The sequence below is a fragment of the Antechinus flavipes genome, chromosome 5 (assembly GCF_016432865.1).
Source record: "Antechinus flavipes isolate AdamAnt ecotype Samford, QLD, Australia chromosome 5, AdamAnt_v2, whole genome shotgun sequence".
Taxonomy (NCBI): Eukaryota; Metazoa; Chordata; class Mammalia; order Dasyuromorphia; family Dasyuridae; genus Antechinus; species Antechinus flavipes.
In genome coordinates this window covers 114,113,590-114,401,947 of record NC_067402.1, presented here as the reverse complement: position 1 = coordinate 114,401,947, position 288,358 = coordinate 114,113,590, and the positions used below count along the sequence as shown (strand labels likewise).

At 38.2% G+C, this 288,358-nt stretch overlaps 2 protein-coding genes across 7 annotated transcripts; both read left to right on the top strand.

Annotated features, from left to right (window-relative positions):
• Positions 1-5,499: 5,499 nt before the first annotated feature.
• On the top strand, positions 5,500-18,329 carry SMKR1 (small lysine rich protein 1). Of its 5 annotated transcripts, none has more exons than XM_052000980.1 (5): positions 5,500-6,667; positions 7,219-7,272; positions 8,784-8,984; positions 15,700-15,786; positions 16,922-18,329. In XM_052000980.1, the coding sequence occupies exons 3-5, from the start codon at positions 8,937-8,939 to the stop codon at positions 17,117-17,119; spliced, it is 333 nt and encodes a 110-aa protein (XP_051856940.1). In that variant the 5' UTR covers positions 5,500-6,667; positions 7,219-7,272; positions 8,784-8,936; the 3' UTR covers positions 17,120-18,329. The 5 variants fall into 5 exon arrangements, with proteins under 5 accessions (XP_051856940.1, XP_051856941.1, XP_051856944.1 ...); XM_052000984.1 differs by having other exon boundaries at positions 5,505-6,667; positions 16,926-18,329; XM_052000981.1 differs by lacking the exon at positions 8,784-8,984 and having other exon boundaries at positions 5,504-6,667.
• A 66,928-nt stretch (positions 18,330-85,257) lies between these two features.
• NRF1 (nuclear respiratory factor 1) lies at positions 85,258-215,852 on the top strand. 2 transcript variants are annotated; one of them, XM_051962834.1, is made up of 11 exons: positions 85,258-85,376; positions 121,164-121,395; positions 130,599-130,713; positions 137,777-137,903; positions 146,210-146,350; positions 167,408-167,566; positions 169,474-169,671; positions 170,512-170,613; positions 176,572-176,729; positions 186,643-186,767; positions 215,508-215,852. In XM_051962834.1, exons 2-11 carry the CDS (start codon positions 121,173-121,175, stop codon positions 215,669-215,671), a joined length of 1,512 nt encoding a protein of 503 aa, XP_051818794.1. In that variant the 5' UTR covers positions 85,258-85,376; positions 121,164-121,172; the 3' UTR covers positions 215,672-215,852. The 2 variants fall into 2 exon arrangements, with proteins under 2 accessions (XP_051818794.1, XP_051818793.1); XM_051962833.1 differs by lacking the exon at positions 85,258-85,376 and adding an exon at positions 85,827-86,575.
• Positions 215,853-288,358: the final 72,506 nt, after the last annotated feature.

Below are 288,358 nucleotides of genomic sequence, written 5' to 3'. Positions count from 1 at the left end.
TAAGACTAGATAAAATGAAAGACTGAAAAAAATGGAAGATAATCCAAGAAATGTTATGTCAAACACGAATGCCTTTGAAAACAGGTTTTCCAGGAGATATAATCCAAGAATTAACAGTGTATTTGCAAAACATAAAAAATGTTGGATAACAGATTTCAAGAAATTATAAATAAAAAATTTCATTTTAGAACCAAAGGATTAAATGAAAATAGAAAAGAGGTGGTCGCCTCGAGAAAGAAATCACAAAAGGAAAATTCTTGGGAATTCAAAGCCAAAATCCAGAGCTTCTAGCTTAAAAGAAAAACATAACCACCATGTAGCCAAAAAGGAGACACAATGGTAATCATATAAGACTTAGCAATTGCCATTATAAAGAACAGAAAAGGTTAATGTACAATATTCCAAAAAAACAAACAACAAAAGCTGACAACCAAAGATAATTCATCTGGCAAAACTAAACAATCCTAACAGATAAAAGTAAATCTTTAATGAAATAAAGGATTTCCAGGCATTCCTGAAGAAAATGTCAGACTGTGACATATTTAACTTGTATAGGACTGCTTGCCATCTGGGGGAGGGGGTGAAGGGAGGGAGGGAAAAAGTCGGAACAGAAGTGAGTGCAAGGGATAATGTTGTAAAAAAAATTACCCAAGCATGGGCTCTGTCAATAAAAAGTTATAATAAAAATAAACAAACAAACAAATAAAGAAAGAAAGAAAAGAAAAGAAAATGTTAGAACTGAGTAAACATTTTGAAAGGTAATGGTAGGAGCTAAGATACACATACTAAATTGAAAAGAAATATGTGGGACTAAATTGTTCACAATTTTTAATGGGGAATAAGAAATAAATGATTTCTTAGAACTATGATATCTGAAAAGGTCATAAAGGTTAAAATGACAGATTTTATTCTATTTTAATAGGCAGTTTTATGCAAAGACAAAAATGAGAATCATAAAGGACGATATTGAGCAAGAAAAGAGTAAGACAGGAAAGAAAATCACTATTACATAATACAAGTGAATACAATGAAGTGTATATAATTATGGAGGAAGAGAGGGGCATCCCATGAATATCATTTTTATCTCAACTGGACAAAAGGAAGATTGAACACAATTACACATAAAAAGATATTTCTGTTGAGAAACACATTAAATTCAAAAGGGAAATAGTAAGATATAGGGACAAAAGAAATGTTGAGAATGGTTTGAAAGGAAAGGCAGAATAGGTAAGGGAATAATCATAAGCAAAGTCAAGTATTGGAGGGAGGAAAATGAGCGGGATATTAAAAAGAAAGGAAAAAAGAGTAAAAAGCCTGAGATCAGGAGCAGGGATAAAGGAGAGCTACAACAGAGAGAAAATAGATTGTTTAACCTAAAAAAGCATGTGAGGCAAACTTTTATGACTTTATTTATAATCAGGGGGAGTGGTAGCAAAAAGAAAAAAAAGTTTAAGTAGACAGGATGAAGTAAAATACCAATTAACAATCATAACTGCAAGCATTGGAATGAACTCACCCATAAAAAAGCAGAGTATAGCAGAATGAAATAGAAAACAGACCCCAACAATTTATAAGAAATACATTTGAAATATAATTCATGTAGAATTAACACAAGGAACTGGAGGAAAATTATTCATGTTTCAGCAAAAGTTAAAAAAGACAAGAGTGGTAATCATTATTTCAGATAAATCTACAGTAAATATAGACATGATAATTAAGTAGTAATACATCTAAATACTTATAGGAAAACTTGATCAAACTGGAAAAATAGATAGTTAAATTATAAGATTAGTTGACAAAACCTAACACTTATTTCTACTAAAGGCTCTAGAAATCATAAAAGATGAATATTTCTTTAGCATAGTAAATAATATCTATGAAAACTTGAAGAGAACATATTTTATGTAATAGAAAAGTTGGAAGTCTTTCCCATAAGATCTGGATAAAATAAAGATGTCCCATTATTACTGCTACTTTTGATATAATGCTAGAAATGTTAGCTATAGTAACTATAAACCCCAAGAAATGCTGGAAAAAGAAATTCCATTCAAACAGAACAGTGTACCTGCCAAGATTCACCCAGGAACTATATGAATCTAAATATAAAATGTTCTCTGAAAAAATAAAAACAGACTTAAATAATTAAAGAAATATTAATTGAATGTAAATTGGTCAAGCCAATATAATAAAAAGAACATTATTACCTAAATTTATTTACTTATTCAATAATAAACCACTTAAACTACAATGAAATACTTTATAGAGCTATGAAAAAATAAAAATGAAATTCAGATGGAAGAATAAAAGGTCAAGAATCTCAAAAATGAAAAAGGTAAGAAGAAGGGGAGGATCTCTTGGCACCAGACCTAAATTATAGTACAAATGCTTATAAAATAACTCAAAGTGAAAACTCACATAGAAAAGAGAACAAGGCAAAACTTAAGTATCATTGGACTTTTAGAATGCCCTTTAAAAAGCAGCCTTGACATAAGACTTCAAGAAATCTTACAACTCCCATACAAATAGAGGATAAAATGGAAATAAAAAAACCATAGATCACCTTGATGAAACAGGCCCCTGAATTTTGTACCAGAAATGTGCTTTCAGCTATTCTTATCATAACCTTGCACAGTGAAAAGAACATTCCTTCCCCAGATAAAGTACATACAGCAAATATCTGAGAGGTCATAGAAGACCACATCCTTGATCCTATCCTATTCCAAGAGCCTTGAGAAAGTGCCAAAAATTTCCCAATATAGGCAGTCTCCTTTGTCCTCCCACCCTGCTAGACTTTCCCATGACTAGCCTGTCACTTTCACATGAATCTAAAGCTCCTGACAGCTAAGAGAAGATCTCTCAGAATTCTTTCTGTATCTACTTTGAAACACAGCAACTTCCTGAAAGAGATTTTAGAATGAAAACTCCCAGGAACCTCATAGTTAAAATGCAGAGCTTCTAGTTCACTAAGAAAAATACTGTAAGCAGCCAGAAAGAAATTCCAGTATAATTCAATTACCAAGTAGTCACAACTAGGATCATACATAATTTGGCAGCAATCATCATTAAGGAACAGCAAGCCTGGTATAAGACATGCCAGAAGGCAGAGGACATGGTCTTACAGAAAAGAGTAATATTATGAAGCAAACAGAATATAGTGCTCTTGAAGGGAAAGGACCTTTAATGAAAGTCTTTCCAAACTTTCCTAATAGAAAACTTTAGAAGTTCAAATACAAGTGAAGAGAAACACAAAAAGGTATTTCAGGATGAACAAGCCTAAGGGATTCAAAAAAAAAGAATAAACTAGATATATTCTGTTATGGTGAGATATGTGTCCCCTCTGATTTCTATTGGAGCTCACAGAGGGGAATCAAAGTAGAGTAAAATTGGGAGTGGATCTGTTACACCTTTATGATCTTAAGGAAAAATTGGAAAGAGCAGAAGAGGAATATTCTCAAGTAGGCGGATAGAAAGGAGAGTTAGGAAATATTATCCCAGGTAATAATATAGACATCTCTACAATAAGGGAATGGGTGGGAACAATTAATCCCTGAACTTCAGTCATCTAGTCAAAGGAAGGAAGAATATACACAACACAGAAATGAATGGAGAAATAAACTTTACTCACCAGTAAAAAGTGGAGGAAGGAGAAAAGGGCAGTGGGAATTAGAGGGAAGATAGATTAAGGGAGGTATTAATCCTAAGCAAAGCATATATATGTATATATATTTTAAATTCAATAGTGTGGGGAGAGACAGAGACAGATAAAGAGACAGAGAAATTGATTGACCAGTGAAACAAGTTAAATACACACACAAAAAAAGCAAATAAAGAATAGCATAGTCTTAGATAAATCCAAAGATCCTGGTTACTAAAGGAAAGACTCACTAAAGGCTCATTATTCGGCAAAACAAAACAAAATACACACACACATGCATCCACACAAATTGATGGGAAAACTGGGTGGCACTCTGGCAGAAATTTGGTTTAGACTAATATATCTTACCATAAATTTCAAATGGATTCATGATCTAGATTTGAAAGACCACATTATAAACAAATTAGAGCAGCAATGAAGTAAGCATCTTTTTATATCTATGGATAGGGGAAGAGTTCATGACTAAATAATGAAAGGATGGCACAAAATAAAATGCCAATTTTGATTCTATAAAATTAAAAAGTTAAAAAAACCCAAGTAAAATACAGTCAAAACCAGAATGTAACAGGTAACTTGGGAAAAAATGCAGATTTTATTCCAGTAAATAATGCAAAGATTATTTCCATAATCTTCCAAAAAGATTATTTTCCAGTAAGATAAAGTACTTATCCAGTAAGGCTTTTCCAGATAAAAGCCTTATTTCCAAGATAAGAAACTGATTCAAAATTTCTAAGAGTGAGGATCATTCCTCAATAGATAAAAATAAAATGACATGAAAAGACAGTTTCCAAAGAAAGAAATCCAAACTATCACCAACCTGAAATGTTGGTTAAAAAAATAAATAAATAAAGATGTTTCCAAATTACTAATAATTAGATAAATTAAAGCAACCTGAAGATCCACATCCCACTCTCATCAGACTGCCAAAGATGATAAAAGAAGAAAATGATAAATATTGAAGGAGCTACAGGAAAACACTAATGAACTTCATAGTGGTGCTATGTATAGGCCCAATCATTCTGGAAAGCTATTAAAACTAAGTCCATCAGAAGCAGCTACACCCAGAGAAAGAACACTGGGAAATGAATATAAACTGCTTGCATTTTTGTTTTTCTTCCCGGGTCATTTGTAACTTCTGAATTCAATTCTCCCTGTGCAACAAGAGAACTGTCCGGTTCTGCACAAATATATTGTATCCAGGATATACTTTAACCTATTCAACATGTAAAGGACTGCTTGCCATCTGGGGGAAGGGGTGGAGGGAGGGAGGGGAAAAATCGGAACAGAAATGAATGCAAGGGATAATGCTGTAAAAAATTACCCTGGCATGCGTTCTATCAATAAAAAGATATTAAAATATAAAAATAAATAAATAAATAAATTGTTAAAAAAAAAAAAAAAAAAAAAAACTAAGTCCATGAAGTTGCTAAATTGTAACCCAACTATGACACTAATTTTATAATATAAATAAATAAATAAATAAAAGGATTGAAATATACGAAATTATTCATAGCAGACAGTCAAAAATTGGAAGCTGAGGGAATGTTCAATTGAGGAATTGATACATTTTAGCATATGAATGTAATTGGATTATTAGTGTGCTTTACTAATTGATGAACAATTTCTGAGGAAATCAGAGGAATCTCTAAAAACTGATACAGAACAAAGTGAACACTTAAGAGAACGATTTACACAATAACATTATAGAGAAAAACAACTTTGAAAGACTTTAGAAGTCTTATTTAGAAATAATTTAGATGAAAGAGTCACTTATCTCCTTCCAAAGAGGTGATGACTTTAAAATGCATTGAGACATGATCAATGTGGTAATGTTTTTTAATAGGACGATGCAGCTGTGTTTTAAGGACTTTATTTTAGGCAATTAAAAAAAAAAAACTTGCTCAATGTTGGGGTTGTGGGAGAGGCAGAATAAAAGAAAAATATAAAGGATGATTCTGGGATGGAGAGAGGAAGATATGTGGGAAATTTGGATACACAATATCTGGCACGTAGAAGCACTTACATGTTTATTATTATGGATGGATATAAAAACAAAACATCGAAAAAAAATTTTAAATTGTCACTTGCACAACTGATTATCCATTCTCCAATGTCTCAAAGGTTAATTTAGATACTTGTATTTTTCAAAGACGTAAATAGACATATAGTGTAGCTCATTATCATGATAGATTACCTTCTTAATCTTTAGACAAGTGTTTTAAATTGAATCTTTCTACCTAAAGTTTGGAAGCAGAAGGAAGGAGCATATATTAGCCACCAGCAGTCTTCACTCGACATCACTACGAGCGCCTTGCGAATATAATCTCATTAATTGAGGTAGATACCGTTACTGAGCTCAGATTTGCGGAGAATCTCTCGGCCACTTTTGAACTCACTCCATTCTGGCAGGAGAGCTGCGTCGGTCATTGCCCTCGGAAGCCTCAGAAGTGGCGAACGAGGAGAGTGACGGGAAAGAAAACCGAAAGCTTCCCCTCAGGCGGAGAGGCTTTCGGAAGGAAGCGTCGGTGTCTTTTGGTGGAGTGCTTCCGGCCCACAAGGCGCTTCCATTCTAACTAGGGGTGGGGCTCGGAATACGACAGGGACGCAGACTCAGAACGTTCCCTCTGACAATGGGGTTCTGGAAGGCGGGACCTATGAGGCAGAGGTAAGGAGTACAGAGTCGGGGGCGACCCCCTTGCCATTGTTCAGCCGCACAATTGATGGACGTTCAGGGTTCTCCATCCGCAGCCACCGAACTTCCGGAGGATTGGGAGAATAGCTAGAGTAGGGAAGAAGAGCCCTACTTCCGCGCCTCCGCCTCCTCTCCTGCCTCTTCGGCCCGCCTCCCTCTCTCCCCTCCCCCACTCCGTCACCCCCCTCTTCGTCCTTAGTAACAGAATAAACACCGAGCAGGCTCCGCCCCTCGGGAGGAAGGTGGCGAAATGGACGTTGGTGTGCTCGCGCGCTAGTGGCTTAGACAGAAGCTGCAGTTACTGGGAGCAGTCTGAGATGGTGAGTCGACCCTCCCTTGCAAGGATCCTCGACTTTCCGGAACGACTTCTCCAGGGGGAGAATTGCAGTTGGGAGCAGATCGGTTTCCGCTGCAGCGCTGGACGTTTCTCCTCCTTCCAGCCTTTGCTCGGACTCGTGCGGTGGCTGGAGAAGGCTCTTTGGGGAGTGGGGATATTTTTCCCGCCTCTCGCCTGCGGTGCTCATTCATCGCCACTCTCCTTTGTCCCAGGGTTGAAGCTACTTGGTCCCCGCTTCTTCCTGCTCTTTTGTTTGCCAGAAGGTGGTGGTGTCCCACTTTAGAAGTGCGAGCAAGAGCAGAAAGGAATCATGGCTGTCCTAGATCGCCATGGGGAGGCATCCAGTCCCTTCTGGGGGGCAGAGCTTGGGGGTCATCGATTTAGAAATGAGAGCAGGGCTTGGCTCTTCTTGCTAACCACTGAATGCTTTGTTTTATTCTTCCCCCCTCTCCCCTCGGTGATGGGGAAACTGGGATTCAGGCAGTCATACACAAACTTGGTCTGTAACCACATTTTACCATCTCTGTATTTCAGGATTGTGAACTGACCCTGTGACCACAACTCAACGGAAAGCAAGGCTTTGTCATGGTAATAAACTTACTAATTAAAGTTTAGACAGGGCGGTGTAACAAACCGGATAGAGCCCTAGCTTTGGAGTCCAGAGGTCTGCTTGAGAATCCCACTTTGGAGATTTTTTTGTTTTAGCTGTGTGACCCTAGGCAAGCTGCTTTTCCTCTCAGCCTCTGTTTCCCCCTAGGTGACAGGATACTAAGGAATCGGACTGCTGGTAAACCACGTAATCTGTCATTCTATTATATCATTCATAGTTTTAGTTAAGAAATTCTGAGCCTCTTGTATGAAATTATTGAGATTCTAAATCGAGAGCAAAAGTTTCGCTTCAAACCGACCAGTTTCCTAATCATGTCACTATTCTTTCTTCAGATTTTTGTTTATTTGCTTGTTTGCATTCTGTTTTAGACGAGATTAGATTAGCTCTGAAATGCATCCAAAATTGGTATCAGTGGAAGACGTATTCATTCATAATCATCAAGGAATTGATTTGTAGGATCATGAAAGATGAGGGCAATGTCCTAGTCAGTCAGGAAGCTTTTCCTTTGTGCTAAGAACTAAGTAGTCAGTACTGGGAGAGGGAGGGCGGGCAAAGAAAAACAAAAATAGTCCTAACTCTCATGGAGCTTACATTTTAATGGAGGAGGCAATATGTAAACACACGAGATCTCTACAGTAGATGGTAGCTCATCTAAGAAGGAAAGAACTAGCATCTGGGGAACTGAGAAGGTCCTCCAACAGAAGGTAGGATTTGATCTCAATCTTGAAGAAAGAGAAAGTATAAAGCAGAGGTGAAAGCGCAGAGCATTTTAGGTATAGGAGATAGTCTGCATAAAGTCAGGATATGGAATAGCCTGTTCAAGAAATGACAGGCCATCAAGCTTTGTCTTTATAGCTTTTATTTTTCAATACATTTGGGCAAGATACAGTGTGTCCTAAAAGTCTTAGTGCAATTTTCTAAACTAGTAAAGCTTACTAAGCTTGTAAGCTTTACTATACAGTTTTCTACTTTATTTTAATCTATCCAAGCTTTAAACTGCCCTCAGACATTTGGAACATCCTGTCATTGAGCTAACAGATATGTAGGAAAAAATATAAAAACTGATGACAAAATAGAACATGACTTTAGGGAACAGAACTACCATCAGTAGCTAGAGACCATAGAGAAAAATGACTATTCAACATTAAGGCTTTCTAATTCTGAGAGCTGTCCAAAAAAGTAGTAGGCTATTGCATAAGGTTGAAAATTAAGTTCTCTGTGACTAGAAATCTTCAAGAGGAAGCTATATAATTAAATTGGATGCTGTGGACAGAGTTTTATGCTGTTAGGTTCTGAGGTCCCTTCTAATTCAGCATTTGTGATTATATGTTCCCTTTCTTCCTCTTTGAAGGTAAAGAGCCCCTTAAAAGATACCAGCTGAGAACAAGACTACCCAAAGTCAACAGGTGTGGGATGGGCAGGTCACAATGGAGGGAAACTGATTCTCAGGGTCATGCAGCTATTCAGTCTGATTATACTACTTTTACAGCTCAATCATTTGGATGTAGATATGGTCTGGAAGGGACGTTGGAGATCATCTGATATGACTGCTTCATTTTATATCTGAGGCCCCGAGAAGTAAAATGAATAATTGTTCAAGGTCACACAGTTATTAAGTTTTCTATGCTGCTTTAAGAACAGTATGGGGAAATTTGCATTAGCAGTAGCTGTGGAGACGTCTAGCTTTTGGGTAAGTGGTTTTCTCTTTCAGCTGGCTTGAACAAAAAAAAATTGGGAGGGAAATCGAGTAGAAGAATTTTTTCCTTCTGTGTTCAAGACAGACCATGTGGACATCATCCAGAGAGTTTCTGATGTTAATAAAATCACAAGTATCATCTCTATCCCTATCCCAACCATATCCAGCCATGTCCCAACCACTAGACATGCATTTTTGTTTTCATCCCTTTGCAATCACAAATGAGTTAATCATTTGGATAAATGTTTGGTGAGATCCTTGAACATGATTACCCAGCACCACAAATTCAGCCAACTAAGTGAGAAAGTGAATGTGGGATGGAGAATGTACCTACAAATAATGATTCTCCCAGTCCTGCAGCTATCAGGGCTGACTATAGGAGTGTAATGGGATCACAGAATTCAGAAGGGATCTTGGAGACCATCTATCCAATTCCCTGATTTTACCTATGAGCCTTGAGAGAAGTTAATGCTAAATTGCTTTAATAACACACGTGTGTGTGTGTGTGTGCATGTATGTATGCATTAGCTTCTCCTAGGCTCATTTATAAAAATTGGGGAGTTGGAAAGATGATCTCCAAGATCCCTTTAGATCATATTTGAATCCTAGGATCCTATTACACCTTCTGTGAGTATGTATCCTGATTCCACAACTAGGATATAAGTTTATTCGGGACAGTCACTGGTATCTCTAGCAACTCATGTTATCAGTTGAGCTCAGTGCCCTACATAGGAGGATCAATAAATATTTGTATGTGCTGAAACATCTTTTTGCAAAGAAGTGATGAATTAGGTTATTTTTTTTAAAGTAGTCAAGGTTAAGTGACTTGCCCAGAATCACACAGCTAATAGGTGTCTGAGGCTGACTTTGAACTCAGGTTCATCCAAACTCCAGGACGGTGCTTTATCCTTTGTACTATCTACCTGTCCCTGGATTAGGTTAAACACATGTATCTTCACAGAGCAGTCCATGCAAGAATCTCAAGTGTGCTCAGCCATCATCCATCCTTGTGCTCCTTTTATGTGATGAATAATAATTGCTCTTTCCATTTTTGACTATGAGGAAACAAAATCATAGTGAATTAAAGCCATGCTCCTTGAACAAGTCAATCGATACAAATCAGGATGTCACTTTGGTTTCAGAATCCTCATTTTGCATTTAATCTGCATTTTGTTCTTTGGAGACAAAGGGCCCCAGAGCTCCTTTGTAGTGACACAGGAAGTGGATGGGGCCCAGACTTTTGAATCATCTTTCTTTAGAATAACTGTCTTAAAGATGTTCTAAAGAAAAAAGTATTTGTGTTTGCAAAAGACAGGAACCTTCAACTCAGTGTTTGGGATGGGCTGTTGTTTCTGAGTTATCCTTGGCTAAGATGGTAGTATGTTCTTACATCAGCCACCTGTTTCTCTCCTTCAGAGTACTTTTCAAAAGAGCTTTTATTTTTTAAGCACAATTTCAAATTTTGAACATTTAATGCTATGTGTGAAGACTAAAAAGTGAAAAGTTGGAAAAATAATCAGAATTTTCAAAATTAGATGGGCCAGTGTAGTAACTATGTCCATCATCACGCCTTCCTGTTTCTTATTCCTTAGTTTTCTTCAGATGGTTGCATCAAATCAGCACCCTCACATGGTCTCTCATTTCTTTAACATTTCTTTAAAAAATATTTTATTCACAAAGAATGATAGCCCTTGGGTTGTATTGTATGGGAGTATAATTGAGCTGTTTCAGCAACCATTTTTAATCTTATTTTTAACCACATGTTATGTCTAGTAACATAACTCCTTTTTCAAATGTTACGATCTAATAAGATATTTACTTTGTAATAAAAATTACTATTTCTAACTTTATTTTATATAATTGAAAATACTGTTTTTGTTTAGCTTAATTTTTATTTTAAAATTTTTCAAACATTTTTAAATTTTTAAAACAAAGTACAATGAACCCCCTACTTTTTATGTAACTTTTGTCTTTTGAAAACATTTACAAGTATTTATTTTTCTTTCACTTATACCTCTATTTTTTAAATGTTATTTCCCCCCATTTATATGTAAAAATAATTTTTAACATTTTAAAAAGTTTTGAAGTCCAAATTCTATCCTTTCCTCCTTTCCCTTTTCCTTCCCTAAGGTGGTAAGCAATCTGATATAGATTATACATGTGCAATTATGCAAAAAATTCTTATTTTTTTAAAAAGAAAAACAAGATCCTTGTCACAAATATACATAGTCAAGCAAAGCAAATTCCCATATCATCATATCCAAAAACATATGTGTCATTCTGCATCTTGAATCCAACATCACCTCTCTGCCAGGACATAGATAACATGTTTTATCATTAGTCCCCAGGAATAGTAGTTTGTTATCAATTGATCAGAGTTTTTACGTCTATCAAACTTGTCTTACTTAGCAGTATTCTTTTTGTATAAATGATTTTGGTTGTGCTCCCTTTGCCCTGCATCAGTTCATATAATTCTTCCCATGGTTCATTATTTCTTACAGTGCAGTAGTATTCCTTGATATTGACAAACCAAGATTTCCTTGCCCATTTCCCAGTTGGAAAACTATGAATTTTGAGATCTTTGTTAGTATGAAACCTGTTTTATGTAATTTTTTGTTTTTGTTTTTGCTGAGGCAATTGGGGTTAAGTAACTTGCACAGGTCACACAGCTAGGAAGTGTTAAATATCTTGAGACCACATTGGAACTCAGATCCTCCTAACTTCAGGGCTGGTGCTCTATCCATTGTGCCATCTAGCTGCCTCTATTTTATGTAGTTATATCTCACAAGTGATTCTATTAATATATTAGATGAGATAGAAACAAAGTGTTTCTATAAAAAATACTATATAAAGTTTGCTATTGTTATACATTCAACAAGCATTCAATCCAACAAGGATTTATTAAAATGTCTTCTATATGTCAGGCAATGGGGATCCAAAGACTTTTGAGAGCAAAATAGTCCCTGACCTCAAGAAGTTCACATAAGACAGTCAATAAGCTTTTATTAAGGATTTCTTATGTGCTGGACATGCTAGACTAAGAGAGTCCTTATGCTCAAGGAGGTTTCATTGTAAATAAGGAGGTAAAATTGAAAATAACTGCATTGTATATAACAGTAGTTGTCATTCAGTCCTGTCCAACTCTTTACGACTTCATTTTGGAATTCTCTTGACAAAAGATCCTGGACTAGTTTGCCATTTCTTTCTCCAGCTCATTTTTCAGATGAGGAAACTGAGGCAGACAGGGTAAAGTGACTTGTTCAGTGAGTATTGGGCTGGATTGGAACTCATGAAGCCAAATTTACCTTATTTCGATCTCAGTGCTCTAGCCACTAGACCCCCTAGCTGCCCTATTTAGAGCTTATGACATACAAAGTAATAAGTTCTGAGGTACATATAGCAAAATAATTCAATTGTGGCTCTCCAACAACTCCCATTATATTGAAGGAGACCACAAATATGGAAAGTTTCAATCGCAAATCAAATGGAAAGATCCCATGTTCCTTAGGGTGTGATATCAAAAGAGATGGGAATGGCTCTTTCGAGTGATTTCTGTTGATGTAATCATGCCAGTTTCTGATATTGAGACATATTTGACATTTTTTTTTTTTTTTGGCAAAAACTATTTTCTGGGTCTTCAGTATCTGTGGCTGTAGCATGTGCTACAGTAGTTGCTAGGCTCTAGAGCACCGTAGAACGATGGCTTTGGGCATGGGGCAGAAAGCAGTGCTATTCGCAAGGTTACTGGTTTCGGGTCCTAGACATCTCCATTGGGGCAGTTGGGGACAAGAAGGTCCAGTCAGCTGCCTCTCCCTCTGAGTTCTTTGATGATTCGGCTAGGTTAATTTGTCCGCTTATTGAGAGGAAATTATCCAAATACAGAGGCAGCTCGGCAATTCGTGGATAGAAAATTTGGGTTCAAATCTGGCATCAGATGTTTACTAGTTCTGTGACAGAGCATTTAACCTCTGTTTGCCTTAATCCACTAGAGAAGAAAACAGAAAAAATATTTTTGTATTTTTGCCCCCAAAAACCCCCAAGTTTTTGCTAGATGGCACACTGGATAGAGTACCAGTCAGAAGGACCTGGGCTCAAATATGACACTTAACATCTCCTGGCTGTGTGACTCTGGGCAAGTCACTTAACTCCAATTGCCTCAGCAAAAACAGGACAAAAAACCCGTGGCTAGTATTGGTGTGATGTAGTCCAGGTGGGTCACCAAAAACTAGATACAATTGGATGACTGAATAACAATAAGCATAAAGAAAATTTTAAATATTAAAAATGCACAAAGCATTTCTTGGGGGAGGACACTAGCAACTGAGGGGATCAAGAAGGGCCTTCTTTTGGGTTTGGGATTGAGCTGAGCTTTCTTCGGGAAGCTAGGTAGTCGGTGAAGTGAGAGCTGGGAAGATTTCAGTCATGGGGGACAGCCTCTACACAGTTGTGGAGTTGGAAGATTGAATGTCATTTCTGAGGAATAAGTAGACCAGTTTGATCGGAATGTGGAGTGTTTGACAGAAAGTAATGCACTGGAAGCCTGGAAAGAGAGCCTTTGAAGGGCTTTAAAAGTCAAACAAAAAAGGAGCATTTTATCCAGGGGAAAGAGTAAGCCATTCACAATTTTTGAGCAAGACAATGATGTGTGGTCAAAGCTGTGTGGAAGAACATGATGCTAGGGCCTCAATTGTGTTCAAATAAAATGAATATATAGATATAGATATTAAATAATATGATAGTGTCCTGGTTTGAAGTCATTGGTCTCATTTTAATCAATGACCAAATTAGTCATCTTTAAATAAAAGAACTAATCAATTTCAGTGGTTGGATAAGAATTTTAATTACCTGAAACTAAGATAATTGAAATATATCTTGTTTATGATGTTCAGACTAAGAGTGGAAATGTCTTTTTGTTTAATTAAGAAATTGGATTTTGTTCACATTTGACAGGATTGAGTAATTGGTTTCTGGAAGATATTTTCCCCTTGGGTACTCTGCACTATTCTGTTTGGTAAATCAAAAAAGCTAAATTTGATTTCCTTGTCCCTATTTTACTTTGCTGTGGAGTTTTGTCATATTTCACAATGACTTTCAAAAGAAAGGAATTTATAACATTTTTCTCCTGATTATTCTTCCTCTTGCGTCTTCCCCCATCCTCATTTGTTTCTTGGTTAAATTTGAAGCGACTTTATGCTAATTTATATACTGTGCATGTGCCTGGCTCACATAAGTAAGGTTCATCTGATGCCTCCTTTTCATGTTTGTAAATTCTTTTTCACATTCCCTGAATATGAGAAGTAGTAAGTTCTACCTCCTTACATTGGTATATCCCTTTTACCTTCTCTTTCATCTCCCTATTTAAAATAATCAGTTGTGTTTTTCAGAATTGAACCATCCCACCATCATGAAAGAACATACAATGGTGGAGATAACACATAGGGGAGTTGTGGACAGGAAGGGACACTTGGTCTGGAAAGTTAGAGGCTAAAAAGCAGTAAATTGATACATTCCATCCAGGAACAGTGACAAAATTGTTGTGATCTTGGTTTGTGATTCCAGAAGAAAAAGTCATGGGGAGGCCTCTTTTACATTTTTTTTTAACTTTCATTTTAGATGGTTGAAAGCAAACATTTTTCTGAATATCTGGCATTTCTGTAGTTTCCTAAGTCATGACTAATTTTACTTTGTGTTCTCAAAAGAACTTTGGTTCCTTGAAGGCACAAACTATATCACTTTTGTTTTTATAATAACCAGTACTTAGGCAGTTCCAGGCACATAGTAGGTGCTCAAAAAATGCTGATTGGCTTAATTCCTTGATAAGTGAATTTGCCTCCTCTAATTACAATAGTAACTTATTTATCTGTGCATTAATCTGAATGTTTGCATTTAAAGTTCTTGTATTTCTGTACCATCTAATCCTAGACTAAAACTAAAGAAGTCCAAATTTTGTTATTCCTTAAGATTGCTTATGTTGTTTTAAAAAATCTTCTCTCTTCTCGCTCCTATACTTTTAAGTGACTGACATGATATTCCATGAGAAATGTGTAGCTAAGAAAGTAAAACTTCACAAAGCTAGGGAAAGAGCATGGAAGGATGGGTCAGGGTCACCAAAAACCTTTGCAGGATCGCCAGTGTCCTGGAGGGAGCAATTTGGAAAATTAAATAGTTTTGATGCAAGATAGCATAGGGGTTGCCAGAATCACATTTTTGCATGCTTATACACAGACACATATGTGGTGCATAGTGCATAGAGTGAAATCAGGAATATTCATCTTCCTGAGTTCAAATCAGTCCTTAGATACTGCCTAATTGTGTGACCCTGGGCAAAATACTTAATCCTGTTTGCCTCAATTTCCCCATCTGTAAAATGTAGGAGTAGGAGAAGAAAATGGCAAGCCACTCCAGTACCTTTGCCAAGAAAACTCCAAATGGAGTTGGATTTGACTGAACGATGATACAGAAAGCCTATGTACATGCATATCTACATATATAATTAGATTCGATCAATAAATATTTCTGAAGTATCTACTGTATGCCAGGCCCTATGTTTTAGAGCCAGAAAAGATCTTAAAAGTAGGTCATTTTGACTGACAAATTTTTCAGATGATGCAATTAAGGTACACAATCTGAGAATTTGGTTTTTTGACTATGCATATTTGTTAAAAGGGTTTTAACAGAATTTTTTCCTCCCAATTTTTTTGGGGGAAAGGTGGAAATAAGAGGAGGGATAGCAATAGGAATACTAAAAAGAAAGAAGAGAACAGAAGAATGGCGAGAAAGAATCAAAGACAAGCAGGTCAGTATTAAAAGTTAATGTTGAATTTCTTACATGCTTAAAAAGAAAAGCAAGCTCTGGAAAGATTCATAATTGTATGTCTCATCCTCTCCTATTTTATAATAGGAAATATATGTGGAAATGCTTATTTATTTAAAAAAATTCAAACTCAGTGCTAAAAGTAATTTTCTTAAAGTACAGGTCTGACCACTTTATCGCCCCTATTCAATAAATCCAACTGGCTCCTTATTACCTCCAAGATCAAATAGAAAATTCTTTATTTACCTTTTAAAGCCCTTCACCACCTATCTCCTTCCTATCTTTCCAGTCTTCTCACACTCTGTTCCTGTCCACATAGGTCACCATCCAGACCCACAATGGCCTCATTGGTGGTCCAATTTGAACTTGACACTCTATGCCTTTTTGCTAGCTTTCCTCTTACCTGGGATATTCTCTCCCTACAGACTTAGCTCAGCCTTTCTCTCATCTCCACTGCCTCTATGACCTAAAGACTCAGCTCAAATCCCTACCTTCTCCAAGAAGCCTTTCGGGCTTCTCCCCAGTATGGATTTTACTCTTTTCTGCCATTATCTCCTTTTATATTTTGTGTGTTGTGTGTATGGGTAACTGTTTACCTGTCTCCCCTCATTAGAATGGGAACTTCTTAAAGATAGACTTTGTATCTTTGGATTTCCAGAACTTAGAATAGTGCTTGACAACAGTAAATACTTAATAATACTTGTTGATTTATCCATTTAATTTTTTTTAAGCAAACAGGTCCAGAAAAATTCCAATGTTTTGCCTAAAGTCATACAACTATTAAGTAATTTAATCAGCTGGAATTCAAAGCAATTTAGACTCCAAACCCAGTGCTTTTTTTTCCTACAAAATAACCTCTAAAATAAAAGATGGACAGAATTAAAGGTGGAAATAGATCATTGCCTTGCTTTGTTCCATTTCCCCTCATTTTCTTAGTTAATTCTCTGATAATTCAACCTTCTTTATCTCATTCTCACCCAAGCCACAAGTTTCTTCCTCAATAAAACTTCCTTTCTCCCCCCCGCCATTGCAATACAAATGTCAACCGTGATGTAAAAACTATCCCCCAGAACATAATTGTTCACTTTATGTTTTTTTTTTTTTTTTTTTTTTTAAGCCAGGTAAAGGCAAAAAGGTAAAAGGCCGGGGACAGGGCCGGGGTGGGAAGAAAGGAAAAAAGCCTGAAGTGGACATCCTTAACCCAGCTACCATGCTGAACCTGTATTACATCGCCCACAATGTTGCTGACTGCCTACAATACCGTGGTTTCCGCTGGCCGGGGGCTGCCAAGAAAAAGAAAGGAAAGAAGATATAACAGTGGATGGATGGATGGATGCCTTTATAGCATATCTTCATAACCATGAATTGTAACTATTAACAGAAATGTACAGTGAAGGGATACAACCAAAACAGCCACTGAAACAGATTAAACCTTAATGAAAACACCTTGAACTGGAGAATGACTAGAGCTCTTGGAGTTAAGGATAAAGGAATGGAATTATCACTTAACACTTGTACCCAAGGGAAACATTAAATTTCTTTTTTTTTTTTTTTTTTTTTAAGGAACTTAAGGCAAAAATGTGTCTAAGTAGTTATCAAACCGGGTGGTTGATTTCAGAATACTGTTTGGTTCTAATCATTCTTTGTTACATGTCAGAATTAAATTTTGCTTGGTGAATCTAGTTCTCTCTTGCACTCATTTTCTGCTGATAACAGTAAATGTGAATCTCCTCATCCCTGAAGAGAGAGGGGCAGGTGATTATCCATATGAAGATGCGGCATGCTGTGCTATAGTAATGTCCATCTCTGCCTGCCCACCACCACCATTTTGAGGGGGAAATAATTAAGAAAACTATTTTGTCTGTTTAGTGTGCTCCTCCCTTCCCCCTGACTGTTTTCCTGATTTGAAATAACTACAACTGCCTGCAGAGACTCCTCTGAGGCTTTAATAACATCAGCAAAATGTGCTTTGTGCTAGCCAGAGCATATAAAAGGATAAAAACTGCAAGGCACTTGTCAGTCATTTGAGTGAATAAAGAAATGAGCCAGCATGGAGATAGTGGAAAGAGCTCAGTATTTGGTTTCAGAAGACCTGGTTTTGATTCCTGACTGCCACTTACTGCCCAGGGGATTCTGTATAAGCCATTTTCGCCTCTGTGGACCTCACTTTCCGCATTTGTACAATGTAGAGGTTGGACTAGATCAGAGGTGTCAAACTCAATTAGTTAAAATGTAATTGGGAAATGTTTACAAAAAAAAAAAAAAAAAAAAACCAAACATGTTAATTTGTGATTTTCTAAGCCATGATGGGACTTACTGGGTTCTGTTTCTATTTTGAGTTTGACACAGCTGGACTAGATGACCTTTATTATACTAGATATAGCTTGTTTGTATAGATTAGTTTGCTGCTTGTCTCTTTAGATTGTGAGCTCTTTGAGGGCAGGGATTCTCATTTTTGCCTTTCTTGTATCCACAATGTTTAGTACAATGCCCACAGAGGAGGCAATAAAAGTTTATTGACTGACTGGTCTATTCATTTTTCTTCCCAATCCTGTCTGTTCCACTTCTGCCTCCTCTTATTCATCTTGCCAACACTAATAAAGTTTTGCACTGAGTAATGTGCAAGTGAACAACCACTAAGTGCCCACTATGCAGGACTTTCAGGGGATAAAAATACAAACATCAAACAACTCCTGCCCTTAAGGAGCTCAGGTTCTCCTGAAGGCTACATCCCGTATATAAATGCATCCGTACAAACTACATTCACACTCATTTTAACAGAACAACTGGGAATCTGAGAACCTCATGATTTCGGTATTAATCTGGGCCACCACTGGGGGTGTGAGTCCGAAGTATTTATTAGATGACCTGAGGTGCCTTTCAACTCTGTTGGTAGACATTAGAGTAAGTAATGAGTGGAGCTGTAGGAGTTAACTGATCCTTTTTCACTCAAGGAAATGGTGGCTAAGCCCAAAATGGGATGCTTTGAAAAGAAAGGGAATGTGAACATAGGTTTTCAGTCACTTACCAAATATGTCTACTGCTTTCAGTCTCTTTTATACAGACAGTCACATATACATCTTCATCTCTGATTCTAAACTGAAAGCTTCGTCCTCATTCCAAGCAATAGTTCTAAGACCAACTAGGAAAAAATAAAGGAAGAAAGTTCTATTAGAAACCAGGATTGTAAGTAATTTTGTCACTGGTGTGTAGTATACCAGTTCATAAATGGGTGGAGACTCAGAAAGTAGGGGTCCCAATAAGCTTTTTGTTTTATTAAGATGCCAGCTGCTACCACAATTCCATACCATCTATGCAATTTCTGTTCAAATCAATTGCCATTGGAAACCTTGGTTGGATGAAGTCTGATATTTCTCTTTTCCTAATCAGAGACTCTATAAGGGGCTGGAGGCTCTTTGCTTTTTGTTTTCCCTCTTTTCTCTCTGCAGTTTTTAGAGACAGGTAACATGTTTCCACTTGGTGGGAGTGCTGCTTGGATACAAGTAGTTATCATTTGTGAGATTACCAGCTCTGGGTAATAATAATTTAACTCCCCTGCCAGGTACTGAAATACCTGCTTGTGATTTTGCAAGATGTAGGCTTTCCTTCTCTGCACAGCTGGGTTTCTGAAGCTCATAATTTAGTGGCTCTGTTTATAGAGACTTTGGAAAGACAGCACCTGCCGTGCTTCATTCTGTACCAGGCAAGAGCAAGAATAGCATTATTTAGAGGAAATACAGAGACAAGCAAGTCAATAAAAAATAATTGCCGGCTGTAGAGATTATTTAAAGTTTTGCTTTTGTCTTTTAGATTGACTCAGTGATGACCAGGAAAGATTGTTCATAAGCACTGGAAAGACACTCATCCATTGATAGAGGAAGTACTGAGGTGATTAGATGATAGAATTAGATGAAACACTATTTACATAAAGCTTTCAGCAGCCTGGGCTAATGCAGTGTTTTTCAGCTGGAGCTAGATAATATCCTCAGCATCCTTCTCCGTGCTCTCTTCCTTTGCTCTGGAAGAAACATGTGGTCCCTCTCCTTGCAAATGTCATGCTCTTTATTTCGATCCTTTATTCCAGCCTGTCTCCTCTAGGACCTTGCTCCCTTGGTCATCCCTACTCTCTCTAGTTTTCAATCTCTTTTTTTTTCCACTGAGTCCTTCACTATTTCTTACAAACATGCTCCCTCATCTTTTAAAACCTACATTTGATCAAATGATTTTCCTAAACCTTTTCTTCCTTTCACAGTAAAACAAACAGAAAAAGTAGTTCATACTTATGCCTTCATTTTTTCTCATTTCTCAACTCCTTTAAATTGAGATCATTCTTTTCCTGGCAACCAATGATTTCTTACTCACACACCCAATGGCTTTGTCTCATTTTTCATCTTCTTTTAACCTCTCTGTATTTACTACTCTTGATGCCATTGACCTGTTCTCACTTCTGGTTACCTGTACCTCCCAAGGTTTTCTATTTCTTTCTTTTTCTTTTTTTTTTTTTTTTTTGATACAGCCCTTGTTGCTTATTTCCATTGTCCTTTGTATCATTCTGATCTCGTCCTCTTGGTAGAGATATACTGCAATGCTCTGTCATGTTTCTCTCTTCTCTCTACTCTTCCATCTTTCCCTCTCCATCACCAATCCAGGTGTCTCATAATAAAAATGTCCAGTCAAGCCAAACAGATCAACTCATTGGTCACTTCTCTGCTGAGAGATCAGGTGCTTAATCTAGGTGGGGAAATGGATCAAGTGCTGGACATAGTTAGGAAGACCTGAGTTCAAATCCAGCCTCAGACACCTACTGTAGGATCATGGGCAAATCACATAACCTCTACCTCAGTTTCTCCAACTGGAAATGGGGATAATAATAGCACTTATCATTTATGGTTATTATGCTATGATAATATTTGTAAAATTCTTAGCATGTACCATGGTAGGTACTCAATAAATGTGTGCACCCTTTCCTCTCCCTCTTCCCCTTTTGTGTAACCTATTTTTCTGAATGAGGCTATATGGAGGGATAGGGCAAGATCTAATAAGGCTTCAAGTAAAAATGCTAATATTGTCAAGGATAGATACCTAGGGATTCTCCTAAAGGTGAACGATTATGGGGAGAAGTTATAGAATAAAAATTTGACAATATCACAAAAATCCAAAGCCAATGAAGCTATCTTTAGGAGGAAAGATAGTAATTAATTAATCAGTAAGCACTCGCTCTATTCCATGCAGTACAGCAGATTTGAGGGATATAATTTGTTGTTTAGTTATCTTCAGTCATGACTGACTCTTCATGACTTGTTTTGGAGTTTTCTTGGCAAAGACACTGGAGTAGTTTGTTATTTCCAGCTCATTTTACAGATGAAGAAACTGAGACAAACAGGGCGAGGTGACTTGCATGACTAGTAAACTTCTGAGATTTGAGTTCAGATCTTCCTGACTCCAGGTTTGGTGTTTTATCAGTCACACCACTTGGATGCCCAAGAGCAAAGATAAAAACAACAAAAAATAAATAGAGTGGACTTAAAAATGCCCTGAGGAGCTTACATTCCATTTTAGCTTATATATACATGTAAGCATGTATACAATAGACATATATATATATATTTACATGCACACATATAAATTTTTTAATAGTAAATATTGCAAGGGAGATCAGGAAGAGCCTCGTGTAGAAGGTAGCATGTGATCTGAGTTTTGAAGAGACCTAGGGATTCAAGGTGATAGAGTAAGAACTTGTGTTTTAGACAGAGGAAGGATAACATGCGAAAAGACAAAAGATAGAATTAGCTGAGAAACAGAAGGGTGAGGTGGCATTCTGCTGTGGAAATGGAAACCAAATGGGAAGCAATCAAAGAAAAAAAAATGGCGGGAAGAAAGAAGAAGGAGCAGAAATAAAACAATCAACAAACATTTACTAGGTATTTACTAAACCCAGACATGAGTGTTTATGATGTGTTTACTAAGCCTAGATGTAAATGCAATAAGTGAAATTAGACAGTAATTGGCTAAATGGGGAGAATTAAGGGATATTTTTGGAAGATAGAGGAGCCTAAAATATATATTTTATATTTGCTGAGGCAATTGGGGTTAAGTGACTTGCCCAGGATTACACACCTAGGAAATATTAAGTGTCTGAGGCCACATTTGAACTCAGGTCCTCCTGACTTCAGGGCTGGTGCTCTATCCATTGCACCAACTAGCTGCCCCCCAAAGTATATTTTAATTAAAATTGAAAAAGTATCTTTAGCCATTACTGGTTCTTAGTTTATTCACTCATGAGTTCATTCATTCAGTTTACATCAAAACTGAATTGTCAACGATCTCATTGTTGCAGTTCCTCTTTCCCTTGATGCAGAGTAAAATCCATCCGTGCCTTAGGAGATGATTTCATGAAATTTCTGTAGCCAGATTCCAAATCTCATTACCTAGTAGCCAACATTCAGGTGAGAAACCTTTCTAAAGTTAGCTAGACTAGTTTTTGGATGTTTTTGGATCTAAAGATAGGACATTCTAAAACTTTTGCTCAATGTGTATAGCCTTCAAGACCTTAGGATCACTTCAAAACAATGAGGTAAAAGAGTAAGGCTTTAGTGAAGTCATTTATTCTGCAAACATCTGATAAGTGCCTGCTATGTGAAATCCCTGTGTTAGGCTCTGAGGAAAAAGCAAAAATGATTACCACATGGTCTTACTCCTGAACAACTTACAATTTGGAAGATATTAAAAATGAATAAGCCAAGTTCCAAGAGCAACAGATAAAACACCAAGAGCTGTGAGTATATATGAGAGATACTCTCATAATCTTGGATAAAAAATGGAGGAAATAGTGATGGGAAGAGCTAGGAGTTAGGAAAATTGCTATTAGCACAACTTAAATCAGTATACTATCAAGTTAGCCACCATCTAAACCCCTTTCTTGACAAAAATATTTAACTCGTTTTATAGCACTGGAGCATTTAATAATACATTGTAATTCTACAATACTTTATACTTCAGAATATGCTCTCTGAGATTTTTCACTTGATAAGAAGGTAATGATAATTTTGCGACCTCCCAAGGGTATGCTGGAGCCAGGTCTAACTGGGTTTCAAGAGCTACTTGTCAAATTTTCACTGAGAGCATTTACACTACAAAACCCAGCAGTTACTACAAATATAAGCTTGATTTATTATTTTTTGATTATCTGGACTTAAGAAAGTGTGAATAATGTAAATTAAATTTGAAAGTGTGTGTGCATACTTTTTTCCCTTGTCATTAAACATTTACCAGCACACCCCTACTTATTCCCTACAGGAATTTTTCAATGATTTTATAATTGAGTAGGTCAATGGAAATATAGAATTCCTCTTACATTTCACTTTTCCTTGAATTTTGAATACGACCAGATTTTTCAATCAATCCTCTTATGGTAAGGTTCCTGGTTTTTCTCATCATTCTAGTGTCTTCTCTTAGAAATATTCCTTTTTTGTTAAAGTCCTTCCTAAAATGTGGCATCTAAAATTGACCACAGTATAGCAGATTTAGTCTGATAGGAGGCACACAGAACATCAGAACTATTGTTGCAGGGTTATTGCTTCTCTTTTTTAGACATTATGCTTCTCTTAAAGCAGTCTAAAATTACACTAACATTTTTAGCTACCATTTCCATTTCACACTGTCTCATATTAAGCTGGTAATTTACTAAGCACTCATATGCTTTCTACATGAACTTTTGTCTAGACAAATGTCTCCTATCCTATCCTTGTACAATGATTGTTTTTAACTCTTGTATGATCACATTTGTCACTATTAAATTTCATTTTATTAGATTCATCGTTCAAGTCTGTTAAGATCTTTTTTAACCCTGATTTTGGTGTCCAACATGTCTGTTCCTCTTAAGTTCATATAAATGTAAATTTGATAAACGTGATATTTAAGCCTTTCTATAAACCATTGACCAAAATATGGAATAAAATAGGACCAAGGACATATCCTTGATATATTCTAGTGATCTTCCTTCCATAGACAAATGAAAATCTTTGTGCCATCATATATATTTATAATTATTCCTTCGTAATAGCTTATTTCATCAAAGTATACCTTTGTTTAAAATACTGAATATAGCATTTTAAAATATACTTAATAAAGTATCATTGTAGAGGTTCAATTTGATACTTTTCTTATTCATCCTTAAGTATAATTAACATATCCTAGATCTTAGTTTATATCTTAATCGAAATGCTCTTTTGTAATTCATTTTTTTAAAAATTTGGTTTAGAATCCAAATAGTTTGTCTTCAATCTTCTACTCTAAATAAAAATTCTAACTACTATTGGCTAGCTACAGGTATTTCCCAGCTTTTCTTATTCTTATTAGCTACTAGAAGGACTGCTTTGAGGAGAGACAAAAATATTTCCCTTTTATCTTCTGATCCTGACTTTCTTTTCTGTACTGAAATCAGAAGGGGAAAGTCACGTTGTCTGCACAATGTGTTTGAGAATGTAAAATCCTTATGATTAGGTTATCTTCAATCCAAAATAAGTAATTATTCAATTTATTCTTAAAGAAAAAACAGCTCCCTTATACTTTCCAGCTGCAAAGAATGAAGCTGATTTGCATAATCTGTACTAGTAACTAGTAGACCCCCTGCCTGAGTTAAACTAATATTTCGAAACCTAGAGTTTTTACCAACAATTCCTTTAAAAATTGTTTTTTATCTGATAAAGACTAAAAATGAGATTTTTTTTCAAAAGAAAAAAGATTTGAGAGGAGAAATTTAAATTGGTTTCTTAACATTTGTGATGGAGCAAAGAAAATAGACAATAGGAGTAATCAAGGATTGAGGTTTAGAATATTTATCCTGGTGGTGGTACCTAAAAAGCAAAAAAGTTGTTGAAAATGATATGTAAATACTAGGAGAAACTATGGTAATGTTTTAAAAAATTAATAAAGACATTTATAAAAAGAAAGTGATGTATAAAGATTGAGTTCATATTTTTTAAACTACTGTATTACACATGATTAGGGATGGAAGCTAGAATGATTATCAGAACTAAGTGTTATTGTAAGTGTTCTAGCATAGTCAACAACAACAACAACAACAACAACAACAAAAACCAGAAGATGGGCAAATAGTAAATTGTGTCATTGAAATAGTAACATTGGAATTTATGATTTGAAAAGCTAAGCTGGTGATTTAGCTTAATGACATTAGATAATAACTATGAAGCAGGATATCATAATATATAAGGTCTTGACCAGATTTTGGTATAACCCTTAAAAGAAGTTGGAGAATGGTTTTACACACACACACACACACACACACACACACACACACAAACTTGTGTCTAATGGTAGCATCTTCAGGGTCAGGGGAAGAAATAAAGAAAATTCATAATATCTTTATTATATATTTTAAAAGAATAGCAAGTTGTACATAATAGATACATACAATCACCTTTTATCCCCCTATTCCACTGTTATGGAAATGTTTGTTTTATTTCATAAGTTCAGAATAAAATAAAATTTTAAAAAAGAATATATAGGGAGGTTCACAAAAGTAAAGGGCAAGAGTTGCTTAAAATGAAAGAATCCATAATACTGACCACCAAGATCTTGAAATTACCCAAGATGGCGATAGAGGTTGGAAGGAAAAAAAAAGCTAAGTTAAGAAATTTTTCGCGAAAGAGGAGAGATTAGCTAATGACTGTAACTTTTGCAATAAATAAATAAAATGGCCTTCAAATGACTACGTAAGGAATGTGCTACTTTCTCTCCTTGGAGCATGTTCAATTACCATTCCTTGTCTTTTGCTTGCTGCCTTTATCTCACTGCTTCTCCATTGTGGAGTTAATGCAAACTCTTGAGGGTTAACAGCTATTTCAGAATAAAGTAATCAGGGCTGGAATCCTCCCAGAATGTTTGAACCTTTCCATTTTCTTCAGATTCAGGGTCAGAATACTTCTTTTTTTTTTTTTTTAATTTTTTTATTTAATAATTACATTATATTTACACTCATTTCTGTTCCGATTTTTTTTCCCCTCCCTCCCTCCACCCCCTCCCCTAGATGGCAAGCAGTCCTTTATATGTTGGATATGTTGCAGTATATCCTAGATACAATATATGTTTGCAGAACCGAACAGTTCTCTTGTTGCGTAGGGAGAATTGGATTCAGAAGGTATAAATAATCCGGGAAGAAAAACAAAAATGCAGATAGTTCACATTCGTTTCCCAGTGTTCTTTCTTTGGGTGTAGCTGCTTTTGTCCGTCATTTATCAATTGAAACTCAGGTCTCTTTGTCAAAGAAATCCACTTCCATCAAAATATGTCCTCATACAATATCGTTGTCGAAGTGTATAATGATCTCCTGGTTCTGCTCATTTCACTTAGCATCAGTTCATGTAGGTCTCTCCAAGCCTCTCTGTATTCATCCTGCTGGTCATTTCTTACAGAACAATAATATTCCATAACATTCATATACCACAATTTACCCAGCCATTCTCCAATTGATGGGCATCCATTCATTTTCCAGTTTCTAGCCACTACAAACAGGGCTGCTACAAACATTTTGGCACATACAGGTCCCTTTCCCTTCTTTAGTATTTCTTTGGGATATAAGCCCAATAGAAACACTGCTGGATCAAAGGATATGCACATTTTGATAATTTTTTGGGCATAATTCCAGATTGCTCTCCAGAATGGTTGGATTCGTTCACAACTCAGAATACTTCTGAGGTATTTATGACTTTCTGTTTTCCCCATTAATCTTCCCATTCCTTTTCCTCTATGGCAGGTGGATCAGACCTAACAAATTGCTCCCAGGGATCCTCTGAGTCTATCAACAAATTTCTGAAGGGGAAGGTGTTTTGAAGCTGCTGGTTACTAGCATAGGAGCCTTAGACTTAGTGAGGAAAGAGGCAATCTTGCTGCAATAGCAGCTTCTTAGTCCTTTGACTTGGTTCTCTTGATACCGACTGATATCACTGATTTTGACAAATCCTAGAATTGGTTGGTGCTAATATCCTCAACTTGGCTCAGGTTTACTCCCCAAATTTGAATCCCCTAACAATCACCCCAAAGCACTGCTATCCTGAGTTCCTCCACTCCTGTCTTTTAAAGTTACTTAACCCTCAACCTTGACTCCTTGCTATCTAGTGATACGATATGAGGAATAATTGAAGACCAGTCTTAGATGTTCTATAGCTCTAGACTTCTTCAGGATAACACAAAGTAGTTCTTTTATCTTCCCTAAATTTCTTTTCTTATTTTTCCTCAAAACTTTATTTACTTTAAGTATTCATTTTTTAAATAAAAATTTTAATTCCAAATTTTCACCCTGTCTTTTCTTTAAAACAGTAAGCAATTTGATATTGGTTATATATGTGCAATCATGTAAAAAATATTTCCATATCAGTAATGTTGTGAAAGAAGAGAAGGTGAAAAAACTATAAAAAAAAAAAAAGTGAAAATAGTACACTTTGATCTGTAATCAGACTTTATCAGTTCTTTCTCTGGATTTGAATAACATCATGGAGTTTTTGGAATCCCTGGATTGCCAAAAAGAGCTAAGTTAATCATAGTCCATCATCCTGACCTAAATTTTAAATGCCTCTAAAATGCCTGAAATAATCCCTGGAGTACATGATTCCCATATTTATTTCTGAGGGTATATTGTTGACCTAGCAATACCCTCGGATTCTCTCCCTCTCCCCACCATTGAATAGGGAGTATTGACCCATAGGGACTTTTGATTATGATGTTATCATCAGAGTCACATAGAAATAGAGACTCAAATAATTTGTAGACAAAACTGCTCATAGAAGCATTCACTGCTTGAGCACATCTGTCACTCACTATACAGTTCTGTGGAAAACAACCATTTGGTTCCAAGAACTGTAATTCCTTTGCAAACAGTTGTGTTGCATAGCTTTCAAGTCAATGCATGGTCTAGGGAAAAACTGAGTTTGGGCTCTTCCTAGCTATAAGTTTGTCCATATGCAAACACCATATGGTAGTAAACACTGAGCTTCTCAGTAGCAATTTAAAAGCTTAAACTAAAGGGTCCGAATAAAAGGATTACACATAGGGCAATAAATAACAGCTTTCTGCTGGTTAACATTTTTATCAGTGATTTGAATAATATATGACATGCAGATTTGCAAAGGACACAAAGCTAGCTGAGAAAGCTAACTTTGGATATCAAAATCATGATTCAAAAAGATCTCAACAAGTAAGAACATCAGGCCCTCCAACCTAACAACATGAAAATATATAAGGATAATATAAAGTTTTATACATCAGTTTAAAAAAAATCACCTTCACTAGTACAAAATAGGTAGATGTGATCATAGAACAATCTGAAAAAAAAAATCTGGGCATTTTAGTGAATCATAATCCCCACACAACTAAACATGATGTGACAGTCAAAAAAATTAATGAAAGCTTTATAGCTTATAGAAGTAAGGAGGTGAGAACCATGTGGCTTGGATCAGGCCACATGGAGAATGCTTTGGTTAGTTATGGGTGCCATGTTTGAAGAAGGACATTGACCAAAAGGAAGATTGTTCAGAAGCCAAATAGGAAGGATATTTCATTCATGGTATGGTCGGTTGGAGAACTTAAGAATAGAAAAGATTCCATGGAAGCATAATAGCTGTCTTCAGGTGGGTCTTTTTTTTGGGTGAGGGGCTGTCACCTGCAAGAAGGACTGGATTTGTTCTGTTTGTCCCCAGAGGGAGAGCTGGGAGCTAAATCAGATTTGGACCCCATGTAAACAAGCATTTTCTAATGATTTGAGCTTTTCATTAGTAGTAATGAATTGCCTCAAGAGATAGAAGGTTCCCCTCCTCCCCCTCCTAATTATTTCCATCAACCCCAAATTCATTCTTGGCCCTACATACTGCAAATATAGTTTAACAAAAACATTAGATTGTGAATCTAAACTTAGGAGTTTAAATCTCCTTAAATCTCCTTGTATGCCTGAGAAAGTTACAAGAACTGCTAATTCTTGAACCCATGCTTAAAACCCATGGCTTTCTCACTTTTAAAGGATAATTGTCATTCATTGGTCTTAGGAACCAAAAATTTTGGTGCAATTCCAAATAAAAGTAATTAACTACTTATTAAATTCTTCACTCCTACTATCCATTATTATACTCAACTTTCCCCTAATCTATAACATCACTTTCCACTTCCCCCTCTGTCCTCCTCACAAAGACTGAAAGTCTTTAAACAAAGGTTGGAGGATTATTCATCAGGTATTCAGGTTCCAGATATGTTTTTTTAGTATGGATAGTTGGAGGTCTCTTCTAACTCTGAAGTTCTATGGCTCTGTGCATTGATTGGTAAAGTCCTTGTGCTTAAAAAAATAAAAAATCCCTCCAATTATATATAAACACAATTTTTAATATTTGTAGTAGGTTTTTTTTTTAATTTTGTGTTCCAAATTCTATCCCTCCTTCTTTCCCCTCCTTCCTTCCAGAGATGATAAGTGATGTTTTAAGAATTTAACTCATACAACAGTTCCAGCTTTAAATCAATGAGACCTTAGGGCTTATTTAGTAGCGAATTTGTGAGTAGCTAGGTAGCTCAGTGGATAGAATGATCAAATACAGCCTCAGACATTTACTAATTGTGTCATCCTAGGGAAATTATTTAACCCTATTTACCTCAGTTTCCACATCTGTCAAATGAGTTGGAGAAAGAAAATTGCAAACCTCTCTAGAATCTTTGACTAAGAAAATCCTAAATGAAGTCATGAAAAGTCAGATACACTGAATAATAATTGTAGATCAAACAGAGAGTTGTACTGGTACAAGTTGGAAGGGAAAGAGATTGCCTGGTTTTAGTTTATAATTAAAGACTGGGTATAGGAGTGTCACATTCATATTCAAGGTAGCAGGCTAGAACAGGCATTTTCTGTTTAAAAGTGACCTGTTTGCTTTAAAAGGTTATTTCATGCCATTCTGCAATTTTACCCATCAAATGTACATTTTCACTTGAAATTCAAATACAAGCCTCCTTAGCCTGTAAGGAAATAAAATGTACCTCCAGGGGCATAATTTAAGTCTCTAAACACTAGGTCTGAGCACAATTATTTAGTTTTTGTCATTTTCCCCTTTCTCTGTCTTTCTGAGCCCCACTGCTGTTTCCCTACCTCAATTTGGTTTTATCCCTGCAAATAGGAAAGACACAAGTCCTGTATCTGTTTGTGTAACACTGACTTCTGTTCTCATGGTAACTGATTGTCCATTAGCACCAAAATAAATAAAAGGCAATATGTAAAGAGCAAAAATGTATTTTTTTTTTTTTAATAACAGCTGGAATCTGGAATGTACATTTTTTGGGGGAAGAGCGTAGGAGGATTTAATTTCACTGTATTTTTTTCAGCAAAGCATGGGCAGGGCTAAGTGTTTCACGATAGAAATCAGGGACATGCTGAGTGAGATCAGAGATCATCTGATCAAATAAGCTGAGTGAGAAAGGGAAGGGAGGAAAACTCATTGGCTGTAAACTTCAGGGGGAAATCTTGCACTCACATCAGAAATCACACAATGAGATCTTTGTGTTAGGGTAAGCAGGATTTATGAGTGGGTCTTAAAAATGAACTGGAAAAATTTTTCAGCCATAAAGGAAGTTGTGGATTAAAGAGGGCCATTAAAAAAAAAAAAGCTACTTCTTTTCATTCCTGTTCTCCAAAACTGTAAAACACACTCAATACCTGCTGGAAACGAAGGGGGAAATGCTGCTTTCCTTCTCTCTGCCATCAGCTGAAAATATCTTTGTTATAAATTTACCAGCATCATTGCTAACTCTTATACTGGAGCTATTGTTAGGTGATGGATGGTTGCTCCAGCAGTATGACTTACATAGATCTAGAAGTCCCATGTAGGGAACTGGGAAGCTGTAATGCTGTCTTCAGGGTTCAAACCATAAGGGTTGCTTATTGGTGAGACCAATTTATAATAAGACCCTTTCAGTGCTCAGTTATGGTCCAGGAAAGCTGTTATTGAACAGCTCTGGATTAAGTTCTCAAAGATCAGGGCTATAGTACGAGTTCTGCCTCCTACTAGCTTGACTGAGTCACATAATTTCTTCTGGACCTATTGCTTAATCTAGGTTTATAAGAGAAACCAGTAAAATCCTACATTTGGAGCCAAATGAGAACATTTGGAATAAAAGTTATTTAATCATTAAATTTAATATTTATTATGTACTAACAAAGCACTGCTAGACACTTGTTTTTATATTTTATCTTTATTTGGCAAATGACATAAAATATGGATGAAAATATATTGTATATTTATATTGGGCACCTACATGGCACAGTGGATAGCGTGTGGAGTCAGAATTCATCTTCCTGAATTCAAACCTGATCTCAGATACTTCCTACTATGTGACCCTGGACAAGTCCCTTGACTCTATTTACCTCAGTTTCCCATCTGTAAAATGAGCTGGAGAAGGAAATGGTAAACTATTCGAGTATATTTGCCAAGAAAACCCCAAATGAGGTCATGAACGTCAGACATGACTGAACAACAGCATATCTATATTTATCTAGTATAAAAGAGATACATATATAGGAAATATTCTGAACAGCAGGGAGAAAGACAGAAAACAATTAAGGGGACCACGAAATGTTTTTTGTAGCGGGGGAACCATCAACTGAGGCTCGAAGGGATATTAAAGGGTATATGAGAGGATGTTAAAAAGCAGAGCTAAGGAGGGGGTTCCTTCCAGAGATAGAAGACCATGTGGGCAAAGGTGTGGAGAAGAGTGCCATGTTCAGAGAACAATAACTAGATCAGTCTGCAATGAAAGGAGAACGCACGAAGGAGAGGATCAGCGCAAATATTCTGTACTTGAGCATTTTAACACTTGGTCAAATGATGTACTGTGAGATTTCTTCTATTGCTTTGTGGGCAAGTGTCTAGATGATATTTTAATCTTTCCTTTTATGGAATTAATGGGAAATAGTGATCCTTTGGTACACTAAGAAATCAGCTATTCATCAAGCTTTAAAAACTATCTCTTTGAAATATTAAAATTTGAATGGGGGAGGGGTACATTGTCTTCCTGAGAGCCTGAGAATGGAATTCCATAAGGTATCCATAATGACAGATTGGGAACAATTTATCAGCATGAGGTGGAGTAGCTCCTTGGAATTGCTAATTTCTTTTTTTTTAAATTGTCACTTTCAACATATGATTCCATATTGATTCACAAATGATTGAACTAATTTATTGAGATTCATCAGCAATGAATAATTATGGCTGTATTCCCACATCCCTATAATCAATGAATTGTTTCTTTGTAAATATTACACAGACTCAGAAGATTAGAATTCTAATGATAGTTAAGGTGTCACCTTGGGCTAATCACTTACCTGCCCAAACCTTAATTTGTTCATATACATAATGAAGGATTTAGATTAGATGACTTCTGAGGTCCCTTCAGTTCTGAATTATGAGAGTATAATCCCATGATTTCCATCTCCAATTCTAATCTTTTTCCAAAGTATATTATTGTACCTCACCAACTGTCCATTGGATATTTCAAAATGGATGATCTGTGGGTATCTCAAATTTAGCATGTCCAAAACAAAACTTGCTATTTTTTCCCTTAAACCCACCTCAAATATCCACATTGCCATCAAGAATATCACTCATCTTTCCTGTTATCCAGGCTTGAAACTTTGATTTCACTTTTGAGTCTTCACTTCTACTCATTTCACACATCTAGCTGCCAAATCAGATAGCCAGCTGCTAAAGCTTGTCATTTATTTTCTCCATAACATATCTAACATAAAACCCTTTCACTCCACTCACAAAGCACCCACTGTATTTCAAGGAATTATCATCTCTTGCAGTTACCTCTTAATTGGGTTTCCTGTCTCTCCCTATTCTTTTCCCCTCTTTTTCGGAGGCTATTTTGGGGTTAAGTGACTTGCCCAGGGTCACACAGCTAGTAAGTCTGAATTCAGATTTGAATTCAAATCTTCCTGACTCCAAGCTGGTGCTCTATCTAACCTGGTGCTTTATCCACTGCACTGTTTAGCTGCTCCAGGTCTCTCCTTATTTCTAAGCTATCATCCACATAACAACCACCAAAGTGGTTCCTAAAGTGTACTTCTGACATGTCATTTCTTTTACTCATGTGGTTCCCTATTACTTGTAGGATCAAATATAAAATCTGTCATTTAAAGATCTTTATACCCTTCCTACATTTTCATTGTTTTCTCTTTTTTTTTTTTTTCTGGTTATACATGTTCATTAATTTTTTAAAATGCACTTTTCTGAAACATGTTGGGAGAGGAAAATCAAGACAAAAGGGAAAACCCATGAGAAGAAAAAAAATAAAAGGAAAAAAAGTGAACATAGCATGTATTGATTTACAGTCAATCTCCATAGTTCTTTTTCTGGATGTAGATGGCATTTTCTGTGCAAAGTCCATTGGGATTTCTTTGAATCATTGAACCACTGAGAAGAACCAAGTCTTTCATAGTTGATCATCACACATTCTCGCTGTTATTATATACAATGTATTCCTGATTCTGCTCATTTCACTCAGCATCAGTTCATGTATATATACCCAGTTTCTATATCCAGTTTGTCCATCTTTTTTGGTAGAACAATAATATTTCATATACCATAACTTATTCAGCCCTTCCCCAATTAATAGACATGTACTCTTTCTCCAATACTTTGTTACAACAAAAAGCTGCTACAGTTTTGTATATGTGGGTTCTTTCCCCTCCTTTAAGATTTCCTTGGGATATGGACCCAGTAATGACACTGCTGAGTCAAAAGGTATACACAGTTTTATAGCCCTTTGAGCATAATTCCAAATTGGTTTCCAGAATGGCTGGATCATTTCACAACTCCACCAACAATGCATTAGGGTCTCAGTTTTCCCACATCCCTCCAACATTTATCATTATCTTTTCCTACCAATCTGAGAGGTGTGAGGTGGTAAAAATTTGCAGAGTTGCTTTAATTTGCACTTCTCTAATCAATAGTGATTTAAAGTGTTTTTTCATGAAAGTTGTCTGTTCATATGTTTTGACCTTCCTACATTTTTAGTTCTGCATATTATTCCCCTCTTTCCGTCATAAGTCTATTGGAATTGCCTTGAATCACATTAAAAAAGAGCTAAGTTCATCACAATTAATCATCACATAATCTCTTGGTTCTATTCACTTCGATTAGTGTCAGTTCATGTTACTTTTTTTCAGGCTTTTCTGAAATCAGCCTGCTCTCATTTCTTATAGAACAATAATATTCCATTACATTTATATCCTACAACATATTCAGTCATTCTCCAACTGATGGACATCCACTCAATTTCCAGTTCCTTATATGGTCACATTTTTAAAAGGTGTTCTTCACAGTTAATTCCATTTTTAGCATCAGTATTGAATTTGCTGACTTTTGTAGTTTCAACACTCTAAAATCTACCATAGTTCCCTGGCAGATCTGTTTTCCTAAACTGGAGTCTGTTTCTTAAGGGGCCTTTAGCTCTTATTCCTTATGTAAATTTTATTATTTTTCTTCCTGTAAATTTTAAACACAACAAAGATAATGTTTTATAATGTAAAGAGAACTAGATAAATGACTATTTGGACCTCAATTTCTTCTTGTACAGGCCACCAAATGATGGAGTATGTGGGTATAGAATCACTGAAACCCCCCCCTTAAAATATGCTGGGGATTCAGGACTCTTTCTATATAGTCTATCAAATGTTGGGGAGGAGATTTTGAACCCTAAAATTATATAAAAGCCTCAAGCCCTTCTTATGAAATATCTCAGAAAAATTTATAGGCTTAGACCATTTCCAATTTAAGAGGCAAAGATTTTACTATGCCATTGATTGGCTGGCTAAGTTCTGAAAGGGAATTTTAGCCATTAACAAAGTGAAAGACATGAGCTAAATTTCCTAGGGAACTCACAATTAACTAGAGAGAAGACACCATAAGGCAGACAAAGGTCACCTGCTTTCATAAGGCAGGCAGTCCCTAATGAACCCACAAATAATTAGGGAATTATGCCATTGATTGACAGGCTAACCCTAAAAAAGGAGATAGGATCCTAATAGGAGTTAGGGGGGAAGTAAGATAGATAGGTTCTTTTATAGAAGAGAAAAACTTTGGGGGATGACATTATAACTTTGCTTTCTGAGTCACATCAGCCTCCAAATTGCTTGCTTCCGAGTAGCTTAGACAGTAATTCTGACTCTCCTGTCAATGTCCACCTAGCTACCAAGGACCAAGGTCTCCATCACCAGTATTCCTGGACCATAGATCTTTGCCCACCGAGATCATAAGTTTTAAGTTATAAGGCCCCAGTGATCCAACTCCCTCATTTTACAAATGAAGAAGTTGAGTTTTGGAAAGGTTAAATGGTTGGTCACACAATGTATAAGTGTCAGAAGCAGAAGTTGAGGAGGATCTTCTCCGCTTTAAATTTGGAGTTCTGGTCATTCTCTTGAAATGAACAAGTGTTTGTACTAAATATTTCTGATGTCTTCTCCAAACCTAAAATCCTAAATTTCTATCATTCTGTGGGATTAAGATAGCAGAACCCTTTTTAAACCATAGTAACTATAGTTTTTCCTACAAGAGCAAAGCTGCTAATGGTCAATGGCTTATGCCATAGTTATCAAAATCAATAAGCAGGTCGGAAAGAAGGATATAGGGATTCTGACTCTTCAGTTCAGGATTTATGCTTCAAATCAACATGAACTGTAATAAAACTCTTTTATCATTGGTTTAGCAATTCTGGAAAGCAATTTATGCTCCCAAAGCCACTACTATGCATACTCTGCTTCAATTATATCACTGTTAAGTTTACAACCCAAATAAAATACTAACCTGCAGCTCTTTTTGTAGTGATGAGATGGATTCAATTGGGAAAATACCTGAACAAATTAAGTCATATGAATGCAATGGAACATAATAGCACTATGAGAAATGATGAAAAGGACTGTTTCAAAGAAGTCCAGAAAGACTTGTACAAACAAGAACTAGAACCAGGAGAATACTTTCTACAATAACAACAATGTGAAGAAAAATAACTTTAAAAGACTTAAGAACTCTGATCAATACAATGGCCAGCTGTGATTCCAGAGATCTCAGGAAAAAACTATGCAATGCCTGACAAAGTATGGAATGAGACATTATGAAAATGTCCAATGAGGGAATTTGTTTTGTTTGAATACTCCTACTTATTAGGAAGATTTTCTTTTTTATTTTCTTCAATTTGTGTAAGAGGTGGAAAGAAGAGAGGGAAGATCAATTGGATTGCCAAAGAAAAGAATAATAAAAAAACAGTCACTGAAACTTTTTTTAATGTATAGAAGAGAACAAAAGGAAGTCCAGAGAGAAATTCAAACAGAATAGCTTTGAAAGTTACATGTTGAATGTATTGTATACATATGTATACTTCATATAACATATACATATGTTGTATATGTATATATTTCAACATATTACCATATTAATAAAAATAGATAACATGATTAAAGGAAAAGTAAACTGATTATAATAGATTTATGGTTTCATGTACATTTCATATTTGGAAATTACACTTTCATTTAGTGTTTAAATTCAAAATAAACAAGGATAAAATATTCAAGAGATAAAGTAAAAACAAAATATTTTAATCACATTTTTATTAGAGCCAATGGACATAAAAATGACTTCCATTGAGTATCACGGTCGTTATTCCTAATCTGTAGAAGATTTCAGTTTTCACTTACTTTCCACAAGCACAGCTTTCTTAGTTTCTATTTTCCAAGTTTCTCCCTCCCCAAGAATAAAGTTTTGAGTTATTCAAGTGATCATAATAAGGACATATAATTTTTGTTTCAGGAGAACTGTATTTGATTGTTTAGGACCCAACCCAAAGAGTGAACCTGAAAACATACTCTAGCAAGGATTAGCCAGAAAGAGTTGCTCCTTCCAAACAAAACCTTTATAAGCAAAGGAGTATTCACCTCTGTATCTGGGTTTTAAATACCATTCACTCCTTGCCTCAGGCAAAGGAGTTACAGGAAACCCCTACACAGCTGCTCAGCAAATGAGCCAGGACTTTTATAGGTGAATGAGATGAAAAATACAATGCAGTATAAGTATTAACTAGGAAGACAACAGACCTGGGGCTCTTTTTATACACATGTACACACATTTCTTATACATAGTAAGGGCTCTGTAAATATACCCCATCCCCCCAGCACACACATACATACATACACACACAAGCACTCCTCCTCTTCCTCCTCCTCCTTTTCTTCTTCTTCCTCCTCCTCCTCCTCCTCCTCCTTTTCCTCCTTCTTCTTCTCCTCCTTTTCCTTCTTCTCCTTCTCTTCCTCCTCCTCCTTCTCCTCTTCTTCCTTCTCCTCTGTCTCCTCCTTTTCTTCCTCTTCCTCCTTCTCCTCCTCTTCCTCCTCCTCCTCCTCCTCCACAAATGATTCGGAACACTTCTCCTCTATCCCCATGGACTCTTAGTCAAAATGACCCTCTAGTAGTTCCAGATGTCCATTATTCCATCTCCCATTCGGGGACTGGACGCAGGGCTTCCTCCACATTGAGAAGACACTCCCCTAGCCATCTCTATCTCTTGGTTCTCTTGTTGTATGTATTGAGTTGATTCAGCGCATAATACAGTGTCTGCCTTGTTGTAGGCACTTAACAGAATTCTGTATTATTAGGAGGTGTATTATTTTTAATTTTGTGATCATACTGCCTACAAATAATAGGTGCTTAATGTTTGTTTAATTAAATTGAACTATCAGCTAAAAATGAATATTTTTGATACCTTTTATTTTTAATTACAGTAATTCCTTGAAATGGCTCCTTTCCCTCTCCTCCAAATTAAAAACAAAAATTAAAACATCCCACCCCCCCCACCCCCAGTATTGACCCTTCCCTAGAAAAATAAAGAAAAGGTTAGGTTAAACAAAAATACTTGATATAATGACCACATTATTTATATATGTACACCCACACACATATATATAGATACACAATACCCATACACACATATACACATATAGGTATATATATTTATACACACACATATATAAAGTGTATGCATGTATGTGTGCGTGTGTGTGTGTGTGTGTGTTTTTTTTTTTTTTTTTTTTTTTTTGATGTGGTGTAGCTCCTAGGGAGGCTGTAGCAATAACTCTGTCTACCTGGCCTAGGGAATGTATTAGTTCCACAAACATTACTGGCTTTCAGTGATAACAAAGTTTTTGAGATAATAATAAGGGTGCATACAAGACTACTTCTCAGTTCCATCTCTAAGATACAAAATTAGCATATCATAGACTTGAATCACCTGGTCTCCTATAAATTTATCTTCTTACACTGGTTCTTAGCTAACTTCTTTTGGAACTTAGTACACTTTACTTGGAGTTCACAATTATGAACTTTGTTCCTTGATTTGGAGATGGGTCCAAGCCTGCAAATTCTTTTGAGATACCTCCCAGTGCAGGTCTGGAACCCCACATTTTTGGGGTCCCCCTTGAGCCCTTTATATATATATGTATATATGACATTCTATTCTACTAGTCTCTCTTTTTTTTTTTTAACTATTTCAAATTTGAACACCATAAAAAGGTGTTTCTATCCACATAGAACACAAAAGAGGATCTTATATGAAGCAATGAGTCTGTGTCAAATTCTTTTTAATCTTCTTTTAAAATTATATATACATAACAGAAATTTTCAATAACTTTCAAGATTGTCTTGCTTTTTTGTGCTTCCTTCAGAACTTGCTTTTGTTCCTTTCTATGCATTTTTAAAAATTACAAAAGCTATTTTTTTGCACTACTATTGCCATCTCACCTTTTCTCCAATTAAAAATCTAAAGAAAGATAAAAGAAAAAATAATTAAGGCAGCACTAAGAGTTTTTCTATCCATCTTCCTTCCCCATGGGGTTAAAGCTCTGTCACTCCAGAATATACTTGGCTTTAATTTGTAAAGCCCCAGTGAGGGACTGCTTTGTTTTTGTCTTTCTAAAACCCCCTTGCTAAGCACATAATATGTGCTAAATAAAAGCTCTATTACACCAACAGAATTCAGCTAATAAAAGTGAAAGTTGCTGTGGCCAGCAGTAATCTGAAGATTACTTTCCTTTTAGGTAATCTTACCACACCCTAAATAATTTTTAGTGAACACATACAAAAAAGTTCATTCTCGCCCCTCCCCCACTTTATGCCCCAAACTTTGAACTTTTCCAGCCATTCCCCACTCTACTTTGGGTTCTGGAAGTTCCTTGAGGTCAGAACCATGCACTTTTCTTCAGACAAATAATATAGTAATTGTAAAGTGCTTGCCATATGAATTGGCATTTAGCAGGTTCTATATAAATGCATATTGTCTAATTTCTCTACATCTCCAACATTTCTCATTTTTCTTTTCTGTCTTATTTGCCAGTCAGATCGTTATGAGGTGGCAGGTACCTTGGAATTGTTTTAATTTGCATTTTTCTAATTATAGATTACTTTTTCATCTGATTATAGTTAGCTTTAATTTCTTCACCTGAAAAGTTTCTGTTCATATCCTTTAACCATTTATCAATTGGGGAATGACTTGTCTTCTAAATTTGATTTGGTTTTCTATATACTTAGAAATAAAGCCTTTTATCAGAAATACTGGCTGTAAAAGTTGTTCCCTGGATTTCTGCTTTCCTTCTTATTTGCATTGGTTTGTTTGTACAAAACCTTTTTTAATTTAATGTAATAAAAATTATCCATTTTGCATTTCATAAAGTTCTCTATCTCTTATTGGTCATAAATTCTTCCTTGCTCCTTTGTGAACTGATCCAATCATTTTGAAGAATAATTTGGAGCTATGCCCAAGGGCTATAAAATTGTGCATACCCTTTGATCCTTCAATGTCACTACTAGGTCTGTATGCTAAAGAGATCATAAAAAAGGGGAAAGGACCCATATGTACAAAAATATTTATAGCAATTCTTTTTATGGTGGCAAAGAATTGGAAATTAAGAGGATGCCCATCAATGGGGGAATAGCTGAACAAGTTATGATTTACAATTGCTCTATAAGAAATGATGGATAGTAAAGTGAGCAGAACCAGGAGAACATTATACACAGCAAGCAGCATCATTGGGCAATAATCAACTAAGACAGATTTAGCTTTTCTCAGCAATGCAATGAACCAAGGACAATTCCAAAAGACTCATGATGGAAAATGCTGACTCCATCCAGAAAAAGAACTATGGAGTCTGAATGTAGATGGAAGCATGGTATTTTCAAGGTTTTCCTTTCCTTTCACTTTCCTTGTTTTTGTATTTTTCTTTCTCAGGGTTTTTTCCCTTTTGTTCTGAGTCTTCTTTCACAATATGACTAATGTGAAAATATGTTTAACATGATTATACATACATAGCCAATATCAGATTGTTTTGCTGTCTAGGGAAGGGAAGGAGGGAGAAATTTAGAGCTCAAAATCTTAAAGATGAATGTTGAAGAAACTCTGTATGTGTAATTGGAGAAAATAGTGTTAAGAAAAATAAATAAATGTGTATTGTTTTCCTCTTTTCTCCTCTCTAGTATCTCAGAGAGCCTAGCAAAGTGTTTTGTACTTAATAGGATTAGCAATGAAAGTTGAATTGTATATTCAAGCAACTAGGTATGGGTGATATGTGTAAATATTTGTTCATCTAATTGAGCCAAATAGGACCAATCATAATTCTTAAGGCAATTGATGTGAATAAAATATTTTTATCTAAATACATTATCACATTCTCTGTTAAGGAATCTTAAAAAAACTGTAAATTGTTTATGATATACAACAAAATGTTGATTTTAGGACAAAACTTTGCTAAGAGGAACATCAAATCTTTACTAATGTTGAGGTTGGGAAAGGGAGACCCCAAAAGTCCCAGACTGGTGTCATGAGGTGCCTCAAAAGACTTGAACCCATCTCCTAGTCAGGGGCAAGCTTTAGTGCAATATAACACCATTATACAGCAGATTTAATTTTAAGGGAATCCAATAAAGAAACAGAAGCAAGGAGATACTTATACGGTTTTCAATCAAAGATATGTTAGTTCTATGATCTGAGGGTAGGGCTAGGAAGTAATCTCCAAATGAACTGAGGGTGATCACTGAAATTTGATTATCCCTGAACAGATCATCAGTCAGCAATGGACTGAGAAGTGATCTATTCAGAATCAGACAGACTGGGTGTAGAAGTTTCCTGAGGCAGATTCCAAAACCAAAAGTTTTAGGGTTTCATATTACATCATTTCCCCTCCTCAGGCAGTCATCCCCCAATTCATTTGGGACAAAAGAATGGAGGTATCATCTTCTGGAGCTGCTTCTTGCTGACAAGGGTTATAGAGCTGTCCCTGACCAGTGGGTTCTGGACTGAGGAGGGGAGGCAAGATAACTGGGTGGTGAGTGTCCGAATCAGTTAACTAATGGTATTCAGGGTAAACCATTAGTTGGAAGTTCATTGCTTGGAGCCAAATGTAAAAGCTGACTGGCTTTCTGGGTGCTACTGGGGTACTTGAATTCTTCCCAGGAGGTTCCTGGACAGAGCCTGCTGAAAGCTTGGGTTGCTAGGGCTCAGGGAATGCTGACCATGGAACCTGACCCCCTCTTTGCAAGTCGAGATTGTTTTATTCATTGTATCTGTATTCCACACCCCACAACCCCATTTCACCTTCCCACAGCAACACCCAGCACACCCTGGCAAACAACAGGAGCTTAATATATGCTCGTTAACTGATTAACTTTCTAATAATAAGCGCTCATGACCAAAATTTTGATATTTTGATTTTGGCTTACTCTCAGCCCATTTCTGCTCCACTCAGTACTCCCCACTTAACCCTCAATCAGGGTAGCCAAAGCTAGTGCTAAATTGTCAGTATGAACATATCTACCTCAGGAATTGACAAAGCTACAAATGAAGGCTTGGTATATTATTTTGTTGACAATACTTAAGAAAGTGATGGAGAAATGTTAAAAATGCAGATTAATCTTTAAAGTGTGCATACATTTTTTTCAGAGAGCTGGTTGTTAAACATTTACCAATATACTCCTCTCCTCAACTTCAGCTAGATCACTTTGACACACTGACTCCCTCCTTTCTTTTCTATTTGCTGTTATACTCTTTGATAAATGTTCTTGTATTCAGGGTTCTTTCACCAAACTTCAAAAATCTGGTCATCTTTGCCTATCAGATGTCAAAAATGGAGCTCATGGAGACTAAGAATAATTCCATCAACTTTCTTGGGTTTGATTTTGATTTTTCTTTTTTATTAAAGTTTTTTTTATTTTCAAAACATATGCATAAATAATTTTTAACATTCACCCTTGCAAAACCTTGTGTTCCAAATTTTTTTCCTTCCCTTTCCCTCCCTGCCTCTTGTAGGTGCCAAGTAATCCAATATATGTTAAGCATGTGGAATTCTACTATACATAATTCCAAATTTATCATACTGCACAAGAAAAATCAGATCAAAAAGGAAAAAAAATGAGAAAGAAAACAAAATGTAAATAATTACAAAAAGAGTGAAAATGCTATGTTGTGGTCCACACTTAGTCCCACCGTCCTCTCTCTGGATGCAGATGGCTCTCTCCATCACAGGACCATTGGAACTGGCCTGAATCACCTCATTGTCAGAGCCACATCCATCAGAACCGATCATCACATAATCTTGCTGTTTCTATGTACAATAATCTGGCTCTGATCATTTCACTTAGCGTCAGTTCATGTAAGTCTCTCCAGGCCTCTCTGAAATCATCCTGATGATCGTTTCTTATAGTACAATAATGTTCCATAACATTCATATATCACAACTTATTCATCCATTCTCCATCTGATGAGCATCTACTCAGTTTCCGTTTTCTACAGAAAGAGCTGCAATAGACATTTTTGTACACGTGGATTCTTTTCCCTTTTTTATGATTTCTTTGGGATACAGACCTATAGAAACACTTTCAGATCAAAGGGTATGCACAGTTTGATAACTTTTTGAGCATGGTTGGATCAGTTCACAACTCCATCAACAATGTATCATTGCCTCAGTTTTCCCACATTCCCTCCAACATTCAGCATTATCTTTTCCTGTCATCTTAGTCAATCTGATAGGTGTGTAGTGGTACCTAAAAGTTGCTTAATTTGCATTTCTCTGATTAATAATTATTTAGAGTATTTTTTCATATGACTAGAAATGGTTTCAATTTCTTCATCTGAAAATTGTCTATTCATACCTTTTGATCATTTATCAATCAGAGAATGGCTTGTATTCATATAAATTTGTGAACTAGAAATCTAAGGCTTCTTCTAACTCTAAACAGATTCTATCACGATCTTTGTATCCCCAGTTTTTAGCACAATGCCTAGCAAATAGTAAATATTTGATACATGCTTTTCTAATCCATTTATTCAGAGATGCCTTATGGAGAAGATAGAACTTGAGTTGAACCTTAAAGGAAGAGATAGCATGGTACATGTTATTTAGTCACGTCTGACTCTTCTGTGATCCCATTTGGTTTGCTATTTCCTTTTCCCTTGGATTAAGGCAAACAGAATTAAGTGACTTGCCCGGGGTCATACTAGTAAGGGTCTAACTCCAGACGGAGTGCTCTATGCTTTGAATTACCTAGCTATCTTCATGTATTGTGTGGTACGTGATAAGAATTATAGATTTGGAATTAGAGGGCAGAGTTCAAATCCTGGCTTTGTCCCCTTACTATCTGTGCAATTTGGAGCACAAAAGTTGGGTAGGACTAGATGACCTTCACAGTTTCAGTTCTAAAGTTACCTAGAACCTCAAAAAGCAGATAAGAGAATAGCAAAAACAAAATCACAAAGGAGAAAACTGTCATAATATGTTCTTTTTCCCCTAGAGGGATTTTCAAAGGCTAGTCAGGATAGAGTTGGGGCATTTATCTTAGGAAGAGAAGGATGGATAAGAATGATTTAGGGCCAAATTATGAAAGACTTTTTTTTTCCTTTTTTTTTTATAAGGGTGAAGCAATTAGGGTTAAATGACTCGCCTAGGATCACACAGCTAGTAAATATTAAATGTCAGGCACCATATAACTGTCCATGAATGACTTTCTTTTTTTTTTTTTTTAATAACTTTTTATTGATAGAACGCATGTCAGGGTAATTTTTACAGCATTATCCCTTGCATTCACTTCTGTTCCGATTTTTCCTCTCCCTCCCTCCACCCCTTCCCCAAGATGGCAAGCAGTCCTTTACATGTTGAATGGGTTGCAGTATATCCTAGATACAATATATGTGTGCAGAACCGAACAGTTTTCTTGTTGAACAGGGAGAATTGAATTCAGAAGGTATAAATAACCCAGGAAGAAAAACAAAAATGCAAGCAGTTTATATTCATTTCCAGTGTTCTTTCTCTGGGTGTAGCTGCTTCTGTCCATCTTTGATCAATTAAGGCTCTCTTTATTGAAGAGATCCACTTCCATCAGAATACATCCTCAAACAGTATCGTTGTTGAGGTATGTAATGATCTCCGGGTTCTGCTCATTTCACTCAGCATCAGTTCATATAAGTCTCGCCAGTCCTCTCTGTATTCATCCTGCTGGTCATTCCTTACAGAATAATAATATTCCATAACATTCATATACCACAATTTACTCAACCATTCTCCAATTGGTGGACATCCTTTCATTTTCCAGCTTTTAGCCACTACAAACAGGGCTGCCACAAACATTTTGGCACATACAGGTCCCTTTCCTTCATGAATGACTTTCAAAGTCAGTCTGAGGAGGTTGGATTTTATCCTATGTGTATTAGGAGTTATTGAAGATTTTTTAATTGATCAATGAATGTGGTTTTTAGAGAGTAATTGGGTAGTGATGTTTAGGTTAATTTTGGGTGAAAATAGACAACAGCAAATGTTCCTAACCTGAAAATGATGGATCCTTGTCCATGAACTTGAATTAGAAAAAGAACTTGCATCTTTATTTTGGTATGATTGGTTTCCTTTGTATTCCAATGTATTTTGCTTTATAAATTTTAAAACATCATTCTTAAAATGGTTCCAGAGACTTTACCAGACTGTCAAAGGTGTTTACAACACAAATAAAGGTAAGCATCTCTGGACCACAGGCTGGGAGACCTGCTAAGGATCTATTGTTGTTATATAGGAGGACTAAAATAGTAAAAACCAACCAAATAAAGCAGGATAGACTTATGATTTGAGAAAATCACAAAGAAATAAATGTCTTTTTAGTGTTAAAATAATTTTACTAGAATAAGCAGTTATAAATATAATTGTCATACAACAATATGTAATTTATTTTACTTTTTTATCAATATCTATTTTAAATACTTTTTCATGAAGTCAATTTTCTTCTTTCTTTATTTAATATTTTCTCCAATTACATTTAAAACAATTTTTTAATTGTTAATTGCAAAAACTTTTGAGTTCCAGTTTCTTACCCTTATCCTCATCCCCAACTCCCATTAAGAAACCACATGTGAAATTATGTAAAACATTTCCATAAAAGTCATGTTGGGAAAGAAAACATAGATCTCCCTCCTAATGAAAAAACCTCAAGAAAAATAAAGTTAAAAGAGAGAGATCTCTTTTAACAATCTGTGTTCAGGCACAATCAGTTTTTTCTCTAAGTAAGGATAGGATTTTTCATCATAAGCTCTTCAGAGTAGTCATGGATCATTGTACTGCTGAGAATAGCAGTAAATTACAGCTGGTCATCCCAGAACATTGCTATTTTTTTTGTATACAGTACATTTCTCTTTGCTTGAGTTCATGGAGGACTTTGCAGGTTTTTTTCCAAAGAGCATTTTGCTCATCAGTTCCCATAGAACAACAGTATTCCATGACAATCATGAAGTGTCAATTTTCCAACTTGTAAATAAGGAGTTGGTGTTTATGGAGTAGGTAAATATCATGAGTACTGTGAATTTGTCAATCATAAAATGTTGACTCAAAATGTGGATTTTAAATTTATATATGAGTTATTGTTTTTATAGTCAGCCTTTTTTGAGTTTTAGACACTAAAGTTGTCATCCATTGCATCTTCTGGTCATCACCATTCATCTTGACTCTGGAAAAGAGTGAGGCTGAAGACTTTGCATAACTCTGCCTCAGTTAAATCCAATTATGACTATCCATTGCATCTTCTGGTCATCACCATTCATCTTGACTCTGGAAAAGAGTGAGGCTGAAGACTTTGCATAACTCTGCCTCAGTTAAATCCAATTATGACTAAGTCAGAACATCATCCCATAATGTCTTTGATCCTCTTTGAAGACAAAAGATGAACAACAAGAATAATAATTTTTTCAATTAAATTTTATTGGTATCTTTTTTGTTTTTTAATATCACCAGAATTTCTTCCCATATCCTTCTCCCTCCTGTCGGGAGTTATCTCATTTAATGACTAATTCTTTTTAAAGGAAAAAAAAAGGGGAAGCACAGATTTAAAAAAAATAAGCAAAACCAATCAATACAAAGAAAAAAATTGAAAATATTTGCAAGGTAACACAACTGTCGTGGACCTTCCACTTTTATAAAGGGACAAAGTTTTCTTCTCATCTTTCTTTTTTTTTCATTCAATAGTATTTTATTTTTTCAATTACATGTAAAGATAGTTTTCAACATTAATTTAAATTTTTAAATTATTTTTTAACATTAATTTTTGTAAGATTTTGTGTTTCAATTTTTTCTCCCTCTCTCTTTTGCTCCCCCTTCAAGACAGCAAGCAAACTGATATATGTTAAACATGCTCAATCCTTTTAAACATATTTTCACATCTGACATGCTATAAAGAAAAATCAGACCAAAAAAAAAAAAAACACACACACACAAGAAAGAAAATGTAAACAAATAAGAAAAACAAAAAAGGTGAAAATATTATGCTTCAATCTACATTCAGTTTCCATAGTTTTGTCTCTGGATGCAGATGACATTTTCCATCCTAAGTTTATTGACACTAGCTTGAATAGCCACATTGTTAAGAAGAGTTGTGTCTATCACAATTGATCATTACATAAACTTACTATTACTGTGTACAATGTTCTCATAGTTCTGATCATTTCACTCAGCATCAGTTCATGTAAGTCTTTCCAGGCTTTTCTGAAATTAGCCTGGTCACCATTTCTTAAAGATTAATATTCCATTACATTCATATACCATAACTTATTCAGACATTCCCCAACTGAGGGTCATCTACTCAATTTCCAGTTCATTGCCACTACAAAATGAACTGCACATGTGGGTCATTTTCCTTCTTTTATGATCTCTTTGGAATATAGACCTAGTAGTGATACTGCTGGATCAAAAACTATGTACAGTTTTATAGCTCTTTGGGCAAAGTTCCAAATTGCTTTCCAGAATGTCAACATTCATTTTTGTAAGATTTGGAGTTCTAATTTTTTCCCTTTTCTCCTTTACCTCACCGTTCCCCAAGAAGCAAGCAATTTGATACAGGTTATATATATATACCATAATTTTAAACATATTTCCATATTAGTCATGTTGTAAAAAAAAAATCAAAACCAAAGGGAAAAAAACATGAGAAAGAAAAAGCAACCCCCCCCAAAAAAAGAGCATATGTGAAAATAGTAAATTTTGATTTGCCTCATCTTTCTTTAGAATCAAGATTTGTTCTTTGTTATTTTGCAGTGCTCATCTAAGAGATTTTTACTAATTCTAAAATTTTGGAAGGATAATTGTGATGGGACAGGAATGGAGTTTAACTAGTCTAGTGATGTAGAAAGACCCCTGGACTCAGTACTCAAGAGTCCTGAGCTCTGTCATTGATCTGCCACTGACCTGCTGTGGGAACTTGGGTAAGTGATTTAACCAGAGTTTCTTCACCTGTAAAATGGATGATTTGGACTTAACAAGCTCTAAGATTCCTTCTATCTCTAACATTCTACCATTATAAGAAAATGCTGTGCGTTTTCTCTCTCTCTCTCTCTCTCTCTCTCTCTCTCTCTCTCTCTCTCTCTCTCTCTCTCTCTCTCTCTTTCCCCTTGTATAGAAGAAGGTATAGCTTTTCTATACCTGCCTGGGGAGGAGGAGCCAAGAGGTAAGGAAGGATATGATGTACTGGAAGGAATCTCAGATAGAGTCAGAAAGCATGGCTTTTAGTGCTAGCTGGACCCTTTCTAACTGCATTATCCCGGGCAAGCCCTATCAATTTGATCCAGTTCTATATGTACTTGTTTGGCACTTGCTATGTTCCAAATGTATATACAGGGGTATGTATTATGGGGACAGAGATAAAATAAAGTATTCCCAATGTACATTCTACTGAGGAAAAACAACATTTATGTCTAATACTAAGTCTGGAGAGCTAGGGCACTCACTGCCCCCACTTGCATTTCCTAAAGGACTCTATTCAATTCTGAAAACACATTAGGTTTAGTCCTAAGGCAATCTGTCTCTAATGAGAAAGCAGTGAGTCTTCCTTTTCTCATACTCTATCTTGTTAAATCTGCACCGTTGTACCAAAGGGACATATTTAAAACTTAAGTTTTGGCTCATATCTAAGTCTCTCCAAAAGGGAGGGGAAAAAAAGGTACTCAATATTCAGTGTAAATCAGGCATAGAACTGATATTTTTTCCTATATACAAAATAAATGCTAATAGACCCAAAAGATTCATATCATGCAATGACAAAATGATTTAAAACAGGAATTGGGGATAATTTACAACTGCTGTTAAAATCTTTTGGGAAATTGATGCTTAAATCTCATCAGAATATAAAGAAGTTGACAGGAATGGTGAAATGGAATGTCCACTTTTAGCCAGAATTCTGCCCTATCCAAACATCTTAGTTTTTTACCTGCTGGTGGTCCTCTTCCCCAATGAAGAAACTCCCCTGGCTATTAGCCATTTCTATTTACTGGATCCTGAATCTCCAAACTTCTGAGGTTGCCTCCTAGCTTAGATATGACTACCTTGCTGACAATGTTTGATCATCCCAGGGCTATGCTTGAGGTAGCTTTACCTGGCCAAAGAAGGAATTATTAAATATTCAGTGTAAGCATTTACTCTTTGGTAATTGGGAAACAGTATAAAACAGGGCTTGATTTATTGTTTTGTTGATTGTCTAGACTTAAATGGAGAAAACATTTATATTATTTAGTCATTTCAATAGTGTCAGACTCTTCATGAGTTCATTTGGGGTTTTCTTGGCAAGAATACTGGAGTAGTTTGGCATTTTCTTTTCCAAATCATTTTATTGATGAGGAAACAGAGGCAAACAGGGTTAAGTGACTTGCCCAGAGTCATAAGCTAGTAAGTGTCTGTGACTAGGTTTGAACTCAGGGAGATGAATCTTCCTGAATCCAGAAAGGGTACTCTAGCTAACGCCCTACCTAACTGCCTGAAAATGTTAATATTGCAGATTCAATTTACACATTTGTACTGTGTACATACTCTATCCCTCCACCCCGAGGCTTATTAAATAATAATCCAGCATTCTACTGGATTACTCTTCTTCTCCGCCAGGAAAAAAAGCAAAGAGGAAGAGGCTGAGAGGTCCAGGTGTGAATTCTCAGTTGAATCTAGTTCTAGTTTTCTCATGGGTAGGTTATCACTATACCTCAATGAAAAAACATCAGCCTTTTCCCCACTTCTCCCCAGAAGTCTTTGGTGGTCTTTACTGCAGAAGTAAAGGAAGAGACTGAACCAGCATCTGCCATCTTTTTTAAGAGGCACATCACCAAATGCTGCTCTGACCGAGATGGGGAGGAGGAGTATGTTGGAATCCTTACTAACTGCTAAGTAATTAGAGTTGATCTAATCTTACAAGAAGATGTTTTGGGCAGAACCTGAAACAAGGTACTAAGTAGAACTAAGTTCAATGAGTTCACACCTCCCTTGAAGCTCGTTGGGCCAGAGAGCACTATGGGAGAAAACCCATAATCCCTCTCATCCCCTTCCCTAGATAGCAAAACATTTAATATGTTAAATATGTACAATTCCTCTAAACATATTACCACATTTGTCATGTTGCTCTAGAAAAATCAGATCAAAGGGGGAAAAAAACATGGGAAAGAAAAAAAAAAGCAAACAAACTAACAACAAAAAAGGTGAAAATAGGTTAAAATACCATCTATGTTTTTATCCATATTCCATCCCCATGATTCTTTCTCTGGCTAATGGATGGTTCTTTTCTTCATAAGGCTATTGGAATTGCCTTGAGTTATCTCATTGTTGAAAAGAGTCAAGTCCTTCATAGTTGATCATCACATAATCTTGATGTTAACACAAATATTCTTACCTTTTTTTTGGTCATGGACTGTGGTGATCTTTTTCTTCTCAAAACACAGCCAGGTGATAAAAGTTCAGATCTTTTATTGTCCCAATATAGCCCGGTTAGCTTAGAGGCCTATCTCTCTGCTTGGTTCCAAGAGCTCTCTCCGAATGTCACCAAATCCAAAGGTCTGGTCCTTCAGCCTCTGCCTCAGTTTTCTTCAGCCTCCAGCCAGCTCCAACTCTTCATGTCATTCCGCTGAAATCTCGACTTGTAGCATCTTCACTCTCCGAAGAACACTTCTGCCACCAGCCAGCCAAGTGGAAAATATTCTGCCTTGCCTCGGAGAGAGGGCTTCTGGCGTAACTCTACTGAAATCTGACCGAGAGCTTCTGTCTGTTTCTTTTATCCAAGAGGGAGGAATTGTGGGATACGAGAGAGAGGGATTATGGGTTTTCTCCCATAGTGCTCTCTGGCCCAACGAGCTTCAAGGGAGGTGTGAACTCATTGAACTTAGTTCTACTTAGTACCTTGTTTCAGGTTCTGCCCAAAACATCTTCTTGTAAGATTAGATCAACTCTAATTACTTAGCAGTTAGTAAGGAACTTCAAGAGCAAGTGAGAAAGCATCCAGGAAAGATTTATATCCTGCATGTCCATTCACATAGTGGACTTCCAGGTCCTATTTTTGATGGAAATTCAAAGGCAGATAGCCTTTTAACTATGTTGGCCAGTACGCCTTTATTTCAGGAGGCCCAGGAATCCCATTCTAAATACCATCAGGCTGCTCGAGCTTTGCGTTTATAGTTTGGGATTACAAAAGAAGAAGCTAGGAGCATAGTGAAAAGCTGTACAGCTTGCCTTCCCTTCCACGCTCCTACACTGCCTCCAGGGAAGAACCCTCGTGGTTTGAGACCCAATGAAATCTGGCAAATGGATGTGACTCATTATAAATCTTTTGGTCGTCTGTCTTTTATCCACGTTGTGGTAGACACCTTTTCAGGATTCACTTTTGCCATACCAGCAGCAAAAGAGACAGCCCGAGTGGTCACTGAATTCCTCATTCAAGCATTCGCAATTATGGGTGTGCCACAAGAAATAAAAACAGATAATGGACCGGCATATACCTCCAAACATTTTGAACACTTTTGTGCACAGTATAAGATTCTACACACTACTGGCATACCCTTCAATTCTCAAGGTCAAGCAATAGTAGAAAGAAGAAACAGAGACATTAAGACACTCCTCCAAAAACAAAAGAAAGGAGGAGCCACGGGTAACCCTAGAGAACTTCTAAATTTAGTTCTCTATACCATTAATTTTTTAATCTTTGATAAAGATGCACTGGCTCCAGCAGACAGGTTTTATAACCCACCAGAAGAGCAGTGTCCAGTGCGAGCAGCTCCACTATCTTTAGATAATCGCCAGGTGATGTGGAGAGACCCAGAAAGTGGTGAATGGAAGGGACCAGATAGGCTAACTGCTTGGGGGAGAGGATTTGCTTGCATCTCTACAAGTGGAGAAGGAATCAGATGGGTGCCTACGAGCCGCATTCGCCTTGTCCATCGCAGAAAGATGGAGCAGACCCTTGAAACAAAGGAGAAGACCCAAGAAATATCGGGTGGTTCTGTTGCTGATTGTGCTCACAAGAATTAGAGGGATTATGGGTTTTCTCCCATAGTGCTCTCTGGCCCAACGAGCTTCAAGGGAGGTGTGAACTCATTGAACTTAGTTCTACTTAGTACCTTGTTTCAGGTTCTGCCCAAAACATCTTCTTGTAAGATTAGATCAACTCTAATTACTTAGCAGTTAGTAAGGATTCCAACAGGAGTAGATCCCTCAGGAGTTTTTTCATTATACCAGGTGACAAATCCTTTTTTTTTAACAGGGGTCCTTAAACTTTTTAAATAGGGGGCCAGTTCGCTGTCCCTCAGACTGTTGGAGGGCCAGACTATAGTAAAAATAAAAACTTTGTTCTGTGGGCCTTTAAATATAGAAACTTCATAGCCCTGGGTGAGGGGGATAAACATCCTCAACTGCCATATCTGGCCCGCAGGATATATATATAGGCAAGAGGGATGCAGGTCTAATAAGAAGAAAAGTTTATATAAGGGGAAAAAAAGAACAAGGTTGGATTTTCCAATTGATAAATGGTCGAAGGATATGAACAGACAATTTTCAGAAGATAAAATTGAAACTATTTCTACTCATATGAAAGTGTTCCAAATCATTATTGATCAGAGAAATGCAAATTAGGACAATTCTGAGATACCACTATACACCTGTCAGATTGGCTAAAATGACAGAAAAAGACAATGACAGTTGTTGGAGGGGATGTGGGAAAACCAGGACACTGATACATTGTTGATAAAGTTGTGAATGGATCCAACCATTCTGGTGAGCAATTTGGAACTATGCTCAAAAACTTATCAAACTGTGCATACCCTTTGATTCAGCAGTGCTACTACTGGGCTTATACCCCAAAGAGATACTAAAGAAGGGAAAGGGACCTGTATGTGCCAAAATGTTTGTGGCGGCCCTTTTCATAGTGGCTAGAAACTGAAAACTGAATGGATGCCCATCATTTGGAGAATGGATGAATAAATTGTGGTATATGAATGTTATGGAATATTATTGTTCTGTAAGAAATGACCAGCAGGATGAATACAGAGAGACTTGGAAAGACTTACATGAACTGATCTAAATGAAATAAGCAGAACCAAGAGATCATTATACACTTCGACAACGATATCATATGATGATCAATTCTGATAGAAGTGGCTATCTTTGGCAATGAGAGGATCCAATTCAGATCCAACTGATCAGTGATGAACAGAACCAGCTACACCCAGTGAAAGAACACTGGGAAATGAGTATGGACTGCTTGCATTATTGTTTTTCTTCCCAGGTTATTTTTACTTTCTGAATCCAATTTTTTTGTGTGTGCAACAAGAGAACTATATAAATATGTACACATATATTGTATTTTAGATATATTTTAACATGTTTAACATGTATGAGACTGCCTGCCATCTAGGGGAGGGGGTGGAGGGAAGGAAGGGAAAAGTTGGAGCAGAAGTAATTGCAAGGATTGAAAAATTGTTGAAATGTTGAAAAATTACCCATGCATATGTTCTGTCAATAAAAAGTTATAAAACAAACAAGCAAACAAAAAAAAAAGAACAACAACAAAAAGAACAAGGTTGGAAAGAAATATGATAAAGTTGATAGCTTAGCTAGGAAAACCTGGATTCAAGACCCCATCTATGACACATACTGACTCTCCAACTCTGGAAGGAAGGAAACAAGTATTTATTAAGCACATACTATTTACTAGGAACTGTGCTAAATATTTTTTAAATACCTCATATTACCCCATGACAAACCTGGGAATTGGGTACTATTATTTCATTTTTAATACATTTTAATTTTATTAAATATTTCCCAATTACATGTAAAAAATGTATCATTCATTTGTTTAAAAGTTTTGAGTTTCAAATTCTCTCCTGCCTGACCCTTCCCTTACTTTTTGAAAAGGCAAGTATAGGTGTGAAGTCATACAAAACACATTTCCATAACAGCCATAAAACACATACACACACACACACACACACACACACACACACATAATGTTCATAAAAAAGGAAAGGTTTTAATCTATACTTAGAGATCATTTAGGTACTATTATTATCCCTACTTGAGGAAACTGAGGCATAGAGTGGAAGTTATTTTTCCAGCTAGTAAGCTAAGGTAAGTATTTGAGGTTAGATTTAAATTCAGGTCTTCTCTAACTGTTGCTCCATCCCATTTAGCTTCAAAGTACTTAATCTTTTGATGTTCTAGAGAAGAGGCTGAAGTAACTAACACTTTTGATTTGTGGTCTGAATCTGACTGAATTGTAATTGGAAAATACAGGTAAGAGTAAAGTCAACCCTACATATAGAAAGGTACCCATATATGGTGAAGGGCGGTTGTCTGTGGGTAAGAGGGAGGTAGAATAAACTTTTCTTGTCTCCTCTCCCTCCATCCTTCACCAAGGGAAACTTTCATTCCTGCCCAGGGGGAAAGCAAAAAAACTACTCTGTTTTTCTCAAAGAGAGGGGATACTGGCTAGAAGTATATTTCTCTACTATCTTAAGTAATATTAATCTAGGTGACATGATCAGGTTTGAGCTAACTTCTGATCACTTTCTCATTTCTGGGAGGAAGGGAGACCCCAAACTCTACATCTAAGGCTTTATCTTTCCCACCAGGGCAGGGCATTTATCTCCACCAATAATAAGAAAAGACTCCTCTATCAATGGTTTCTGGGACAGGGATTACTGAAATATTTAATTCAAATAATTATTTTATTAAATAATTAATTTAACAAATAATTTGTGATAAATAATTTAATAAATTAAACAATTTAAAATAAACAATTCTATAATAAAACATAAACATTGCTATTTTAAAACTAAGTCAGTACAGAAATTATTGTCCTATTCTTTTTTGATTTAACACTGCTCTTAGCCCTCTTTAAGATTGTAAGTGGCAAATAAAGTGCCAACCTGCTTTAGTAGAGGGACTTTTCCTACCCAGGAAATCACAAGCCCAGGTTCTATCCCCCTCTTCCAAAAAATCAAGCAAAAGAACAGGGTTCCAGAGGGCACAATAAAAGGGCATGGATGGTCGGAAAGAGAAAAACAGTGAATGACCTGGTTGGATATCAGATAACAGGAAGTAATGATCAGTGTTCAGAATTTTGGAGGAGCCATCCTATCTATAACTCAGAAGTTCAAACACTCCAGGATTGTACTCTGTTCTGCCATTCCCAATAGTCAAGGTGATGTTGCTTTGATTATCAATCATTGAGAAAATGATAAGCAGGAAGGGTTCTGTATGCAAGGACAATCTCTTCTTTTCCTCCTCAGTATGAAGTGGCTGGATAAAATTCTGTTTAAGGTCCTTTGAATCAATCTTTTAGTCGATCTCTATTGGTCTCTCTTCCTTTTGGTGTCTGATGAAAAAATGTAACATGATGGATGAGACACTGAAAGAGAAAGTGACGTGCTTAAAGGGAAATTAGAAACAGTTACTAGTGAATTGAGGAAGAAAATGGGAGTCTCAAAGACATTATTTTTATTGTCGTTGTTGTTAAGTCTTGCAGCTACGTCCAACTCTAGATGACCCCCTTGGACTTTTGTCCATGGGGTTTTCTTGGCAAAGATATGGGAGTGATTTGCTATTTCCTTCTCCACTCTGTTCCCATTTTACAGATGAGGAGCTGAAGCAAATAGGGGTTAAGTGACTTGCCTATCGTCATAACAAATAGTATTTGAGGCTGGATTTGAATTCAGGTCTTCCTGACTCCAAGTCTTGTACTTTATCTACTTCATCACCTAGCTACCCTTATGGGTAAGAAATTCACATTCAACACTAGGGAGATTCATTTGCTAATTCTGAGTGTGTGTAATTTGATTAATTATTAATGGTTCAACAGCTTCATAAGCTCAGTTTCCCTTTTCTTTCCACATTCCCCCAAACTCTCTATTTGATCAGCTACCAAACCTTGTCAAACCTATGTTTATAGCATGTCTACATCTATCCGTAACATCTAATTCTGTCTCCTTTTCTTCAAATTTGAACTTACCTAGATAAATACTGGGTAGTTAGGTGGAAAGAGTACTGGACTTAGAGTTCAAATCTAGCCTCAGATACTTCCTAGCTGTGTGACAATGTCATTTAACCCTGTTTACTTACTTTAGTTTCCTCATTTGTAAAATCTCCCAGGGTTATTATGAAGATCAAATGAGATAATTTGAAAATGCTTAGTATGGTGCCTGGTGCATAGTAAGTGATGTATAAATGCTGGCTATTATTACGTCTTACCTGGACTATTGCAAAACAACAACAACAACAACAACAACAACAACAACTCTTAAATTACTTCCCAGCTTTCAATTTCTCTGTTTTATCTTTTGCTGAGCTGCTAAATTGTTCTGAATAAGATTGGACATGGTCATCCCTAATCAGAAATCTTTAATGACTCACTTTTGCTTCTAGGATAAAATGTAAAATCCACAGTCTGGCTTCCAGAGCTCTTCATCTTCTATCTCCTATTTGTACCTTTCTAGTCTTATTTCACATTATTTCTATTTATACACTCTCCATTCCAGCACACTTTTCCCCAAAAAAAGTACTCTTACCTCAGTACTTTTACTTGTGTCTGGAATATACTTAAAATGTTCCTTCCTTTCCCAGAATTCCTTGTTTCCTTTGAAAAACATCTCAGATACCACTTTCTACATGAGGATGTTCCTGATCTCTCAAATTTCTGTTCTTTTGACATTTAATTTACTCTGCAAATAATTTATATTTTTTTACTATGTTGCAGAATGTGTGCACCTTGGCACATAGAAGGTGCTTAATAAATGCCTGTTGAGGAGCATGTAGATGGCACAGTGGATAGAGTACCAGCCCTGAAGTCAGGAGGACCTGAGTTCAAATTTGACCCCAGACACTTAACACTTCCTAGCTGTGTGACCCTGGGCGAGTCACTTAACTCCAATTGCCTCAGCAAAATAAATAAATAAATGCTTGTTGAATTTAATTAAGGGTTTGGGTGTGTCTTTGTATTTTTTTTTACCTAAAACAGCACCTTGTTACACTTAAAGTTTGCTAAATTAAATTGAATTGCTCTCCCCACACATCTCAACCTACAGTTCCCAACTCCTTCAAATCCCCAGAAGACAATTACAGTAGTCATGAGCTGCTTTTAATGCAATCTTTACAAGCCATTCTGTGCCAAACAAAATTTCCTATCCTTTTCCCCAGTTACTCTAGGGAAAAATTAGGTATATTCCTTCTCCATGTACATTTGGTTCATGAGCTTAAATCACATTAAAAAAAAAAAATCCTCCTGGGGACCATCCATGAGTTTATATCACTGCATGTTTACCCACGCTGGATTTCTGTTGGAGATATTTATGGCCCCTGATTTATGTGGGCTTTAATGGGTGAGAACTAAAATGATTATATTTCATCCTCAGAGATGCATTGCACTCCTGAAATATTAATTAGTGGCTCTCACTCTATGATTAGGACTTCCAAGGAATGGTGCCAAATTGGCATTGGACAAACTAAGCAGAGTCGTGAGGATTAAAAAGAGATTATTTTCCCGTTTGGTATTTGATCTCCTAACTTGACTTGAGAGAGGTCATGTCAGTTGGTGCTCCACACTAGCGTCTGTGGACAAATCCTGATCATTCAACTTCCTTAGCTAAAAAGCATCACCTGTCCCCTTTCCATGGGTGTGGTGAGGATTAACAAGAGAACATCTGTGGCTACCAGAGTGTATGTGTTCAAATCTCTTATCACTTTACACCAGCTGGGTCCATGTGCTACTCTCTGAAGCACATTATCAACAGATGTTATGTGGAAGCCCGACCATGTTAAAGGAATGGGGTGAGGTTGGTCTAGATAACAGAAAACTAAAAAGACGTAAGATCATAGAATGTTAGATCTGGAAGGAACCTTAGAAACAATCTTCAAATATCTGAAAGATCATCACATGGAGAGGAAGTGAGCTAGTTCCATCTCCTTCAGAGAAAAGAGAAAGGAGCAACGTGTAGGAATTATGTCAAAGATTCAGAACTGGAAGGATCAGCTAATCCAATCCTCTCATTTTACGGATGAAGAAACTGAGATCAAGAAAAGTTACATGACTTACCTAATATCACATATATAGTTGAGTCAGGATTTGAATCTTTTGATTGTTATTTTTCATTTCCTAAAAAAAAAAAAAAAAAAACCCTCAAATGAACAATTCCTTAATTTGCTAATTTAGTAAATCACTCACAAAAAGAACTTCCTATGACCTTTAACTTTTTTTTTTTTTGAAAGAGCACTAATGCTGGAGTTAAAAGACCTGCTTTCAAATCCCTTTTTTGATATTTACTACTTGTGTGTCTATGAACATACTACTTAACCTCCTTGAGTCTCATCTGTTATATGAAAAGTTTGGATTGGATCCTTCCAGAACTAGATTATGATGTTATGATCCTACGATTTTACATTTATCCTTATAGAATTTTAATTTATTGCTGCAGTTATTATTGCCTACTATTCTAACCTATCTTTTTGAATATTGATTTTATTATACAATGAATTAACTATCTCTTCCAGGATCGTGTCATTTGGAAACGTGGTAGTCTCATGTCTTCTCTGTCTTTAGATAAGTCATTGATAAAAAATATTAAATGAAATAGAAGAAAAAACAGAAAAATTCCTGTGGCACTCTAAAGGAGAGATATCCTCCTGGTTGACACGGAGTCATCCATCAACTCACTCATTGTTAATATAGTTGTTCAATCAGCTGTGAATTTACCTACTGTAATGTAAGACTCAGAGATGGAGAGTGAAAGGCAGAGGCTTCTCTTAAAGTCTACTGAATAGGCATTTCTTCCTAGCTCAGGGTCCAATCCTCTCCCTACTCACACCCATCATGATAACCAAAGGATCAATAAATCTTGTTATCTTTTGCATTTCCTTCAGCAGTAAACCAGAATACTTGTTGTTGCAAAAGTGTTCCAGGACAAAAGGGATGTCCCCTCCCTTATATGCTCCATTGATAATTCTCTGAAAGCCCCCTTATAATTGCTCTGTGATGGTTTCACAAAAGCCTCAGTCCAGCAGATCAGATCAAATCAGGAATACAGCAAATCTGTGATTGTTATTTTCTAGTTCACCATTCTTAATTCTTATCCAAGAATATCAAGAGAAACTTTGTTAAATGCTTTGTTGAATAAAATGTGTCCTATCTAGAATTACTCTTTAATCTACCTTTTGAATGTTTCAAAAAAAGGATATATGTTTAGTATAACACAATTTGTTCCTAATGAATTTACGTTGGCTCCTGTCAGTCACTTCAATCTCTTCTAAATGCTTACAAGCCTTAAGATCAATAATCTAGTCTAGAATTTTACTGGGGACTGATAACTAGCTGATTATTGTTATTACTAAACTCTACAAGTTTTCCTGTTTTGAAAATCAGGATAGCAGCTTTGAGAACATATATCAATTTTGTTTTCTTCTCTGTAAATTAAGTTCTTAAATAAAATAATAAGTATAAGTAGGATCTGAATATGTCACACTGACACTTCTCTAGACACTGTTCTATGGCTTCAGGGACTGATATGCAAGGGAAGCTATTGTTGCATCCTAGCTGAACCAAAGTTTCAGAAAAAGTTTTTCCATCCCTGAGTTTTGAAAATTTTGATGAACTGAAAAAAATTTGCTCCTAGTTTTAAAATTTTCTCTTATTCTTAAAATTTAGTTATAAAATAGCCACTATACATATATTATATGTAAGTGGCTAAATAAAAGGCCTTTAACAGCCATATCCTACAACTCCACAAGATGGGGATGTTCCTCCAAATGTTTTCTAAATGATATGCCTTACACCTGATTTTCAAGAACAGAAAAAGGTTTTGTCTGTTAAAATAATGTAGGAGATAATTTTTAAAATGGATATATTTGGATATGTATTGAAACACCATTTTATAACATAATCTGGAAATGTGTACCTGTGACACCTCGTTTTTTCCTATCTTTTCCCTCTCTCTATTTTATAGGACTGTATTTAATTTTTAAGGTAAATAGTAAATTAGTAATAATAAATTATATCTTTGCATTTCAAAGTTTTCACAAACATTAAAATAACATATTTAAACTATAACTTGAGTAGGATCCCCATTTGGAATCAAATTAAATGAGACATATCAATCAATAAATATTTATTAAGCATCTATTGTGTATCAGGTACTGTGCTAGGCACTGAAGGTATAAATAGAAAGAATGAAATGAGGAGTTTACCTTTTAGTGAAGGAAACGATAGAGTACACAAGTAACTGTAAGTATAAATACAAATTGAAAAAATATAATGAAATGAAATTAGGGACTCAATCTCCCAACCTACACACATGTGAGCAGGTTGGGTTCCAGTAACTTCCTATTGCCTCCATGGTCATATATAAAATCCTCTCTGGTTTTTAAAGTCCTTCATAATCTTATATTTCTTGCCTTTTGAGCCATATTCTTTACTCCCCTGTAGTGATTGATCCAGTGACCCTCTGGATCATTTTTTCTTAAAGAAAACACTTCATTTCCTAACTCCAGGCATTTTCACTGGCTGTTCCCCATGACTAAAATTATTTCTCTCTCCTCTTCTCCAACTCTTGGCTTCCCTAGCTTCCTTCAAGTGTCACATAAAGTCCTACCTTCTGCAAAAAGTCTCCTTCCTAGGAGAATCCTTAGGGATTTCTCTCTGGGATCATTTCCAATTTATCCTGTGTGTGTGTGTGTGTGTGTGTGTGTGTGTATGTTGTGTGTATATATATGTGTGTATGTGTGTGTATAGATGTACTGTGAAGGATGAAAAACAATAATTGTTAACTGACAGTGATTAGTATTCCAGTTCCATGTAGCCACTTAATATCAGTTAGCTTTTATAGAGGAATATTTACTTCTAAGTTATAGTAGAAACAAAAAGTATAAATATTTCTTTCCAATATTTAGGGTCAAATTCTCCCTTATATTACCCCAGACTCTTGGGAATGTAGGCTCAACCTAAAAGCAGATTCTACTTAGTCCCATTAAGTTCACTTCCAAATGTGGCTGGTAAAATCAGGCAGAACCAGTCAGATCATGAATGAATTTAAAAGTTAATCAAAAAAGTTTTTATTTTAAAAAAATTTCCACTGTGGGAAGGGCTAGATTCTTTTAAGAAGAAATTTCAGGGAAGGCAAAGATGTCTGAGGCTTTGGTTTTGCTGTAAAATAAGTAAGAGGACACTTAATTTCTTGTTGATATGCATAGAAAAACTTTCTGCATAAAATATCTACATAAAATGGACTTTTTATGTCATTATGTCATATGTCAAAAGGGTTTTTTTCTGAGGGCCCAAAGAGCTGAGTTTGGGTACCATGTTTCAAAAGACTATTATTTTATCTGATTTGCTTGTATAATTAAGGAAGAAGGATTGGGCTTCTGATTTCATTGTTTTAGGGAATTTTGGAAGAGGAAACTCCCTCCTTACCAATGAAAGTGGATACCTCCCTTGCAATTTAGGAAATTGTCTAGAGCGCTGGAGATTACATATGAAGCCCAGGATCATACAGACACTATGCACCACAGGCAAGATTTAACCTCACATTTTTCTGAATCTAAAGCCAGGTCTCTATCCACCCTACCACTTTACCAATAAAGTTAAATAATGGGGGTGTGATGCATGCCCAAAGTGCTCCAGAAAGCATTTCTTTCTGTGGAGGAAGCTAGGAAACTTGCTTCTGGTAGAGTCTTGATTAAGTAGACCCCTGAATATACACCCTTGATTTCTGAATGGCATGTAGCTTGTCTGGCTGGTGCATACTTGCTACAGTTACAAAAGGAAAATGTAGTGAATGTTATCTAAAATAAGTAAACATGTATTTCTAATGTATCTAAGTATGAATTTCAAAAATTGTTTTAAATGCAGCTAGGATCTAATGAAGCTAAATTATAGAAAGGAAAGCAGTATAATACAGTAAAACCATACTACATTTGAGCTCAGAGAACCCAAGACAATTCCCATTCCACTTTTTACTTGTGTAATGTTGGAGAGAGAACCTCAGATATTTAGCTGTGTGGTCCTGGGCAAGTCAATTATCTTATCTGAGCCTAAGTTATCTCATATGTAAAATGGGCATAATTCTTGTATTTACCTCACAGAATTGCTGTGAGACAAAAACAGAAGATAAAAGATCACATACAAAGAACAGCAAGATCAGTTTAACTGGAATATTGAGTGTGGAAAGAAAAATACATTGACTTGGAAAAATAGGTTGGATCCAGATTATAGAGAGCTTTAAATTTGCATTTGATACTAGAGTCAAGAAGAAGTAACTAGAATTTATTGAAAAAGGTGGGGAAAAGTAACATGGTTAGACCTCTACTTTGGAATATCACTTTGGCAGCTGCAGAAGATGAATTGGAAAGGGCAGAGGCTGGAGCAAGAAGATGAATTAGATGGCTGTTACAATTACCTTGGCAATGGGGAATGGGAGCCTTAATTAGGATGGTGTTTATGTGAGAAGAAAGGAGAGAGAAGTCAGAGAATAGTAAAGAAGGAATTGACTAGACTTGATAACTGATTGGATTTGAGAGAAGAGGGAGAGTGCAGTTAAGATTTAACTCTGAAGTTGAAAATCTTCATTTCTGGAAAGATGCTAGGAAGATTAACAGAAATGGGGAAATTAGGAGGAAGGGTGGAAAATGGGAGAAGATAATGATTTCTGTTTTGGAAATGGCAAGTTTGAAATGTGTATAAGACATGTAATTAGAAATATTCTATAGACAGTTGGTGATGTGGTTTTGGAGCTCACCAAAGACATTATAATTAACTATAGAGATCTTAATCTCATTTGTATGGAGATAGTAATGGAATCCAGAGGAACAAATGGGGTCAAAACTGAGAGAGAATATTAAAAAAGGGAGATTTAGGACCCCTTTGTCTGTGGCGATGGCTTTCTTTTTTTTTGTATTTGTGTTCCCAGCTCTTAGCAGAGTGTCTGGCACATAGTAGGTGTTTAATAGATGTTTATTGACCCACAGTTTGGAGTCCAGTATTTTATTATTATTTGGCCCTTTAAGGGAAGGAGCCTCTGTCTTCTCCTCTGCTCACTCCGGTCCTCAAACTTTTTAAATAGGGGGTCAGTTCACTGTCCCTCAGACTGCTGGAGGGCTAGACTATAGTAAAAACAAAAACTTTGTTTTGTGGGCCTTTAAATAAAGAAACTTCATAGCCCCGGGTGAGGGGAACAAATGTCCTCAGCTGCCGAATGTGGCCCGCGGGCCCTAGTTTGAGGATCCCTGGATATAATCTTCTAAACTTTAAGTCTCAGGAGTGGTGATTGTCAGCAGTGTCTAAGAACCAAAGACAACTTGGCATACTAATGAAAGGTACTTTCAAAAGATTACAAGGAGACCAGCAGAAAGTTAAACTAAATGTAACTTTGTGAGGTTAGTCAGTCAATAGACATTTATGAAGTGACTACTATGTATCAGGTATTGGGCTCAATACATGAGGGACCCCCTGAAGGAGAGAAAACAACTTCCAGAAGTTGTGAGTTTTCTACTTTGCCACATGTATGCTAAGTTTGAACCAATACTTTCTTGGACTCTATTTATTTGTTTGAACCCAGATTGACTCAGAGTGAATGCAAATGGCAATTATTTCAGTTTTGATCAGAAACGCTGAGGTCTTCCCTTCCCAGAAAGACACACACACACACACACACACACACACACACACACACACACACACACACACACATTTTGACTAGGTAAAAGAGGCCATTCTCTGCCTCATTTCTTACCCAATCTTAATCACTGATTGGGCATTGCCTCAATCAAACTGAAACCTGTTTAAAAAAAAAAAAAACAGTTTAAAAAGGCCAAGGTCTCCCACTGCATCCAGGGCCATCTGTAGTCATCTTGATCTATATCTTGCTACTGGACCCAGACAGCAGAAAGTCTGGAAAAAGTGAGAATGTGACCTTGCACAGTCCTCACTCACTAAAATCCAATTCACTTGCATTTCATCCTTGATATCATGGTTCTCTTTGAAAACAAAGGACAAACAACAACTTATTTGTGGTCGTGTATCTCCATTTTGGGGAAATATTTGCATAAATAATTCTTATTAAATCGATTTAACAAATACCTGCTTAAAAAATAGATTGTCTGGCTGATTAATGTCAATTGATAATCAATGAGAGGAAGCATATTGGTGAAGGCTCTGAATTATAGCATTAGAAAACCACTTCCTAACCCTTGTATGTCTTAGAACCCATGTGAGTGGGGGGTTAGGAAGGTAGAATCTGTGCTACATAAATGAGACAAAAGTGGTTCCCTGACAATGTGTGAAGTCTGGAGTTTCCCTTCCTTTTATAAATGAATTTATTATCTGAGGGGTTTAGTTGGCACAATGAAGCTCCTGGAGGCATTGATTCATTCATCTCAATCAGCAAATTTATTAAGTACTCATTATGTGCCAGGTGCTAAGCATCTGCATCTCTCTGTGTTCCTTATGGAGAGTCAGGAATTGCCACTGGTTGAACTCGTTGACATTGTAGAAGTGGTTGGAGCCAAAAAGCAGACAGAGATCTGCTGGTAAATATTAAACAATCAAACTTTCTCCAAAAAAAAAAATTGGACATGGGACACAATTTTAAGTTTGATTTGCATCATTAACATTTTCCTCATTACTTCCTAAAGTCTAGTCAGTCAACAAAACAATCAATCAAGCCCTGATTTGTGAAATTTGGCTATTTCCAAGATGTAAATACTTATACTGAAAATTTAACAATGGCTCTCAGGAACCTATCTGAGCTAACTCCCCTACAATCCCCAGCAGAGTACTCACTAAAGGAATTTTCTCACAGTTTTCATAGATATACCTAAACTAAAATATTTCTATCTTCCAAGGCAATTACTGAAGTAGACACCCAAGACTCCTGACAATACAAAGGATTCAGCCAAATGGGAAAGGTTAGAAAAGGAATTAAGGGACAAGTAATGGTAAGAGAAAAGACACAGAATAGGAATAGACAAGATATCTTTGGTGAGGACTGAAGGGCTTGGACATGAAGAGTAGATGAAATCATGTAAAATGTAATGATGAGTGATGAGACTGGGTGTGTCATCATTACAAGGTGTGAGTGGCAATGAGACAATGCAAATCAGCACATCACAGGGCAGGTAGTCTATCAGGGATGATTACCTTGGCAAATAGCAGTAAAAAGAATGAGGATCCAGTCAGTGAATATTGAGCGAAACAAATAAGTGCTTTACAGACAGGAATGGAGAACATAGTCCATAAAAGTGAGGAAAAGCAGAAAGATAGCATGGTTTCTGGGAAGGAGAGTAGAATTCAAAGTTCAAGAAAGTCAATCTAAGCAAGAAAAAAGAAGTGGGCAATAACAGTAATACCAGTGTATTGTAGGCTTGTAACCTCTGAGACTGCCCTCCACCTTTATTTTATGTTTCCTGCTATATCTATGTTGGGGGGGGAAAAGGAAGTAGGGCTTAATAGGTAGGAATTTTCAGCAAGAAAGAGTGGTAGAATACTGGATTCATACAGGAAAGATAGCATAGTATTGTAGAAAACATTGAATTTAGAGTCAGAGTAGAACCAAAGTTTAAATATTCTATTAGTAATAGTATAATTTCTTTTTCTTTTTTCTTACATTTCAAATTCTCTCCTTCCCTCCAACTTCTTCCCACCCACTGAGAAGTCAAGCAATATGATATCCATTAACCATGTGAAATCATGCAAAACATATTTCTATATTAGCCATGTTCCTCCTCATCCCTGCCAAAAAAAAAGTCAAGAAAAATAAAATGAAAAACTATGTTTCAATCTGCCCTCAGTTCAGTTTAGTGAAAAAAATTGGGGAAGGAGTGGGGAAGGAGTGATTCAGTGAATAGAGTCAGGGGGATCAGAGTTCAAACTCAGCTTCAGATACTAGCTGTGTGACCCTGGACAAGTCACTTAACCCTGTTTGCCTCAGTTTCCTCATGTGTCAAATGAGCTGCAGCAGGAAATAACAAACCATTCCAATATCTTTGCCAAGAAAAATCCCAAATGGGATGAAGAGCCAGACATAACTGAAATGACTGAACAACAGCTGGAGGAGAATCAGGAAGGGTCTCACATAGGAACTGTCACTTGAGCGAACTTCAAAGAGAGCAAAGAATTCTAAGAGGCAAAGGTAAGGCAGTGAATTCTAAGTGGGAATCTATCTCCCTTCAATTTAACACAGAATAACCAAGATTAAAGATGAAATCATTTAGTTATTCAAATCAATTAAACAACAATTTGGGAGGAGAAAAAAATACCTAAGTCTTTTGGATTTTGGATAATGCCGCACAAGAAAAATTCTGTGATTGGTTGAAAGAATCAAACATATTTCTGAACCTATGAATAATACAAATCAGTTCAGATACTTGTATTGCAGCCACTTCCAGGTTTGCAGGCAACTTAAGGAGGTAAATCCCATCATCTATTACCAAGGAGGGAATAAGCCCACTGTGTTATAATTCTCTCTGACATTTACCAGGTGATAATCTTGTGAACTTTGAAAGGTGGGAAAATCTGGAGTTGTTATGAAGTTTGTAATAGTGTCCCTCAGCAGCAGTAAGAGACATGTACATTTGGAGTTAAGAGATACCCTGAACAGGATGAATACAGAGAGGCTTGGAGACACTTACATGAACTGATGCTAAGTGAAATGAGCAGAACCAGGAGATCATTATATACCTCAACAACGATACTGTATGAAGATGTATTCTGATGGAAGTGTATTTCTTTAACAAAGAGACCTAACTCAGTTTCAATTGATCAATGATGGACAGAAGCAGCTACACCCAAAGAAAGAACACTGGGAAATGAATATAAACTATTTGCATTTTTGTTTTTCTTCCCGAGTTATTTTTACCTTCTGAATTCAATTCTCCCTGTGCAACAAGAAAACTGTTTGGTTCTGCACACATATATTGTATCTAGGATATACTGCAAATATTTAACATATATAGGACCTAGGGGAGGGGGTGGAGGGAGGGAGGGGAAAAATCGGAACAGAAGTGAGTGCAAGGGATAATGTTGTAAAAATTACCCTGGCATGGGTTCTGTCAATAAAAAGTTATTACAAAATAAATAAATTAAATTTTTAAAAAAGATATGCCAAAGACATGTGAGACTTACTGAAGAAAGGACTTTATAAGGACAGAAATAGAGAAACCAGAGTGGGACTTCCCAAAGATTTCATGAAAGTAGAAAAACTCTGCCAGTGAACTGACACTGTGAGTTTATCTTTTGGACATCAGAATTCTCTATTTCAACCTACTCTCTCATTTTTACTACTGTCTTATTTTTGCTGCTCCAAGTTCTTTTTAAGGCATTTTTAATTTGTTTGTGGGGGAGTTTGGGAAAGCCAGGTAATTTCCTGCCTTATTCCACCATCTTCCCAGAATCCTCTTCTGCTTCTCCCTTTCATAAAAGAGGCAGTAGAGAGTCACACAGGCAATTCTGAAACGTTTCTTCCTCTCTCAAAGTGTAGATGGTCAAGTCAAATTGCATTTATTAAGGCTTACTATGTGCCAGACACTGTTTAAGCTCTAAGAATATAAATAATGGTAACAATAATGCCTTACTTAATAGCTGACATTTGAAAGAACAGGGAGATTGAGAGGAAGAGGGAGAACATTCCAGGCATGTAGTAAAGTCAGTGAAAATGCTCAGAATCAGGAAATAAAGTGTTTTGTAAGAGGAATAATATGTCATTGGATTGGAGAATAAATGGAGAAAAATAAGTTGTAAGAAGTCTGGAAAGATAGGAAGGGACCAGGTTAAGGAAGATTTTAAAAGCCAGAGGATTTTATATTTGATCTTGAAGGTCAGAGGGAGTCATTGGGCTTCATTAACTAAGAGTATAATAGGGCAGCTAGATGCAGTGGAGAGCACACTGGCTCAGAATTAGGAGGACCTGATTTCAAATCTGGCCTCAGATACTTAATACTTCCTAGCTATGTGACTCTGGGCAAGTCACAATCCAAATTGCCTCAAAAACAAATAAAGAACATAAGATGGTGAGATCTCTGCTTTAGATAGATCACATATGTTAGGAACATACCTTGGTTACAAGGCTATTTGATTGGGAGAATAGCCGTATCCTCAAAAGAAATAGGGAAGTTAGGAAGAGGGAAGGATTTGGAGGGTGGATGGGTGGGAGAGATAATAAATTTAGACACATTGAGTTTAAGATGTCTTTAGAAGATATAATATTAAATGTCTGATAAGTAATTGGAGAAGTGAGATGGAAGGTCAGTAGAAAGATTAAGGCTGGATGAATAGAACTGAGAATCATTTACATTGGGATGATAATTGAATTTATAGTAACTGGTGAGATTGTCAAGCAAAAGAGTATAGGAGGAGAAGAAAAGATAGGAGGAGGAGAAGAGGTATAATAGAGAGCCATAATAAAGGCAGCTTTTCATACAGCAGCAGGATTTAGTTCTTTTCCAATTAGCTTCCACCACTTGCAGAGTCAATCAATCAGCAGTGAGTTGATTCAGCCCGTCAACTTTATGTGTTCTGTTTTTTGTAGTTAATTCTTGTTTTTACTTCCTGTGTCTCATTGCTTTCTGTCCCTAACTTCTGTGCTCAGCTTCATATGAGTGTCTTTTTCTCTGATAATCACCACCCACCATCATCATTACTATCATCACCATCTTTTTCCTGCTTTTCTTCCTTGCCCTTCTTCTTAAATTAAATTCCCTTTTTAAAAATGTTTTATTGATTTATTTTTTTACATTATCATATTTTCTCCTAAGATCTTTCCCTCTCCTTCTAACTCTGCCATAGAGCCATCTCATATAAGTGATAGTATTTCTTAAAAATAAAAAAAGAACAGGGGAAAAAAATCACCATTACTTACAAATATCTTGAAAAATAAACATATGTGGAATTTAATATCCTTGAACTTCCCACTTTTGGAAAAGGATAGGCTGGGAGTATTTTCTCATATATTTTCTTTCAAGACATGCTTGTTCTTTATAATTGTGAAATGTCCACTTTAATTTTGAGGGGTTATTTTTCCCCTTTATATTATCAAAGTTATGGTATATATTGGTTTTTTTGGCTCTGCTTACTTTACTTTGCAGATGTAGATTTTTCCATGCTTCTCTGTATTCATAACTCCTTTCTTTTTTATGGCACAATAATATTCCTTTACATTAATATATCACAATTTACTTAGCATATGTGGGGACTTTTTTACCCCTTTCTTATCAGTATCAGAAAGTAAGCAGCTTTCTTATCAGTAGTAGTTAAGGGGAATTAAAATTATTCCCACTAATGAATGATGAATAGAATCTCTATTCACATTATTTGCATAATTCCAAATTGTTTTTCTAAATGGTTTGCCCCTACCAACAATTTATTAGTATGCCTATTATCCTACAACCTTCCAATATTGATTATTGCCATTTTTCTCATTTCTGCCAATTTTCAGGGTATGAAATTGCATTTCTTTTATTATTAGTGATTTGGAGCATTCTTTTCATGTAGTTCTGAATGCTTTTGTTTGTTTATATCCTATGAACACTCATCTATTGAGGAATAGCTATTAAGCCTACTAATTAGAATGTATTAATTATTTAAATATCTTGGATATCAAACCCTTATCAAAGAAATTTGATATAAAAGTTTTTCCTATTCTACTACTTTCCTGCTTATACAAGCTACCTTAATTTTGTCTGTGCAGAAGCTTTTCAGTTTCATGTAATCAAAGTTATCTATTTTATCTTTTTATAGTTTTTCCTCTTTCATTTTATTAAGAGTAATTCTCCTGTCCAAAGCTGTGAGAGAAAAATGATCTTCTTTTCTAATTTTTTAATAATGTGATTTTTTAATATTAAGATTACATATCCATTTAGAATGTATTATGAAATAGATTGTGTGGCATTAATTTAAGCCTAATTTCTGACCATCTATTTTTCAGTTTTCCAAGCAGTTTTGATCAAATAAGGATTTTTTCTTAGGTAATATATGTTTTCCACTTTATCAATCCTGGGTAATGGAATCCCATTGTTTCTGATTCTTCCTGTTTCATTCATCAATCTCTATTTTTTAACCAATTCTAGATGGTTTTGACAACTTCTGCTTTGTAATATAATTGAAGTTTATATATTACAAAACAAATTTGTTCTATTTGTGAGGGAAATCTGGAGAACTTGAAATTTGCCAACTTATGCTGCCATCTTCCCAGAATCCTTCTAATTTTTTTTTCCTGAGGCAATTGGGGTTAAGTGACTTGCCCAGGACACAACTAGGAAGTGTTAAGTGCCTGAGACTACATTTGTGCTATCTCCCCTTCATCCTTATTTCATTTAATCATTTCTCTTGAAAGTTTAGCTCTTTTATTTTTCTAAATACATGTATTTATCAAGTTCTATAAAGTATCCCCTTGGTAACATGTTTGCTATAGCATTAAAAAGCATAAATTAACTTTGATAGCATTATCATTTTTACTATATAGTCATAGCTTATCCATGACACTGACTATTCGTCCAGCCATTAAATTTTTTAAAAATTTCTTTAAGGAGCACTTTGTAATTGAATCTATACAAGTCTTTTGTGTGCTTTAGTAGATTGAATGCCAGATATTTTATAGGTATTTGGAATGGGATTTCCCTTGCTTTTTTGTTATCATTGCACAGAACTTAATTTTCAAGGGTTTATTTTATGGCCTGCAACTTAGCTGAAGCTATAAATCACCTCAACTACTATCTTTGCTGATCCCTTTGGATTATCTTAGCATACCATCATATTATCAGCAAATAGAATTAGTATTACCTCCTTTTCACCTAGATTTATGCCTTTAATTTCTTTCTCTTTGTCTAATTGCTGTTGTTAGTATTTCTAGAACTATACCAAATAATCTTAATGAAAGTTGGCATCCTTTTGTTTGTCCATTTGGGGGTTGAATCCAGGAGATATGGCCCTGGGCAAGAAGAAACCAGCAACCAGTGAGTTCAGAAGCAGTGGAGCTGGGATGCTACTGCTGTTGGCATTTGCAGGAGAGTGGATCTCTTCGTTTGGGATTCTTGATCACAGTGGAGAGCTAAAGGGAAGCTTGAGGCATCATCCCTCCACCCCACTATTAGAGGTGCTTACACTAATATCTCGTATTAAAAAAAAAAAATGAATTGACAAAGAAGAAAGAACCACCATTGAAACAATCCAGGCAGATGAAAGTTTTTGTGTTCCTGCTGAGGCTCCAGCCACATACACGTAGTCTGAGAGGTCTCCATTTGAGGTCTCTAGTTCTATGGAACTAGAGCAGAGGTGTTTCCACTTAATATGGATTAATCCCAGCCCAGGATCTTTCTTCAGATCTTCTCGGGTTGTTCTAGTAAAACCACTGTTCTACCTCAAATCTTCTTGATTTTTTTTTACCTGTCTATGTTTTCTCTGAGGTGCAAATTAGTTCTATTTGTGAGGGAAATCTGGAGAACTTGAAATTTGCCAACTTACGCTGCCATCTTCCCAGAATCCTTCTAATTTTTTTTTTTCCTGAGGCAATTGGGGTTAAGTGACTTGCCCAGGACACAACTAGGAAGTGTTAAGTGTCTGAGACTAGATTTGAACTCAAATCCTCCTGACTTCAGGGCTGGTGCTCTATCCACTAAACCACCTAGCTGCCCCTCTCCTAATATTTTTGATAATTGAAATAGTTCTTCTAATTGTATTTCCCTAAGAAACAGTTTTTAATATTCATTTAAACATTTAAGAAATATTTTAAAAAGAATTTTGAACTCCAAATCATTTTTCCTCAATTTCTCATCACACCCCTCTCAATGATAAGTGATATAGGTTACATATATGCAATCATGCAAAACATATTTTCACATTAGTCATGTTGTGATAGAAAACACAGACAAAAAAAAAACCATGAAAAAAATAAAATGAAAAATAGTATGCTTGAATCTGCATTCAGGCTCCATCACCTCTTTTTCTGGAGGTGGATAGCATTTTTCATCATCTAATTTCTCTTTTAAATCTCTCAGGAATAGTGTTTTGTGATTCCATGTTCTCCTCAAATTCCACAAGGTCCTTTTTTTCATCAATTTCCTCAGACTCCTCTCTCCTGTGATTGGAAGATTGGAGAATAGAGCACTAAACTTCAATTAAAGTCTTCCTTTATAGAAGGCAGAAGCTTGACTTTGCAGATCATTTCATTTTGTATCTGCAAACTATGCTAAGGGTCAATTCGATGACATTGTACCCCATGACCTTCCAGTTTTCTTTTATAGGTTGCTTCCTCCCATTTACATTGTAAGATCCTTGAGGGTAAAGAGCTTTTCTTATTTGTATCCCCAACTTTGGGTATAATGCTTGGAACATAGTAGTTACTTAATAAATGTTTATTGAAAATTTCTTATTTGGTAGTATTTATTCATACTGTGTAATATTCTTTTCTAAAATGTAATGTTCTCTGGGAGCAAGTTTCTTGGGGGATTTCTGGGAGCAGCCTTAGTTTCAGTTCAGTAATCACCTCAAATACAGCCAGGTATTAAAGTCCATATCCTTTATTGTCTCTTTCCAAGTCTTGTCTCCTTTCCTGTGGCCCAGTTAGCTTTCTTAGAGGCCTTCTGTAGTTTTGGTTCTGAGAGCTTGAGCTCTGGCTTCTGAATCTCCCCCACTGCCTTCTCTGGTTTCTCAATCTCCTGGACTAAATCCTCGTTGAGGCTCCTAGCTTATATATGCTCTCTTAAAGGTGTGAATCTCGTAGAACTCTAGTAAGTACTAAGTACATGTACTGAACTAGAGAACTGTTAAATACCATGCTAAATAATCATTATCTCTATCAATTCCACTGACTTAGCACCTTGTTTCAAGTTCTGGCCCATAACAATACTGAACTCATTACTAGATCTGAAGGTCATATTACTTTCTGCTATTCATGTTTTTCCTATTGATTTAATCTGCTTGTGTTCAAAGTCTTTGGGTTTTCTTCTTTTTGTGGTCTTTGGAATTTCCATTTTATTGTTTACTTTCTAACTCTTTTCCCTCTGATGTGGTTTTCAATAGACTGGATCTAAAAGTGTCTTCAGTTTCCTCCCATACTAGACAATTCATAATTCACTAGCCTTGATCTCTTCCCCAAGACTGAGGGAAAGAATTCATCACAGATGGATTTTAGGCTTTTTCTCTCAGTTTAATATAGTACTGCATCTTCCTCTCAATAAATACACACACACACACACACACACACACACACACACACACACACACCCTACACAGTATTCTGTCCAGATATCCTGTTCTCTTTTCTCTGTTTCTCATTTCTCTGGAATGATATCAGAGAGTTGCCACATTTCTTCTATTGAGTTGATTTCTGCAATTTAGATGTCTTAGGCGTTGGGGTTGGGTTTTGTTGTAAACTTATGTGTTGGCTCCTTGACTTGACTGATGTAGATTCACTGATAGTAGAGTGGTGAGCTAAAGGGGAAGGAACACTGAGTGGACTAAATAGGTGTCAACTATTGGCTTTTCTTGTCTATTCTTTTTTTTTTTTTTAATATTTTTGATTCCAGGTATCCTAGACCATAAAGACAGTTCAAGTTGTTTTTATCTTTGGTGCATAATTTCTATTTTGGAATGGTTTGAGAGGCTATAATAATCAAAGAAAATGTCTGTCTTTCCTCTTGTTGAACACATCATCTGGCAGTCCTATAATATCATCTTAAATTGAAGTCATGGATTTATTTTAAATATTGTAAAATTGTAAAAAAAATTATAATTGTATATTGTAAAATTTGTACTGTATTGTAAAATACAATTATATTATTTTGCAATATTGTATTATAAAATTTATAAAATATTATAAAATAGGGTGTAAAATGTTGTTGTAAATCTAATTTCTTCCAGGCTGCTCTTTAAGTTTCCTAGGCTTTAATCAAATAGGAAATAAAGATTTCCTAAGTAATTTATATTTTTCCTTTCTAAAGTTTTCAATTCCTCAAATAAGTGCCTTCTCATAAGTAGCCCTAACTTATGATATGCCTCAATCATTTCACCTCTCAGATATGATCCTAGTATTTTCTGATGCATTATTCTCATAGGCTCTAAACAATTATTTGGTTTTCTATTTCTCATTTGTAACCTTCCAAACTGTCAACATTCCCATGCAAATGAGCTAATGCCCTGAAGATATTATTACTTCAATTATAGCTCTCCCTTTACATAGTTCCTTTCCATACATTCATCTGAAAGACAATTTTTTTTATCTCCTCCTCTCCTTGACTTTTTATCTGAGAGGCCATGTTTCTTCTTTAGTTGATTTTATCAATTTTCTTTACATGAATATTCTTTTTCTGCTTCTTTCAATAACAATTATGTCCACATACAAGAAAAGAACATTTTACAAAAGAAAAATCAATAGGACTTTGAGGCTGATTATAAGGAGACAAGAGAGAAAGAAGAGTACAATGTTTTGAACCTGAGTGACTGATAAAATAGTGATACTATTGACAAAAATAATGAAGTCCTAAAGAGGAGCTCTCTTATTGGGAAGAGGATGGGTGCTGGGTTTAAGATGATAATGGAACATAATGGATAATGGAAATGTTGAATACATAGTTGGAGTTTCTAATTGGAGGTTAACAATGATGTCAAAATTGAATATGCAAAGATGCGGGGCTTTCCCTCTACAATATCCAGGGTGACTAAATTCTTTCCCCAGTACTATCCTACTTTAATTAAAATTGAAATCATATTTTGTTAAACATCCTCTCTAGAGCCATGTTTATTATGTAACTTAGGAATTCCCTCCTTCCCCCTTTCCTGTATGATTTCTGGAAGAACATGGACAAGAATGATAGAATAAAAAACTAAGGGTATGTTGTATATCTGTACAATGAGACAATAAATACTTGCATCTCTGAGGCCACAGATCTCTTGAAGCATTAGAGCATTTTTTTTTCCAATGTGATTTTTTAAAATCTCCAAATCTTTTATTGCATATTTTGGAGTATCATTTTCTAGGTATTTTCCCCAGTCTTTGTAATAAAATTCCTGCAAATAATGTATAACCTGACTTCAGTGCTGTTAAATGCTTCTATCTCTCTCTCTCCACTACTTTAAACAAAATAGTTACTGTAACAGATATTATAAAACACTAACAAATTGTAACTAAATTGATCCCTTTCCTTGTTTACCTCTCAACTCTGCTCAAGATCTTTGATGAAAATCTACTTAAAAGAAAGAATTCTTTTCAATCACTCTACAAGCATTCATGAAGCACTTACACATTCCAGGCATGGTGATAAGTAAGGTGGAGACAAAGAAAAGTAAGGAAAAAATAAGTATCTGCTCTCAAGTTGTTCATGTTCTAATTTGGTTAATTCTTCTGTTCCAAAGCATTTGTTTTCCTTGCTCAGAAGTTGCATTATGCTTTCAGACAGTGATTTTGCCCTCTGAATTTTCATTTTCCCTCTCAGTAACATCTTTCTTAATTTTCTCTTATTTCTTGACTAAATGGGGGTATAGTGAAACTGAAAGGAGTATTGCCTTCATATCTAACTTTTAAGCTGATTTTAACTAGTTCATTTTTGTCTTTAAATATCCTGGCAATTTTCCCTCTGCCAGAGATGCCTCTGTTGGCATCTTTACTTTTATCTAACTTTATTTCCTATTAGTCCCCTCATCACTTTTTGTTACTTCAGCTCATTTTAAATACTCAGGCATTATAAGAGTTACTAGAGGACTTAAGAGATCATCTTGTCTAACCCTTTTATTTTGCAGATAAGAAAACTCTTACCAAATAGATCAAATGATTTGGCCAAGGTTGTCAAACTAGTTAGTTAAAGAAGTAGGTTTTTAATTAACACCAAGAAAACACAGAAACTCCATCAAGCAAGCATAACACCATCCATATGTGGAACCATCAGTTACAGCAAATGGAGACATTTTTGAATGCTGTGGATAAGTTCACTGACTTTGGCATTATACTTTTGGGGATTTCTACATTGATAATGAAATTGACACAGGCATTGCAGAGCTAGCCCGGGTTTGGATAGATCCGAAGGAAAGTGTGGGAGAGGAGAGATATTAGACTGACTGCCTAACAAAGTCTACAGAGGGGTTCTGCTGACCTCCTTGTTGTAGATCTGTAAAACCTGGACAGTCTACCTATGCCATGTCAGGAAACTGTGAATCTATACCTTGCTTTTGGGTGACTTTCCACAGTCCTCCCTCATTTAAGTCTAATTCATTCACAAGTCACAGCATCACTTTCCTGATGTCATGGTTCTCTTCAAGAACAAAGGATGACAATAATCACAGCCCATTACTCTTATAATTTCTCATTGTAATCCTCCCATTGTACTGAGAGTAAAGTCCCAGAAGTGTAAAAAATTCAACAAATTCATTTAACAAATCTTTATTGATCATGTGAGGAGGATTATTCCCTAAGACCCTTAGAAGCTCTTTCTAGACATCTCCAGATCTCTTGAGCACCAAAAATTATCTAACCCTAAGCTCTTTTCACATATAGAATTCTGTTTGTTTCCATGCTGACTACCCCTAGAATCTCAGAGTTGGAAAGAATCTCAAAGATCAGTCTGGCTCTAGAGACAGAAAAACTAAATTTGAATCTCTCTTCAGGAATTTATAACTTGTGTGACCTTGGTCAAGCCACTTAGCCCCTCTATTCCTCAGTTTCCTCATCTGTAAAATTAGGGGATTGGACTAGATGACCTTTGAGGTCTTGTCCAGCTTTATGTCTATCATCTTATGAGCTATCTAGTTTAATCCAATCCTGACTGACCATGACTTCATATATGAAAAGTCATCTTCAAGTCTTTGATTGAAGATCTCTATGAGAGAGAATCCATTATTTCCCAAGACAGAGCATTCTACTTTTGGATAGCTAATCCTCAAAACAAAACAAAACAAAACACAAACTTTCATTGAAATGAAATTTTTCTCTATTTACTTTTCTATTTATTTTATTTTATTTTTTTGCTTCTGGCTCTTTGAGGCTAAGTAGAACAAATTGAATCTCTCTTCTCAAAGATAGTCAACCAAATACTTGAAAATAGCTCCTGTGACATCTCTTCTTCAATCAATAAGCTTATTAAATGCATACTATGTTTTAGGCTGTGTGCTAAGTTCTGGGAATACAAAGTCAAGAGACAATCTCTGTCTGGAAAGAATTTATGATCTAATGAGGAAGCCAATAGAGAGCAATACGTATAGAGAAGAATATAATTCAACCAAAGAAATTTGTACTTGATAAAGGTATCTAGGACATAGAGCATCTAATTAGTTACATTAAATAAATAGGAAATAATTAACAGAGGGAAGACACTAGAATTATGAAGTATTGGAGATGGTTTTCAATAAAAGATGAAATTTTAGTTGGAACTTGAAGGAAACCAGGAGTGACAGTAGGTGGAGTTAAGGAGAGTATTCTAGACATGGAGGACAAAGAAAATGACCAGAGCTAAGAGTATATTGTTCTTGAAATAAGAATTCTATTGTTATTAGGTTGAAGTCTACATGGCAGGGAATAAGGAATAAGAAGACTGAAAAGGCAAGATGAGACTAGGTTATGACAGGCTTTGAAGGGGTTCTTCCTGCTGGCCCCCAAGTCTTCTCTTCTTCAGATGAAAGATTCTCTAGTCTATCTCTGTATAGTATGAAATCCTCCCCTTCATCATCTGGACTTCTTCCTCTAGGGATACTCTCCGACTTGTTTATTGTTATTGATCAGTCATTTCAGTCATGTCTGATTCTCTGTGACTCCATTTGGTGTTTTCTTGGCAAAAATACTGGAGTGGTTTGTCAATTCCTTCTCCATCTCATTGAGGAAACTGAGGCAGACAGTGGTCAAAGACTTGTCTAGGCTCCCAAAGCCAGATTTAAAGTCATGAAGTTTTCCTGACTTCAAAGGTGACATTCTATCCACTGTGCTCTCCAGCTCTACTCTCTAGCTTACCAATGCCTTTCCTAAGATGTGTTTTCCAGAACTGAACATAATACTCCATGTGATCTGACTAGTCAGGATTTGGTAGAACTATAACTTTACTTTTTCAGGATGTCATCCCCTTTTAATACAGCCCAAAATCACTTAAGTTTTTTTGGCTGTTATGTTACACTATTGAATCATATTGAAACTTTTTGATAATTACTTTAAGTTTTACTAATGCTTTTTATTCTTTATATCATGGTCATTTCCCAAGATACTGTTTCTACCTACCCCTATAGAACCCTCCTTTTTTATGGAAAAAAAAATAAGCAAAATCAAATCATAACACTACTGTGTTTACTGTGCATATCTAATATTCTACACCCATAATCTTCTATCTCTCTACCAAGAAGGATACGTGTTTTATCGACTCCAAATCTTTTATAAACAAGTTATGTTGTTGAGTCTTTCACATATTATATTTGTGTATTATTCTCTTCCAGTCTACTTATCCAGTTCCCATTAACACTGGCAGATTGAATCTATACTGGGTGGTATACCTTTATGGTTCTAGGGATACCTGAGAGATGGAATGGGACATGTCTATATTGCTATAGATCATTAGCCCCCATTGTTATATTCCTAACTGATGATCAGATATTCAGAGTTAATTAGCTTTTAGAAAGAGGTATTTGCTGAGATGGGATAATAAGAATAATTGAGCTAAGACATCTCCTCAAAATTCTGAGACACATTATCCAATAAATACCTATAGATTCTTGATGAAACTGGACTCAGACTTACAGAGAAACATGTGACAAAGAAATAACTTACAACTCTTGATCGGATGGAAGTATTTTTATGCCTTTTTAGAGTTTTTATAAAAGTCCCTTTCAGTGTGAGAAGTTCCCCAATGAGCCTGAAGGGTCAAGGTCAGGGTCCTTTAAAAATCATATAGCTGAATCTTAAAGTTTAATTTGATCTCTCTCAGCTCTAGTCTTTATGCATTATTTATTACTGGGCTAATCTCTCTGATAACATGGTCAGTACAGGAAGAGGGGGAGTGTGATATTCTCTCTGGGCTCCTCTTCTACCTTGTTTCCTTCTGGTACGGATGCAAGAAGTCTGTCTTCTCAAATTGTTCTTAAAGTTTGAATTTAGAAACAGTTGCTGAAATGACTCTGATGAAAATCTTTTCTTAAGTTATATCTAATTCTTTCAACCAATCCCAACACATTTCTCCATCTGATTTCATCTTATGGTTCTGAGCATCCTTCCTTACTTGGTCATTCACACCTAGTTTGTATCTTCGATTGATTAATTGATTATGTAGAGGTACTTAGGAATTTTAATTTATTTAATTTAATACCAGTTATTAATTAATTTTATAATTCAACCAAAGAAATTTGTACTTGATAAAGGTATCTGGGACACAGAGCATCTGGTTAGTTACATTAATTAGGACTACATTGTGGAACACCATATACACTACGAAGGTGATTTTTGAGCCCACGTGTTACTTGAAATTTATTCCTATTAGATTTTATCTTATTAGAGTAGGCCCAGTGTTGTGGGCCTAAAAATTTTTTTTGAATTAGAATATTAACTATTTCTCCTAATTTTTTGTTATCTGTTAATTGAATAAACATTCCTACTGTTCCTTTTCCATGTCATTGATAAAAATGGTAAACAGAAGACATCCAAGCATTGATCCTTCAGGAATTCCTCCAGATACTTCCTTTCAAATTGATGTCAAACTATAATTCACTACACTTTGGGTTTAGTCATTCAGCTATTTCTGAATCTACCTAATCATTTTATCATCCAGTATTCCTTCCTTGATCTCTTCTATGAGGATCTGTTGAGAGACAAATGCCATCTCAAAGGTGTTCATGAAAAGGGGGAATGGTGGGATAGCCTGGCATACATATTTAACTTTAGTAGAGCAGACTTCATGAATCTAAGAAAGAATGGGCAGTATGCCATGACCTTAGATTCTACAGAGGGATTTGGGTCAATCAGGTTGAGAGGCTATCCAGAATGAAATCCTAATGACACAAAGACAATTGATTCGACTGTGGGAAAAGAGAGGACTGAAACTCTTCAAAATCTGGCTCCAAACTATCTTGCCAGGCTAAATGATTTGTATTTTATCCTGCAAGCAATAAGATACCACAGAAGATTTGGGATACTGTTATTTGAAAAGTTATTGGGCTATTATTTTAGGCAGCTTTTTCAGATTTATTACATTTATCTCCCTTAGTATATTCTCTGCTCCAACCAAACTGACCTGCTTGCCAGCCACTTTATATAACACTCACTTCCCATCCCTGTGCTTTTACATGCACTGATCCTCATGCTTAGCATGTACCTCACTCTCTTATTTCCACATTGGAGAATCCTGAGCTGCCTTCAAGGCTCAGCTCAAGTACCTCCTACATGAGATTTATCCTCATCTTTCCAGTTGCCAATGCCTCTTTCTCACCACTTTCATCACCACTAAGTGTATAATAAATGCTTTATTTATCTTTGTTTCAGATGCAAATCTGAAAAACATGCTATCTAAAAAACCTTCATCTAAGTCCTTAACAAAAACTATTAAACAGCAAAAGCAAAGGCAATTAAGACAAAAGAATAAGTGCATTGTAAGACTAAATGAAGTAAGGGGAATGATTTAAAGTTCTTTATAATCAGACCCTAACCTGGCTTTCCTGCTCTAGTTACACATTATTCCACTTCATGCACACTGAAATCCAGACAAACTGCCTTCTTACAGTTCTTCCTACACAACTCTCCATCTTCCACTCCAGTTGTCTCCTATGTTTGGAAAACACTCCCTTACTATTTCTGCTTCTTAGAAATCCTAGTTTCGTTCACAGGTTGACTGAAGCCTCAGCTTCTATATTAAGTCCTTTCTGATCTTCCCAACTATTAGTACCTCCCCCTTCTCCCAAATTTGTATTGTTCAGTTAAGTCTGACTCTTCATGACTCCATTTGGGTTTTTCTTGATGATGCAGTCAAGATTCACAAATTATGTGAAGTCATCAATAGTTTGCAATCTGCACTACAGAAGGCGTGCTTACTGGACACATTGAGATAGACAAAACAAAGAGATTTAGTCTAGAAGCCAAGGAAAAGAGGTAAGTATGTATATATGCCTTTAGAGATATAATAATGCTAAAGCAGACACCTTATCCTTGGATGACAGAGAGAAATATTAAGTATGAACTAGCAAAACAAATTGCAAGTGTAAGATATGGAGCCTAGGAGAGGTACTGGAAAGGGGAAAGAAAATTAGAGTATGTTTAATCACAGAATTATTTAATGCCATGAAGACTTTGGACCAGTAATATTGCTAAAAAGAAAAAAGCTTAGGGAAATTCAATAGTTCCTTTGCCATGATCATTAAACTAGTAATCATTTTCTTGCTTTATTTCCAAGTTATGGCAGTATAAAGTTAACTAGAAAGCAGAGGAGTTGAGGATTCCAACTAGGCTAACTATTTTTTTTTTGGGGGGGGAGGAAATTATCTTGGGAAGATTCCATATTTGTTTATTTTTGTGGCATGTGTTTTTCAACAAATCCTCAAATTAAATTATTGGTGTGGCTTTTGTTTTGTCTTTGTGGGGCAATTCAGGTTAAGTAACTTGCTCAGGATCACATAGCTAGTAAGTGACTGAGTCCAAATTTGAATACAGGTCTTGCTGATTCCAGAATCAGCCCTCTATTCATTTTATCTTCTAGCTGCCCCTTATCTCAAAATTATTGATACTTTTTTTTTTTTCAACAAAAGAGATGCTAGTTCCTAATGAGAACACCAAATAACTCTGACAAAAGTACATTTCTAGGAAATCTTTATTACTATTTAAAAATTTTTTCCAAATGTAAATTTTGTTATTTTCTACTTATTAGTATTTTATTTTTTCCAATTACATATTAAAATAGTTTTTAACATACACTTTTATAAAAATTTAAGTTCCAAATTTTTTTTCTCTCTTCCCTCCCCACTTCCTTCCCATCTTTCCAAAATGGCAAGCAATCTGACATAGATTATACATATACAATCATATTAAATACATTTCCACATTACTCATGTTGTGAAAGAAGAATCAGAACAAAAGGGGAAAAAACACAAGAAAGAAAAAAAAGTAAAATAATATACTTCGATTTGCATTCAGACTCCAAAATTCTTTCTCTGGATGTGGACAGCATTTTCCCTCATAAGTCTTTTGGTATTATCTTAAATCTCTGTTTTGCTGAGAAGAGCTAAATGTCTCATAGTTGATCACTGCACAATGTTGCTGTTACTGTGTACAACGTTCTCCTAGTTCTATTTACTTCATTCAGCATTAGTTAATGTAAATCGGAAACCTTTATTACTAATGGAAAGAAAAGATACAACCTTTAACTTTTAGTTTAATATGAACAATATGACAATTTAATATGAAACTGGCCATTATGTTTGACCAAAGTAGTTGTTTTATGTATATACTGTCATTTTATACTCCTCTCTTTAGTTTGTGCCATTTTGGTTTTTATGTTTCTCTGAATTTTTCATATTTGTTATTGTTGTTTGTCCTTCGTTCTCCAAGAGGACCATGACATCAGGAAGGGGATGCCATGAAATGAAAGGGAATTGGATTTAACTAAGGAAGAGCTGGGCAAAGTCTCTTGCCTCATTTTCCCCTCCAGAGCCATGTAGGTCGAGTGGCCAGATAGAGATCAGGACAACTGGAGATGGCCCTGGATGAAATGACTCATTTGTTATTCTTGATGCCAGTGTCACTTTCTATTACATCCATATATCACAAGTTGTTTCGTCATTGTCCATTTTGTTTGTGCTTCCTTCAGAACTTCCTCCTATTTTCTTTTGTGTAAAAAAAAAAAAGATTTTAATGGCCTTTATTTTTTTATTTTTATTTTTTTTGACATTACTATTGCTATCCACCCTCCTCCCACCAATTAATTGAAAGGAAAAAAACAAACAAAACAATTTGTAACAAATAAGGATAGGTCAAGTAAAATCAATCTCCATAGTCAAGCAAAACCAAAAATTTATGTCTCTGCTTTGTGCCCATTATATCTCTCTTAGGAAGTAACATGCTTCATCAAAGGTCCCCTGAAGATGTGATTAGTCATTGCTTTGATCAGAGTTCCAAAAGTCTTTAAGAGTTGTTTTTCCTTTATGATGTTGCCCTTGTATAAATTGTTCTCCTGGTTTTGATTCTGATTACTATTCTGAATCAGTTCTTACTACCTAAGATCGATCTTTTTTTTTTTTGGTAACATTTTATCATACAATAATATTCAATTCCAGAAGAACATTTTTATTAATGAGTTATATGAAATGTAGGGAGCATGATTATCAGGTTTGCAAATGACCCAAAGCTAGGAGGTATAGCTAAAACATTGGAAGACAAACTAAAATAGTGGGTTATGTCTAGAAATAGAAAATTTATGTTTTATACTTGGGTTCAAAAAATAAGCTTATCAGTTAAAAGATAGGGTGAAAAGATAGTATGAAAAAGTTCTAGAGATTTTAGAATGCATATTCAGTGAGCAAATTCAGTATGATATGGTGGCCAAAAGAGTTGATGTCCATTATATACTTCAACAACAATACTATATGATGATCAATTCTGATGGACGTGGCCTTCTTCAACAATGAAGATGAACCAAATCAGTTCCAATAGAGCAGTAATGAATTGAACCAGCTACCCCTAGCGAAAGAATTCTAGGAGATGACTGTGAACCACTACATAGAATTCCCAATCCCTCTATTTTTTGTCCATCTGCATTTTTTATTTCCTTCACAGGCTAACTGTACACTATTTCAAAGTCCGACTCTTTTTATACAGCAAATTAACTTTTTGGACATGTATACATATATTGTATTTAACTTATACTTCAACATATTTAACATGTATTGGTCAACCTGCCATTTGGGGGAAGGGGTGAGGGGAAGGAGGGAAAAAATTGGAACAAAAGGATTTGCAACTGTCAGCAAACTGCTGTTTTGCTGAAAAATTACCTATGCATATATCTTGTAAATAAAAAGCTATTAAAAAAATAATAAAAAGGAAAAGAAGAGTTGATGTCATTTTAGGCTTAGAGGTTTAAGATTCCAGAAATAATTAATTGATAAGTCCCTTTGTATTCTGAGTTGGATAGACTACCTCTGGAGTCAATTCTCAGTGCAACAATTTAAGAAAAATATTGATAAACTAGAGGGCAACCATAGGAGGCCAATTCCACAGTTCATTTATTTCAATTAATGAATTAAGATGCATTTTATTTTGATACACTTCTTAATTATCAGATTATTGTCTAGACAAAGTTTTTAAAGGAGTTGTAAATGATAACACTTGTCACTCTTTAATTTTTTAGTTTAAACTGTTAACAGAGTTTGTGTTTTAATTTTGATTGTGTAGTACATTGTTGAATTTGCTGAGTTGTATTTTGTGTTGCCATTGTGTATGTTCTTTTTCCATGTATTTCTCTGCTGTGTCTAATTTAATTATTTTAATTCTCTGAGTTCTTCATAGTTGCACTTCCTTATTATATAGTTTTGTTTTTCAAAAGTTCTTTTCAAAATGTATTTAATTGCATGTTAACTGTAATATGTAATAAATTTAAAATGACATCAATATATTAATATAACATATGAACTTATAAAAATATAAACTGTAATAGGCAATATAATACATGTGTAATATATTTACAATCAATATACCAATATATTTCACTTAAAATGAAAACAATAAACAATACATTGCATATTAAATGTAATGTTTACATTCAATGTCAACAATGTAATAGTACATCAACATATATTTATAAAATATGAAAATAGATAATATTTACATATTGAGTATATTTACATTAAGTATATCAATATCTATAATAAAATGTAAATGCATCATATATTACATATTAAGCACAATTTCTTTAAATTTAATATAGTATCAATAATATATTTATAATGAAAATATATAATACAATAGATATTAACTATAATGTATTTACTTTAATTTCTAATGATAGGATAATATCCATAGAATATGTTTTTATATTAAAAATGGATATATCAGATTAAATGCAATGTTTACATTTAATATGGGATCAACAATGTAATAATATTAATCTGATGTACATTTATTATTAAAATATGTAATGAATAATACTACATATATATTGGGGGGATTATGAAGGGACAACTAGGGAAAGATGACATTCGGGTTAGTTCTGGAAGATTGGAGGGAGCCATAATAATGGCACCACAGGAGGAAGGTCCCCGAGAAGCCGCTTGGATTGAAGAGGCACCATATTGGGAAGGTCATTACGGGGCTGCGAAAGATGCCGCTTTTTCCAGATTTGTCTTTAGCCATCTCCGACCCGGTGACTACTCTCAAGGCTTCGGCACTTTATTATTCGAGTTGCTCCTGTGGCGCAGCGGGGCTCCGTTTCTAAGGCACTGGGAAGGTGGGGAGAGGGGAGGCCATACAATTCGCCTCGCGAACTTCACCGCCGGCAGAGCAGCCACTCTGACCTTCCCATCATGGCGGCCGGGCGGGCGGGCGGGGAAGCAGGAGTCTCCGTGCGTGCCGTGCGTGCTCCCCCACCCCCCTCCCTTTTCCTCCTCCTCCTCCACCTCCTCCTCCTCCTCCTCGGCGGCGGCGGCGGCGGCGGCAGAGGCGGTAGCTCTCGCCATTGCCGCTGGTGGCAGGAGGCGGCGAGGAGCCGGCGCGGTCGCAGTCTCCACGGCGCAGGCCCGCGGTAGCGCAGCCGCTCTGAGGTGAGTGCCCTACCGCGCAATCTCCAGCTATTTCAGCCCCGGCGCAGCCGCAACACGCCGCCCGCCCGCCAGCCCGCCGGCCGGCCCGCCCGCCCGCCACCCCGGCACCCAAGCAGCGCCCCCCGGCCTCGGGGCACGGCGGCTCCGGCTCGCCTCAGGCGGGGGGCCCCGGCCCGGCCCCGCCAAACCGCCACTCCGAGGATGCGCAGGCCGCGCTAGGCCACGGGCGGCCTGGCGGGCCAGGGAGGGAAGGAGGGAGGAAAGGAGGGAAGCACCGTCCTGAGGAAGAGCCTCGGGTCGCCGGGCTCCGGCCTCCGCCCCGCCTCGGCCTCGGCCTCCCGCGGGCTCTGGGAGCCGAGAGGCCCCGGGAGGGCGCGGGACCGGGCGGGGCCGCCGGCCTCCCCGCCGCGCCGGCCCCTTGTCCCTGTGCTCGGACTGGGCGGCGGCGGCGGCGGCGGCCGGGGAGTCCGGCCTCCGAGTGGCCTCCTCCCGCGCCGGGGTGGCGTGGGCTGCCTCTCCAGGTAGTCCGGCGGGCCCGGCGGGCGGGGGAACATGGCGCTTTGCCCACCTTTTCTCCAAGTTAGGAGGGCGGAGAAGGCGGCGAAGGCGGCGGCGGCGGCAGCGGCCGGAGCCGGGAGACAGCCAGCCCTTTTGTACACAACCCATGAGGAGGGACATTTTTCCCTCCACCCGCCCCACTGGAGACCGTGTCCTTGGCACTGGGGTCCTTGGGAACCCCGAGCTTTGGGGGTGAGAGCCCCCTCCAAGCGAGGGCCCTCCGGTCGCAGAAAAAAAAAAGGAGGGGGGCTCTCGAGCGTCCTCGTGTGTGACTGACCATCGCGAGCCCATGCCTTGCAAGGAGGGAATGCCAAAGCCGCTTCTCCTCATTCTCCCTTTTGCGTCCCCCGCCCCCAGTGGAGCGAGGCCGGGGGTCCCCGGCCACTCGGGGAGGGCGGCTGCCCCCCAAGACCCTCCGGCCCTCGGAAGATGGCATTTTTGTGATTTTTAGAAAGCTTCCCGTGGTGCTGGTGCAGCAACCAGATGGAGGAGCTGTTGCCTTTTTTCCTCCAGCCCCTTTTCAGAACTTAGCATGGAAAAGGCTCACATCGGAGCCATTGGGTTTGGTGCTTGCTGGGGTCCTGGCTTCGGAGGGGAGCCCTCCCGGGATGTGATGGATGGCCGTGCTTTTTTTTTAAATGGTAGGTTGAGTTCAGTCCGGCAAACGTTGAGGCTCCACCAGGTGCCAGAGGCGCTGGAGTCCAAAAGCTGGGCTAGTCTGTCAGATGTTGACAGGCCAGCATGGCACCCACCCCCATGACCCCCGTGAGTTTGCAGGGGTTGCCCTCTCGGCCCGCACAGTCATTTCCTTCCTTCATCCTCGGTTCTTTGGCCGAGTGTGCTGGGGTTGGCACCGAACTTTGATCAGTGGCTTAGGAGCTGCCTACTCTTAATGAGCTAGTGTGGGGGGGATGCTCTTCAACATGGAGGGGACCCCAGAGTCATGTCTGAAAGCCTTAGATAGAGACTTAGTCTCAAATAGAAGGTGCACTGTGAGTACCAAGCACCCCGCCTTTTTTGTACATCAGAGCACAATTGTGAAAGACTTGAATATAGTTCATGGACATAATTTAGTACATTTTTATTGTAAATTCAACCTATGCTTTTACTGTAAATTCAACCTATCCTATGGATAGGATATGAATTCTACTTACTGTTTCACTATTTTTTTATACTTAGGATTGTTTTTTTCATGCTTTGAAATAGTCTAGTAGACTTTAAAAAAAAATGTTTCCAATAAATTTGTCAACAGCCCCTATCTTTCCCTTGTAAGGGTTTTTTTTTTTTTTTTTTTTTTTTTTTTGTTTTTGTTTTTGTTTTTTTAATGAAATTGGGCTCTGGATTCAGGAAAAGATTGGTGGGGTGACAGGGAAGGAACTGGTGGAGATTTTGATATTGATTGGGTTTTTCATTCCCCTGTTCTCATATCGATTCCACAATTGATATTTCCCCCTAAAAGGTTCATTCCCCTAATTTCTCAGACATCTGAAGTTCATTTGAACCAAATAGCTGAACTGGGGATTATCCCCAGTTTGCCTCTATCTAAGCAAAAGGATGCTAAGACATTTATATAAAATGTAATAATTCTTAATGGTCTCAGACTACAAGCTCTGTGATGCTAGGGACAGACATTCTTTTACCATCAGCATCTTAATAATAGGCGTTGAATAAAACGGCAAATAAAATTAACCATTTTTCCATCAACAAGCGCTTCTGTATGTGTGTGATAGTCCTGATGCTGATTTTAAGTTGTGCTTTTAATATAATATTCTATTTTCCCTCAATTACATGTAAAGACTTTAAAAAAATTTTTTTGAGTTCCTAATTCTGTCCCACTTTCTTCTCCCCCTTCTCTGAGACAGTTAGCAGTTCCACATAGAGAAAATGTGTGATCATGTAAAATATTTCCATCTTCTGACTTGTAGGTTTTTAAGGAATCATAGGGTACATACTAGTATATCTCTTCAAAGGAAAAATACCCAGATGTTAAAGTCCTCTCTCTGGCCTATACCATTGAAGAATGAAATCACAGGATCATAGATCTAGAGCTGAAAGACTTCACCAAAGGTATTGTTAGGCTTTGCCTGTGCTACATAGGGAAAATGCATGTACGTCAAATGAGTACCTGGGTGAAAAGTCACAAGAACAAAAACCATCAACCTTCAACTGATTCTACTGGATAATCACTCGCACCTGTTTTTCTGTTGAGATGGCTAGAGGAGCGATTGCTGAGTTGCACAAGTGCCTGTCCTCTCACTTTACCAGGAGTTTGAGTTCACTATCTGTGGCTGTAATTAGTCCAGGAAATTTGATATCTGAATTTAGATCTCTGTGTGACAACATGTGCTGTCTCCAGATGGAGCTGGTTTCTTTGTAGTCTATATATAATTGTGTGTTTGTAAAATCAATCTTTCAGATAAATACAAGTCTTGGGCCTTTGAATATTTTATTGGCACTATCATCACTACAGCTCTTTCCTGTTCCTTTTACTGTTCCCCATTAAAACAAAGCTCATGCACAACCAGGGTTAATCTACAAATATGTTTTCCCCAAATCTAGCAAAATTAATAGAGACAACATTGTGTTTATCCCTTTTAGAACCAGTCCAGTTTTTCTTGGATGTGGAGTGAAACATTTTAATGCTTGATAATATGTTATTAAAAGATAGTACTTGAGCCACCTTAAAACAGTGCTGTGAGGAAAACATTGAACCTTAAAAGTTCTCTATAGAAGTGAGATATTTTATATAGTGACAGTTGTCTAAATAGAAGAGGCAGAGAGCATAATGGAAATGGATTGTACTTGGGCTTAAGAAGACTAGATCTTGAGCAAACTCAAGGCTATTCAATTTCAGAAAAGTTTGATGGTAGAATCTTCACTAGATGATTCACAGGTCAAACAAAAAAAATCTCAGTAGAATGGCTCTACTCTAGTTTGTCATCTTTATTCCATGATTGCTGGCTTTGAAAATGAGATTCATCTCTTTATTTCATTGTTGAATTGAAATTATTGGTTAAATCTGGAGTTTGTTTCTTGGTTTGAGTACTTTTGAGACTTGATAGAGGAAAAAGTCAAAATTAAGATATTTGAAGATACCACAGTCAACCAATGAATACTTTTTAGTCTGACTAAGAAGAAACTTCTGTTTAGAGTTATTTTTATTGTACCTTTGACAAAATTTAGAATGAAAAATAGCTGTCTGCACAAGGGAAGTAGAAAAACTATGCAAGGGAACTACTGTTTACTCCAGACTTCCATTCAGAATTAGATATTAGGATCCACTCAAATGGTTTAGTTATTGAAAAGAACCTTATGAAATGATGTTTTAAGATCCCTGATTAGCTCTATCTTAATAGAGAAATTTTTATATGTAAGGAAAGTGATGGCATGTTGTAGAACTTTCATCATGCTGAAATTGAGAAATCTTCTGTCACTTTTAAATTATCTGTTCAGTGAGGAAATTTTTCTTGGGTCCAAAATATGTCTTTTTCCCTGTCCCTAAAGGAGATATTGCAGATATCTTTAAATAAAAATTACTAGTATAGCTTAAAATTCTTCATATATTCCTGAATAGATGAGTTCATGAAGGAATTACAGATTGTAGTAGAAGCATTAGGATAAGAACTTACTTGGTTTGTCAGTCTAGCAAGTGATTACTGAGTTTTTAGCATATATGACTTGTGTCAAAACTTTAGTTGTATTTTCTGCTGTGCTGTATTTGAATGTTGACTTCTAAATGAATAAATATTTATAGAGATGGACTGACTAACAATTTAAATAGAATTTTAATGTGTTTTTAAGTGGTGGCTGAGTAAACTATGCAAAGAAGCTTTACCATATATTCAGACAGTTTTGGAAATATTTTATATTCCATCACTAATAGTTATAGTACTAAAGAGCAGAGACATTGAGACCTCTTGTTACTGGTGCTGAATGATAATGTTGCTAGCTAGCCTGGCAACAAATATCCTACAGGGAATTAGAGGAGTGAGGAAATTGTAATAAAAATATGATCATCATAGACTTTTAAACAACTATTGCTTGAGGAAGACTGGAATCATAAGGGCCAGGAATTTTCTGCTACTAAATGTAAGGGGATGAGGGAAACTCTTTTTAAAATTATCCTCCTTAATTTGTCTTCACTTCATAATTTTTAGAGAATTTTGAATTCTAGATGGATTATAATATAAAATTTTCTCCTCAAGGGAATTGCTGAATTCAAGCAATTCTTGATTTATGAGTGTTCCAATTGCCCCTATCATGTTCTTCCTTGGAGCTGTGATTTAGATAATCCTTGAGGGTTAGATATTTAAGAATGGAAAAAGTTGTGGAAAACAAAAATAACTTAAGTTAACCAAACCAAGTGTCATACTGACTAGCTTACAAATTTCTTTATTTTGTTAATTCTGTCAATTAGATAGGTTCTATCAATCTTAAATTCTATCAATTAGAGATATTTTAACTATCTCCTTCTAAATTCAAATATCCTGGGAAGACTAAGGAATTTCTGATCATTCACATAATAATGTAAATTAATTTAGAAATATACAATAAAAAACACATACCTGAGAGTGTATGTATTGAGGGAATATGAGTTTTAATTTGGGAGAATAGCAGGCCATGATCGGTTTTGAGAAGGTAAAATGAGGTGCCAGTTTTCTAGAAGAAAGAGCCAGAGCTATAAACTGTTTATATAAACTATGATGTCATACCTGTTTCAAAATTTTGCCTGTGATTGTTTTGTGCCCAGAAAAAGGAGAGGAAGCTCATTTACTTTTCTGATTTCCTGATTTTAGAGCATAGGCGGGTACTATTTATGATTCAATTATATATATATAATGGGTTAGATGGATGTTTGTGCGTTAGCTTGGGAAACTAACCAGACTTCGTAACATAGCAGGTACTTAGCAAATAATTATGTAATGAATGTTTCTGTGGGAAGATGTTCTGAGTTCCATACGATGAACAAATGAACATTTTAAATAAATTTAAAACTTGGCAATTGTATACACTAGAATGTCAATGTGGTCCGAGTTACATAGGCAAAGTCATACACAGCCATTTCTTAATTTCCCTCTTCAAAATGATAACACTGAGTTTGCGGAGTTCTGAAGATTCCAAAATTATTGTGAAACTTTGAATTGTACACTTTAGTGTATTTATGATCTCATTGATCTGGGAACTCCCTCTAGTGGTATAGATTGCAAGTAATCCCTAACATTTCTTCCTGGGAAATTCTTGTCCTTTACATCTTCTATAAAGAATGAGGTGCTTTGAGCACTTATGTTGTATTATAATAATAGCCGTTTTCTGTGCTCACATTTCTAAAATTGTTTGGAAAAAACCTCTGCTTATTTAACTCCTGGTTTAATTTCCTTATCTGTACAGTAAAGGGATTCATGTTCTTTAAAATGGTCATCCCTGGAATATGTTTTAATGCTAACAGACTCATTATTTAGAATTCTGGGTTTAGTACCTTCTTTTCTAGTCCCTGGGCTACACTGCTTTTTTTCATTTTTTAATTGGTGATTGACATAGGATTTAGAGTTGGAAGAGACCTTAGAGGCCTCTTTTCCAATCCTTGCAGTTTATAGATGAAGAATCTGAGGTCCAGAAATGTTAAACAAATTGCTCAAAGTCACACAAATAAGTAGATGGCAGTGCAGAATTCCAGATCAGATCGTCTTGCTCCAAGTATAGCAACATCATACTGCTTCTTTACTACATTAGAAGATATAGTATAGTGTGTTCTTATACATTGGATCTCAATTTGACTCAAAATGACTTTGGGATGTAGACTTGGTGATGGTATTGCTAGGGTAAAGTCTATGCACAGTTTTATAACCCTTTGGGGCTAGTTCCAAATTGCTCTCCTGAATGGTTAGACCAGTTCACAATTCCACCAACAATTCATTATTGTCCCTATTTTTCCACATTCCTTCCCACTTTTATCTTTTTCCTTTTCTGTCACAGTCAATTTGATAGGTATGAAATGGTTCCTCAAAGTTGTTTTAGTTTCTATTTCTCCAATCAGTATTGATTTAGAGCATTTTTTTTAATATGACTGTAGATAACTTTGATTTCCTCTTCTGAAAACTACCTGTTTGTATCGTTGATACTTTGTATTTTTGATGCATCTACCTTGATGCTGGAGTCTTGCTTATTTGTGTTCTCATTTCTACTGTCATAGTAATTTGAAAAATCTGTAGACAGTGCTAGACAGTACCAATTCATAGCTTAGCTAACTACTATACTTGTTTCATAGGATCATAGGTTCAGAACTGGAAGGAATCATAGAGACCATTTAGTGTCATCAGTGCTATCAAGTGTGTGAGCAGGATTTGTATCTAAGTCTTCGCGGCTCCCAGTCTAGGGCTCTATCCCCTGCTCCAGGTGCCTTGGAATTGGATTCTTTTTACTATATACATTTGAAAGAAGCCTGCTGATGACCAGTTCTCCTCATTTGGTATATGGTTCAGAAAGTACCATAGCCAGATATACTCAGTTTTCTTTTTGAGCCTCTCCAAAATATCTTTCAGAATCCTTGGTGTTATTACAGCCATTTGGGTTTTATTCTCAGGTTAGTCACATGCTGGTCTTTTTCACCCCTTTTGTTTTTGTTTTCTTAAAATCTGAAAAATGTCTGGCTCCCAAACTTTTGAACTGCCTCCTAAAGAGGAGTAAATTTATCACATTCTGCTTTATTCTGGGAACTTTGTGAAATCTTTTTGGGATATAGCATAGTGGACTGAAAATGACTGGACTAGAATTGAGCAGACCTTAAAGCAAGTCGTTTTTGCTTTTCTTAGCCTCATTTTACAAATCCATAACATTAATGGATAAGTCTGGACGGTTTCTAAGGTAATTTCTAATTTAGAAGAGTTAAAATTTCTTTTTGATTCATTGGTGAAAGAATATCATGGGTAGAATAGTACGGGGGTTTGCTTCTATCTTAAATGATCTTCCTGATGAAGATTTTGACAAACCACCTCCTAGAAGGTAGTTTAGGAGAAGCAGCCATCTTATAAATTTACTTTGTAATCTTGTTTAGGGGATCCTTGATTTATAAAGAACTTGATTTAATGTACTATACTGGAGTACTTCTAAGATCATGGTTTTGGAGCAGAAAGGGACTTAAAACGTCCAAAAGTCTGATGAGGGTACCACTTGGAGTGAAGAAGAGAAGTGGCCTTCCCAAGGTTGTTCAAGACCTGGTTTTTTCCATTGGACCACACGGCCTCTACCTTATCAGAACTGGGACCTCAAGAGATCGTTGTCTCTCTTACTTCTGGGTGTACTAAAATTTTTCATCTGCAAAAGGAGAGGATTGTACTTCTTTCCCAAGTCCCTTCCAGTTCTAAATCTTTGATTCTGTATTGTGAAAATATATTAGCATACTTTTTTTTTTTCCATGTGTGCTCCTATTTGACTGTCATAGTAATCAGAAAAGAAGTAGTCCAAAGCACTATGAAGATTGTTTGCCCAGGTTTAGACTTGGGCTTTTCTCTTTGTGCACATTCAAGACATTTGTCTTCTGGGTTTCTGTAGCTCTAAACGATAGTTTAACCTTTTGTGTTCTTCTGCTTCCTAAGACTTGTTGTTTCTCCTAAATAGGAATTTACTAGGGATTTTTCCAGATCTCTTACCTGAAGTTTGGAACTGGTTACCCTGAAATTCTAGTGCAGCTTTTCCTCCTTTCCTACCCATCTTCCCCCATTTTGATGACTTTCTTTCAAAATTGAAAAAGTTGTTTGTTAGCCTTCTGTGGTTTAAATACTAAGTCTTATGTACCTGTATAGAAATTTTATGATGTTCAGCTTTGAAAGTATTTATGATTTCCTAGAGGATAAGAGAGTTTAAAACTCTTTTTTTCCACCACCACCACTTCTGCCCATCTCCTTTATATTTGGGAGATACATCAGTTTACATCAGTTTATAACTTGGCAGTTTTTCTTTGTGTTATTTTTTATTATTTTTAATTAAAACTTTTTATTTTCAAAACATGCATAATTTTCAATTCACTCTTGCAAAATCTTGTGTTCCAAAATTTTTTCCTTCCCCTCCCTGCAATAAGTAATCCAATATATCTTAAACATGTGCGGTTCTTCTATACATATTTCCACATTTATCATGCTGCAGAAGAAAAATCAAATCAAAAAGGACAAAACACAAGCAAACAACAAAAGTGAAGCTACTACGTTGTGATTTGCACTCAATCCCCACAGTTCTCTCTCTGGATGCAGATCTCTCTCTCTATCATAAGACCATTAGAATTGGCCTGAATCATCTCATTGTTGAAAAGAGTTATATGCCCATCAGAGTCACTCATCATATAATCTTAATGTTGCTGTGTACAGTGTTCTCCTGGTTCACTTCACTTAGCATCAGTTCATGTAAGTTTTCAGGCCTCTCTGAAATCATCCTTTGGTAGTTTTTCTTATGAAATTTTACTTTTATTTTAGTACTCAATCACTTTTCCTGACATCTAATGATGTATGATATTTAAGTGATCTGTGCACTAAAATCTTAGACTTGCCTTTCTCAAAACTATATTGCAAGGTTTAATAGAATTACAATGCTTAATATTCCAGCATCAAACTGGAATTTGTTTGTTTTTCATAATCTTAATGTCCATTGCAAATAAATAAAGATTTCACATAAATTAATTTGGTTTTGTGGACTCTATTTAAAAAACAACAACAAAAAACTTCATGTCCAAGAGGCTTTGTAGAGGAGCACTCCTCCACCTCTCTCTGTGGTTTTTCAGAGGGAGGCATGTAGCTTGGAGTAATGTGCTTGTCTTTTAAGACTGGCTTAATGTAGAATAAATTCTAAATCCTGGGTTAACCTCATTTTCTCCCACCTATTAACTTACATATCTCCATTCCTTTTCATGACAGGCTTTTGGTTGAATGGACTTGGCATAATAAACTATTCTAGTAATTATCTTGGGATCTTAGCATGATCATATTTATCCTCCATTTGAAAGTGTATTAGGCAGCTGTAGCATTAATGGAAACAAGCAGAATATGTTCTGTTTAGTCTTTGTAGGAAAAGAATTCATTTTGAACTGAATTTACTATTTTTCTCCCTAAACCCCCTTCTTCTGATTGTACTATTTTTCCCCATATTACTCTAGTCCCCTGTGTTCTTAAATTTGGAATTACTTCACCTTTACCTTCCATTGCTTATCAGTTGCTGAGTCCTATAGGTTCTACCTCCCCGGGATATCGAGCCTCTATTCTCCTTTGTCTTCCCTTGTCTGTGACTTCTGTGTCATGTGTCACATGACTGCCCACTGGAATTATTGCAGTAGTTTCCTAATAGTTTTTTCACCTCTAGTTTCTTTCTTCTCCCTCCTTCCTCTCACTTTACATTCTGTTCATCCTTCACATAGTGTCACATTAATTAATATTCTGTATGCATAGATCTGATCACTTAACTATGGCTTCAGGAGCTTGCTAATCTTTACTAAATGAAGTTCCTCCCAAAATAAGTTCCTTGAAGTCAGGGGTTGGTTTTTGTTTTGTCTTCATTTCCCTAGTATGTGGCTCATAGGAAGCTTATAATAAATACTTATTGGATTGAATGGAAAGTTCACACTTCAGAGCTTAGCACAATGCCTGGTGCGTAGAAGATGCTTAATAAATACTTATTAACTAACTGACATTTCTTAACCTGATATTCAAGGCACTCTGCAATAGAGCATCAGCCTGCTTTTCAAACCTTATTTCCATCTGCCAAACTGCTCCCTGTGAATATATTCCAAACTCTCTTCTGTGTTCTTTTGTTAATATTGCTTTCTGTATTTGGAATGTATTTCTTTCTTTGAAAATACTACTCCATCTTTTAAAGCCCAAATTCAAATACTACCTCCTCCATGAGTTTTCCCTTAATCCCTCCAGTTATTAATAACCACTTCCCCTCTCATATCACTTAGTAATATATTTTTATATTATAGTTACTTGTGTATGTGCTGTATTTTATTGTCAGTAGGGCAGGGATCATTCTTTACTTAACCTTTATGTTTACCTTTAGCACACTTCCCTGAATGTAATAATTGCTTAATCATAGTAGTTGTTGTGTAGCTATTGAACTAGAGTTATGTCTCCAATGTCTTTCATTTCCAAGTTGTAGAAATAGTGGACACAATAGACACTTGGGGGGAAGCAGGAAGTGAAGCTCAACTCCAGTTAAATTAAATTAATTAAATAACTTTGATCTACAACCAAATTGATCTCACCACCAAACTTGATTTCACCCAAATTGGCAAAATAAATTTAATAAAACATGGAGTTGTGAAGTATATTATATTGGTAGAATTGCAACCTTAAGCAGTTTAAAGGTTACAATCATACCTTTACAGCTGGTAATTTTTACTGGTGGGAAGAGCCTGAAAATATTATCAATCAACAAGCATTTTTTTATTTTTTATTTTTTTAATATTTTATTTTATTTAATAATAACTTTATATTGACAGAATCCATGCCAGGGTAGTTTTTTTACAACATTATCCCTTGCACTCGTTTCTGTTCCGATTTTTCCCCTCCTTCCCTCCACCCCCTCCCCTAGATGGCAAGCAGTCCTATATATATTAGATAAAGCATTTTTTTTTAAAGAAATTATGTTCTTGTCACTACTCTAGGCATAGGAAATACAAAACAAAAAAGGAACAGCCCTGATCCTCAAGGAGCTTACATTCAATGGGGGAAGGCATTATGTACATAAATAAATACAAAATAACTTGAGGATGTAGACTTATGATTAGGGAAGGTCTTTTCTTGATTTCATGAAAAAAGTTAGTGTTTCAAAGATTTTCATAATATTATTTACAATGAAAAAAACTGGAAGCAACCTAGATGTTCACAATGGACAATAGTTAAATTGTGATACAATAAAGTAATGAAATCTATGCAGTAGAGTAGAATGATGGAATTAAGATCAGTAAGTATGAAGAACACTTGAAATCTGGATAGAACTTATAAAATTATGCAAAGTGAAAAGGTTAGAACTAGAAAAAGTGCATCCAGTAGTTTACCATCTAAGAGAAATTAAATGAGAATATTCATGGACAAAGAAAATCCTATTGGAGACAAAGTGGCTGAAAAGTTATTTTTGTTGCATTGAAATTAAATGTAGATAATAAAAATTTTTTATAAATTATTCAATATCAAATTTCCAGTAATTAAAAATAATGTACATTTGATGTTTCCACTTCTTCATTATCCACTTATTTCTCATTGTCTTGTAATATTTCTTTCTCTGCTACTGTATTAAAGCTATTTTCTTGAAGTTACACTAACTTCTTAAGCATATGGGGCCATCTCCAGTTGTCTTGATCTCCAGATGGTTCTAGAGGAAAAAATGAGGCTGTCTTGTATTCAGGAAAGACCAAGGGTTAGTAGCTATGTGAAATATACTTGGAGTCTCACTTTCCTTATCTGTCAGATGAAGATATTATTAAATGTCTAGTGTTTTGGAACATTTTAAAAAAATATCTTTTGTTATTAAGTTACCTTCATTTCCATATCTCTCTCTGTCCCTATCTAGAAGCTCTCTTATATAATAAAAAAGTAAAAAAAGAAAGAGCAGGGGAAGAAAAGCAATTCATCAACACTAAGTGACATATCAGTCAATCTGATCATATATGCAGTATTCTATATCCACAGTCCTAAACCTCTCCAAGGAAAGATTTTTTTTTCCCCTCTTCTCTGAAACCAAACTTGGTCATTGTAATTATATGATGTTTAGGCTTTTTTTTTTTTTTTAATTCTCTTTCTTTACAATGTTGAAGTCTTTTGTATATTGTTTGCTTGATTCTGCTTCATTTTGTACTTCTCCAGATTCTTCCCATTCATCATTTCTTAATATGAATCAAAGAGTATGGGTATTTGAATTCTTTTTAGAATGTAATGCCAAATACCATTTGAGAATGTTTGGGTTAATCCACAACTCTGATGACTTCCATCTCTAGTTGTGTACCAGTTTGCTGAGTAATAGCTCAAATTTGTTTTGTTTTGATTCTCATTTTTCTTCTTATTCCTGGAGTAGTTTTTCATGTGATTGTTAATAGTTAGCAATTACTTATTCTCAGAAAAATGTCTCTTGGTCTTGTTTATTTTTCAGTATTCTATATATCTTGGATATCAGATTCCAATCAAAGATGTTTGATGCTAAGATTTTTCCCCTAGTCAATAGCTTACCTTTTTATCATAATTGCATTGATTTTGCTTGCTTAATAAAATATTTTTTAATTAAAATCATTTTTGATTAAACCTAAAAGTTGGCATCCTGATTTCTAGGAATAGTAGATAATAGGATTGCTGCTTTGAGAAGTTTACATCATATCAAGAATAAAACATGGTAGAAATAAAGGCATTCTAGACTTTAAAATGGGTCTCAGCTTCACTTGGTAGCTTTTGTACTTAAAAGTTGTATTACTATTTCATTTCTTTCCTAGTTAGTAAAGAAAGGAGATGGATTAGTGTTAACAAATCACATATATTCTGACACATTTCTACATATACATTTAAAATTGGAAGTTGCCTCTTAGCATGGTAACTTATTTATCTGATATCAGGGAATAATTTGTTGTGCATAATAATTTTTCAAGGTTCAATGAAGTAAACATTTATTAAGCATCTGCTCTGCATGATAGACAAAAATGAAATAGTTTCTGTCCTAAAGGACTCATATTCTGCTGTGTGTGCCAATACTTTAAAAGTTTTAGCTATTCTTTTAAAATTAAGTATTTAGTAAGTCCTCTATGTGCCAGGCTTTCTTGGTGCTAGGCATTCAGGGGAAAAAATGAAACATTTTCTGTCCTCAAGCAGCTTAGATTCTATCAGAAGAGAAAATATGTACACAGAAAAGTATGTAGAAAATAAAGACATTCTAAGGACGTCTGGACATGAAATCAGGAAAGGCCTTGTGGGAGTCTTGAGCTGTGAAGGAAACCAGGGATTACAAGATGTGGGGCAGAGGTGGGAGTCAGAGGAGCAATCTGGAAGAAGACAGTTAGGGGGCGGAAAGCAATCAGCAGATTGAGCCTAGGTTGTGACTTTTCTGTTTGGTCCTGGAGGCCGGAGAGAGGCCCTTCAGAAGGGACTGAACAGGGGGCTGACCGTCATGTCTGGACTGTAGGAAAAACTCTTACTCAGCCAGGGCAGGGACTGATTGGCAAAGGTCAGGGTGGGTCTGTAGGGAAGTAGTGTAGCCTAGGCTGGAGGGGAGAAGGCCCTGGGCTAGAATATGAGAGAGATGCTATGGAAGTAGGACAAGTTAGGAACCTGGCTGGCCAGAGGACATTGTGCTCTCCAGAGAAGAGGTGTTCGGATGGCAGGGGGGCTAAGGGGAGGACATAAACAGTTCTGTTTGGGAAATGATGCGTTTGAAATGTCCATGTGGTATTCAGTGTAAAATGTCCAATAAGCAGCTAGAATTTTCTTAGAGTGCAGCCCCATTCTTTTAAGAAATGGTCCGGATTTAATGAAACCTTGCCTGGTACAGGACAGCATCATGAAAACGACATTGTGTATGAAATAAAAAGCCTTGGTTTGAAGCCTGGTCTTGTCACCACTATGATCACTGGTGTATTGCCTTTCTTCATCTCCTGATATGTAAGATGAGATTTTTTAATACAGTTCCTAATTGTGTAAAATAGACTTCAGCTGTTGTACTGGGTTATAATTTGGTGATGTCCTCAGGGATTCTATAATATTCTTTAGCTCTACAGTAAATGGTCCCGACTTTTATATGCCTTGCTAGTAGTATGCCCACTTTCCATATATTCCCATCTCTTTTGTTATCAGGTTGGCTATGATTTCCTGTTCCTATTGGAGTACAGTGTTTTGCTGCCTATTAGAAAACCAGGTAGCCAAGCAAATATTCTGTGATGTAGGGTCTGGGATGATTTTCTTTGAGTAAAGTGAATGGGCTTTATTGCATGAACTTTGTGATGGCTATTTTGGCTTTTGGTTTATTTCTGTTTTCTTGACTTTTCTGTATTAGTCATGGTTTGTAGGTAAATGAGGTATCACTGAATTATTAGTTGTACTATAGGTAATCTCCAAAAAGTATGTATTATTGACGGAGAAAGGGATCAGAAAAACTTGGGTGGAGGAAGGCAATATTTGAATTGAATCTTGAGGGATTGCTAGAATTTCAGTAGCTGGAGGTATAAGAAGACTTATTTTCTTAGGTAGGACATGAGCAATGGCATAGAGATGGAAGTAACTAAGTGCATGTTTAAGGAACAATTTGTGATATAGTTTGGCTAGGCCATGTATACATATGTATGAAAGTTATTGAGAGATAAAGCTGGAAAGATAGATTGATAATGGAATGCATTGAAGGAAAACAAGCATTTATTAAGCACCCAGTATGGGCCAAGTGCTAAGTGATTTTTAACTTTTATTTCAATTGATCCCTTACAGCAATCCTGGCAGGAGAAGGGCTGTTCTCATTTCATAGTTGAGAAAACTGAGGCAGATAATGGTTAAATGACTGCCCTAGAGTCACAGATAGTAAGTATCTGAGACTATATTTGAACTCAGTAGTCATCTAGTGTTTTTGAGAGAGAGAAAGAGATGGGGAGAAAGGTGGAGGGGAGGAAGAGAGACAGACAGAGAGAGACTGAGAGAAAAACAGAATTAAAACTGAACTTAAAAAAAAAAAAAAAACCCAAAACTGGTCCAGGAGGTGTTGTAGAACCTAGTAGAAAGCAAGAAGATGAAAAGCATGAAAACTATTTGTCCAGGCAGGAGGTCCTGAGCACCTGAAGTGAGTTGGTAGCTGCAGAAGTCAAATTAAGAAAAGAGAAAATATGGAGTTAGAACTCACTTGTTTTAGTAACTGATCGAATCTCCCCATTCCCTCCTTATGTCCCCTCCCTATGTGTGTGTGTAGATATACCTATCTGTACACACCCAGATATTGTGAAGCTTCAAAGTCAGAGTCACTGAGAGCATACTGGGGCTCTTAATAGGAATAGGAAGTCAGAAGAAGAAGCTAATTTCAGACACGTTTGAGTTGAAGTGATATATAGGGGACAAGAATGTAGGGACAGAATGTAGGGGAATGTTTATTTAGGGTGAAAGGAAGAAGTAGAATCCTTGAAGAGATTGCAAACTCCTCAGCATAAATAATCTTTTAAAGAGGAACTGTGGGGGTATTTCTTTTACTGGTGATAGCAAAGTTAAGATAGATTGATAAAAGCATTTTAGTGTTTACTATGTGCCAGGCACTGTACTAAGGACTTGGGATACCTGTAAAAATAAAGAAGGCAGTCTTTGCTTTCATTTGGATGAGAGAAGATAATATATAAAGAGGTAATGGAAAGTGGAAGAAAGGATACTCTCATGGGGGCATGTCTGGAGATTATAAGAAGTGGGGTGATGGAAGTTGGTTCCCTGTCTAAATAAGACAAGCTTACTTGCCAGTTATGAGGAAGCCAGGAGTGGAGTCCTAGTTTCTACCGTGTTTCCCTGATAATAAGACCTATCCCGAAAATAAGCCCTCCCCTTACTGTGTAAGATTCTGCTAAAATAAGCCCTCCCCCTAAAATAAGCCCTATTGAGATTGCTACTGTAGTGAAGGTGATCCCCTGCGCTACACGCTACATTACGGTACCCTCTGTATGCACCGTCCCCCGTTCCCCCCTCCACCCCGTGAAACGCACGCCGCACTCAGAGCTGCAGCAGTGAGCGTGTCATCCTGTTATTCCTTTTTTTTTTTTTTTTTAATAACTTTTTATTGATAGAACCCATGCCAGGGTAATTTTTTACAGCATTATCCCTTGCATTCACTTCTGTTCTGGTTTTTCCCCTTCCTCCACCCCCTCCCCCAGATGGCAAGCAGTCCTTTACATGTTGAATAGGTTACAGTATATCCTAGATACAATATATGTGTGCAGAACCAAACAGTTTTCTTGTTGCACAGGGAGAATTGAATTCAGAAGGTATAAATAAACCGGGAAGAAAAACAAAAATGCAAGCAGTTTATATTCATTTCCCAGTGTTCTTTCTTGGGTGTAGCTGCTTCTGTCCATCTTTGATCTATTGAAACTGAATTAACTCTCTTTATCGAAGAGATCCACTTCCATCAGAATACATTCTCAAAGAATATCATTGTTGAGGTATATAATGATCTCCTGGTTCTGCTCATTTCACTTAGCATCAGTTCATGTAAGTCTCGCCAGTCCTCTCTGTATTCATCCCGCTGGTCATTCCTTACAGAACAATAATATTCCATAACGTTCATATACCACAATTTACTCAACCATTCTCCAATTGATGGGCATCCATTAATTTTCCAGTTTCTAGCCATTACAAACAGGGCTGCCACAAACATTTTGGCACATACAGGTCCCTTTCCCTTCTTTAGTATCTCTTTTGGGTATAAGCCCAGTAGAAACACTGCTGGATCAAAGGCTATGCCCAGTTTGATAACTTTTTGAGCATAGTTCCAAATTGCTCTCCAGAATGGCTGGATGTGTTCACAATTCCACCAGCAATGTATCAGTGTCCCTATTTTCTCACATCCCCTCCAACATTCCACATTATCTTTCCCTGTCATTCTAGCCAATCTGACAAGTGTGTAGTGGTATCTCAGAGTTGTCTTAATTTGCATTTCTCTGATTAATAATGATTTGGAGCATATTTTCATATGTCTAGAAATAGTTTCAATTTCTTCATCTGAGAATTGTCTGTTCATATCCTTTGACCATTTATCAATTGGAGAATGGTTTGATTTCTTATAAATTAGAATCAATTCTCTATATATTTTGGAAATGAGGCCTTTATCAGAACCTTTGATTGTAAAAATGTTTTCCCAGTTTATTGTTATCCTTCTAATCTTGTCTGCATTTGTTTTGTTTGTACAAAAACTTTTCAATTTGATATAATCAAAATTTTCTATTTTGTGGTTAATAGTGATCTCTAGTTCTTCTTTGGTCATAAATTCCTCCCTCTTCCACAGGTCTGACAGGTAAACTATCCTATGCTCTTCCAATTTATTTATAATCACATTCTTTATGCCTAAGTCATGAACCCATTTTGACCTTATCTTGGTATACGGTGTTAAGTGTGGGTCAATGCCTAGTTTCTGTCATACTAATTTCCAATTTTCCCAGCAATTTTTGTCAAATAATGCATTCTTATCCCAGAAACTGGGGTCTTTGGGTTTAACAAACACTATATTATTAAAGTTATTGGCTGTTTTGTCCTTTGAACCTAACCTATTCCATTGATCAACTAGTCTATTTCTTAGCCAATACCAGATGGTTTTAGTAACTGCTGCTTTATAATATAATTTTAGATCTGGTACAGCTAGGCCACCTTCATTTGATTTTTTTTTTCATTAATTCCCTTGAAATTCTTGACCTTTTGTTTTTCCATATGAACTTTGTTGTTATTTTTTCTAGTTCATCAAAGTAGTTTTTTGGGAGTCTAATTGGTATAGTGCTAAATAATTTAGGTAGTATTGTCATCTTTATTATATTTGCTCACCCAATCCAAGAGCATTTAATATTTTTCCAGTTGGTTAGATCAGACTTAATTTGTGTAGAAAGTGTTTTGTAGTTTTGCTCATAAAGTTTCTGATTTTCCCTTGGCAGATAGATTCCTAAATATTTTATACAATCAGTAGTTACTTTAAATGGAATTTCTCTTGTTAGTGATATATAAGAATGCTGATGATTTATGTGGATTTATTTTGTATCCTGCAACTTTGCTGAAGGTGTGGATTGTTTCTAATAATTTTTTAGTAGAGTCTCTGGGGTTCTCTAAGTATACTATAATATCATCAGCAAAGAGTGATAATTTGGTTTCCTCATTGCCTATTTTTATTCCTTTAATCTCTTTCTCAACTCTTATTGCCAAAGCTAGCATTTCTAATACAATATTAAATAGTAACGGTGATAGTGGGCAGCCTTGTTTCACTCTTGATCTTATTGGGAATGGTTGCAGTTTGTCCCCGTTACATATGATGCTTACTGTTGGTTTTAAATAGATGCTACTGATTATTTTAAGGAAAAGTCCGTTTATTTCTATACTCTCAAGAGTTTTTAATAGGAATGGATGTTGGATTTTATCAAATGCTTTTTCTGCATCTATTGAGATGATCATATGGTTTTTGTTAATTTGATTATTAATATGGCCAATTATACTGGTAGTTTTCCTAATATTGAATCAGCCCTGCATTCCTGGTATAAATCCTACTTGATCGTGGTGTATTATCCTGGGGATGATTTTCTGTAGTCTTTTTGCTAATATCTTATTTAAGATTTTAGCATCAATATTCATTAGGGAGATTGGTCTATAATTTTCTTTCTCTGTTTTCAACCTACCTGGTTTAGGTATCAGTACCATGTCTGTGTCATAAAAGGAGTTTGGTAGGACTCCTTCATTCCCTATTTTTTCAAATAGTTTATAAAGCACTGGGGCTAATTGTTCTTTGAATGTTTGGTAGAATTCACATGTAAATCCATCTGGTCCCGGGGATTTTTTTTAGGGAGTTGATAAATAGCTTGTTCTATTTCTTTTTCTGAAATGGGACTATTTAAGCAACTTACTTCTTCCTCCTATAATCCTATAAAGCCTATATTTTTGGAGGTAGTCATCCATTTTGCTTAGGTTATCAAATTTATTGGCATAAAGTTGGGCAAAGTAATCCCTTATTATTTCTTTAATTTCCTCTTCATCAGTGGTAAGTTCTTCTTTTTCATTTTTAAGACTGCTAATTTGATTTCCCTCTCTCCTTTTTCTAATCAGATTTACCAAAGGTTTATCAATTTTATTGGTTTTTTCATAAAACCAACTCTTAGTTTTATTTATTAGTTCAATAGTTTTTTTTACTTTCTATATTATTAATTTCTCCTTTTAATTTTAGAATTTCAAGTTTAGTGATTGATTGGGGGTTTTTAATTTGGTCTTTTTCTAACTTTTTAGTTTGCAGGCCCAATTCATTGATCTTTTCTTTTTCTATTTTATTCATGTAAGCCTCTAAGGATATAAAATTTCCCCTTATTACTGCTTTGGCTGCATCCCATAAATTTTGATATGATGTTTCATTGTTATCATTATCTCGAGTGAAATTATTAATTGTGTCTATAATTTGCTGTTTCACCCAATCATTCTTTAAGATGAGATTATTTAGTTTCCAATGGTCTATTTACTCCTAACTTTTTGTTGAATGTAGTTTTTATTGCATTGTGATCTGAAAAGAAAGCATTTACTATTTCTGCCTTCCTGCATTTAATTTTGAGGTCTTTATGTCCTAATATATGGTCAGTTTTTGTGTAGGTTCCATGAACTGCTGCTGAGAGAAAAAGTCACCTTTCTGTGACTCCTTTCTGTCACCATTCACTTTTCTTCAGAGAGCTATCATACCTAATTTTTCTAATATTCTATTTACCTCTTTAATTTCTTTCTTATTTATTTTGTGATTTGATTTATCTAAATCTGAGAGTGCAAGATTGAGGTCTCCCACTATTATAATTTTGCTGTCTATTTCTTCTCGCAACTCTCATAACTTCTCTTTAAGGAAGTTAGATGCTATATCACTTGGTGCATATATGTTTAATACTGATATTGCTTCATTGTCTGTAGTACCCTTAAGCAAGATGTAGTTTCCTTCCTTATCTCTTTTAATTAGATCAATCTTTGCTTTTGCTTGATCTGAGATAAGGATGGCTACCCCTGCTTTTTTGACTTCACCTGAAGCATAATAGATTCTGCTCCAGCCTTTTACCTTTACTCTGTATGTATCTCTCTGTTTTAAATGTGTTTCCTGTAAACAACAGATTGTAGGGTTCTGACTTTTGATCCAGTCTGCTATCTGCCTCCTCTTTATGGGAGAGTTCATCCCATTCACATTTATGGTTAAAATAACCAATTCTGTATTTCCTGCCATCCTAATATCCTCAGATTATACTTTTCTTTTTCTTGCCCTCCTTCCCTTCTTCCCTAGTATTAAACTTATTGGTCCCACTAATGTCACGCAGCTCTCCCTCTTTAGTATCCCTCCCTCTTCCCTTCCCTTTGAATCCCTTCCCCTTTCTTGTACCCTTCCCTTATTACTCTTTTTCCGTCTCCCTTTTCCTCTCCCACTTTTTAATGAAGTGAGAGAGGAATCTCTGTAAAACAAATATGTCAATTGTTTCCTCTTTGAGCCAGCTCTGATGAGAGTAGGATTCACACAACGTTCCTCCCCCTCTCTAAGTTCCCTCATATATGATAGGTTTCCTTTGCCTCGTTGTCGCATGTAGTTTCCCTCTTTTTGTCTCCCCTCTTCCCTTTTTCTGACACTATCCCCTTTCCATTTCTACTTCCCTTTTTTATGTTATATCGGTAAAGTCAAATTATACATATGGTTTTTATGTATATCCACAACAGAAATACAGTTCTCAAGAGTTCCTTTTACCCTTTTCTACTTCTCTTGATTCCTGTTGTTGGAGATCAAATTTTTTGTTTAAGTCTGGTTTTTTCCTTAGAAACAGATGGAATTCCTCTATTTCATTAAATGTTCATCTTCTTCCGTGGAAAAAAATACTCAGCTTAGCTGGGTAGCTTATTCTTGGCTGTATTCCAAGTTCTTTTGCCTTCCGGAATATCTGATTCCAGGCCCTTTGATCCTTTAATGTTGAGGCAGCCAGATCTTGCATGACCCTTATTGTGGCATCCTCGGTATTTGAACTGTTTTTTCCTGGCTGCTTGTAAAATTTTTTCTTTAGTCTGAAAATTCTGAAGTTTGGCCACAATATTCCTCGGAGTCTTTATTTTAGGGTCTTTTTCAGAAGGTGTTCGATGAATTCTTTCAATCAACCTATTTTTCTAGGCTTGTTATATATCTCTGCCCTCCCCAGCCTCCATAGTCCAGCTAAACTGTCCTTCTTCTTCTTCTTCCTCACACATGATGTTCCTTCTGTTATCTGTACACCTTTTTTGTTCTCCCTGCCGGTTTGCACTAAACCTCAGCCTCTGTCTTCTAAAGCAATACGAAATAAGGGCAGCTTATTGTAGTGGCTAAGTACTGAACCTGGAATCAGAAAGACCTGCTTTCAAATGTAGCCTCAGACAGTCACTCCTCCTCTTTGCCTCCGTAAAATGGAATCTGTAAAATGGAATAATATCATCTAACTTCCAAGAGAGTTGTGAGGAGATAATAATTGTGTAAGGTTTTTAGCACACACACACACGTTTGCACATATATGTTAACTGCTAATGTCATTATTGATATTTCCTGCAACTGTCCAGCACTTGTCTATCAAGAGGAAGGGCTGTATTTCAGCCATTTCTTTGACATCTATTGGTTACTACGTTGATTAAAATTCAAAGGTTTTTAGTGTTGTTTTTAAAATGTTGTTGATTCACCTACTTTTACTGTTAGCGTTTCATTTTCTTTTACTGGAAATGAGGAGAATACATTCCTTTCCTCTTTCCATGAGGAAATGTGGTGTAAAAGCAAAAGAATGAGCCCAGGCACCAGAAAACTTTGGTTCAAGTCTCACTTCTGACCAATCCATCATGGCAAGTCCCTAAGACAGGCTGCTGCTTCCTCACCTGGTAGATCACAATCCAGGCCCTTTCTCTTTGCATGTCCTACATATCTAACAAACTGCTGGACATCCAGGCAATTTATACTCGCTGTGTCCCGGCTCTTTTCCCTTTCAAAATCTTCTCCTATTCTATCATCACTCAACTCTCAAATTTGTCTTCTCCAAGTGCAATTCTGGGTTTATTACTAACTCCTTCACTCCCACATTCAGTAAACTCAATAGCTCCCCCATAACTTCTAGACCCACACCTCATCTCCCACCTTTCCAAAAAGAAAAAAAGGCACTTCTGTGGGGTTTTTTTTAAGCCCTTCATATCTTTTCTATGTATATATCTGGATCTCTCCTTACCACTCTCAAGAAGCTTCTCTGGTTTGCTTCACATTACATCTATAAAGTCTTTTTTTTTTTTTTTTTTTTTTTTTTACAAGAAACCTTTCCTTGATTCTCTTTAACTTTAGTGTCTCCTGGTGCCTTTCTTCTGAGGTTATCTCCCATTTTTCCTGAATGTATCCTGTAGACAGTTTACTATATACAGGTAGCTATTTACAACTATAGTGTAGTTATTTGCTGGCACCTCCTCTCTAGACTGTGAATTTTTTTTAAATTTAATAATAACTTTTTGTTTTCAAAATACATGCAAAGATAATTTTCAACATTCATCCTTGCAAAACCTTGTGTTCCAAATTTTTCTCCATTTCCCTTCCCTAGACAACAAGTAATCCAACATGTTGAGCATGTGCAATTCCTCCATACATATCTCCACATTTATCATGCTACACAAGAAAAAGCAGATCATCAAGGGAAAAAAATGAGAAAGACAAAAAGCAAGCAAACAACACCACCAAAAATGAAAATACTATGTTGTGATCCACATGCTACCACAATCTTCTCTGGCTGCAGATGGCTCTCTTCATCACAAGACCATTGGAACTGGCCTGAATCATCTCATTGTTGAAAAGACTGTGAGCTTCTTAAGGGCAAGGACTGTTTTATCACTTTTTTGTACCCCCAGCAATTAGCACAGTGTTAGGAGCCTAGTAGTCACTTAATACATGCATGTGATCTATTGGTTCTTATTTGATTCTTGCTTCCTGTTGAAGATGCTAGAAATCTTGTGATCATTTTTGACTCTGCTTTTTCTTTCCTTTGACCTCTCCAGTGTGGGAGGAAGGCAGTCAGGATGGAGGCTGGGTAGTAAAAAGAACAGTGGAATTGGAGTTAGGACACCGGGAGTTAAATCTGGAGTCTGAGAATCACCAGGTTCTTTTTGTTCAGTCCCTCACTTGTAATTTTTTGAGGATCCCAAGACAAGCAAAACAAGTCTTGCCCTCAAGAAGCTTATATTCTGTTAGGGGAGACTTGTTTCCATGTAATGGAATGTATGTATGTATATATGTATGTGTGTATGTAATGTATGTAAATGTATGCAAATAAATATATACAAAACACCTATGTGATCAATAAAGGTCATTTCAAGGACTTTAATTGTTGCATCAGGAAAAGCCTGATTAGGAATGGCATTTCTACTGAGCTGATAAGGAAGCTAGGGATTCTAGGAATGGGGCAGCCTGTTTGTGGCAAAAGGCATATATTTTGTGGCTCAGATGCATGTTCTTCGCACTTGCCAGGCTGCCTTATTATTAATGGATTATAGTAGCTAACATGGTAATAGGGCAAGGGAGATCATGAAAGCAAATGGACAGTCCAGAGTTAGAGTGTAGTGTTTAGAGCTGGAACAAATCCTGAAGGTCATCAAGTCCTTCTCATTTCACAGATGAGGCAATGGGGCCCCAAAGAGGTAAAGGAAATGTCCAGGACACACACTTTGAACTTAGGTTCTTGGATTCCAGTGTCCCTTAGGCCTTGTTCAGTCAGTGACTTCCTAGGCAAGCCATTTTCATTTCTGGACCACAGATTCCTTATCTATAAGATGAGTGACTAAACTAGATAAGCTCTAAAATTTCTTCCATTTCTTTAAATAAAGAAAAAGTCTTAAGACCCTTCTCTCTCCACCCCTCATCTCCGTAAGACATTATAGTCAGATTGTGAGCAGAGGACGCTGCTTGGAAAATGAAGTTTTTCTGAAGTACCTGAGGACACTTGAATTCTATGAATGCTTACTTCTGACTGAGTCATTATTACTGAGATTTTATTTTTAAGTGAACATAATGACTAGATAACATATTCATTAAGTAAATCATCAATTACAATAATAGCACTTTCTGAAGCATAGCTGCCATGAGCTTCTTTAAAGTTTTTCTTTTAAAATTTCAGGTTACCCCTGCTCTACCAATCCCTTCTTCCCCCAGTTTTATTGCTTTTCCTAGCAATTAAATTTTTCTAATAGTGCAGAAAACAACTCACCCACATCTTTGTTACTTTTGCCTGTTTCTCATAAATCCTCCATATGGGGTCAGTTCTGTGCACTGGGTCCCTTTTAAGGTTTTGATTATTACATAGTGAGCTAGTGTAGCACATTGCCCGTGCTTTACTTTATCCGTTAGTTAGTAGCTTGCCTCCTTGTCCAAGCAAGATACTTTTTAACATGTGGTTCGTTATTGCTAAGTTGCCTATTGACATAAGGAAGGATATTGAAGGCTTCTTTGAAGAGTACAGCAAATTTGGAATCAAGCACAGTGGGTTCAAATCAGGACTTTGACAATTAACTAGTTGAATAACAAGTCAGTTAACCTTGTCTCCATCTGTTCAAATGGACATGACACTTATAACACCTATCTCACAGAGTTGTTGGAAGGAAAGTATATGATAAACTTTCAGGTACTATATAAATGGGAATTATCAGCTAGGAAAGATCAATTCATGTGCTGATAGGTTTCTTTCTAGAAATAGATCCTTAGGTTAGGCCTCTGAAATGATAACATTGGGTAAGATCTGTTAGGCAGAATCTCAAGACAAGTTTTTAAGTAGATGCCAAATTATGTAATGGAAGAACCAGCAGAACTGAGGCCTTCCACAGAACAAGGCAACAATGCTATATTTCATAGGAAGCAAGATCTGAATGAAAGTATCCTTTGTGATGTGAGCAAAGGGTGGGGAACCTCAGGCCATTTATGGTTCTCATTAATGGAAATGAAGGAAGCTTCCACCAATGCCAGCTTATTTTAATAAGTGTTTATTTAATTTCGGGCAATTTGGGGGAGTAGCTGTCGCCAAGTGGTCATCCAGCAAAGTGATCTGCCAACTGCATTCTTTGACCCAATTACATAAATCTTGGTACATTTAGAAGCATCCTGTCCGCAGTCAGTCCAACTTTTCTCCATTCCATTGCCTGACTACTACTGACAACCATATTATCCATGTCTAGCATAAAAAAAACAATACCTTAACTTCTGTAACTCACCTGTCTTTGATTTATAATGTACTTGTTATGTACTTGTAGGTGCACTTTTATTATCCTTTTGGCCATTTCCATTTTAATCTCTAAAAGATGGGAAAAGGAATGTGCTTGTAATATCAAGAAGAAACTGAATCTATGAATGGGTTCACCCTTTCTGGAATACAGTGTGGAATTAAAAATTACAATAATGTTCATATACATTAGACACTGTTTTCAAATAGCAGGATTTTATCCTAAAGAGATTTTTGGTGGAGGAATAATTAATCAATAAAAATAAACAATTATATTAATTAAAAATATCAGAATGATTTATTTGATTTTGGTTTTTTAAAAACCGTACCTGTGATTTGATTAGTATAGAGAAATACTGATGATCTCCCTCTATCAAGGCATATAATCATCTTCCCTGCAATTTATAGGCTTTGAGAATTGTTTGGGGGCAGTGAGAACTTGTATGACTTGCCCAGTACCATTTTAAATCTGTAGAGACTGGGATTGTCAGTATTTCTTGCTGATTCTGAGACCAGCCTCTCTCTGTCTTTTATACTATGTGATTTGGTCACCAAAAGGCTAAAGTCACTATAACTATCTTTTGTTCTCAGATCAATAAATTGATAAATAACAGAAGTTCACAACATGTATACAACCAGTTCTTAAAAATTTTCTTATATTCTGACTTACGTTAAAAACTTGAATATATGGAAATTTAAATAAATATTATAATTAAAAATTTTAGGAATATTCACTAGCTTTTTAAATGAGGCATATTAATAATCAGTAGCAAAACCACCTAAAATGGTAAGAGAATACTTAACTTTTATTTTAAGCAATTTAAGAGAAATATTTCCACTAAAGTCTTGATGATTTCTCGTGGAAAGTTGGTGATCTCAGATTTTCAGTGTCTGGGCAGTTGGAGCATACATTCTGCCAAGTTATACAACATTATAATGGCTTTGAGTATAGTCTAGCAACTGACTGTATATTGAACTTGGACTATTCCTTCAAGTACAAGAGAGACTCCTCACCAGACTTGTTGGCTAACAGCAGAAATGTTGTAAATGTTAGAGAAATCCAGGAGAGGAGTGAAATCACAGGTCACTGAAAAAGGTTGATTTTTTTTTTTTTTTTACCAGTTCAGACTTTTAATTTAATAAGATTTAGCTTAAAAGGATACATGATTCTTATTTTATGAATTTCCCAAGAATCCATTGACTTAGTGCTTTAATTAAGACATGGCCCAATAGTAGAAAAAAAATTCTCAGTAGGACTCTAGAGGGGGGGAAATGGTCTAAACAATTTATCTTCAAGTTCTAAAAAAAGTTGAAATTTTTTTTGTTTTAATTTTTAATACACATTGCTTTATAAATCATATTGGGAGAGAAAAATCAGAACAAAAGGGAAAAACCAGGGAAGGAAAAAAAACAAAAAAAGTGAACATAGCATGTTTTGATTTATATTCAAACTCTATAGTTCTTTTTCTGGATGCAGATGGCATTTTCTGTTTATTGGGATTGTTTTGGATCGCTGAACTACTGAGAAGAATTAAGCCTTTTATAGTTGAACATCGCACATCCTTGCTATTATTGTGTACAATGTATTCTTGGTTCTGCTTGTTTTGTTCAGCATATTCGTGTAAATCTTTCCAGGCTTTCCTATAATCAACTTGTTCATCATTTCTTACAGAATAGTAATATTTTATTATCCCTTCATATGCCACAATTTATTCAGCCATTCCCCAATTCATGGGCATTTTCCAATTCTTTGCTATCACAAAAAGAGCTACAAACTCTTTTTGCATATGTTTATCCCTCCTTTATGATTCCCTTGGGATATAGTCCCAATAATAGCACTGCTGGGTCAAAGGTATATGCACAGTTTTATAGCTCTTTAAGAAGGTTTTTTTTAAAAAATAATTTTTGCAGAAATTAATTTTTCCTAGGGAAAATTAATTTCTTGTAGATCTCAATTAGCCCCCACATGCCATAAGCTTCTGTAATAATAATTTGTTTTAAGCATCCATTAATAATGTCATTCATGAAAAATGGAATGCTCAGTCTTTCGGAAAGAGGACATATTTTGAAGGGGGGGTAAGAAGGCTTTGGCAGGCAGTTACCTGCATTTCCTATAGAAAGAATTATTTCAGTAGAAATGGAGCTTTAAATAGAAAATGAAATTCTGCACTTGTTTTTTTCTTTTTCTTTTCTTTTTTTAATTTGGTTTTGGTGCCCTCTAGTGTTTCAGTCAAGTTACAGTAAATATATTATGAAATAGGCATTCTGAGGAGTTCTCTTTTCTTGAATTGTTAATCTAGAATCTAGATAATTTAGATCCTAATAATTTAATAATTAAGAGTTACTTACATGTTCTCTATTATTTACTGTCCTATAGAGACCAATACTTTAATCCTAAACCTAAAATACCTAGATTTAGGATTAAAGTATTGGTCTTCATCTATCATACAATCTGGGTAAACTTATAGATTCAAAAATTTTTTTTTATGTTAGACATGGATAATATTGTTGTCAGAAGTAGTCAAGCAATGGAATGGAGGAAAGAAGCCTTTCCCACTACTACTTGTAATACCATCTTCATATAGGAAAGAAAGAGAGTATACAGTGTATTTGGCATGAGTGTGACACAGTGATAGAAGTTGTAGCATGCTACACACATAATAGTGTAATGTGTGATTGTGTGATGGCTCACACAAAAGTAGTTGTACAAAGTATCATCCAGGATGTGATATTTGGAAAAGTCATGCAACAAAAGAGAGGAATCACAAATGGATATCTTGAGTGTTTCATTTTTATGTACTTTTAATATGATGATTAAAAATCCTAGAGGAAAATCCTCAACATGGTGGATAGATATTCTGAATTGAAAAGGTATGGATAACTTTTGACACACATTTTCAGTGGTAGCATCTACAGAAAGATCATGAATCCATTGATAATCCTAAACTGTAAGCTTCATAAAGTCAGGGACTCTCTTTTGAAAATTTTATTAATTATTTTTTATTGTGACATTAACAAAATCTACCTAAATGGCATATATGTATTGGAATAGAAAAGGCAGTGTACAGGAAACGGACTATTTTGCATTGCCTCCTTTTTTTAGTGTACAATAAATTCAACAAGTAATTTTTAAACTGTGTGTTATTCTTTCTGGTCTTCCTTCTGCCTTCTTTTTTTACATTTAAAAAAATGTTCTAATAACTCTTCTTTTTCTTTCTTTTTTTGGCAACCTCAACTCACCCCTCATTCCCTTCTTTTCCAAGCCTACCCTATCACTCTCCTTCCCCCCTCAAAAAAATAACACCTTTATAACAAATATGCATAGCCAAGCAAAATAAATTTTTTTTCATTGGTCTGTCCAAAAAAGTTAGGCACTTTGAGTCTGTCAATAGGTAAGGAAAGCAGCACTGAATTGATCAGAATTCTTAAATTTTAAAGTTATTAGTCTTTTCAGTGTTTTGTTGTTGTATAAATTGTCTTCCTGGCTTTTCTCACTTGATTACCAGTTTATCATGTTCATTATTTTGTGCATCTTCCCAGCTTTCTCCAAAGCCATCCTTTTCATCATTTCTTATGGCATAGTAATTTACCATAATTTGACTCGTAGATGTAATGTTCTGGTTAGTTTCTGGAGGTCTTTGGACCAGCCTTCATTTCAGCAGAGTAATCACCATGAGAATAGCCAGGGATAAAGTTCAGATGTCTTTATTGTCTCTTTTTCTGTCTTCTTGCTTGGGGCCCAGGCTAGCTTCTGGAGACCCTTCAAATGGGCTTTGGTCTCAGTGGAGAAATGAAGGAGGACAGGCCAGCCATCACGGTGGTGGGAGATGGAGTGAATGTCTTTTGTCCAGTCCTTGTTAGCTTTTATATATTCTATTATAATTACATCATCATAGGTGTCAATCTTGTAGAACTATATTAAGTACTAAGTACATGTAAAACTAGATAACCATTGTCTTATCAATTCCACTGAGTTAACACCTTGTTGTAGGACTAAATCAAGCATACTGAGCCTTAAGTATACTTCTCCAGAATTCTGGCCCATTACAAGTAGAAGGGGTCTTACCTAACTAACTTTGTACTTAGCTACTAGCACAGTACTCTCAACATAATCAAATACACAAAAGGTCTTTGACTTCATAAGTTTGGGGAATTTCTTTTGTGGGAGCTCTTTCTACTGATATTTAGAAGATAAGTCCTAGAGGAGAAGGAAGTTTCTTGAAGTACATAGACATTCAAGACCTAACCCAGGGTCACACACTTTGTAAGTGGGGACCTATGCTTTCCTTTCCCTGTCCTTCCTCTCTTTGCAACGTCCAGAATTAATAAATTGAACTTCCTTGCCTCTTTGCTTCTTGATATTTACCACCCTGACTTCAAATGCTTTTATCCCCATTCCTGTAACAATTAATGCCACTTAGCAGGAAACTATTTTCCTGCCCCTTCCTCATTGTTCTTTCATTCCTACTTGAATATCTCAACCAAGTCCTCTGCCCCCTTGTGCTGTCCCTCCTAGATTTCTTGTTCCGTACTGAACTAACTGCCCTTCATCCTGGATCACTTTCTCTCATATGTTTTTCCATCTGTTGAGATTCACCAGAACCTCTTTCTTCTTGGATGACGTTGACTCTACCTTCTCTCATAACTGTCCCATTGGACCTAGAGGGGGAATGAGAACACTTGCTCCCTGTTGTCACTCTCAGAATCCTTGCTTCCTTAACTCAGTAACTTTTACTTTTTTGAAGTCCATACAACTAAAATTATCAATCCCATCAAAATTAGGGTAGATGCAGAGTATTGACCTTTGAGTTCTTTTGCCTTCTTAAAGAGCTCAGTACCAGGTTCACTAGCATCCATTCTGTCCCCATTCCTACCTTTATCCTGGGGAACTTTAATATTCATGTAGAAGCTTCCTCAAACTCTAACCTTCTATGGCCTTCACTTCACTTTAGCTAGGTATGGGCCTGGTTACATGCTGGACCTTTCTGTTGCCCCAAAGTATTCCACTTCTCTAATAAGAAAGTCTGACAATCCTCCTATTGGACCATAATTTCTTATCATTCCTCCTCCCCTGGGCTTCACTGCTGTGTTCCCCACCCTCATGAGACTTACATTCTCTCTATTTTTCAGAACTTTCTCAGGCCTATCAATGGCTTTATTCTCTGTTTTCTCTAGTGTTGACCCATTTCAGCTCAACCCTGTTCTCCCTCTTGAACTCTTTCCTCATTGGCCTTTCTTAGTTACTTCTCTTGTCAAGCCTTTGCCCCAAATTACTCCTATATGAATGTGTATTTTTACAAATTGTCATGTACTCGTGTTTATATTTCTAGGAGTACTGATTATCTCCTCTATTAGGATAATAAACTACCCGAGACTAGGGATTGTTTTATTCTTTGTTATTAGATTCCCCCATGTCTATCCTGGTCTCTAGTGTACAGTAATAATAAATGTTTTTTGCTTAATTGTATTTATGGTGAGTACTGGGCCTATGGGTTTTCGGTCCTAAGAGTTAAATACTTTCCTTTGTTGTTGTCCTTTGTCCTTCATTCTCAAAGAGGACTGTGACATAGTTGGGGATGCCATGACTTCAAGTGAGCTGGATTTCAGTGAGAGAGGGCCGTGAAAGGGCACCTGCCTCACTTTCCCCTCCAGAGCCATCTGACACTTTGTTTTTATTTTAATTTTACAGTGAAATATCTGTTAGACAGTTTCATGTAAAAATATCATCAGCATCTCAAACTCTACATGTTCAAAGTGGAACTTATCATTCCCCTTAACCTGCCACCTGTATCAAATTTCCATTATTTTGTTGACGACATTGCCCTTTCTGTCACCCAAGTTGGAATCATCTTCATCTTTTTCTTCTGTCTCACCTCCCATAAAAGCCATATTTTGTGTGTGTGTGTGTGTGTGTGTGTGAGAGAGAGAGATCAACTAGATACATGCATTTAATCAAAAAGCATTTATCATTCTTTAGATGCCATTATGTATAGGCAGCAAAAATGAAAAGGTCCCTAATCTCAAGAATATCACATTCTCTTAGGGTAGACTCCATGCATACATATAAGTGTATATAAAAGAAAAACAAGTGGATTTTTTTTTCAAAGGAAACAGGCCAACAGATGAAGGTGTTAAGAAAAGGCTATATTTTGAGGAATTTGAGGCAAGGATTCAAAGCTAAGGTTAAGGAGGAAAATTGATTTTTAGAAAGTTTTATTGAATTCTCTGATAGAGGAGGGTATTTCTCAATGCCAACTTGAAGATTCTGAATATCTGATTTTTGATCTTCCTCTTGACAGACTGACAGGCAGACACACACACAAATGTAAGGGAGAGCTAGGTCACATTGTGTTTGTTAGGGCATAACATGGTAATTTGTGTTGTTGTATGAAGAAAATAGCTGTAGCACTTTGGGCCCTTCCTTATTTATGTTACCTCTGAGCCTTTCCTGCCCCAAGTGTTTGGATATGACTGGCAGCTCCTGGGGGAGGTAGCCATTCTTTATGTGGGCTTAATTATTACTGTTTCTAACAATGTTACCTGTGTATTTGATCTTGGTGCCTTGCTGACTCCCAGAGGTAAGGGCACTTATCTGGCTATATACTAGCAGCTTTTAGGGGCTGAGGTGAGGAGGGTGGTGGTGACACGAATGGGCAGGCAAGGGAGAGAGGAATGAGAAACACAAAAGGAAAGGCAGTTATGGGGGAGTGGGGGAAGGGAGGAAGGGGAAGAAGAAAGAAAATCAGACTAGAAATGATGGCTCACCATGGAAAGAATGATGGATTTGAAGCCATAGAATTCAAGTTAGACCTTGTAGAACCTTGGACATATCTTTGCAACTGGTTTTTCATCTGTTAACTAAGAGAATTGTGATAGATGGTCTCCAAGGTCCTTTCAAGTTCTAAAATCATGATTCATAGCTTAAGGTTGCTTTCTATGGATCTGTAGAATACCTGGATCTCATCCCCTCCTTTTTTTTTTAATTGTGCTTCATACTTAGTTGGGCGGATGCGTGCATACACACAAAATCCAGTTGGTTTTCTTTAATATACACTTATATGTATGCATGGAGGATACCCTAAGAGAATGTGAAGGTGTAAAGATGTAAAGCTTTTTCCATTTAAAGACTCTTAGTTGAGGTGTAAACTCTTCCACCCTCCCTCTTTTTAATCTAAGTTTACATGTGGGAGTCAGTCCTGTAATATGGAGCCACTAGGAGCCACAGGGATATCACTATTTCATTAGTTCCTTCAGATTTATTTAAGATATGAATTTATATTGACTTTAATGTTTGGTAGTGTTTTGGAGTTGTGATTTTTTCTTTTTCTTTTTTTGTGCATTTTTAAAATTTATTTTTATTTTTTTAGACTTTTAAATTTATCTGTTTAAAGTTATGTATAAAAATTTCTGCCACCTCCTTAATTTAATTAGGTAGTGGGTTTTTTTTTTTTTTTAAATAAGTTGTGTACGTATGAAGGGAAGTAATTGTTAAAAGTCTCTGGCCTTTAATAATTGTTGATATAAGGGATATTTGTACTGGGCAGTCTTTTAGATGCATATTAATGTTTCTAAGGCTTTTGAAACGATTTTGCATTTATATTGTTTCCTGTCCCTTTCTGCATCTATTCAGTGGTTCAGAAAAATCACACCTCAAATTTTACCTGCTGTCTAGTTTGATTAGTCCATTTTGTCTGCTTTTTGTCCTTGCAGTGCCTCTCCCTTCCTAGCATTCTAATTGGTGATGATAATCAATGATTCTTTTCAACTGCTCAAAGCCCTTTGCAAACATTTTAAATTATAATACATCCTCAAGGCTAGCTATTCTGTGTTGAAATTAAGAAAGTGAGGTTGGATCTTTTAGATTTATAAAAGGATGTGTATTTCTAGGACCTAGTACTTAGTAGTAGTTTACTCCAAAGTCTTGACTTCCAGATTATTCTTAATAGGCCACACTCTTTCCCCTATGCCCTTTCCCCTATGTTTGGATTTACCCAGCTGGATATGTTCATTTAGGAAGTTTCCTTCAATTCAATATCTATTGAATGTGTCTTGCTCAGCAGATGAAAGCTGACTAGAATGTTTTGTGGAAATTGATGTGTAAGGTGTACTTTCCCCACTAGAACTCTAGCACTAATCTCTCATAAGCATGCATGTTTTTAATCTTTTTAAAAGCATTTTATTTTACAATAATATTTAAAGTAAAATTCATAAGAATTTGTTGTCAGATCAAGAATTTTAAAGCATCTTTACCTCTATTTTAGAAATAAAGAGAAGAAAGGTGGTGGTGACAAGGTTTTTGACCTTGTTCTTTGAACATCATTGGTAGGGAGGGGAAGTGTGGGATCTGTTAGCCCAAGTACATGGAAACCCAAATCCTTTTGAAAAACCATGCTTCTGTCTTGTCGTGGGTTATTTTAAAAATCATTTTGTGAAACAGTTTGTACCCTAGCCTAATAGCTAGTGAGATTTGATGGGAAAATGTCATTTTGCACTTTCTTGCATTGTCCTTTGTCTACCTGATTTGTATTGTTTAATTTAAATAGTTAAGAGCTTTCGTGATAAATCTGATGTAGACAGAAGTCCAGACTAAAGCATAGGAGAGAAATTCCACAGTTCATTGAGCTTGTTGGTTTGATCTAAATCATTTAAAGAGACACTTTTAAAAGAACATTTAAAAGAACAAAATTTTGCCTGGCAGATTTTGCTTCATTTTTTCAAAAGTGTTTACTGTGTATGAGCTACTGTGCTAGCATATGAAGGGAAGACTGTAGGGAAGATGTAAAGCATCTTAAAATACTAAATAAATAAATGGAAAAACAGGGTTTTTTATTCAGGGAATTAATAATATCAGAGGAAAGGCCAGATAGTTACAAAATTGTTACATTTTACTTTCCCCAGGAAAAATGTAGCACAGAAGCTGGAGTAAGAATTAAGACTACAAACAGTGATAGCTTGGAGCAGTGATAATTTTAGAGTAGCCTCTCCCTACCACAAGTAGTGGTTTAATTTCATGATCCTTAGAAATCCCAGAGGGAAAACCACTAAGTATTGCCACTATGTTTGGTGTATGTCTATGTTCAAAACTGGGCCCATAACTTCTCTTTACTTTTTCAATTGCCTCAAACCTCTTCTAAGCTTTGATTTGCCTTTTTTCTTCTGTCCCACCATCATCCTCATTATCCAGGTTTAAAACCTTGCAATCATCTTTGATTTTATTTTTCCTCATAACTCTTATTTCCTGTATCAAATCAGTGCTAAATCCTATTGATTGTTCTCCCTTTTTTTCATTCATTTAATTTTGGTAACCAAGTTATTATAAAATGTGGTGCTGGGCAATTCATTTAGACTCTGATCTAAAGACAGGGTGCCAGCTATTCCCCATACCAATTAAATCCTATTTCTAGCCTCCGCCTATCCTGGCAAGTAGTCTTACCTTAAGTATTACTTCCTAATGAGTCTCCTTGTTTCCATTCTCTCCAGCCTCCCAACCTACATTGTTTTAGGTTTCTTAATGGGCAACTTACCTCCTAAAAAATCTTTGCTGCATCGTGAGGGTGAAAAAGACAAACTTCTTAGCTAGTCATTTGAGGTCTTTCTGATTTGGCCCCATCCAATCCTTCAAACTTGTTTTCAGTCTCTCTCTCTTTTTGTTAAGCCCCAGAGTTACAGAAAAACCAAAACAGTCAGCCTTCTTCTGAGAAGTCATCTACCTTCATGTGATTATCACATTCCTTCTATCTATCAAAATCTTACTTGATTTTCAAAGCTCAGCTTACATTCCATCTTTTCCCTAGAGTTTTCCAGTTTCTATTATAGCTATCTGTGTATGTATCTCATGTGCTTAATAGATTGTAAGTTTATATGGGGCAGAAATTTTGTGATTTTTAAAGCAATATTGCACCTTTAGTACCTAGTACTGTACTTCGAACATAGTAGACACCTAATAGTTGTTGACTGTAACTTTGGGTCTCTTTTAGAACAATATTCTGTGTTTTTTCCATAGAGTTTTGGATGGTATTTTCTACTTTTTTCTTTTTTAAAAAAAAACAGCTATCAAAAGGAGATTTTTTTTTTTTTTTTTTTGCTTTGCCATAATCAGAGTACTCCATATTTCTCTGAAAAGTAGCTGTGGTATTATACTGGATGTGGAATATAAATTACATACAGATGATGAAACTGTAGAAGCTTTTCAAAGTTCCTCTGCTACTGAGGAAAGCTTTTCTTCATTAGTTTAAATTTTATTCCCCTACTGACACTTCTAATTGATTCATGTTTTTTTCTGTCTTTTGCTTTTCTCTTGAAAGTATTTATTCATGGAGGAGCACGGAGTGACCCAGACAGAACATATGGCTACCATCGAAGCTCATGCAGTGGCCCAGCAAGTACAACAGGTCCATGTAGCCACTTATACAGAACACAGCATGCTGAGTGCTGATGAAGACTCTCCTTCTTCTCCTGAGGACACCTCCTATGATGATTCGGACATCCTCAACTCTACAGCCGCTGATGAAGTAACAGCCCACTTGGCTGCAGCAGGTATTGCAACCTGAGAGCCCTCAATTTGGGGGTTTACGGGGGGGGGGGGGTTGTTATATATAGCTCATGGGATTCCTATGGCAATCTTTGCTTTCAGTCATTGAACATGGGGCAGAGTGGAAAGAAGACTGACCTAAGCATCAGAATACCCAGATTCTGTTATCTGGATTATTAATTAGACAATTCACAGCAAAAACTTCATTTCTTCATCTGTAAAATGAGGAGTTAAAGTAGATTTCTAATGTCCTCACTAGTTCTAAAGTGAGGTTCCCTTACAAGAACCTGTTTTCTTTTGGCATATGTTATTCCTCGCATGAAACTCTACTGAAGTAGAATAGTAGAGTAAATAGCATATGGACTTAGAGATGCCAGAAGCCTTGGGTTCAAATCCTGTCTTTTACATTTCTTACTTATTGGAGTGTAAACAAGTCTTTAACCTCTCTGATCTTCCTCTTCTGGAGATATTAGTTAATTTCTGTGCCTACTCTTTAGGGCTATTGTGAAGAAAGGAAAGGTCTATAAATCAGTTGTTAAACATCCAGTTAACAGTGGTCATAATGTGTTAGTGGTGGTGGTGATAATTATGAGGAGGAGGAGGAGGAAAAAAAGGAGAAGGAAGAGGAGAAGGTGGAGGAGATTTAGTTGAATCTAGAATACGTGCAACAGTGGAAATGTTATTGTAATAAACATTTTGTCCAGGAATAGCTGGGTATTAAGTAAGACCATCCCAAAGCTAAGATTTCAGAGCTCCAAGGCTGAAAAGGCATAAAGGTAATATCTATTTATTGCCTCACCAAAGCCATTATATAAACAAAATTTCCAAGTCAAGTAATTTTATAGAAACAATCCTCCAATTTCCCCATGATCTGAGCCTTTGAGGAAAAGGAGGTTGTTGATAGACATCCTGAAATGGATTTTGATAATTAGTGATGATGGCATGAAGTTTCTGAGGGTGATAATTGTAGAACATTGGAAAATAATAATTGACATTTATATTGGATTTTTAAGTTTTGCAAAGTGCTTTACATAAATTGATTCTCACAATCCTGAGTAGAATTCTTCATTTTAGAGGTAAGAAAAAGAAGGTTAAGAAGGTCATGTAGCTAATAAGGATCAAAAGTGTAAACTAGGCCTTCTAGATTCCAAGTCCAACAGTGTATCCAGCATATAACATTGCCTTTCCTCTATGAAGGAGATTTTGCTAACTTCTTTACCAGGAATTAGCCTCCAACTTAATGATTATTTTACAAGTGAGATGTAAAGGCTGGTTCCTGGGCAGGTGACTAGGTGGGATGGCTTTACAAGGCCCTCTCAGCTTTATGGTTTTATGACAACATGACCAGATGACTCCATATACTTAACTTAGTCTGAAGTTAATAGTAACTTGAGTGTCATTTAAGATATTATATAAACAAATGGTCGGCCTAGAAGTATATTTATAAACAGTAGAATTTTAGAACTTGAAGGGACCTTAGATATTTCTGCCTTTACAAAACTTAGAAGCTAGAAGTCTGAAGAGGTGAGATGAATTGTCTAAAGTGTTAAAAACTTGTAATGGTATATGTCAACCAGATTAGAAACCAGGATTCCTGGCTCCTGAGGATTAGTGATACTGCTCCCACTGGTTCTTCCATCCTTCTTCCTGATTACTTTGGACCACTCCGTTTTTGCTGGCTCATCATCCATGTTCTGCTCTTTAACTGGACTTATTCTCTTTTTGTTATGCATCCTCTCTCAGTAATGTCATCAGTTTCCATGCATTCACTTATCTCTCTGGAGATGACTTGTAGATTCCTATAGCCAGCCCTCCTGCATCACCAATTAACTTTCTCGTTGGATGTTCTATATACATCTCAAATTCAGTAAGTCCCAAACAGAACTCCTTATCTTTTCCCACAAACTGACCTCTCTTTCTAGCTCTTCTTTTGCTGGGTGCCTCACCCTTCCCCCTTTGTTTCCACGTCTGGTACCCTCCTCAACTCTTCACTCTCTCCTCCCAGACCCAGCTGGTTCCGCCATGTTATCACTGCCTTTCTGGACTTTTGTAATAGCCTCCTGCTTCACTTCCTTACCTTAGGTGTCTCTCTTTTCCAATCTATCCTCTGCCCAAGCGCCCAATTCCTAAAGCACCAGACTGTTATTTCTTGTTTTAAAAGCTCCAGTGACTTCCTCTTGCTTCTAGGAAAAAAGCAGATTCCTCTGTTTATCATTTACAGTTTTTTACAGTAGAGCTGCTGGCAGCCTTTCTAGGCTGTATGGTAGCACATTCTTTTCCTTCTTACCCTTTCTGGGGCCCAGCCAAACTCATTTGCTACTTCTTATTTGCCTCCAGGCCTTTGTTCAGGCCATCTCTCACAGGCTACCTCCTACAGGAGACCTTATTCCTTCAGATATTAGTCCCTCAACCAGGTACTCTTTACTCCCCGTTTCTTACTGGTCTTCACGGACAGGAAGGTGGCACAGTTTCTAGGCTTGGAATCAGGAAGACTCGACATCTTTATGGGTTCAAATCCAGCCTTAGACACGAGCAGTGGGGCCCTGGGCATGCCTGTCTGCCTCAGTTTCCTCATCTGTAAAATGAGCTGGAGAAGGAAATGGCGAAACATTGCAGTACCTTTTGTCAGGAAAACCCCAGGTGGAGTTACAGAAAGTCATACATAGCTGAGCAGCAATCACCATGGATCTGCCTCCTATTTCTCCCAGTGAGATAGGGAATTTTGAGGATGGGAACTTTTTCTTTTTTGTGTTAATATCTCCAACACCGAATGCAGTGCCTAATAATGATTTACTAAATAAATACCTATGAATTGATTGAGTTCTTCTGTCTTATTGCCTTTCTGAGAAAAGAAGGTTCAGTAAAGCTTTGTTAGTAAGAACATAATGCAGATTGTACATGAGAGAAGCACAGACTGAATCATAAATTATGATGGAAAAATTCCACCATTTTAATAGGACTGCTTAATAGTGTGCAGTGAGTTTTCCAAATGATCAGTTTTATTTACCTGATACCAAGAATTCTTTGATATTATAGGTAATTAAAGTGAAAAATGTTTACATTTGGAATTTAAAATGAAAAATTAGTGAAATCCTTCCACTTTCCAGGAGAGGGCATGCCAACATTATAAATCTATATTCTAGATGGGATTCATCTCTATTGATTTTGGGGACAGGAGTTGACACTTTTTAAGAACAAGGATTTTATCCATCCACATTTCTTGCATTCTAATAGAATTGTTAAGACTATAGGAAACTAAAGACCATATAATTAAACCTCATTTTATATATGAAGAAGCTGAGGCCCAGAAAAAAATGAATTGTCTATACATGATCACATGACTAATTAGTAACAGACTTAGGATCAGAATTCAACATTCTCAATATCCTTTCCTTAGCTTTTTCTACTACTTCAATTTACCCTTTGCAAATTCTGTTTCTTTCTGATTTTCATGTAACTTCTAATTACAATTAATTCAGTTTCATATGCTAATTAGTCTTTAGGTAGCATGATTAAAATTAAAATCTGCAAAGAAAACTTTTTTTTAAGCCACCAAGGTTAATGTTCTTTCCAGCTTTGTGATTTTATTTGATCCAAAAGATTCAAACTCATGCTCTTGAATTGTTTACTAGAAGACAAGAAAAATAATTGTTATTTATTTTCCTTAAAATAAAAAATGAGTAGTATCATAGTTTATGATAAACAGATGGAGACATAAAGAACCCACATAATTTAAAACATTATGAATCCCTTAAAAACCAATTTTTTATATTTCTGACAATTTTTTTTTTGTTTGTTTGAGAAATGACTGGTTTAGATATTGGTCTCTTTTCATCCACATATATACAAAAGTCTGAAATAAGTCAAACTTAATGAAGTTTCAGTACTTAGTGCATCTGTTATCTATGTAGTTAACCAGGAGTTGTGTGTGTGTATAGTAGGAGTGGGCAAAAGCAGTGCACAAGGCAAGAGAGGAAGTATTCTTAAAACTTGAGTATTGGTGGTGCTTACATGTAAATTTGGCCACATAGGAAGTTGTACATCAATCATAAAACTTGAAGATACATCAAGATACCATCCTATTAGTAAGGTGAATGCTTAAAAACTTAAGTTAGATATCTTTCTTTAAATATTTACTTGGTGGGAGATACTCCACACTCTTTCAGGAGTTCACCACAATTAAAAGTCAAGAAAATTTTTGCTTTCATTGGCACCTATTCCCTCATTTGACCTTCTTAGCATGAAAATGAGTGTTCTCAGAAAGATTATTTGCGTATTTGTTATCTTTGTATTCACCATACTGAACAACTTAGAACATCCTTTTTTCTTTCATTTTGTCATTGTTAGAGTCCTTTTTCTGCATTCGTCATTTCTCCCCATATATCCTTTTTCAAAAGTGTAATTACCAATAGTAAAAGTTTAGCATCAAACACTCATATAGCTTATAAGCAAGGGATTACTCCTATGTCATACTCCCATTAATTATCCTCTCCTATTATCACATTTTCTCATCTTCCAAAATGGAGGATTATTGATTAGCATTCATCTATTCACAGGCATTCATATTAGATCCTTTCACATTCATTTTCTTAAGGGAAAATCCTGTTTTAGACAGAAATATATATTTGCTTTTGCTCAGTTCCACACCCTTAAAGTTCTTCTGCAGGATATGTATACTAGAAAGAGAATTCTTCTTTATTTTGTAAACTTTAAAGTCCATGGATAAAACAGTTACCAATCACAAATGATAGAAGAAAGTATGTAGATCTAGTGGCATCCAGCCTTTTCTTGTTGGCACATTAAATTTTATAAAAGTAGGCTTTGCAACCCAAAGGCCTAAAAGAGGACTAAAATAGATGATCGGGATTTTTTAAAAGCAACCTTGACATTCTTTTATCATGGTGATTACTCCCAAAGAGCCTTTGACCTTGAGTCAGTCATCAAGCTTTTGTTAAGCCCCTGTTATGTGTGCCCAGCATTGTTCTAGGTACTGGGGATAAAAAGACAGAAATGAAATTACTCCTGTCCTCAAGAAGTTTTTAGTCCAGTGGGGAAAAAGGGATAGAAAATATTGGTCAATGAATCTATTGGAGAAGCATTTAAAACGTATTTACTGTATGCTCTTTGTGCTAAGTGCTGCATGTGTTTATACCTACATGAGCAAAATAGAAGCAAGAGAGATGGGGAAGAGACTAAGCAGCAGAGGAAAATCAGAAGGGCTTTGTGGAGGAAGTAGCACCAGAACTGACTCTTGAAGAAAAGGAACAGTACTAAGGGACAGGAGGGGAGGGAGAGGGGAGGAGGGGGACGGAGGGAGGAGTTCCCTGTAATACTTAAGTCTCATGCGTGTCATGTACACTTCTCCCCTTCCCTCAATCTTTCATGCTTCCTGGGGGCAAAAACAGGGAGTAGAGCCAGCAGCAGAACTGGTGATTGGCTGGCATTCACCAGAGTGCTTCTCCTAGTGGAATCCTCCAGGTCTCCCTTGTTTTGAGGACACATTAGGAATCCTGTCATTTTTAAGGAACCCTGGTGAATCCTCAGTAATCCAAATGTGGATTAAGAACCAAAGTTAGATGCTAAGTGAAATGAGCAGAACTAGGAGATCATTATACACTTCGACAACGATATTGGATGAGGATGTATTCTGATGGGAGTGGATTTCTTTGACAAAGAGATCTAACTGAGATTCAATTGATAAATGATGGAAGAAGCAGCTACACCCAAAGAAAGAACACTGGGAAACGAATGTGAACTATCTGCATTTTTGTTTTTCTTCCCGGGTTATTTTTACCTTCTGGATCCAATTCTCCCTGTGCAACAAGAGAACTGTTCGGTTCTGCAAACATATACTGTATCTAGGATATACTGCAACATATCTAACATATATAGGACTGCTTGACATCTAGGGGAGGGGGTGGAGGGAGGGAGGGGAAAAATCGGAACAGAAATGAGTGCAAGGGATAATGTTGTAAAAAAAAAATTGCCCTGGCATGGATTCTGTCAATATAAAGTTATTATTAAATAAAATAAAATAAAATATATATATAAAAAAAAAAAGAACCAAAGTTAGCATTCCCCAGTAGAGAAGTGGTCAAAGGACTTCAAGGTATCTATGAGTGCCTGAAAGAATACCTGCAAGAAGAAGAAATATAAATACTATCAATGTAGGAGGAATTGTGGAATGATAAGCACACTAATACACTATTGGTGAAGCTGTGAAATAATATGACTGTTTTGGAAAGCAATTTGGAATTCTGCAAATAAAGTGACTAAATTATTTCATGCCCTTGGAACCAAAGATTACATTAGTGGGCTTATACCCCAAGGAGCCCCATCAATTAGAAGAAAGTCCTCATATACTCTAAAATACTCATGGCAGTATTTTTTTGTGATAGATAAGAATTGGAAGCAAATAAATGCTCATCGATTGGGGAATGGTTAAACAAATTATGGCACATGAAATATTACTGTGCTACAAGAAATGCTATATAGAGGAAAGTATGAAAAGATATCCATGAATCGATGGTGAATGAAGTCATCAGAGCTAAGAAAACAATTCACAGTGACAACAACAATGTAAATGGAAAGAACAAAGACACATCAAAAAATCAAAAAGTAAATGTAGCAAAATTATAAAAAAAAAGGAAGATTCATATGAAGAAATGGGTAAATGGAAGGTCCATGGATTTTTCAGATTGCACATGTTTTTGGACTTTTTCAGTCAGCTGTGCCAAATTTTTTTTTTTCTAAAAATATTATTATAAAGCATGACTCTCTAGGAGAGGGAGAGAAGATGGGGAGAACTATGATAACATCAAAAACAGAAATTATCAATAAGAACTTGTTTTTTAAAAAAGCCAAGGTTGGATATCAGTGTTCTGTGATCAGTATTCTCTCAGGTAATTATTAAATTAGATTTAAAAGATGCTAAGGATGATGATTTTAGCATTTCAGATAGTGTAGCATTCTGCTTTGGAAGTATCTCCTTTTTGGCAATCACTCAGGGGATCTGCTAGTATGCTTTTTTTGTTGAGTCCTAATGTACTTTCTAAAATTGGAGTAAGCCATGAGTTTAGTGCTTCCCATGCCTCTAAAATGCTATTTATTAATGTGGAATTTTTTTTTTCTCTTGCTGGATGTTTGAGGTTGATTAGAGAGATAAAATAAGTTATTACTTTATGACTTACCTCCTTCTCTCTTATATTACATTATGTTTATGGGAGTCCCATTAATAGATACTCTCAATAACAGGGAAATAGTTCAAATGAATGTTGAAAGTACTTCAGTGGAATCATCTCTTGCTTAGAAAAGATGATATAAAACTTTTGATTTTTAGGGAAACTGTTTTAAATAGCTATAAACAGATATCCTAAACAATATATCTGTGAAAGCATGTAAGTTAACACACTTTTGATCTTAGTTGTTTGCAGAGTCCATAAATATGTTTGTTTTCAATGTTTATGAAAGGAAATATCCTTGGCCAATTGGAAACCCAAGAACCAGGACTTCATGTTATAATTTTTCTGAAGCTTAGCTTTCACTTTAGGCATAAAATCTTTTCATTCCAGTAACGAGGCAGTCTTGCTTTCTTTGATCGTCTCTCGTTAGGGTTGGGATGATAGTTTTCATCTATTCCAGATTATGTATTTTCTTGCTAGGAATAAAACTTTCATCAGCTGGGCTTTATTGCTACCATCTCCTTTGTTGGCAATATTCCTAGAAAAAGAGGCTGTGATTCAGAGAAAGTTATCTCATTCGACCAGCATGTTTCTCTTAACTTTCTCTCAGATGCTCTGACAACAAGAATTTAATAGTTTTTTGTTGTTGTTCATTTATTTATTTGGTGTCTTAACTGTGTCTGTTTAACTCGGGGGGTAGTATTGGAAGGTATTGGAATGAATAGAAGTGAAAATGAAGTCCATTGCTTTGGGAGGATCTCTTATTGTTTGGCAGTCCAGAATTGGTGTTGTTACAAAATGCATGTGATTATTATAGAAATAGTAGTGGAATCCCATGAGCCTCCTTGAAGACATATGCTTTACAAATACAGATTTGCCTTGGTTATAAGAAAAAAAACTAAGAGCAAAAATCAGATTTAATTGGGCAGATAAATCACTTTATGAAGGAATTTTTTGCAGGATTCTTTTAAAGAGTCTTCACTAGTGCACGTAAAATGCTCCATTTATAAAATTTAATTTTAAGTCAGTGTGCAAAGTATATAGAGTTTATAACATTGCAATTTTTCCTTAAAAAAAGTTTTCTTTGTCATAAAGGTAGCATATAGAAGTCCCAAGATAGCTACATTAACAAGTTACATAAAATTAGTAAATATATTGAAAAATTTGGGGACAACTAGATTACTCAGTGGATAAAGCACAGCTTCTGGAGTCAGGAGGACCTGAATTTAAATCCAGCCTCAGAAACTTAACACTTCTAGCTCTGTGATCTTGGGCAAGTCACTTAATTCCAATTGCCTGACACACAAAAAAGAAAGAAAGAAAAGAAAAAGAAAAAAGAAAAAAAATTGTTATTAACTTGGACATTCTATAGATAAATTAGATACTTGAAGTTATCTGGTGGATTAAGCCTTGGATTTGAAATCAGAAGGCATAGGTTAAAGTTTTGGCTCCTCCATTTAGCAAGCTCTGTGACATTGGACAAGTATTTTAGCCTTTTGAAAATCCAGTTTTCTTATCTACAAAAAGATTGCACAGTCTGCTTTTCAGGTTGGTTATGAAGAAAATACTTTCTAAGCTCTAAAAACTACATAAATGTGGGCTATTAAAGACAATAAGAATGTTTGCAAACAACTTGGGGGGGGGTCATCACTGTAGGTTATTAATTTTCCTGTAATGATTATGTGATCCAAAGTTGCCACAATATTTTTGTGTATAATTATTTCTTTAGGAGACAAGATCATTGAAACAGAGACTTTCAGAGTTTAAAATAGAACTGATTGGGAATACTTAAAAACTTGAGTAGGTTAGCATAGAATCATCTAATATCAGTATTGAAAGGAACCCATATCAGAGTTTAGCCTCCCCCTTTCATTGATAAGGAAACTGAGACTTGGATAGGTTTCTTATCTTTTGGATAAAGTTATTAGGCATATGTTTATTGAAACAAATAGCAATTTCCTTTTGAACTGATCTTAATTTCTGTCTTAATTCCATTCTTAGTTTCAGTTCATGTATTTTGGTTACAGGTCCTGTGGGAATGGCCGCAGCTGCTGCTGTGGCAACAGGAAAGAAACGAAAACGACCCCATGTCTTTGAATCTAATCCTTCCATCCGGAAGAGGCAGCAGACTCGGTTGCTAAGGTGAGACTTTCCTACTTTAGTGGACTGATGATAGATTTAGAAGGTTTAGCAAAGTATTTTAAATTTTTTGAAAGTAGGGCTTATTTTCTTCTTTATATTTGTATAAGTGCCTGGCAGTGGTAAGTACTTCACACAATGCTTGTTGATTAATTGATTGATTAGGCACTTTTAAGAAAATAAGTAGACAGGCTGTTGTTCCTGGAGCACAGGGTTGACACACAAAAAGACTAGAAAAGATGAGTAGGGTCCAGGTTATAAAGCGTTTTAGTGACAAACAGCAGATATTATTGTCCCCATCTTACAAAGAGAGTAAGGTATTTATCTGAGATCATGCAACTCAAGCACCAGAAGCAAGAATTCAGCCCAGGTTTTTCTGCCTGCAAAGCCAGCCACACTGGGCTCCCTGCAGTATTTGAGAGTCTCTGTAAGTATAAGGTCGAAAGATGCAGACTAAAGGATAACGTGGATGATTAGCTTCAGAATATGATTGAATGGCCAGACCCAAAGAGCAGTCCCAGTGAGTGATTCACTATTAGCTCAAGAGACTTGGGTGCCTCAAGGATCTATGTTTGGCCCTGTGTCCAGTTTATCTGCTTTTTGGATTTAAGTATATATAGCATACTTAGGGTTGGCAAAGTACACAAAACGGAGGGATACACAGGATAAAAGGATTCAAGGATCTTCCGGAGCAGTGGGCCACCTCTAATGAGATAAAATGTAATAACGAGAAATGTAAAAAACTTTCAGTAAATCAAAAAACCATTTCCACCAGTATAAGATGGGGGAGGTCTGGCTAGGAGTGATTCATATGGGGGCGGGGAACCCCAACAGCTAAAAGGTTTTTAAAGAAGAGAAAACTCAAGTGCCCCAAAGGCCACAAAAGCAAAAGCTAGACGTGGTACCTGGCCGTAGAGAAGGGATGGTCCTGTTGGTCTCTTCTTGGGTGAGATCACATCCAGACTATTCTGTTAATACCAGGGCCTCGTTTTAGGAATGACTTTAGTCAGGAAGTTGGAAAACTTCTAGAGGAGAGGGTCTGAGAAGTGGAAGGGTCAAGATCATATATTGGTTGAAGGAACTAGAAATGTTTAGCCTGGAGATAAGACTTGGAGGAAGGGAGGTATATCTTAAAGTATTTATGGACTAGAGATTAGATTTATCCTGCTTAGCCCCAGGGAGCAGAACTAAGAACTGTGAACTGACATTGTGAAGAGGCAGATTTGGCTCCTTATAATATATCTCATGATTTTTTATAAAAATGTCATTTAGTGTAAGTAGCTCAATAATTAGCTTTATCCAAAGAAGTAATGGCCTCTTTCAGGAGTGAGCTCTTCATCCCAGGAGGCCTTCAAGTAAAGGCTGGACTACCACTTAATCATTGCATTGAATTTAATTTTTTGAGCAAAGTAGGCAGTTGGGATTAAGTGACTAGCCAAAGTGGCAAGCGTCATACCAGATTTGAATTCTGTCTTCCTGATTTCAGGGCAAGTGCTCTCTCCAATGTGCCACATAGCTGCCCCCATTATTTATATTGTAGAGGACATAGCTATCTGTACAGAGATGGGTTAGCCTAGGTGACCTCCATGGTCCCTTCCCATTCTTAAGATTGGTATATTTTTATAGGAATACTAATATGTTAATACAAGTGTGATGTTTAGGGCCTCTAACCAACAAGATATAAAATACCTGAAGAAGTTCCAGAAAAAAGTAACCAAGCTGATTTCAAGATTTAGAAAATAGGCCTGAAAAGGAAATGCCAAAAAGATGTCAGTTATTTGTTTTGGAGAAGATTGTAAAGGAATTAAATTATATGAAAGGGTATTTCATGTTAAATTTTAATGGAATATCAAGAGACAGTCATTCATCATAAGTGAAAACTGAAAGAAAATAGGCTTTTATTATAATAGAATATATTTATATTTGATCTTGGTTTAAAAACTTTGTAATTCTATTATTAAGGGAATCTAAGGGGTTTCCTTTCTTTAGAAATATTGATATTCTAATAAGCATAGACAATATTAATTTAGGTACAGTCCTATTCTAAGGTAGAGGACTGAACTAGATGACTTTCAGGTTCAACTTGGAAATTATGAGTCTTTGGTTATGAATAGCTTAGAAATGACAGTAAACAATAAAGTTATCTAAATGGTGGACACTACTTCCAACCTTATTCATTGGAGTCATTAGTATCAGATCTCCTAACTGAAGATAAATATATGTTCACTTTGTAACTATACTTTGGCATTATGGTTCTCAGTTCATTTTGACCAACTCTTTGTTACTGCATTTGGATTTTCTTGGCAAAGGTACTAACGTGATTTACCATTTCCTTTTAACCAGATCATTTCACAGGTGAGTAAATTGAGGCAAACAGGATTAAATTATAAATTGAGGCAAACAGGATTAAATTAATTGCCCAGGGTTACACAATTAGTAAGTGTGTAGAGGCCAGCTTTGAACTAAGGAAAAAGTCTTCCTTAGTCCAGGCCCAGCATTCTATCCACTGCTGCCTGTAGATGATTCAACTAGGGTGACAAACCACTGTCCACTAAGCAGTATTACTGTGATTTACTTGCACCATATACTTTCTGATTTGAAATTTATTTTCACACATAATTTGTGATGACTATGAGGAAGTTAAAGGAATAGTAACATCATGCAAGGACTACCACTGCATAATCAAAAGCAGGTTAGCACAAATTTTCCTCCAGTTAGTTTTGTCCAGATAGGATATAATTGTCAGTCCTTCATTGTAAGGAATAGCTAGACAGAGGTCAGAGGCTGTTTAGTGGGAGATAACAACAATCACAAATCAGCAAATCAGCAAATTGCCATGGCAAATTTGAGTTGCGTCCTAGCTGGGCAGGATTGAGGCCAAAGCTAATCACAAATCCATTTAAAGAACAAGACAGTGGAGGAAGGCATTAAGCTATATGTCGTGCGAACAGTGCCGCCAAGCCCTGGATTCTCAGTAAAATGTCATTTGCTCAAAATGAAAAATACAAATAATCTCCACAGGATTTGAATTAAATGTTATGGTGAGGGCCTTTTAGGGCATGGAGTTCAAAGCACTTAATAATATTGTATTTATTTTAGAAATTTAAGTAACATCCATCAGTGACATTGCTGAGTAAATATTTACCTGTGAAATATAATCCAGGGTCTTTCTGTCTAGAAAGGAAGCTTCTGGAAATTACAGCATAAAACAGTTCCTGACAAACGAAGGAGGGTCTTTACAAGTTAACTAAAGCAAATCACAAAAGTATTACAAACATAGTGATATGACTTAAATTAATTTATAAGAATAATGATATTCTAATTAAACTATCAAGGGGTTACTTGATAGTGTTAGATGAAATAATAAAATTTAATTAGAGTAACAAAAAGAAATAGAAGGGATGCCTCAGTCTTCTCTAAACTTTTGACAATATATCCCTAGGGAATATATTGATTGAATTTGATAAGAATTAACAGGAAAATCAGAAAGCACTTTGCTTTAAATTCAGTTTAGACCAATACATTAATCCATAAATCAAAAAGGATACCTAGATCAGATTGGGAATTAGGAATTGGGAAAATAATCTTTTATTAAATATTTCTGATAGAGGTCTGAGATCCAAGCTAGATCGAGAATTTAACACACATATAAGACTAATAACTATTCCCCAAAGGATAAAGGATATGAATAAATTGTTCTTTAAAAAAGGAATTGCAAATTAATAATAACCTTATGAGTATTTGTTTTAAATCACTGATAATAAAAGAAAAACAAATATGAGCAGCTGTTAGATTTTTATCTCACACTCAGCAAATTGATCAGTCAAATAGCAAGCATTCATTAAGCCTATTTAGTATATGTCAGGAGCTATGCTAGGCACTAGGGATACAAAGACAGAAATGGAAGTAGTCTTTGTTTTCAAAAAAGTTGTGTTCTTTGGGAGACATCATGTACATCTATAAGTATTTGCAGAATAAATATATGCAGAGTATATGCAAAATACATACAAGGTAGTTGTAAATTAGTAAGGGATAAAGCAGCAGTTGGGGTAAGGAATAGCATTATAAAAGGTGGTTTGAATTGCCTCTTGAAAAGCATTTGAGCTTCTTTGAGGCAGAGGTGAGGAGGAAATGCTTCTAGCCATGGCAGTGGCCGATATCAAGGTGAGAAGGTGGGAGATGGTGTGCCCTTGGAGAGGAGCGGAGCAAAATGCATTTGTTTGGGTTGTAGAGGTTTGAAAAGGGGGTGGTGTATGATGAAGCTGAAAGGATAGACTGTCCAGGACTGTGAAAGTCAACAAAGAGTTTGTATTTGGTCCTGGAGGCCATTGGAGTTTATTAAGTAAGAAGTCACATAATCAGATCTGTGTTAAGGAATCACTTGGACAAGTGTAAAGGATAGATTAAAGCAAGAAGAAGATCACTTAGGAGGGCATGGAGTAGTCCAGATGAGAGGCTGAGGACTTGAACTCAGGCCATGGCTCTGTGATGGGAGAGAAATGGTCAGATAGTAGGGATGGTGGAGATTTGACCACTACTGGATTTGGCGGATAGGGGGTGAAGGAGGTTTTGGGTATAAGACCAAGATTTCAAATCCAGTGCCATGGAGGGAATGCAGTTTCTCAATTTCTTCCAGCAGTGTCATTTGTGGTTTCTCTCCCCCCCCCCCAAATCAGCAGGATCTAGCCTGGTGAATCTCGGGGGTCTTTCCATCACATTCTCTACCCCTGCAGCCTTCTCTTCTGTTGTTAGGAAACTGATCTCAGCAGCAACATCTTGTCTCTTCTTCTAGCTTGTCTCTTCTTCCAAAGGCCATGGCTATAGAACCTTTCACTGAATGATATGGAACTGCTCCATCATTCCCAGAGGGATGGCCACTCTCTATAGGGTTTCATCTGTTACTTAGATCCAAGTATTTGTTAATCCTTCTCCCATTTCTCCTGTGCCTTATTCTTCCACCCTTCCATCTTCTGACAGAAGTCAGAATTCTCTTCTGTTTCTTTAGATCCGTGTTCTTCTTCATTTTTACACTGAAGCCCTTATTAGAGGCAGTATGTTGTATCGGATTGAAGTACAGAAGTCCTGGCTTAAGGTCAGACCCACCTCAGACACTACATAGTTCTGTGGTCCTGAATGAGACCCTTCAACTTTCATCTTTAAAGTTAGGGCCTCTAAGGTCCCTTCCAGCTCTCACTCTGTGCTCTTTTCACACTCTCCCCCTTTTTAAAAGGAACACTTCATTCTCCCTGATAATCTGAAGAACAGAGAAACATTCCTCAAGCCCTTTTACTTTTCCCTTTTACAGGGGTTCTTGACCTAGGGCCCTTGAGCAAGATTTAAAATGTTTCTGGGATAGCTTATTCAGTACAGTTGGTTTACTTTATAATACTAGATAATTTATACATTTAAAGGCATTATTCTTTTTTTTTTTTTTAAACTTTTTATTGACAGAACCCATGCCAGGGTAATTCTTTACAGCATTATCCCTTGCACTCAATTCTGTTCCGATTTTTCCCCTCCCCCAGATGGCAAGCAGTCCTTTATAGGTTAAATAGGTTACAGTATATCCTAGATACAATATATGTTTGCAGAACCGAACAGTTCTCTTGTTGCACAGGGAGAATTGGATTCAGAAGGTATAAATAACCCGAGAAGAAAAACAGAAATGCAAGCAGTTTATATTCATTTCCCAGTGTTCTTTCTTTGAGTGTAGCTGTTTCTATCCATCTAAAGGCATTATTCTTAAAGGGATTCATAGACTTCACCAGGCTTCCAAGAAGGTCTTTGGCACAAAAAAGTCTGTACCTTGATCAAGCTCAATCACTTGGTCCTGGCAGAAATATAAGCATTGCATATTTTGGGTGGGCCACAGCATATTTTTCCCCGCTCTTTATACCCACTGGAAATGAAAGCCTCTGTCCTTTATTGTTCTTTAGTTTGTCCCCTGGAGAACTGCTATGGCAGACTCCTTTTGGGTGATTTTTTAGCTCTTCTGTTGCTCTTCTCATTTTGGCAGTGCCTTATTATCTCCTAGCACTTCAACAAGGATATCAGTTTTCATTTCCCTTTCTCTAAAAACATTTAACTTTAGTTAAATTACTAATCATAAAATTAAAAAGAAAAAACAACCTTTCTTTTTATTCTTTGACTTTCTCGTCTTCAAGTTTTCCTGCTCCTTGAATCCTCATACTTTTCCTTCTTTTTCTTTTGTCTTTCCTTTCTCTTTTCTTTTTTTATATTTTTTTAAAGTGTTGAAGCAATTAGGGTTAAGTGAATTGGCCATGGTCATACAGTTAGTGTTAAGTGTCTAAGGCTTGTTTTGAACTCAGGTCCTCTTGACTCCAGGTCCAGTGCTCTATCCTCACCCTTTCCTTTTTCTTGTTCTTTCTTTTCCATTTTCTTTTTCTCGTATTCCTTCTCTTAAGGTCTTTCTCCTTTCATCTGTTAACTTTAGTTCATCCCTAATCTCCCCTCCCCAAATTTAATCTTTGATTTTTCATTCCACAATTCAAGAATGCTCTCTGAATCTTTTTTGTAATGTTTTCTTCTTCTTCTATTTCTTCTTCTCTTTTTTGAGTCCTGCTCCTCCTTTTCTTACACAAATCTTCTCTCACCTTAAGTCTGAAGGCTAAAAAGAGACATAAATAATGGGTGTATATTATGCCAGGAAATTAGAAGCAAGTAAATTGAGTTCATTCCATACAGAGCATGGAGAAAACATGTAGAAAGTACATATATAGAAAGGTAATACCTAAGAAAATGTCAGTGGCATTAAGAACAAGAAAAAGGAAAATATACATTAATACTGGTCAGAAAGACACTGTCATAAACATTGTGATGTGATTTACTTTATATGAAGACACACCTTTCTGACAGGCCATTGCTTTTTCAGAATATTTATGTAGATATACTAATCTGAGTCCCAGACCTCATACTTTTTCAATAACATGGTTAATGTTAGAAGAAATTGTACATAATCAAAGTGATCTCAGAGCAAAATGAACATTAGTTGAGTATGTGACATTAACCGTCATCCACTTTGTCCTCTCTTCTCTATCTGATCCAGGAAACTTCGAGCCACTCTAGATGAATATACAACTCGAGTGGGACAGCAAGCTATTGTCCTGTGTATCTCTCCCTCAAAACCTAACCCTGTTTTTAAAGTGTTTGGTGCAGCACCTTTGGAGAATGTGGTAAGCATTTGAAATGAATTGTTGTGTGCTTTTTTTTTCCTTTTAACATTTCAACAAATTATTCAGTGTTTGCTTGAGTAAACACTGAGAAGGATGTGAAGCTGATGAAGAATGGTCCTTCCTCTTGTTGAGGGTTTCATACCTTAGTATGGGGAGTAAGAGCTCTACCCAGCAGCAGCCGGGTGATGGAGTGGGCAGCGTATTAGACCCTGACTAAGGATAATCAACATGGTTCAAATCCTGGCAAAGAAACATCAGAGATTTGGGAACCTGGACCTTACTCAGCCTCTGTTTCTTCTTGAAAGAGTAGAAAGAACTGAGAGATAATAACAAAAGTTCACAACTGGGAGAGTGCTTTATAGTTTACAAAGTAGTTTCTTCCTAACATTGGTCTATGAGGAAGTTAGTATGGAAGTTATCCTTTGTTATGCAGATGAAGAAACTGGAACCTAGAAAGAATAATCGAGTACCCAAACTCCCACAGTTAGATATCAGGTTGGATAATGTGGTCTTCCGTTAGAGCACATTAGAACTCTTACATTATACCTGTCATGTAAGGGAGGGAGTGGGGGGAAGGAGGGAAAAATTTGGAACAGAAAGTTTTGCAAGGGTCAGTGTTGAAAAATTACACATGCATATGTTTTGTAAATAAAAAGCTTTAATTTAAAAAAAGAACTTTTTTTTTTTAATTTAAAAAAAGAACTTAGAGCAAGATTCTAACTACTTTGTCCTTTTAAAAATTAAATTATTATTTATTAAGCATTAACAATTATTAACAACTATCTATTTTTCTCTCTCTACCCCACTCCCATACTGGAAAAAGAAAAAAGGAAAAAGAAAACCATTGTAATAAGACACAAAGTTAAGCAAAACAGATTTTCAAATTTTCCCAAATGTTTATATGAAAAAAATAAGTCTGTATCTTAAATTCTATCATTTCCCATAGGAAGTAGGTATTATGTTTCATCATGAATCTTAGATCATGTTTGGTCATTGCATTTATCAGAGTTCTTAAGTCTTTCAAAGTTGTTTTCCTTACCATGTTGTTACTATAGATTTTTCTTTTAAGTAAAGAAAAATTTTCAGCTCTGTGGCAAAATATATTAAGGGATTGTCTAGTAGTTAGAAGGACTTGAAGTGGAATTTCTGAAGTATACTGATTCTCCCAGGCAACTCTTATACTATAAGTTGTAAAACAGTTGTCTGTTTGCATAGATACTTACTACTTAAGTTGTTATTTACTCTAAGTTCCCTACATCAACAAAATCATAAGTCTGGATCTAATGTTCCTCCACCTCAAAAAAAGATTGACTCATTTCAGAAATCAAAGTATAGATACTCTTCCACTCTCAAATTATTAAAGGAACTATATGTATTTACATAGTTCTGTGTATATGTTGAAATCTACCTAGCAAGGTACTCACAGGAACTATATGACTATAATTGCAAACTAATATTTACAGTAATAAAGACGGACTTAAATAATTGCTTATTTTACACTGTTAATGCTATTTAATTAATATGCTTACTCAATAACATACCTACCAAAATATTACTTTGTGGAACTAGAAAAAAAATAATATTTAATAGGGAAACTAAAAAAAGTCTCAAAGGAAACAGTGACAAAAAAGTAGAAGGAAGAGGGGAGGGGTTAAGGACTCATTCCCCTCTCCCCCCCCCAAAAAAAAAAAAAAAAAACCTGGGAAATCTGAAAAACAATCAGAAATTATTTAGACCAAAAATTTTCAAGAGGTACCAAGATTAGCCTTAGATTAAAAAACCATATCATAAAGAAATGAAAGGTGCATAGGAAGTTTTGTGGATAGGGCAAGAGTTTATGCCCAAACAAAGGATAGAGAATCTAAGCTATATAAAGAACTGATTCAAATTTATAAGAATTAGAACTAGTCCCCAATTGACAAATGGTCAAAAGCTATGAACAGGAAATTTTTAAGGGAAGAAAACAAACAAAAAATGATGTGCTGGAAGGGCTTCAGGAAAAGAATACATTAACATACTTTTATTAGAGTTACAGACATTCTGGAGAAAAATATGGAACTATGTCACAAAATTTATGTGTGTGCACATGCCCTTTGACTCAGTGATATTACTACTAAGCTTTAATACTTTAAAGAGAGCAAAGGGGAGGGGGGTAGAATCCACATGGGCAGAAAGCATTATTTATAACACTTCTTTTTTGCAGCAACAAAAAATGGGAGACTGAGGAATAGGCCTATCACTTGGGAAACAACAGAACAAATTATGGCATAGGAATATAATAGAATACTTTGGGGCCAAGAGAAATAATGACAGTTGATTATGATTCCAAAAAAAAATCTGAGAAATGAAGTAAATAAAACCAGGAGGACAATTTATTCTATAATAACATTACAAGGCCATCTAACTGTCCCAAGAATAAGTTTTTAAAAGAAAAGGAGGATGAAGAGAAAAAACAGCAAAACTGATCAACATATTGAAAAACTCTGACAGTATATTTAATTTTTCATAAACTTGGATCCTCTGATTTTTTTTCATATGTCTTCTTTTGGTCCTAGCTTGCTCTTTGTAATTTTGTAGCATTTATTTTTGAATATCTTGTGGTTCTTTTATGGCCATTGGGGTTTAGGGTTTGGGGGGGAGATTGGCTCTGCTTTCTTCAATTCATGTGAATCTTACCAATTTTTTTTTTATATTCGTTGTTTTTATCATTTACAATACAAAAATATTGCATTGTGATTATGAACCACAATTTCTGTGGCCATGCTTCAGTCAATGGGTAGCCACTTTGTTTCTAATTCTCAGCCACCCCAGAATCATACAGACTTTTTCTGTTGTGCATTTTGTTGTGACCCATCCTGAATTGGGAAAGTGTGTTCTCATTGATACCATAGGGATTTGTGTAGCTAAAAGTTTAGTGTTATGAAGTTTGTTCTTTGAGACTGTTCCAGACCTTGACAAGCCATTTTTCTTTTTTTGAATCTTCATCTGTTAAATAAGGATACTAAGATCTACGTCAAAGAGGAACAATGAAAATGAATTGGACTGATCGTGATTCATGGATAAAAATGCTTAAAAAGAATTGGCTTGGAACAAAACTGGTAAATGACAGGTGTTAAAGCTGCAGTTTACCTGATAGATTTCTTTTGCTGATGGCTTGCTGCCATAAAATATCCTCTTGTATTTTACACTTCCCATAAACTTTGCAGGAATGAGCCAGGAAATATTTTGTAGAGACAAGGTAGAAAATTCATTGTTAGGTTGGAAGTAGGGAAAAAGTTTCTGTAGATGGCACTCTTCCCTCAGAATCTGCTGGAAAGCAACTTGGTATAGTGGAATTTTCTGGGAACGTCAGTTCCTTCATCTACCAAATGGAAATGATACTTTCAATGCTTTGTAAACTTTTAAGCATTATATGAGGTTTAGTTATTTTTAATAATGAGGAAAGTCTGTGGTGTAAAAATTGTGTTGAAACAAAAATAAAATACTATTGAAAAGGGAAAAAAATTAAAAAGAAATTTAAAAATAAATAAATGAAATTTTTTGCTCCTCTTCTTTCTTTGCTATCTTTACTCCAAAGGAGACTAGTTGTTTCTAGTACTGTTCTTTACTTTTTGTCTTAAGCAATCAGTTTGTCTTAGACATAGATGTAAAACAGTAGTCATGAGTTACATCAGTTGTTGCAGCATTTTCTCAGTGGTTGAAGTTTTACCCACCCCTGTAACCATTGAGGAGCTCCATCTATACCACTATTGTTATCATTGCTGTGGAGACTCAAAAGAATCCTGCCCTCAAGATGATGTCATATCTGGTATATAAAACATTTAAATAATATTCGAAGGCATATGGTTGTGGCAGTATCTAGATAATAAGTATAGGAGATAGAAGTTATTCCAAAAAAGCAGCATGGCTAGACCTTTTTAAAGAGCTGTGATTTAATCTGTCCTTTAAAGTTCAGGTTAAAACCTTAAAAATAGGCTGAGGAGGAATAACTAATAGTGTATGAAGAGGACAGGTAGGAGACAAGCTTGACTGGTATGGAGAAACTTTGTAATAGAAGAAAATAAGATTAAAAATGGACAAGGTTTGTGGAAGAGCAGGAAGGTCAGATGGGTGAGGAACTTACACTTTATTCTCTAGGCCATAGGGGACCACAGAATCCTTTTGAGTAGGAAAGTGTTTTGAAGCAAGTAAAGTCAAGAAAGCAAGTCAGCTGGTTTCATTATGGGACATACCTAATTTGAGATAAATTAATCCTTTTGTGAAACTATGAAAGTATAAACTAAAAGTATCAAATCACACAAATATTGAGACAGAATTCTTTGAATTCTGCCCTATTAGGATAATAAATAATTCATGAAAACAAGCAGGATGAAAATATTTCTGCAAAGGAAAACATGGTGATCACTCCTGGTACAGCTTTCCTGCCAGCTGCCACAAGTGATGGGATGAGGTAATTCCTTGAGGGATTCCCTACATTTCTGTTCTGTAACCCAAGACATTTTTGAGCAGCAATGTAGAAATTACAGAACACAGATGCCACTAAGAAAACTTGTCTTGGAGTCAGGAAAATCTATTTTTGAGTCTCCTGCCTCATATTGGCTTATATTGCCTTATATGGGCTTTTCAGTGTCCCACATAGTTGCATGAGTTGAAGTAGTTTTCCTTAATGTCACTGTTATTAAATTCAGAACAAGTGTTCCCTGCATTAGTTGTTATTTTTTTCTAATTCATCAAAGTAGTTTTTTGGGAGTCTGATTGGTATAGCGCTAAATAAGTAGATTAATTTAGGTAGTATTGTCATCTTTATTATATTTGCTCACCCAATCCAAGAGCATTTAATATTTTTCCACTTGGTTAGATCAGACTTAATTTGTGTGGAAAGTGTTTTGTAGTTTTGCTCATAAAGTTTCTGATTTTCCCTTGGCAGATAGATTCCTAAATATTTTATACAATCAGTAGTTACTTTAAATGGAATTTCTTTTTGTAACTCTAACTGTTGGGTTTTGTTAGTGATATATAAGAATGCTGATGACTTATGTGGGTTTATTTTATATTCTGCAACTTTGCTGAAGGTGTAGATTGTTTCTAATAACTTTTTGGTAGATTCTCTGGGGTTCTCTAAGTATACCATTATATCATCAGCAAAGAGTGATAATTTGATTTCCTCATTGCCTATTCTTATTCCTTTAATCTCTTTCTCAACTCTTATTGCCAAAGCTAGCATTTCTAATACAATATTAAATAGTAACGGTGATAGTGGGCAACCTTGTTTTACTCCTGATCTTATTGGGAATGGTTGCAGTTTGTCCCCGTTACACATAATGCTTACTGCTGGTTTTAAATAGATGCTACTGATTATTTTAAGAAAAAGTCCACTTATTCCTATACTCTCAAGAGTTTTTAATAGGAATGGATGTTGGATTTTATCAAATGCTTTTTCTGCATCTATTGAGATGATCATATGGTTTTTATTAATTTGATTATTAATATGGCCAATTATATTGATAGTTTTCCTAATATTGAACCAGCCCTGCATTCCTGGTATGAATCCTACTTGATCATGATGTATTATCCTGGGGATGATTTTCTGTAGTCTTTTTGCTAATATCTTATTTAAGATTTTAGCATCAATATTCATTAGGGAGATTGGTCTATAATTTTCTTTCTCTGTTTTCAACCTACCTGGTTTAGGTATCAGTACCATGTCTGTGTCATAAAAGGAGTTTGGTAGGACTCCTTCGTTCCCTATTTTTTCAAATAGTTTATAAAGCATTGGGGCTAATTGTTCTTTGAATGTTTGGTAGAATTCACATGTAAATCCATCTGGTCCCGGGGCTTTTTTTTTAGGGAGTTGATTAATAGCTTGTTCTATTTCTTTTTCTGAAATGGGACTATTTAAGCAATTTACTTCCTCCTCTGATAATCTGGGAAGCCTATATTTTTGGATGTAGTCATCCATTTTGCTTAGGTTATCAAATTTATTGGCATAAAGTTGGGCAAAGTAACCCCTTATTATTTCTTTAATTTCCTCTTCATCAGTGGTAAGTTCTCCTTTTTCATTTTTAAGACTGCCAATTTGATTTCCCTCTCTCCTTTTTCTAATCAGATTTACCAAAAGTTTATCAATTTTATTGGTTTTTTCATAAAACCAACTCTTAGCTTTATTTATTAGTTCAATAGTTTTTTTACTTTCTATATTATTAATTTCTCCTTTTAATTTTAGAATTTCAAGTTTAGTAATTGATTGGGGGTTTTTAATTTGGTCTTTTTCTAACTTTTTAAGTTCCAGGCCCAATTCATTGATCTTCTCTTGTTCCCTGCATTAATGAAATCACAGATATGGACCAGTATCCCAAATCAGTTCATCACCATATCTACAGCACAATTTAAGAACAATAAGTTCCCAAAATCCTTAAAAATTGCAGAATTGAACACAAAACAATAATTTGCTTTTAATTACGGAGTGGTTTGCTGTTTTAAAAATGGCTGGCTTTTAGTTTTATTATAATGTCATAAAATTTTATCACAATACCTACTTGGTTATTTCTCTGTTGTTAATTATTTCATATCATTCTGATGCTCAAGCAAGAATAATCTCATCAAATTGCTATGGCAACACAAGCTGACTACAATATAGTATTACATCTTTTTTTTTTATTGGTTAAGTATTAGAAACCAGAATAAAATTAATTTCTAAAGACAGATCAGCTCCTCAATTTTTTCTTCTATTTTCCATTTAACCCTAAATTGGTTTAGCATATTTAGAGCATTTTTTTTTTTCTTTCTGAAGAAGTAGGAAAATTACCACTAGATACTAAAGTCTAGATGACTAGAGAGTCAGGGGATTGGAGAGAAAGTATCTCTGTTTTTAAAAAGTCATGTTAATGAAACATTCCTATGCTGTTCTCTCCTGATCCAGATAGGAAAAATACAAGACTATTAACGTCTCTGTAATATATTTTTTAAAATTTTTTGCCTAAGTCCTTCGTGAGTGGTTTATCTTATACAAGATGATATCTGATCCCATCCTGCTATGTGAGCATAAACCCATGTCTCTGATTGTCTTTGTGCTTAGGGGAAGAGCACCCTTTTTATCTTAAGTGGATCCTGCAGCCCTTTTTATGTCTCTAGAGAGACAGATAAACTCACTATTATTTATTATAAGTGTTTAACCTATTTTCTCTTGTGATAGAAATTTGTGCATGAACAATTATGCTGCTTCTTAGAGATGAATTACTGACAATGCAAAGGAAAGGAGGAAAAGGAGCTAGCAATACTGTTTTCAGACTGGCAGTTGTCCGATGCAACTTTAATTCCTTCCTGAGTGATGTTGAGCACCAGTGAAGAAGGGACTTTGAACCCAGGACTCCTTCTCTTCTTCTGTCACTGGTAGTGGCAAGTTTGGTCTTGAGCCACAGAGTGCCTCCTTAGCAGTTCATTCTTGTTTTGTCTTCCTGTTTGTTTCCAGGTTAAGGACTTAAGTATCCACTTACTGCATGAGTGGAAATCAGACCATATCAGAAAACTAGCATCCAATCAGGGCAGCAGCTTGAGTGAATAAATGAGACTTTTAAGGACATATATTTTATATTAATTTAAGTTTTTGTTTGTTTGTTTTTGTTTTTGTTTTTTTTTTAAGGAAAGTGATGATAGTACTTAATTACAAAGTAAGGCTTCTTGGGTAGGAAAAAAAGTATATTTGGTAAATGTGATATAAAGACAGAATGCCTTTATTGCAAAGAATACAAAACTAAGTTAAAATAAAATAAAATCTATAGCTATAGATGGTTTGTGATGACAAACCACCTAGATGGATGGGGAAAGGCACAGGATATAATGCAATGCCACTGTTACTAAATTCAGAACTTTGACTTTAAGGAAACGAATGAATCATATTGGTCAAGTGTTTATAATGTGTCAAATGTGAGAATTCAAGTGCAAAAACTAGATAATCCTTACCCCCAAGGAGCTTTCACTCAGTATTTACTGAGTCTAGAAGAGTCAGGGTAAGTCTGGGGAGTCATAAAGAAATGACTCCTAGTGATCAGCAGGGTTACCATTTACTACTTTTCCACCAGCTCGTTTCTACTTCCCCAGTGTTACCCATAATTTCATCAGCTCCTTTCACTTAATTTGGATGTGTCTTTGGGGCCAGCGGGTATTTTTATCTTCCAGCTGTGGAAGTGTTTGTTCGCTGGGCTCCGCCAAGGCTCCGGGAGGAGTCCCACCCACCGTCCTGTTGCCTAGCACCAAACTGTTCTTGTTGTTGGGCATCTTGTTTATCCGGGCCTCTTAATTCCCCACAGGTGCGCAAGTACAAGAGCATGATCCTTGAAGACTTGGAATCAGCCTTAGCAGAACACGCCCCTGCGCCACAGGAGGTTAACTCGGAGCTGCCACCTCTCACCATCGATGGAATTCCTGTCTCTGTGGACAAGATGACCCAAGTAAGGGGTGGGACAGGGAGGAGGTGCAAAAAGAAGCTATGTAGGCCGCGCTCCTGGTGGCCCAGGTCTGGTGAGGCCTCTTTCTGCGCCTTCTAAGTCCTTTGAGTGAGAAGAAAATTGGGTGGCTGCTGAGCCATCAGCAAATGCTCAGTTCTGGCTGCAAAAGAAAGGGACAAAGGGTCCTCGGCCATAGGTGGATGAACCTGACCAAAGTCTGGGCTTCTTCTAGTCTTATCAGTGTTTGTTGTTGTTGTTGTTTTTTACCAGAAACCAGAAATTTTTATTATAGGTCAGAGCTGAGTGTAGGAAATTGTTAGTGTGTGGGACTTGGCGTAAGTTTCCAGCTACAATCTTCCCCAAGAGCACTGCATGGTTGCTAAGGAAAGCTCCTCTCTTCCTGTGAGTAAGGAGTTGTTTGTCCTTCTCCAAGGTGACCTGTGATATCAAGGAGAGGATGCTGGGACTTTCAAATGACTTGGAATATGAAAAAAGGCTGTACCAAGGGAGGGCAGCCTCACTGTTTCCTCTGGAGCTAGATGCTCCAAGGAAAGGTACAGGTCAGGACCCCTGAAAATGGCCCTGGATGTAGTGGGAGACCTTGGAAAGGTGCAGGTCAGGACCATTGGAGATCACCCTGGATATAGTGGGAGACCTTGGCCTTTGTAAGCTAGGATCTTTCCCATCTCATGCCCCTTCAGTGATTGAGGCAAAGAATGGCCTCTTTTATCTATTCCCCCCAAAAAAAAAAAAAAAAAAAAATCACTCTGGGAGGGAAGCACTCAGGGTTTCTGACCAAAACAGAAACAAGTGCTATTTAGGTTGACTCTGAGCAATCAGGACCCAAATAGTCACTCCCTGAGCTTGGGCTGGGATCTCTTGTGGGCCAATCAGTGCAGTTTAAGATTGCAGCCCTTAAATCTCAAGGTACTTACCTAGGTGTCCAAGATCAACATTTACATTCTTTTGGGTAGAGCACTTGCTAGCATATTCTGTGTGGACAGTAGAAGAGGAAGGAGTCTCCTTAAGTATATATATAGCTAATATAGCTAATGGCTAACCCAGTTTAGTAAATCCACTGATATTTACATTTTCTTAAATTTTTAAAACTCAAAGAGAGTAGATTGATTTAAAGCTAAAGTTGCCCTTTTACAACAAAATAATCTTATTCAATTATTCCAGTGCTTGTCCCAAAATTCTTGCCTAAGGTTCAATGGAAATCCAAGGGGCCATACTGGGTCACTATTCTCAGTAGATGACATCTCTTTCTACATCCTGGATCAAAGATTTGATCTGGCACATGAAGTTATTGGAAGTTATATTAATTGTTGTTTATAAAAATCGCACAGATCTTTATGTGGACTCCTTAGTAATTTAAGTAACTATATACCAAAGGGGAAATGTTATTCAGTTGTCTTTTCTTTAACTCCTATTATCCAATGACCTTGGCACTCAGACTATAATAAAGACAGCTTAAGGAGAGATTTCTTATCAATGCTAAATAATGTCATATTCTCTCTAGCTCTTAAATATCAGGAATATTGAATATTTATAGTCCAGGGCTTAACTCTTGGTTTATAGAGTAAATGTTACTTTAGTTTTAAATTTTAAAATTTGTCTTTATTCCAAATTTATATCGTTTTTAAAGTGCTAGTTTTTATGATATTTCTATGTTTAATTTCTCCAAATGTGGCTTTCAGGAACAAATATATTTCTTTTTCTCTTAAAATATATGTATGGTCTTGGGGTATTAAAGGGCTTTGTTCTAGCCCCAAATTCTAGATTTCAGTCCATATGGTGATTTTAAAGATTCTAGTTAAAGTAATAATACCTAGATTTGCCAAACCTAACTGTGATGAAAACATTTCATTTATAGCCAAAAATTCCTATTAATCTGCTCCAGTTAGTGCATATGTATGGTGATGACTTAGAATCAATCCATCAGCAAATATAATACTTGAACATTTATAAGTATTTCAAATTAATAAAAATTACTCAGTATCATTTTAGTGTTAAACACATATTCTTGTATTTTAATTTATTAAATTGGTAATATACTGTATATCTGGTGGAAGAGGAAATGATTATGAAATTTGAGATGAACAGGTTCTTTTGCAGATTCTTTGATAAAGGAAGCCAAATAATATCAAATTACATAAATATTATCAATTTCTGAGATCAAGGGCACCAATAAAGGTGTTTTTTTTGTTTGTATTTTAATTTAAAAAAATTAAGAAAATGCCTGGTATAGAGCAAAAGGGTCAGCTTTGGGGTCAGGAAGAGCTGAATTCAAATCTTTCCTCTGATATTTACCAACTGGGACCATAGACCAGGAATCACAGTCTATGACCAAATCACTTAAGTCTTTTATGACTCAAGCTACCCTAGAGTGATCTTATTAAATCATAGTCATCATTTCCCCACTCCCCACCCCCCAGTGAGACAAAAGAAACAAAAGCAAGCATTTATTAAGTACTTACTATGTGTTAGAGCTCTTGTGACCCAGGAGGCACAAATACTGACAGAGAACTTGCCCAGGGAAATTACATCTTAATAATAGGAAAACTAAGGGGTGGGAAGGATAGGGGGACAGGGTCTATAATTGAGAAACCTATTGACTTATAGCCTAGTGGAAATGAAGATATACTAACGGGTTCTTCAAAGGAGGTCCTGGAAAAAGCCATCCAATCAGAGGCAAGCCCAGACGGGGAGGGTTACTACTGGGCTGTGAATTACAGACTTAGTGATCTACTCCGATGGAGAGGCTAGAAGGACAGGATCTGAGCTGGCAGAAGGAGTTCCCACATGCTGATGAAATCTGAGATCTTTTTTGAATTCACTATAAAAATCCTGTGTGGTCTTACCAAAAAAAGTCATGTGTAGGGATATTATAGAACACAGTTCATTTATAAATAGGCCAAGCAGAATAAAGGATAAATACTTTATTTCTCCTTCATTGAACTTTCAGGAGTTAAGATAATATCCTTGGTCATCTATTGAGGTGTCCTACAACTCAGGAAAAGATTAGTAAAATAAATTAGTAAATAAAATAATAAACATTTTAAAATTCACCGTCTTGAGAAATTTTTGAGGAATGAATAGAATCTATCTTTTTTTGAAATGACCCTTCTTTAATCCTCAAAGACTGAAAATGGATTAAATGATCTCTTGGCAAGCCAGCATTGATTTTAATTATACGTGGAGGACTTATAATTTCTACTGAATGGATTCTTGGAAAACAGTTTATTTTGTTGAAATGTGTTAGAGATCTTAGAAAGATTAAGATTATGTAAGAAACACTCATCTTGAGTATTGAGGTTGGCTGCAATTCACTCCTTTCTTTTTTCTTTCTTCACCTTTCACGGCTTCCTTATGCTTCCCTTATACTTGTTTTCCTCTTATTCTCATTGGAGTAACTTGGATTGCTTTGAATATTCCCTTTGAGTAATGATGCAACCGGCTGGTGATTTTTCATGGGATTTCAGGGAAATTTTCAGAAACACTATAGATTCAATGCTTGCCTCATTAAGAAGAAGTTGTTCACAGAGGCTGACATGTTTTTGCTAAAATGACAAATCATTTGTCAATTTGGGGCTTTTAAAAATTTAATAGAATATAAGCATTGTTGGTTCTACCCAAAGTGCAGCTAAGCACATCTGTCTATCCTCTCTAACTTCATCCCTTCCTTTTTTTTCTGTTGCCAATTTTATAGTTTGTTTTACTCTGTAGAGTTGTTTGTCTATGTTCTGAGCCAGCAGCCTAAATAATTAAAATTGAGTTAAATTTATGGGGAATTTTTCAGCATTGCAACAAAGAACAAATTTTTTTTTCCCTTGAAAGGTTATTCAGAGTTTTGTTAATTCCCCAAATATCATAAGTGGATCCTTTGATCAATACATACATTTAAGAATCAAAGTGTAAAGATACCATTAAGGGATATTTCATGAATTAGAAAACTAAATGAAAGCTCTTTTTATTAGATGTTCTGTTCATTTCAGCCCATGGTTTTCCTGCCATGGTTGAAAATAAATTTTTGTTCTGGAGAACCAAACATCTGAAGTTTACTTTTATTGGTGTCCGGTCAAAATGTTAGAGACTTTGCTCCTTATTGCAGAAAATTTAAATATATACTTCAAGTCCCAAGAGGTTGGAGTGATGGTCTGCAGGTTATGGAGTTTTCAAGTTGGATGTGACAGAAGTGATTGCCTTTTGTTTTTAGGCATAGGAAAGCTGAAGCAATTATTTCCATCTCTTTGGGAAGTGTTTTTTTCAATATTGAAATCAGTTTTTTTCAAACACTGTATATTCTTCCCCATAGCAAAAAAACAAAACAAACCCCCCCAAACCACTAACCTATCTCTTTTCATCAGAATCTTTATTACATTGAAAGAGTTTGAAGGGGATGTTTGGGGAGCAGGGAAGATTGATTGGCACTATACTTTCAGGAGAAGGAATGATATGTTAAGAAAACAAGTTGATATCAGGAATTTATTTTTTGATAATGGTTTCTATGGGGTGTCCTTGTATTAAAAAATATGAAGACTAGGATAAAGATCATTTTTCCAACTCTGATCCTGTGAGTCTAATTATAACTATGAAGTATCAAGGCTGATTTTAAATAAAAACACATGAGTAATTATATATCAAGAGTGCTACATTTTAAAGGTAGTCTTCATGAGAGATATAACTTATTTCAGCACTTTTGCTATTACTCAAAACATTGTTGGTGCTTCTTTTTTTTTGGAATTGCCATAAAAGCAGATTTTCAGGTTATGAAAGACTTTATAATGAGTGTAAGACCCTTTTATCTAGGTCAAGTTTTTTATCATGCATATGATGCCAGATTCTGCTTGTCTCTTTCCAAAGATTACATCTGTCCTCAGAAGTCAAATTTGTGTGTATTTTTGAGGACATTCAAAAGAATGTGATACAAGCTCTGAAGGGATTTCCAAAAGGGGAGTGCTGTAGAATCAGTATATTAATCATAACTATGACCCCGAGTCATTGCAACATGCTGAGTCATCAGAGAATGATTCAATTATGCCAGGGAGATAATCCATGATTTCTTTCAAGGCAGAAGATAGTGTATTAGTACTTTTTGTTTAGTTGTTTCTCAGTCATGTCTGACTCTTCATGACCCCATTTGAAGTTTTCCTGACAAAGGTACCAGAGTGGTTTGCCATTTCTTTCTCTAGCTCACATATAGTATAATATTATTAAATTCTATCATTTTTAGTCAAAAAAGAGAACTTCTTTTTAAAGTTTTATTGGTGCTTTTTGTTTTTAATATCAGTAACTTCTGGATCTTTTTCCCAGCATGGAAATTGAACCCTCCCTTGTAAAAAGAGTAAAACAGTTAAGCAAAAATATTTGTTAGTGATTGATTCTAATAGTGTATGCTATATTCTACCCAGATAATCCTCTACCTCTTTACCAAAAGGGAAAGAGGTTTGTTTCATTCTTTTTGTCCAAGACCATTATTTGCATTTTAGTTAGAATTAAAAGTTTCATTGTTTGGATGTTTTTTCATTTACATAAACATAATCTTTTTGTATATTGTTCTTTTGTTCAGCCCATTTCACTCGACTTCAGTTTTGTAGACATTTTCCCATGTTTCTCTGAATTTAAATTAGTTGTTCCTTATTGTACAATGATAGTCTGCTTTCTTTATATGGCATAGGTTGTTTAGCCATTGCCTGCCTGGTAAGTAGCTACTCTGTTTTCATTTCTTTGCTGTCAGAAAAAAATGGTACTATGAATATCTTGATGCAGATTAGATCTTTATTTCTGGCTTTGTTGTCTTCAGAGTATATGTTTAAAGTAAGGATAGAAATACTTTAGTTGATTTGTTTTTCATAACTCCAAATTGATATCCAAAATGGCCTTACCAATTTATAGGTAATTAATACATTTTAGAAAGGTTTTTTAACCAGAGTTGAATGAAACAGAAGATTTTCTTGTGAGACCTCAGTTGATCAGAAAATCTTATTAATAAGAGTGGCCCATTTTCTGAGCTTTCAAGAATAGTGGTACAAACAGGAGGAAGAGAAAGGTTGAAATGAGATTTCTGGGATAGCTGTCCATCTGAGCAAATTGGGGGAACAAAGTTATTGTGTCTGAGAAATAGTGTTCTAAATCTTTTACTTGTAGAGTTTTGCTTTTAATAGGAAAATGTTTCCCTTCAAATATGTACTTTCTCCAGCATAAAATTTCAGGAATAATTCAGCATTTTTAGCATAAAAATAACTGCTCTAAATGCTAGCTTTAGCCATGTTTTTCTGTTGCTTCTTTTATCTTTGTTGCCAGTTGATGAAAACATTTCATTGTTTTTGTGTGTGAGGGAAATAACACACTCACAGAATTAATTTTTTCCATTTCTTAAATATGTAAAAACCCTATAAAGAGTTAATGGTGCAAATTATACTGGACAATTAAAAGGCATTTCATTGGGAACAGGAAATTAAGGCCCTGACTTTAAAAAGATACTTACCATAATTGATGTTACTTGATTCTTAGGTGTGGATTTATTTAGTTTTTTGAACAGGAAAACGTGAACATAACCATTTAATTGCTCTCCTTCTTTAGCGGAATTTTAGGAACTAAAGCTTCAACAGCATAAGAAAATACATTTGCATAAATATGCAGGTAAAAATGAAAAGGTTGGGATTATGACCTTACTGACTTGGACAATGTCCCTCTAGGTCTTCATCTTCTGTGACTAGATCATATTCTCTCAAAAATCCAGTTCCTGCCCAACTTCCTGGGGTTCTTGCCATATTATCTTCCCTAGAGGGACATTGAGCTGTCTGTCTTAACCCTCCGAGAGCAGCCCATTTTCTTTCCCAGGTGTGAATGGCATGAACAGTGTGTGCTAGACTTGGAGTCAGAATGACCCAGGCACTCAAGAGCTTCGTGATCCCAGCAAGTCTCTCTCTTTCAGCCTCAGTATTGTCATCTGTAAACTGGGATAATATCATCTATCCAAGAGGATTATGGGAATATAAAATGAGATAATATCTGTAAAACACTTAGCAGACTTTAAATGGCTATATAGATATTAGCTGTCTAATGATAATCTGTATTTCCATCCTGTGCACTCCTTTGTTAGTAATATGTTGCAGCCTAATACATACTCACAATATACTTCTTCCTTGTCTTTTGGTTAACTAGCAACTGTACTTTTGGAAAAACTAACATTTTGTGACTTGCAGACATTTATTATCAATGGAAAGATATGGCAGCATTTTGAGTTAACCAACCAAATGTGTTTTTTTTTTTATTATTATTTTCAAGTCATCAATCAACTTCCTTTTTTTGTTTTCCATTTTTCTTAAATTAATGAATCTGTCGTCTTATCCTCTCAGCAATCTAAGTTAGAAAAATAAAATAGGTATCCCCCCAAAAAAATTTCTTCGTTCTTTGCCCTGTGTCTGCATCTTTGTCAGGAAGTCTGTAGACTATTGATCATCAGTTCTCTGGAATTATAGTTGGACATTGCTTTGCAAATCATTTATTGAGCACATTTTTTTAATATGCTATGTAATAGGCACTGCAGGCACAAATACAGAAGTGAAATAGTACCTGCCTTCAGGGGCCTCATTGAAACAATAAATACAGTGAGATTTTGTGTTCTCTATAATTTTCATAGAATTTAGTCTCAATTGTATAACTGTAAAGATCAGGAATTTCATTCATGAAAGCCTTTGTATTTCCTTCTTATACTTTCTTCAGTGATGCCCTTGATTTATGTGTAGATAGTTCTTGTAAGGATTTCATCGAGATAGGAAAGAACACATATAGAACAGTGTGGCATTTCGGTGGCGTAATTATTAATGTATTAGACTTCGATTTGGGAAGACCTGGTTTTGAATTATACTTTTAACATTTAATGACTGTGTGACCATGGGAAAATCATTAGACCTCTTTGAACCTCAGCTTCCTCATTTGTTAAAATTATGTTAGTACTGTAGATTTTGTCATCCTCATTTATAAAATGGGAATGACAATATCTACAGTACAAAAAAAATATTAAGCTCACGTATTTATAGTGTTTTGCAAACTTTATATCACTGTATAAATGCCAGGTTTTATTTTTTCAGTCATCTTATTGTTTAATAATAAGATTCAATATATTTCTTAAACATTTGTTATCTTCTTTTTCTTTTCAAGATATCTTCAAAATCAGTCTTTCAGAAAGGACTGATATGCACAAATATATTTATAGTAGCTCTTTTTGTGGTGGCAAAGAACTGGAAAGTAAGGGGAATACTCATGAAGTGGAGAATGACTAAATAAAATATGGTATATGAATGTAATGGAATATATTTTACCACAAAAAATACAAAAGAGATGTTTCAAATAAGCATGGGAAAATTTATATGAATCAATGTAAAGTAAAGTGAGTAGACTCAGTAGAACAATTTATTCAGTGACAACTACTTTGAAAGAATTTAAGAATTCTTATCAACTCAATGATCAGCTGTGATTCCAGAGAACCAGTAACGAAGAATGCTACGTATTTCCTAACAGAAACCTGATGGACTCAAGATGCATAATGGAGGACATATTTTTTGGTTGTGGCCAATATGGGAATTTGTTTTGCTTTACCATGGATATTGGCTACAGAAGTGGTTGGTTGTTTTTTTGTTTATTTTTCTGTTTATCTGAGTCTGAGAAGGGACAAATAGAACCTGCCACTGTTATAGTTTTACTGTATTTTTCTTCCTGTGACTCATTTAACTTTTCCTTTAAGAATTTAAATGCTATGCCATTTGGTGCATGTCATTCAGCATTGATATCTATTCAATCTATAGTAACTACAGCAAATTATATTTTCTTTATTTCTTTTAATTAGGTCTGATTTTGCTTTTGTTTTGTCTGAGATCTTGATCACTACTCTTACTTTTTTTTACTTCAGCTATATGAATTCTGCTCTCGCCTTTCATTTTAAGTAATGAGTATCTTTTTGTTTCTTAGTCTGTTTCCAAGTTGATCATTTTTCTTATGAAATATTTTCTTCTGTTTTAATTTTCCTTCAGTCTTTTGACTTTATTATTTTTAATTTCTTTCTTTCTTTCTTTTCCTTTTTCTTTTTCCTTTCTTTTTTCTTTCTTTCTTTCTTTCTTTCTTTTTTTTTTTTTTTTTTTTTTTTTTGCTGAGGCAATTGGGATTAAATGACTTGCCCAGGGCCACACAGCTAGGAAGTGTTAAATGTCTTAGTTCAGATTTGAACTCAGGTCCTCCTGACTTCAGAGTTGGTGTTCTATCCACTGCGCCACCTAACTGCCCCTATTTTTAATTTTTTGTTGTTTAGTTGAGTCATTAGCTTCTACTTGACAATTCCAATTTTCAGACTTGTTTTCTTCAGTAAGATTTTGTACTTCTTTTAGCAAGTTGTTAATTCCCTTTTTATCTTAATTCTATAGCTCTTTTTTTCCCTTTCTGCCTCATTTAGTTCTTAAAATATCCATATTTTTTCCTTTATTAAAAAAAATTACCACAAACACAAAAGACTCTTCTAGGAACTCTAATTGAACTTGTGTCCAATCTTACATTTTTCTTTAAGACTTTGCTTGTAATATTTTCAAGTCATTGTCTTCTCTTTTTGTGTCTTGCATTTCTCTATCTCCATGGTAACTTGCTCTTTGTGGTCAGATTCTTTTTTTGTTTATTCATTCTTCCCCTTACTCTTCAGATTTCATGGGCTCTACTCCCTTCTGTGGGAATTGTCCAGCCAAATTTTTGTCTTTTTATATTCTTCTGCTGCTTTTGTAGTTTAGTTTCTGACTGGCCTACAAGTTTTCATATACTTCCAAAGTGGGAAGATCCAGGAAGAGATCTGTGTTCTTAGTCTCACCTCTGTGTGTTTCTGACCTTAGATTTGGATCTGTTGAGTTTCTGTAGACTGACATTGGATTCAGTTACTGTTAGGCTACTGAGAGATTCTGCAGGTCCAAGAGTGACCCAATTGATGACCTTTCCTCATTCTGGGACACTCTTGCCCTGGTTATTCCATTATAGGCTTATGTGTGGCTAAAGACTAGAGCTATTACTTCTGCTTCTGGGATCAGAGTTCATAGCTTCATTTTTAGAATAGAACTTGTTCTGTGCTCAGTTCTCATCTAGAGTCTGCTCTCACTTGCAGTTGCTTCTCTTGGCCCTGAATCTGTGACTCAGAACTGGGCAATGGCACATGTTCTTGCACCCTGCCCTTGTGCTTTCTTCACTGGGACTCTTGTTTTATCCCACTTGCAATCCCCGGGTTCTAGAATGATTTTTACTGCAACCACCATGTGTCTGGGCACCTGACTCCTTTGTCTAGCATCTTCAGACCTCTCTTGTTTCCTTAAGCAGTCTTGTGTTTAAGGGAGACTAGAAGGAAAAAACAAAGAAAGGAAGGAAGGAAGGCTCATTTGGACTTTTTCTTACCTTTCCCAATTAGAATTTGATATAGTACATTTCCTAACTTCTAGAAAAGATGTGCTGAGAAAATAGGCAAAAACGCTTCCTCTCATTTCACTTTCTTGACTGTAAAACCATTTCATCTATCAGCACTGGTATAGTGTGATTAAAACTGTCACATGCCCTTTATGTAAAGGAAAGTGAAATTTAGACCAAAGCTTGTTTAGTTTCAATATGTAATATACACTTAACACATTGAAAAGAACAAGTTAGTGGTGGTCAGATATTCCAAATTTGGAACAAGCCGCTGTGTCTATGGTGTGGTCTCAAATTGTACAGAAGATAGTTTCTTCAACTTGGCAAATTACCAGAGATAGTACTGGTTAAATACATGGAAAGGAGGATGAGGGAGCCTTTGAGACAAACTTGTAGCTCTACATTCCAAAGTTTTTGAGCCGAAATTAAATCTTACTTTGTACTAAACATAGGATAGGACCATGTCTTCACATTTGATATGCAAAATTTCATTGGAATGTATTATCATAAGTGAAGGAATCTCATGCTGTGATAGCTTTCACAACTTTTTCTTTGTGGTAACTAAAAAGTCTTCAGAGGGACTGCCAAACATGGTTCCAACCATCTTATATAATCTTTTCAACCTCAAGCAATACTATATTTAATAATAATTAATTAGTAATTAGTAATAATGATACTTAGAATATCTTATACTTGTTTTTGCCAATGAAAATCTTAAACTATTGAAACCTATAAGGACGTAATTTTTTAATGGTATTCCATTCTTTAATAAAAAAAAAGTTATAACCAGTGAAGTATGACAAGTCAGTAACCATCTAGGCTATCTAAAATGAATTCAGCAAATAAATATTCATTCCTAATTCATACAGTGCTGATAGTTGAAAAGCAGTAGACAGAAGAATAAAAACATTGCTTAAATAGAAATTGATAATATTTTAGTTATATACATAACACTGGCAAGTGCATTTTAAGACAGTAGATTATTAGATAAATAGATAGCATATAGAGGAAAAAAGGGTGCATTTACATAAATAAGTATATCCAAAATAGATACAAGGTACAATTGAGAGTGCACTACTAGATCAGTAAAGGTCTCATGTAGAAAATAATGCTTACGTGGAATTTTGAGGGAAAAGAGATTTTCAGACACAAGTGAGATGGGACATCATTGCACACATGGGGAGTAGTCATTGAAAAGGCATGGCGTGTCACTTATAGGATAGCTAAGAGACATGTCTAGCTGAGCTAGACATGATAAAGACTGGGAGATGTGGATTACATAATAAGATTGCAAAGGTAGCTTGGAGCACATTTTGAAGGGCTTTAAAAGCTAAACTAAAGAGCTCATATTTTATCCAGGAGGCAATAGAAGACCCACTGGTCTAATAAGCAGGGAAGTAATATGATCTTTAGAAAAAATCATTCTTGCCAGCTGTGTGGAGGATGGATTGGGGGGAAAGGTAAAGACTTATGGTAGGGATACTAATTGGGAAACTCTTACAGTAGTCCAAAGAGAAGAGGATAAGAATCAAGGGGACAGATTTGAGATGTTATAGAAGTAGAATTGATCGAATTGGAGTTAGGGAAAATGAAGGTTCCCCTTGGTGGGCCCTGAAGTTGCAGACTTGGATGATTGAAAGAAGACTGTGTGGGGAAGGGTGGTGGGAATGAGTTCAGTTTTAGATATGTTGAGTTTTAAGTATTTAATAGACAGACAGTTGCAGATGTCGGGAGAGACCCAGGGCTGGACATACACGTTTGGAAATCACCTGCACAGATGAGATGATTAAACCTGTGGGAATTAATAAGGTACCTAGGAAGAGGGAATACAGAGAGAATAGAGAAGGGCCTAGTGCAGAGTTTCCAGCCACTGGAAGCATGATATAAGTGATGAAATAGCAAAGAAAACTAAGAGTGATCAGTGTAATTATTAGTGGTAGTGGTATAATTATTGGGTCTGAGGGACCAGAGACAAGGTCAGAATTGCATTGGTTGCCAAGAATTTCACAGATAGAATATAAGTTCAGTGATCCTTGAGAACACAGATGGCTCCATTTTTCTCTTTTTATCCTAGAGTGGAGTGCCTGAGACATAGCAGACAATATATGTCACTTCGGTTTAAATGAATTTAACTTGGCTGTGAAAGAAAGGAGAAAGATGGGATAGTAGCTCAAGAGTGTAAAAGGCCCAATATCTTGAGAATTAGTATGAACTAGGTATGTCTTTATCCTAAAAGGAAGAAACCAGTGAAGTTGATAGATAATACCCCACTCTTTTCCCTTTTAAAAAAAAAAAAGTGACTACATTGCAGGTTAGAAGGACTGACCTTATTGAGTTGATTTTCCTTTAGATAAAAGAGAAGAAAGTAGGGGCAGAGATTAAGTGAAAGGGTATAGAAACATTTTTCTCACTCCCAACGTTTTAATATCTATCATCTGTCATCTTATCTTTGTAAGTTGAGGAAAATAGTAGCATAGAAAATGTGGGATAGAGTATAATAAAAATGTGACACACACACACACAAACCCTCCTCTGAATTCTGTTTGCTATTTCATTCTTCCCCCTTGTTCAATTTACTCCTCCTTCCCTCCATACTTGGGAGAGGCAGCCAACTCCATTGTAGCCTGGGCAGAGTTCATTTGCTCTCTGAATGATTCATATCTTTAGTAGAAGCTATGAAGGTAAATGGTTTCATTTGAAAGACCTTTTCTTGCCACTTGAGAATAGATGAGGACCCGTAAGCCTCCTGAACCTATGTACTGCTTGTAAAGTTAAAATAAAGAGGGAGAAATAAAAACTCAAAAGTACAAGATTTGCAATGATAATTTATTAAGGGATAAAATAATTTCCTCTTATGTTTTGAGCTGTCACTTAATTTTAAACTGTAACTAAAGCTTTAAGAAATCTTTCTCTTAAAATCTTTTATATCTTCTATATTATCTTGACTTTTAATACTCCCATCTGTCCAGCACAAATGCATCTGATGTTTTGTTCTCTGCCCAATCTGCATTAAGTGGAACACTTTTTTAGAAATCTGCTATCTAATAATTTGGGATGGGATTATCGAGGCTAAATTTCTGTGTCTCCTGTCCAATCTATCCCTTAAGCTGGTTTGCCTAAGGCAGTATAGATTGGTATTATAGGCCCTATAAACTTGTTCTAGCCCCTTAAAATGCCAATTAAAGAAAGTTTTTGTGCTTAAGCTTTAACTTTGCTGTTGCTGTTGATTGTCTCCCCAATGGATTAAATACAAACCCATCTTAACAAGTTCTTTGAGTAGCCTGTGCCTTTGAAACTCTCTAGGACCAGTAATTAATCAATCTGGTAATGAGAAGTACAATATAGAATCCTGGGAAAGAGCCATTTAACTCTTTCACTCCTTGGCAGTCAGCTTTTCTTTGCTTTCATTATTTATTAAGGGAGTACGGTGCTTTTGATTTGTGCCCTGTGTAGAAGTGGGTAAAATCCAATAAATTTATAGGAATAGTGTGATGTAAGTATGCCCTTATGAATGTAAATATTACTTTTATATCTTTATAAATTCAGTTCTAAAAAAAAGTTCTTCCCACCTTGTCTTGGACACTGTCAAGTGATTCAGCATCAGAAACTAATAGGATTTTATCTCTAGAAATAACATTAGAAAAGCTTCATTACTCTCTGCTTTGCTGCTGTTGGTTGGTTGTCCTTCCTTATCCAGAAAACCAAAATGACATCACTGTGTTAGAGTGGAGTCACAGAGGGTTGGAGGGTGGCTGAGCAGAGCGATATGAGTGGGAAGTGCTCTGCCACAGGCCGCGTGCAAGTAGTCCCTAGCGGCCATGCTCTGGTACACTGTCTTGGCAAAAGGGCTTCACCAAGATGTGGGTAACCAAGGAGACTCAAACCCTACAGTGAGGCAGGGGGATATATATGCTTTCCTTGGTGGAATGAGCAGATAAGAACAATTTGCTGCTGTGCCTTGTGTCGTGGGACCTTTCTATCTGACCTAGAGCTGAAACCTTCCATGTTCTCTATCTTCCCTCTTAGAATATGAGCTCCTACAGACCAGGAACTGTTTGTGTTGTCAAAATTTGGTACATGGCTCTTAGCGTGTAATAAGCACTTAATCAATGATTGCTTTTTCCATCTTTTCAGTCAGAAAGTAAGCATTTATTAAGAGCCCACTATGTGCCAGGCATGTGCTAAGCACTTTGATTCTCATAAGAGCTCTCTTTTATATGTGAGTGCCTTTAATATTTCCATTTTATAGTTGAGGAAACTGGGACACCACAAACATTTTGCACATGTGGGTCTCTTTTCCTCCTTTAAGATCTCTTTATGGGATACAAGCCCAGTAGAAACATGGCTGGATCAAAGGGTATGCACAGTTTGATAGCCCTTTGAGCATAGTTCCAGATTGCTCTCCAGAATGGCTGGATTCGTTCACAACTGGGTGGGTGATTTTTGAAGGCAATACAGAGGACTCAGTATTTGATACTGTAGGCAATAGAGAGCTACTGAAGTTTGAATAGGAGGTGACATGGTTGGACCATTCATTCCTTCATTCCTGATACCCATATCAAATGAAGCTTTGCAATTAAAAAAACTTTTAAGTTCTCTTAGTAAGCAGGACAGTTTTCTGCAATTTGTTGTTGGCTTGCAGGAAAAATTGTTGGGTTCCTTTGGTTATTATAAATTTGAGCTTACATGTTGTTCTTTTCCTAATTTGTTATGGGACCTCATTTAAGTAGTTTTTTTAGCCTTTCTGTTTTTTTTTTTTCTCTCATGCATTTTAATTGATGTTAATCTTGCATTTCTGGCCCCCTCCTCTTCCCATTCCCCACCCAAGCATTTAGTACATGGATTTTTAGAACTAGAAAGGACTTTGAGAAAGGATTAATTCATCCCCTTTCAATTTTACCACCCGTAAATCATGACCCAATCTTTGTTAGTTATTAACAAGCTTTTGAACTACCTAGGTTATACAAGTAGGAGAGTGGTTTCCCTCAGGTGTCTTTGGGGGTTAGTCACTTTATCTTTAAAATACAGAAATTAAATCTTGTTTGCCTGAATGTAGGGAACCAGACTGGATCATCTCAGAAATTCCTTTTCATCTATTAACTCTAGAGTAGAAGGTGAAAGACCACTTGTAGAAGAAATTTATTGGCTATAAATTGCTCTAGATTATCTCTAAAGTCCTTTCCTTCTCTAAAATCTTATTATTCCTTAGTTTTAATTCTCGTGTTTCTAATAAAATGTTATACTTCTCATTTCTGAAAATGTTCAAGCACACTTACATATGAATATTTACATAGCATCAACTATTTGCACCAATCATTACTAGGAAAGTAAGATTGCAACCCCTATCACACCTGTATCCCCTTCAATTTTCAACTTAATTTTTTTTGTTGGTTCCTTTCCTTTTGTCTTCAAACATGACTAAGTCTCCTCATTCCCCTCTTTTAAAAGATCTTCACTAGATCCTACCATCCTCTCAAGCTGTCATTCTATGCCTTTCCTCCTTTTCTCAGCCAAACTTCTTTAAAAACAAATAAACAAACTTGTCAATATTTGCTCCTTCTTTTCAGCCTCCTTACCATGTTTCATTTTGGCTCCCAATCTCATCATGCAAATGAAACTACTCTCTCCAAAGTTACCCATGATCTAATTCCAAACCTTAGAATCTTTTCTCAGTCCTCATCCTTCTCAACATGTTGACTGTATTTGACACTGTTGGTCACTTTTCCCTGTTGGATACTGTCTCCTTCCTGGATTTAGGAACACGATTCTCTCCTGGTTTGTCTTTTTTTCCTAATCATTTTTCCTCTATCTCCTTTGGCAGGTCAATATCCATATCATGTCCCCTACTGTGCATATTCCTCAATAGTCTCTCTTGGGCTCCCTTTCTTCGTAAATTTAACAGCTCCTATGGGGTTAGATATCATTTCTATATAAATAATTCCTAGATCTAAATATCTATCCTAGTCTCTCCCTGAGCATCTAATCACTTCTTACCTGTATTTTTGCAAATCTACTGATTAAGTCCCCTGCCTCAAGTTTCTCATTCCATTCCTAAACTATTTGGCCAAAATATTTTTCCAAAAACATAGTTTTTTTCATGTTTGTTACTCCCCTGCTCCTATCAACTCAGTTGGCAATTCCTGTTTTGCAGATGTATCCCCTTCTCTCTTGATGCTGCCCGCATCCTAGAGCATTTCTCACCTCCTCTTACCTGGATTATTGGTTTACCTGCCACAAATCTTTTCCTATTACAGTATATTCTCCTTTTAGCTGCCAAAGTGATTTTCCTAAGGAATGAGTCCAACTATGATTCTCTCTTGTCTGTCTCTTACTTTATGTCTCTCTCCTTTTCTCTTTCTCTCTCAGTAAAATCCAGGGGTGCTCCATTGCTATCTGCCATGCATTTTACCTCCATCTCACAGAGTTCTTTTTTCCTTTTAAGATTAAGCTCAAATGTCTCTACTGGGTCTGTGTCCCAAAGAAATCATAAAAGAGGGAAAAAGACCTCCATGTACAAAAATATTTATGGCAAGAAACTGGAAACTGAGTGGATGCCCATGATTTCAGAAAGGTGTGGAGAGACTTAATTGAATTGATGCTAAGTGAAGTGAGTAGAACTAGATCACTGCAACAGCAAGATTATATGATTATCAATTGTGATGGACGTGGCTCTTTTGAACAGCAAGGTGATTCAGGCCAGTTTCAATGGTCTTGTGAAGGAATGAGCTACTTGCACTGAGAGAGAAGATTGTGGGACTGAGTGTGGATCACAACATAGTTTTTTCACCTTTTTTGTTGTTTGCTTACTTTTTTTTTTTTCTTTCTCATCTTTTCCCTTTTGATCTGATTTTTCTTGTGCATCATGATATATGTGGAAATACGTATAGAAGAATTGTACATGTTTAACATATATTGGATTACTTGCTGTCTAGAAGAAGGGATGGGAGAAAGGGAGGGAGAAAATTTTGGAACACAAGGTTTTGCAAGGGTGAATGTTGAAAACTTTTTGCATGTGTTTTGGAAATAAAAAATTATTATTAAAAAAAAAAAAAAGATCAAGCTAATACTTCATCTACATGAAACCTTTCCTCATTCCCCAAATGCTAGTGCTCATTCTCTCAAAATACTTTGTATTTAACAATGTTGACTATATCTGTATTTATTCTGTCAATATTTCTATATGGGCTTCTTGTCTTCCCCATTAGAATGTAAGCTTCTTGGGAATATGGGTCATTTGATTCTTTGTTCTTGAATTCCCATTGCCCTTCCCTTTCTAGATGCTCACAAACATATGTGCAATAATCTGTACTAAAGTTTTCCTAAGAATTGAAACTATAATAGTCTGTAATAAATAGTCCAATGAATCTACCCTACCTTTTTCCATTTTTAGAAATCTTCTCTAGTCTTATGATATTTATTTTCTTCACAATTATTCAAATATCATGGAGGAGAAACTCTTTTGGATAGATTTCTGACTGACTGGTTCTTTACATTTTTCTCTCTCTAAATGACTTTTTTTTCCCTATAGGAAAAATGAAATTGTTTATCCATCACCTCTTTCTTCAATGAGATGAGGAACTCTCACTCCATTTGGGAAAGTAGGAGTACCATATTTAAACTTGTTAGAAAAGAGTACACAATAGTCTGTGATGAAATGCTCCATTATGTGGTCACAGACTGGATTGCTTTAAGAGATTAGACAGGGGGTTCATCAGTAAGGACTAGGAGTCAGGAAAGATTCTGTGAACTTCAGCTGAGTCTTAAAGAACTGTTAGGATGTAGATATGAAGAGGGAAGGACATCCCAAGTGAGTGGCCTAACATAAAAGGCATGAAGAGGGCATCTTTATGTCACTGTGAGGTGACCATGCTGACCCCAGCAGAGCTTGTGTAGTGGGAAATATTAGAGACAAGTTTGTATAATTAAATCCAGGACAGGTCCTGCAAAGTCTTTTGATGAAGATGTTTAGACTGAGATGACCTGTAAGTTCATCAGGGCAGACCACCCACATAGAACATCTGGCAGGCCCCATCAAACTGAAAATGCTTCAGATTCAAGCCCTGTACTAGACTGAAAAGGCTGACTCTACTCACAATCCCTGTGAATGCCCACACGAAAGTTTACTTCCCTGGCTTCCATCCTGCAGTGAATATTCCCCTATTAGTAAGTAGATTTCTTGAGGCACTTTTTTATTTGTCTCCTCAGTACCTTCATATATTGCATTGAATAGTTCTCTGATAAGTGCCTGTTTTGACTGGTATGCCTATTATCCAAGAACCATCCTAGCTAAATTGAAAGAGGTTCATCACAGAAGGTGAAGTTGAAAAGATCCCTTCTTAGTTACTTAATAATCATGTAGACAAGTCTTTTAATCTGCGTTTCTTTTTCTATAAGGCAGGTGTAACAATAACATCTATCTCGCAGGGTTGTTGTAAGTATCAAAAGAAATAATATATTTAAAGCACTTTGTAAACTTTAAAGTGATACATAAAATGTATTTTTAATTATTACCATCTCTAGAACAGGAGTTGCTTATCTGTGATATAAAAACCATGTCAGCAGGAATGTTTGATTAAAAAAACAAACTGTGTCATCATATTAAAGTTAATCCCTTTTATTTTCTTATGTGCCATATCCATAGTAAACATCTTTCATATTAAGTAGGGATTATAAGAAGATTTAATGAAAGCCAAGAGATAGAAGGGCCCTAGAAGTATACAAGTACTAAATTTCTAATCTTAGTAAATATAACTTGAATATACTGTTATTATTGTTGTTCAATCATTTAGTCATGTCCTGCTTTTCCATGAATTGGTGGACCATAGCATGCTATTCATGGAGTTTTCTTGGCAAAGATAGTGGAGTGGTTTGCCATATCCTTTTTCAATGCATTAACACAGGTTAAGTGAACCATCCAAGGTCACACAGCTTTTGAGTTTCTGAGGCTAAATTTGAATTCACATCTTCCTGACTCCAGGTTCCAGTATTCATTCACTGAGCCATCTAAATGCCCTTGAATGTGTACTGTACCAAATCATTATGCTTCAAAGTAAGTTTTCATTGAGACTATCATCTTCAGTTGAGTTTATTGGAGATATTCAGCTCCTTTAGTGTTCTTAAGTAGGTTCTTAACCACAGAAATAAAGAGCTTTTCTTTAGGGACTTAAAAGAAAATAATGTTCTCTAGTTTTACATCTGTCAAAAAAATCTCTCTCTTTTTTTTCCTGAAAGACTTGAGCCTAACTCATTTTATACAGGCAGAGTTAAGCTTTTGTTTCTCTCTGAATTTGAACTAAAAAAGGCCATTCTCCAAAGAGTCCAGGGTGAAAGAAAGGCATGACTTTGAGATGTTCTTTCTTAAAATAACCAGAGAAGTGACCTCATAAGCCAGTTGATAGCCTGGATTTGCAAATGGATATAGTCTTGTTAGCCTGCTGCTTGACGCCACAGAGCCAAATATATACAAAAGTGTGTTGTGTCATATCCTGTAAACAGGATATGTCTTGTAGAGGTGGGGGCTTATTGATAGAAGTGAAGAAGCAATACTTGGCTCAGAAATTAGGAAGAAAAGGGAGGTCTTCACTGCCAATTGGAGCTGCTGTTATGGCTATGACCAATGTTGGTTTGTTTCTTTTTTTTTTTAAGAGGAATTCTCTACTATTAGAATAGGTAGGAATGCATCCTGTCTGGTCCTAGAACCTGAATATTTCCATTTTCACTTTACAGATGAATCTTTGTCCTTAGGCCTGACACTATAAAATATTTCCTCTGTTTCATTGCTTCTGTTGGCTTTGAACTCCAAGGGCATATCCTTTGGCCTCCCTCAGTGTGTGTCCTGCTTGTCTTTGGAAACATCTATATAAACATCCAGCTAAGGAGGAAGGCTAATTTTTGGTGAATGCTTGCCACAGAAACATTGTAGCCAATTTAAGAAATTTTACAAAGTAATCACATTTTTTAACTTTGATTCCTTGGAAAGCAAAGGATTGAGGTAGAGAAAAAGATTGTGGATTCTTTGTGTTTTGTAATCTTTTGATCCAATTCCCATTCATGAAATAAATCTGAATGGAGTCCATGTTGTAATTACATGCCATTTTCATTTATGTTGAGTATGAGAGTCCTTCTAATGCCTTACAGGAACTCAGAAAAATGTGTTTTTTAAGACATTTCTGCTTCTAGTTTGTTTTTTCTAACTTTCTGCCTGCTACTTTCTGAAACCAGAATGTTCTTTGAAAGCTAGTTATTGTTTCTGGAGAATGGTCCTCCTACTTTGACTTTGTTTTGCCCTTCTTCTGCTCTTTTTCGCATGAGTTGTTTGACCAGCTGGTAAAATAGTATCATAGTATCAGGAATACCTTGAGAGAGTAATCCTTCCAGGCAGATGCTCTTATTATAGAGGAACAATATCAGGAAATATTCCCTAGAACATGGTTTCCCAGCATTAACATTTTCTAGATAGCTGTAGAGCAGTAGTCTCTTGTTAGATGCCCATTAGTCCTGTTCAGGATTTTGCAGGGTCTTCTAAGATCGTTCTCTGATTCAATGGTTTATAAGTATGAAGGTGGAGGGATTTAGTCTAGTACAAAGCAGCCTCATGCCTACTAATTGGGGTCTCTTTTCTAGGCTCAGCTTCGGGCATTCATCCCAGAAATGCTCAAGTACTCCACAGGCCGTGGGAAGCCAGGATGGGGGAAAGAGAGCTGTAAACCAATATGGTGGCCAGAGGACATCCCATGGGCAAACGTCCGCAGTGATGTCCGAACAGAAGAACAGAAGCAAAGGGTGAGTGTCCCCTGAGCCATGTCAGGAAGGTAGCATTTGTAGAAATGGACATTGCCTCTTGTTTCTCCCAACTCCTTTCTTTAGTGGAGCAACATAAAATTCAAATAAAATACAAAATGACCTACTTTAATAAGCCTAATTGATTTCTTACCACTTTTCCCATTTCTTCTTCTTGCTGTATAACCTCAGGTAAAAATACTGCCTCTGTTAGACCCTTGAGAATAGTTTTAATCTTATATAATGCTTAGAAGGAAGACTCTGTGTAAGCTAGGAGTAAAGGTTATTTCAGAGACTTGGATATTTTCTAAGTTCTTATTGTCTTTGTTTATTGTTGAATAATAAGTGGTTTCTCTACTGCTTGTGTGGAGTGTATTGATAGGCCTGATCAAGTTATCACTAGCTCAGAATCTTCCATTTATTGAAATAGAGAGGAGGCAAATGGTCAGTAAGTTTAAGCCAAGGTCTCCCTTTTTAACACACTTATTTTTATTCAGGTTAAAATTTCTTGGGAATGCCTATTTGAATACCCATAGAATCATCTATATTCAGGATGTTTGACAAATAATAACAAAGATAATAATGGTTTAAATTTGTGTGTAGCACTTTACAATTTAGAAAGATATACATTATTATTTAATGATGATAATTATGCAGTTGGTGTAGGACAGTAGACTAAATCCTAACTCTGGGATCAGCGTTCCTTCAATATTTTCTGCCTGGGTAAATTGTAGCAGGCTGTTTAACCTCTGCCTGCCTCAGTTTCTGTAACTATAAAATGAAGCTTTCAGGCTAGATGGTCTTTGTAGTCCCTTCCAGCTCACATCTCAGGCACACTCATCCACAGAGCATTTTCCTCATAACAGCTCTCTATTTATTTCCAAATAAAGGAAAGTGAGCTCATAGCACTGCGGTAACTTGTTCTAGATGATGCAGATCCTACTTACTGTACGTAGCAGGGCCAGACATAGAACCTATTTGGGTCTTCTAACTCTGCCCTTTGATACCATACCACCCAACGAGTATCCCTTTCTGGGAGAGTTTGATCCCTGACCGCCCCCCCCCCCCCCCCCCCCCACTTAACCCCACCCCCACCCCCCACCCTCGACATGACAAGAATTCAAAAGACAAGCTTAGGTGGATCCAGGACCTGGGGAACCCAAAATTCCTCCAACTTATATCTGGCATTCTTAGAGTCACTGAGTCATAGTGACATTCTGGATCAAACAGCTTCTAATTAAACTGGATTTGAGAAATATAATAATTAACAAGTTTTCTAAAAAATATAAGAAATCATTTTCCTAAAATTACAACAGTAATAATGATAGTGATAACTAAGAAACCTTATTAAGGTTTACAAAGATCTTTTTTTCATGATAAATCTATGAATAAGGCAGTCCAAGTGTTATTATACCCATCTTATAGGTGAATATACTAAATCTCTGAAAAATTAAGATCTATCTTAAATTTTTTAAATTTGTAATCTCTTTTTGCCCGAGAAATTTATCCGACTATATAACTGTAAAAGGTATACAAATCAACCATTTACTGCTAATAAATCATAATTTTGTATCCCCATATACAGTAATGAGACTTCATATAGGATTGTGAATGGCACTTTAAGAAGATGGGTTTCAAATAAGTATTTTTATTTAATCTGCTGGGGGAGGAAGTACTCTCATGAGATCAGAAAAACTTAGTCCAAGATTTTTTAGAGGGGAAAAGCATTAATTTGGTTTTAAATACTTACCCTCCAGTTTTTAGGGATGTACTTCATAGGAACTTTGGCTTGGTTGGATAAATAGCAGCATCTTTGACAGGGCTGATGGTATGGGCTGAATAGTGAGTAGTGTGTGTCCTCTGCATTTTTTACTTTGCTGAAATGTTAATTTCTGACATTCTGAGGACAGGTGTCATGGACCCAAGCACTACGGACTATAGTCAAAAACTGCTATAAACAACATGGGCGGGAAGATTTGTTGTATGCTTTCGAAGATCAGCAAACACAACAGCAGGCTACAGCAACACATAGTATAGCACACCTGGTACCCTCCCAGACTGTAGTCCAGACCTTTAGCAATCCTGACGGCACTGTCTCACTTATCCAGGTGAGTCTGATTTTTTCATCTCTTGGGGTTTGGTTTCAGCTATGGCTCTTTAGCATTTCAGAAAATAGAAGCTATTCTCTGCCCAAAGATGCTAAATATCCTTTATTTAACTTTTAAAGACAAAATAATCACTTTTATTTATCTAATACTAATGGAAATTATACTAGTTACTAAGGATATAAAGGTAAAAGAGATACATTCCATGCCCTCAAAGCTCTTAAAACATCATAGATATAGGATGAGTAGCCTTCCTATATATGACAAGCAGACAGCAATTGATTGAGTGCCCTTTCTGTTCTAGGCTTTAGTGCTGGCAATACAGAAAGTATCCATTCTCAAGGTGCTTATATCCTAATGTGAGAAGACATTACAAAATAGGGAGCTAGAATGGGGAGGGGGAGGAGCAGGGAGGATGAAGTGGAGAAAAAGGCTATTTCAGGATGAAAAAGCCCCAGCTGAAAGTGGCTCCAAGGTGAAAGGGCCACTGAGTCACAGCAACACAGCAACAAAGTCAGAAGGACAGCTGGGAGAAGGGGTGATGATGTTTATTCTTATAAAATACTGTATTTGTTTTATATTTTGCTAAATATAGAACTCATATATTAAAACATTTTTTTAAATGGGATTTAAAAATGGTTTGCTTTTTCTCTATCAGTTCTCTTTCCCTCCAGTGGAAAAGTTGCACTTAGGGCTTGGGACTTTGGGATATGACTTGAAGGATTATTTGCAGATCAAGTTAAATGATTTTCAATATACACCTTCTAAAATTTTTGTTTATATAACCAAGCACTTCAAGCAAGGAGTTTTTGTTCATTGACAACTTTCTGTATCTTTACTTAGGTTGGTACAGGAGCAACAGTAGCCACTTTGGCTGATGCTTCTGAATTGCCTACCACTGTCACTGTTGCCCAAGTGAACTACTCTGCTGTAACTGATGGAGAGGTAAGAATAAGGGTTATGTGTGCACCTGTGTCCTTAGCTCCTCATGGAATTAAGGAAAATAAAGTGTCTTTTCTGTGGATGGGTAACATTTATTTTCCTTACACCTTTAGTAGAAACAGCAAACCACAAATTTCATGAAGAGTCTTGTGCTTTATATAATATGATGTTTTATAAAACATAAAAATATTTGTATTAATTAATTATTAATATTATGTATAAGACATAAAAATTTGTATTTGTACACATATGTACACATATATGATGTCTTTCTGCTGTGACTATCAAAACATCTTATTTTTCTAATCTATTAAAAAATGAGTTAATGGAAAACAAGTAAATTTAATAATTGAGAAAAGAGAACATGGTTTCTTTAAAGAGAAATTTTGTCTCCAACTCTACTAGAATAGCTCTTGGTTTAAGTATCTATAATTTATTTAAGATTTTTAAAAGCCTTTGAAAAAGTTTCACATTAGAATCTTCCCCTCAGTTTTTTTGTTTTTGTTTTTTGATCATGAAATTTGTCAGGTATAACGAATTGGCTCAAAGACAAGAAACAAAGAGGGTAGAAACAAACAATCAGATCAGGATAAAAAGGGTTCAAATGGGATCAGTGTCAGGACTAATCTCATTTAGTATCTTTTTAGAAATGATCTGTAAAAAGTAGTATCTAGTAAAATGGTCTTGTTAGTATATGACTGTGAAATACCAAGCTAAAAAAGATAAGCTGTAGCATACTCTTTCATAAAAGTGGCAGTTGAAAATCAAATGTGTAAGTGGAAGATACTAGTTTAGAGAATAATATTATAACTTTGTGATCCCTGAACTATTAGTTAAGATTCAGAAAAGATATAGTCGGTATAAGTTATTTCCTGGATATATCCTCTGTTATGGAGAAGAAACAGTGTGGGCAAACGCACAAGAGCAGAAAAATATAGATCTGTTGATTGAATCACCCATGCAGCCTAGAGCCTAGGTCTAAATAAAGATGAATAACCATATCATGCTACATTAAAGAGTAAAAGGAATGCACTTTTAATTTAAAAGAAATAACAATGGAATTGCATACCATATACTTTATACAGATATTCTTATTTATCTATCAAATCTGATTTCTCTCACTTCAAATTTTTTGTTGTTGTTGTATGTACATTCTTTTTTATATTTAGTTTTCCTTGTTCTGTTTGGGTGCCATGACAGCTGTAATTGATAGTTCATACTCTTGACCACATTAATGCCAGTGAACTAATTACACAGTATGTCTTTGCAGGAAAATAATTTCATTTAAATTTCTTTTCTAATGAGTCATCATAACAGGGAGGTGACTCTGAGCTTTCAAAATCTGTTCCATTTTCCCAACTCCTAACAGAGGCAATGGGCTCAAGATGCAGAATGAATTACATTTTTAGATACGGTCAGTATGGGAATTGGGTTTGCTTGACCATGCATCTTTGTTACAGGGGCTTAGTTTGTTTTTTCTTTACTTTTTTGAGTGTAGGGAAAGGAGGTAGGAGGGAGAAAAAAGAAATGCTTATTGATTGGGGAAAAAATTTATTAAATAAAAATAAATATAACAAGATAAAAACCCCATGTAATATCTGTGCCAGTGTAAGACAAGATTTAGCCAATCCTGCCAAGTTGGAAAGCCTTTGAATTTGGGATCAGTGATAGACCATATGTATCTTGTCCAAGACCATCCCAGCTAAATTCAGAAATTCATTATGATTGGCTTCAAGATGATGAATGTTTTGACCACAGCAATTACCAAAAACCATTTACTGAGTTATAAATGTGTGAACGTAATATCTACACCAGATCTGTCTCAATCGTAGACCTTAGAAGTATTATCATTGAGATATGAGAACCTCACCTTAGTGAATGAGAAATTTGGCTTAGGTCTATGAGTCATTGTCAGAGTAGGAACTTTAACCTAGAACTTCTTTTTTTGGGGGGAAGATGAGAGAAAGAGGTGTATGATGGAGAAAGGTTGATTTCTATTTCTGTTATGAACAGGTATCTTGGAAAAACATTTTAAATAAATATGGTGAAGCTTAAAAAAATCTATATTATTCCAATTTCCATTCTGATCTTTATCAGTGAACATACATGCATTTCTACCCAATTGTAGTTAGTATATACCTGCTATTCATTGTTCTGCTTTTTTTAACTTAATATTATTCCATATTTTTTTTCAGGTATGGGGAAATGGGATATAATCCTTTTTTTTTTCCATTTCCATAATTATATTGTAACATACCATATTTTACTTGTCCTCCTGCTTCTTAGTTCTCCACTGATCAAATCATTGTTCTCTTAATATTCAGTTGCATTCTTGAAAAGGTTTGTTTTGGGGGCACTCTAACTCTGGATGATTTGGTCTCTTGAATCAATCAATTGTTGAATGTAGAAAGTCAGAATTCTGGAGACATATACTTGAGACAAGATGTTAATTCAGTGTAATTGATGAGATGATAGTTCTATAGTTCACATATATATACTTAGTACTTAGTATGGTGATGTGTAATGGTTTCTGAGTTCACACATAATCAGTATACTTTAATGATGTAATTACAATAAAGTATATAAGGGCTAAGAAGGACTGGAAGATAGACATTCTATCTTTGACCATCCTCTGGTGGCTGTCCTGAACTCCTGCACTACTAAGATCAAGGCTGATCCTGAGGTCCTTGAGAAAAGCTAGCCTGAGTATTACAGTTGAACATTAAGGATGGCACTCATTTAGTCTTTAGTACCATCCTTAATGCTATGGGAAGATACAAAGAAATAGAAGACTATTTCTAGCCTTTTATTTTATTTTATTTGTTTGTTTGTTTTGCGGGGGCAGTTGGAGTTAAGTGACTTGCCCAGGGTCACACAGCTAGGAAGTGTTAAGTGTTATTTCTATCCTTTTAAAAATGAAAACACAGGACATACAAAAAGGTATACAAAACTTACAAATAATAGGTACAAATTGATAGAGTGTAAACTATATGCAAAATTTCACAAAATTGTTTCTTGCATGCTTTAATGTTAATATAAATATGTAAATATTGATTAACTCATTTTATTTATTGATTTTTAAAGCTTTTTATTTTCAAAACATATGCATGGATAATTTTTCAACATTGACCCTTGCATAGTCTTGTCTTTGAGATTTTCCCCTTCTTTCCCCCATCTCCTCCCTTGGATGGGAAACAATCCAATATATGTTGTACATGTTAAAAATATATGTTAAATCCAACATGTGTAAACTATATGTGTAAAGCAATTCTCTTGCTGCACAAGAAAAATCAGATCAAACAGGGGGAAAAAAAGTAAGAAAACAAAATGTAAGCAAACAATATCAAATAGAGTAAGAATGTTATGTTGTGATTCACACCCAGTTCCCACAATCTTCTCTCTGAATGGCTCTCTTCATCACAACATCATTGGAAGTGGCCTAGATCATCTCATTGTTAATGAGAATCACATCCATCAGAATTGATTGGGTTGACTCATTTTAAAGATGAGAAGATTAAGATCCAGAGTAACACAGCTAACCAATGGAAGAGCTGTAACTAGAAATGAAGTCTCTTTACCTCCAACCTAGGACTCTTTCTACTATACTTCAGTGGTGATGCTCACTGTTCTTGTGCTAAAATCTCTTTTCATCGTTAATGAGTCCTCATTCCATTACATGAATTAGATAGGATTTATTTTGAAATTACAAGTAAAAATGGCAACATTACAAATGATATTCAGATAGTATAGATGGGATTTATGGTGTTACTGGAAAGGGAAATCTATAACAATGCATAGTGTATTTGGAGACATGAAGTTAGAAACTAAACTACTAACTCAGATACTCATTGACTAAGTGATAAACTTGAGACAGAAATAATCAGAGTTTTGTTTAATTGAAAAACAGCAGAGGTAAAGGAAAACTATAGAAACATTTGCATGTATTTCAGTGCCTAGTTTGCAGTTCTCAAAAATGCACAGAAACCAATGATGAATATTTAATTTTACATTTGCATATATAAAGCATATTCTATGATATTCTGACATGGTTTTACTTAGCACAGATTAAATATGATATACCCCAGCACTGGGCTTGCCCTTTCCAGGGAAGAGGCAGGGACAAGTGCAAAGAGGCAAAAGAGAACAGAGAAGCAGAAACAGTTTGAAGAAAGGAAGGTTTGGTGACAATAGGTGGCAGCAGTAGCAAGATTAGCATGCTGCTTAGCAGCAGGACTGTCTGACTCTAAAGCAAAATAAACTGTTTGAATAGAACTAACCTTTTGAAATCTTCTATATGGATATAAAGTAAATTCCATGGGATTTTCAGCTTTGCTTCCCTCTTTGCCCTCACCCCCCTTTTTTTTCCCTTAACATTGGACTCATACACTGAAAAGAATTTCTATCTAATATCTAATAAGTGGTCATCTAGCCTCTGTCTGAAGACCTCCAAGGAGGAATCACTCCTTTCTAAGGCAACCATTTCACTTGTAGCTAGCTCTAATTGTTAGGAAGTTTTTTTCTCTTGACATCAAACGTTAATTTGTCTCTTTGCTCTTTCCACCCATTTAGTACCCTTGTTTAAGTCCTCTGGGACCAAACAGATCTATGTCTGCTCTTTCACATGATAGCCCTTCAAATCCTTGAAAACAGCTGTCACATCCTCCCATTTCTTCTCTAAGCTCCTAGTATCTCCTGATTTTTTCTCCTATTTCTCTTCTCTTTCTCTGTGCTTATTGTAATATAAAGCTATTGCTCCTAGATGCTATTCATGCCCAGAGATAGAAATTTCCTTTTTAAAGGTATATCATGAATTCCCATGTCATCAGGGGCCCATACCTAAGTGGCATTTCGCCCCCACTTCTAAAAACCTTGGGATGCTTTTGACCAAAACAAATGATGTGATGTTTTGTTTTAATGAAATAGAGTCCTGTCCGAGAAGTTTACAGCCCCCAAGTTATCAGATAATGTTGGCATTGTTAGGCAATGCTACAAAACCAAACTATTACTTATATATGTATTTTCCCTAGCAAGCCAGTTAACATACTGAGTCTCAGCATTCACTCCGGAGAAATAAGTCAATGTGACGTCATAAAACTTGCTCCCATCCAAATGGGCCTTTTATCTCCTTAAGTAGCTGTTGTGTTCACCAGGCAGCAGTTAAGTGAGTACATATCAAGAAATTAGGACGACTAAAACAATTTTGTTTTTCTTGAAGGCCAACATAGTTTCTTTCTCTCTGCATAGATCAAATTGCCAGGCCATGTATGTACTAATAAGATGAGATCTGATCCAAGGAACCTTTCTTAGGACTGCTGTCTTTTCATGGCATCACTTCCTCTTGCAATATTGTTTGCCTGTTGACTGGATATTTTGAAGCATTAAAATTGTTGCAGCCTTATGACTCTCTAGGAGACATTGTAGCTCTGAGAAAAGAAGATAAAATATTTCTGTAGTAGTTTGACTATGCCCCCAGTATAGTAGTGGCCTGGTTTGCTTGACTCAGAGCCTATAAAGATAGAAGAGAAAAAGACAAGCAATTAAAAATAATGTGTGTCTCTGTGCATGTTGTGAATTGTACAATTCTGAGAGAAGTATTTGAATTGTTTAGCCTTCTTGGGAACTGTGAATCCTTCTTGAGAATATGACAAATTATAAATGTAGGAGAACCTGCCTCATTTTGTCTTATAGGATAATGGAGAAACAGTAAGAATCAGATGAGGCATTACTAACATTTTAAGTCACCAGGAATATGAAAAACCTGTAACTATTTGCACTAGACTCTCATCCCTATCTTTCTTCAAATCTCACTTTCCCATTACTAATGTTATTTTCAAGTGGAAAGCAGTTTGTCCCCACATTTGGTGAAAAAATGCCAGTTTAATAGCCGGTGGGATTATTTTATTTGGAGTTGTCTCCTTTCAGTACTGCTGGTTATTGACTTTTCTCTTTGTGTTACCACAGGTAGAACAAAATTGGGCCACATTACAGGGCGGTGAGATGACCATCCAGACAACACAAGCCTCAGAAGCAACCCAAGCAGTGGCATCTTTGGCAGAGGCAGCTGTGGCAGCTTCTCAGGAGATGCAACAAGGAGCAACTGTCACCATGGCTCTCAACAGGTAGAAATTAGAATGGGAAACCCAAGTTTTCCCCAAGACAGAGGTGAAGTCCTACAAGAAGGATGCATATATATTGTGTATTTTACTTATAATCATCATCTACCTATTCCAACCTAATCACCTATAGGGATTCACTGAATAGATCTCTTCTTGCATATTACCTATTGATAGGGCCACAGATAACAGGTTTTAAGTACCTCTTGTCTTTTGAGTTCCCAATCCAATGCTCGGTTTAAAAGAATTAGGACATTTAAGCAAATCAGAACTACTAGATTTGATCATTTTTTTGTATAAACAAAAGAAAAGGCTTTTTTTCTTTACCATACTCCTTAGTTGCCTGGATTCGTGTTTAAGCTATGCACTAATTTTCCTTGCTTTTCTCTCCTTTATTTGGGGATCATCCCAGTGTATGGTAATTCTCTTCCCTTGGATGAACTGGGAAATATTCTTACTTAGCTTTAGCAATTGAGATGATGTAATGACTAGAGCATTGGATTTGCAATCAAGGAGACCCAAGTTTGAATCCTTTCTAAGTTATTTGTTTTTGTGATCCTGAGCAAGTCCCAAAACCCTTTCAGCCTTTGTTTCCTTATCTGTAAAATGGAGATGATAATATAGCCTATTTAATAGGGTTTATTAGGATCAAATGAAATCAAGTTAGCAGGTAATAAGTATGTAAACGTTAAAGTACTATATTCAATACACATGATGCTCCTGTCAATTATGCTGTAAGTCATGCTAGATATAATATGGAGTGATAATTAAGTGCTGAATTGTGTAGTGTCTACTATGTTTATAGTAGAAGTTTAGATTCTCTTAGAGTAATCAAGGAAATCTTCATGGAGGAGACTTGAATTGAGGTCTGAAATATGTTTTAGATAGGTAGAAGGAAGACAGGCAGACATTTCATATGGGGGTTAGCAAAAGCAAAGATGGGATGGTAGAAATGATCACCATGTGTGATCATTATGTGAACAATGATAGGAGAGACTGGCTTAGCTAGAGAGGAAAATTCCTTTTTTTTTTTTAAATTTTAATTTTATTTTATTTAATAATAACTTTGTATTGACAGAATCCATGCCAGGGTAATTTTTTACAACATTATCCCTTGCACTCGCTTATGTTTCGTTTTTTCCCCTCCCTCCCTCCACCTCCCCCCCCCCCCCCAAGATGGCAAGCAGTCCTATATATGTTAAATATGTTGCAGTATATCCTAGATACAGTATATGTGTGCAGAACCGAACAGTTCTCCTGTTGCACAGGGAGAATTGGATTCAGAAGGTAAAAATAACTCGGGAAGAAAATCAAAAATGCAAATAGTTCACATTCGTTTCCCAGTGTTCCTTCTTTGGGTGTAGCTGTTTCTGTCCATCATTTATCCATTGAAACTCAGTTAGATCTCTTTGTCATAGAAATCCACTTCCATCAGAATACATCCTCATACAATATCGTTGTCGAAGTGTATAATGATCTCCTGGTTCTGCTCATCTCACTTAGCATCAGTCCATGTAGGTCTCTCCAAGCCTCTCTGTATTCATCCTGCTGGTCATTCCTTATAGAGCAATAATATTCCATAACATTCATATACCACAATTTACCCAGCCATTCTCCAATTGATGGGCATCCATTCATTTTCCAGTTTCTAGCCACTACAAACAGGGCTGCTACAAACATTTTGGCACATACAGGTCCCTTTCCCTTTTTTAGTATCTCTTTGGGGTATAAGCCCAATAGAAACATTGCTGGATCAAAGGATATGCACAGTTTGATAACTTTTTGGGCATAATTCCAGATTGTTTCCAGAATGGTTGGATTCGTTCACAACTCCACCAACAATGCATCAGTGTCTCTGTTTTCCCGCATCCCCTCCAACATGAGAGGAAAATTCCTAACAGGAAGTTGTGGGAATTGAGTTTGGGTAGATAGGGTGGAACCAAACAAAGGTATTAAGATTCCGTATGGTAGGCAATAAAGAGCCATTATTGGCATTTGAGGAAGAAAATTACATGATGAAAGCAATGAGGATGTATTAGAATGATAGGTGAACTGGAGGAAGGAGATTGTCAAGAAGGTGTAACATTCATCCATGACTGCTGTGCTTAACAGGAAGAACTAGAGAGAAATGGTCTAATCCGAGAGAAACATTTCAAAGGTAAAAATCAACAGAATTTAGTGCTAATTGTGTATTGAGGGATGAAAGAGGGCAGGAAGAAAAAATATCCCAGAGTTTTTCCCCTGGGAGGATAGTATTCCTGATAGAGACAGAAAAGTTCTCATTCACAGAGAGCAAATAGGAAAGAGAAAAAGCAGGTTCCAGAGTATGTCTATGGTGGAGTTCCTTAGGATGGAGACTGTGTGATGAAAGCATGACTGCTGAGCTTCTTCAAATGAGCAGTTACTTCCTCAGAAAGTGACACCTACAAATACACACACACACACACACACATACACAGAGTTTTTTTTCCTTTACTTTGCTATTACTAAGTCCACAGTGTTAATAACGCAACATGTGAAGTGACTTAAGGAACACAGAGCTAAGCAATGACTAAGCTCCCAGTCTTAGAATATCCGATTGTTTGAATTTTAAATTAATGTGAATTCCAGTGTCATTTCAGGTCCCCTGATGACAAGTAGCCTCACTGTTGGTGGGCTCCTATTGGGTCTCAGAACCTTTGTGAAGTGCTGGCAGTGATACAAATCTCTCAAATCCAAGTAGTGATTTAGACTCGTTCTCAGTCTGCCACAAGGGAAAAGATTCTCCTTCTTTGAAGTGGAAGTAGAAAAGGGACTGAGGAGGTACTTAGATCTAAGTTCTATGTATCTATAAAGTATTGGAAAAGCAATTAGCTAATGATGAATTATCACTTTGATGAAAATTTACAGATAGCCTGCATTACATTTACAATGTAATAATTCCTCACTTTGAGAGATTTCACAGATGTAGGAAAATTAATCAGAGAAAGTGGTCTTTCCCAGAGTCATTTATCAAGTCAAGAACTGATCTAGGATTAGAATCTGTTGCTCAGTCCTCTGAACCATTTACCCTCTCAGTGGCTTGGAACTTAGTTCCTCATAATCTTTGTTCATTGCCATTCATTCTTGTAACAAAAGACACCCAGATGAGTTCCTGAAAAGTAGCGACAATATTAGAAAGAACCTCTTTCCTCTTTAGCCTCAGAAGCCCACATCTTTTACCTGCCAAAAGTAGGCATAGAAAACAAGCAATCAATGATTTTGCTGAAGCTTCTAACCAGCAGATTGGATGTTCCAGTTAAATGTGGGTGCCCAGGGAGTTGTGTATGTATGATGGAAAATATGAGGCAGGTCCTGTCCTTTCACAGTTAGGACAAGGGTTTATTTCTAAAGTCTACACGGGTAATAGTTTCCCTGGAGGTCTTATTAACAAGCTCAAATGCAGCTGAGATGACTACAGTGTTTACAGCAAAGGAGAAGGCACAGAATTTACTATGGCATATAGAAGTCCAAAGATGTTGAAATCTGCTTGCAATCAGATAGTGCAGTGTGCCAGCTAATGTCAAGGGATGAGCGCTGGCAGTGAGCAGCATGTACAGCTCCTATGGGTGATAAGGCAAAATCTGACAGTGGGAGACTGTCTAGGCTGCTAGAGGAACTGAAGCTCTCGAAATTCCTAAGGGCTAGCTACTGTCTAGGACCCCTTTCATTAAATGCCACATTGCAGTCAGTTAAGTTGGAGTTAAGACTTTAGCCTGTAGTCATTATTGTTATTTGAAATGACACTGCTCCAAATCTCCCCCAAGTTTTCAGGTATCATCCAAACTTAATTTATTGTTAGAATTTTTCTTAGCAAAAATTCTACTGGTAAATTTGGTCATCCTTAATATTCATAGAGCTGACTATTTAGTTCCTGCCTATTTGCCTTTTAGGTACAACAGGAACAAGTATGGTTATCTGGCAGTTATCTGTTTTGATCTAGCAACATAAACAACAAATGACAGGCTCAGGCTAGCCTACATCATGGCAGGTCAGGGAAGAGGGAGAAAGTAGAGAGGTTCTTTTGATCAGGAAAAAGAAGACTCAGAAAAAATCCAGGATTCTGAGCAGTTCTCAGCCATGGTTTTTAAGAGTCTTTCAAAACAAAGCTGTATTGAGACAGATGTACTACACATAGTAGGTCCCCAATAAATCTTTGAAGTCATGCTCTTCTAGTTCCCTCTTTGGAATCTATATATAGCTTGTCTTGATTTTTTTGGTATCCACCCAGAGAGTCTTCGTTTCTCTCAAAGCAAAATAGTAAGAGGTTTCTTTCCTCAAACAAGTGACAGTATAATATCATAGCTTCAAAATGCTTGGGAATCACTGCCTTAAAATCATCCTTACTGATACCAAAGCATCATAAATTACCAATTCTCCAGGAATTTTTGCTAGCCCTACCACTCTAATTTCATTTATTTAGATGAGTTACCCCTCCAAAATAAATATTTATAAACATTCTTTTTGCACATCAGAAATTCTCAGCTTCAGTTATTGGCACCCTTACATTCCTTTTCTTTAAATATATTCCTTTATAAATATCTGTTCTTAGAAATGCTTTACCTAATGCCTGAAACATAGTATGTACTCAATAAATATCTATTGAATGAATGGATGAATATGCATCCATCGTGCTAAGCATTTATATTATCTGATCTGACCGTACACATATGACCAGGCCCCTAGGGACTTCCAAAAGTTTTAAAGAGTCAGTGATATTTATGTGTTTTATTTATTTATATATTAATATAATAATATATTATGTGTTATTATTTCTTAGTAATCATTTTTCCTATCAGTGCATTTGGTTATATTTACATTCATTTTGAATTATATAGTGTGAAAAATTGATTTGAAAATGATAGGACTGGTTTACCACAAGAAGTCATAATTGCATTTCTATACCTCGTGCCAAAAGGGTAGCTAATGTTGTTTATACTTACCCAGCAGATACAGTTGGCAGGTACCCTGTTTGACCTTTTGATCTGGCCTCTTAGTTTGTTCACATAGAGAATAGTTTGGTTTCAGTTTCTTGTCCTCAGGTATAAAGACCATAGTGTGACTAGCAGATTTCTTTTGATATGAAGTTCCGGGGTACACTGAGAGCTCGAGGTAAAGACAAATAAATGGGTATAGGAGCTCTTGTCAATTTTAGAATACCTGTACTCTATAGGACCTCTAAGAAAATCCAAGAAATTATTAAAAGAAGATGTGCCAGTCCTAAGATACTAATAGCTACAAGAATAAATTTGCTCATTTTTATAGGTTCAGAATCAGCTTGAATCCAAATTAGAGGTTGTAGTAGTTGACAATAATCAGTTCATATTTCAACTGCTGTTGAATGGTTGCCTATTGCTATTGGGATACTGAGAAGCTTCCTCCAATATAAAAAGAATGGACTTGGTTTTAATACTAGCTATTGTACTTAACCGTAGTGGTCCTATTCAGTATTTTTCCTAACATAAAATTCATTCCCCTCCTGCCCTCCCCCCCCAAAAAAAAAAATTTAAGTAACATAGTGTAAAAATATAACTCCACTTAAATATAAAGATAAATGTATTTTAAAAGTCATCTAAATCTGAATCAATATGAATGTGGTGTGAATGATAACTTTTAACCATCGAAATGGGTACCTGGAAATGAGATAAATTGTTTCTTCTCATGTGGAATAAATTACCGAGCTAAATAAATAGTTGAATAATTGGAATATATTAGATGTTCATTTTCTCAAATTTAAGTAATTATTGGTATTAATGAATTACAAGGAAAGAACTTAACATTTTTAATGTGATTCTTTTTGCTCATCGTTGGTCTAAAAGCATTTAAGTGACTGTTATATATCAGTCACTATGCTCAGCTCCCAAGATACAAAAGAAAGTCAAAAATTAGTCCCTCCTCTCAGGGAGCTCACAGTCTAATGGGGAAGACAACATACAAACAGTTTTGCACAGTTATATGTACAGTATAAATTGGAAATAATAAACAGAAGGAAAGCACTACTACTTCTCTGTGGGATTTTAGCTGGGAGCTTGAAGGAACTCAGGGAGGCACCAGAAATAGAAATAAGGAGGGAGAGAATTCCTAGCCTCCAGTGAAAATGTATCTAGTGGGAAGATTGAGCATCTTATGTGAGAACAACAAGGAGTGTTGTACTATATCCTAGACTATATGATAGAGAGTAAGGTGTTAGAAAACTGGAAAGATAGAAAGGAGGGCTTTAAATGCCAAACAGAATTTTAAATTCCATGCTGGAGGTAATAGGGAACCACTGAAGTTTGTTGAATAAGGGAATGGCATGATCTAGCTTGTACTTTAGGAAGATCACTTTAGCAGGTGAGTAGAAGTTAAATTGGAATGGGAGAGATTGGAGACACAGGAACAAATCAGAAGGTTATTATAGTAGTACAGGTGTGAGGTGATGAGGGCCTGTATCAAGGTAATGGCTATATCAGAGGAAAGATTTTTGAAATTAGATTACAGAGGGTGACACTTGGATTCCAAGCTTTAGTGGCTAGGATGATGCTGATACCTTCAACAGCAACAGGAACTTTTAGAAGAGAAGAGGGCTTAGAGGAAAGATAATGACTTGACTTTAAGATAGTTATAGGATATCCAATGGGCAGTTAGAGAGATTCGAGGCTACAAGTTAGGTATTAGGTGAGAGTTTAGAGCTGGAGAACCATCAGCAGAGGGATGCTGTGTGAAACTATGGAAACTGATGAGATCACCAAAGGGAGTAATGTGGACGGAGACGAGGACTCAGGACAGAGCCTTGGAGGACACTCAGTGGGTGTTATTCCAGTGGAGACCAGCAAAGGAGACTGGGAAAGAGCAGTTTGACAGTGAGGAAAAGAACCAGGAGAGTAGTCTCAAAAAACCTAGAGAAGTGAGTATCAAGAGGAAAATCACTGCTAACTTTGCAGAGAGCAAGTTCAGTGAAATGATGAGGCTGGAAGCCAGACCACAGAGAGTTATGAGAGTGAAAGGAAGAAAAGTGGACACACTGACGGTAGCCATAGAAGGAAGAAGAAATAGAGGACAAGAACTAGTGGGAATGGACAGAACAAGTGAAGCTTTTTGGAGGAAGAGGGTGACACGCACCTGTTTGTAGGCAATAGACGGGAAGAGTTGAAGAGTAACGAAAGAGTAATGATGAAAGAAGGAGAAGATGGGATAGGATGAGATCACTTCTGCATTGGGTTCCTGTAGGAATACTTCTGTTCACCTCGGCATCTCTGGCATAATGCAGTATATAAAAGCAATACTGTTAATCTGCTTTTAATTATGCATTGCTATACTTCAGTAGTTGAAGGATCTGTGATTTCATTCTGCAGGGATTCTCTTTAACCAATGCAGATTTAAACCTCTCCGTGGCTTAATGACTTGCTTTGGGAGAGAAAATCATAACCAGGTACCAGTCTTATGGTAATGAGCCATCTCATTCTAAGCCCATAATTTTCAGATACCCTTTGTAATGGTTCAAGGTTATCATCTGTAAAATACAAATGTAGACAAATGTAGGGCAGCTAGGTGACGCAGTGGATAGAGCACCAGCCCTGAAGTCAGGAAGACCCGAGTTCAAATTTGGCCTCAGACACTTAACCCGTCCTAACTGTGTGACCCTAGGCAAGTTATTTAACCCCATTTGCCTCAGCAAAAAAAAACAAAATACAAATGTAGATGATTGCTCCAAAATACATTTCTTTTTAACATACTCAAATATGTTTACAACATTTACTTTTTAAATTAGTTTACTACTGATCAAACTAACAACATATAGTTGAGATTTTCATGATGCTGTCTTCCTGGTTTTCATTGTGCTGGTTGGGCCACTATTCTATTTCCTTTATTGGAACATCATCTTTGTTCCATTCCCCCTCTCCTTTTTTTCCTCTATACTCTTAGTGAAATTATCTCATCAGCCTCTGTGGGTTCAACTGTCACCTCTATCAGGACACTTCCACATTGATATATAGCTAGCCCTGGTCTTTCTCCTGAACATGAGTCCTTTTCACCAGTTGCATTTTAAACATTTCTAATAGATGTCCCATAGACATCTTAAACATACCTTGTTTAATATCTTTCCTGCATGTCTAATTATTTGCGAAATCTTGCCCATTCTATCTTTATTGTATATATCTCATCTTTTATTTCATCTTCATACATACTACCACCACACAGACTATTTCCTGTGCCTGGAATGTATTCCTTCCTTTTTCTCTTTTCATGACTTCTCTCAGCTAAAATGTCTTTTTTTGAACATAGGAAATCTATCCTAATCCCTGCAGTCTGTCCTGCCTCCCAGAAATTACTTCAAATTTATTTTGTATTTAATTTTCAATGTACATATTATTACCCTCAGGCGTCACTAGAACCATGTTTTTTGGGGGAAAGAGGAAGGGAGTTATATCTCTAGAACCTTAGCACAATGCCTGAATATAATAGCCTTTTAATAAGTTTTGTTTAATAAATGATTATATCTCTTTAGGACCTACAAAAGTTTGCCTCAGGCTGATATAATTTTTGAGAAGTCAGGGTCACCTTTATACTGTGATGAGACAACAAAGAGGAACTGCAGTACTCTGCAAGGCTCTAGGTCAGGGGTCCTCAAACTTTTTAAATAAGGGGCCAGTTCACTGTCCCTCAGACTGTTGGAGGGCGGGACTATAGTAAAAACAAAAACTTTGTTTTGTGGGCCTTTAAATAAAGAAACTTCATAACCTTGGGTGAGGGGGATAAACATCCTCAGGCTGCTGCATCTGGCCTGCAGGCTGTAGTTTGAGGACCCCTGCTAGGAAGATATTCACTAAACCATCCACAATCCCTTTCCTAAGGCGACTTGGGATAAATCAGTGGCTTGCATTTTCAACGTGGTTAGTCAGTTGTGGCAATGTATAGGCTCAGAATAGAATAAAATAAACTGATACATGTAGATATAAAAATTATGATTTGACCTCATTTTGTATCATGTTCTGACTATCCAGACTTAAAATGTCCCATTCTGCCTTGCGTGCTTATTGATAGTTTCATTAATTGGGCCATTGCTCCTGGGGTTTATTCTGGGAAGAAACATCAGTGAATTTGGGGTGTAGAAAATAAGAGGGGGAAAATGGTATGTAAGTATCCAGAAAGGTAGTTTCTGCCAGGGAATGAGCCTCTCCCTCCATTCTACAAAATGTTTGGACTGCAGCAAAGAGGATTATCATTTTGCTGTGTCTGGTAAAACAAGGAAGCTTTGGCATTTACTGATCATTTTAAATTATTTATAAAAATCTTTGATGATCTCTCCATGGGATAAAGTGGAGAGACTTGAGAAAACTTGGGAATACACATGGAAGTCAAGCTATCTACCCAGCCACCCTTGTGATTTCATTGGAATTAATAACCTAGTTATTATTTAACATCAGTTAAATATTAACAAGGCTAGTTGTTGGGTTATTCATTCCAATAATCCATCTCTTTTGCTACAGAAAGGCCTGTTTCCAGTGGGCTGTCTCTGTTATTATAACAGAGAAGGGAAAAGAAAAGCTGAGGGATTATCAGTGAAGACTAATGGCACATGCATTGTGATTATGGATCACAATCCCCACTATTTGTAGGCACTCAGTAAATGCTAATTGGTGTTGATAAGGAAGAGAATAATAAAGGTTATCCCTTCCCATCCCAAAATACATACTTCTTGAGGCATTTTTCATTTTTTAAACTGCTTCTGATTTTGTCCATTAATATTTTTAAAGCCATTCTTTGGTTTCTTGGGCTTGCCATTAAGCCCTTGGTCAGGGGATCACAGTTGGGTCCAGAAGGGTTAGTGAAGAGAGGGTGGGGGAGGCCCTCTGAATTGCTTCAGCTTCGTGTCTCTCTTCATCTCATACATCCTTCTCTCTTAATCTCGTGGCTACAGTGAAGCCGCCGCCCATGCTGTCGCCACCCTGGCTGAGGCCACACTTCAAGGGGGAGGACAGATCGTCCTGTCTGGGGAAACCGCAGCAGCCGTAGGAGCACTTACTGGAGTCCAGGATGCTAATGGTAAGAGAGCATAAATATTTGATTGAATTTCTTCCCTGTTTCCACTTAAACCCTCAAGACATGACTGACAGCAAAAACAACCCTACTTCCCCCACCCCCAAAAAAGGAGATTAAGCCTTGGTTTGAGTAGTAACCAAAGAGTGCTTTTCTTTGTGGCAAACAGTTAGTGCCTGGGGATCCTTGGCCTCCTGCGGGGAGGTGACCTAAGCTCCTGTCTATCGCTCTCATTCAGATTTTGAAAAGTAATTTAGAAATGGAAGAAGCCTGATTACTTTCCTGGCCCATCCCAGATTCTATCCACGGGTCCTGATGAACTCCCCGCGTCTCAGAAACCTTTAATCCCAGTCATCGGTGGAAGGCAACTTGGGAAAGTGTTTTCCTGGCAGAAAATGCCATAGTGATGGCTGCTTAATTGTTTATTTGAAAGAGGCTTTGCTCTCAGGGACTCTCAGTCTTCTATAGTTAAAACAGGATAGATTGTGTCATCCTGCCTCATTTCAACTCTAAAGCTCTGCCCTGCACTCCTGGTTGGTGGGCCATAGTTAGTGCTGGTAAGCTCTGATAATCAGACACTTGGAGTAACCTGGTCCACACTTGATCAGCATCACTCTTTGGGTTGCCATGCTAGGTCTGCTTCCTATTTTCTCTCAATTCATGGACAATTTCCGGTTTTGGTTAACAACATATAATCATACCACCATTCCCCCTTACCTCTTCAGTTTTGTGAATGCCATTGCCACTTGTGCCTTTGGTTTGAAAGAGGCAAAGTTTACAGAGTAGCAAAAACTACCCAATTCCAACTGGTTTATAGCTCAATTACTCAAAATTGTGACTTCTCCATAGAAATTACTACGAAAAATGACCCAAAAAGGAAAATCAGTTCTTGTTATGCTTATCCTTTGAGCTGTAGTTTGGGGGGTTTTGTTGCTTTGTTGCTCTAAAGAGAAAACAAGAAGCTTCATAGAGGCACTGATAACCATAAGGGGAAAAAAAAAAACCAAAGGTATGTTACATGAGATAATGTTAAAAGTGATAGAGAAGAGAATGATTATATGTTCCAGAAAGGTCAAATACAGAAAATATTATAATATCCTATAAGAGGCGGGAGAAATCAGGTGCTAAATAGTAACTTGTCCATTTCTCTAGGACACTGGGTTTTAGGGGCATGACCCAATTGAACTGCATCAAGCTCCAAATTGCAAACAATTGCAGTATTGCATGCATCTAAGAATGATTATGTTCAGAATTAAGTGAATTTTTAATAAAGGTAACAAAAGGTTTGCAGAATCTCACCCTTATTTTAGTCTGCTCATATTTGTCCTTTATTCTGAGTGTTCAAGAATTAAAAAAAAAAAAAGCCCAAAAACTTTTAAAGGAAAAAGAATGATCTCTTTTTTTAATATTCATTGGAAAGTGCAATTGTTGCTGTTATATAACTGATCAAAATATTTCCTTGGATGATTACAAAGGAGATTTTGTTATCTATTCTGACTATTTTTCTCTTTCTAGGAGTGGGAGCGGGGGGAGGTCAGAATACTCAGCTAAATTCAATTTCCCCCTAACCCCATCTCTTGATAACAGATTTATTTAACAGTCAGTTGCTGCTTCTTTCTTCTTCTTTTAGCCAAGATATAGGTGATAAATTCAATCCCTGCCAACTGTACATATCTCTAGTTATCTATACTCGTGCTTCCCTGTTGGACATTCAGGTTCTTTTTTGCAACTAGGAGAAAAGGAAATTTCTGGTCTGAGGCCAAATAAGTCAGTAGGTATTAGAGCTAGTCTATCTTTCTAACGTGACTGCTGGGATTTACTGAATTCTAGCCTTGAAGCTTGTAATTATCATTTTCCCTGAACTCAACATTTGTTCTTCCACCTTTGCACATTCGAACAAGCCCCTTCCTATGTCTGGAATGCACTTCTACTTCATCTCTCCTTTTTTAGAATTGTTATCCTTCATTCAAGGCTCAAGTGTCTCCTCCATTGTGAAGACTTTATTTCCTATCACCAAGTTCTCCCTTTTTCTCTCCCTCTATCATCACTATGTATTTGTATTTATTCATCTGCATACCTGTCCTATAGGTATTGCTTTACTTTTTTGTCCATCTAGCATGATGTCTTGTACATAGCAGGGGCTTAAGAAATATTAGTTGAATGAAATTCAGTTCATTTTGCTTTTCCTGTCCCATAAGGTCATCAGGTGGTGTCATACTTTATCATATCATTGATAAGTGAAAAACAACTATTTTACCTGCATGTTGGAACTCTAGAGACTGAGTCTGGCCAGCATCAAGTAAAACTCTTTGATATTTTCTTTTTATCCTTGCAAATTGCTCTGTGATGCCAGCATTTGTCACATCTTATGATAATAGATTGTAGTTTTTTCCCTGTGTACTGAGCTACCATCACCTAAGTTCTTTCTATCAGAAAAACCTAGTAAATAGTTTGACTAAGTATTGTTGTTTTTAACTGACCTGAAAATAGACATTACTAGAGGAAAAAAGGCCCCAGTTCCAGAAAACCTAATTTTGATATAGATCTTAGTAGCAGCGCTCTCCCCTGTGGTGATTCAGCTATCTTTCTGGGCTAGGGCAGAGGAGAAATTCATTGAGGGAAAAGAAGAAAGGCATATGGGACCTATCTGTGCAGCTTTAACTAAGCTATGAATAGGGCATTGGGAGATGGTGTCAGGGAGAGTTTTTGGATTCAAGTGGAAGACTAAAACACAGCATTTTCTAGCTTTATGCTATTAAATGAATTCTGGGCTCTCAAGTCTAGTTTGAAAATGGGCAAGGAATGCTTAGACATTATGGATGGCAGTGACCTCCTAGTTACCTTGTGCTTGGTGTGTATTGGAGCCAGTAAAGCCTCAATGGGCTTGCCCAGGGCTGCAAAGAGCAGCTATGGGGAAGGTCCCTAACCCCATCATGAGGATGGATTCCTCTTCTTTTGTCCAGGACCTTTTAGTTCCTGAAGCCATCCTTTGATATGTGATGCTCTTTCAACCGTTTTTGATGCCAGAACCCACCTGCCTTAAAGAGTCCTGTCCCTGACACATAATTGTCTCTCCCCTAAGCCTAATCTAATCTCAGTCAAGGTCCATCTCTGATGGAGGAGAGGATAAGAGTTTAGGGAAAGGGGAATGTGTGCCACAGAAAAATGACCTGTGTTGACAGTTAACCTAAGGACTGGCATTGTTATTGGAAAAAAGGAAATAAACATTTATTAAATACCTGCTGTGTGCCCAGCATTGTGTAGAGTATTTTACTAATGTGATCTCATTTGGATCCTCACAATGATCCTTGAGGTAGAGTGTTATTTTCTCCATTTTACAGATCAGGAAAGTGAGGCAGGTCAATGAATAGGTTGAAGAACATGGGAGAAGAGAGAAGGAAACTTTCTGAGATGTATTAGAGAGCTAAAATGGCAAGATTAGGCATGTCGGAGGAGTATGAATGAGGCGTCAAAGGTGACACTGAAGTTATAAGTATGGGTGACAGTATGATGATACCCCAAATGTGTGAAGGTGTTAGATGTAAAGTTAACAATCAAGGGCACAGCCTGAGACAGAAGCTCCCTTCTATCCCCAAAAAAGAGGCAAGAGTCTGTATATCCTGCAAACTAATTTGAATAATGAAAAGTTAGTGTCTGTAAAGGCAACCCCATCCTGCTAATAGGTCAGGTTTTCCTAAGATCTTATTGTTATAAAATGTCTCCCAGATGTCTGTAAATAGCTTTGGAAGATGTGCCTACCCATTCAGCAGATGAATATAATTTGTTTACACAGATGTGAACCCTTGATTTAAAAAGAGATGAAAACTGAGCTTTTGAAATGATCATTTTTCAGTTTGGTTTTTCAGCACTCTTTTATCATATCCTTTTTTGAACCCAAGAGGGCAGCATTGATCAATTCCCCATTCATTTAGCACTTTTGTAGCAGTGCTGAGGTCTCTGCTTTCCTGGGGTCCATCTCCGTAGCTCCTGATCATGCTACCCTTGGCGTGCCTTCTACCCCTCGGGGCTCACTTGTGTCTGGGGTCAGACGTGCTGAGATGACTGTCCCCCCGCGTCTGGCGGCCTCCTGACTCTGCGCCAAAGTGCTTTCAGCGTTGGATCTTTTACTTTGTGCCCAGAGGAGGCAGCAAGGTGGTTCAGTGAGGAGAGCCCTGGACTTTAAAGCTGCTCCCTTGCTCTGTGTGTGTGTGTGACCCTGGAAAAATCTCTTAAGCTCTGTTTGCCTTAATCCACTGGAGAAGGAAGTGACCGACCACTCTGCTATCTTTGCAAAGAAAACCCCTTATGGGATCATGAGGAATCGGGCCCAACTAAGCAAATGAATAGCAGCAGTTCTGACTAGTCAACTTAGTCGGTACTCTTGGCGCGGGCCAGAGTCTGGCTGCCTCGGTTTGCCTTGACAGCAGCGCGGATGATGTGGTGTTCTCTCCTGATTAGTGCTTCTCCCAGGCCCATCCACCAGAGCTAAAAATAGCCCCCATTAGTTCTTAGCCCTGCACACACCCAGACTTCCCCTTTAATAGCGGGGCTTTTTGAGCACTAACACCATGATAAAAAGGGTCCCCAGAGCTTCCCGAAAGGCACGGGGCAGTAGAGAGCCTCTAGTTCCCTCACAACGTGGCCCACATGGCAGGGACAGGCCAGCCACCTCACGGACCTCAGCCTATCGTTCACCCCTCTACTTTGTGATAGTTTCCCTCTGATTTCTGGCCAGGCTCCTTAATAAATGGGAAATGCTCAGTCCCCTACCGCTTCTGGTCTTGGTCTAGCCATAGCTTGACTTTCTGCCCTTGCTGCTTCTAGCCTAGTCAAATGGACCATTTGAAGAGTTTGTGCTCTCCCTGCAGTCATCCAGCTAATGTGGGTCCCCAGTCCTCATGACAGCCCTTCTCCATCTCTCTGACTCCGCCCTGCTTCCTGTCCCCGAGAGGGTTCATCTGACACATCTTCCATTATTGGAGAGTGAGGACTTAGAGACCCCCAGCTGTCATGGCTGCTGCCATCCTGGTACCTTCCACGTGCCCTGAATTAGGGGAAATGGACTGGAGGGTCGAGTCTGTTTAAAAATTAAAGCTGATTATAAGGTATTAACATTACATTTAAAGAAATAGCCAGCAGCCCTCCCTATTTATCTTCACTGCAATATGTTCCCTTTTGTTCTGGCCTTTCCTGGCACAGAAGTATGGCTATTAAAAGGCTCAGACACCATTGAAGGGGCTCGCCCAAAAAAAGGGTTTAACATGATAAATGGCGGTGCTGTGACACTGTGTAGTCTGTGATTCTTGCTAAGACACAATTTTCTTTAAAGCCAGAGCAGATTTCATCTGCCCGTTGTACTAACCAGCTTAATGGCAGCAAGTTTGGATGGAATGGAGAACATGGGCAAGGGGAGGTATATGAGATAAGGGAATGTGAAGTGTTTCAGATCATAAAGGGCCTTAAATGCCAAGTGAAGGACTCTGAGAGGTAGCAGAGTAGGGTAATCTTGGGCAGAGCAGCAACATGACTAGGGCTATACTCAGGAAGGATTATTAAGGGAGGATAGGAAGAGGAAGAGTGTGGACCTAAGAAAACCTTTGGGGAGACTATTGCATTAGCCTAGGCAAATAATAATGAAGCAGTTCATCATATATATGCCATTATCCTTGTTTACTGATTTCTTTACTTCTTCCTTAGTCCTTTCAGCTTTTATTTGACAATACTCAAACCAGCAAACAAAACATTCCTGGTTTGGTTTGGTTTTCTCCCCTCTTAGGGAATAGATCTCACTTCCTACTTAGCTGTGATAATAGTTATGCTTATTACTTTTAAAAACTTCAAATCTGGCCTCACATATTTCCTAGTTATATGATTCTGGGCCAGTCACTTAATTCCATTTGCCTCAGTTCTTTCATCAATGAGCTGGAGAAAGAAATGCCAAACCCATTCCAGTATCTTTGCCAAGATAACCCAAATGGGGTGATGAAGAGTCAGGCACAATTGAAAAACAACTGAACAATAAAGTTTGTGTGTGTGTGTGTGTATACACACGTACCCACAATTGGGATTCAGTGACTTGCCCAGGGTCACACAGCTAGGAAGTGTTAAGTGTCTGAGGCCAGATTTGAATTCAGGTCCTCCTGACTTCAGGGCTGGGGCTTTATCCACTCCATTACCTAGCTACCCCAATATAATTTTTTGAAGAGAAAATAGAGGTGGGGGGGGGGGCGGGGAAGGGGTATGGGTGTTAAAGCGGCAAGAAGAGTAAATGGATTAAAGGAAAGGAGATTGACATCCAAGAATGGTCATTGAGGTACTCTCATCTCCCAAGACTACCCAGATGAGAGAGGGTAAAAAGGAGATGAGCATAACTGAATCCTGGGGAGACACCTTACCTTGTTCTCTATCCCTCTCTGTCTCAGACCTCTCCCCCACCTGCCCCCCATTTGAATGAGAGGCTCTCATTCAAATCCCTTATCTGCCTTAAGAGGAAAAAAATATATAATGGGATGCTGGTCCTGATGATTAAATAATTTCCTAGGGAATGGGGAACTGCTGTTTTTTGACTTAATGTGTGATGGTGAAAATGAGAAAAAGGGAGTAAAGTGTAAGGACCTGTTGAGGTTAAGCACTCCCTGGTTTTATACATTGTCAAGCACTTCCTAGTTAATTCTGAGCCAAAACTGAAATCCACATCTTTCTCAAAGTACAGTAAGAAAGTATTCCCTTTAAGTCTGTGGAATCTGGCATTATTTTTTAGATCTTCCACCAACACATGGCGGGTGATTGTCATGTACCTCACGGGCAGCTCAGAATTCTTTCCTAATCCCCATCATAGTAGAGTGTGATTACTAGGTATATCTCACCTTGCTAGATGCTCCATCCCCATCGATCAGCTTGATCTTTATTGTTCCAGAATGCCAAAAATACAAGCAACTAAAACACACACAGATAAAACATCTCAGAGAGTAAGAAATAGCTAAATGAGGACAGAGTAGGGGCCCCTTTTGGTCCTCTGGATCTAGTGAAATACAAGGTGGTATTAGTGTTATTATTTAAAATCCTCCAGGTGCTTGCCCTCCTTGACCTTGGTCATATCATCTTACTCTCTTTGTGTAGTGCTGGCCTTTCCCTTCACACAGTCTTGGAGCCCTGAGCCCAGACTTTATAACACCTTTTATACTCACCTTCCCTGAATCTCTCCAGCTCAACAACTTTGTCTCATTTCAATTCCTCTCTTAAAATGATTCTTCCCAGCTTTTTCTTGATTATTACCAATAGCATCATGGAATAGTATTTATGTCTCTAATTCTCAATTGCCCACTTCCCTAGTTTGTCTCATATGTTTGTTACACATACCAGGACATGTGATTTCATCAACATGGTCATATCCATCACCTAGCAAATCTCTACTCCAAAATGATTTTAATATATGGTCTTTGGAATTGCCTATAGCCAAATTACTCATCATCTTAAGACCAGATTACTATTAAGTCTCTGTGAACATAGCGAGGCTGGTCCTATGGTACATACATAGTCCATTAATAGGCCCAAAGTGAATCCTTTCCTTTCAGGATGACTTATGAGAATTCAGGGTCATTTCCATGTCATGATTAGGTATTAGAGAAGAATACTAGAGGACTATGATTGTTATACCTAAAGCTTTACGATAACTGAAAATTATTAGGAACATGTAATCTTAACCAACATAATACATAGTGTTGCTTTATTTAAAACAGTTGCCGTGTTCTTTATGCCATTTAGGATTTATAAGCAAAAGATGGTATCTGTGACCTTTGGAATTTAAACATAGAGTCCTGGAGCCAACTTCTTTTATTTAGAATATAACCTGTAGCCATTAAGCTCCAAAAAAAAAAAAAAGAGTGGCTCCTGCTATATATTTTTCAGGCCAAGACAAAAGCAACTACTATTGATCCTCTTTGTTGACAGGAAATTTGAAGAGATAACTTTGATTGGGATGCCAGGATAGACCTCAGTCAAATTATATTTCAGTCCTACCCTTACCATAAATTAGAAAAAGAAAAGTGAAAATCATTAGACATAGTATAACAAATATCCCCCATTTAGAACAAAAATCTCTTTTTTAAAGGAGACAGGGAGGATTAGATAAACAGACCTGAAAAGATCTCTTCTTCATTAGGAAAAGAAGGCAAGTCAGAGCTGTGGCCAGGGAGAGGGGTGGGGGGAGGAGGACATTATGAAGGATGCAACCTGATCTGAATGGGAAGCTGGCTAGAGGCCTCGGGAGCTGCTGCAGTGGGGTATGGCATCTTGAAAGCAGAGAATGTTTCTCTCTGTATCCCTCCCCACCCCCACACTGGAAGATAAGGCAAAATCCCTTCTTGGTTAACTTTCCAGACAGTGTCTTTCCCAGTTAGGTTAGCTTCTTTTCCTCACTTAATTGTTTTCATCCCAGGAAGAGTTTGGATATAGCTGAATTTTGGAAAATATTCCATTCTCTTTTGCTTCTGGACTGTTGTTTTTTGGTTGAAAAACAAGCCCAAATGTATGCATTGTTCTTTTTTCTTCTATTCTCTCCTTTTCTCCCTGTCATTCTCTTATTTCTTCCCTTTTTTCACTTGTGAAAGCCCTAAGGTACAGAACTATATTTCACTAAGGGAAGTAGTTGGAGAAAGGGGATTCAGAGGGTTGAGGGTTTGCCTTAGGGGATAATTAGTGCTAAGCAAAACAAATTCTAAGGATACACAAAAAATATTTCTAACTCTTTTTGAAGTGACAAAGAATGGAAGTCTGAAGGAGTACAATTGTGGAATGGCTGAACAAGTTAGGGTATGTAGACAGGATGGAATATTACTGTGCTTTAAGAAATAGGAGATGTTTTCAGAGAAATCTGGGAAGACATAAGCTAATGCTGAGTGAACAGAATCTGGAGAACAGTTTATACAATGTGGTAAAGATGAGCAATATAGTGTAGACAGACAATTTTGAAAGACTTTGGAACTCTGATCAGCATAACAACCAACTTGATGACTAATAATAAAATGTCATACTCATCTTCTGATAGAGAGATTAGGATTCCAGAGTATAAATGAGAGATTTTTTTTTTTTTTGAGATGGCCTGTATAGAAATTTGTTGGGCTTGACAATGTTTGTAAGAATCACAAAGAACTTTACCCACAAACATTCTTATAGAAGAGGAAACCAAGGCACAGAGAAGTCGAGATTTGCTCATAGTCCGATAGCTAAGAGGTATTGGAATAAGAATTTAAACCCAAGTTTCATGATTCCTAGGCCAATGTTTTTTCTATCCTAGCATGACTTGTAATAGATGGTTTTTTTTATTTCCTATGGTGAATGGTTATGTAAATAATTATTTTATAAAATAGAATTATCAAAAATGTTGTCACAAAAAAATAAAATAGAATAGAATTATTCTATCTATGCTTTTAAAAAATACTTCAGAAATTCCATTCATAACATTTTCCAAAGCAATAAATATATATAATCTGTATTATTTAAATTCATCCCTAAAATCTAAGTGAATTAGGGAAAACAAATAATCACCTAAATTATAAGAAGTTGGAACTGATCATTTAGGAGCATTTATTTTCTTATTAATTCGGGTATGTAGGTATTTATTAATACCAAACTTTCTCCTTGATAACACTCTCAATCCCACCTCTTCCTGCTCCTTACAACACTATTTTTTCCTCCCTCCATCTCTCCATCTTTCTGTCTCTGTTTCTCTCTCTGTCTCACTACCACTTATCTTCAGTCATCATTTTATCTCAAGTATTTAGCACAGGTACCTTATACATTGTAGTTACTGTTTATTTCAGTCACGTCCAGCTCTTCATAACCTCATTTGGGATTTTCTTGGCAGAAATACTAAAGTGTTTTTGCCATTTCCTTCTCCAGCTTATTTTACAGATGAGGAAACTGAGTCAAACAGGGTGAAGTGACCTTCCCAAGTTCACACAGCTAGTGTCTAAAGTTGAATTTGAACTCAGGTCCCCCTAATTCCAGGCTTGGTGATCTATCCACTGTGCTGCTTTATCCTCTGCTCCACCTGTCTGCCTTACACATGATAGGTATTTAATAAGTATTTATTGAATTGAGTTTGTGGATAGAATGCACAGAGATATTTGCTTCTCCCATAGAACATGAATGATTAGTTATGGATTGATTTTGTATATGGGGTTGGGGGGGGGAGGCGTTGAAGGAATGAAGGAGACAAGGATCATTTTAAAAGCCAGAATAGTAATTTCAAGCATCATTTTTCTAATTCTGAATGATTCTTTTAATCTCTTAAACTCCCTTTAGGTAGAACATGCTTTTTTTATGGCATATGTGATTAAAAAAAATTAACATATTAAAAAAATGATATAGATGTCATCATCACCTTGTGGACTTATTTAGAAATGGAAACAGGCCTCTTAAGACACTGCCCATTACTTATGACCTATATTGAATGGAACATTTATTTCCTGTCAGGACAGTCTAATCTTGGATTCTTCCAACCGTTTTCTTTGAAAAGAATATAAATTCCAGCTTGCAATTCTTCTTCTCCAAACACATAATGTTCTCAATCCCTCTCAATCCTAGTATCTTCCCTCTTAATTATTTGCTGTTTGTATGTGTCTGTTTATGTGCATTTGTTGTTTGCTATCTCGCTCATTAGACTATAAGCTCCTTAAGGGCAGGGACTACCTTTTGCCTCATTTCATTTGCCCAGCACATAGCAACAGGACCTGGCACATAGTAGGTACTTGTTAAATACTTACTGCCTGACTGACTCAGAAGTTCATCTTGGACAGTATCATGTGGTTGTTCTTCTGAGTAAAAAATGATTTATTTGAAATGATGAGAAACCCGAGTGCCTAAGCACTGTATGTAATGAATTCTTATGTGATACGGAGCTGCTTTGGTGAATACCCAGGTATTAGTTGAAAATGGCCAGCTGATAACACTCCCACTGACCTTATTGCAGCCCACTCATTTAAATTAATCAATGGGCCCAAAGCTGCTTATGGACTGTAACTCTCCAGGAAAGTACGAAGTATTTTTCTAAAAAAAAAAGTCCCTGCCCGGGGAGGTGTCCGCCACCCCTTGCTGCCCTCTGGAGGGCCTGCCTCCATCCTGTCTCCCAGTGACCTTCTCAGCCCGAAGACAGCTTGGCTTTGCTAAAAAGCAGCTCATGTGACTGCAGTAATCCTCAGCCAGTAAACAGCTGGGCAGGACGGTTGAGAGAGGAATTGGCCTATTTTTCCCTGCATTGCAGACTCTTCAGAGCATGAGACTCCGAGATTTGAGGCCTCCGGCTCTGCCCCGGGAAGCGGAGTGTTCCCCCAAATGTGGATCTCTGATCTAGCCCTGGGTGGGTGCTACGCCAGGCTTTAGAAGGGCACCAGCAGGGATCACCTAACCTTTAGGCCTTTGGGAGAGTTTTGGCTTTCGCCAGAACGTGGCACCCTGCTGTGAAACGGGGAGCCTTTGGATCAGTTCCCAAGTGCTTTTCACTCCAGAGCACCCAGAAGATTACACCCTTGGGCCCTTTCTTAGGAGAGGGACGTGGTAATTCTCATTCCCTCTAACTTATCCCTACCCCCTTCACAATGACCTCCTCTGGCTTCTACTTATCCTCTGTTATCCTGCTTCAGAATAGCTCTCCAAAGGACATGACTGCTTCCCTGAGTCTGTTTTCCTTCCCCCTCCCCCAGGGAGATGAGCTGATAGCACTAGTTGGAAGCATGGTACAGCATGTTTTAGCCCTGCTCTCCATACCGGCTCTTTGCTATACTTGCCTGGTTTTTTAGTATCTTTTGTTCCACTCGTCCCTCTCTCCCCCCCCCCCCCCCCTCCATTGGGTCCCACTTCTGAAGAACTGGAGATGTCCTTGATCTACTTATTTATTTATTCCTTCCTTTTGGGGCTTATCGTTTAAGGAAAATGTCTTCTTAAACACTGCTAATAGCAGGGTCCAGTTTGTGGGCCATTCACATGGGAAGGAAAGAGAGGAATTAATCTTTAGAAGGAGCCCTCAAAGCTTGTTTGTAAAACATTCTTGGGGCCACATTCCTGGGGTCTAGAGTTACCAGTACTTTCCCTTCCTTCACCACATACAACCCACAATTCCAGTGGTTTATAGTTGGTAATGATTCTTGTAGTTGATGCTTTTCCTCTCCAAATGAAGTTCCCTCCAGCCAAAGGTGTTTGAATGACAGCTCTAGGCAGGACCTAGGCAAAAGCCATACTCTCTTTCTTGAATGCCTTTTGCCTAGTAAAGAAAGTGTCACTGCGTGCAAGCTGTGCATATGCATGTGTGTGCGTGTGTGCATGTGCATGTGTGTGTGTGTGTCTCCTGAATTCATCTAATAAGAAATCTAGCAAGTCTTGAATCAGTCATCCTTTTTACTATAAAAATTAGTTTCTAGTCCACACTGATATCAGGAAATACTGTACCAACAAAATAAAGGAGTCAGTGTGTACATTTTTAACAACTATAAGGGATATAACACAAGATGATATGTATGCATTTATGACAAATTTATAAAAACATATGTTCATTAACAATGATCAGAAAATGTTTTAAAGAGATGGTCTTAAAATTTAACATTCCTTTTTTTGTGGCAAGTTATTTATGGCCATACTAAAATTAAATAATTGAAATGCTGGGACTAGGTGCAAATTTTCAAGATGCTGAAATGATAGTGTCTGTTGCTTTCTGTTCTGACCATGGTTTTTGTCTGGATGTGTGTTCTCTTAGACTTTTGTCACCAGGGTTCAGCTTTTAAGATCCTGTTGGATTAGATGTTAGGAAAAATACAGTTTCTTTCCAGTACTCACAACCATACTGAAGACTAAATGGCACAAATGCAATTCCTAGTGGCTGTTTTTAGAACCTCAGAGTTAGCTGCCCACATCTGAAAAAGCTTCAGAGAGCATTTGCCTGTGAGTCCATGCTGTATCAGGTCCTTATCCATCTGTCATTTACTGAATGGGTCAGCCATTCTCTATTTCAGAATAAGGAGTCAGACTCTTGCCTATAAAGAGACTTTGTGCCCAGGGGTATGTGTGCCTAGCAGGAGTCAGATGTGAGTCAAAGACAGAATATCAGAGGGAGCCAAATAAGCTATGTTAGATCCATATTATAATGGAGAGATTTTACAAAGGTTTCTACCATTTAACCATTATTTGCCTGGCAAAAAAATCACCCTAATACATTTTTTTAAATTGGGAAATCAATCATTTTATTTTATTTTTTATTAAAGCTTTTTATTTTCAAAACATATGTATAATTTTCAACATTCACTCTTGTAAAACTTTGGGTTCCAATTTTTTGGAACCTTTCCCCTGCCCATTCCCCCAGCAGCAAGTAATACAATATATGTGAAATATGTATTATTCCTCTATACATATTTCCACAAATATCATGCTGTACAAGAAAAATCAGATTAAAAAGGAAAAAATGAGAAAGAAAACAAAATGCAAGCAAACAGTAGCAAAAAGAATGAAAATACTATATTGTGATCCACACTCAGTCCCCACAGTCCTCTCTCTCACCTCGTTATTTTCATGACTAAGTTAAATGTTTTGTGTCACTGCCAGATCCCTTCAAGTCCTCCGGTCTTTCTGATGCTTTGAATTTAGTGGTTTGGATTTATTTTGGCTTTAGTAAAATTATAATTCTAAAAGTTAACAAAGGAAACTTTTTTGTGTCCATAATTATAAATAGCATTTTGCAAGGAAATTTTAGATGTTTCACCAACACTAGAGCCACGTATGATTGAGTTTCAGGGAACTTATCTTTAACCAAGAAAATAGTGGAGCTTCATTAAATGTGCATAACTAATTTGCGGTTCTCACGGCCATTGAAATAAGACAAATGCAAACATAAAAATAACTACTATCATCTGAGCTTCCTGACAAGTAATTGGCAGAGTCTAGATTTTGTCTGTTTATGTGACTTGTCAGTGTGCTATTATTACCCCTAATGCTTTGCACACCCCCAGGTAACATTGGCCCCTGATTCTCAGGTTACGATGGCAAATACAGTGTTTCATTTCTCACATTTGTTTAATAAGAAGCAAATGTGCAAAGCTGAACAGCAGCAGCCTGGCAAGAGCAGTTATCTGAAAAGGATGAATGGTCTTCCTTTCTGTGTGATGCCTTCTCGCCACCCACCCCCCTGCTCTAGCTGGGTATCAGATGAAGGTGTGGTTGTGGTTGGAGTCTGCAAAGTGAATGTCTAAGTGGCACCTGTTTCATTCAGCAGGTCTGCTTTCCAGGTGCCCTCCCACCGCACATCTGCTCCGACAAAGCCTCTTTTCTCCTCTCGTCGGCCCATGGAGAGTGCAGAGGCCTGAAAAGAGGCAAACCGGGTTCTGAATTCTGCTTTTGCAGCAGAATCTCCAGTGACATTCTAATTATCCCCCAAATCTTCATTCTTAGGGAGGCCCCAACCGAAAGTTTGCACAGTAGGGTTTAGGGAAGGGAGGGGAGGGGAAGAAAGCGTCCTTTCAGTTGTAAAGTGAGCAAATTGGATCTGGGAGTCTTTGAAGAAGCTTAAATATGGAAGTTCGGACACCCCTCTGAACATGACTACAAAGACTACCATCAGCTTGGCTTCAGTAAAGTAGCATCCAATCATTCTTCTGAGTAGGTCCAGCCTCATCCTCTGAAGTGCTAGTAAGCCAGAAGGAATGCTTAGTGGAGCTGGACAGCTTTCAGATGCAGATAGATTTCCTCATTTGTTCCCTATTCGGTTTTTTCCCCTTCAAAAAAAAAAAAAAAAAAAATGGGGGTGGGGCGGCAAAGGAGAGAACCTGTTTCTCTTTGACGTGAGCCATGAATGTTGTTCTGGATGATAACAGAAATATGTCCATTGTGGAATGAGCAAGGAAAATGCTGGGGAAACATATTTTCGATGAACACCAAAAGTATCCAATTACAGATTGAGTTTCCATCCAAACAATGGCAGCTCTCATGGTATTATGCCATGTGTGTTGTGAGACTTATGTACATATATGCCATTAGATTGAGTATATTTGAAACTCTGAAAGGAACTCGAGGGTCAGCTGGGCCTTGAGCCCTTCTCCAGGCTTCATTTTTAACCATCAGCAAAGGAGAAAAGGAAATTTGAGCAAGTCCTGTCCTTTCATCAGTGATCTCTGTCTCCCCTCCCCCTGCAGACCTCCTGGAGTAGCAAATTGCATCTAATGGGGATAGAAGCCTCAGATTTTTAGGAACATTAGGTTTCAGTTGTCCTGCCTTCATGACCTCCCCTTCCTTTCTTGAGCTATCTTGACTGGGGCCTACCTTTCCTAGAAGAAGAGAGGGTGTTGATAACATCATGTAAAAACTGTGCCATTACTTGCTTAATTCTGTGTCTGAATGTTTAGAGAAAGTATAGTATTTGTACAACATGTAGAATCAAGCTGGACTCCTTAAGAGCAGTATTCCAATCAGAGAAGCTTTAGTTCCAACTTAAAGTTCAACCCTGTTCCAACTATTTATTTATATTTTTATGTGCCACATAGGAATTTCCAAAATTCAAAATTCCCAGCTTTATCAGACAGCTTTATATTCCTAACTCCTCATGGGTGATCAGGTGCAAGTATTTAACCTCATTGTCTATTTGTCCTATATAGTAGCCCTATCAACTGGCATATTAAAGGTAACGGAAGTAAGCTGCTTCAAGCTCCTAAAAGTATGACCATATGGAAATAATAAACAGTAGCTCAAATTAATATGATGCCTTTCTTCTAGTGTGCTTTGCTTAAATCACTTAAATCTCACATTCTTACAACAACTGTGAGAAAAGTGATCTGTCCTGCCTGCTTTTAAGCAGGTAAATCATTCATTTTATAGTTAGGCAATTTTTTTGTGCTTGGGGTCTGATGACATGAAGACAAAAGTGAAATATTCACTTCACAAAGCTTAGATTTTATTAAAAGTATATATTCATAAGTATGGACACAGTCTATGCAAAATGAATAGCAGGAGAGAGAGGGCTCTGGTAGCAAGAATCTCAGGAATGGCTTTGATGAATCTTGAAGGAAACCATCAATTCCAGGAAGTGGAAGTGAGGAGCAAGAGCCTGTGTAAAGGGTACCAGAGATGGAGGTTCGGTGTGATGAGGGAAATGAAAAGGGAGAAAGAAGAGCCAGGTTAAATATTAATCAGAGGGGTTTCTTTAGTCTCAGAGGGAATGAAAGCATATTGAGTAGACTCATCATGGTTAGACTTTAAGAAATCTTTTAAAGTCATTGGAATGAAGAGAAATGTGGGGTCAGAGATACCAGATAGGAGTCCTTTGCAGTCATGCAAGTGAGAAGGTGTGATAAGGCAAAAGTGGTAAAGAGAAATCATAAGATACCTATTCCTGGCAATGTGGCTTATTCTGGGCTCATGTCCACCCATTTTTCCCTACCCAGCCCATGTGGACTGGCAGATTATATGACATTTTCATATAGCATAGACATCAGGGATGAGACTTAAGTTGTAACTCCCATTAATCTCCCAGTTCTATAATAAAAAAAGACTGTGCCCCATGTTGGTTTCCAAATCACAACCAAGAGTAAAAGAGAAAAAAGTTGGTTCTTAGGAAAACAAATAGATATCAGGACCTCTGATTTTATTCATGTGGGGAATAAACAAGGAAACTATCAGTGCAGGCCAGTATTTTTTGGTTGCCCAGAGCGGGGAAAAGTTAAATGGGGGGGTCAGCAGCCCCAGAAGACCTGAACCCAGGTTTTCTTTTCAAATCTGCAACATCACACCTACCTGAAACGGAAGTAAAAAGGCAAATATACTATTAAATATAGTATCATTCTTATGATAATGAGAACCATCTACACCCAGAGAGAGGACTGTGGGAACTGAATGTGGATCACAATATAGCATTTTCACTTTTGTTGTTGCTTGCTTGCATTTTATTTTCTTTCTCATTTTTTCCTCTTTGATCTGATTTTTCTTGTCTAGTAAAATAATTGTATAAATATGTATGCCTATGTTGTATTTACATATATTTTTACCATGTTTAACATATATTGGATTACTTGCCATCTAGGGGAGAGGGAGGAATTGGAACACAAGGTTTTGCAAGGGTCAGTGGCAAAAAATTATCCTTGCAAATGTTTTGAAAATAAAAAAAGTTTCAATAAAATAAAATAGTATCATTAATTCCAAAAATATTTTTATTATATCAAATGTGGTATGTGCTTTCATTAACACACATTATTAAATGCTGACTATATAAGATATTTTTATACATGTTTACACTGTTAGAGTTTGAGGGGTTGCGAGATCCACCACAGAAAAGATTTTTAAAGCCTTACCAAGATGGATATTAAAAATTACTTTAATCCTGTGAATTTGATGTGATTATTGGGAGAATAATGTGTTCCTCTTTCCTACATGCATGACCTAGCAAAAATCAAACAGCTGTTTGTAGGCTGCCACTTGGATAACAGTAGTATTTTCCCTATCTCTTGGTCAGCACTTTTTAAAACTTGTATTTTGTTGTCAGACTTCTTTGCAACATATGATACAGATCACAAGTGGTGTATATCTGAGAATATCATCAGTAAATTAGTCTTTGTGGAGGAAAAAAGGCAAGAAAAGCAATTGGTTGGCATAATGGTACCAAGAAGTTGCAGGCTCTAGGTGGGCTTCACAGGTGGTGGATGGGGTATTCATTCTCATTGCTTGTGCTGGGATCTTCTCTTTCTTCTCATCATGGATTTGGGGAATATTAGAATTCTAAACTTATCACCTTGAACATGGTTAATATAAACAAGATATTACTTAATCTTTGGCCAAAATTATAATCATGTACTTCAACATAATTAATAGACCTAGAAACATAAGCACCTAATAAACTGTTTAATTCTTTAATGTCTAAAGACCATATACTACTCTCACTCACTTCACCAGCTGAGGTTAACATTGCTCAGTTAATTGAATCCCAAATAAACTTTTTTAACATGTTATTTTTACTCATTTGGTCTTTGTTGTTGTTGTTGTTGTTGTTGTTGTTGTTTTTGCTAAATTCAGTTTTATATATGTTCCTTCCCTCTAACCAATGATACTCTTTTCAATGAAGATTTTAAAAAGAGAAAAAAAAAATTAAGCATTGACTGAGGCAATATTTCACTCCCATTAATCTCCCAGTTCTATAATAAAAAAAAAAAGATGCATTTCCTGATCTCTTTTCTGGGACCAACTTTAATCATAATTATTCAAGAGTTGGGTTTTTTCTTGTTCTTTCAATTCACATTGTAACAGTCATGTCATCTTCCTTTTACTTTGTATCTGTTCATTCAAGTGTTTCTGTGGTTCTCTGATTTCTTCATGTTCATAGTTTTATGTAGCGTAACAACATTCCATTCATGTACCCCAGTTTGTTGAGCCATCCCTATATCAGTGAGTATATGCTTTGTTTCCCGTTCTTTGCTAACATTAACATTATTATGAATATTTAGGAGTATATGAGAGGGTTTTTTTTTTTGTTTTTTTTTTTACTTCCTTGGTAGTTGTCCAGCAATAGATTTTCTAGGTCGGAAGACATACATTTGCTTCACTTTTTTAGTGCAATTCCAAAGTGTTTTCTGTAAGGATTGGGCCAGTCACAATTTATTAGCACACAATGTCCTCCTGCAACCTCTCCAACATTGAGTGTTTCCATTTTTTGTCATATTTGCTGTGTGAAATGTGTGATATAAAATCTGAGTTGTTTTGGATTCACACTTATTGTTAATAATTTGGAGCAATCTTCTATATGACCTTAAATAATTTTGCAATTTTTTTTGAGAAAGTAGGGGAATGTATAGTCAAAAAAGCAATGAATTTATAATTCTTATATTCAAGTCCTGTATTTAAATCCTCACTGCCACTTACTGCCTGTGTGACATTGGACAAGTTATCACCTTTCTGGGTTTCAGTTTCCTCATATGCAAAATGGGAATATCAAACCAAATCAAAGATTTTTAACCTTTTTTTGTGTCCCTATGACAATGTAGTGAAATATGACCCCCTTTTTGTTGTTGTTGTTGTTGTTGTTTTTTATTTCCTAATCGAAAGAAATTAAATTGCAGTTTGAAGTTAGTGAAAATGCAGACATAATTTATTTCACATCAGAGGTCCCAAACCTCCTGAAATCTATTCATTGTTCCCATGAGTGTACATGACCCTCAGATTAAGAATGCCAAGGTAATTGATCTATAAAGCCCTTTCCGACTCAGGCTATGATCATAATAACTATTCCTAAGAGTAAAACAATTCAGACTCTGCTGGCTCAGGTGAGACATTCCAAAGGGTATTCCATTCAGACAATTGCCATTGAAAAACTTTTTGTTTCAGAATCATTCTTGTCCAAGTGAAAGAAGAAGGGGCTTTGTAATTTATTTCAGTTCTGGTGAAGTGTTTAAGAATAAGCTTACAGCTTTCCCTAGAGATTTAGCATTTTGAAATTAAAGTACAGAAATCCTGGACTCTACTTCCCAGAGTACAAGGACATAAAGATTAAGGAAACAAAATCAACTTCTGTCTAAGCTATAGCAATATCGAAAGTTATATATTTGGAGAATGAGAAATACTTTACCATTCAATAAAGGAATTTTATTACAGGGCCAGTCTAATAGACTGACTCACTCTTTCTCTCTCTCTCTCTCTTTTTCTCTCTCTCTCTTTTTTAATGATAAAGAACAAAGTCTGTGATACTAATGAGGATATAAGCAGGAATTATGGACAATTTAGTAAAAGACTGACAGGATTTATGCTGTGTGCAACTTATTATAATAAGAATACATAAGCCTGTCATATCCAGGGCTTAAGAGCCTCCCACAGATTCTAGTAACATTCTTGATAGGTTCTATTTCACCATTCACTTAGGGTATTACTGAAGATTTGGGGCTTCTTTAATGCTCATCTAGTCCACCCCTTTCCTTCTGTAAATGATAACTGAAGCCCAAAGAATTCTGGTTACTTGCCCAAAATCACCCAGAAAACAGTGGCAAGGCCAAAAAATTGAACCAAATCTTTTATTACTGTTGACTGCCTCCCCATGATTTCTGGATTGTCCTAAAACTACTGGGCTTTCTTAAATTTATTGTTCATAATCATTTCAAATATCATTCGTTGGCTAATTCTCAAGATATTCAACAATGAAATCTCCCAGAGCTTTAGAGATTCAGATCTTTAAATATTGTACCTAGAAATGAATAGAGAGCAAGGAATCAACCTGCTTAATTATGTGTGATACTGAAGACTTGATCCACTATTCTTTGTACACACTCTCTTAAGGAGTTTGTCCATTCAGGCTATCTTAGTTATTAAGCAAATGATAACTTAATAAATCCATGTCTCTATCTCTCATCCCATCCCTAATATAAGGCCCAGTACCACTCATACTACAGTGCATGTCTTAAATGGCACCTGTTTTCCCAAACCAGATTGCTCATCTTGTCAGTGCTTGTGGGAGCCCTGCCATCTTCTCAAATGTTTTGTTTTGTTCACTATCATCACAATAATGAACAGCATGCATTGGAGCCTCTACCAGAGAATTCTCTGGCTTCTAGATATACAACTTGAAAAGAAGAAATGATCTGTGTATTTAAAGGGCACGATCACCAAGTTCCATTGAACCCTCTGCAATTTTTCAGGAATTTGCCCTATCCCTTTCTTTTTCTAGATGGAGAAAAGAGGGGGGGCTTTTAAGAAAATGATCTATGAGACCAGATCAGGACCTTTCTGTATAGATCTAGTTCTTTGTATCAGGAAGTGTGCAGACTTAGTTCTCACATAGATTCTCTCATATACTTTTGTATTTGGTTGGATATAATTTATCTATATATTTCTGGGTAATTTTGCTTAAACTTTATGGTCCCAGAAGGGATTCTTCCTTCCATTTTAATTCCCACAGAAAGCTCACAATAGTGAGTAGTCAGAAATATTGTCAATAATGATCTCTGTTTACCCTTTATTTCTGCCTATTTTCCAGTTACATCACATCTCTCATCATGTCTCATACATCATACCTCTTATCATAAATCCATGGTCACTTTAATAAGCAGATTGCTTTTTTTGTTGTTGTTGTTTTTGTTTTTGTTTTTTTGTTTTTTAAATATCTTTTTATTGATAGAACGCATGCCAGGGTAATTTTTTACAGCATTATCCCTTGCATTCATTTCTGTTCCAATTTTTCCCCTCCCTCCCTCCACCCCTTCCCCCAGATGGCAAGAGTCCTTTACATGTTGAATAGGTTACAGTATATCCTAGATACAATATATATGTGCAGAACTGAACAGTTTTCTTGTTGCACAGGGAGAATTGAATTCAGAAGGTATAAATAACCCGGGAGGAAAAACATAAATGCAAGCAGTTTATATTCATTTCCAGTGTTCTTTCTCTGGGTGTAGCTGCTTCTGTCCATCTTTGATCAATTAAGGCTCTCTTTATCAAAGAGGTCCACTTCCATCAGAATACATCCTCAAACAGTATCATTGTTGAGGTATATAATGATCTCCTGGTTCTGCTCATTTCACTCAGCATCAGTTCATGTAAGTCTCGCCAGTCCTCTCTGTATTCATCCTGCTGGTCGTTCCTTACAGAACAATAATATTCCATAACGTTCATATATCACAATTTACTCAACCATTCTCCAATTGATGGACATCCTTTCATTTTCTAGCTTCTAGCCACTACAAACAGGGCTGCCACAAACATTTTGGCACATACAGGTCCCTTTCCTTTCTTTAGTATCTCTTTGGGGTATAAGCCCAGTAGAAACACTGCTGGATCAAAGGGTGTGCACAGCTTGATAACTTTTTGAGCATAGTTCCAAATTGCTCTCCAGAATGGCTGGATGTGTTCACAATTCCACCAACAATGTATCAGTGTCCCTGTTTTCCCACATCCCCTCCAACATTCCCCATTATCTTTCCCTGTCATTCTAGCCAATCTGACAGGTGTGTAGTGGTATCTCAGAGTTGTCTTAATTTGCATTTCTCTGATTAATAATGATTTGGAGCATATTTTCATATGTCTATAAATAGTTTCAATTTCTTCGTCTGAGAATTGTCTGTTCATATCCTTTGACCATTTATCAATTGGAGAATGGTTTGATTTCTTATAGATTAGGGTCAGTTCTCTATATATTTTGGAAATGAGGCCTTTATCAGAACCTTTGATTGTAAAAATGTTTTCCCAGTTTATTGTTTCCCTTCTAATCTTGTTTGCATTTGTTTTGTTTGTACAAAAACTTTTCAGTTTGATATAATCAAAATTTTCTATGTTGTGGTCAATAGTGATCTCTAGTTCTTCTTTGGTCATAAATTCCTCCCTCTTCCACAGGTCTGACAGGTAAACTATCCTATGCTCTTCCAATTTATTTATCATCTCATTCTTTATGCCTAGATCATGAACCCATTTTGACCTTATCTTGGTGTATGGTGTTAAGTGTGGGTCAATGCCTAGTTTCTGCCATACTGATTTCCAATTTTCCCAGCAATTTTTGTCAAATAATGCATTCTTATCCCAGAAACTGGTGTCTTTGGGTTTGTCAAACACTATATTATTAAAGTTATTGGCTGTTTTGTCCTTTGAACCTAACTTATTCCATTGATCAACTAGTCTATTTCTTAGCCAATACCAGATGGTTTTAGTAACTGCTGCTTTATAATATAATTTTAGATCTGGTACAGGTAGGCCACCTTCATTTGATTTTTTTTTTCATTAATTCCCTTGAAATTCTTGACCTTTTGTTTTTCCATATGAATAAGCAGATTGCTTTAAAAAAATAGATAACATGTATAAATTTTGGTTTGAGGTACTTTATGGGATAAAGAGAAAAGGACCATTGAAAACAGTAGTTTTTTATAGTAGGAGCTGCACTGGTCACTAAGAAAAATGTTCCCCAAAACTCCCTAGTGACAGCAAATATATCTGGTGTCAGGCAAATGATTTTGTCAAATTCCTTCTCACTACCTTCAAGGCTCTAGGAGGCTGAAGTAGACCTGTGCCCTCCCCCTTCATGCATTTCTCACCAAAAAATTCATTTTTCTGATTGCTACTGGAGTGGTGAGGAAGTTTTAGCTCAACTGTAGTGTATTTTAGTTTGTTCAGCTTGTCTGTTGAACAGGTTGATAACTATTTCTCTGGGTAGTTTTCCCTTTTCCCCCTCCTCTACTTTTAAATTTTCTTGACATTTCTTTGGATCAAGTAGGCAACTAGCCATGTGATAAAAATTGGGGTTTAAATTTATTTATATAAAATTTAATTGATAGCTCTGAAATCTAGCTTTTCTTCTGTTCTCTCCACTTATTTTGCTCACTTCTTCAGGACCACTTACTGTCTTTCACCCCTGATTTTGTATATTTCCTAATTTTTAAAACGCCTTTATTCACTCAAGTCTTCCTCCAGTGCCTTGGTATGGCTTGGAGGTGATCCGTCTTAACTCATTAAAGTTTTGCCAGTGAAGATCCAACAGAGACCTAGTGATGTCCTATATGTCCATAGTCTGCCATCCAAGTTGGTCCTTAGACCAAAATTTGCTAGCTGTATGACCCTGAGCAAGTCACTTCACTCTTTCTTCATCTGTAAAATGAACTGAAGAAAAAATTGGCAAATTACTTCAGTATCTCTGCCAAGAAAATACCAAAAGGGGTGACAGAGAATATTTTTCTCTAGACCAAAAATGACAAGTAGTAAATCCAAACAATTCTAAGGGCCATATTTAAGTATAGACAAAATCTATAGACTTAGGAAGGAAAAAAATGTCCTAAAGGCAGCTAATGCCATATATTTGAAAAACAATTGTCAGAAATACTGACCAAGTCATGATATATGAAAGTGAAAGAATACTTATTGTGCTATAAGAAATGATGATGGCTCAGAAAAAGTATAAGAAGACATGTTTGAATTGATACAAAGCGAAGTGTGCAGAACTAGGTGAACAATTTATATAGTAACGGAAGTATTATACTAACCACAGTTCCAAAGGATTCATGTTGAAACATGCTATCCATTTCCATACAGAGAGCTGGTGGACTCAAGAGTGCAGATTAAAGCATTTTTTCCTCTTCCTTTCTTTTTTTGGGAAACATAGCTAATGCTGGAATTTGTTTTGTGTGACTATACCTATTTGTAATGGGTGGGGTAGAGGTGAGAGTGGGAACGTTAAACAAGAATAAAAAAGTCTCTGCTCAAAAAATAAATATAATGAAATTGGGGAATTGGAGTGGGGGTGGGGTGAGGGAGAGTAAAAGAAACACAACTGCTGAGATGGACAAGAGATTTTTCCCATTGTTTCAGTTTATATGAGGATTACTATTTTTTCCTGCCTACTGCAAATTTTTGAATTTCCTTACTGTTTTTCTCTCACTTCTGTTTTATTTTTTTTTCTAATCTTCATTTGTGAATTTCCATCACCTTATTAGAGCTACTTACTAAACTGGCTTCTTATACTTGATTTTTCTTTTCTTATTCTATTTACATGTTCACATAGCCATTCATTCTTCTTTCTGTAGTACTGGCCTTTGTTTAACCTGTTAATGGAATAACTTCACATTCCAGACTTCTAAAACCCCCTTGCAGCCACTCAAACCCAGAAATATCTTGGGAGGTGGGGGCAGTTCTTCCCTACTTTTATGAGTTTCTGGTCACTGGAGTGCAACTTCTGTCTTTTAAAATCTTTTTTTTTTAAATCCCACTTTTTCCAGTTCTGAGCACTTTCCTTTGGCATTTCATTTTTAAACTGCACCTGTTTTACTCCTACTTACCTGCACTCCTTTAAAGAGCACTAGGTTTTGGTTTTTTTTTTTTTTTTTTTTTTTTTTTTTTTTTTTTTTTTTCCAGATTATTTCCCTTCCATCTCTTAGCATTCTCTCAGTCTGATAATTTAGCTGCCTCTCATTCTGGATTTCATTTATCACTCTTCAACTTTTTCTTTTCTCCCAAATAAAAAACTATTTCACAACTAACTGGAAAATTCTTAAAGTTGAAAGAGCTAGATAGTTACAATGAGTAACAAATCTAAAAGGTTTTTCAGTTTGTGAGGCTGGCCAGCTCAAAGGCCCATCCTTTCCCAAGCTACGGGATAATAGCAACTAATTTATCTGGTGCTTTAAAAGTCTGAACAGTTCTTTTACTTACATCATCTCATTCAGCCCTCAAAAGAACACTATGAGATAGCTATACTACAGGTAGTGTTATCTGCATTTTACAGATGAGGAAACCAAGTAGTTCATTATCAGAGACAGCATTTGAATCCAGGCTTTCTGCCTCCAAAGAAACCACTCCATCCTTTCCTGTCGCAAGAAAATCTATAGACTGTGTGCAATTGTCAAATCCTAAAGTTCTCTTTAGGTGTATCTTGTTACTTCTCCCAGAGAATTCACTTGATTGGCAGTCAACCAACAATTTAATAGGCACCTACTACATGCAAGCACTTGGGTTATACAGCAACAGAAATGAGTCCTTGACCTCAAAAAGCTTAGATTCCATCAGACAGCCTGATAGATGAATTTATACAAAATATACACATTCAAGAAATGAACAGTGACCTCGTCATAGTTTCTTTCAGAGTAATACATTTGTGCTACTAATTAACCTTTTTAACCTGCATCAAACGCTTGGCATACAGAACCACAGCAGAGGCAGAGATTAAGATCTTATTCAGAAAGGGTTAGTTTTACTTCCTATTTTAACCATCTTTAAACCTGAAATTGGAAAACTGGCTACCTGTATGCATGCCAAACCACTTTATTCATTGCTATCTAAGATATCAGTGGGTTTTGATTTCATCAACATGACTGTTCATGCCAAATTACATATGCCATCTATTAAAGCATGACATGTATAATACATAATATTGCATATTGTGCCATCCTGTGTGACTTTTGTCCCTGTCCATCCATAAATCTCCCAGATGGTATCCATCTGATGTGCAAAGGACCTTTCTCTTGTTCTTTCAGTATTTCATGAATACTGGTAGAATTCACAGCCAGTCCATCCATTATCCTTGCACTTTTACTGTTTCAAAGCAACTCATGAATCTTGTCCTGCCAGTCTGACTAAATTCCACAACCACATAGAAAATATCTGTCCAGTCTGTCTTTCCTTTTCTGAATCATTCAATTAAATACTTGTCATCTAGGTAATTGAGTAACTGCAACCCAGATTCCCTTATAACACTGCTTTGGTCCAAGTAAGAGATCTTGACGTTTTTCTTACCATTCCCCAGAGGAATCAGCATGGTGACCTGAGGACCAAAAAGGATCTTAGCAGCCATGCTGCCGCCAGCATGTATATGTACACTGGGATAGCCAGTTGCATTCCTCAGAAGGCTGCAATCTAGTTGGAGAAAACAGAATATATATCTAGTAATTTAGGATAGTGCCTGATTATATAAACTTCAGTGCCAAACAAACATTACAGGCAATTGGGAAGGGGGAGAAAGAATGAGGTTAATGGATTTTTTCCTTAGGATTTCTCCATTGTGAGAGATTTCTAGCCTCTTTAAGAAATAAAATATATCTTCAAAGAGAACTGCATGATGTCTTTGTGAATATGCCCAGAAAAGTGTGATTGAGGCCAGAGGTACAGAAATATTTTTAATCTGAGCTTTGGTAGCCTTTTGGCATTGAGTCATACCAAATCAGTTAGAAAATAAAGCCGAGCTTAGAAACCTGCCTCATTCCATGAGCCACAGAATTCCCACATGTCTGTCTTTTTAGCTGAAGAAGCCATGCAGCCTTGGATTTGTCATTTCTGAGTCAGTTTTGACCTCCAGGTTCCATTTTGGCCACCTGTATACATCAAAGGGAAATTGCATTACATCCTGAAGAAAAGCAAACTAAAATTTGGTGAGCATCTCCTGTTTGTAGGCTCCATGAAATAAACTTTTCCCTTTGATCATTTCAAGCCCAGACTTCTTTTTTTTTTTTTTTAATTTTTAATTTTGTGTACATATTTTTTATATTACTTTATTTCAAAATCTATTTTTACTTAATGTATTTTATTTTTCTAACTAGATGTAAAAAAATTTTCAGCATTTATTTTTGTAAGATATTGAGTTCCAAAATTTTTTTCTCCCTCCTTCCCTTAATTCTCCCCCCTCCCAAGATAGCAAGCATAGGTTATACTTATACAATCATTTTAAACATATTTTCATATTAATCATATCATGAAAGAAAAATCAGAACAAAAGGGGAAAACCACAAGAAAGAAAAAACAGAAAGATGAAAATATTATTCAGTCTCCGTAGTTCTGTCTTTGGAAATAGATGACATTTTCTATCTCAAGTCTATTGGGTCTAGAAGTACCATGTTGATATCAATTGATCATCACATAATCTGTTTGTTGCTGTGTACAGTGGTCTCTTGGTTCTGCTCATTTCACTTAGCCTTAGTTCATGTAAGTCTCTCCAGGCCTCTCTGAAATCATCCTGCTGATTGTTTCTTATAGAACAATAATATTCCATAACATTCATATACCGTAACTTATTCAGCCATTTTCCAACTGATGAGCATCCACTGTTTCCAGTTTCTTGCCACTAACATTTTTGCACATGTGGGTCCTTTTCCCTTTTTTGTGATTTCTTTGAGAAAAAGACCCAACAATGAGACTGCTAAATCAAAGGATATGCACAGTTTGATAGCCCTTTGGAGCCCAGATTTCTAATAGTGAAAACCCCAGAAAGTTCTCATCCTGTCTCTGCTACTATGGAGCTTAACTTCTCTAAGCCTCTGTTTTTCTTTTTTATCATAAGGGGATTGGGTTCGATTCTTCCAGTGTTCCTTTAAATTCCAATATATTGTTAAAATCACCACAAATTTGTAAACATAAACTACCTGTTACCAGCCTTTAAGATTGACAGAAGATCCTAAGGACCTTGCTTCCTTTAACTTTCTCTAAAATATTGTGGGAAAACTAAAAAGAAAAGCTTCCAAATGGTGTGAAAGGATGCTTGTTGCTTAATAGAATTGAAATAACCCAAAATCCAAGCTGAGCTTAGCATGTAGGGCTAATCAGGTTAGCCTACAAGACCTAAGCAGATGTAGCATAGGGACAATCCCAGACCTGATTATTTTACCTCAGCATTTTAATTATCTCTCTTCCAAGGACAGGCAGCCCCACCTTAAACCATAAGGGGTTTGTTAGCAATGTTAGCCAACAAATGTTGACCCTGAAAACATTCTCTCCCTCAGGTGATACTCATTCTAACTTAAATCTATTTCCTTGATAGTAAAAAACTAACTAGCTTTGGATTTGGACACTAGAGTAGTTCATCAATTAGTTTCAGTGAACAGGGACTTAAATGCATTTGGTCATCTCTCATCTGGGTTTTAGCTGGATAATTGACATTATACATATGAGAGATATGTCTGCATCTAAATTATTGATGTGGTAAGAAAAACCAAGTCAAGAAGAGATGGGTGACTTGGGGGGGACCCTCATGCCCAAGGTTTCCTCTGCCATTTTTGACAAAGAGAATAGAGGGGTAGCTGCTGTGATGAGGGAAAGGAAGGAGAATGGGCTGAGTGCATTTTTTGTTGCTTTGTGGATTGGTGCCCCTTCTTCCCCTCAGTGTGACAGCCTGATAAAGTTCATAATGTCTCACAGCTTCAAAAAAAGCCCACTCCAGACGCCCCTTTTCTGTCTTCTGAAGTAGGAATAAGTCCTTTCCCCCGTGTGATGTCAGCTGTCACGAAACGCAAAAGGGAGGCAGCAAGTGACCCTGGTTCTGTGCCTTTGTTTTCACAGGCTTGGTGCAGATTCCAGTGAGCATGTATCAGACTGTGGTAACCAGCCTGGCCCAAGGGAACGGTCCAGTCCAGGTGGCCATGGCCCCCGTGACGACGAGGATAGCGGACAGTGCTGTCACCATGGATGGCCAGGCTGTGGAGGTGGTGACATTGGAACAGTGACACTGACCTGGATCATGGGGTCATTTTCTACTCTACGACAAAGAAGTTTTTTACACGTTTGCAGAAGTGCAATCAGCGCCATTAAGTCCCCCAACTTTGGAAGCAAGTTTTGTTATCCTTTTTTTTTAAAAGGAAAAAAAGGGGGGGAACAGAGGACACATGAAATGGCATTTTTTTAAAAGCACCACTCTTGATTTTCTGATGCAGTGGAGTCAAATTCAACACTTTTGATTTCACTGTCCAGAAAATGCCAAATTGTGGCAGGACTCCTTTCTGCGGAAAACGTGTGTATATATGTGTGTGTGCGTGTGTGTGTGTGTGCGCGTGTGTGTGTGTGTGTGGAAAAATATATGTATATGTGTACATAGGTATATACACATTTACATATATATGAAATATATATATGTGTGTATATATGTATATATATATGAGAAACCCACATTAAATTAGCTGTATGAAATCAAGGTGAGCTGTGGAAAAAGTAATTCACCCAGTTTAGTGGGTGGTAGGTTACACAGCTAGACACAGTTGCTCTGCTATATGTTTCTTCTAGGGCCATGCATTGAGCTACTGACAGACTCAGGCAGAGGTAGCCATGCCTTCTGAGAAAGCTGCCCTAAGAGAGGCAGTGAAATCTTTCTACTGGACTCACCCCAAGGAAAGGGACCGCAGAGTGGGGTGCATTGGGAGGTGTCCACACACGGGCGGGATTGTGGCGAAGGCAGAGCAGAGGCAGGCACTCCTGGAGGCAGGGCCAGAATTAACAGCGCCCCAGGTGGGCTGGAGCCCCCTCCTCCACCTTCCTTGGAAACCTTTTTTTTTTTTTTTTTTTAAACAGCAATTTCAATTTTCCTTTGGTCAGCCCTGATTTTGGTCTTATCCATATGAATTGAAAAATAGAAAAGATAGATAAGATTTGAGGAAACCTATGTAAGTGTTTGAGGGGGGGGTGTGTATGTGTGTGTGTATGTATGAGAGAGAGAGAAGGAGGAACAAGGGGGGGAGAAAGAGGGAGAGAGTAAGTGTGTGTATGAGTGAGAGAGACAGAGAAGGAGGGAGGGAGAGGGAGAGAGAAATCAATTTTCAAGGAACAGGAGACACCAACTACCTTAAATGTTTTCTTTCCTGCAACTTTGTGACTTAACAATATTAAACCCCAGAACTGAAAGGTACGTCTGATTCACATAAGGTGTGACTGTTACTGATGATATTGGGTCAGAGTAAAAGAAAACAAGTGAACTAAGGATAGAGTGTGTGTTCCCTACCCTCCAGGACTTTGATTCCCATTCATTTTCTTCTCTACCTAAATGACTTTGGAGATAGGAATGGAGGGTTTACATTTGTACCCCAGGATCCTGGACAACACAGGTCCCGTACCTGTCCCAGCAAGCCCTGTACAGCTTTCCTGCCCCTAACAGTGGTTGTTTGATCTGTATATTCTTTTTACTCTTAAACACAATTTCCCTGCTGCAAGCGTTGGATTTCCAGTGGCAGATTATCACTTGAATTCCCAGCAAGCCGAACCTCTGCTCCTTGAACACAGGAATCCCTCTTCCTCTCTCCTCCCAGACCCTTTTCCCCCAGTGTGTGCAGCAGTGTATGTATTTAATGTTTTTTTAATACAACATTAAGAGATTCTTCATGTCTTGCTCAGCCTTTGAGAAAGTTTCAGATTCTCGGATTTGCTTGTTTTATATGAAGCTTTCCGATGTTCTTTGTATGTTTTTTTCTGTATGTATTGGGGGGAGGGGGAACATTTACATATAAACAGTCCTAAGTCTACAGTTTGTTATTTTTTTAATTATTATTATTATAATTATTATTATTTTTTATTGTCATTGTGAAGATGTCCGGTGGCTTTAAAGTCCTTGTTTCCTTTGTGGTGAAATAACCTCCTGGTAGTTTGAGAGATTGCCAAGAAGATGGAAAAAAAAAAAAAAAAAGCAAAAATCCAGTAGCAGAGCATGGAATCTGTGTTGTTTTCCCATTCTGTTTATTACTGCCTCATTCAATAAATAGTTACAGATGTGGCTACAGGAAGCGGGGATGTGAATTGTCTCTGGTGGGTGGGGAGTCATGGGACAAATCTTGGCCTCTGAGACAAATAAACTACCTTTTAGGAGTGACTTTTTTATCTGTGGAAAATATTTGATGTTTTAAGGTAAAGGCTTATCTAGAATTATATTAATATTAAGTACTTAATTTTCTGAAAAATAATTATCCCTGAATCAGAACGCAGAGCTCCAATGGGTATTGCCAGTTGGATATCTTCTTGCAAGAGATATCAAGGGAGGGAGGACGTGTGAAATTCAGGTTATCCTGACAGGGAGGAGTGATTAAATGTTGCAGTAGGTTATTTTCTCTCAAAATTCAGCAACTCCCCTCCAACCGGAACTCTGCAGAGGAGCCACCTTCTTTAGTTATTTGAAGGGTTGTGATGGTGTAGAGAGAGATTTGGGGGCCTCGGAGGGCATAGCTGGAAGCAGAGAAGTGCTTAACTTTACATAAGAGAAGACTTCCTAACCCTCAGACCTGCCCAGAAGTGGAAGTTGGCTCTCTTCTCCCTCACTGACCATCTCCAAGCCAAGTCTGACCACTTGGTGCACATATTGTGGAGGGGGTTCTTGTTCAGGCTGGGGCTTGGCTGAGATGGGCTCGGTTTCTTGCTAAGTCTTAAGTTTCTACTATTCAGTACCATTATTTGTTTAATGTGACATGATAGACTCTTAATAGAGTAGATCTCTAGACCAAAGAAGCTCGAGAATCACAGAACAAGTTGCCAAGGGAAGATGGGAAATTGTCTTTCTAAAGGGATCTTTAAAGATTTTCATCCAACTGGGATGTTTGTAATTGCCTAAAGATGAAAAATAGAGCAGTATTCTGCTGTGGGCCAGTTTCTAGCACAGTGCCTTGCACAGAGGTAGGGGTTCCATAAGGTTTTTGTGAATAAGTTAATGTAACTGAAGTCTACAAAACCATGACAAAGTGTGAATAGGGCAAATACAGACTGGTTCCCAAATTCTACAGAAGAGAGACACTTACAAAGCTCATATTGGTTCAAATATATGCCAGGCTTCCCCCCAAAAACTCCCATATACCTACTCCATTGAAACCCTGGAGTTTGCATCACACTAAATAAATGGAGTCCAGTGAGAAGCTTCTACCAGAAGTGCTTAAGAGGGCAGTTGGAAAGGGGACCATCAGCAAAGACAGCACCGGTGTGGGGGAGCGTACCAGAAATAGGTCAGGAGCATGTATAGCCTGCTAGGTTCTGGGAGAGCAGAAGAATCCTCAAAAGTCCCAGCAGAAGCCTCAAAATCAATAGCACTGAGAAACCCCAGGCACAAAGGTTCTGAGGTCCCTAATGATTCTGAGATGTCAGAGAAGACTCTAAAGTCCAATATTCTGAACTTCAAAAGTCTAAGGGAACCTGACCACAGGAGGTTAGATCTCAGGATAAGAATGGCACGGGACAAAGCCTGACCCTGGCACAGAGGCCCAACTCAGGATCTAACCCTAAAGAGGTAAGTCAAAGGAAAAAATTAACTACTCTCAAAAATTATTACAAATCTAGAAATCACCGAAAAGAAGGCATAGCTGCCCAACAGCTGCAATTGGAGACTTAAAGGAAATAAAAGTTTTCCACAAGCACCATATTATGAGTATCCTGAAGAAATAAAGTAAGAGAAAAATGAAACTAAAACCCTAGAAAAAAGGAATTGAAAGATAAATGGTTTAGAAGAAAATGTGATAAACGTAACCCAAGAAATGTAGAATAGACCAAGCAGAAATCAATAGCTGTGAGACAAGAAATAATGAAATATTATAAATGATTGAAAGAAAATAAATATAAGAACTGATAAGGTCAAGTGGAGAAAACTTAAGAATCATAGAATTCCTCCAAAACCACAATGACCCCACCTCATCCCCCGAAATCCTGAACATTATTTCAAGAAGTCATAATGAAAATTGCCCAAATCTATTCAAAGCAGAGGACAAAGGATGTATAGAAGCCACTGAACACATCTTTAAAAATATATATAGCCAAAATTCTAAGTCCTCAATATCAAAAAAATACCGTAGGTATCTAGAAAGAAACATTTCAAGTATCAGTGAACTATAGTCAGAGTCACACAAAACCTGGAAAATTCTAACAACCAAAAGAAATATTGGAATAGATTATTACAAAAAAGACAAAAGATCATAGGCTTGCAACAAAGAACAATTCGACCTGAAAAGCTAATATAATCATGCGGAGTGAAAAATACACCTTTTGTGCAATAAAGGACTTTTGAGGCAGTTTTTAATGGAAAGACCAAAGCTGAATAGAAACTTTGAAATACAAATGAGTCAAAAGAAAACTAAAAAGCTAAATTTATTTAAGCAGCAAGCTTAGCTGATATAGTGCTAACATTCTAAAAGGGTGAGAAACAAGAAGTGACCCTTTGGAAACTCTTTAAAGGGTATTGAGAGTTAAATAAGAGTGTGGGGAAAGATCCCGTAGGTGTATTGTTTCTGTACTGAAGCTTTGAAGAAAGGAAATAGAAGGGAAAATAAAAGAAATGTACCAGTGTATAAAAAAAGGAAAAAAGTAAACTGTGCTATTTTTCAAACGTAAAAAGACAAGTCAATACGTATTTATTAAGCTTCTAATTTAGCATTGTGCTAAGGGGGGAAAGGGATAGTCATTGATCTTAAGGAGTCTTAATAGGGAAAGCAATATGCAAATTATGTACAAACAAAATATATACAAGACAAGTTGAAGATAATCACAGAGAGCCAGAAAAGGCTTCTTCTAGAAGACAATTATACCTGAGACTGGAGGGAAGCCACGAAGCAGGGATGAGGAGGGAGAGAATTCCAGGCACTGGAGAGAGCCATGAGGAACAGCAAGGTGGGCATTGCTCCTGGAGTAAATCATCTGGAAACGTAAGAAGGGGCCCGATCATGAAGGCCTTTAAAAGCCAAACAGTCACTAAAGCTTATTGAGTGGCTTGGGATGGGGGTGACCTGAACTTTAGAAAGACCACTTTGACAGTGGAACAGAGGATGAAGTAGAGGGAGAAATTTGAGTCAGGGAATGGAGGATAATGTTCATCAAAGGAACCTAGCCCTTTCCTAAAATGGACAAAAGTGTTTATATTATAGACAGTTTAGTGTAAACATACTTCCTGACTTTGAAGTAGGGATTAGAAGGGGGAAAGATCAACAACAATACTATATGATGATCAACTCTGATGGACATGGCCATCTTCAGCAATGAGATGAACTAAATCAGTTCCAATGGAGCAGTAATAAACTGAACCAGCTACGCCCAGTGAAAGAAGTCTGGGAGATGACTAAGAACCACTACATTGAATTCCCAATCCCTATATTTTTGTCTGCCAGCATTTTGGATTTCCTTCACAGGCTAATTGTACAATATGTCAGAGTCCGATTCTTTTTGTACAGCAAAATAATGGTTTGGACGTATATACTTATTTTGTATTTAATTTATACTCTTAATATATTTAACATGTATTGGTCATCCTGCCATCTAGGGGAGGGGATGGAGGGAAGGAGGGGGAAAATTGGAACAAAAGGTTTGGCAATTGTCAATGCTGTAAAATTACCCATGCATATAACTTGTAAATAAAAAGCTATTTAAAAAAAGAAGAAGCAGCAGAAGGGGGAAAGAAAAGAACTAGAATCTGCTATGTGCCTGGCACATATTAATTGCTTGATAGATGCTTCTTGACTTAAAAGGGAGTGCCTTAGTTTGCCTCGGACAATGGGAAATGACTGAAAAATTGTGGTATATGAGAAAATATTTTTTTCTTTTAAAAAAAGAAAAAGCTTCAGAGAAACCTAGAGGGCTTGTATGAGCTAATATATAAAGTAAAATGAGCAGGAGAGCAATTTATACAAGAGCAGCCACATTATAAATAAATCTTTGGAAGAATTAAGAACTGAGGCAGTAATTGACCACATCTCCAAAGGACATGAAGCGAGTTATAAACGATGTCAGGAAAGAGGTGATGAACTTAAGATTGAGAAATAAACCGTTTTTAAATGGTTTCTGTTATGGATTCATTTTGTTGTCACAAGAATTTTTCTTTTTTAATATGAATTTTTAATTGGAAAGTAATGTCTTTTTCCTCACTCCCCCCAAACAAAGCCATTGAAATGTGTTTTCACTTTGAAGATTATAACAAACCCAGAAATATAAGCATACACACAAACACACACCTAGGGAACACTTGAAGTAGTAGGGGGAAAGTATAAGAAAGGAGAAGGCTTGTTTAAGGAAGGTGGTGGTCAGAAGCAAAACACTGGAGAGGAGGGAAGGGGGAAAGGGAAAAGAGAAGCATAACTTGGGAACACTCTGAACAGAGTTCTTCTATACTAAGGGGAATGCTTCTGTTGGCCCCGGGGAAGCATGGGCTCAAACTTAACTCTGTTCCTACTCAGTATTCACTCCCCTCCCACCAGTTCATTTCCAAATGCAGTGTAACCACTGAGCTGGGTCCCAAAGACCGTTGCATAGAGCACTGACGGCAGACCTCCTGGTCACTAAAGATGGTACAGACTCCAGGTCTACGTGACTCGGTCTCATTTTTGAAGGTTACAAGTTTATAGCCATTTTGACCTAAAACAGAAAAGAACAATTGCCAAGACAAAAGTTTGAGGTCCATGACAAGAGGCCACAAACTTAACTAACTAAACTAACAGGCTCTGGTGAATCGAGACGTTCTGAATACGTTGGGTCGTTTTGGTGGTTGATTGAGAAACTCCAAGTAGATTTTTCTGGTGGAGTGATTGGATATGGTACAGTTGTATATATTTGAAGGAGATTAGGAGTGTTGCCTCTTCCTCACCAAACAAGTAAGGAGCTCAGCCTTCCAGCCCTAGACTAAAAAGTGAGCAGCACAGAATTGCTTTGATTCTAGAGAACGGTCATTAAAGGAACCACAGAAAACATCTAATGGATAGTACAGAATTTGCTGGAGCCCAACTTTAAAGGATGCTATGCTAACTCTAAAGTAAAGCTTAAGCTTTTTTTTTTGTTCATTTATTTATTTTTGTTTTCCCCAGTTTGTACTTTAAAAACAACTTTTTTTTTGGTTATACATGTACATTTATTTTTTTTTTTTTTACATATTTCTTTCTGAATCATGTTAGGAGAGAAAAATCAGAACAAAAGAGAAAACTCATGAGAAAAATAAAACAAAAGAAAAAAAGGCAAAAAAATGAACATAGAATGTATTGGTTTACATCCAGTTTCTACAGTTCTCTCTAGACGAGGATGGAGTTTTCCATCCAAAGTTTATTGGGATTGCCTTGGATCACTGATGCCCTAAGAAGAAGCACATCTGTCATCTTGCTGTTACTGTGTACAATATATTCCTGATTCTGCTTTCAGTCATCATCAACATTTTGTGCAAATCCTTCCAGGCCTTTCTTTAAAAAAAAAAACAAAAACAAAAAAACCTTTATTTTCAAAACATATGCATGGATAATTTTTCAACATAGACTCTTGCAAAACCTTGTGTTCCAATTGTTCTCCTCCTCACCCCTACCCCTAGATGGCAAGTAATCCAATATGTCTTAAACATATGCAATTCTACATGTATTTTCACAATTATTATCTGCACAAAAAATTAAATCAAAAAGGAAAAATGAGAGAGAAAACAAAATGCAAGCAAACAACAACAAAAAGAATGAATGCTCTGCTGTGATCCACAATCCTTTCTCTGGGTGCAGGATGGCTCTCTCCATCACAAGACCATTGTAAGTGCAAGCCTTTCTAAAATCAGCTTATTCATCATTTTTTATGGAAAAACATTCCATTACTTTCATGTACCCTAATTTATTCAGCCATTCCCCATTTGATGGGCTTCTACTCATTTTCCAACTGTCATCACAAAAAGCTGCTACAAACATTTTTGTCTGTGTGAATCCTTTTCCCACTTTTATGATTTCTTTGGAAACAGATCCCAGTAGAGACCCTGCTAGAACAAAGGGTATGCACAGTTTTATAGCCCCTTAGATATAGTTCCAAATTGCCCTCCAGAATGGTTAAGTCACTAATTTTTTAAAAATTTAAATCTACTTGTAAACAAAATTTAAATTATGAGAAGATTTCAATTAACTGGACTGTACTTTTTGCATTCTACACACAAAAAGGAATAAATGACTAGAAAACCAGGTATTAATACAGACGTGAAAACTTGCTTCCTGAGTTCAGCACATATTTTTAATCCATTTTCTTAGTGTACATCTAGAGCAGGGGTTCTTAATCTGGAATCTGTAAATTTAAAAAGAAAATTTTTGATACCTTAATATAGTTGGTTTCCATTTAATCTTATGTATTACGTAAATTATTTTAATAATTTAAAAACAGTCTGAAAAGGGATCCATAGGCTTCACCATACTGAAAACTGATAGGGTCCATGACACAAAAATGCTTGGGATGAAGGGAACCATTTACAACCAATGAGAGGACTGTGGAAAATGTAGTTCACAACATAGCATTTTCACTCTTTCTGTCGTTGTTGCTTGCATTTTGTTATCTTTTTCAATTGTTTTTTTCCCTTCTTGATCCATTTTTTTTTTTTGTGCAGCAAATTGTATAAATGTGTATACATATATTGGATTTAACTAAATATGTTAAAATATTTAACATATATTGAATTACCTGCCATCTAGGAGAAGGGGTGAGGGGAAGGAGGGGAAAATTTGAAACACAAATTTGCAAGGGTCATTGTTGAAAAATCACCCATAAATATGTTTTGTAAATAAAAAGCTTTAATTAAAAAAAAATTTTTTTAATCTGGAAGCAATCTATTGTCTCATTTACATGGAAGTGCAAATAATAAAAGCTATTCATTAGGAAGCAATGCCTCCCATCAAAAGAATTAATAATAATTCCCAGGTATCAGCAAGCTAAATAAAGGAGGTATTCATTGTAGGTGAGTTCTGCCCTGAAAGTGAATCTTACTTTATAAAAACCAGACATATTAAGTCATAAATGTAAAAATGGGGACTGAGTGGTTATTTGTATTACAAAAGAATTCTTGATTCTATATATTTAAATAATTCATTAAAAAATTAAGTATAGGGCAACTAGGTGGAGTAGTGGATAGGGTACCAGCCCTGAAGTCAGGAGGACCTGAGTTCAAATTTGGTCTCTTTGGACACTTAACACTTCCTGGCTGTGTGACCCTGGGCAAGTCACTTAACCCCGTTGCCTCAGGAAAAAAAATAAATAAATGAGTTAAATTTATACACAATTTTTTGGAATTATGTTCTCTGTTTCTTCTGTAAATTGAAATCTGTCCTATAATTAAACTATCCACTAAGCGAGAAGTAGTAATACTCAATTGTATTAACCACTTTGTAATTCACAACAATCCTACGAGATAGATAGTATAACCAGAATTATGATGTTATTGGTGTAAAGAAGTCCCAGTGAGGAAATTCCCTCTACCAGTGCCCATAGTGTGCCCGTAGATCATGGCATACCGGGTAGGACTTGAATCCAGATCTTTCTAACTCCAACACCAATTCTACCTACTATGCCAGGCTGCCTTTCCATATAATTAGTATTATTCCATAACATTATGGTTATATATACAGCATGACAAATTGGGGGGTGTCAGGATGATTTTGGCCAGGGATGAACCCTAAGCAGGATCTGGGACAAACACGTTTCCCTGGAATTTTGCAACTCGATTCAACAGAACTGAAACAAAGGAAAGTGAAATTGTGAAAACTCCTTACATAGATCCTTCCAGATAGAGACCACAAAGTAACTACAACGTAATTGGCAGTTAAGATTCACAGGAGAAAGAAACCCTAGCATGAAGTCAACAGTAACTCGTGGCTTCCGATGTCTTATGCTCAGTGCACAAAGGATGGGTGACAGAACCAGAACAGAAGCGGGCAAATTGGACTTCAGAGATAGCACAGAAATCTAATGGCACCATCCGGACCGGGTTTTGTCTCTAATATAAAGCTTTGTTTGAAAGGAATCGGTGGTAAAAGAGATAAAAGGCAGAGATGGAGAAGAGCTAAAGTATACTCCGGTATCTTTGTGAAGAAAACCCCATGAACAGTCTGGATCATAATCACAAAGAAACGGCAATAACAGCACTAAACACAGTTCCTGGCACAGTGTCTTGTATGCAGTAAGAGTTTAATAAATGTTTGTTGAATTTAAAAGATACATTAGGAAATCGGAAACCAGAGAAAGGAGAAAAGGTGAAGAGCTTTGGGGGGAAGATCAATAGAGGCAGAAACGAGGGATATTGCCATTCCGGTATGCTACAGACCACCTGGACCGACACAAGAAATGGATGAGGAGTCTGGGAGACATCCCAGGTCTGGCTAGGAGACATCTTAGAGCAATTACATGAAATCTGCTAGAGCTTTCTGCCCAGGGCAAGAGAGCTAGTCATTTCCTGACTTGTCTTAAAGATCATTTTATCCTTGAGGAAGATTATTGCAGAATGAGCTGAGGCTGGCAGGAAAAGCTAAGGATAGCAAAAGAGAAGAGAAGGTTAAGCTACTTTGGGAAAAAGGTGAAGATCAAAGATTTGGGGGCCACTGTTTGAATTGGTTTGAATAACAATCACAGGAGGGAATGTAGAGCTTTTGTTTTGCTTCTGTTTTCTCCGCAAGGGAGAAGGATCTTTGTACTGGAAAGAACAAGGGGGGAAATGGAGAGGAGAGAGTAAGAGAGTACCTGTTGGCGCCTTGATGAGTTCAAGTTACTGAGCCCAGATGAAACGATTTCCTAGGACAACAATTTCCCCATGAAAACCTTTCACGGGTCCACAAAGTCAAAACTTTTCATAATAAGATGCCTTTTTGTTCTTCTTTTCTCACAAATGTACAGTAGCATTTTCCAGAGGGTATGGTTGTAAACATGAAGAATGAATTAATACCTTCTTTACAGAATTGCATTTTGCCTTACAAATGGTGCATCCAGAAATATGGCTGGATTTGTTGTTTGCTTGGACTAGTCTGTTCTCAGCACCATGTAATCATGTAAAGTTTTGTTTTATGTGAAGTCTTGGCAACAAACACAAATGAAGTATTCAAAGTACTTAGGGTTTATCATGGAGCAACTGGGTTGATGGTTACCTTGATGGTTCAAAAACCATGATGGGTATTACTGCTGATGCCTTTACATAAATCAAGGTAGCGACACTAAACCTGGCTAGTAATCATTATAGTCTTCACTGTCATACACTCACAGCTTTAAAAAAAATTTTTAATTTCACTTAAGAATGTTCTTGGTGAAGCAATAAAAATTATTAATTTGATTAACTCTCAATCCTTGAGTACATGTCTTTTTGGTATTCTATGTGACAGAATGGAAAATTTGCATTAAACACTTTTATTGTAAACTGAAGTAGAATGGCTGTCTCCAGAAAAAAGTTTGAGTTTGCGTTCTGGGTTGAACTAGCTGCTCTTTACACAGATCATCGTTTTTATTTGAAAGACTTACTACCAGCTATGGTTATTCAGTCTTGGGTATTTGGCAGACATTTTCTAAAATCTATCCAAGTGAGCCTTTCACTTTAAGGAAAACAATTTGTTGTCGATGATAAAATTCAAGTTTTCAGCAAAAATTAGAATTTTGGAAAACTTGCATTCTGCTGTGAGTTTGATAGCTTCCCAATATTTAAGGACTTTTCTAATGAGATCAGTCATATTGTGTGGTTTATTTTTCTATTGTAAAATTAAATATGTCAACATTTGGAACATCTATATTATTCAGTGAACCAATATTTTCCAAATGATTGGTGTATAATGTTATAAATCATTCATGGGTAAAAGATCTCTTCAAAGTAAGAAAGAACAGTGGATTTTAAATAACACAAAAAGATCAATGATTTGTTTTCAAATTCTTCGTTGCAATTAGCCTTGGAAAAACTTTCACTTGTTGAGTTTGGGTGTAGTGTCAAAGAAGACTATCCACAATTATCTGAAAAGACTAATAAAATATTGTTCCCTTTTCCGCATGAAGCTAGAGTTTCTTATCATATACTTCAACCAAAACAACATATCACAACAGATTGAATGCAAAAGATAAAAAGAATTCAATTGCATTATATTAAGCCAGACATTAAAAAGATTTGCAAAAATATAAAACAAATCACTTTTCTTGCAAATTTTTGTTTTGGAAAATATAGTTATTTTTGTTTTTAAAATTAAAATCACATGTAAACCAATTTATTATTATTTTTGAAAGAATTGATTTTTTTAAGTATTGGTTTTCATATATTTGCAACATGTTTAACATATTGGAATTCTCACCATCTAGGGAAAGAAGTGGGAGGAAGGAGGAGAAAATTTGGAACACGAGGTCAGTGTTGAAAAATTATCCATGCGTATGTTTTGAAAATAAAAAGCTTTAATAAAAAATTTATTAGTTTTAATTTTCAGTATAGTAAATATTGATAAATATAATCAAGGGCATGATGATGTTCAAATGAGATAATGGATGTAAAGCACTTTGCAATCCCTAATACACTATGTAAATGCCAGTTATTATTGGCTCCTAGGCACCAGGCCTTCAGTTTAGGGATCACTTGATTCCCAGAAACTTCTATTTCATTTCTGCCATACAGATCAAACAATGTTTATAGAGCAATTCAGGAGTCTGCTGGCAAATAGTTGACAATCACACTTTCCATATCCATATTTAGCTGCTTTTCTCCTGGCTCCCAATGACCTACTCTGACGCCTGCTCACGATTAGAATGGACCAGGTTGTGTCAGCCAAAAGTTCTGGCTTCTTAATAACCATGTCATACTATTAGCAGTTAATGAGCTTGTGATGTGAGTCTATGTCAAACCAGGTCTCCCTCATCTAAGACCTTATGCAGTTAATTATTTTTAACCAATATTCATAGTTTCACATTTCTCCCTACTAAATTTAATCTTGTTAGAATCTTGATTGAGTCATCTGTAAGTTGGACAAATATACTCTCCCTGAAACTGGCGGTAAATTTTTTTATCCCATAATAGTAGAAGCATCCTTCCTGAATGCTAAGCTAAAGACTCCTGTCTACCTTTCTAACCTTGCCTCCTCCACTGCTTCACAAGGACTGTCCACACAGACATATTCACTGCCCTGTGAGCGTAGTTCATCCATTCCCAGATCCATCCCCCACTTTGAAATGCCTCCAAACGCCTTCCTCTCACCTTATCTGGACTCCTCCATCTATGACCTCCTCATTCTTTGAAGTGCCAGTCCATCATATTTATGAGACCTTTCCTGACTGATCACCCCCTCACCAACCTACAATGCTCTCCTTCCTCTGAAAGGCTATCCTGATTTTTATGTTTTATCCATTTGGCACTTAACATAGACTGCCATATATCATGGAGTGGATCGAATGAGATAATGTATGTAAAGTGCTTTGCAAATCTTAAAATGCTGTCTAAAGGCTAGTTGCTATTTTTGTTTTTCAATGGGTAAATCATAATGCTGTGGAAAAAACATCACATTAGGTTCAGTTGTTATTTGGTCATTTTAATTATGTTCCACTCTTCATGACCCCTTTTGGGGGTTTTCTTGACAGATACTGGAATGATTTGACATTTCCTTCTCCAGCTCATTTTACAAATGAGGAAACTGAGGCAGACAAGATTAAGTGACTTGCCCAGGGTCCCACAGCTAGTAAGTGTCTGAGATCTCATTCAAATTCAGGTCTTCAGACTCAGGCTCCACATTATCACCTAACTACCCTAGTCAATGCCATGGACTGTGTAGTACAGCAGAAAAAGCATTGAAACTAGAAGGCAGGGATCTGGACTCCAATCCCAATGTGTTATTTTGAATGAGTTTCCAGGACTCCATTTTTAAATAGTGTTTTATTTTTCCAAATACATGTAAGAGATAGTTTTCAACATTCATTTCTGTAAAATTTTGTGTTCCAAAGTTTTCTTCTGTCCTCTCCTATTTCTCTCCTCTTTAAGACAGCAAGGAATCTGATATAGGTTAAAAATGTACAATTCTTTTAAACATATTTGCATATTCCTCATGCTGTACAAGAAAAATCAGCTCAAAAGAGAAAAAATCATGAGAAAGAAAAAAAACAAACAAATGATGAAAATGCTATACTTCCATCCACATTCAGTCTTCCTAGTTCTGTCACTGGATGGGGAAGACATTTTCAATCCCAAGGCTTTTGGAATTGTCTTAAATCACTACCTTACTGAGAAGAGTCAAGTCCATCACAGTTGATCATCACATAAACTTGTAACTGTATACAATGTTCTGGTTCTGCTCATTTCACTCAGCATCAGTTCCTGTAAGTCTCTCCAGGCCTTTCTGAAATCATCCTGCTGATTATTTCTTACAGAACAATAATATTCCATAACATTCATATACCGTAACTTATTCAGCCATTCTCCAACTGATGGGCATCCACTCAGTTTCCAGTTTCTAGCCACTACAAACAGGGCTGCCACAAACATTTTGGCACATACAGGTCCCTTTCCCTTCTTTAAGATCTCTTTAGGATATGAGCCCAGTAGAAACACTGCATAGTTTGATAACTCTTTGAACATAGTTCCAAACGGCTCTCCAGAATGGCTGGGTCTGTTCACAACTCCACCAACAATGCATCAGTGCAGGACTCCATTTCTTAATCTGCAAAATGAAGGGGTTGGACTGATAGACCATAAGGTCACTTAAGGTTCCAATGCTGTTGTCATGGCCCAACTTTCTCAATCTGCTGATCTTCAACATAGTTTTTGAAGGAAATTTTGAAGAGATTGGTCATCTAGTCCTTCTCTCTCATTTTATAGATTAGAATGCTGAAGTCACACAAATAATAAAAACTGAATTAGAACCCATACCCCCTCATTCCAAACTCACTCAGTCTTCCCAATTGTAGCTTGATATTTCTACTGTGAACTATTGAAATGTGCTTTGTAATGATGATCCAATGGCTTGTTCAAAAATAGCTGCTCTGTAGGATATTTGTGGAAATAGGTATAGAATTGCACATGTTTAACATATATTGGATTACTTGCCTCTAGGGGAGGGGAGGGGGGAAAGGGAGGGAAAAAATTTACAACAGAAGATTTTCTAAAGGTGGATGTTGAAAATTATCCATGTATATATTTTGAATAAATATTTAAAAAAATTTTTTTTTAAATAGCTGCTCTCCTCCTGGCTCTCACTAATTTACGCAGATGCACGGAATGGTCCACAGCAAAAAGTTCTGGCTGGTCTAATAAGCTGGACAGATTACCCAGTGACAGATGTACATCTTTTGGAGGGAGGAAGGTGGGTTCTATCTCTTTCATCGGAAGGCACTCTTGTCCCCCAAATCACAAAGCATCCTTAAATCCCTTTCTTGTCTTTCTCAAAGTCAGCATCAGTGGAGGTCCCGACAACATGAAGACGAGTCTTCCTGATACCAAAATCCAGGGCTCTATTCACTTGCCACTTAGCACTTAGTAGTTCAATTTTTTAGTTGATTCTCCCTGGCCATCCACTACCCCATGCCCATTCCACAAACTTTCTAAGGACTTTCTTTCCTCTTCCAGTATATATTCTGTGCTCCCAGTTACTCATACCATATCTCTCATCTTCCTTCCAAGTCAAAAACTCCCCCTCCTTTTTTTTGGCTGAGGCAATTGGGGTTAAGTGACTTAGGTCATACAGCTACGTCCTCCTGGCTTCAGAGCTGGTGTTCTATCCACTGCACCAACTAGTTGCCGGAAAACTTTACTTTTCTTAATGTGAATTAGTCCTTACTAATCCCTCACACTAAAGTAAAAATCACCAATAGTTCCATTCCTTATCCTCTGGGAGTTGAGTCCAAATGTTGTTATTGTGTATTGTTGCTCATGCTTCATTTTTTGGAGAGGAGCAGCATCTCGTAAGGGATAGAATTTGAAACTTGGGGTTCTGAGTCCAAGGCCGGGCTCTGAGTTGCCCGGGTTTAAGGATCAGGAATCGGAGACCCCCTAGCTCTCAGCTAAGCTCAGGTCTTCCAGCCCTCTGCCCCCTCTCCCTACACAGAAGAAACAGAGGGAGACAAGTGCTTCTTTCCCCTTATAGGGACAACCAGAGCAGAGGACTAGATTAAATAGTGATCTAAGGAAGGAATACCATATGGTCACCTCCTTAAGAAGGAGTTCCAGAGGCCTTCAAGCAGCCTCTGGGGCCAGTCTCCGTGTTTTTCCCATCTGCTCCTTTCCTCCCCAGTTGACCACAGCAATGTTTATTTTAACTGTAGAAAAGCACTAGTAATTATAGTTTTAACTACTTATCATTTCTGTCTAATTACTGGGCAGCCCAATACTGATTATGCACATCATTCAGTGTGTGTCAAATTAACTCGGTGTGAGATTGGATGACAACACCCCTGTTTGCTTATGCTTAATCTTTAGATACACTTGCTTGCACAGCAGCATATTGTTGACTGACAATTTAAAAAAAAAAAAAAAAAACAAGAGGAAAAGGGTCCCAAGTCTGTGAATGACTGAAACCTGCCTCGGGCTTCTCAGGGATTTTCACTAAGCCAAAAGGAAGGGGCTTAGAAGACCATAGGTTGAAGGCGTGCATTGTGGGGTAGGGGGACAGCTCCTGGGAACCCCCTTCCTCCAATGGAAAGAACCAAGTCAATCAAGAGGAGGATGCATCTTCTTGAACGGGCATCCCTAAAGGAAGTTTCCTACTAAGACAGAGAAGCCTGCTTCCAGAATCTACTCTCAGGACTATTGAGTGACCCCCAAAGTTAGGGGAACTCCTAGGCTATGCAGGCCCCCGCCACCTTACTCCCCAAGGACTGCAATGGAGGAATCCCTATGAGAAAGAATGATATGAAGGAATCAAGAAGGCAATGATGCCGTTTGTCTTTGTGACTCCCTCAGGACCTAGTTCTGTGTTATGCACATAATCAAGAAAGGAGGATCCATCATGGATTGTAGACTTGGTAGTTATTTGGTGATAGAGCAGAGAGGGAGAAGTCTGTGACCCAGAAGGGCCACCCAAAATGTGCATGTTACAGTAGATAATGTATTGGGCCTTTTATCCTGAAAACCTGAGTTCAAATCCAGCCTCAAAAACTTACCAGTTGTGTGAACCTGGACAAATCATTTAACCCTTCCTTGCCTCAGTTTCATAATCTATAAAATAGGATAATAATAGTACCCATCTCAAAAAAAAAAAAGTGACTATATTTACAGATCACATTGCAAACCTTAATTATTATTAATTTAATCAGAAAGCCTCTTAACTGGCAGGATGAGAGCCTGAGATTGAGAAAAGGCTCAATCTTCTAAAAGTTCAGTGGACAAATCTTAAAATTAGTATGGAAGTTGTGCAGGAGTTAAGAGGAGATCTGGAAGCCCTCCCTGGCTAGAGATTTCTTGTCTGAAAAAGCTCCTAAGTCTTAAAACTTTTCTTAAGTGTCAAATCTGGAAGGAGTACATAAATTTCTACTTACCTTGACTTAAATTTCGATTGCATCCCTTGTCAGGGAAAAAAAAAAACCTAAAAAAAATTTACACTTGTGGTTTGGAGTATGGAGAGAGAAGATAAAAGGAAGTGCTTATAGTTTTTGTTCAATCGTGTCCATTCTTTGACACCTTTAATGTTTTTTGACCCCTTTGGGGATTTTATTGGCAAAGATACTGGAGTGGTTGGCCATTTACTTCTCAGCTTATTTTACAGTTGAGGAAACTGAGTCAAACAGGGCAAAGGTTCACACAGCTGATAAGTGTCTGGGGCCAGATTTTACCCCTGGAAGGTGAGTCCTCCTGATGTCAGACCCCGCACTCTATCCCAGAGCCCACCCAGCTGCTCTACCAGTGAATGATAAGGTGCAGCAGCAGGACATAAGCCCAGAGGCTCTGAGGTCTCGTGGAAAAGGCACCAGGTTTGGCTGTGAAACCCACTTCTGCCTTTTACTCTCAGACCTGGGCAAGTGCCCTAATTTCACTAGAGGAAGATACCTGTGTGAAATTAAATGGAGTTGTACCCAATGATTAGGAGAGACATCATAGCTGGGATCTCAAGTCTGGAGGATTGAATCCTGACTCCATCACTGGGCATTCATGAACAACGACCTCTCTGAGTTTCAGTCTCTTGATTTGTAAAATGATAAATTTGGTCCCTTAGAAGTCTAAGTCTAGGATTCTAAGCTAAAATAAGGTCTCTGCTCTAATGGAGCTTATTAGTAATTAGACATTTCTTTTAGCAGCTTGCTAAGCATCCTGTTGGGCCAAAAAGGGTCCAGCCAAGGATGCTGAATCTTTGAATTAGGGTTTGATAGTGAAGGAAGTCTAGAAAGTAGTGAAAAGAAAAACCCCTAGATAGTCTGTAAGCAGGAGATGGAAGCCTGGGGACTGTGAACTTTAAAAATTTGTAATTATATTTCAATATAATCGGTTTCTTTTATAATCCTACATATTTTAATTTATGCATTTTTAAAACATTATTTCAAGCACAAGGTTTTGCACAGATGAATGTTGAAAACTATCTTTGCATGTATTTGGAAAATACTATTAAAAAAGTGAATACTATTGAAAACTATCTTTGCATGTATTTGGAAAATACTACTAAAAAGCAAGAAAAAAAGAGAAATGATATTTTATCCCAAGAAACATTCCATAGAAGGCTTCCCCAGGTCACCCAAAAAAGCTCCATCTCACACACACACACACACACACACACACACACACACACACACCCTTTAAAAGTCCCTACTCAAAGCAGAGGAAAGTGGTACCTGGTAAATGAGTTTGGAATTCAAGGACCAGGACTTGCTCTTTCTAGAACACTTATTGTGTCTGTGGAAGGAGAATAAAGGCATGAGAGAGAAAAATAAAAAACTGCCCCATGGAAGGGTGTTAGAGATTTGAAGTTTCCCACCCTACACTGGGTTCCCCAAAACCTAAATCTCCAGTAAATGGGCACTCATAACTTAACCTAAGGACAGAGGGTTTGGGTTTTGGACCTTGGGGCTGGAAGCAGAGATGGAGAGTCTGGAAGTAATTCTGGCAAGTAAGTGTACTAGATGGTCCAGAGGTGGGTGGTGATGAGGAGGCTGAAGGGTCATTTCTACAGCCCACCCCCCACATGTCATGAGGCTGAGTTGATAACGATGCCCTTCTCCAGAGCCTTACAGTTTTGAACCCCTTTGTTGCTGAGGCTTCCTCTACAGCAATGGGATAACTATTTTCTGAAATTCTGCCTCAAAGACAGAATTTTCTCAGAATCTTATCTCCCCCAAGTGATCCTTAAAAACAAGCGGCAGCCTTGAGGTTTGCATTCAAAAGTTTTTGTGTGGGAGAGTGAAAAAATAACTGCTTCTGGAGGCAGAGGCCCTGAGTTAAAATCCCATTTTTGACCCTCTGGGATCGTGAGCCTCAGTTTTTCCATTTGTAAAATGGAGGGATTGAATGTATTCTGAAGTCCCTTCCAGCTCTCTTCAATCTGAGAAAACTCTCACAACCTTGAACCTCTCCCCCCCTCCCCGAAGGCACCCGAAAGGGTCCAGTTTGAACCCATCACCTCTGCTTTTTCAGCATCTCTCCCTTCCTTCGGAAGCCTGCTGGTCACTCTGCTTCCATCACTCTCCAAAGGTGATGCCTTGGACCTTGAAAGGATCCACACTTGCTTAAAGAACTTGCTCTCAGTTTTGGGGCACCCTCAGGACCTCCTGATCTACAAGTCCAAAGCTAATGAGACTCTCCTTGGAAAAAAGTTATAGTGCTAAGGATCCCCTCCTCCATTCTCCTCTCCTGAGCACCTTTCAAAATCTTCTCCTTGATTTGAGAAGATTTAGGACCAGGAAGCTTCAGGAAAGAAGGCAGGAGATCAATAATGTATCGATTATGGCAGCTTCGCCACGGATGCGCCTCAAAGCATCCCCTTCTCACTGACTTCCCCCACACTCTGGAACAAGGGAGCTGCACTGGGAGTCTGTGCAGAGATTTCAGGGGTTCCATAAACTTGGATGGGGAAAAACACTTTTTAATTCAATATAATTGGTTTCCTTTATAATTCTACACATAGTTGTCTATGCAGTTAAGAATATTCTTCTGAGAAGGGGTCTGTGAACTTCACCAGACTGCTCAAAGGATCTATGGTGCAAAAAAGGTGCTCTAGAATGTAGTCCCCCCGTTGATGGAGCTCTGGAGGGGAAAGGCACAAGGGTAGAACCTAGGAACCTTGATTCCCTCATTGGGATATTTCAGGTGGTTTTCCGTTGCAGGGTTTGAAAGGAGCTCCCAATGTAAGGGAGGTGCCCAAAGTCCAAGCATCAATGACCCAAGAGCAGCTACCTGGCTGACCAGGAGACCTGTGACCCCAGGGGGCTGCAGGGAAACATGAAACTCACTTCCAGCTGCACCCACCCTCTGCCACTGCCGAGGGGATCTGGTCTGGCCAAGGTGGAGAAAGGGAGAAAATAAAAGCGCCGCGGGAGGGTCCAGACACCGGTTCCGCCGTCTGCCCTCTCAAGCCGTAGTTGGCAAGTCTAGAACCACCGGATTCTGTTATCTCACCAGTGTGAGTTCTACCATTGCCAAACACAGCAGGAGAGAGGCTGGGCCCGTCTGGGTCCGTCTGGGCCATTGTGCAGGTGGCGTGGGGACCCTAGGAAAGAAAAAGGCAAAGAGTTAGGTCTGGCGTGGGCAGAAGCAGAAAAGAGACACAAAGAAAGAAGCCTCGTTTCTGCTGGCCGCCAGGTGAGCATCCTTAGTTCAAAGGAACAAATGACCATTATTGGGTATTAAAAGAGTAGGTGATTCAGTTTTGAGAGAACAGATTCATGCATCTCGAATATTGTGATAAATAGCATGCAAGAAAGAATTCATTGGAGGATAAGACCAAAGGGTTTGAGTCCAAGTAGGTAATCCTCATTACATTAAAATAAGCTCTTGATTTAGGAAACTACTTGAAGTTAACTGCCATGGGGATGTAAGGAAGGCAGGGAAAAATACTCAGGTTTTATTTCTGGACTAAAAGATTTCTGTCTCTAGAGTTTTCTATCTTGTGACAGCTTTCACAAGCACTAATTCTTTAGTTTTGTTTGTAGACAGAGTAATGTTATATGGGATCTGTGCCTATAAATAAAAAACATTTCTCTTAAAAAAAGAAAGAAAAAACATTTAACTCTAGCTTGGATTTTCAGAATTTCCATTTTATCTGCTTAAAAATTAGTAATCTAAGATACAGCAATTGCTGTCTGTGTTCTCTCTACCTTCTTGTCTCTTTCTCAGTCCCCTCTCCACCAATTCTTCTGCTCTTCTTTCATTTTCTTTTTTTTCCTACTTCTTTCTTCTCTATATCTGGGCTGTCACTATGGGGCACTTAATAGATTACTGACTCCATTTTGAACTCTGTGGAAGGGAAACTAAGAGGCTATTTCCTCCCTTGTTCTCCAAGATAGTGATGTAAGACATCTAGGAGCTAATAGAAAAGTGATGGTGATTTGCAAAGGAGAGAGGTTTTTTGACCCTAAGTCTCCTCAGTCTCTCCCTTAGCTCCTATCCTGTCTCAGTACAACTGGAGGAATATTTTCATGGTCAGACTAAAAGCAGCATGGCGGCTGGAAAAAGCAGCATGGCGCCTCAGTCTACTCTTCCCTCACTAGATCTCATCTTGATTCTGTCCAGTTCTGCATATGAAATTTTAGGAGGAGCGCTGGCAAGCTGAGATGCATTAATGAGAGAAAGCTGGAGAGTGAAGGGGCTCCACACATGAGCCAAGGGATCAAGTCTCATGAGGACCAGCTGAGGGAACCTCCAGAAAAGGACTTGGGGCGGAGGTGAGGGGTTGGAGTAAGGGAGATGTTAGCTGAAGTGGCCATTCAACTAAAGACATCCGTGTGGGGAAAACTCAGCCCCTGAAACCTATTCAACTTGTGGACAGCTCTAGGTATCAAGAATTCTTCCCACAATGAGCCAAAAATTTTCCTCTACAGCAGGGGTCCTCAAACTTTTTAAATAGGGGCTCAGTTCACTGTCCCTCAGACTGTTGGAGGGCCGGACTATAGTAAAAACAAAAACTTTGTTTTGTGGGCCTTTAAATAAAGAAACTTCAGAGTCCTGGGCGAGGGGGATAAACGTCCTCAGCTGCCGCATCTGGCCCGTGGGCCCTAGTTGGAGGACCCCTGCCACAGCTTCCACCTGTCATTTCTAGTTCTTCCCTCTGGGACTTCCTCTGACTTCCACATCTTCCTCTCTGCCCCAGTTCCTTTTGGCCCCCTTATTTTATTAGGAGACGCCTCTCCCAGTTAGAATCTGAGTTCCTTCAGAGCAGGACGATGGTTTTGCCTTTATTTGTGTCCCCAGAATTTAGCGCAATTTCTGGCATACAATGAAGAGCTTAATAAATGCTTGTTAATTGACTGACATATGGCTTAAAATTTTAAGAACTGTTTGGTCCTAGAAGGAAGAAAACTGAGCAGTGGGTGCAAAGACAGATTTTGGTACTGTATGGAAAAAAAAATCCTAGTTGTCCAAAAGTGCCCTAGAGGTTAGAGAACACCCCCGTGCTGTAGATCTTCATGTGGGCACTAAGGATGCTGGGAAGAAAATTTCTGCTCATTAGAATGTAAATCAACACATCCTATGTTCCCTTCTTTTTTCTGTTTGTTTTTTCTCTTCTATGGTTTTTCTCATTTGCTCTGATTTTTCTCTCCCAACATGATACACAAGGCAATGGGTATTTAAAAAAATAAATACATTTTTAAAAAAGAAAGAAAATTTCTGCTAAATTCAAAATGAAACAATCCCCTGCTGCCTGAATACATTATATACATTAACATAGATTCATATTATCTATATTAAACTGTATTTTTATTTATTTTGCTAAACATTTCCCAATCATATTTAATATGGTTTGGGTTTGCAGTTGGAAGATAAATTTGACATCATTGAACTAGATGGCTTCTGGTAAAATCCTTCCCTACTGTATCATCCATCAATCAACAATCACCCCCACATTCAGGCAGAAAAGGGGTGAACAGCAACCTTTGGAAGACCATGGTCACCCCTCCAGGACTAAGAAAAACCTAATGATGACATAATGAAAAACTATACTCCCGGCAATCTGGAAAAAGTGGTTTCTGAGAAAGGGGCTTGATGGGAACTGGGGGGAACTCCTACTTTTTTCCTGGAAGGCTTGAAACTATCGTGGAAGATTTGCTCTGGAGGGGAAAACGAGGCAGATGGCTTTGCCCAGCCCTCCCCCACTCAGATCCAATTCAATGCATGTCCTCTGTCATGGCCCTCTTTGAGAACGAAGGACAAACAATAACAACAAATCACCAGATACGTCACTTTAACAAGAGGCAAATCTGCCTCAGTTTCATCACCTGTAAAATGGGATAATAAAGCACCTATCTTCCAGAGTTGTTGTGAGGATCAAACAAGTTAATGTTTACATATATAAACATAAAACATTCGTAAGTTTGCTTTGCAAGCTCTAAAGCACTGCATAAATGCTAGTTATTGCAATTATAATTATGATGATGATTATAATTGTTGTTATTGTTACTTTCTTATTTCCCCAGATGGATAGAGAGATAAGCTCCTCCTTCTTCCCTTTTTTCACACCCTCTAAAGTCTGGCTTCATCTGGGACAGGGGGCTCTGGTGCAAAAATCTCAGACAAGGGGGTCCTTTCATACAATTCGATCAGTAGCAGTCTCTTATCTTAGACAACCCTCCTTGTGCCCTCTGTCTCCCATACTCACCTGCACTCACCCAGGGCTGTTCCCCCATCACACACACACACACACACACACACACACACGGAAGTCTGGCCCTCACAGGTGCTGAATTTTTGGTGGTCCAGGGATTTTTCCTACCCCCCACCCCCAGGCCTCAATCTCTCTGGGCCCCATGATGGCCCAGGGAGGGATGGACCACAGATCGTCCTCCCAGGAAAATTTTCTGGACCTGGAACCAGATTCAGGTAAAGATTTCACCCCTTCCCACTGTGCTGGACCAACACCCGCAAGTCACGGGCTCACTCACCCTGGGCGTCAGGAGGAACTTCATGGCCCTCCGTCAGCGACTGCTCAGCAGCCATCATGGGTCCATCTGAGGAAATCTGCACAATTCAGAGAAGAGTCCAGCCCCAGCCTCCTCAGCTTCTTCTGGGCTGGATCGGCACCAGAACCGGTCTGAAGGAGAAGGGACAGCTCCACAACTCCTATCACTTCATGAAGCGAAGGCAGCTAGTGGGGAACTGAGTCCCCGGGACCCAGATGGGAAGCCTGAAGCCCCTCAAACCCGGCCACAGGCTCTATCTAGGACATAGGAATGGGGAGTGGGCTCTAAACCGTGGGCCCAACCCCTATCCAAATCAAGCCCCTGAAAACCTCAAACACCCCCCAGGCTAACTTCTAAAATCTGAGCCATTTGGGGATGACCAATGTGGCCCCCTTCCCTGAGGGGTCCAGGTCTACTTCCCACCCCCACAGTGGGGGGCTTGTCGCGATCACAAGGGACAACAATTTGGCTTTTTTGTCCCTGCCTCCCCCACCTTATGAAGGTGACCCGGCAGCTGTGAGGTTGGGGGAAGGGTCAGGAAAGACTCAACCTGAGCTGAGCTGGAGGGGGATTTAAGACTGCCTTCTAAGGGAAGATTAAAGGCAATTTAAGGGGGGCAGGGTAAGGGAGGGTAGAAAGCCCTAACTCCCCTGTCCTCACCAGAGACCTAGAGGAGGGTAGGAGACAAAATAAGAGGAAGTGGGACTTAATTACAGCAGGACATATTCCCGACTACAAAGTTCACTGGAGCCTGAATTGAATTATAAGGTTTTTTTGGGGGTTGTTTTTAATCAAGGATGTGTCTACAATCTTTTAAAATGGGCACAATGTCCATTAGAGGCAGGGGGATAACTTAAATGACCTCTAACCTCTCTTCTTCTCCTGGTCCCAGGTAGGGAAGGGGTGGGGGCAGGACCAGCCAGCCTCCCTAAGGAATACAAACTTGTCCGGACTTGGTACGAAGGTGACACTGAAGAGGCTCGTTCTCACCCTGGCTGATGGGGGCCCCCAGGAACCATACTCTGCCTAACCTGCCCTGGCCTCCAGCCCTCCCAACCGGGACCACCTGGGGGAATGGAACAGAGCCTGGGAATGGCTGTACCGGGCTCCAAATCTGGGCTGAAGTTCGGGAAAGAGAGGAAGGGAATCAGAAAAAAAAAGTCCAACTCTACTAAGAGGTAATTTTCCGACAGGGAGCAACTGCTCTGGGGAGCCATCTCGATGCTCCGCAGCCTGGAGCACATCCATTAGGCTGAGCCCAGCTTCCATTTACTGGGTTGGAAAGCCCCCCAGAGTGCCCCAGCCAACGGAGCTTGTGTGGAAAAAGCACCAGGCCGATCAATGGAGGCGGATCACATTTCCCTCCCTGCCCGAGGCAAGCTCCTAAGTCTGGAAGAGCTTGGGAGGCAGGCTGGGCAGAGGGGGAGGGCGATGTCATTGGCGGTGGCTGGGGATGAGGGATAATAGCTCTGATTGAATCATCAAAATGTAGCATCTGGGGGAAGCGGCGAGTGTGTCTGAAAAAATCTAATTCCCTCCCCCTCCAGGGAGACCTCATTTCCAGAAGCTCTAGAATTTGCTCCCCGCAAAGAACAGGGATCCCTCCCTAAACATTCTGCAGAGGAAAGTGAGCTTCCCCACCAAGGGGTCAACTGCATCTTTGAAAAAATAATAATAAAGAAACCATAATTTTTTCCCTTCCACAGATCAGATCTTACTTAAGGAGAAGGAAATTTCCTTCTAGCAAGTGAGACTTGCTAGTGAGACTCAGACAACATGAAGGACTTCCAGCTTAGCATCCTGAGCTGATGCAGAATCTCCTTTTGCAATTTGGGGAAAGATACCCTTTTATTGGACATGGCTCTCACTGAATTCCTCAGTGATCTCTTACGAGACTAACAAGAGAAAAAGCCCGATGTTCACCCCCCTTCCATATATGAAGGAATCTAGAGACAAATTTGCAAAGAAGGCTGAGGGTCAGTGATGACCAGTAGCTCCCAGCCTCCCATTTTCTTTGCCTCATTGAAATCCCACAGCCCACCCAATTCCCCTAGTAGAAAGGGACTCAGCCTAGCCTTGCAATTGGGGTTTTCCTGACATCCCCTCCCACTGTCCTAGCCTGGGAATCAGGTCCTCTGTTGATCTATATGATCTTGGGAAGCAAAGCTGAAAAGAAATTTAGTTCTAAAAAGGATTTGCAATGATCAGTGCTGAAAAATTACCTATGCATATATCGTGTAAATAAAAAGCTATAATTAAAAAAAAAAGAAATTTAGTTCTGTCCCCATCTGCTGTCCCCTGATTCCTCCTTCTCCCCCTACTCATGGCTAAGTCCCAACCAGAGGCTAAAGCCCCTGCTAGGGATCCCTGGAGACCATTTTGCTCAGAGATTCCAAGAATACTCCAGAGCCAGAGGTATAGGAAAAGGAACTGGAATGGTTCCCCCAAACCTACCCCAGCCCAATCCTCTGAAAGAGAAAAATAGGAAAGGGAAGAAAAGTGAAAGGGAAAGTCAAACCTGAAAGATATAAATCCCCTCTATTCCTCCTCCCCTTCCTGACTGCTTGGGCACTGGGGGCATCCAACCAAATGAAAGAATTATACATCAGGGTCACCCTTCCAGCTCTCCAGCTTTTGTCCCTGTGGCTCTAGAATCACACTGAGTTGGGGGGAGGGTGTGCTTTGAAGGTGAACCCCAGCAGAAATGTGCCCCTAAACAGAGGCAGAGCCTGCCCCCCCCAAACCGGTTATCACTCCACCTCAGTAGAAAATCCCCCTGCCGGCTTTTTCCCCCTCAGCATCCTCTCCTAATGTCTGTCGGGGAGACATGGTTTTTCCCCCTCAGCATCCTCTCCTAATGTCTGTCGGGGAGACATGGTTCTTGCCACCGCTGACAGCTTGAATCCCTTTCCCCTGGCCCAGAGCCGTCCCCCAATGCTCCTCCAGAACCCAGGCTCACCTTCCCCTCCCGCCCTCCCCCAGGCTCGCGCTCCCCCGGGTTTAGAAGAATTGGAAGGGAAAGGCTTTACGTAGCTTGGCAGCCATTTTAAGCCTGGAAAGCAAAATGGGGATGGTAACGTAGCTCTCGGGCAACGTCACACTACAGGGACTGAGGGGGACAAGTTACAAAGACCAGACAGAAGAACACCTAAGAAGAGCTTACCTGGGGATTTTATCTGCCACATGGGAACTCATTAGTCCTCACCACAATACAAGAAGCTTGGGGATAGGTCAGGACTCATTCTCCCTATTTGGAAAAGGAATTGGGACTCAGAAAGGGATAAACAATTTGCCTGAAGTTCCACAAACAAATAATAACAGAAAAGGCTTAGAAATCAGGTTAAACTAGTTCAGCAAAGTCCCCCCACCTCCCTTCCACCAGCCCCCCACCCACCCAGCCAGGACCATTTCTCTTAGTTACCAGTAAGAGCAAAGGTTCCTTCCCAACTTCCCCCAGACCTTGGGCAGTCACCGGGGCGATGGGGGAGATCCCATGTAGCCCAAAGAGGGTAAAACCTACAAACATGCTACTCACTAAATTCCCCAGCCCTGCCCGGCTCCCCCGGAGCAGGCGGGTTCGTGCCCCGTCCAGAATCCCTCCAGGGTTCACCGAAGCTGAGGCTCTGGTGGGACAGGGGCTGTTCCCAGGAGACCCCATCCGGGAGCCCTGGGGAGAAAAGACAGAGTCAGAGGGCCCTCCTGTGACCCACAATGTCCTCCCGTCTGGATGTCCCAGCACACGCCCGCTGACGTGAGCCTGGGCTGGGGATGAGAGATGGGACAAAGTGACAGAAAAGTCAGCGAGAGGGAAAGACGAAGCACGAGTTCCCACAGGTCACAGAAGTCCAGTTATAAAGGAAACTCGCAGTGGCTTGTAGGGTGTCAGTGGGCACATCACCCCAGAGACTGACAAACTCCCAGGAGTCTGGCCCGAATGAAGAAAGGAGCTCACTGGAGACAGACAGAGGCTCTCATTGGCCATCTCACACCACCAGATGTTTTTCTCTTTCCTTTCCCTGTGACCTAACCCTCACCTGGCTGAGCCCAGATGCTCAGGTACAGCCTGCTTCCTCCCTGCTCAGGCCACATCCCAAGGGATCCAGGGGCATGTGGGAGTCCTCAATCCAAAAAAATCATGAGAAATAAAAACTCGATGTCTTGCCCTTGAGGTCCCTTTCCTGAGCATCCTTAGCCCTCAAAGCCATCCCTTGGAGGTTCCCATTTGCCCTCCGTCATTTCAGGACCCTGAGATCTGACCCGGGCCCTCAGAGCATCTCTGTCCCAGGACCAGCCTTACAGATGGTGACCCTCCCAACCCCGGCTCCCCTCAGGGCAGCCCCATCTGCCACCGCAGCTCAGATTGCCAGCCCCCTCCCTCCAGGCTTTGGGGCAATGTAAGCTGATAGCTGCAGTAGGAACTGGGAACTAAGGGAGCTGCCCACCCTGGGGCTCCCCTCTCCCCTTACACAGGGCAGCTGGGGCCAGATGGACTCCCAGGGCAGGAGCCATACAGGAAGGGGCTGGCTGAAGACGGACCACTCGAGCGGACCTTGCTGAACCTCCCACGTAGGTGTGGGGAGACGGATTTCCCTCTTCGGGGTTTAGCGGGGGGAGTCCCCATCTCTGTGTCCTACTTCTCTTCCGGCATCCCCAAGAGGTCCTGAATGCCCCTCTGCCTCTCTCCACCGGCACACCGCCCTCCCCTACCGCATACCTACCGGGAGCACCCCCAGCACTAGCCAGCCCCCCATGGTCCCGCGCTCCGATGTCGCATCTTGCTTTTCCCATATTGGCACTACACATGATTGCTCAGAGCAGAGAGACAGAAGCAAAAATGTGCTAGTGCCAAAACGGGCCAAGCAGACATCTCTGGAAGAAGTCTCCCCCTCCTACAGACCACAGCCGGGCTCTTCCCTGTGAACTTTGTTGAGGAATGCCCCAGGGTCTGCTGGGGTGGGGAGGGAGAAAGAAGCTTCCCTCCCCTACTCACCCCTCAAAGGAGGCCTTGGACAGCACTGGCCAGCTCTGCTTTGGAGACGGATGAATGAAGGCTAGAAAAAAAATCTCCTAGTTCACTTTTCTTTCCTTTTTTTTTCCTTTTCTCTTGGTTTTTTGCTTTTGTTCTGATTTTTTTCCCAACCACAGTCCATAAAGAAATGTATATTAAAAAGTTAATGTACATGTATAACCAGAAAAAAATAAAATAATTTTTAAAAAGAAAAAATTTGTCCTCCATCCCTCCTAAACCCAGAATTGCAGGCCCCCCACCCTGCATCCAGGGGAGGCGCTTGTGGATCTTTCTCTGCTCTGTTTATGGCCCTTTGGTAATTCACTGATAGTGTGTTTTCACAGTGAATTCTACCAGTGCCATACACAGAACAGGAGTGATGGTCTCCCGCCCGCTGCGCCCTCCACGAAGAACGCTGCCCCTCTCAGAGATGCCCCAGCCAGGAAAAGCAATGTCCTCCCATCCCCACCACCAACAGGCAGCAGAAAAAATGGTCACACAACCCAACCCACTAAGTCCCACAAAGTTGAGTCAGAAGGAAGGGCTTTTGTAATGGATCCAAAATCTCTCTCCAGTTAGTTCCTGGCTCCAAGACCACCCCCTGCTACCTGTCACCGTAGGAAGGGATGACCATCGTAAACCCGGCATCCAAACTTCCCACCAGGAATCATGGCAGAACCTATTCTCCCTAGCCATCTGCCTCAGACAGACTCATCTGTTGCTCCTAGAGGGAAAAAGACCACCCCTAAGAAATAGGAAAGTGAGTGGATGCCCATCAGCCGGAGAATGGCTGAATAAGTTGTGGTATATGAATGTTATGGAATATTATTGTTCTGTAAGAAATGACCAGCAGGATGAATACAGAGAGGACTGGGAGACTTACGGGGACTGATGCTGAGTGAGGTGAGCAGAACCAGGAGGACACTACACAGTGATAGATTATAGGATGATCAACTGTGACAGATCCTCTTCTCAGTAATGTGGTGACCTAAGACAATTCCAATAGACTTGGGGAGTTGGAGGAGGTTGGTTTTGGTCTGATAAATGCACACATCCCTGGGGGCTCCCACCCGAGGGGGAAGGGGGTCTGGGCCAACGCTTGTCGACATGTATTAGCTCTAGCAATTCCAACAGATGAAGGGAAAATGCCATCCACATCCAGAGAGAATTGGACACTGAATGCAGATTAAAGTATGCTACTTTCACTGATTTTTCCCTCCTGTTGATTTTTCTTTTGCAACATAGAAATGTTTAAAATGATTGTAAACGTATAACATCTCTAATTGCTACTGTCTTGGGGAGGGGGGAGATAAGGAAGAGATAGACAATAAATCTGGAACACAAAATCTTACAAAAAATGAATGTTGAAAACTACCTTTACATGTAATTGCAAAAATAAAATACTTGAAATTTTTTTTTAAAATAAAGAGATCAACATTCTCTAGATGAGATGGAGAAGGAGCCTAAGGAGCTTTCAACAATAATAGCACAAGTCACACTGACCAGCAGGGAGTTAAAAACAAAAACAACAACCCTGAGGTGAAGAACTAAGCTAAGACTTTGAAGAGAAGGAAAGCCAGTATTGGGAATGATATCTATTCAGTTTACCAAGCAGTAGCAACTTCCCAGTCTTGTTTCCACCCAGTGGCAAGTAAAATGGCCTGAACCAACGTCCTACCCTCAGCTGGTCCTGCCCACTGACCTAATGAGATTATTAGACTTCTCTACCCCATAGCCTTGCATTTTTTTGCACAGAACAAAACCAAGCCAGGACAAACCACATCTCTACTACACAGGGGGTAGGAAGGAGGGGAGGGTATCGGGAAGGAGGAGGTCTGACCCCAACTCACCCACTGCAGTCTGTGGCACGGTACGTCAGGCTTCCCCTTCTGATGGTAGTGAATTCTACGAAGGCTGCACACAGCCACCTGAGGGTAGCTCCAGTTACCTTCCACCCACCTGTCTCTGACTGTCCCACCAATGGCATGTCTCAGCAGGTGCTCCCTGTCACCATGGAGCTATGCAGTGAAGGAGTTCCTGCTTCTCTTTCTTCCCCTACCTTCTACTGTGCAGGAGTCATCAACCAACACCTTCTGCTCTGGGGAATCCCGAAGTCACCTATCCCAATCTATTAAGTCCTGAAAACAGTGGATTGTTGCCCCCAGGATCCCACAGGATATTCAGAATTTGCATTTGTTTCATCCAAACCTCCAAAGTTGAAGGAGACAAGGGTACTTTTTGCCCTCCCGCATATCCTTGGGCTAGAATGGAAAACAAGGAAAAAGGCATGACCCAGGTGGCCTTGTCCAGCCGCATCCTGCTTCTGTCCAGGGAGGAGAGGCTCCTTACAGAGCCAAGCTCTTCAGCCATACGGGAGGAGAGCTCTCTCCAGCAGAGCGACTGCACAAAGAATGCCAGGAGAGCTGGCTGGAACCCACAGAGGAAGTCACCCCAAGGAGCCTGCAGAGGAAAGCAGAGGCACAAGGGAGCTCCGAGCCTGGGCCAAGGGGCTGAAGTTGCATCATGGGCTGCCAGGGTGGCCACCTTTGGGAGAAGCTCCAGTGGTTGCCTCTGAAGCCTGCAGTACCTTGGGGAGAGAGACAAGAGAGGAGGGAGTAAGAGAGGAAAGAAGGGAAAGGGCTACCGAGGAGGACCTTCAGACTGGAGCTGCCATTTCTCCTCCTGAAAAAGGCGGAGAAGAAAACCCACAAATGCAGAAAACAAAAATCTGTGGAGACGGGACCGAGGCACCCACATGCACACACTCATCCCTTGAGTGCAGAGACAACCTTTTGTCTTTCTTTGAATCCGCAGTGCTTAGCACAGCGCCGGACACATAGTAGGCACTTAATAAATACTTATTGATTAACTGCCGCACATGCACACTTACCAGCCCTGCATCAGGGGAGAGCAGGCCCTGCAGAAGCACTTTCTATCCGGTAAGTCTTGGAATAGCACAGGGTGTGGCTATTATTCAGCGCCCAAATGCAGCTGCTTATGACTTGTAAGGCTCCACGGCCCCTTCATCTCTCCTAAATCTTAGTATCAGAGCAACATGCCATACCTGACTCCAGAGGCTTCCTCCCAAAGCACAAGGAGATTTAAGCCCCTGGTTCTGTTGGGGAAGAGGCCATGAAGATTAATTCCCTCTTCCCTCTGAGACAGAAGGGACCCTCCCTAAGATCTTAGGGTTGAGAGACGTTTTTGTAAATCCAGCTCTTCCCAATCAAATCCAATACATTTCTGGGTCCTCTCCTCTGGGACTTTCTCTGACAAAAGGATAAGTCATCCATTACCGGCTCAGACATGACTGAGCTAATTGGAAGTAGGAACAGAATCATAGCAAGTACATGGACTTTGAATCTATCTCCCTTAGGAGCTTATCCTATACCCGTAGGCAATTCGAGACCCCTTGCCTCCCTTAGTTTCCTCCAGAAGAACCCTTTGAATGGGGGAGAATTTTAAGGAGGGCTATTCTGATCTTTTGTCACCTGTCAAGACTTGTCCCGAAAGCCATTTGATAGCCATATGACTTTTCCACCTCCATTGCACAGATGGAACAGCTGAGGTCCAAAGAAGGGTAGTGAGTGGTTTACCAAGAATCGGACAGCAAGTTCATGGCAGCTGTGGCCTGGGAGGTGAATGTAATAGAGTTTGCACTGTCACCCCCATCTCCTTCCTTCCTTCTCAGGATGCCTCATGGGGTCGGGAACAATCTCCCTTTCAGATCTGTGGACCTGGGATGGCCCCTCTGGTCCAACCCCTTCATTTTACAGATGAGGATGCTGAAATCCAGAGGGTGACCTGACTTATTTGCCCAAGGTCACATTGCTCATTAGTAGCACAGGACCCAGGTCTCCTTATTTCCAGCCCGGTGCTCCATTTACTTCTGCCAATTAATGAAGAGAAAAAAAGACTCCATCCAAAGGGGTCTGAGCAAAGATCTCCACATCACTAAGGGACTCATCAAGAGAGTGCTGAATCCCCATTAAAGATTGTTCTCTGGGAGGCAATGAATTCCTCTTTCCCTTTTGACTAATTGCAGATGTGCCACAGGAAAGATAAGATGGCTTTGCATTCAGGAGTATGGTGAACAAGCAGGGACAGAATATTTGGAATAGAGTCAGGTCAGTTTCCAAAAGTCAAAGGCTGTCATTTCCTACAGGTTTATGAGTTCCCCTAGGTTTGGAGCTTTAGACAAAAGACTGGATTTCAGGTGAGGGAAGGGAGAAGGTGTTGCCTATGTCTTTTCGGGAAGAAAACCTTGCTGCAGTCCTGATTTGTGGGAGATCCCAGAACTTGGGGCACGGGGGAGTGCCACAGAAGTTGGCAGGAGAAGCTGAGCAGTAAGCCCTACCCTTCAATTCTCCCTCCCGCCCCCCAAATGCTGCAGGATTCCCTGCGGCAGTGATGTCGGCTCATACTGCAGTTTGGACTCAGAACATCCCCCACCCTGCCATACCTGGAATATTCCAGGAGGGGGAAGCTGCTGAAAACATTCTCCTCCTCCCAGAGAACTCCCCAGGGTATGGAGCCTTTGGATCTGCCTAACAGTTACTAAGCCCCTGATACCTCAGGGAAAAGGAAGAGAAGCAAGAGCTTCTCTAAGTCCCTGTGGAGAAACAGAGGCACCGGATGGAAGATAAGGAAAGTGAATCAGAGAAGCAGTGACCCGACCCTGATCCCCAGAACCTGAACTGGCCCTCAAATCTGCAAGATAGAAGCAAATTCTGCAGAATCGCAGATCCCTAGAAGGTGTGAACATCAGTAGAGTTGGGTGGAGAGGGAGCAATGGAGAAGAATGGGAAGGGGGGGAGGGGGCGGGGGAATTAGCGCTAGACGTAGCAGATTCCTGGAAATTGCAGCTAAAGAGACCAGACAGGTGAACATAGAAGATGGGTGTGAAAAGCCAGAGTAGCATCCTCACCCACCGGGGGTGGGGATGCTGGAGAGGCTCTTTGTTTCTCGAGGCACCCAGAAGTAACCGGGTGACTCTTACGTCTGGCCCCGGGCCTTAAGTGCTGACTCGATCGATTCCACGACCTTCCCAAGGAAGCCTCCCTCCCCTTTCCTGCCTCAAGTGTCTTTGGAGCTCAGCTGCCAACCCGGATCTATCTTTCCCTACAGCCTCCTTAGCCCGACGGGAAGCGATTCCTTCACTTCAAAGCTTCTCAAACCGTCCCCTTCTCCTAGAACACCCCAACTCTGCAGCAGACCTGGACTTCAATGCTTCCCGGAGAAGGAAAGTTGTATAGTTGAAGGTGCAGACACACACACAGACACACACACACACACACACACACACACACACACACAGAGTCGACAATCCAAATGCAAAATTATGAAGGGGGCTCTGTGAGCTTCCCACCAAACGAATTCCTGAATTTCTACCCGATCTGAGGGCCCCGGGACTTGCTAAACCCAATCCTCCGCCAGTCTCGAAGATTCCCACTCCCGACATTTGCGCCATTCCGAGCCGCTCTCTACACGCAGGGGCCAAATCTAGAGCTTTCCCCGCCCTGGGGTATTTTGTGTGTACCTCGAGGGGGGGACAACACCTCCCGCCCCCAACTGGCTCCGGACAGGTCTGATGTGCCGGCGGCCGCTGGACCGCCGGGCCCTGTCCCGAGGTCACCGACTTCAAAGCTCGGTCAGATCCACTGCGCAGCGACTCAGAGAGAGCGCGCCTGAGCCTCCTCCCACTGGCGCCCCAGGCCCCAGCCGCCAGGCCCGCCCTACCTCCAAGCCTCTTTATCCCGTCTAGTAGAAGAAAGGAAAAAAACGAAATCTTTTCAAATCGTAATAGCACGGAAGGAGTTTTTTCCAAGTTACACTGGACCTGGCCAGTAGTCCCTCCGTGAGGGTCAAGAGTGGGAATTCTGGAGTAAGGTACCATTAGGGTGAGGGTTCAGAAGCAGAGATCCGAGAAATCAGATCCTCAAACGGGATCCCCCGTCCGGAGAGCCCTAGAGACCTCCCGCCAGGTCGGATCACTGGGCTGAGTCACAGGTATCGAACGCCTGCGGCTTAGACTCCAGGACCAGACGGACCGAAAATGGCTGGGGCGGGCGGAGTAGATGCTGCGCTGGGGGCTTCGGAAAGAATATCAGAGCCGGGCTGGGCTCTGGAAAGGATCGGCAAACTCAGATGCTATCTCGGTCACGAGACATTCGAGAGTTACCTGCGCACCTCCCCAAAAGGTGAAGGGCCCACAGGATGCTTGGTAAACCTCAAGAGGATCACGCGGGGCAGTGTGTCCATAAGTCCCTCAAATTTCCCTCGCTCGGAGAGAGGTTAAGAGGAAGGAAGGAAAATAAGAGATTGGAGGGAGGGAGGGAGCGGATGGTGAAAAGGGTTAATCCGGGCGCTGTCTGCTCTCCCCCAGTCTAATCTCCCTGAGCCAGGATTAGAGAACTCTCCACCCCTTTTCTCCCTTCCCCCACTATCGGGTTATTTCTAAATAAGATTTAGGAAACCGAGGGGGAGGAAGGCTCCGGTTCCCGACCGAGTCCGAAAACAGAGTGGGAAAGAGACTTACGGACCTAGAGCCCCAGAACAAGATCATGCCAACCGAAGACTGCTCTGATTCTCTCCTTGGGCTCCCCATCTCCCCGAGTTGCAATCAATCGATGCACAGCTAGACAGAGAACCCAAGATGTAGCCGTCGAGGTTAGCATCTTTTCTTGGGGCCCTGGCTCTCGCGGTAGGTTTTCTCCCAGCTTCCATCCCCTTTCCCACACCCCAGACAAAAAAGGGGAGTCATTCCTTTCCCCAAGAAAGGAGGGGAGGAGCTGAAGGATGAGCTGGGATTTGAAATACGTTCTGGGCGGCCCAGAAGGCGAGCAAAACGAAAGTGGGGAGGAGGGGGCAAAGAGAAGACAGATTCCTTTCCCAAGAGGCCGGGTGGAGCTGACGCTCAGTTCTCGGAAGAGCTAACAGGGTTGGGGGGTGGGGGGGAAAGACGAGGACGGCCGATGATGCTTAGAGAAACAGAACTGGAGAAATGGCAGCTCCTTCTCCCCGCCTCCCCCCCACCCCAGTCAAAGACTGCAAAGGGGAGGGAGAGAGAGGCCTGAAGAGAAATCCAAGGATTCCCCTCTATCCTTTTCTGGGCTTCCCGTCCCCCAAACGGACAAGAATTATTTCCCTGGGCCAATCGTGACCCCTCCGGTGGAGGCAAATCCCTGCGCTGCACATTTCGACCCCCCACCTACTGCGGCAACACAGACCCCAAGTCGCTTTTCTGTTTAGCAGTCTTTACTTCCCCTGGCTTGCTGCAACCGTAGCTGAGGTCCCTAAAGCCCCGAGAGCAAAAAGGTTACTTAGATCCTCGGGCAGAACACAGAGATTACTAGACAACTCCTCAAGACTGAGAAGGGACCTCAGGGGCAGTCTAATCCAAATCCTTCCTTTTACAACTGAGGGATCTTGCGCCCTGAGAGAAGCGCTGTAATTTTTCCAAGGTCATTTGAATACTAAATAGCCTGTTTGGTTCAGAAGCCAAGTCATCGGACTCCAAATCCAAATTCAATATTATCGCTATTGCATTATACTTTGGTATGCACGCTTTATATATGGATATGGCTCTACCCTTAAAATATGACTTACCCCACTTCAAAGTTTAATCCCCCAACAATACGAGCCCCGTACGTTATAAAGTCGAGGTACACAACGCCAGCCACACAGACTGATTCCTTCCTCCCGCCCCGTCTAGGGGCCAGGTTTCCGAGCTTAAGTTTCCTAGCTCAGGTTGCAGCAGGGGGAAGGGAGGCAGATTGAAAGCGACGTCGGTGGATCAGAAGGTTCTCAAGACCGACACGTCCTTCCGATGCCCCCGCAGCTTCTATCTTCACCTCGCTATTGTTTTTATTTTTTCTCAATTCGATCCCGAGCCCAGAACCCGGAGCCCAGTTTCCAGCCACTCATCCTACTGGTTTCCTTCTTGCGGCGTCTTTCTGATCTCTCCCCCTCCTTCTCCTGTAGTCTTCCCCTGCCCTCCAGCTCCTGGAGGCCGGCTGACTCCACCCGCGCCCGCGCCCGCGCCCGCCCCCTCCCCGGAGACTCACCTGCGCCCAGACTTCAGGGCTCTCAGCGCGCACGGGAAGAAAACAAAACCGAAAAGCAAAAACAAAACAAAACAAAAAAAGGCCAAAACCACCACCAAAAAGCAGGCCAATCAAACCGTCTGCATTCAGGTAGCTTAGACTAAAAAGCGAGTGCGAGAGAACACAGTTGCCCAGTCCCCGCTCGCAGTTCCGGGCGGATCCCTGAGCCCTCGGAGTCTGCAGGGCCGGGACTGGGGAAGTGAAAGAGGGAGAGGAGGGGAGTATGAAGTCCAGGCCCGGGATTGAAGGGGGCGCATCTCGTCCTCCATCCCTCCCCTTGAGTTCCCACCTGAGAGCCGAGACTCCGGGAGCCGGGGGAGGAGCCGGCTCCGAGCCCCTCTCTTGGCAGGGGAACAAAGAGGAGTCTGGATGGGGAGCTCTTCCTGGGTGTCGGGTGACAGCTCTGCCTGGGGGCGGCTCTGCCCGGGCTACCTGAGGAGCCGCCTCCGCGGGGGCTGCGGCGGGGACGGGGTGGGTGGGGGAGGAGGGAGGAAGAAAGGAGAAGGCGAGGGGAAACCGGGGGAGAACAAGAGAGAAGCACAGGATCCCAAAAGAAAAGGAGAGAGAAGAGTGTGGAGTTAGAAGCAAAAGAAAGTGGAGAGAAGGAAGAACGAAACCCACAGAGCAGGGGTACAGACTCCTGCAGGCCGCTCTTCTGGATTTCCTCCCGGAGCTTCAGAGAACAGGGCGGCAGCCGCGGGGGGATAGACGGAGTGAGAAGATAATGACTCTGTAATCATTTTACCCGGGCCCCCAAGCTCCTGGTCCCGCCTTCTCTTCCCTCCCCCAGGTCGCTCATTGGCTCAGGTGCAGCAAAGGTGGGGCTGGGGAGGTCTAGGGGAGGATGGACCAGAGCACTGCTAAGGGAGAGGGGAGGGGAGGAGACGGGAGAGGAGAAAAGAAAAAGAGAGGGGAGGGGAGAGAAGAGAAAGGGTGGGAAGAGAAGAAAAGGGGAGGGCAGGGGAGGGAAGGGAAGGATGATTCACCTTGAATGTGAATGTGGCTCCAGCACCTCTCTGGCCGGGGCCTGGCCTAGCTCCTGAGGCCACTGAAAAGCTCAAGAGGCCCCAGGCCCTATCTGCTTGGAAGAGTAGACTGAGAACCTGGGAGCCTTCGCTCTTGCGTCCTTCCCTTCCTCACCTTCCATCCCCTCTCCCCTAAAAAAAACAGGGGAGACTCTGTTCGCTGGCATTTTCCTCTGCGAACTATCCACAAAAATCCCCAGCGCCAGGAGGGAGTTGAGGTGTGTAACTCTCTTAGAGATCCGGAAACAAGAGGCGGGGGAGGGGAAGGGAAGTGTAGGTGGGTAGAGAACTGGACACCTCTTCACCCAGTAGGAGAGCCAAAAGATTTGGCCTTTTCCCCTTGCTCCTGAGCTAACACGGGTGCCAAGCACTTGAAGTGGTCGTCTCACTCTGGGGCAACCCTGTCAGCTCCCACCACCATCACCTGCCCAGCTAGCTCAGTCTCACACAGGTGTCTCGCCACGGCCGCCACCGCCTGGAACAAAGGCGGACTGTCCCGGAAAGGGGGAGGGGAGCGAAGAGGGGGAGCCGCCCCCAGACCCGCTCTGATTCCCCCCCGCCCGCTTCCTCCCCTCCCTCTCCCTGACTCTTTGCCGCAGTAACTCTCTGGGGAAGGGGGAGGGCCAGAGGCGGGGCTTATCCTGGGACTCTGAGGTGCTGACTCTTATTAGATCCTTCCGCGCCTCCCATCAAGGAAGGGAGGAGAATTCCGGGGGACTTAGTGGGAAGCGCCCAGAGACAGCAACACACACACCCCCTCCTTATATACACACTTCCTTAGCTCCCCATCCTTGTGCTGTCATCTGCTGAACTGCCCTTCCTAGTTCCTAAACAGTTTCCTTCCCTATCCTGGGCTCTATTGCCCCAACTTTTTCTCCCATACTCAGGTCCCTTCTTTGCCACTCGCTCCGCAGATATCTCAGTCTTCTCTCGAGCCTTTCAGACGCCTTCTCTATAACCTTTCTAGAGCGCCTAATATACCCCAATATTTACAACGAACTGTATCTCCTAACCACTTGTGGGATGGGGAAGAAGGGAGAAAAGGGAGAGCAAAGAAGAGTGACGAGAGACACTGGCAGAAAGACCAGAGAGGGATAGGGAGGGACCTGCAAACTGGCAGTCGCATTTCCAGACCAGATTAAAATGCATTAATCCCTACCTCCCCAGGTCATCCCTTTTATCTGTGGCTTCCCCTCCCGCCCTCCACCACCACCGAATAACCTTAGGCTGTGCTTATCTCATTTTGCTACACCAATTCTAAATCTTATGAATTGTGAGTCCTTAGCATGAGGGGCGGGGGAGTTGGGGTGAGGGGAGAGGAAGACAAAAGTGAATCCCAGACCTTCGCTGGAAAGAGCTATTTTAGGCCGGGGGAGGACCGGGGGTGTCGGGGATCAAATATCTCCCATCCAGATGGTCCAAGGGCGGGGCTGGGAGGGAGCAAGGAGAAATACGCCGGAGGGGGGGGGGAAGACAATTCTTCCCAACCCCATCCCTCTATCTAGGTACCTCCAAAATCTCCTCCTTCCCTTCCGCGATCCTCCACCTCCACCTCCCGGCCCTTCCCTTCTTGACCGCTTTGAATTTTTTAAGTCCTAACAGTAAGGCTGTGGCAGACTGGACCACGGCACGATCACAGAGTAAGGGGTAGAGTAGAGGGAAGGGAAGGAGGAAAGAGGCGACAGAGGAAGTGAGGCTTGGGGCAGCACCACCTTGGCGTGCTCAGGTTGCAGATCAGGTACTGGGGGGGGGGGGAGGGAGGAAAGGGGGAGAGAGAGAGAAAAAGAAGGGACTCAAAGATGAGACTTCAGGCGGATCCCCTTCAGGGATGGCAAGAGACAGCCGTCGGGAGAGAAGTCGAAACGGGGTGTCAAGAGAACAGAGGAGGGGAAGGAGAGAACGAGAAAAGCAAGGAAAGGGCCAGGCTGGGGTAGGAGGAGGAAATGGAGGATTGGGACGGGAGGAAGGGAGGAAGAGGACCGGCAGAGTGGCCCTGAAGCATTAACCCTTCTCCTCACCTTGCTCCTTGCTCCCACCACGAAGGATGGCCCCTGCTCTGGTCCCAGACTCAAGAGACCGAGCCTGGCTTCCTCTCTAAATCCGAAGCTAGCTTTTTCCAGGGATCCCTTTTATCGCCGGGGCCCGGGCCCTGCCTCGGTCGCGGCCCTGGACGTTTAGTCCTTTGGCTACGGATGACAGCCCCCTCCTTCCCCCGGCTTTTCTCTCTTCCTCGTCTCGCCCTACCTGGGTCGCGGCACAGTCCCCTAGCGTCTTCCCCGGGTGGGAGTTGGGGCGGGGCTCAAGTAGTCGAAGGTGTCTGGATCCGATGCCCTCTGGGAATTGAGAATGGAGTCCGGGGCACCCCAAGAATAGGGCCGGTCGGGTCTGTCCCTCACAGGCCGGGCTAGGCCCCTATATAGCGCGGGGCCCCGCCCCCGGCTGCCCCGCCCTGGCCCCCAGCTCCCATTCACCTGCTGTCGAGAACCAGACACCGAGCTGGGAGAAAGAGGAGCCGAAGAGCTGGGCCCTGGCTCATTCGATCCGGGGGGTGGCCAGGCTAGGCAGCACTGGAGGGGGGAGGGCTACGAAGGAGGGGCGCCTAGGAGTAGGATCCGATTTCCAGCTTTTCTTAAAGGCTCTTCTGAAAGCGGAGCTTCGTTTTCCCCCTGTCCTTCCCCACCCCCACCCCCACCCCCGCACCCGACCTCCTGCACGGTCACCCCAGGATGGGGATATTGCGGCCCAAATAAACGCAACGGCTGCCTCCGCCCTCTCCGGGCTGCTGCCTTGTCACAGTGTACCCTCCCTATAACGCCCCTCCTTGTCCCCCCCACCTCCTCTCTCGCTCGGGGTGGGGGACTGAAACCTCAGTCGGGAGGAAGGGGGCCTCATGCATATTTCAGATCCACTAGGACCAGGCCGGTAACCGGACCTCGTTAAGGGGGAAGGAGGGGGACCCGGAGCGGTATTGTCGGGCTGGGCGCTGACACAGGCGGGACCCGATATCCCGGATCCCTTACTGCGGGTTGTGTGTATTGGGTGGGGGGGGTGGAGGTCCGGCCTTCTGGTCTCTGCCAGCTCCCCCCGATTCTCCGGGCCTCTTACATTAACGCGCAAAGCTGTCCATCTCTGACTAGCTGTAGAGTCTTCTTCCTGCTTCCATCATTTCTCCATCTCTTCCTGACATCTTTTTTCACCCACCCAACTCCATACAGCTTCTGACCCTCCCAGTCTCTCTCCAAAAAGCTATCTATAGAACTCTATAGATCTCCCAGTTTCCCTCTCTATAATGTGTCCCCTTTCCGCGGCCACCTCCCAAACCCCTCTTCTATCTCATTCACCTTTTACTTCGTTTTAATTCCCACGAGGCAGTCATGAGACCCATACTGTCTCTAGATCTTAGTCCTAGAAAAATTTTCTTTCTAGCTTTCATAGTTTTCTCTTCTTCTTTTTCTTCTATCTTTTCTCGTCCCTTCCCTCCTGTTCAGCTCCCACTCTATCTGGAAAGTTTTCCTCTCTGAATTTTCCTCCCCCCCTTTCAACTCTAGACCCTCTTTCTTCCACTCTGACAAGGACATCAAACTCTTAAATACAATCTTCACCCCTTTGCTTCAGTAGGATGTGGAACTGGGAGAGTTACTCCAGAACCCCCCCACTGTGGGTCTGCCCAATAGTGGGTCTAATTCAAGGGGATCTGTGGCAGAAGGTCATACGAATAGTGGTGTGTGGGACAGGACAGGTACAACTGGGCAGATGGGTTTGACAAACGACTAAAAGATCCACAATGTTTTTGTTTTTCTTTTCTGGGCATTTGGGAAGCATATATCTTGTTATTTTTCCCTTTAGCTGTCACTCTGAGAGCAGGTCAGTACTACATTTGTTTTGGTATTTTTATTGCTCAAACAAATCTGGATTTGACACACCCTGGTAGTAGTGGGGACTTAGCCAAGAACTGGAAATGACCACAATCTGCCTAGAATTAGGCTAGAAATGGGAAGAAAGAGATCTGACTCGGGAAATTCTGGCTCGGGATACTTCCTGTCTGATCTTGAAGGAGGCTTCCTGGTGCTCAGTTCCCTCCTTTGTAAAATGGAGTAGGCTAGATGATCTAAGTTTGAAATCCCTTTCAACTCTACCTGTGACCCTACATTATGGAAAAGTTCCAATCTATATGTGATTTAAGAATGCTATCAGTGAGGAGGCAGTGATGGGGTTCAGGAGAAAGAATTGCAGGTGATATAAAGCAACCAATAAGGGCTCTTCATGCCATTGTAAGCTTTCTGAGAGCAGACAATATCTTTCACCTTTCCCCCCAGTTCCTAGCAAAGAGGAGTTGGGTTTTGGGTTTGTTTTTGTTTTTGTTTTTTGTTTGTTTGTTTGTTTTTTGATTGATTGTTCTTACCTAGTCCTGGGACTTTGGAGGCTTGGTTTAGCCTCTCCAGGCCTCAGTTCTCTCTTCTGTAAAATGGTAAGGAGGCATACAGGACCCCAGTAGACATAGGAATACATTTAAAAGTGCTTCTTTAATGTAAAGTACAATACACCTCAGGGATCCCTGGGTCTCTATCTTTCCATCAAATCGCTATCATTTCATAGTTGTAAAAGGTGGACAGGAATTAATGTAAAAAAAAAAAGCCACCCAATTCAAAACAAGAATTCAGCTTTTGCTTTTCTATGTCTTATTTTTTCAAATTTGGTCTTTTGTTTCATATCTTGCCATGACTGATGATGTTAAAAAAAAAAAAACGGTTTTTAAAAATTAAAATAAGATCATTTTGTAGAAAAAATTATTTTTAAAATATCCTCCATATAATTCCATTTTCCCCTTTTCTTCTAAAGTTTTCTTCGGAAGCTCTACATAGCTCAGAGGTGAACCCAGCTTCTCAAATATTTTGTGGGCAGAGATCCCACCAGTTTGGAGAGAAGCCCATCAACCTACTACAATGTGTCTGGTCTGAAAACCAGTCTAGCTAACTTTGGAGAGACTCATCGCCCAAGAATGGCCACCAGGTGAATATTTTCCCTTTTTTGTCCCTCCCTTCCCACCCCCTCCCAAGCAACTGTCCAGATCTAAGGCAAGAAGGGGTTGAGATCTGTTAATGGAGGGAATTACCACCCCACAAGAAGTAACAGCAGATATTGGGTGCTAGAACTAATAATAATAGTTTTAGAGATTAACCACGTTATATCAGGCTATCAAGTTAAGTTTTGTTTGATTGAGGGGAAGAAGAAAGGAGAAGCGGGGGAGGACTTGATCCTCACTGTATTCAGATCCCGTGATATGGGGAACCTCATTTTGGGGGGATTCGGCATGATTATCAATGGAATAGTTATGACTTCCCTCCGAGGCTGCCCCGGTTTATACTAGACGGGAACCGTAGTGGGGACAGCTAGATTACCGTGAGATGCACAAAGCTCTGAAATCTTGAGTGTTTAAATTAAGAGGTCTGAAGTCTAAATTGCCCCCCACCTCTGTGGTCGCTGTCCAAATCTCAGTCAGTGGAAGAGTGGGGCAAGGTGGGATGTGTGATGTTATCTTGCTTAGGGCTTGTTGAATTTCCGTTCCGGGAGCTCTAGGGTCAACTGAGGTAGAGGGCCCAAGACCCGGCGTAGCGAGCGAGGGGAAGAGCCCAGGCATTGAGAGGGGGGCGGCTCTGACCCAGGCCGGTGTTAAAAGGACACTCGGCCCAGCCGCCCCTGTTCTTTTTTTTTTCTTTTTCTATTTTCTTTCCAGCAGAATTTGACCTTTCGAAGGCTAGGAGAGAGACGCTCCCAAGAAAGGAAAAGGAAAAAAACAGCTTTGGGGAGTGAGGAGAGATACGGAGGGTGTTAGACTCCAGCGGGGAGAGAAGTACGGCTCTTATAATCAATCCTCCGAGAACCTGAGAGAGCCCCATGCCCTGGCGCAGCCAGGTTTCCCTGTGGGGCCCAAAAGAAGCCTTAAGGACTTGTTAATTCACCAAACCCGAAGCTGGACTGCCCCTGACTGGACACACAGAGGTTGGGGAGGACCAGAATTCTGGGGGACAGAGAGAACTGCACGTAGTCAGGAACCAAGAGGCCGAAAAATCCTCGGGAGAACGAAAATGGTTTAATTCAATTTGGCAAACAGAAGGGGGAAAAAGCCTACTCTGTGCAGAGCATCCGGCTAGGCTCCCCGGGTATATACACAGATCAATAATAAGACATTAATCCTAGCAATAAGCTCAGTAAGAAGCACAATAAACACGGCGAAAAGGATACTTTCCCATTGCCCGTCGGCTTGAGGCAGAGAGAGGGGTCCCTAAGTCCTTTACTGGACGGGTGTGAGTTGGAGTGGCCACTCCTAGAGTTCACCATCCCCAAGCCTCCTTCCACCGCCTAGCTCGCATACTTAGGACGCGGAAGCGCAAGAGACGGGAATTAATTGGAATTCTACGGGATCTGCTTTACAGCGCCCGCCCCCGAAACATCTCGACTTCGCTCATTTTGGGGATTTTAAATGGAGTTTGTAAGACGGGGGGAGGATGAGAGGGGGAAACCCGGAGTTTCGAGTGTTGACCGTTGTGAATTTGTCTCCCCGCAGCCTGACAGAGCCGTCGGTCGGCCCTCGGATTTCTGCGTGACTGTCCCTGAGAAGCACTTAGTCTCCACTCGCGAGGGTAGCCGGACCAAGTATGTACCCGTCGGGCACAGGCCGAAATCCTTCCTATCGGAAAAAACGCAGTGGGTGGCCTTCTGTTGCCAGTTCATTTGCACTCTGAAACAAAAGTCAACGATTCTGGGCAAAGACTCGTGCTAAGGGACATGAGCAGCGGTCGTTCTTTAGACGAGGGGATGGATGGTTATCAGAATAATTCAGACGTCCACCCCCCCCATCCCCAGTCCTCAAGCTCCTTCACTTAAATGCGGCAAATCGGAGAGCGAGATTTATCTTTCTTTTGTTGGTTTAAAAAAAAATTATGATCCAGAGCAAACATTTGAAATTCATTTATTGAACACCTGCACCAGATACAGTGAAAGATACCAACCTAGAGTTGGTATCTATCCTCAAAGATCTTGAATTTTCCGTTCTTCTCTACCTGCTTAATACAAAGTAAAGTGACTGATAAGATATGAAATCCCCTACTAACAAACTGATCTCCTTTCCCAGCTCTACCGGATAATGCTTCCGAACCTGAGCTCCTGGGAACTGTCCTCAGAAGTGAGACTCGGGTTCTCAATTTCTCCCTTGTCTCTTTCTCCGTTTTTCGACTCATCTCTTTGATGGTGCGTCCTGTGTTCTCTGAGACTGTCTGCCTATTTTGGATCACAGACTCTTCCCTCCCAGGCCCAGCTCCCCTACTCTGGGGATTCTGGCACAGGGTTCCAGGAGGGATGTGAGCCATGGCAGACATGCACAGAGGATGCTCTCCCACAGAATGAAAAGAGAGGGGGGCCAAATCAGGGGCTGAATTGGGTGCACCAAGGAAGGTTCCCCACTGTTTCCCTACTTATTCAGGCAATCCGAATTTCACTGAATTTGGCAAAGAGTGCCAGACATAGAGCCTACCATTCAGGGGCCATCCCACCAGGCTAGGCTGTGAGGGTGGGAAGTAGACTGGAGAGAACAAAGGGAGATCCAAGAAGCTGAACTTGCTGGCTCCAGATTCCAGGATGTTGGCGCAATAAGGGCCCTTAGAAGTCATCAGGAGCCACCTTCTAATTGTATAGTTGGGAAAACTAAGTCTCAAAGAAGGGCAATGACATACAGGGACAGTGCAGAATCTTCTGACTGCCATCCTAGTGTTCTTTTGGACTAAGCCATACTACTGTGATGTTCTGGAGCTTGAAACTTATTTGGCCTTTCTTATTGAGTCCCTCAGGGGCAATACCTCCTGCTTCCCTGGTACAGCCTTCCCTGGTCCCTTACCTTGGTCCCCACCCCTTCTGTCACAGGGGAGGGCATCAGCCTCAGTGAAAGAACTACAGGCCCCCAAGGAATCTTTTTTTTTTCCAAAGGAAACATCTGTGAGGAGGGGGTAAGGCAGGGTTTTTGCTGAGCCTGGAGCCCTCTTGGGATGAGGGAGGAGTTTCTGTTGCTATCACCATTGCTGTGATCCTCACAGACTGACTGCCCAAGGGAAAAAAGCTAGATGGAAGAAAGAGAAAAGGAGTGGGGGTGGGGGTGGAGTAAGGGTCCAGAGTAAGGTCCCAGGAGAGAAGAGGAGAAGGAAAGGGGAGGGGAGGGATGTGGCAGGGGGAGTGGCAGAAGTATCAAGTAAAGAAAGATAAGGAGAATGAATGTTTTTCTGACCTGCTGTCCCATTGATAATTCACAATACCCCAAGGAAAGGTCTCTTTCAGGATTAGTTTTTACACTCTTCTTTGAGCTGGTCGTGGGACTGGTCCATGAAAAAATATGATTCATTCATCTGAATACAGCTAGTCGGGGGTCTGAGTCCTGCAGCTAGTGGGTCAGCAGCATTTTTTCCATAGAGGAAGGAAAGAGGCTTTACTGTTTCTCTGGTGTCAAAAGCAGCACAGTGTGATGGGCAGAGGTGAATATGGAAACAGAAGCTCTGGCTTCAAGTTTTGAATCTGAACTGAAAGAGAGGCCCCCTCTCTTTTCATTCTGTGGGAGAGCATCCTCTGTGCATGTCTGCCATGGCTCACATCCCTCCTGGATCTCAGTTTCCTCATTCATAAAATAAGGATAATATTCTTTCCCTTCATAATTCACAGGTTTGCTAGACTTTGTAAATTTCCAAGTGCTTATAATCTTCTAATTTATCGTAATTGTTGTTGTTCACTTGTGTCCAAATCTATGATCCCATCTGCAAAGATACTAGAACAGTTTGCCATTGCCTAATCCAGTTCATTTTATACATGAGGAAACTAAGGCAAATAGGATTAAGTGACTTGCCCAGAGTCCCACAGCTAATAAGTATCTGAGATCAGATTTGAACTCAGGTTCTCCTGACTCTAAGATGAGCTCTCCACAGATTACCGATATACCCATTGCATCTGGTGTTATAATGGAATAGGGCTTTATATGTGATCCACAAACATGTATTATTACACTAGTATTTCCCTAAGAGATAATCCCATTAGAAATATAGCAAGTGTACATAGTTGGAGCAGTCAGTTATCACAGAAAGAGCTTTGGTCAGAAAATCTATGTTACTAGTCATGATACAGTTTTCTCTCTCTGAGCCTCAGTTTATTCCTCTGTGAAATGAAGATAATAAATAAAGCAAGAGCCAACATAGTAGATTTTAAACTCGATGTCAGAAAGACCTAGATTCAAGTCCTATTTTTGACTTTGTGAACCTGAATAAATCATTTGACTTCTCCAGGCCTCAAGCAAATCTCTAAGAACATGAAATGCAGACCAGAAGCCAATCTGCTTGATAAAGGGGATTTTCTTACTGAGAACTCTGTATACTAACAAAATACCAAAACTCCAAAATATTATATACCTCACAGGTTAGTTGTAAGAACAATACTTTGTAAGCACAAAAGAAATGTGAGATATTAATATATATTATTATATTATATTATATATTAATCTAGCATTTGCAACATATAATGTAGGTTAGCTACAAGAACAGTGCATAGAACATCAGGCTTGGAATCAGGAAGATTCATCTTCCTGGCTTCAATATCTGACTTCAGACACTAGCTATGTGACCTTAGGCAAGTCACTTAATCCTGTTGGTCTCAGTTCCTCAACTATAAAATGAACCGGAGAAGGACATGGCAAACCACTTCAGTGTCGCTGCCAAGAAAACCAAAATGGGGTCATGGAGAGCTGTACACGACTGACAATGACACAACATTCAAAGCTACTTCTAGGACTTGTGATTTCATCACTCTGGCAGCTCCCAGTGTGAGAGCTCTCTTCTCCCTGAGGCAGTACTTAATCTGTTTATAACTTAAGAGGATCATTGATTTAGATCTGGAAGGGATCTTGGAGTCATAGGATCTGAAATTTAAAACTGGAGGGAAACTTAAAGAGAGTCTAACCTTCTCATTTTACAAATTTGTCAACTGAACCCAGAGGTTAGGCAGCTTACTCATGATCTCAGGTAGTGAGTGAAAAGTTTGAGATCTGAACCCTGGACCTTCGATTCCAAACCTATCACTTTTTCCACTAGACCAGAAGATGGAGAACTCTAAGCTCTAATCTACCTGCCTTTCATAGGCTCATATTAAACCAGTCCTTTATATGAATCTATTCCCCCAATTAAACTTTCTAGTACCTCTCCTTACTGTGTCCATTTCCTTCCTATGCCTTAATGATTAAAATCTTCAAGATTCAGCTTATATCCCATTTCTTTCCTTACACATCTCCTTAGCTAGCCAAGGCTCAGGAATCTCTTCCTCCTATGAACTCTTATAATACAGAACTGGAAGAGATCTAGTCCATCCTCTCATTTAGACCTCTGGAAGAGCTAAATGATATGGATGGAGCTCAGATTTCAGGCTTCCAGACAATCTACAAGCTACCAAGCTGGACTGATTCTGTATTGTACACATATTCATACAAAGAAGACATCTTCTTTCTTAGGAGGGCTTTCAGACTGACCTTCCTTCCCATGCTTCCATCACCCAAGTCAGATACAAGTGCATATGCTTTAATAAAGTTACTTCTTTTCTAGGATGCTGACATCCATTCATTTGCACCCCCAAATACACATACTTACAGACATGCCCCTTTTAGGATTGTCTATACTCAGGATCATAGAGTAAAAGGAAAACTGTGGTCACATAACAGAACACTAGCCTGCAAACAGGTTCTGGACAGGTGTGGGTAACTCATGGAAATACTGATAAATGGCCAGTCCCAGCATCCCCTAAAATCTGGTCTTAGACACTTACTGACTGTGTGAATCTGGACAAGTCAATTAACTCCACTTGCCTGAGTTTCCTCCTCTGTAAAATGAGCTGGAGATAGAAATGGTAAAATACTCCAGTAATTTTGCCAAGAAAACCCCCAAAAAAGTCACAAAGAGTTGGACATGACTGAAATGACAACAATAACAACAACATCAAACTTTGGGCTCTCCTTTTCCTGGAGATCCAGTTAAAACAGGATTACCTAATAATAATTGCCTAATATGATTACTAGTCTGATCATGTTGATTTATGTATAGGGGTCACGTATAAGCCAAACCATTTCTGAATTTTTTGTTTTTTTTTTTATTTGACCGACTATAGATAGAATACTTCCTTGAAGTGCTAAGGGAGAACTTCCCAATGAAGTTCTCTACCTTTCACCATATGAATTATCTACTTCCTCATCAAACTTTTTACTATTTTTCCTTACTGTATTCATCTACCTCCCAGAAGAGAATTACAAAATTTAGGATCATAGAATAAACACATTCGACATTGATGCCCTATGTCTATGTTGACAGCTTCTATAACATGCTCTCCCATCTAATACAACTTAATTTAGAAAACACGACAGGAAACTTTCTACAATTCTTCAAATTCATCTTGAGAGGGATAAAGAGCAAGTCTGTATTTCAGCCTCACTTCCATAGTGGGCACAGTCTGGAAAGGCTGGAGCCTACTTGGGGATAATGTAGAAGGAGAGAATGTATGGAGAAGGACTGATAGCCATTAGAAGATGAAACTCAGATGCAGAAAACAACTCATAAGCTAATCACAGACTCTAGAGCTACTGCATCTTACAGACAAGGAAATTGAAGTCGACAGAGGCTAAGTTCAGGTCCCATAATTAGCAATCATCAAAAGCCAGATCTGAATCTGGGTTATGGCCCTTTGTGAACTCCTGAATAGACAGATATGCCTTCTCAGGGCACTGAGGCTAAGGGAGGTGGTGCTCCAGGGGGAGATTTTCACCCTCTCTGGGTGTATCTCCCTTCTAACTGAGGGGACAACAAAAGGAAAAAACTTCCTTCTCATTCTAATTCTCTTTCACAATGGTGAAGTGAAAACAGATTGGATTTAGAATCCTGCCACTTACTAACTGTATGACTGAAGCTCCACAAGCTAATCTCTCTGAATCTCAATTTCTTAGCTGCACAAGACAGACAGCATTTTCCCTGCCTATCTCTCAAGGTAGCTGTGCTTTGTAAACTGTAAAATGCCATATAATCTATCAAATGTGCTATATACCTGATCCAAAGGAGCTATTCTTGGTTCTGAATTCTTAGGCTCCATCCTATCTCATAAGGAGGAAGGAATCCTTCACATCTGCCCTTTATTTCAGTGGTGGGTGGTCCTGTCTGTATCACAAAAGCACCTGCCAGTTGATGGGGTCCCTTTAAGGAATTGATTTCTATGAATCCCTAAAGCATTTCCTCCCCAGTAAATCTGCTGCTCTGGGCTGACTCTCCATTCTATGAATGATTTAGCATCTCAGTCGGTTTGTAGTAGTCATCCTCTGTACATTTAGGCCTGCAGCTGTGACATCATCATCCATACACGGTGATGAATGGTCTCCCCGTCCTAATGGGGAGACAGGGAGGGAGAGAGAGAATATGCTTCTGTCTGGAAGCAAAGGCCAGAGAAGAGACAGACAGGGCCCATCTGGATCGGAGAGTTCTGGAGGAGCTGTGGAGGGTGGGGGCTTTATAAACACATGCACTGTGGTCTACCTGTCCCAGGTCCCAGGTCCTCCCACCCCCATCTATCTTTTCTCTAAGCTTCCAATTTTTTCCAATTCCAATTCCAATGGAATAGTTCCAATTCATTTAATATTTTTTCATAACTGGATCAGCCTCTCGATGGCCTTTTGGTGAAGGGTATCTGGCTTCTGCATGGGGGTGCAGTATCTATCTGGTCATTTATCAAGTACCTACTATGTGCCAGGTACTATGAGGCAGCTAGATGCACAGTGGACAGGGTACCAGGTCTGGAGTCAGGAAGACTCATCTTCCAGAGTTCACATCAGGTAGCTATTTATTAGCTGTGCGATCCTGGGCAAGTCACTTAACTGTTTGACTCAGTTTCCTCATCTGTAAAATGAACTAGCATCTTTGCTAAGAAAACATTGAGTTGGACATGACTGAAAACAACTGAACAACAACATGTGCTGGGTACTGAGCTACATTCTGAGGATACACAGAAAGATAAAGACAATTCCTGCTCAGAAGGGAGCTCACATTCCCACGGGGGAGACGGCATCAAACAACAATGTACAAACAAGCTATAGACAGGGTAGGCTGGAAATAACCCACAGAAGGAAGGCACTAGGATTGAGGGAAAGGCTTCCTCTAGAAGGTGGGGTCTTGAAAATCTGAAACACAAGGCTAAGCAAGGGTCAATGTTGTCAAATTATCCTGCATATGTTTTGAAAATTAAAAGCTTTATTTAAAAAAAAAAAAAAGGTGGGATCTTAACTGGGACTTGAAGAAAGTGAGATCTAGAAGGCAGAAGGAGAGCTTTCCAAGGATGGAGCGCAGCCAGTGGAAATGCCTGTATCTGGAGGTGGAGTGTCTCATGTGAGGGACAGCCAGAAGGCTCACTTCGCTAGGTCACAGAGAGTCAGGTTGGGGGAAGAGTGTAAGACCACCCCAACCTAGAGACAGTGAAGAAGCTGGTATGATTTGAGGAGAGCCACCTTCCTACTGATGCAAATTCCTATGATTAAAAAAAAATTATTCCTTAAACTTTGGCTAAAAAATACCATCTGCATCCAGAAAAGGGATTGTGGAGAGTGAATCAACACATGCTATGTTCGCTTCTTTTTTCTGTGGTTTTTTTTTTTCTCTCTCTCTCAATCAGTTTTTCCCTCTTGTTTTGATTTTTCTCACCCAACATATTTCATAAAACAATGTTTTAAAAAATAAAATAAAATAAAATAAAAATTATTCCTTTGGGTAAAGGCAGTCTCTAGGAAATCTCTGTGAAAATGCAAATGGAGAGGTAAAATGTTAGCCACTGCTATTCACTAATATAACCTATAACTAGAGAGGTCTCTGAGGAGGTAGGAGAGAAAAGAGCCCTGTTTTTATTGGAGGGAAGAGGGGAGACAAGGTCCTAGATCATGAGGCACCCTGGTACATGGTAAGCTACATATTTAATTTCTGGAATGTAGATTCCTTCAAATCTATGATAAACCGCCACATTCACACTTCTGAAACTCTCATGGTGGAAGCATCATATCCACTGGTTCTGAAGATAAAGATCTTCGGTTTGAATCCCACTTCTGATGCTTAACCAAGTGTGAGGTTTTGAACAAATCACAACCTGTCTGAGCCTCAGCTTCCCCTTCTGTAAGATGAAGGAGGTGGGTTATTGGTCCCAGGAGAAACTGCATGGGGAGGATGGGACTTGGATAAGAAGTCACATTTGGGGGGCAGGGGAGGAAAGCGGATCTCTGGATGGTCTGATAAGGATAGGCCCCTACCCAAAGGGAAAGCCGATGGACCCTAGAGAGGGGCTGCTGACAGGAGGGGGAGGGTCTGGGCTGGGCTGTAATTAGAGCTACATATAATTTCAGGGGCCAGAATATCCCCCTACTCTCTATACTTCTCAAATTCACAACACCTGTTGTTTTTTAGCTTGAAAAACCAGAACCAAAATTAGTAAGACAAATATGGGCAAAGCTAGCCAATCAGCCAGGAAGCCAGTCTGCTTCTCATCAGTCTTGGACAATGACTGGGTTAGGGGCTAAGAGTTGCCCAAAGCACAAACCTCACTGTCTAGGAGCTTCCAGGAGAGAAGAAGAGGAAAGAAAATATATACATTAATCACCATATCACAAGATGGGAATGTGGTATATTTTAAAGGGAGCCTTATGGAAGAATTCACTATTCTAGCACAACACAACAGAACCCAACGACCACTGAAGGATTATCTCTTTGCTAAACTGACTCCCTCTCTTCCCCTTCTCCCATCCACTCCAGTCAACAGAAGACACACTTTTTCTTTCTCATGTCAAATCAAGGAGCATATTTAGAAAACGTTGTCCCCCAGAGGGGTACAGAAACCACTATTATTACTATGCTTTATTACATGCTTTAAAAAGGGAGGAAAAGAGATTTTCCCCCCTCACAATTATGGGGGTAGGTGCACATTACCTAAGGAGAGAGATTACTCCCATAAAATCATGGTAGCTAGGGATTTTGAATAGAATAGTGCAACCAGAGATTCAGCTTTCTGAACGCATTATGGTCCCATCTGCTCAGAGAGGCCGGTGAGGATGGAACAGCTGCTGGTTAGCAAAGTTCCTGTCTTATTGGAAGTGTTTATCCACAGACAAAGACCACATTTCTCTCCATAATCACTGCTGCCTCCACCCCCCAATCCTTCCAAAGGGCTTTCAAACTTCCTGCCCAGCTCTGCATCAGGATGGAACAAATGAGAAAACAAGAAAAGGATGTTTTAGAAGTTCCAGGCAGATGCTAAGTGGAGAGTCCTGAGGGGAAGGGATGGGGAACAGACGTTTCACCAAAGGCCATGGCGAAAGCACGACTGTTCAGGACAGATGTCAGTGGGAGTCTCCTAGGCTCTTCTCCATACAATTCTCTGTCAGAGGGCAAGGCAGCCCAGTGGTGATGAGGGGACATGTCCACCTTGGTACGCCACAGACCCCGACAGTGCTGGAGCCCCCCATTGAGGAGAGCGCTCTTTTAACACTAATTTGGAGGTGTGGGATTCATGTCGGCTTCACAAGCCAGCCCTCTCTTAAAGCTCGGGGAAGTTGGCTGGTTGGTTTCAGGTAACTGGCTGAATCAAAGTAAGAATAAATTTGGGCAGAGATTCCAAACATGGCTACCATGAGGACCCTCTGTCCACTGGACCCTCTGTCCAGTGCCCTCCTTATCTCTACCTTCGCCTATACTTAACTTTGCTTATCTAATAATAAACCTCTTTTATAAAAAAAAAAAAAAAAAAGAATAAATTTGGGCTACACCGAGGTTCTATTGAAGTTATTTATTATCAAATTTATTATTTTATTTATTATAAAATAAACATTTATAATAAAATCAACAAAACTCTTTCTGTTATTGTTTGCCTGCATTTTGTTTTTTTTTTCCCTTCTTGATCTGATTTTTCTTGTGCAGCAAGATAACTGTATAAATAGATATACATATATTTTAACATATTTAACATGTATTGGACTACCTGTCATCTAGGGGAGAGGTGGGAGGAAAGAGAGGAAAATTTGAAACACATGGTTTTGCAAGGGTCAATTTTTAAAAAATTACCTATGCATGTTTTGTAAATCAAAAAATTTTAAAATAATAAATCAGCTACACAAAAAAATTTTTAAAAATATATATATGTTGTTTTCCTTGTGAATGGGTCAGATTGAAAACTGAGGGAAATCTTAGTGAACTGGTTTCCTTTCTTATATTTTGCTCAAACCAAATGGCACAACTCTGTTCTTCCCCTCACTCTGCCCATTCTTCTTGTCTGTTCTCAGTCTGTTACATCACCCTCTGTCCTCCTGTTTGTCCTTTCCTCATCTTCCCAATTATTCCAATCACCGTTATTCTATTTGCTTACTCGGCTTACCCTCAGGCTGCTCCTCATTCTATCTGTCCCTCTGGTGTCTGCCCCATGACCCTGTCCCTTTACAATGGGTCCCTTCTCTCCATCCCTTTTCCAATCCCTTATTCTGCCTCTTTACTATCTGTCTTCTCTGTCCCTTCCACCTCTGTCCTCTTTGCCCATTCTCTTATTATGTTCCCCTTACTCTGCTGTCCCTCCCCCCCCCCCCACTCCATGCCTTTCATTGCCTGCTGTTTTATCTGCACTGTCCCTCTCTGTCCACTAACTTGGTCCCAATCGTCTTTATTGATTCCTCTCACTTGCTCTTCTTCCTTTCTCTCCCTTCACCACCTGCCCCTTTGCTGTCTGTCGGTCTTGTCTCTGTATGTTCTTCAGAGAAGCCGCCCTACCCTTTCCTATGTTTCTAAAACTTTTCCCCATCAAGCACCGCCATCTTCCTATGAACCGGCGAGGGTTTTCCTCAGCCCTTTGGGAGAAAATCCTCGGTGTCCCTGCCAGAAACAAGAATGGAAAACACTAAACTGTCTTTATTTTCCGGAATCACCATCGGTCCTTGGCCACCTTTTCTCCACTCACTGGGTTTCATTGTGTACTACTAGGTCTCAATAGCAATTAAATAGTAATAATCCAGTGGTTCCATTTCATTTTCATTTAGATGGAATGTCTGGTCTTTCTCTCCTACACAGCTGAACAAGGTGGGGATGGGGGAAGTGGGAGGGGGAGGCAGGGAGGGGAGGCTGGTGAAAAGCCACCTGAGACTGCTTGTCAATGAAACTGTCCTTGGATAGAATTACTTGTATCAAGTACATGGGATTTTTAATCCACTTTGTAATCAAACAAGGAATTGCTCTGGGCCCTTGGGAGGCCAAGGGTACAGCATTCCACCCAGTTTGCAGATAGGGAAACTGAGCTTCAGAAGTACACTACTTAAGTCAAGCAGGGGACTGGTGAACTCCAGATTCCCATATCTGTAAAATACCTTGTTGAGGGCAAGATGAAGGCTCGTGGAAGAAGTTTAACTTTCTAGGATGTAGAACTCAGTGTGGAAGTAGAGGGAGGGGAGACAAAAAAGATGAATAGGAGCAGAGATTTGGGGTAAACACCCTATCTGTTAATAGAAAAAAATAAACAGTTGTTAGACTCTTGATACAGCAAGATAAATCAGAAAAAATGCTAGGTTTGGGGTCTCAAATCTTGGAGACTAGCCTATTACTAGCCTACTAATTGTCTTGGGCAAATCATTCAACTGTTAAGCCATTTACTCTAACTGTAAAATGGGAATAATAATATTCATACTATCTTCCTCACAAGGTATCCATAAGTAAGAACATTATAAATATAAGTGCTATAGAAATGTATTTATTTTCCAGGTATTAGCACAGTAGTAGGTGCTTAATAAGTGTTTGTGCTAGCACAGAGTAAGTGCTTGATAAATGTTTATGGAATCAAATCAGAATAGGCATGAATTGAATTTAGAACAACTTCTGGTCTACCTAGGACTGCGTTTTCTTATGCAAATATATGTAAAGTCATCCTTTCATCCAAACTCAAACATCAGATATATTCATATTAAAATGACCTCACCCAGATGTTACTTGCTGTCAGTTTAGGAGACTAGCTGAAAGGGAGAATTTATCACAACTTTGTTGGAATAAACACTCACACTTAGGATTCTAGCCTTAAAACTGGAAGGGATCTGGCAGGCCAAATAATCTATTTCCTTATTTAATAGTGAGAAGTGCTTTGTTCAAGGTCACAAAGGTAGAAAAAAGCAAAGGTAGTTTTCAGAATCTGGTTCTTTCAGAATCTGGTGGTTTTTTTTATTATTCTTTTCTAGCTCTCCTAGAGGGTAATGGAGTATTTGCTAAGAGTTCTATAAAAATCTCTGCTGTCTTTTTTCAGGCAGAATGTGACCTGAATGTCTGAAAATTCCCCCCTGACCTGATTTTGGGAGGTTATAACACCAGAGCTTTCTGACTTGCTGAAGACGCCATCAGTGCTAAGTATTAGATGGGACAACTCCCTGTCCAGGGATCTGTTTGTCTTCTCAATCAGTGCTGCTCCAAGAGAAGGGTGATTTTCCTATGGCAATAGTGTGTCATTAAGGAGAAAAACCTGGATTTGAATATGTAAAAAGGGTCTGACCGGGAGAACCAGTTCAGCAGTTTGTAAGGACTTGGACAAGATCATGTGTGGGGAAAGCGGGGCATGAGGGACACCAGTCTGGCTGAAGAAGATCTGGAATTTTTAGTGGAGCACAAGTTGTTGACAAGAGTCAACAATACCATACAGCAACCAAAAAAATGAATACGATCTTGGGCTGCATTAAGAAGCCAGGGGATAGTCTCACTGCTCTCTGCCCTGATGAGGTCACAATTGGAGCATTGGGTGGTCAATTGATTAGGCACCCCATTTTAGGAAGACATCCATAAACCCAAAAGCATACAAGAGAAAGTGACCAAAAAAGGTGATATTTCTTCTGGAGAAGAAGAAATGTTGTGGATACCAGAAAGCTGACTTGTGATAGGAAATTAGAATTGTGCTGCTTGGTCTCTGGGAGCAAAACTAGTAGTAAAGGGGAACTGATTTAGTCTCCATGTGAAGCTAGATGGGGCAGAGGATGGTATACCTACTATACCTGGAGTTAGGAAGATTCATCTAACTGGTTCAAATCCAGTTTCCAACACTTACTAACAGTGTGATCCCAGACAAGTCACTTAACCCTGTTTGCCTGGAGAATAAATAATCTGGAGAAGGAAATGGCAAGCCACTCCAGTATCTCTGCCAAGAAAAGCTCAAACGGGGTCAGAGATACCTGAAAAATGATTCAATCTAACAGGCTGTGCCAAAGAAGAATGGGTTGCTTTAGAAGGTAGTGGATTCCCCCACACAGGAAGCAGAAGTTGGATGTCTACATCTCAGGAATGATGGAGAAGAAATTTTTTTTCTAGTTTAAGTTAGATTAAATAGTCACTGAATTCCCTTCCAAAAACTCTGAAATACGATTGTGAGATGAGGTGACCATTATGTTCCCTTGTAGACCCTGGGGTTTAATCTCAAGGAGTTCAGGAAGGAGACACAAATGGAGAACAGAAAGCTGCACCCCTGGATTTAGGAGCCTTCTTTCTAGCCCATGAGTCTATCTAGAAAAAGAAGAATAAAAAGTTCTTTGTCTAGAAATGTCTCTTTCCTTCCCTAGTCTTTCTTTTATAATGGAAGCTCCTGGAGGCCAGGGAGGAAGATACTAAGTAGTGTGGGAGGGATATGAAGGCTCTAAAATTAAGGAGAGCATCCTGGGTGAGAGAACACTGATCTGGGAATCAGGAGACTGGAGCTCTAGGACCAACTCTGCCCCTTTCCAGCTCTATGAACTTGTACAAGTCTTTTGATTGCCCTAAGCCTCAGTTTCCTCATCTGGAAACTTGAGCCAAGGTCCATGAATGGAGATGAACTTGGATAAATTTCAAAAGATCAGTGAGCTTGGAGGAGATAAAAATGTATGTATTTATTTTCACTTACCTTTCATTTCTTTTATATTATTTTATGTTTTTTAAAAACATGCTTCTGAGGAGAGGTTCATAGGCTTTACCAAACTGCCAAATGGGTCAAAGACAGGGGGAAAAAATGAAGATCGCCAAGGCTAGATGATCTCTGAAGTCCTTCCTAACTCCAACATTTTGTAGAAATATCTTGGAGCCAATGGACTGGAGGAAAAATAATGTTAGATGGAGGGAAGGCAGGAGGAGGGGAATAAGAGCCTGGGAAGAGGACTTCACCTTAGGGGTAACAGATCAAGTGGGAACATATGGTACAGAGAGCAAAGAGAACTGCCTGAGGGGAGAGGAAAATTAAAGAAAGAAAGGAGGCAGTATGCTGGGGGAGAGAAAAAGAGACAGAGGCACATAGAGAAAGAAACAAGAGAAAGACAGAGACACAGAAAGACAGATGGAGAGGGAGAGGGAGGAAGAAATAGAGGGAAGGAAGAGGCACAGAGAAGGGGGGAAGAGAGCAAGAGAGGGAAGGAAGGAGAGAGAGGGAGAAAAAAGAGAGAGAGGAAGAGAAAGACAGGAAGAGAAGGAGGAAGAAGGAGGAGGAGGAAGAGGAAGAAGAAGAAGAAGAAGAAGAAGAAGAAGAAGAAGAAGAAGAAGAAGAAGAAGAAGAAGAAAAAGAAGAACAAAGAAGAGGATGGGGGGGAATATAAAGAGTAGGAAGAGAAAAAGAGAACAGAGAGACAGTGAAAAAAGAGAGTTGAAAGTGGAGGGGAAGGGTAGAAAGCAGGAAGAAAGAGCCTTTTGGCTCTTTATGCTTTCTCTACCTGCTTGGATACCCATTCCTTCCTGAGTAGAGGGGGTAGGGTGAGGAATTACAGGAGGGTCTGTCTCTTATGGGAATGGATTAAATTGCATCTGGCCCCTATAGGCAGGGATCAGACAGAAATGTTAATGATTCAATATTGATGCTCCGGGATTAGGGAGTTGTATCGACAAGATACATTAGGCCAGAATCTTCAGTCTTGACCCCAAGGCTCCCTGAACATCCCCCATCCCAGGGCTCCCTCCTAACTCACCCTCCTCCATTACTCAGTGTTGCTAATACAGTTCATCCCAGAGTGTCTGCTGTGTCGTGTGCGAGAGTTTCAAAGGGAAAGGAGAAATAAATGGAGTCTCGTGGGAATGGGGATGGCAGATGTCAAGTCTCCATGGTTCTGAGTCACTTCATCAAAGAGCTAGATGGGACCTTTGAGGTCACCTAATCCACCCCTCTCATCTCAAAGCTGAAGAAACTGAATGGCATCCAGAATTTGAACGCAGACCCTCTGGCCCCAGTTTAAGCCCTTCTAGGATTATTGGTCATAAGCCTTAATTTCTTCATGAGGAAACTGGGGGCCAGAAAATTTGATCACACTGCTAGTATTGGAGACATTCTCTAAATCTGGTACTCTATCCACTGGGCCATCTATCTGAAGGTGGAGAAACTGAGTCTGAGATTAAGTGATTTTACCAAAGTCACAAAATTAGTAAGTGCTTAAACCAGGATTTGAACTCAAAAGAAAGATGTTGTTTCTCTCTTTGTTCAGATTAAAAAACTCCTATCTCGGTGCCTTGCTTAGATCAGGCAGTGTGGTATAGTGGAAATAACAATGAACCTGGAGACAGGAAAACCAGGGTTCAAGTTTCAGTTTTTGTATTTACTCCCTCTCTGCTTATGAAAAAATCAATGAGCCTCTTTGAGACTCAGTTTCTTTAATTGTAAAATAAAAATAACCTAACTCACTCAAATGAAACTGCCTTGCAAACCTTACAATTGTTATGTTGTTGATCTTTTGTTTTGGAAGAGGACGTGAGTTGGATTTAAGTGAGCAAAGCTGCAGTCTGGCTCTTTCTTCCATAATCACCAAAGTCCAGTGGCAGGACAAAAGTCAGGGGACTGGCCATGGCCCCGGAGGTAATGGATGACCTTGACATGTACAGTGTCTGACCAAGCTCTAAGTGTCCCACGGCATCTGTGTCGCCTTCTTAGCCAATGAAACAAATTGTTGTCATCCGCCTGGTCTGCCGGGGAGAAGCCTTCACCTGCTGGGGCAAACATCCCCCCAGTTCATTGGTAGGTTTGAGATCCATCAGTTATCTTCAACGTGGTTTAGCCCATCTGCTGAGATGATTTTTACTGGATTGAGACGGGTGGACATGCAATAGTTTCTTGCAGCCACGGATGAGAGAATAAGATAACAAAAATACACTATTTATTATCACCTTGTTCTTTTTCTTTTATATATGAAAACAGTCTAGGAACATGTTATAATAACACAAAAAAGAACAATACTTCACCTCATTCTTTTTTGGATGGAGTTCACATAGAAACAGTTGGGGACAATACCACATCCTGCTATTATTCCTTATGTTTAAGGCTTTTCCGACTCTTCTAGAGCTGATTCCAACTCACCTTTTATATTGTATTGAATAAAAACCTGAGGATTTGAGCTCCTCCTCTGCAGGCTTGCTAAGATTCTCAGCACAAATCTAAGCATGGCAAGGATTATGGGAGTAGTCTCTATGTTATCCTCAGAATATCTCCCTCAGAATTCTTATCTCTTCTGTTAGATCTCTATCTTTTCTGATCGTTATCATTAAAAAAATTTATAGATATGGTTTGGTTGTTTTGCTTTTGTTTATACTACAGTCACTTCCCAGCATGCCCTCCTCTCCTATGATACAGTTCTTTATAACAAAAACAAAATATAAATAAATAAAAATATAAAATACAAATTTTAGGAACAAAAGAACTCCTCCAAATGAACACCAAACCCCAAAGAATAAAAGCTAAAAGAAATTTCTGATACTATGGAAGTCTTTACATGGGAACATTTCCCCCAACATGGATTGGAGATTATGAGTATCTGTCACAGTAACAGCTATTAAAAATGTTTCCCTTGAGTTTTTTCAGGTCAGGTTTATTTCTGGGTGATTGTGGGTCACAGTTTGGTCTGGGATAATGCTCTGTTTCCTGGATAAAGCTCTTACTCCAGCTTTTTGGTTGAATTGTACAGGATTTTTTTTTTAAATTGAAGCTTTTTATTTTCAAAACATATGCATGGATAATTTTTCACCATTGACCCTTGCAAAACCTTGTGTTCCAATCCCCCCCTTCTCCCCACCCCCTCTTCTAGATGGCAAATAATCCAATATATGTTAAATACGATAAAATATATGTAATCCAATATAGGCATATGTATTTATATAATTATCTTGCTGCACAAGAAGAATCTGATCAAGAAGAAAAAATGAGAAAGAAAGTAACATTCAAGCAAACAACAACAAAAAAAAGTGAAAATACTATCCTGTGGTCCAGACACAGCTCCCACAGCCCCTTCTTTGGGTGTAGATGGCTCTCTTCATCACAAAACCATTGGAACTGGCCTGAATCATCGCACTGTTAAAGAGAGCCACATCCATCAGAAATGATTGTCATGTAATCTTGCTGTTGCCGTGTACAATGATCTCCTGGTTCTGCTCATTTCACTCAGCATCAGTTCATTAAGTCTCTCCAAATTTTTCTGAAATCATCCTGCTTTTTTTAATAGAACAATAGTATTCCATAACATTCATATACCATAATTTATTCAGCCATTCTCCAATTGATGGGCATCTCCAGTTTCTTACCACTACAAAAAGGGCTGCCACAAACATTTTGCACGTGTGGTCCCTTTCCCTCCTTTAAGATCTCTTTGGGATGTAATCCCACTAGAAGACACTGCTGGATCAAATTTTGATAGCCCTTTGGGCATAGTTCCAAATTGCTCTCCAGAATGGCTGGATGTGTTCACAATTCCACCAACAATGTATCAGTGTCCCAGTTTCCCCACATCCTCTCCAATATTTATCATTATCTTTTCCTATCATTTTAGCCAATCTGAGAGGTGGGTGGTGGTATCTCAGAGTTGTCTTAATTTGCATTTCTCTGATCAATAGTGATTTAAAGCCCCTTTTCATATGACTAGAAATAGTTTCAATTTCTTTATCTGAAAATTGTCTGTTCATTTCCTTTGATTATTTAGAATTTTTTTTTTGAGATCTGTGTTTATAGTATGGGGATGTGACATCTCTCTCAATCCATGGAAAATAGTGAGTTTCTGATGCAAAATTCTGGCCACCAGGTCATATCTTGCTGGATAATTTGGTGGGTGCTAAATTTATATAGCCTGAAGTGATATATTACATTGTTATTCACTATTATTACTACTACTGCTAACATCACCACCACAACTACTATTACTATTTTTACAGCCACCAGCACTAGCACCAGAAATGCTCTCATTTCCACTTATTAAAAATCTACTCATCCTTTAGCACCAGATCCAAATACCATCTCATCCATGTAGCCTTTTTTGATCCCCCTCTCCCAACCTAAAAATAACAACTTATCAATCTAACTAAAAAAAAAAAAAAAAAAGGCTCATTAGGTATATTTCTATTTCTTCTTAATATGAAAACCTGAAAAAAAATCCATGTTTTTTTGGTCAAAGAACCAGCATAGGGCAACAAACATAAGCCCAGTAAGTATTAAGTGCCTACTCTGTTCAAAAGAATGACTGGGCTGTAGGTAAGACAGTGGGATAAAATAAAGTGCCTTTTCAGCATTAATTAATAGGGAGATAAAATAGAGATAAAATAACCATGGGCAAAGGACAATTCTCTGAATCTCAGTGTCCTCAGTCTTGCTGCAGCCATCCAGCCCCAGACACTCACTATCCACATGACTCTGGACAAGTCACTTAACTTAATCTGCCTCAGTTTCCTCCTCTGTAAAAGTACTTCCCAGGGATGTTGTGAGGATAAAAGGAGATGGCAGCATTTGTAAGGTGCTTTTCAAACTTTAGAGGACTCCATAAAGCACTTATTATTGTTCTCACAAACAACATCCCGTCTCCCTCGTCTATACCTTTTCCCTCCCATTTGTGGTGTCTCCTTCTTCCTCACCTCTCCCTGAGGGAAGAATACCTCATTGTGTCTGTCATGTTTACCACACACTTTTAAGACCTGTGATTAGTGGGGAAGCACTCTCCACCATGCAGAGCACAAGCAGGGTTTAACTTACAGTTTTAGAGGGCTGTCTGAGGTCTGGGAATTTAGGGTGATTTGCCCATGTTTAGATAGCTAATTGGGGCAGCTTGGCAGTCAGCGGAGAGAGTGCCAGGTCTTGGTCGGGAAGATGCATCTTCCTGAGTTCAGTCTGGATTTGGACACTTACTAGCTGTTTCTTTGGACAAGTAATTTAATTCTGCCTCAGTTTCCTCATTTGTGAAATGAGCTGGGGAAGGAAATGGTGAATGATTCCAGTATTTCTGCCAAGTAAACCCCGAATGGGGTCACATGGAGTCAGACACGACTGAAAAGTGACTGCCCTGAGATCTTCCTGCCTTCGGGCTCTGCTGCAGCAAAGAGCCTTGCCGGTTAATAGGCTCTCAAAGGATGTTTGTTCAATTAAATTGGCCCAGGATGGCAGCTACCCTCAGAGTGTATCACGGATGCCCATCACAAGGCGTTTCTCATCCGACCTTGAACTTCTCTGGCTCTGGAATTCAGTTCTCCTCCCTCCAATGCTGCTATTCTCACCTACTAACTTATTGCGGGGTGCCCCACTCCTCCCTGTCCCCCTTCCCTTCTTCCCTTGGCCACCCACACCAGGGAACCTTAGAAGGGGAGATACTCAGTCATCATGACTTATTCATCTTCGCCCAAGCCAGCATAAGCCAAGATCATTTTACTGGGCCCTTGGAAATGACACAGTGAATAAGCCTTTCTGCCTAGGGCAGAAAGGTAGGTAGGGCAGAGCCCTTTTAAAGCCCTATTTGTTCCAGAAGTCTTCTTTGCCCTGGGTAAAGAGGAGTTTCATTCTCTCTGTTTGGCAGGAGAGCCAAGCCACCCAAAAGGAAGGAGCTGGGGAATATGTGTTCTGCTGGGATGCCCAGGATGGGTGGGATGAGAGCAGCCAAACTCAGCTTTTTTCTGTTCCTCATTCTCATCCTGCCCCCTCCAAGTGCTAGGCTCACATGTTCCCCATACTTAGAATAGGTTTCTTTCATCTCCATCCTTTGCAATTTCTCCCTATTTTCAAAGGTTCTTCAGATACCACTCCCTCCATGAAGTCTTGATTCTTCTAGTCTTGGTCAAAAATGATTTCCACTTTTGGGCAAAAATGATTTCTCTCCCACTCCTGGGCAAAAATGATTTCTCTTCCACTCTTGGACAAAAATGATTTCTCCCCCATTTTTAGGCAAAAATGATTTCTTTTCCACTCTTGGGCAAAAAAAAAGGATTTCTTTTCCACTTTTGGGCAAAAGTGATTTCTTTTCCTCTCTTGGACAAAAATTCTTTCATCCTCCTGAAATTTTCCATAGTACTTTGGCTAGACCACTCCTTTGTTCCTATTAAAGTTTACCTGTATCACACTTATTTGGGTACATATTCCTTTACCCATTAGACTGGAAATTGCTTGATGGAAGGGATTATGTCATTTTTAAGTTTTGTATCTCCAGTACCTGAGAGGCCATGTATCATGATGTGACATTGGTTGGGGGTATTTCCTCACTTGGGAGTTCTTTATACCACTGCAATTCTAGGTCCAGTTTCTCTGTCCTAGTACCTAGCAAAATGCAGGTCCTTGTGCTTCCCCTTATTGTGTGAGACAATTAGGGTTAAGTGACTTGCCGGGGGTCACATAGTTAGTAACTGGTAAGTATCTGAGGTCACTTTTGAACTCAGATCCTCTTGACTCCATGGCCAGTCTTCTTTCCATAGCATCACCTTGTTTCCTCTCCTTTTATTGGTGAATGAATGAATGACTATTCAGTGGACATGACCTTGGGACTCTCCCTTGATATATTTACTGTAGCTGTTTTGAATAATTAATCACGAAACTCCTGGCCAGAGCCCCAATACAATCTAATTCCTATTATCAGACCATACTTGAGACACACAAATAAAGTAGCAAAAGCATTTAATTAAGACATAAAACAAGGTAAATAAGGAAGGAGATGAGTTAATTAAAAATATTTTCAGGCAGGAGATCAGTAAATTAAAAACAGAATCCATACGTGAATGAGAGCAATCTCTTACTCCTTCAGGGGAGTTATAATCTGTTTTCTCAGCGCAGTAAGAGAACAGAACTCACTGCCCCAGTGGTAAATAGGAAGGGTAATAATGTACAACTAGGCACTTCAATGGATAGAGACTCATCTTCCTGAATTCAAATCTAGTGTGACTCTGGGCACACAGTTTGCCTCAGTTTCCTCATCTGTAAAATGATCTAGGGAAGGAAATGGCAAAATACCATTCTAGTATCTATACCAAGAAAACCCCAAATGGGGTCACAACTAAAAAATATATTTCTTAGAGTTTATTTCTTGGGAGTCCCTTGGAGCAGTCTGAACCACAACTGAAACTACTTGCCTTGGTTCTGAAGTCCTTGGGGGGTACTGTCGGGACTTCTGGACCCGCCTCGACACTTTCTATGAGCACCTTCTGTTTTCTGCTTCTACTTTTTGTCTGGGGCTGTGTCCCTTTGTACCACCCTCAGGAACTCACCTTTGCAAACCACGCTCCATTGTGGTGAAAGCTCCCCCAACCAGCAATTACACCTAACTCTCAAAACCAGCTCAAGCATTGTGGGAGACAACAATCAGCAAACTTCTTCCAGTGAGTTTATTATCTTAATCGCAGACTTTGTAGAAAATGAAGCCTTAAGGTTATGACTTCTCCAAAAATATGAAAAAATGAATATATGCTAGCCTTTCTTCCTGCTTGGATTATAAGAATAAAGACCGGCATTAGTCTCCATATAGGGACAAAACAGATGCTCCATAAGTATTTGATCTGATAAAATAAAAACTATAATATTAATGTACATTTTAAATTAGAATGATGTTATTAATGGACCCACCATCAGTAAGATAGCCTCTTCAAATTATTGAGTTTGGGGGTTTTTCTCCCCAGAAGTAAATGGATTTGCATGGATTCATCCACACACCTTTTCACCTGCTTCTCTTGTGACCAATAGCATTTGCAAGATGACTAGTTAGGGCTTAGAATCTTTTCAGGATAACATGATTAGTAAGCAAGACTTAGGAAGAAAAGAAGGGGAAGCTCTTGAGGCTAGAGCTCCCACTCCTAGTGACTCACAAGCAATTTCCTTTATTGCTGGCTTCCTAGGGACTGGAGCCCCAGACTAACAAATTAACATTGGTCATGTTAGGGCACAGTTAATACCCTTATGGTGCTCTTGGTCTCATTAGCTGTAAACAAAGATCACTGGAATTGTAAACAGCCAGAGCCTGTCAATCCTTCCCCCCTCCTCTTTTCCTCTTTACTCTCTATTAACCTTCCTCCCTGTCCACTGAGCCCCAGACCTCAGAGAGATCGTGAAATATCTCTTTACTCTAACTGGCCAGATTTCCCCCCCCCCCAAATCCCCTTGCCTCAGATAATAATACCCAAGAATTGCATCTCGGGCTGGAAGGGGCCTCCTTAGTCAACCCCATACCACTGATGGAGATCCTATCTCATTCATTAGAGGTACCACACACTTTCAAGGAAGAGGTTGTTCCATTTTTATTTTTCTTCAAGATTTGTAACTATCAAAATAAAGAAACATTTGGATAATTGATTTGGAAAAATCGATGACCATTTAGCAAATATAATTATATATATAATTATTAATTACATATTTCTAAATGCATATTAACTTTAGTCTGGATTTGTGATTCATCTATGTAGGGAATTCAAAATACAAAAAATACCCTCATCTAACTCATGAGTGGGGAGTTCCCAACAGCCCCAAAGCTCCTCTGAATTTACAGTCTTTTTTTCCTAGTAAATTTATTTATTTTTAATACACATTGCTTTATGAATCATGTTAGGAGAGAAAAATCAGAACAAAAGGGAAAAATCATGAGAAAGATTTAAAAAAACAGAAAAAAGAAGTGAACAGAAAATGTGTTGACTTACATTCAGTCTCCTTTAGTTCTTTTTCTGGATGCAGATGGCATTTTTTGTCTAAAGTCTATTGGGATTGCTCTGGATGAATTTACAATCTTAAAGAGTTATCTGAATAATTCAGATAGGAAGTGATTTGCTCCTCACCAAATTTGCTATCTGTTGCCCCTGGCTCCAGTAATTGGTTGAATTTCTTACAGCTTTGCTCATTTGGGTTTCTTTGGTCATTGGGGGACATTCCCTTCTCTGAATATTTGTTTGCTTAAGATCAAGAAAGAATAAAGGCATATGAAACAAAGATTTCATGGGTTCAAAAATAATCACATAAGAAACAAAGATTTCATGGATTCATAAACACATTAGCAGGCAGCCACTGCTACTCCAGCAGCTCATTACAGATCTTACTGCACCGATGGCTAGGGGGAAAAAAAGGTTAAAAAGACTGAAGAAAGGGAATATTGATCTCTTCGTATTCAAATTCAGTTCCAATTCTTTGTCTCTTGAGTTCTCAGAGCTCCTGGCTCCTCAGCCAACCAGGAGACTCCTTGTCACCACACAGCACCAGCCCTCCGGTGTCTTACGGCTGGTAGTTGGCTCACCAAGTTTCTACATGTTGTACTGTATTCTGGATAATCCAGCAGGAATATATCTATACCTTCACAAAGAATTGGGTACTCGTTGGTCAGTCTCCTCATCATTATACTGTCCTTTTATGCTTTTTGTTCAATGGACTTTTGCACAGGTAGATAAAATGATTGCACTTCATAATTCAAAAACAAATCATCTTCTGCACACTCGCTGTTATCATCTTTGGGATAATTCCAAAATCAGATAAGACCATTTGAATAAAATGTACTTTATCTTCTTCCTACATATTTTTAACTTGCTCCACTAGGTCTCTATATTTTGAAGACTTTTCATTCCATGTATATTGGAGATTATGTGTATCTAATATGTCAACATCTGACATCATGCATGATTTTTTATAGACCAATGTAATGGACAGGTGATCCATGATGATGTTCTGGTTTTTTGTTTGATGCAAAAATATATTTGAAGGTTTAATAGATGCATTGAAGGGATTTGTCATATGTTATTTTACCATAAGTAGAAATCCTCTAATTATAATGTTTAATATTTACTTTCATTTAATATTTAATATTGCTCTCATAATTATTCTTTTTAGTCCAGATCTTTAAAAAGTAGAATTGGCCAAATTGAAAAGAAGATACAAAAACTCACTGGAGAAAATAATTCCTTAAAAAATGGAATTGAACATAAATGGAAAAGCCAATGATTTTATGAGAAATTAAGAAACAATAAAACAAAAGAATGAAAAAATAGAAGACAATATCTTTTTTTTATTTGAGCAAGTTATTTAATATTTTTTAGCCTTGGGAAATTCTTTTTTTAATTAAAGCTTTTCATTTTCAAAACATATGTATAAATAATCTTCAACATTCACCCTTGCAAAACCTTGTGTTCCAAATTTTTTCTCTCCCTCCCACCCCTTCCTCTAGACAGCTAGTAATTCCTATACATATTTCCAATGTGAAATATCTCTTTGAAAAAATAACTGACCTGGAGAGAAAATTTTAAAATTATTGGACGATTTGAAAATCATGATCAAAAAAAGAACCTGCTGTTAAGACTTGCATGAAGTGATGCTAAGTGAAATTAATAGAACCAAAAGAACATTGTACACATCAACAACAAAATTATGTGATGATCAACTCTACTTGGCTCTTTTCTACAATGAGGTGATTCAAGGTAATTCCAATAGACTTGTGAAAGAAAGAACCATCTGCACTCAGAAAGAGGACTATTGGGACTGAATGTGGATCATAATATAATATTTTCACCTTTTTTTTGTTGTTTCCTTTTTTCTTCCTCACTTTTTTCCTTTTTGATCTGATTTTTCTTGTGTAGCATGATAAATATGGAAATATGTTTAGAACTGCACATATTTAACATATTGGATTGTTTGCTGTCTAGAATAAGGAGGTGAGAGGAAGGGAGGGAGAAAAATTTGGAATACAAGATTTAGCAAAGGTAAATATTGAAAACTATATTTGTATGTCTTTTGAAAATAAGAAGCTATTATTAAAATAAAATAAAATAAAATAATAAAATAGAGCCTAGACATTATCTTTCAGGAAATTATCAAGGAAAACTGCCCTGAGATTCTTGAACCAGAGGGTAAAATAGAAACAGAAAGAATCCTTCAATCTCCTCCTGAAAGAGATCCCAAAATGAAAATGTCTAGGAATATTATTACATTGGTCTATAAAAAATCACACATGATGTCAGATGTTGACATATTAAATACACATAATCTCCAATATACATGGAATGAAAAATCTTCAAAATATAGAGACCTACTAGAGCAAGTTAATATTGGAAGCAACCCAGTGCAAGTATGGTGGAGTCACAGTCAAGACAACAAATGATTTAAGAGCTTCGACATTTAAGCATTGGAGGGCTTGGAAGATGATATCCTGGAGGGCAAAGGAGCTAGGATTACGATCAAGAATCATCTACCCAGAAAAACCAAGGATAATCTTTCTGGGAGAAAAATAGACATTCAATGAAATAGAGGATTTTCAACTTGCTAGCCTGTAGAGACCTTTTTGGATTTTGGTCCTGTATCCAGCTTGTTAACTCTCTTTACTAGCATTGGATCTTTTTGCAAATTTGTAATACTTATCATTGATCTCTTCATCCTAATCACTAATGTCTTCATCTTAGTCATTGATGAAGTTGTTGAGCAGTATGGAATCAAACAAAATTACATTTGAAACCTCCATTTTGGTTTCAATCTATTAATGATTACTCCTGTTGTTACTATTAAAGTAATAACAAAAGATGTCAATAGAAATAAGACCAAATATACATGGGTTAATAAGTTTCTTATGTATCCATGACTTTCATTAGAAAACTCCCCATTTTCCATCTTCTTCCTTGTCTTCTTTATGTTAGAATTGCATTCTTTTTTTATAATAGCTTTTTCATTTTTCCAAATACATACAAAGATAGTTTTCAACATTCACTTTGAAAAACCTTGTGTTCCAAATTTTTCTCTCCTCCTTTGTCCCTCCACCCTCCCCTAGATAGCACATAATCCATTATAGATTAAATGTGCAGTTTTTCTAAACATATTTCCATATTTGTCATGGTGCACAAGAAAAGTCAGAGCAAAAGGGGAAAAAGTCTTGAGAAAGAAAAAAACAAACAAGCAAACAAACACCACCACCAAAAGATAGGTGGAAATACTATGCTTTGATCTATATTCAGTCTCCAGAGTTGTCCCTTTGTATGCAGATCCTTGAACTTGATAACATTTTTAAAAAGAAAAAGGAGGAAGAAAAATAATTCAATAAAATTAATCAATATATTGAAAATATTACATTTCAGTATAATATCAGTATAATATTTCAGTACATATCAGTATAATATTCAGATATCAGTATAAAATAATAAAGGAAAAAGGTGTTTTCTCATATCTTTACTTTGAAGCTAAAATTATTCTTTGCAATATGTCATTGAGGAATGAGTTGTTATTTTATTTATATGGTTGTAGTTATTGTGGATATTTCTGAGCTCTGCTTACTTCCATCTGTATCCGTTCATAAAATATCTTTCTATGACTCTCTGTGTTCATCACAAACATTTCTTTCTTTTTTAAAAAGCTTTTCATTTTAAAATATATGCATGGGGGCAGCTAGGAGGGCCGTGGATAGAGCACCAGCCCTGAAGTCAGGAGGATCTGAGTTCAAATCTGGTCTCAGACACTTAGTACTTCCTAGCTGTGTGATCCTGGGCAAGTCACTTAACCCCAATTGCCTCAGCAAAAAGAAAGAAAGAAAGAAAGAAAGAAAGAAAGAAAGAAAGAAAGAAAGAAAGAAAGAAAGAAAGAAAGAAAGAAAGAAAGAAAGAAAGAAGGAAGGAAGGAAGAAGGAAGGAAGGAAGGAAGAAGGAAGGAAGGAAGAAGAAAGAAAGAAGAAGAAAGAAAGAAAGAAAGAAAGAAAAAAGAAAGAAAGAAAGAAAGAAAAGAAAGAAAGAAGGAAGAAAGGAAGAAAGGAAGGAAGAAGGAAGAAAGAAAGAAAGGAAGAAAGAAAGAAAGAAAGAAAGAAAGAAAGAAAGAAAGAAAGAAAGAAAGAAAGAAAGAAAGAAAGAAAGAAAGAAAGAAAGAAAGAAAGAAAGAAAAAATATATGCATAGATAGTTTTCAACATAGGATTTCATTCTTAAGCATTTCATTCCCTCCCATCTGTGTAGAATCTTAGGTCAGCTCCTACCTAGCCTCATTCTAAACTTAAGATTGTCAAAGTCCAGATACCCCTAAAAGTCCCCAAGATCCTTTCTAAGTATCTTTAAGGTAAAACTTATTTTTATAAAAATTTATCATTAACATAGTAAAAATTTTTAATTCTAATACAATCACTATTGATACTATCACCAACATAAACTAAAGCTCTTGATGGGGTAAGGAGGTTCCCTCAGTAAGTTGTTGGTTTTTTGAAACTACCACTAAATGTAATTTAGTAAAGCATCAAATAACCTTAACAACATGATTGTCAAACAACAATCATGGAACAACAAAAGTTAAATAAAGCAGTATGAATCGGATTGGACACATAATTTAAATAGTTTCTTTCACCTATTCAGAACTGGAAGTTAAAAGCACAGGATATTTGGCATTACAAAGGACCGGGAATTCTTTTTCTTATATTTCTTTATTATTTCAGATTTAGAGTTCTTCATGAGAATATTATTGTTACTATCTAAATTGATGTCCCCTTAATAAGTTTCAAGAGAGCAAATGGGTCCTAAGACAAAAAGTTTGAGAATTGTTGCTGTTAATCCTTTGAAATTTTTCCTCCCCTAAACCAAGATCCAGATCAAACTCTGCCGAGTTCTTCTCTTCCTTCTCAGGAATTCTAAGACAGAGTAATCTTTGGTCCACAAGATTCCTTAAGCAACCAGTTCTTCCTTGTTCATGAAGATCAGGTCCAGAATAGCCATTTTCTTTGCTGCTTTCTCCTTCTCTTGAAGAATGAGCCAAAAAGCGAATTTTCCTGCTTTGGACACAATTCAGAGTAATTAAGTCATCACCACCACTATCTCCAGCAACAGCAGCAGTTTAGAATTTCTATAATGTAGAACTCCTTCCTGACAATTTTACGAATTAGTCAGTTCAAGAATTATTATCACCACTTTAGAGCCGAAGAAAAGAACCGCTGAGAGGTTGGGACCTGCCCCTGGTTACAAAGCTAGTGGACTCCAGGTATGGCATTAACTCTGCTCTGGGGTCTCTGCAGCTGTATGCTATTGATCTGTTTCCAGAACTTCCCATCAATTTCCTATCTTATCTAGGCAGCCCGTAGCATCCCCCGGCCAGAATGCTGCCTCTGGTTTTGTCTCCGTTGACCTTCACCCAAAGACTACTCACAGGAACTCTGGTTTCTGAATTTCCTTATGTGAATAAATTTTCTTAATGCACAATGTTACTCCCTCTCCTCTACCTATGTTTGTTCTGGACAAAACATATGCTTCCAGAGGCATATTTCAGTCACAAGTCT

What these genes read in the sequence shown, in the direction of transcription:
- SMKR1 (XM_052000980.1), top strand. Translation starts at nt 8,937, where the DNA reads ATGGGGAAATTTGCATTAGCAGTAGCTGTGGAGACGTCTAGCTTTTGG. An exon ending in TGGAGACGTCTAGCTTTTGG is followed by an intron (nt 8,985 to 15,699) that starts GTAAGTGGTTTT and finishes TTTGGGGGAAAG; the next exon opens with GTGGAAATAAGAGGAGGGAT. An exon ending in AAAGAATCAAAGACAAGCAG is followed by an intron (nt 15,787 to 16,921) that starts GTCAGTATTAAA and finishes TTTTTTTTTAAG; the next exon opens with CCAGGTAAAGGCAAAAAGGT.
- NRF1 (XM_051962833.1), top strand. An exon ending in AGCCCACTTGGCTGCAGCAG is followed by an intron (nt 121,396 to 130,598) that starts GTATTGCAACCT and finishes TTTTGGTTACAG; the next exon opens with GTCCTGTGGGAATGGCCGCA. An exon ending in CAGCACCTTTGGAGAATGTG is followed by an intron (nt 137,904 to 146,209) that starts GTAAGCATTTGA and finishes AATTCCCCACAG; the next exon opens with GTGCGCAAGTACAAGAGCAT.